The sequence below is a fragment of the Aythya ferina genome, assembly GCF_964211825.1.
Source record: "Aythya ferina genome assembly, chromosome: 2".
Taxonomy (NCBI): domain Eukaryota; kingdom Metazoa; phylum Chordata; class Aves; order Anseriformes; family Anatidae; genus Aythya; species Aythya ferina.
The window spans coordinates 22,253,752-22,524,431 of NC_140297.1; the positions used below are offsets into that span (position 1 = coordinate 22,253,752).

Here is a 270,680-nt window from a genome sequence, read left to right on the forward strand (position 1 = left end):
TCAGTGACATTTGTGCAGGAGCAATGACTGAACACACAGCAGATATGGTCAAAGAGACAGCTAGGGTGTAAAATCCCGACACGTGGAGCATCTGACTTACATAGCCTTGCAACAAACAGACTAAGAAGGAGCATGGTTGTTGTCTGTGAGTGCAACAGGGAAAGAAGAAATCATGAAAAACAAACAAAAAAATCAAACAAAAAAAACACTATTTAAGGTAACAGACAGTCTACGAGCAATATAGAGCTGAGAATAAACTTAGGCTAGAAACTAGTGATGTCTCCAACTATCAGAAAAAAAAAAAAAAAAAAAAAAAGTTCTTGCATTGTTTTCCTACAGACAGACATTCTGCAATGGAATCAGATAATTTTACAAAAGTGATTACATGGTGTGACTGCCTGAGACAGCAGCAAGCAGGTCATTATAATTAAGGAGGACACTTCCAATTCTTCTCTCATATTTCTGTGTGGATCAAGATCCACTTTGTGGATTAATCAAACCTTTTCATTTCCAATGACAAACAAGAGGAGAACATAATGCGTATATATCTGTGAAAGCTCTCATAAACAGCACAAGGCCTTTCCACATAACTCTGTTAAGAAAAATTCATCTAGCCACTATCACTCTTCTTTAGGCTACTGGCTAGCTTCACAGTTTGCACCTTTAATATTTAATGTACTTACTTCAAATGCAGCCCATCTGTGACTTGCAAATTACCAATTAACTGTAACAGCCTGACATCTCTTAGACACAGTGCTAATTCTCCACAGTTGTGCAAGCACACTCCAAATTGTGGCCTGCAGACATGATCCTCTGGCATCCAGACCTGAAAGCCAACTGGAGCTCAGTGTGACTCTCTGCTTTCCTTCTTGTATGACTTTCCTGCTAAACTTTCTGCCTGGGTGTGCATAGAGTGTGCCCACAGATACACAGGCTGGGTAGCACCTCTGTCTCCTGGATGAGAATGAGGTGCAGATGGAAGAACCACCTGAGCAGTAACCTGGCTCTGGAGAGATTTCATGCAATTCCTCCGTCACACACCTTCTCTGTGACCTTGGTTAAGTTTCCTCAGTAGACCATCTGCAAAATGACTGAGGAAATTGTTCCAGTTTATAGGCTAAAGGCAGAAGAAATAGCACATCAATGATCACGGGAAGGGGGGTATTTTTCAGTACAAGAGGGCAAGAACATGTTACTTACCCTCTTACCAGGTTTCATGTACACAAATGCAACAGCAGGCAGATATTATTTGTCAATAATTGTCCATTAATTTAATTATCTAACGAAGATGAAAGATAAAATATTAGCTTTAGAAAAAGTAGCAGGACTTTGGCTATTCACAGTAATAAGCTAGAAGATTTAACTTTAAATTTCCAGAAGAGAAAGTTGCAAGGGACGTTAGCCTAAAATGTTCTCAGAAAAGGGGTTTCCCTCGAACTTTTCATTGGGAAGGTCAAAGCTGGGTGCAGTTTAGAAACTCAGTGTTAAGTCCTTGGAAGTTGTTTGTCCTTTCCTGTTGGTTTCACACGTTTGAGAGCAGCTGCTGCAGTCTGAGCCCTGGTGGACTGGGAGCATTGGAAAGCTGCGGGGCATCACAGAAAATAGGTTTAGGCAGCTCTATAGAGAACTCTGGAGTTGGAGAGTGAGAGCTGATTGCTTTATTCTGGTGTGGCCTCCCTAAATAAACAGCTTTTTTTCCTTCCATCTCCCGGTCCTAAATTTGCTCCCCAGGAGTCCCTCAGGATGCCAACTGGTGACGGACAAGCATGCTTGCCCCAAACGTGCTGCCCCAGGCCACCGCCACAGCCCAGAGTCCTTCAGCAGATTCAGTTCTGCTGCTCGCTGTTGTTTTCCTTGCCTGCACCGACTGACTGTGAATCTTAATAGCTTGACTGAGATAGAGGAGGATTCTCAGCCTCTCTTCCCCAAATTAAAGACAGTATGCCTGTTAATATGGGATGAGCTCAGTACAAAATAGTTCTTTTTCCAAGCTAAAGCAAACCAAAAGATTTCAAGGACATTTCATGAAGATTCCTAGGAGAAAATCATGCCTGTACTTACCTCTCAACATTTAAACCTTCATCCAGACCCTATCTCTCATTTTGTGACCTGAGAGAAATGAAAGGCACAGGAGAAGTGGTTTCCTTATTTCTCATCTCACTTGCCTTTTCTTCAACCCACAACAAAACAGCAAGAAACACAGTATAAACAGTATTTTTCATTTGTTTTGTGGTTTTCCTTCAAAGATACTATGCAGAATGCAACTGAAAGGAAGTAGCTGACACAGGTGTATTTTAATAACTAAAAAGTTTGGTAAAGGTTTATCTTTATATCAGTTGTAAAAATCAGGTCAGTTCCGTGTCCTTTAATGTGCCTCAACAATGTAGTTACCAGCAGCTCTGCATGATACTGGTGGGATCCCCATCAAGCTCTACAGATATTTCCAAGATTTTAAGTTTGCTTGTGCTGTTCTAGCAGGCAGGTATTTCATATGGGTCTACAGAGCCAAAAATGCAGAAAAAAAAAAAAATCATATATGAAAGCTTTATATAGCATTCCAGAAGTAGAGCACCTATTAAATACTTTCAAGGACGGATCACTTAAAATGGTCATATATAGGTTACTTACAGTGCTGGCTGCATTGTGCTTCTAAAAGAACTCCCTCACAGATTATTGTTTGCTTGATACTCAATGGTTATTTGTAATTATGCATAAAGTCATTGCTAAAACACTATTGTGACACAAATACCAGTGGAACAGAAAGTAGAAGTGAGACATGACAGCCAAATATTTTAAATAGTGAAAGAATACATGTGGATGTGTGTGTGTATGTATAAAATAAAGGAGAGATGTCTTCCATAAGTCTTCCTGGTAAGGCCATAACTTGCCGTGCTGAGACAGGCTCTGTTGCCCAAGCAATCTTGTGCACTGCTCAGCCTTGTCTTTGCAGTGCAATGGCACAGCTTCGACAAAGCACATTGTGTATTAGCCTGTGGTCAGAGGAACCGTATCTCAAAAATTGAAAAACTGGATTTGAACCATTGATCAGAAGTTAATCTTTTGCTTCCAGTGGCCATCTCTGAGCACCAGGCTGCTGTGGTACCTCCACCTCCTCTTTTTGGTCCTGAGTCAGAAAAACGCTGAGTCAGAAAGGGCAAATATCTCCTCTTACAGAGGTGACACACTGAGAGGAGAGTGTTGATTTTGGTTTTGAACACAGTATCAGTAAGGATAATCACAACAGCCTGTATTCAGTTCTGACATCCAAATATTTGTAAGTTGGTTTGAAAGAAAACACTGAGGGGAACCATGTAGAAGTTTCAAAGCTGGAGAAAACACTTGCAAAATCTCTTTGCATCCTGTTACCAGCAAGGAAACTAAGGTACCTTGACTCTAGTATGTAAATGTATCTGTACAAACACAGGGTGCTCTATATTATAAGGTTGGTTAAGAGCTAGTAGTTCCTTTTAGCTATATTCTCTCTCAGTTTATGGAAGTAGGTACAATGTCCTAAACTATAAGATGCAATATAATTTATCTGGGACACCAGCACTAGTATTTCTACAGAGTTACCATGCCTATTCTGGCTCTACAATGCTTTTCTGGCCAACACTATTCATTTCTTGGCCTGTTGGCTACCTGGGCAGGTTTCTGTTTCTGTGGTTGCAAGTTTTTCCATCTATGTATTGTCCGGAAGGGCCTTTACTTGCTTGGAGTGGCTGATGGCACCCCTTACCCATTCCCTTACTCTGACAGCTGACTGATGGTAGGATAAGCTGATGTATATAAAGCATTTTAAGAATTTTGCCTGATATGTGCCACAGAAGCACAAAGGACTTTTTTTTAGAAAGCAAAGTATGGCCACTTGGCTTAGACCAGCACTCTCCTAGCTCTAAATAAGTCTCATGAAGCCTTTTGTCTTTTCTCTTGACACCGGCATGCTCTTGTTCTTATCCACTTTTTCTGCCAAAATGCTTTCAGGAAATATGAGTGTTTGTATCTTGTGACCCCCTTCAGTTTAGCACAAACTGAATCATGCTGTACAGTTCAGCTGAGTAATAAAACATAATCTGATTGGCAGGGGGTATTAGAGTGGGCCACATCATTACAGATCCTCTTTTAACCCAGTTTAACAAGTTGCTCCTGAGAAGTTATTTATTCTAGCTGTCAACATCTTGTTGCTGAGATGACAGCGATCAAATCTCTGTTAGATCCTAATCTTATTCTTTTTACTCCACCTTCAAGAATCTGAGAGCCTCATATAAGCAATATCACTTTTTGTCAGCAAAATGATTTGTTTCACATTGATCATTCACCGAAAGACACAACAATGTATTTTTTAATACCTACAACAATTATAGCGTGAGATAAGGATGGAATAAATAGCAGGCAATAGTGAATCATGGGACATTCAAAGTCTGAATTGTTGCTGTACTGTGCATGCTGCTTTGTGTTCAAAACAAGGGTGTATTTCACAATTATGAACACTCAGCAACGTGTTCCCAGGTGCATAGATGTCACAATAGCAAATTATTAGTCAGAGACTGATGCTCTTGTAGTGTCCTGGGGAGACCTCACTAGCTAGCAGAACCCAGACTCATCTCTGTTATGAAGTTATGAGTTCTTTTATTATGCCTCTTGATGCTGGGAATCAGAGAGGGAAAAGCTATATATTATCTGTCAGGCAGACTCCACCTTAGCTTTAATAGTCCTTTGACTTAAGAAACTCTCTTCCCTGAGGAATGCATTCATTTTATTTTCTCCAACACCCCCACCACTCCGTCCTAGACACTCTTTAACCTCTAGCATGCCATGTCATTTGCACTACACTGGACAGAGAGATTATTCCTATGCATTTGCAGGTTGTTTTATAAGGCCACTATAAACCATAATGAAAGTGTGAAGAAAGTCTGGAGTTTACTTGAAAATAAAGTTTAGAGTGTTATTTGCAACATGAATCTTTTTTTTTTTTTTTTTTTAATTGTAGCTTGTAATTGTAATTGAAGCTTAATATTTTAGGCTTAAGACACATTTGAATTAAAATCTACCACCCACCGGGTTCAAAATTATTCATTTAGTATGTATCTGCCTCTTGGGCCATTTGTGAATGCTAGTGCTTCTCATTCCAGCAAGGTAGTCTAAATGCACGTTCAATTTTAAATGTTGGTACTTAAAAGTAATAGTCCTGATTCTCATCTCAGATCACTGAGGCATGTTCTTCCAGTGACAATAGTGTTAGGCTCAATAAGCAGTATATTCATGTCAGAATGGAGGCAGCTGGTGTACCTGAAGGTATACACAAGGGTGTGAAGATATTGCCTCTGGTGGGGAGAGAGCTGACCAAAACAGCTCTGCATCTAATTGATTGCTTCAAACATCAGCAAATAGATGCTGCCTAAACTGGCCACCCTTAGCCTGAGTCCTGATCCTGTCAAGCCTTGTGACTGGAACCAGAACCAGTGTAGAAAATGTCTTCCTTGCTAATAGAAGGTAAAATCCTTCTCCACTGACTGATGCTCTTCCTGCAGGGCTGTACCTCTAGGACAACATACAACACACTCCTCATTGTGCCACCTCAACATATGCACCCCAGTATAGGAAGGGGACAAATTCATGCTTTACTTTTCATGCAGCTTCCTCGCTAGTTATGAGAAGTCTGGATCCACCACAGCTGTACAGAGTGATTTTTGCTTTAATGAAAGAAGATATTGTAAATAAAAGAGAAAAAAAGAAATTATGTATTCCCTCTTCACACAGACAGCTGACAACTTACACAAATGAGTGTCATTTTTTAGATTTTCTCTACCAAAAATGAGTGTGGTAGACAGCTCTTCTGGAAATCTTAATTTGTCAGGGCATCTCTTCAGCAGAATGGTACTTCTTATATGTTGAGTGCATTTTGACACTTATTTCTTCATTTACTTTTATGCTGACTCATTGCTTTTATTTTGGGATCTCATATTTTAGATACTGGCATTTTTGTGCACAAAAGGAAAATGCATTACCTTCTGATTACCTACACATGGGTTGGCTTTCTGCAGTGGTATTAATAAAGTCTGTTTCACACACACAAACAAACAAACGCACGCATATAGATATAAACAGATCTATATTTCCTCTCCTATCTCCTCATTACAGCAGAGAATCTTGTACTTTTGCATTATTTTTCCCTCTCCCAAGAAACAATTCGGCTTCATATTTCGATATAGTTTTTTTTAATGAAAGTGAACAGCCTTGGAATTCTTACTAAGACACTGATTACATTTCTTTTGCTGGGTTCCTTTGTAATATCATTGCAACTTCTATGTAATTAAAATAATAATAATACTACATTGATTTGTTTGTGTATAGAATAAGAAGTAAGTCAGACTTTTTTTTTTTTTTGTCATGGAAACATTTTTTGAGAAATACTTTGATTTCTCTCATTGTTGTAACTATAGGTGTAAGCTCTGTTGAGCTTTTCATGGTGCATAGCCAGCATTTCTGCAGATATTTCTGCATTTCAGAGCATCCAATTCAGAGCATGTATTTCTGCAGAAATGGGTGTCTTTAAGTGTCTTTAAGATGGAAAGCTGGTTGTGAAATTAAAGAAAAATTTTCTCTTAAAGTAATTGGAATAATAAATGTTATTTCCTATGTATTTGTGCCTTACATTTGGATTATTTGGTATTGAGTAATCCTCAACTCTAGATATACTGCCTTGCATAAGGCTGTTTTAAAAGCAAGCTGTGAAACAATCATAATGGGAACTCCCTTATTGCTCCTACTGGAGTGAGCCACTGTGCTCCAGAAAATGCATGCCAGAGGAGGAGACTGGAACAACATGCTCTTGGAAAAATAAATTCTGGGTCATGGCCCTTGCTCCATGAATGGTTAGTGCATTTAGGATGGACAAGTCATGGGGCAGTCCTTTTATTGGTGCACAATATGGTGAGAGCTGTGGAAATTAAATTGTGAGTGAGTATGAAAAAGTAGCTTTTTCTGTAGTTATAATGGTGGTGTAGCTGGGTGTCACGGTTGTGCCTGTGTGCACACTTCAGACATTAATTCCTCAGGTAGTCAAGTCATTTGCATATGTGAAATAAAGGACTGGCCTGGGACAGTGGACTGTCTTGAAATGGGTGCTTGACATACCTCCTTTGCAGCAAAGCATTCGACTGACTATGCCAGGAACTCTCCAGATGGAAATTTTAGGCAGTTGTGGAGATTCCCCCAGACAACAATTCGTATGCTTCATATGTTGATAACCATCCTGGATGGAACAGGGAGAAGGTTCTTCCATAGAAGATGGGGGGGTTCTTTTTTGATCATGTTTCCAAACAGAAGTAATCCTCAGTACGTAGTGACCTCAGGAAATGTATTTTAAATCCCACATACAACTAGATAGAAATAGGTGCCGAGTGTTCAGGCAGAGCACACACCCTTCTGGATTTGGGTTCATTACTTCTAAGTTGTGCCTTAAGGACGAGGTGTCTCATTTAATGCTAGACTTCTAAGCTGAGTTAGTCATTTAGACTCCTTCCATCAATGAAAAGAAACAAACATTTCTAGGATGCTATTCATCCTGCTTCTAATAGATGTGCCCACTTCTTTCTATCAAGCACGGAGACATCTTTGGGTAACTAGGCTGGATGCTAACATTCACTTTGCAGCTGTCAGAAGTTAGGCAAAATTTGCCAACAGGCTCCTAGGCTGTATTAGGAAGAGCTTTGCAAGCAGGTTGAGGAAGGTGATCCTTCCTCAGTGATTCTGAGGGACAGTCACTTGGGATCACTCATCCCTTCATCCATCTGAAGTGCTGTGCTCAGTCCTGGGCTCCCGTGTACAAAAGAGATGTGGACATACTGCAGAGAGTCCTGAGAAGGGAAACAATAGTGGTGAAGAGCTTGCAACATCTGAGAAACAAGGAGAGGATGGAAGAGCTGGGACTGTTCAGCCTGGAGAAGGGAAGAGTCGTGGGGATCTTATCAAACTGCATAAATATCTGAATAAACAAGTACAAAGACCAAGACAGAATCCTCTTAGTAGTGCTCAAAAGGGGCACAAAGTGAAATACAATAAATTCTACTACAATAAAAGAAAAAAATCTTTTGAATAACAAATGAATGGTCAGACACTGGCACAGGCTACCTGGAGAAGTTGTGGATAATCCAACCGGACATGACCTTGAGCAACAAGATGTACCTGACCGTGCTTTAAGCAAGAGGTTGGATTAAAATCTCAAGAGATGCCTTCAAACCATTCTGTGATTTGGTGAAAATGAATCTAGTACATGCCATCTACATTTAGTCTAGTAGAAATTCTTACACACTTTTTTTTAAATACATTTTCCTTAATCTTGAGAAGCATGCCATGTGTCTAGTAGACCATTTCAATAAACTGCTCTCATTTTAAATATTTTTATAAGTATCTTAAACTGATCTTCCCATACAAATTCTCATAAATAACATACTTGATTTTTTGTCTAGTATTTAAGCAAATTTTACTTTCATCAGAAAATATGTGTACAGGGATCTTGGACTTTTGTTTACAAATCTGAATACATCTAAATATTGGAGTCTTCTATCTGAATAATCACACTATACCAGTTAATCTTATAAAATCTTCGTACAGGGCTTTATGTTGAAGCCTTTCCTCAGGTGATTGAAATTTTCTCTAAATAAAGATTGACAAAGAACTTTGAAGATATATTGTTATATTGTGTAAATGTGAGATATTTACAATGGATTTGGAGCATGGATTTCATACTCTGACCTGATTCTTACCTACAAGTACACTATGAACCTACTGAAAAATGGGAGGTTTATCTTTTGATCTCCAACTGTGTCTAATTGGGACATAAGGCTTGCTTTCAGTAACAAAAAGAAAAGTTCCCTTGGAGATTTTTTTTAATTTTCTTTTTTATGTGTGAAGTTAAGCCTGTAGAATAGATTGAAAACTAAATTACAATTATATTTGCCATGTCAAGAATCTCTCAATATGACATCTTTGTAATATTGCAGTAAATTGAATATGAATGAGCAATATTCCTAGTAGTGGAAAAGTATGGCTTAGAGTTCCTGACTTTGAATCTGAAGTGTTTGAATAAAATGCCAATGAAGTAAATAGTGCATTAATAATGTTAGCGATGCTTTCTTAAGTTCCTTATGCAAAACAAACAAGAAGTTTACTTAACGTAGGCATAACTATTCCCCCTATTAGTTTTGATCAATTGCTTTGTGGTCATGTTCATTAGACAGCCTAATCTGAACCACAATTAGATTTTATCCTTTTAAAAGACAAAGCAGAATCCCAAGGCATTAATTAAAGAGTCTGACTACAGTTGGTTACAAGATGGATGTTGCATCCCCTTTACTGATGACTCAACTCAGCAAAACAGAGTACTTTAGTTTTAAGCAGCAAATACTCGAGCAGTAATTGAATGCAAACTTTTGTTCTGGTGCAGCTGGAAGAAAGGAAATCATTTCATTTGTGGTTTCTTGAAGACATGAAATCCTCATGAGAACCATGTGAGTAAGCTAGATTTACACAGGGAAAACTGCAAGTATGGTCAAAATGTTTGAGATAGGGGTATGTAGCCAACTAATACACCTTCCAACACTACATATTTATCATATTACTTCTCTCAGATTGAAGGAAAAAAAAAAAAACTCTTTGTTTTCTGAACCACTGTTTCTAATCTTCAGTACCCAAATGGCCAAAAACAGTTTAAGGTACCTAACAAATCCAAAAGCTCATTTCTTTCTTACTATACCTGAAAACAAAAGGTCAGCTAGAACATTAATGCATGTTTCCACACAGAAGATCTACCTCTGCAAATGTAAGAAAACTGTCTCCAGGTAAATAAATCCAGTCTATTACTTACTGCGTGATTCATTACCTCTGCAAATGCTCTCTCATTGCACTCCATGGATGCTCCCCAGCCCTTGCTTTGTGGTAGGCTTCTCCCTCATGCTGTCTAAAATGTATGATGCACTTTCTCCTTCCACATAGGGGTAAGTCTGTGTTCTCTATCCCCCTCCTCCCAAAACAAAAGTTTCTCCAAAAGCTTCTCCAAAAGTTGCCACTATGACCATTGAAAGATATCAAAGGGAGCTTAAGTAGATGTCTTTAAACGCAGTCAACACATTTTTCCTTTATATATGGGACTTTGTGGGAAAAAAAATTACAATATTAATCAAAGTCTCAGGGGTCCTGTGAGGTTCTTAGCTCTTGTGGTAACATGCATGAGGCTCCAAACATGGGCTGAAAGGTAAAGGTGAAATATGGGAGTAATAACTGAAGTTTTGAAACGAATAACCATAGTGGGTAATGGTAATTTTTAAATTTATATGTATATATATTCAGCTCTTTTTAAATGCAGGACTTGCTTTCATCTGTTCTCTATTTGGGCCTCTTTACCTCTCCATGAGTTTGAAATAATAAAAATATTACTTAGAAGCCTTAAAAGAAGAAGAAAAGGCTTCTTATTGCATTGGGGGAAAAATACATTGCAGACCTTGGCAATAAAGGCCTGCAGCTCTACCAGTCTTCTCAGCATGTAGCCAGACTTGCTAACTCAGCTCTAAGAAAGCCAAAGCACACACAGAGACTTTTTTTTTTTAATTAGCTTATTGTCCATTATTAATAGGAAACCCACAGAAAGTAAAAAATACAAATGTTAGATAAACATGAAAGCCTATTTTTGGTCTGTTAGATATAGAGGAATAAGGTACATCACAGCCACGGGAGGTTATCTCACACTTCTCTGAAGTTTTCCTCATCAGTTTACCTACAGAGCTGTCTGCCAGGGTTTTGTCTGCCAGGAGTGCTCTGGCACTACTGCATCACGCCCTTGTACTAGGCAAAGGGGATGGCAAAGAAAAGCCTTGCAGTTAACTTGAGAAAGATTTGTCCTGTTGGATGATAATAAAAAAAATAAAAATAACTGGGTATTTTTAAATGACTTGGTTATCACGAGAAATTATGATAACCAAATGGAGCAAAAAAGTCAGAGGAGAATATGGGGCCACCACAAAACTAAATACAAACCTGAAATACCATAGCAAGGACAGGCTTTGCATCAAAGCAAGCAAAGCACAGGGAGTTGCAGTTTAATAATATTAATAATATAATAATACATGTATTTTCTTCCTGTAATGATTTTCATACAGATGCTTATAGCAATTCCAGATATCACCCATCAAAAACACCTTTGATGGGTGCTTGAAAAGTCACTTAATTTCAATCAGCACTTTTCCATTAAATTTAGTGGGTTAAATATCATGCACACCATGAAGGGCTTCACTTTTCAGAAATGTAGATGTTGCATGTCTAAACACACATAGGTGAGTAACTGAAATCTGTTCTACTGATTAAGTGTACAGATTTTCCAACCAGTCTTGAAGACATTTATACATATTTGAAGATATTATACATATATGCATGCCTCTCATGCAAGTATATGGAAAGAATCAAAAAATATGTATACACTTTAGCCTACGTATTCAGACCAAGTACACTTTTTTACCCTTAAAAGGAACACACACACAAAGGAAAAAAAAAAATCCACAGATAGGTAGCAGCCTACATTTGGGGTTTTTTGGTTGGTTGTTGTGTGGGGGGAGTGTTGTTTGTTTTTGATATATTGCTGCATACCTGCTCATTAGACAACCTTCCTCTTCCTAATTTATCACTTTAACACTAGATTTAGCACAAAGAACCTGCCTGCAAAAGGTAAGCATATATACATATATATAATTATACTGACCAGTTCACATTAGGGGGGGTGTTAGAGACACCAAGGTCTATTTATCACCATTTGCTTTGATGGGGCTCCATTAATTTCATTTATCGTTTGATTCCTTTCAATTATTTCTTCTTGGGAAGAAGTACAATCAGCATTATTTAGTTAGGATTGTGTTTGCCCAGGTTTTTTACAGGTTTTGTAAAGTCCTTCAGAGGAAACAGTTGCTAGATACTTTTGCACCAGCTCTGGAGTTTTCTTCCAATATCTGCCTACCTTGTGAATTAATTTCATTTTTTTTATTTTTTTTTTTTTTAATTGTTACAGGAAGCTAACACAGTTTTAAGCATTTAAGCTCAAAAGGAGTACAGCAAAATCACATGAACATTTTCTTTCCAGTTTCAGAGTAATATATGGAATAACTGCCAATATGAATTTTTTCTACCAAGGTGCATTGCCGTTTACCTTACTTTGAGGGTGGGGGAGGGCCATTTGGTTGTTTGGTGGTTGTTTTTTTGTGTTTGTTTTTTCTTTTAAATTTTTAAACATTTGGGATCTTAAGGAAAGATGTGGGACACTTGAATCTAAACATAAAATAAAAATGACAAAATTAGTTATGGTGTCGCACAACCTGCTTAAATATTCTGAGTCTTTAAAGGCAATGAGCCTGCCAACTGCTTCCACTTCTTGTTCCCCTGCTGACACCTTTCCAAAGAAAAGGCTGAGCTATATGCTTATATTGAAAGGAAAACTTAGCTGTATGGTCCTAAATTCAGGAGGCTCCTGGGCTGCAGAGCCTAAAGCAATTCCCTCAGGGTTTCTGCATCACTCCCTGCTGACCAGCTGGACACGTTGGGTCCACAGCTCTTAGCCTTCAGTTTGCTCTGGCTTTTTGGACATAGCAATAGTCTGTTGAACCAGCACCCATACCTCAACCCCTTTTCAAATTTGAGCCTTAATCTTTAAGTAACAGAAGACGAAGTGAATAAATACAGAAGCAGTGCCCAGGAGCATGAGGTAGCAGTCAAATGTCAGATGTAAATTTACAAGTGTGAATTGATACATTGGTAATGAGCTGTTCTTACTTCCAGTGACGAATTCTTCTATTCCTGGCTTCTCATGTGACTTGTTTAGTCCTGAGCACCTGGACATTTAAGAACATCAAAAAAGAGAAGATCTGACCCTGAGAGTTGGTGTTGACACGAAGGAAAGAATAACTTTGAGGGTCTAGAACAATTGCCAGTGAAACAACAGGCAGATATTACTCATCACGCAGTATATGAGTCATTACACTTGGACGAAGAGGGCTATGACTTCCAAGAGACTTTTAGCAGTTCTCCAATTTTTTTCATTTGAGCCTCCTCTGCAGGAGATGGGCAGGGTCTTTCAGGGTGACATTTTCAGATTTCCAGCTGATCACTTGGTAACCCCTGCAATTAAAGACATCTCTGTGCTTCACTTAGCCTCTGCTGCAAATGCAGTGACAGGCTTAGTAGGGAGTTTTGAACATACCATTTAACACTACTTTGTGAGACACATGCCACCCCTTTAACTTCACAAACCTCTGACTTCCTTTAAGTAGAAGAGAGAGAGGGTAAAAAAAAAAATAAATTGTATTCAATGGTAAGAAGTAAAAGCAATTGCTGATATCTATGTAAAGAATTAATTGCACAAATGTGCCCCTAAAGTAAGAGGTTTGTAACACTTTCTGTCAGGCAGCCCACTGACCATTTCTGTGCTGCAAAACCTTCTGGCAGCTAAGACTTGGCTCCAGGACCGTGAACCTCTCTGTGACAAAGCACAAACCTAACTCATAAAAAACAGTAGAACCTGCATCCTCTTTGCCTCTCTAAATATGTGAAAAAGTGTCCTGAAGAGAGGTCAGGAACATATCTGCCTCTATGTTTCATTCATTTGCGAAACAGGGCCTCACAGAGGCACAGCAGGAGAGCTAGGCCTCCATCTGTTGTGCAGGGCTATGTTTTTTTTTTCTGCAAGGTACACAAGAAATAACCAACACTTGATTTGGAAAGAGTAATTTGACCTTCACTTTAAAGTATGCCTTAGTCTGGCTACTGTCTAAGCCATTGCCTGAAGTCCTCTGCCTCACCAGCCAGTAGTATCGAGGAAGGAAAATTGTCAAAGGAGTAAGCAGAGGCTGAGATCAGGTCCCTGCTCCACCACAGACACCCTGAAGGATCACGTGAAAGCCATACTCTCTGTGTTTCATTCTCAGCTCTTAAACAATGCTTCCCTAGGTTATGGGAGCAATGAAACAACAAAGGCCACTACAATATTCTGTGCCTTGCAACGCATGCAGAAAGGGGACAATTTGTACAAAAAAAAAAACACGTATAGAGAGAACAGCAACAAGTTCCTCTTTGAATAACAGTTTGAAGGTTTGCCAAAGGCAGATTCAGGAGCCGAAAGTAATACATAGATATTCAATGCCAAAACATTTTGTAGTCAAACTTAGGTGACCCTGTAAAGATATGGTCCCCAGTTCTTATCTCCAAAATCCTGTTAGGATAAGGAGAGGGAAAAGTAAGAGGGTGATGGTTATAGAATTAAGGTATGGATGCATTGTATTGATTATATCTGTTAGGCTCTCTGAGGAACCTGGCCAGGATGGTGGTACAAGACCTGACTGTGTCAGACAAACAGAATCCATACATTAAGGCCGGGTTTGTTAAAAGGGCACAATCTGCCAGGAATGCTTCACCACAAGTAGTGCACAAGCTTTTGACTAAAGTTTTCTTCATAAATACTTCCCTTCTCCAAAGGGCAGCATCTGGGCTTTAGAGTACTGTCATAAAGGCTTTCTTTTGGGGTGCAAGATGTGCAGCATAGGAGTAGTTTAGACAGTAAACCTGGAAAGCTATTAGACATCAGGAAAAATACCAAAGGAAAGAACAAGTGCAATTAATAAAACATAAAGCACTAGCTCCATAAAAATCTAGAATATCATCATTACTGCTTCAAATTAGTTGAAGAGTAATTATCCCCAAGATGTTCTGGCACCTTCTACATCTTGCTCACAAAAGTTTGACAGAACAAAAAAGACCTGGTAAAGATAAAGATATCAGAACTGTGTTGGATTAATAGAGGGAAGAGAATTAGAATAAACTTTTTAAAGTGAAAAAGCAATACAATAAAAATTGGACAGCACCAGCTCTCTGTGTATGGAGTGTGCACACGTGAGCATCTGAACCGCAGTGAAGGTGACTTTGCTAGTCTCGTCTGATGGAAAAGCAGATTAAAATTCCAATCTCGACTATTGTCATTACTTACTTTTAATAAACAATACAATCCTAGTGAAGAGCCCAGGTGATTGTTTATGTAAGTGCTTGATTTGCTGAAATTGTGCTGCCTTTTGCACTGAGGTGATTTAGACAGAGATTTTACTAAGCAGTTTTAGGGGTATAGGAAAGGTTTGTGGAACAGCGTGGAAAAAGTCCTTAGGAAGCTTTACTTCAAAAGTCTCTTTATGAGATTTGTAGCATGGGATTCGATATCATAATTATTTCCACACTTTATCCGTGATAAGGAAAGAAGAACACCTCTATATCCCAGTGGTGTAAAGACAGCAGAAAAGTCAAGGTTAGGGTTGTCCTTGAGGCATATTCACACTTCCTCACCTGGCCCGGCTGACTGAGACTTAGAGGAGGCAGCGAGTGCTCTACCTGGGGAGGGGCGAGGGCGGTGATCTCTGCTATGCCCTGCTTTGCTGAGTGTCAGGTACAGCAGGGAAACTGATATCTTCTCCTTGTCCAGGAAGAACAGGAGCAGGGGAGGAGGAGATGCTGAGAGTATGCTGAGAGAGTGAAAGCAAAGGAAGACGGGCTGCTGGATGCCCTTCCCTCCCACCAGATCCAGGGGAGAAGAATGCTGTGCTAAAACATGACATTTAGACTTAAGCAGTTTAAATACTCCCCTGAGCTATGTTGAGGGTACAGAACAGCTGTATGTGTAATTAAGTAAAGCTAATTACAATAAATTAAGTTAACTAGAAAATTAGTCAGAGTTTTTATTCCTAAAAGTTCTGTTGTTGTTGCCAGAGTTGAAACTGCTGCAGGGCAAGACACTGGCCCGCTGCAGATTGCCAGAGACCTAGTCACTAAGTCTTGTTTTTCAAATCAAAAGTGATAACTGGAAAATGTTGAAGTAATGAGGAGAGTGTTCATATGCCTGAATTTTAGAACCTATTACGGAAACGATATGAGGAGACTAATCTATCTGTGATAATTCTAGAAATTCTAGAGCCAATGTACTTGTCTTCTCTCTCTCTCCCTTTTTTTTTTTTTTTTTTTTTTTTTGGCTGAAGAGACTTCTTGAGTGCTCAGAATGGCTTCAGAAGATGGTGTAAATGTTTCCTTTGCCCATCTACCTGGTCATGTAGACAGATCTAGGTAGGAACAAAACTGGTACAAAAGCTATTACTTTAGCTCAGCTTTTAAACATGATGCATGGTCCAGTGAAAATCTAGCCCAGCTCCATGAAAAGTCAACAATGAGAATACTATCGGTGAGTCTTGTCAGAGAGGAGGATTTGTGTAGTCATTTAGATTCCTGTTTTATGCTATGCCAGTGAAAGAGGGGCAACATGCCAGGAGAAAGCCTGGTTCTGTTGTAACTAATGGAGAACACAAACTCAAGGAATGCAGTGGGGTGAACTGTAGCTACTCTGGATTTAAGGAAGTATTGCTACCTTGAGATCAACTCCAGGAAGAACAGTCTACAGTCCTGTTTTCAAACATTTTGAGGAGAAAAGTGTTGAGCAGATTTTGGCTCTAGCTTAGGAAGTGCATGAGGCACAAATCTCCAGAGTCAGAGAGAACACGCTGGGAAAGTGTCACTGCAGTTTGCCTTTTTCTTACACTTTTCCCAGAACATCTGCTACTGTCCACTGCAGAAATGGGACAGTGGGATGGAAGGTTCTTTGATCTCGCCTTATTCAAATACTATGATTATACAGTATGCTCCTTCAATTGCATGATGTATGCAGGAAGGAGAAAATTGTGGTTCAGCTAGCACACAGCAAAGAGATTCCTCCTGTATCTTACTGCTGGATGCCTGAGTTAAAAGATCAGATTGTGAGAGAGAGAATGATCTTTCTTTGCAGAGTAATGACTTTTCTTTGTGCAAGGAGAAAGAAATCAGGTTGGCAGGAGCTTTGATTTTGCTTTCCCCCCACAACAAGGCAGATTCCTCTGCTGCAGAATATAGGCTGCATCACCACCACAAGGAGCTTGCTCTTCTCCAAGCCTCTTCTGGAGCAGTGTGAAAATATGCCCTTCCATTGCTCCATGCTGGCGCAAAATCTGGAGTAAGCCTTCTAGCAGTCAAAATACCACTGAAAACTGCATTTAATTCATCTGCATTTGCCTCGTTTGATAAGAAGGGATGTCACCACAGCAAAAAAAAAAAAAAAAAAGAATAAAAATGAGTCAGTAACTATCTTTAAATGACTTAGTTTAAAGGTAGGCGTAATGCAATCCACATAGGCTGTGAAATTATTCTCATCAGGAGGCTTTAAGAAAGGTTTCTGGGAACCAAGGTGAATTAAGGTTTGACCTTCTTTTTAATATTGTCTTTCTTGACACTTTCTCTTATATATACACTTGTTTTCAGGTTTCAGGAATGAGCTGCATTGATCCTGTTTTTAGAGATCAGTCATAGTGGTAAACAGCAAGTCTCTGTGATTTATGACTGGGCTTGCTGATAGTACCTTGGAGATGTCTGAGCACCTGCAGCTGGAGACCTGGCTTTAGGAACCAGCCATTTAAACATTTCAGGTATAGCTTTCTCAGTCATGTTCATTTGTGAGATGAAAACAAATGGGATGAGATGCTGATTATTGCCAGTGATACTGATCACTGCCCAGCCCATGAGAAACAGATGTTCCTGGTCTCAGAATGTTTAATGCACTCTTCCCCCACGCCATTCTTAATCAACCCTCTAACAAAAGCTAAATATGCAGGATTGCTGATAACACCAATGCTTACAAAGGGAAAGTGTTGAGAACCACTGTGCGTGTCATATATTTGACAACATTCATAGAAAGTTTCCTAGTTGGTGATATTGTTGTATTATTAACTCACAATGTGATTTCACACCAGCTACTCAAAGAGCACAGCTACTAAATGCAAGTCTTATTCATCCAAAATGGCAGGATCCAAAATAAACTAAAATTGTGAGCTCTAAGCTTAATTGATTTCTTTGCTTACCGTTATTCTTAAAGAAAACACAGGCTCCATACAATACATTCATTGCACACACCATAGTCTTTTCTTCATGCATGACAATAATGGATATAAAGTCATCCTATACTACAGATAAACCTGTCAGTGAGCAAAGACTTTTCTTAAACTCTAAGCTTTAAATTCAGCCATTTTCACAGCAGCCTAAGTGACGCAGAGATAAATTTGGCTACACAGGACTGGATGTTGCCATCATATTGATAGAAAGGGCTGTGCTGCAGTGCAGCTTCACTTCTGGCTGCACAGCAGGGAGCAGATTGCTAAGGGAGAAGGCTACCACCTTCTGAGGCACTGCTAAATCTGCCCTTTGGTACTGATGGGAAACCTCAGCATGTCTGAGATTCATAAGGTGATTTGTAACATTACATCCTTTGAAACGAACACAGCAGCAGCAGCTAAAAATTGTGGGAAAAGCCCTGCAGGTAAATGGCACATCTGTATTGATCAAGAGCCACTTAACAAGGCATAGAAAACATGCCACTATTCATTAGCAGTGATTGAAAACACAGATTTTTAAGGCCAGGAGGAATCATTATGATTCGATAGTCTGACCTCCTGTGCAACATGGGCCAGAGGAGTCCTCTGGTGCAAGGCCAACAGCTGTGTTTCAGCTAGGGCATATTTTCTAGGAAATTATGTGCAACCCTACTTTTTAACATCTGTTGAAAGAAAAGTCTTTTCAGTCCTTCATCATGTGTTCCAATCACTAATAACACTGAGTAGTATTCTGTACTCTACCACTCTGCTGTTCTCTACTAATCGGATCATAGATGTAAGGAGCAAGAGTCATCCAACTTCAGGCAGCTCCAAGAAAAGTCTACAGCTGTCCTAGTCACACTAGGTGCCTTTTACAGGCAGTGGAGCAAATAGGAACTTTAAGGGAGTGATTCATCTAACCTGTTTTAGACATCTACTTTAGACTGAGATGAATTGTGTTTTACCATCCACTGAGAATATTGCTTAGGTCTGTATTGACACACAGAGCTTCTAGATGGAGCAGCTCTGATACAGCCATCTATATTTTGCCAGAATAATCCTACCATCATGCAGGCCTCTGTCCTGATGAAGAGTTTGGTCTTTCCAGTTAGATGCTTTTGGACTATGAGAAAACTATCCTTTAGTCTTCCCTGCCCTTTTTAAGGGAGATAGGGCAGGATCCCTTAGTATTTGACCTGTTTGCTAGTACTTTAAACCATTCCAACAGTCTTAAGTTTTTCAGTTTCCTTCTAGGACTTGATTATATATCAGGATGGTAAATAGCAGTTGTAAGAATAACAACATGACTAGATGTAGTATGTCAGACCCAAGGTCTATCTACATTAATGTATTGTCTTTGACAGTGATGTGTAGTAGGATGCTTTGGGAAAAGTATAAAAAATGGGAAGAAGCAAGTGGTACTTCCTGGACTCCTCCAGAAACCTCCAGCTTTACAACAAATACAGACACTTCTGTGCTCAAGGGTGCTGCATGGAAGGTGCTTACAAGTATTTGTCTCATTAGCATAAGCTTTTGGTATTCATAATACTGTGTGCCAATGAGTTTAGCAGGTTAAACAGGTTAAAATAAAACAAAACACTGTTGTTTGTTTTGAATCTGCCACACTCCGTTTTCCTATCACATCTTCTAGGTCTCATATTATGAAACACACTGAAAAAATATTCCCCAGTATAGCCTCCTTATTTAAGATCATCCTATTTATCCACATTAGGTCTTCTTGCCACAGCTCCTAGCAGCAAATCATCTGCTCCAAAATCCAACGCTTTTCTAGATATATATATTTTTTTCATGTAGCTGTCTTTGGCCCTGTCATTTGGATCTGAATTAAATATATCTGTGTGTATGTCAGCAAATTTTTTATTAGGATCTGGTTTTTGTTTGTTTGTTTGTTTCCAGATGATTGTTAAAAATGAAAATGTTAGACAGGTAGGGTCAAGAATCATATTTTGTAGAAGCACTGCTAGAAACATGATAGTTTTACAATTATTTTTTATTTGTAATTACACATCATGAAACTCAAATATTTAACTGATACTAAATACATTTCAAATGGACTGTATTCATATGTGTGTAAACTGTTGCACTGGTATATTTTACTGATCAAAACCTTGTGCTGTATCAGGTAAGACAGTTAAATCATTTAGCATTATCTACCAGACCCACAGCCTCAACAGGAAGTACTGAGATAGCTTGGCAAAACCTGTTCTCTTCACATCCCTGTTGTTGGAGGACCATAAACAGCCATGTACCAAACTGTTTTGGCTGAGGACCTGAAAAGAAAAGTAGAGCCCATCCACACCCTGCTAGTGCCTTTTCAGGGAGATAACAGGTTTCAAGATGCTATAGATAACCAGATAACTGTCTTTCCTCAGAACATTGTCCACGAAGCACAATGCAAAGGTTTTCCTTCAGGGTAAGGCAGCACTGGTGCTGCCTTGCTCAGAGGATGTTGTCACAGCTTGGTTTGCTGTGCTGACAGCCCGGTGATGGCATTCATGCCATGGGAAATGTCGAATTGCAGCACAAGTTTGCTTGATGTTCCAGAAGATGCACCACACACGGGAGTCCTGCCATTGCAAATGTGTCAATAACTGATTTCCCATTTTTCATCGTGTTTGAATTGCACGTGTGCTGCTCATCTCTGGTCTGTGGCACTTGTTACTGTAGATGTATCTTCTGTATTCCTCCCTTGACTTGCCTCAGTCAGATCATACAAATTTCTGAAGGAGAAAACAGGACTTTTAGCCGATGCAATATAGCCAAAAATAGTTAACTCTTAAATGTTATTTACAATTTTATCTCCTTCCTCCTGGAAGTAGAAATGCTTCTGGCATCCTCCATGGGTAAGATGCTTGCCAGAGGGTGGAATTACTCAGGATAATTTCCTGAATCATCCCATGAAGGCAGCCCTGCTACGGAGGAGGAATGGAGTGACCTCTCTGCCTCTTCCCTACTGCGCTCCATCTGGAGATGGATGTTGCACGCAGGGGGTTGGAGGCAGAGGGCAGGCACATGGGGAGCCTTGTCCCTGCCACTTGCTACATTTGAAAGCTCCAGCCCACTTGCACAAGCTTGCCCTCTCTGTTTCAGGCTGTTCTTTCATACAGTACCAAAGACCAGGGAGCTGTACCAAAGCAGACCTTCTACACTCAGCTCCAAACAGTTGGTTTTTAGTTTTATAATTTCATACAGACTGTGGCTCGCCTTGTGTGCCAACATAGGCACAAACCCTGCAACCTCCTCAAGGTCTCAGAAGGAAGAAGGGTCATAATTACACAGATCCCCTATAAAAGATTGTTTTCACTGAATAGGAAGATGAAAATAAGAAAAATCAAAAGTTTCAAGATGCAGAGAGAGGACATCCAGGGCTCTGTAGAAGCAGACCCAATGGGAGACATTGGTCTTGTTACATCCAGCTATTACACACAAAGAATAATTTGGTTCACCTATGCTCAAGCAGTAACCAGTACCAGAGGTAAGAAGGGCTTGCGGTGATGGAGAAGTCATCATACACTTAAAGACCAGAACCTGTCATACCATCTGGTTTTCATTTCTTGACTATGAATAACAGGGCTTTCTCAGGGTAATCAGACAGTCATAAATTCTTACTGTAATATGACCTTTTTGTGCACTAAAAGATGACATTAAAGTGCCCTGTTATTATATAATCTTAATATTTCAACTGAAAAAGGCTACCTGTGGTTGTATACAAGGATAGGAATAAAAAGAAGTAAAGGCTAGCATTAATAAGGTTTACCATTCAAAAATAAAATAGGCATTCACCAAAACAGATAAATAAAATTACATATGAGCCATGTCATTTAAGGCTTAGTAAGGATTTTGCAATCTAATTGTGTCAGTGATCTGAGAGATCAGTTTCTATTGACACCACTGTCTGCCAAAGATACGATGCAGTGTGGTCCGTGGTGACTTTTTCACTGGCTTTAGCAGCTAACCAGCACAAATACAACTTAATCTACTGCCTTCAACTTGCCACAGATATATATGGATGGGATGTATATTTTTGTTAAACTTAGTGTCTCTTTGTCTGAGGAAAACTTTGCATCAGAACTCTTGCAGTAAAAAACAAGAAGAAAACAACTGTGGAGGCGTGGGTTCATGATGTGATTTCTGCCCCCAAATCAGCTGGTTCCAGAGCAGCATGGGGTGAAATGCATAGTGGCTAAGAGCAATTGTGCTCACCTGATAACACTATATGCAGTTTGTTTGGTCTTTGTATCACCATTGGGAAAGAGTAAAGCTTAGTGTCTCTCTATGCAGGGTGAATATAAATTATCCTAGCACTTACTATTGACACAGTAGCACTAGATACACACCTCAAGACAAAGCTGAATAGAGCTGTACCTCTCCCGAATATGAGGATATACAGATGGCTGACACAACTGCTTTTGCTGGGTTTGCAATATTATAAATATAAAAACTGACTTTGAATCAAAACAATCTTATTAAACAAGCATTCATGTCAATGGCATGGACAACAGATTGTTTATTTTATCAGACATATCCACTTACTCCACTAGTTCAACAAAGCATTGTATATCGATTTGACAAAGATACTGTCAAATCATGCTGAGTGACTGCTGGATGTACGAATACAACCCTTAATTTATATTCTGGAACTGTGCCCTTTCTGCCATCTTGGATCTTCCTTTAAAATCTTATAAGATGCAAGAAAAAAATCTATTCCACATTTTTCAGATTTATGACTCTCAAATGAAAGAAGGAACAGAAATAATCTTTCCATTTGTCAGCCTGTCATCTACATGAAACAGGCACAGCTGCTACTGCTGCTGCAAGGAAGTTCTATTACAGGTGCGAAATGGACATTTCCTTCTCAAATATTTTTATCATTAATTTAGCATAAAAACCCATGAAATCTTAGGGCAGTAGAATTCTGATTTCATCTTATGAACCAAGAGACATCATAATTCACTTCAGGTTTAGTCTATGTTATTTTGTGCAATTGAAAAGCCAGCAAATTCTGGGTAGGCCTGCTCAGACGTGCATGTACCTGTTTTTGAGAAAGGTAATATGTGAAGTTGCTCACTCACTTCAGTTTTACACCAAAGAGATAATGATTGGAGTCCTTTCATGGCCACTGAAAGTATCAAGCAGTGAAGGCCACCTGGTCTAACAACCTTATTCACTTGCCTCCTTACCCAGTGATGGCCAAGCACTGTCTCTACACTAAAGATAGCTAATACATCAAGATTTTATTATAGAAGAACACCTGTGCTTAGGAAATATGTGCAACTGTGAAATTTCATCAGTAAGCATTAGTGTGTTAGTAATAAGAAAATAATATCAGAAATATGAATTACGAAACATAATTTAAACAAGAATAAAATTAATATTCAATATTGAACATTCAATATTCATTATATTTCAACTGTGCCATGCCTAGGTGGATAAACTAGTTAGTGGGTAGACATCTCATCCTTATAGAGTGGGTCATCTTGAGTCATTTGACAAAGGACTTTACCATTGGTCCCTGTCCAGCCAGGCCCTCCCTAGTTTCTCTTGTTTCTCCTGAAACTATTTCTCTTCCTCACATTTGCATAGGTTCCTCCCTCTCTGTCCTTTTGCTCTTCCCCTCATGTCCCATCTGAGACCTGAAGGCTCCTGAGAGAGGAGGTTTGCTGGCAACCTTGCCAAGTAATGCCTTGCTGTCTCCTACATTTCTGCTTTCTCTCTCTTCTCCCTCTTCAAAAGAACCCAATTGGTGTGGGCAGTAGAGAAATGGAAACTACTAAACATAGGTTGGAAAAAGAAACAAAGTGCTAAATGTAACTGAGCTGGGAAAACATGCTCGCTCCTATCACAGAAATCATGAAGAATATATACATAGAATAAATGTCAAGCTTTTGTACCAGTCTGTTAATACAGAGGCACCATCATAAAACTGAAAAAAATAGTAAAACTAATATTTACTAGTCTCTTACATTAAAAAAAAAAAAAAAGACAGAAGGATTGAAATCACAAAATCAGCTATATACCCTTGAGTATGATCTGCCCACATTCATGACTTCAGTGAGAATTTCAAATGAACGAAAAACCAGACATAACTATAAATGGGAAATGGGTTAAAATCTAAAGTGAGTTTGTTGAACTAGACTATGCACGTGTTTTGAGAAGATAACTTCATGTAGGAGAACTGAAGGAAGTGTAGAAGAACTAGTCTCTCAAGATTTCAGTAAAAATTTTAATGTGAAACCATCTAAACAATATTTCTGTGTAGTGTTAAACAAAATTGTCAGAGTTGATCTCGGGAAAACTAGAGTTTCTATTTTACATTTTTACTTCTCAAAGCAGACTACATTTGAAAATTAGAGATCCTTTAAAGAAAACAGATTCCAGCATGGAAACTTGGTTTACTTTATTTTGACAAGTTGTAGACTTCACGCAATTATTTGAAAAAAAATAAAATAAAATAATAGTAATAATAATAATAATCACTGCTATGATAGCACAAAAATTTCCTGTATTCAGAATTTAGAGATATTTGATGTATTTAACGTTATTTTATAGTCCAGATGGACATTGCTTTCTGGTTCTGCTTTCTTATAAATAGAATATATCTAAGTATTTCTTAGGTACATCAAGAAACAAGGAACTGAAAAGGGGAAGAAACAGGATCTGTATTCTTTTACTTCTGAGATGATGACACAAGTGAAGCTCTAATTTTGTGAGAAAAGTTATTGTAAAGTTTTGAGAATAGATAATTCACTAGTTTTATTCTGAGACTATTATGTTTATCCTTTGGTTTTAGTGGAGTTGGCATGCTCATAAATCCCACCTTCCTCTGGCTGTTATTTCTGTCTGGAAAATTATTTTTTTATTCACCAGGCAATAAAAGGTCACTGGAAAGAGGAATATAATATTCACTCTCATAAAATAAAGTTAAAGAGTATTTAGCATTTATATCTTTCCAGGGCAGTAAACAAAATATGGTTTATTTGACTCAATGAAGACCTATGATACTGAAAGAGATAAATCTAATGACTTGTTTTAACAGAGTAAGATAAATCTTTCAAGACAAATCTTTGATAATGCCATGTTGTTCCTGGGGAACTCCACTATACAATTATACATAGGTGTCCATAGAAAGAGCAGCACTTTGGCTCTTACCTGACAGAATTATTTATGAGATGCACAAGTGGATTTCTTAACCACTTCTGGAAGTGCAGCACACTTCTAAATTGCTAGTCTATTAAGTTATAAAAGCAAAACATTGCTTAATAAAGTTTAGTACTAAATTTGATCATAAAATTGCAGGACTAACAGAGACTTTCCATTTTTCATCAAACCCTATTTTGAATGAGGGCAGGTTCCTGGGGTGTATTTTTGAATGCTTAGAGCTGAACCCAATGAATTCCTTTTGAAAACAAAACTTAATTCTGCTTCATTGGAAAATTTAAATCTGCTTGAGAGACTTGTTTAAAAAAAAAAAAAAAAAAAAAAAAAAAAAAAGATATATCAGCTAACCAACTAAATGTACTAAAGAGCATAGCACTGACAGAATAAGCCAGAATATTTTAGAACAAAATTGCATGTGATAATACAGTGAAAGAATACATAATAGCCTCTGTATTGTATTTTGCAGCTACAATTTAAACTTATATATATATATATATTTCAACGTAACTTCTTCCTTATTCACCATCTTTTGATATAACTTGGAAGAATGGGTGCTCTGCCAAAGAATCCTATTGCCCCATAATGTTTTTTATCAAGGAGGAGAATTTTATATCTATAGTCTAGATTTTTACTGATTGAGCTCATCTATTAATTGTGATCCCTTATGCAAACATCTAACAGGAAAAAAAAAAAAAAAAGAAAAGAACAAGTTATTTTTTTCACAGTTTGCTCCTGAAGTGGATTCTGCTTCAGATTTTAGAAAGGAGAGCGGGGTTAAACACACTTCTGAATCTACCTTATGGCTTCTAACAATTTTATCTGCGTTGTAACTCTCATCAGTCTCAGACTATTCAGAGGGGGAGAAAGAGAGAGAGAGAGAAAGAGAGAGAGAGAGAAGAGAAAGGGTACAAAGACACACAGGTGACATCTGCAATTTATGTCCAACAAAGAACTGGAGTTTCACAATTGGAAACAAAAGTTCTTATTGATGAGAAAGAGCATGAAAATCATGTATTATCATTAGCTTTGTCTAAATGCTCCACATTTTTAATCAAAGTCTCTACAACAATTTCAGTTCTGGGAGGTGGGAAATGGAAAAAGGAAAAGAACAAAGGTACCTTAAGCTAGGCATCTAAACAAAACTAGCTGGGTTTTCCTTTTGCTTTTAGTTTCCAACAGTTCCCACTGTAGTTCAGGAGAGCTTCAAGCAATCAGCATCTCAGTGATTGTTTAGGTGCCCAAGTTCAAGCAGAGGACTATGCCCGTGTTGGTTTTGTTTGTTTGTTTGTTTGTTTTAATTGTTGTTTGTTTGTCATTTTTTGTTTGTTTGTTTTTTCTTTGCTTTGTTTTTCAAGCCAATAATCCTTATCTTTATTTTTCTCTCCATTACTGTGATTCACCGGACATACCTGCTTTGTAAAGAGTTATAGATTCAAAAAAACAAGTTGTACATCCCTTATAACCACAGAAAACAAGACAAGGCTGCAGCACCTACACCGAGACCACCTATGATAAATAAACATACTGCTTTATGTTAATAGTATGTTAAAGACAGTAGGGAAATGGTCCCTATAAACAAACAGGAATTAAGAAAAGTTCTTAGCACAGAAGTTTTGATAATCAAGCTACTTGTATTGACTGCCATTTCTCTATGAATCCACTAACTAGATACTAGAACTATTTTCAAGAGTTAGGTTTCAAGCAAGCTTTGACTCACTATTAGGCCAAATCTAAGAGTCCTTTGCTGATCACAGTTACACACATTTGAAATCTAGGAACAAATCTTTGTTTTTCTGATTGTGGTTTTCTCCCATACATTGTGGCAGGATTATGGCAACTCTCCTGCATTTACATCAGGATCTAAACATGGCAGTCTTGCAGAAGAAAAATTTAATTTGCGTGTATGGAAATCCACATTTCCATTAAGCACGTAATTTTTGTCTATTACTCTTTTTCAGTAAACGACCATCCTGAAGTGATACTGGAAACTGCCCAGATGCCATTGCATCTGCTAGAGAGAGATTTTCAGCACAGGGTCTCAAAAAGTGATGGAAGCTTGGTGGAACTTTTTCTTCCTTCCTGTCTCAGCATTGAAAATCAAATATAATCACTATTTATCCTTCCACCTGCTGAGCTCCCTGCCTTGGGCTTCTCAAGTGGCACCCTGTAACTTCATAACTCCCATAAATCAGGTAATCCTGTGTATTCAGTCCTAGAAGTGCCATGAACTCATTTTTTAACCCAACAAGATTTATTGGGTGGCGATTTTTCATGCCTTCTGGCACCCCAAGACAGTGGATATTTATATTTTTTTCTCCCAACTTATTCTCTAACATTTCAAAGCAATGACTGTATATCACAGTTTGTGTTCCAGAAGTATCACCTCGTGACGAGCTCCCTACGCATTTATACGCACATGAGCTAAGAGTGCCTCCATTTTTTTCTATGGCTTACTATACTGCAGGTTTTTTCAGTGAGAGAATGGATGTATGTGAAACTGTGTGTTTCACACTGTTATTCTGAAAGACCTTGTGATGTATTGGTATAATAGATCTCTCTTCTTCTGTGCTTCTAGAAACTAGCAAGCTACAGGTGCTATATTATACCCTGACTGATAATCTGTTACCAAATCTTGCCACCAAGTTTTCAAGAGGCCAATAATAAATAAATAAATAAATACTTTAAAATCTCTTTAATAGGGTACAATAGGAGCTGGACTCGATGATCCTTGTGGGTCCCTTCCAGCTCAGGATCTTCTCTGATTCTGTGTCTTCACACTTGAGCCAGGCTTAAGCTAGTTATCCTGGAATGAAGCCTCTGCTGCAAAGCCTGGGAAAACAAAAACACTGACAAGGTGAAATGCAAAATAGTCTAGTCCAAAGTTTCCTATATTACCGTGCAGTGAAGATACGTGATTGCTGTATTGACCTAATATATCTAATAAGTGATTTTCTGTTCTGGCTTCTGGTGTGTTTGGTTTTCTGATCCCTGTGCTGTTTTGATCAGACCACTAATGTGCTGGCAAGGATAGAGCTAACTCCAGGCACGCACATCCCTTTGCAGCTGTACATTCCCTCATTGTCACCTCAATGGTCTGCAAAGTTGGTCTCCTCATTACAAGTGTTAGACTGCAATACTAATGCTATTAAGTGTCATCACAATGAAATTAGCAACACTAGATATTAAATTATCAATATTTTGATTGCATTACTTTATGCTTTACCACATCAGTGTTCTGTTTCCAGAAGTTTCTAATTCTGAGGCATTTTATACTTTAAGCATTACCTGATTATAATTATCTGTAATTCTACATCCGTCTTTGGAAATACTCTCATACCATGATGTGTAACCTGAAATCTCTCAAGTGTGTCTTGGTTATGAGCACTTGTATTCAGAGCTCTGGAATAATGTGAAACAAACCCCTGTCTGAGGAGAGCACTTCAGGACTGCTGACTCCCTTTTTGAGCAACAAAATCTTCCCAGAACCTTAAAAAAATCCTGAGCTCAGAGTAGTAGGACTGTTTTAAATTCAGGTTAAAGGACTATTTCCTTATCTAACACTTCTCATAACCTGAAGTACTCTTCCACATAAAACTTAGCTCAAACCATCTCAATCAACTTTAGCCTACCTGTGACCCAACACTGCCATGAACCACCCACCGACTTTTTAACTTGTGCTTAATAACAAGGAAGGAACCAAAGCAGAGGCTTCCTGGTAGGTCCTCCTGGAAGGACACCTTCAAGACGACCAGAAGCACATTGTCCAAGTTGGCCTGGAGCACAGGCAAACTAAACTGCAGCCTGCAGCCTGCGGACCCTTGGTGCAGCATGAATTAGCAATAAATTGTAAAAAATCTACAAGAACCAGGAAGCAGAAGACCCTGTGAGTCACAGCCCTCATCCTGACTCTAGGAGATTCTCTAGCAGAATCCAAGCATTAAGCAAAGGTAACAAACCTCAACGCTACCCAAAACCCTACATACACTGCTATACCAGCAGTGCTTATCTAGCTCATAAACCACCACAGACAGGATCTAAGAGGATCAAGGTGTAAAACTGCCAACTCAAACCTCAGTCCTAATCCTAATCTCGACCCTAATTCAAATTACAATCTTAAATTTAATCCTTCTTTTCCCTTTCTCATTCTTGTTTTGTTCCAGGCTTCTATGACATACAAATTTCAACAGTAAATCTATTACTTCAGCCTTTCCCATCTCCAAAAAAATATATAAAATAATAATAATAATTAAAAAAAAAAAGTCCCAATACTTGAGTAAATTCTTCACTTGGTTACACTAATACTAATAAATTTTGAAGAGTAAAGACAAAAGCAAACTTTTGTCCCCTGGGATTATAGTGAAGGGTAAATTCTCTAACATAAGTAAAAACAAGGTGGCCTTTTTTCAAAAGTTTAACACTTTCTCCAAGTAACAATTATTCTTCTGAATGCACAGTTGGTTATTGAACTTTCTAGGAGGAATTCTCTTGAGAAATACTACATCTAGAAAAAAGAGTAACTATGATGGCTCTCAGAAATGTGAATGCACTAAAGTTAGCACTCTGGAAAGCAGCAAAACTGAAGCAACCTATAAACTGGAAAGATATTGGAAACAAGAAGTGGAACACTTTGCAAGATTGCCTGAGCCAGAGGACTGCAGTGAACATCAATGATTGAAAAATTTACAGTAGTTCAGTCTGACAGATTTTTAACCATGTACAGTGCTCCCTCCTGAAGCCACAGCAGCTGGCAATATCTCTCAAGACAGTCCCAGCCTACATTTTGTGGCTGTTACAATCCAAAATTTCATTCATCGTAACATACATACATACTTGAAATGTGAAGAATGAGTCTTGGGTTATACGTGTAAAATAAAATCAGGCAAGATTTATATGGTGCATACTGATTTCACATGTCCTTATGGGTGTATTATTTAATACATGATACTGGTGAATGTAATATAGATTATGTTAATAGGTTATGGATTATGCTAACAGAATGTCTGAGAACACTATAGAATATGATAGAAAATACTGTATATTTTTTATAACCTTTGTGTCTGTAGCACAGACAGAATTCTTTACTCAACAAATGGATTCAAAGACAATTTAAAAGATTTTTGCTTTACACTTTCTAGAGTAAGTAAAAATGACAAAATCTCAAAAGCCAGCAAAGCATGTTTTGGCTTTTCCCTGCCACTCAAGGAAGAACCTTAATGCCCTCTAAGAAATGACACTACAGGCTTAATCTAACTGGTAAAAACAAAGAAATAAATAGAAAGGGACTGCATATTCATGCAAAACTGAATGCATAGCTGCATTCAGACATCAGCCTTACAGCGTCGACACTACAAGCCCTGGTGACATTTAAGCAGCTGTGAGGCACCCCAGCTCAGCTTGCTGCTGTTTCAGTGCAGGACTGGGTGAATCGACTCTGCTCCATTCAGTGAGAGGTGCTGAAGCTGAAGCCCACCATGCTAAAGAGGTTGCCAGGGTTACCACAGGGATCCTGAGTGCTCCATGTTGAGATTCAGGGCTATAACAGTGAAGCTTTGCTTCACTAAACAAACAAATAGCAAAATTTAGAAAGATGATTAAATAACTGAGAATAACTGCAGAAATAAATAAAACTAAATAAAACCATTAATAATTGCATGCAGACAAAATGCCAGAGCTGCAAAACTATTGCTAAGTCCTTAATTACCTACAGATATATTTCTTTTAAATAATGTTTTATAAACCCAGAGGGAATTTGTAGCACAACACAATTACATTAACAAACACTCCCATCTCTATTATACCCTCTGACACTCTCTTGGTATCCTCCCCTTTACTCCAGCTACACTGCCTGGAGCCAGCTGTGTCTTGTTCCTAGCACAGGACAAGGTGAAGCCCCAACTTCAGCCACTGATAATGCTTCAGCACAGCTCCTGCAGCATTTGGTCCTAATGAGTCTCATCCTAGAGGTAACAAACTGGGCAACTCAGTGTCTGAGTGCAAGATGCAGTTTGGATTCAGAGAGCTGCTGTGAGTTGTTTCTTTCTGGCATACCTGGTCTGTGTGAGATGGGACAACCAGAGCTGCACATCAGAGCATGGACATGAAGCTGTGCTGCTGAGCTTGCCACAGGCACGTGAGCTGTCCCATATAAGCACAGTGAGTGTGCAACTAATTTTATTACATACAAAAGGGTAAAATATCTTGTATCAGAGTTGAGAATTGAGCCCCTGGTATAAATACAGGCTTAAATTATGAGTTCAGAAACTACTGATGGTTGCTGTGGAATGCACTTAAATTTCAAAAGCCTTCTAAAATGTTGAGAAAATGCCATCAATCACAGTCTTAAAACTGTTCGTGCTCTTCATCATTTTGGATTTTTTATCCGTAATTTCCTGCTTCTTTTTTATAGTCTGTAGTTGAAGAAGTCCTCTTGCTCTTTCCTTTTTTTATTTATTTTTGACATGGAAGGAGATACATTTTTATGCTTCCCTGGCAAAAACTTATGTGATCAGCATACGGTCAGGAAGAGGTGGCCTGTGCAATAAAGAAGTTTGAGAGAAAACTTACCTTAACAGTAATGTGCCATCACTTCTATAAGTATTTGTGATTCTATGTTATACTGAGATATTACTTTGAGCAACGATATTTACATTTTTTTCTGAAGAATTGTTTAAATTCAAATCTCTCAGATTTAATAATTGCTACAAAATATTGCTCTCCACCATAGGTTGTTTTTAAGAGGCTGTCAAACTTAGAATTGACACTTCTGCATTATTATTCTTCATTTTAATGAATTATTATTCATTTCAGTTATTAAGGATATCACAGAAATTTGTTTATTTCTAAATCATTTATTTCTGAAGCTACTAGATTTGAAGATTACTACAGTGTAAATCCTGAACAAAGAAAGCATGTATGGATTTATTGGTTCTATGAACCCCTAACAGAAAATTAAAATGAGTAAGGCAAATATACGAATGAAAAAGAACAATTAGTAACTTTAAAAGAGCAGTTTAGCTAGTAGAAAAATAATGTTCTAAAGTTAGCTATTTAGCATGTATCTTTATTTATCATGAAGGTTTTCAAGCAGTAAAATTGAACTACACAATTTTGGTTCATTATCTCTGAGTTCAGCCAACATTGTAAAAGGTCCCATGAAGAAGCAAGAACACTCATTCTGGCTTATTCTGCTTTTGCCAGTTCATAATACTCTGCAGTGGTTTTAGGAGATTAGAGAAGGTGACACTGTTTTACAGTAGTGTGACTGCCAGGAGGCCCAGGACATTTCTATTCACAGGAGCCAAATCCAGGTAAATGAGTAATCTGTCTGTTATCTTCAATAGTTATTGATTTGAACACAAAGAGCCCTTCATGTGGAGTGATAAGGCATGTTTCCCTTGGGTACTTACAGAAGGTTTGGCCTTTAATGGTTATTTAGGCACCTAAGAGTCCATTTCTGTATTTCTTAATGTTTGGCTTTCTTGTAGGAGAAACCATGAATGGCCTCAGCTTCTTGAGGTTTGCACTCGCATCAGCAAGCTTTGACTTTCTGAGTAGGCCCACACAGAGCCACATAGCAGCAGCTCTGTGAACGTGAGATTTTCATGAGGTTACTGCTTTTTTATGTCACCTGGCAGCAGCTTAACCATGGAGACAAGAAAACGTGGATGGTTGCTCATCAGGAATCTCTCTCTTCATTTGGACGTGCTCTTCACAGCCCTTGTGGTGCCTCCAAGGCCTCTGCTTGATATAGTCAAGGGGACAAAACAGTGAGAAAAGGTGGAAAATCTATTGTAAATATTGATACCACCCCTTAACTTTCTGAAGCAGAATGTTCAACCCCTACATGGAGAGCAGGACGCTGGTTTTGGTTCCACCTCACTCCTACCCTCTCTTGTTCCTGGACACTCGCTGTCAGATGTGCAAGACAGGAGCAGGCAAGTTGATGCACAACCTAAACAGAGGAAAACAACCTACAAGAGTACCGTCTGTTGCTGCTGCCTTTTTTAATGAGATTTTAAGCCTCTTTTTCTTCTTTGTTCCTTCCATCCCTCCAACTTGCAAGAGACTCACGCTGGAAGACAGTGCAGCCAGGAGACAAAATATTGCATTTGCTGCATCAAAATTCCAGGGGAGCAGACTTTTTTTGTCACAGTTTTGTGATTTCATTGAGATATAAAGGGGAGGAAGAAGCTGACAAGGATGAGAAAAATCTCTCAGCAAGTATAGAAAAACACCAAAGAGTAGACAGATAAATTGCTATTTGTACAAATGATGTGAAAGTCTATCCTCAAAATATTCAACAAAAATGTGGATTTATTCACAATTTCTCTGTCTTTCTATCTGCTGCAAGTTTTCTGCAATTCTGAATTGTTGGCCTGGTTAACTGAATTCGGAGACTTATGTGAATGTTTAGCCATAGCAAATGGATAACATAATGGACGGAATTTCAGTAATGCAATTATCACATGATTCTGGGGTTTGCACAAAATTAAAAGGATTAAAGGTTTGCAGTAAGATCTGAGTCTATAAAGACTGCCTGTAATTCAGCTGCTTCAAAATACATATTTAAAATGCATACAGAGCTTTCAATCTAAGTGAAAAACATGAAGAAAAATGAGAAGATAAAAATTTAAGTGTACATTGAGACTGACTTTTTGTATTTTGTATTGTTAAGAGAAGTTTAGAGGCAACTAAAAGGATTTTTCCACCTTATCTAAACTAAATGAGAGGACAAAGGGAGGACTGTCCAGAGTACAAACGATGACCTATGAGATTAAAAAGAAGTCTCTTTGTTGCAATTTTATCATCACTTGTAAGTGACAAAGTGCCAAAAGACAGGTTTGTGGCAGCAGCAATATATTTTCTTCGGGGCAGGAAAATCATCAACAAGGTGTCTGTATATGTGTAGCACTGCTTGAATATGAAAGCAATTTTCTGAAGCCCTGTGGCTTAATTCTATTGTTTTCATCAAGAACGAATATTCTGGATCACAATCTTCAGTAACTGATAGTAATGGACACTGTGAAAAATGGATGAGCGAGTTCCTCAAATGACTGCTGGACAAGGCTCCGATACCATCGACAGCAATATTTGCATTTATCTAAAAAGAGATTAAATGCTAACAGGGTTTCAGTACATTTGTCTCCCTGGCTTCTGTGTATGGCTCCCATTAAATTAAAGAGGGAAGGGAAATATGTAAAGGGAATAAAATGGAGAAAAAGAAAGAAAAAAGGCATGCTGCATTTGGAGAGTAACTATAATCTTCCATTTCCTAAATGCTTTTATTCTAAAAAATATATCACCTACAAATACAGAAATAAAAGCAGTGGTAGAACACCTCAAAGGATGTGGGATAACAGAAATTATTGCATGATCTGCCACTTAACACGTCTTCAAGAAAACCTAATTATTCTTCCAATATTCAGTCTTAATAACACCACAGATACGTGAGAGTCAGTTCCTTTTCCTGCAGCAGGACCATATCCTCCAGCATTTTATGGCAATATAAATTACAAACTTTAATTATTCAGTTCCATGAAGCCTGGCCAGCACCTTCATTATCTTCCCATGCAGAGCACCCTCTGATTTGGAGCAAAGCCTGCCTGTATGGGTACAGCTCATACAAGCTCAGAGGATTCTGTTTCCATGGGCAAGTTGAGATAGCTGTTGACTTCTCCATCCACTCAAAATCCCCCTCCCAAAATCACTAATTTTATCCTATTTATGGACTTCTATTAACATTTTATATAGATTTTTCTTTTTTTTTTTTTTCTTTTTTTTTTCTAGGAAGTGAGGAATATTTGCATTCAATTCCATAGATACTAGCTAAGTCTCACAACTGGTAATTTTACCATATTATTAACCAGTGTTACACAGTACAGCAAAATGATAACCTAAAATCAGCCCCCAGAGATGAGCAACAGCACAACAGGGAGTGCAGACAGCAAGTAAGGTGCTACATAACACAACTCTAAGAACAAGCACAACAGCCCCGAGAACAAATAAATCAACCTTGTGACAAGCAACTGTTAAATTAATAACATCCTTTTAGCAAGTTGTTGTAACATGCTCTGGCCGGATCTGTCATTATCTTAACCCTTTCACCCCCTGTTGGTGCCAGAAGTGTTCTTGTGGTTAAACCCAGCATGCAGCTAAGCACCATGCCCACTCCCATGCAGTGGGTTGTGGGAAAAGAATCAGAAAAAAAATATATAAAAAAATAAGAAGGTAAAATAATAATAATAATAAAAAAGGTAAAACTCGTGGTTTTAACTCATGGTTAAAAGGTAAAACTTGTGGGTTCAGGTAAAGACAGTTTAATGGGACAGAAAGGAAGGGAAAGTAGTCATAATAACATTGATAAAAGAGTGTACAAAGAAAGTGATACACAATGCAATGCTGGCTGATTCCCAGCTGCTCCCTGAGCAGTGGCACGCTCCACTGCAGCCAAATCCCCCTGTTTCTGTCACTGACCATGATTCCACGTGGTGTGGGACATCCCTTTGGCCAGCCTGTGGCAGCTATCCTCGTTCTGTCCCCTCCCAGCATCTTGTGCACCCCCAGCCTCCCCCTTGCTGGCAGGGCAGTGTGAGAGGCTGCAACAACTAAACATCAAAGTGTCAGCACCACTATTCTCATCCTAAATCTAAAACACAGCACTATACCAGCTACCAGGAAGAAAATTAACTCTATCCCAGCTGAAACCAGGATAATTTTAAACTACATTTTCTAGTTAAAGCAAAAATTAAGCCATTAAAATAACACAGGGAGATTAGTTATTGGAAGTGATAACTATTTGTTTATACACAAACTGCAACTTTCCAAGTCTAATCATACATGAACATTCATTAGCTCTCTGCTGCAGGAATAGCACAGTTCTGCTAAAGACACACATTATCAATTTATTCATAAGGATGCTGCCTTGGGGCCAAAGTATGACCTTGAGTATGGATGCACTAACCATATACGAGGTTCAGTGGAAAATAGCAGTGCTCATTGAAGGATAGGCCCTGCCCATAATTTCACCTATTTTTGCTTTTCTTGGCTAACAAACCTTTATAGTCATCACTGGAGATGATATCCAAGATGATAAACAGCCTATGGGTATGCATATGCTGTTATCTCTTCAGCTGAATTTCCCAAGCTGTGACAAAGTGGAAGGGCTGTCTGGTTACAGGACCTGCAGTTTGCAAGGTGATGGCATCTCCCATAGTGGGACTCTCAGCTGGTTAGATTACAAAATAGTTTTGTCTAACCTCCACAAAAAATTGAAAACTACAGCAATCTGTCTTTAACTCCCACTCTAATAAGCTGTGAATAATAAATGGCTAAACACAACCATCACAAGTAAGCCCGCTATTGAGGTTAACAGTGATACTAGACACTGACTACACCAAAGGCCAAAAGGAAAAAGGGAGCTGTTGGTGTAGTTAAACATTGGGTAAGAGCCTAACTAGGGAAAAGAACATTCTTTTTTTTTTTTTTTTTTTTTTTTTTTTTTTTTTTTTTTCAGTTATAAGAAGGGATTTGTGGATACCTTTCTGTCTAATTCCTCTCAATAATAGTGATTTCTGTTGGTGTTTTCTCTGACAATAAATATTATGTTTACATTCCTGTAAATGCAAAAATGATTTAAAACAGTATTATAAATGTCTTTAGCAAATGCTAACCTCTATTTGAAAACTCTGAATGTTTCTTGAAGTGGATTCACTATTGAATAAGTATACCTCACAGTGTAAAGATAACTACTGTTTTTTAAAGCAAAATTGTAAAAGTATAGAGTATTACAGTATAAAATAAAGTAAAAGATGTTTTGCAGTGCAATATGACTAGCCTCAGATCCTCTGCACAGATTTTTTAAATTTTCTCAAAACCAACTCCCTCCATGAAAAAAATATATCTAGTCACAATACCAGCCCATTACTGAATCGTCAAAGCCAGTCTCATTAGGGCCTGAGATTCTGGGATGGAGTTCCAGAAAGATCAGACTATAAGCAAGAAAAATAAGTCCATTATTTACCAAGATATTGGCGTTCTGTCTCTTCGTTCAACTACTAACACTGCACGTGAGAACTACAGTACTGAAAATATACTGTATCAGGAATGGCACACAAGATCTATGAACAATTTGTCCCTCCTGTCATTGCGAGAACAAGCCTCACTGAAGATCAAAAATGAAGCAAAACAAAAGCAAAACCTTAAAAAAACTAACAGGTAAACTTTGGAAAAAAAAAAAAAAAAAAAAAAAAAAAAAAAAAAAAAGCCAGGCACCAGGTGCTCCATTCAAACAACTGATAAATCTAGGGTTGAATTTTCAAAAATTTTGAAGTTCAAATTGCATGACAATTGTGAAAACATGCAGGTATCTGTATTTTACCCTGTACTTGACACAGCTAGACTTTGAAAGCACTTTTTTTTTTTTTTTTTTGGTGTAAAAATGATAAATCTTTCCAAGAATGAAAATTATTTACATTCTTATACCTTTACAGGGCAGCTAACAAACTACAATGCAAGAATACTTTATATAAGCAAGATTTCTACAATATTCGAAACAGCTGAATTAGTCATGAAAAGATCTCTGGACCATCAGCCCTGTGGTATCTTAAACAGTCAAGTCATGTAATTCCTTTCACACATTCATCAATATCTCAACATTGAGCCTCAACAGCTCCCACACGAGATTTCCACAGTCACTTTCTAAAGGCTTTAATTTTTATTTAGAATTTAAGCTAAATTTATTTATTTGTATGTTTACCCATCTATACTAATTTGTTTTGCGTCAAGTATGCCCTTGAGTGTAGACAATTCTCAATCCATCTTGTCCATCTTCCTGACATATTCAGAGACAGAAACCATATCCTCTTCCAGCCTACTTCTGGCAAGGCCAAAAAAAAACTTGTGATCTCCGGTTCCTTGGTCATCTAGGGAACATTTCTTTGTACCTGTTGCTACCTTATTTCAACTTTATTGTATCTAAGTGAGCAGAATTGTATAAGTGCTCCAGATGAGATCTCACTAGGGCCCTATGAAATGGCATTCACATTTCTTGCTTTCTCTTGGAAATGTTTCTCCTGGTGTATCCCAAAACTGCTTACTTTTCACAGTCCTGTATCCAACTGATTTCAGAGCTATCCTTCAAACGTCTAAGGCTGTCCACACTGCTTGAAGTATCTACTACAGGTAACAATGCCAGACATGATGACAAATGGTGCAGAGTTACTCATGCCCATGTTGCTTGGGACATGTAGTCCTTATTCTAGCAAGCACCAACCACATCCAAACTGCATAGTACTTGGTCTCCTGAGGCCCTAGGAAGTAAAGCTGATTCTCTAGCAACTTTCCAATTAAGGTGCCCAAAATAAAAGGGAAATTAAGTTGCAGGATACCCAAGTAATGTCAGAGATTTCATAGCAAAACATGTTATTTTAGTGGCTATATACTACCAGACCAAGGACCAAGTAGAAATGTATGTGATATCTGAGATACTAGGTTTGCTGAAACAGGGCTGGATGGCTATATAGGGCAAAGGGAATTACATATGCTTAAACGTTCTTTATCCATTTAAGAGGTAGTCCCTGGAGTGAGTTACACCTAGCGTGGATTTCCTCTGGGAAGGTACTAATGATGAGGTCCAAGAGAAATGCTCTTGGATTATTTTCTGTGGCCATTTCTTCCTTGACAATATCCACTATTTCCTTACATTGAATAAAAAATGGCATCAACTTGTGTTGATTCAATGACTGTTTACTGAAGAAGTCAGTCTGTTACCAGTCTGTAATCTACTTTAGTTAAACTAAAGTGAAAAATGGAGCATTAAAGTCATACCATTAATAGAAAAGTCTGTGATAAAATTTTGCTGTGTTTAAACTAGCTCTCTCAAACAACTCCTAAGCACTGTTTAGAAGATACCACAAGCTGGCAAATATTCCTAATAGGCAGCATACATAGAGGCAACCTGTTTGAAAACTAAAAGTATTTAATAATATGGCCATCAGCTATACCATGCTATTAGCTTCTACATCAGAGAATAATCCCAGGCTCTCCAAATTTGCTGATGAAGACTTGGACAACACCATTATTATGCTTTTTCTAAAGATAAAGCCAATATTTCAAACTCATTTGGAATTATTAAAACCTTGTAAATACATAACATTTTTGTTTTATTTAAATAGTTTTTTTTTCAGTACGTGCAATATTTGATATTTTGTCAGATCTTTAGGAGGGGAGTTGCTGAGTACTGGGGAGTACTCAGTTGTCTTCCAACCTTGGCTGAATATAATGCACTGTAATTGTGAACACTGCAGCTCACTTTATCTCTGTGAGGAAGAGAACCAGTCTCTCTGCATTCAGAAACCTATAAACTTCATGTGTTTTGCCCAACATTGCTACTGGCATGGGGAAAATGATATTTTAGTATTACAGACATTTTTTCTATAACACTGAAACCTCTGAATTCCTGAACAATATTTTCTGTGCATAGCAAACTAGGACAATAAAAAGAACATAAATCTGCAAAGGTGGTTAGAGACTGTGATCATACAGAGTTTGTGCATTTCCAGAGAGGCAAAACCTTACAACAGAGGCATGGTAGCTTCAGCCACTGTCCTGCAGAGACACATTTGCATTGTCTCCTTATGTGCACCACTGACTCCAGTGGGACCACACATCTGTATAAACCTCAGCAGGATCAGGGACTGCTTGTTTCAAACTCTTCTGAGATCCTGACTGGCTCTTCTAGGTTCTCAGTAATTAAAAAGTGATCACTGTAATGTATTATGCATTAAAAATCTTTTTCCTATACTAAGATATTTCTTTGTTCTCCCAAGTAACATAAGTTTTGAATTCTTACTAAATGTATTGCACCAGGCTATTATTTACACTTCGGCTGCATCTTTGTGCACTTGCTTTCCTGGCTGCTCTCACTAATGCTCAGGAAATGCCCAAGCTGATATTGTTGGCATTTTTAGAGTACTGGGAGCTAAGAGGGAAGGGATAATGAGAAGGAAAGGGATCATTTATCAAGACAGAGAATTAAAAGCAAGACTTTAACAAAAATATATTTGGGTTAAGATTTTAAATGGCATTTGCCTGAATTGTCTGGGAACCAATTTCCACCCGCTCTATCCTCCTGTGGCCAGAAGGCTTATACAATGCATTTTACACTGTGATTTTCCCCGTATTATGAGGGGGCAGTTATTTCAGATTCTACTGGGCTTCCAGAGTTTCAAAGCTCAGTCTTAACCTTTCAATCTGCTTATTAATACTCATGTCATGGCTCCGTTGAGAAAGAGGTTTAGTGTCACTGTCCTCAATCAGTGTCCTTTCATTCACTTTCATTAAGAACCATGTTTTCCTGACAAAGGATAACAAATGGACACTGTGGGTCCCTAATGTGCTTTTTGACTACAGAGCCTGTACCATTTCTCTGAAGCAACGGCAATTATTTGTCATTTTAATATGACTTGGCAAGGAGATCCAAAAACATATGACCATTATTTATCAATATGTATATCTTGTGCTTGCATTAATATTAGAATATCATTATTATTACCCTGACATTGTATGAGCTAGATAAAATTACATCATGTAAAAAATGTATTAAGCTATATTCAGCTATATCTGTACAGCAAGGCAAAAGCAATTTAGAGGCCTGTAGCAGCTCTGTGTTGAATGCTGCAGTTTATTCTGATTAGTAGTGAAGCCCCTTTACCTGTATATTAATGACACATATTTCAGTATTGCTCCACTGTTCTATGTAGGGAAACAGCATAGCTCTCTGTTACCATTGTTACCAAACATATATGATGATCTCATCCATTTTCTTTGTTTATAAAATCTCATGATATTTAATATTCCTGGCATTCCTGGCACATGATTAAAAAGTCAGTTTCTGTTAATTTTGGAGAATGTCATAGCCATGTTTTTCCCATTTCTTCTAGGTCTTTTTGGTGCTACTGTTTTTGTTCCAGCTGTTGCATGTATATCCATAAACTGAACTTGTACAAAATAATTGAGTCCAGTGCTAAGCTCACTATTTTTCCTAGAGGAATAAAAGAGTTGTGCTTAATGTCAATGACAGTTGGATTTAGATCAAAAATTATTGGTTAAATCCAGAGATATACTACTATTGTTTGCTGGTATTGTTGACAATGATATTGAAAGTAGATGAAGAATATATCCTAATAATACTTAGTATTTTTCTTCCTTTTTTTTTTCCATCCACCTGAAAAGCAACATTACTGTATGAAAAAAAAAAAATAAATATAAAAAGCTCTGTAATAAAATTCAATGGCAAAAGGTTTTAATCAAATAAGCTATTAGCCTTCAGTGTGATGTTAATTCAGGTTATTTCTTTCAAGAGAGTCTAACCTGAGGGGAAAAGACCCCACCATGAAATAATATTTCAGTAGTTACATTTTCCCAGGTGACATTTTTGCATGGCATTAAAAAAGCTTCAAAGTGTATGTTCCCTTGCACTTAGCAGTACAGAAAGTTCAGACATTTAAAAACACTTTGCTGGTGAATTGTTGGAGAACATAATTAGTAACTGAACAGCAACAGCATAAATGATCAGACATGATGGCTAAGGCACATGGCTTTGAAATGCTGAAAATGAGCAAAAAATAAATTTGTATTACAAAGCCTGAAATCCCCAAAATGCAGTGATTTGTTTAGTAGCTGACAAATTGTGTGAACTTGATTTTTAACCTATTCCACTCTCAATTGGGTTAAGATAAGTTAAAAGAGCATGATAATCCACATACAAACTTGCATGTGCAAGATTTTTCAGGTCACTTAACCCCAAGTATCTCTGTCTCTCCAAACAACTGGCCTGTACTAATATCATCTAGTTTCTCCTAAGGGCACAGGACTCTTCCCTTTGTTTGTTCTCCTCACCTTTCATTCAAAAACAAAAACCACATTATTTTTACCTTTAAACATGATTTATCTCTTAACTCCTATTTGCTCCAACAGTGGCATCTTCTCAATTTTGTATTGGATAATTCTGTTTAAATAATGTTAATTTAAAATATTTAAACCCATCACAAAAAACACGCACCTTACCGTAAATTCCACTATGAGCTTAGATTAAAATCTGTTCTGAAGGGTTCCACTTTGATAACTTGAATGTTTTCTCAGTAGGCAGAAGAAGAGAGCTGTGAGATGCCATCGTTACATTCCTTCATGGAACAACACGACACGAAGCAATAGGAACATGTGCGCATGGCAGACAAAGGCACATCAACTGTGCAGGTGGAGGATTTTTGCAGTATGAGGCAAAAAGACCTACAACACAAAGAGGAAGAATCAGTATATCAACAATGCATTCTCAACAATACCAGGAGTATAGCCCTGAAAAATGCCCAGCAAGAGTTACACCAAGAGCTGTCTAAAAGAGGCTTATAATTCCTGTCATTTTGTGCACTCCTTGTAAATAAGAAGGATGATATCAAGATACCTGGCTCCCTCAACTTCTCCTCCTGAAAGAAATATCTCATTGAGCAATTGCTCAAGTCAGAAAAGATATAGGAGTATTCTTTCCATGACTGTTCATATGTCTTCACCCATGTGACAAGTAAGCAATCCAGTCAGATGGAGATAAGTAGGCCTGGCCAGTGCAAAAACAAATGTGGCTTTGGGATGGAGGGCAGCAGGATCAATGAAGGTGTCAGCACTACATCACACAGAGCAGTGAAGAGCAAGCAAAATGAGATCTGGACTGCTCTGTCGTAAACACAGGTTTTGGTACAGCTTATCAGGGATTCCACGAGAATGTGAAACTCCCTGTGGTGTGGAGCCAGCACTGTGGTTTCCCATTCTTTGTTAAGCATAGGAAGGATTTAGCTATTTTGGGTTGGAATTATGTTTCTTCAGAAGTCGTACCCACAGTCACTGAGCTGCTCTAAAATTGTGCCTGGGATTTTATGTGTACAGAAAGAGAGGAAAGAGAGGGACAAAAAAATGCACCAGAAAAATGTCAGTGAGATACTCTGCTGCCATCCCAGACCCTGGGGATACCAAGCCCTGCTCTGTGAAACACGAGAATCTGATGAATAACAAAAAAATGAAATAGTTGGAGAGTGTAAAGCAAGAGGAAGAACCAACGGCTTAGCAATGGGGCATGGTGACATTGTTCAGACAATCGTCTGAACATCAGTGATGTCTGGAGATAGTACCTATGGTGAGATGCTTTGTATCTGCTCAGGGTGGATTCACCAGGGTCCAGTTTTCTTACCACTTTTGCCTTGAAGTTCTGTTTCCTATCTTTTCATGCAAAATGGGTAAGCATGTGTGATGGCAAAAGTAGTTGCATTGGAGCTCAGTGATTTCTTGGAGTGCTTAGAAACATTTGCAACATTTGCACATTTGCAGTGTTTTCGGAAGAGTACATGTTAAAGTAAGAGCAACAATATTTCTTCAGTCTTCCAAAACGGTGATCAGAAGTAGGAACAAAGAAAAATAGAGAACAGCACAATTAAGACTATCACCATTAAATAAGGACAGCTACACTACAAATACAGAAGGAAAACACTCTTTAATGCATAAGTATAGTTGGCATTTTACTTACAAATTTGTACAGTGTCAATAGAGAAAACAGTTATAAAATTAAAAGGATACACATAAAGCACCATGGCTTATGCTAAAATACAGATATCATTTAATAAATTTGGTTCCTTTTTTCTTCAAGCAAAAATTTCCTCAATTCAATGTTACTGGATGTACCACAAGTGTGGTAGCAAATGTGGATCTACCAAATTTGCTGTCATTTGCCACATTTCACATCACATGTAGCAAGCCCTTTGGAAAGGACAGAAAGTTCTGTTTTAGCTTTCCTAAGCAGCAGCAAAAGCTAATCAAACCTTTCATTCCCTTCTGTAACATCCATGTTGCTTTCTGATGAGAACTGCTGCCCATTGAGAGCTTAACCCAAATCCAGGAGATTTCCCACTGGATCTCTGGGTACCGCTGACACAGTAACTCCATGTTATCTAATTTTTAGGTAATCTGTGGTCCTCCAGATTTTACCTTCAGATTCCCAGTCAGATTTCATCCTGGAGAGCCTTATATTTATGATACATTTTTGACAATAAAGAAATTTTTGACACTAAAAGAATTTATGGAATAGTAAATTAATTTGGCCTAAGCAGAATTTTTCCAACAAGAAAAAGTTTTTGTTGTTGTTGTTGCTTTGTTTTGTTTTATCCTATTCTAGCTTCTCCTCAAGTAGAAGCACTGTATAACATTGTTTATAGCTTGACAGTGACATACAGATGGACACACATGGAAAATATTAACTTTGAAACACAGTTTCAGAGAGATCTGAAGGATATTCTGAGATATCACAAAAGTGTGTTTTAAGGAGTGACTAATGGTACTTGCGATGAGGCAAAGCTTGTTTTCTACCTGATGTGCAGTCACTAATGACCAATGCTACTAAATTCTGTCAATAAAATATACTTCAGGTGAGCTTTTCAATTTTTTTTCCACTTTTTATTGCCTAGGGAAGAGGATAACAAGACCATCATCACAAAATAAATAAATAAATAAATAAATAAATAAATAAATAAATAAAATAAAAATGTTCTAACAGACTTGTAAGTCTGGAGAAGAAATATTGAAATCACACATTTTCAAAAGCCTATGTTCTGGTAACTCAGCTAAAGAATAAATTAAAAGTAGTATGAATAAATTAAAGTAAAATATATTAGCTTTAACTTATCATATTGAGTCCAGGTGATAAAATAACATCACACAATTCAGGAATTCTTATTAAGGTCTAACTAACAATTTTAGGCATGATACTACTTTGTTCTCTCTTGCAAAGCAAGAGGACTCTGTCTATGTCAAAGTCAACCACTATTGGTTTCAGGGAAAGAAAAAAAGGATAAAAATATAATACTGCAGTGGTCAAAACCTCACAGATAAAACTCAAAATTTCAGCTGATTACAGCTCTAATGTTAAGTGAGACAGTCTGCTCAAGCTACCAGTTGTCAGTTTGCAGGGAATCTTTTCTCTCTTAATATGAGAAGGTAATAAAGTATTTTGTTATAATTCAAAATAACATTATATTACTTATTTATATATATGCAGTCTCTCAGGATGAAACACTGAAGTCTGATGATGTAATGACCTATGTAATGTACCTTTTCATAAATACCAGGACTTTCTAATCTGTTGGCTGCTTCAGTATACGAGAAATTAATTATCTGAGACTGGCCAAGAATACAAACTCCACTACAAAGCAATCCACAAAGACCATTTTCAGGATGCCTATTGCTCATAGATTTACATGGGGACGGTAATGGGATAGAGAAATGGCTGCCAACTGCAGCTCAGACCTCTCCTTGCTCTATCCAGAATAGTGCTTTTAACTTCACTCTTTACTTAGTTATATTTATAGCTTTTCCATCCACTGCAACTGGATCTAAGCTGTTGCCACTAGCTAATGCTTCCAGTGATGGTCCTGTTGGGTCACGACCACACATTGCTGTGATGAAAGGATCCTGAATTGACTGTAATGTGGCTTTTTTTTTTTTTTTTTTTTCAAATTAACTCTACTTTCAAACAAATAATACTATTTTAAATACATCTTTTTGCTGTCTGTTGGAATTAAAGACTTGCAAGAGCACTAAAGTAGAAAAATCCTTTTGGAGGCAGAGACTGGTAAACAAGAGTTGATAATTATACAGCATATTTTTTTAACCACTGTGGTTTCCTTAAATTTCAGGAAATTGGAAAGATTACTCAGTGTTCCCATTGATCCTAAAACTTACTTTGTTGTTGTTGTTGTTCCTCTTATGTTTAGAGGGTGCAGAAAGCATGAACCTTTTTGTTAAGCATAATGTTGCTACATAGCTAGATGTTGTCATTGAATGGATAATAGTCATTTTGTACAAATCTAATAACAAGAATTTTGCCTCATCCTCAGTTTCGATCATGGGGACCTTGATTTGCTCTTTGGCACGTGTAACTCAGCTCACAAATTTCTTTTTCAAAAGGGAAAAATATTGGCTAGTAAAAAGCTGGAAGTTGAATCAAACAATATTTCAGTCATTTATGAATTCATATATGCCCAGAAAGCTGCAGTTTTACAGGAAAATGCTTACAGTGTTTCCTGCACATTTTAGAATATTGTAGTTCTAAAAATGATTTACTGACACACACAACATCTAGAGGAAAATGTCAGTTTTGGTTTACCATAGTAAAAATCTATTATCCTAAAAAACACAGTTTGCTCAGAATTGGCACAAGAACAGAACTTCCAGGAATGGTTATAGGAAAGCAAACCATGATTTTAGTCATTAAAGAAAGAAATAAAACAAATAAAAGATTTGTTAGCCTAAACCAGCAGAGCTCAGTCCTACTGCAGAGACCAATCTAAAGCTGGGATTTATAAAGACTTGTGCTCGTGGTCTCGAGGTTTTCAGCATGCTTGCATTCAAATTAAAAAAAAAAAAAAAGACAATTCAAGGAAGGAAATTCTGTTTGTTAACCATTTTTTATTTGGTTAACCATTTGTTAACCAAATCCATCTTTCATGGATTTGGGTGAATGAACTGCATTGAACTGACCCTTCACATAGGATTCTGCTGAAAAAAAAAAAAAAAATCTATTTGGGTTATAACCTCATGATTCTTCTAGGTGAAATAACTGAGTATGCTAGAATTGCCAGGAATATTGCCACAAAGTAAAATTTTCTCCTAAAACGTATGATTTTTCTTTTAATGCATTAGCTGTATAAAAGAAAACAAGATACAGCAACATAAACCAAATTTTATCATTGACTTGTACAATAAAAGCATTAATGAGCAGACTATATCTCACATTTATAAGATCAAATTATTTCATACACAAAAATGAAGACATTTCTCTTAAATAAATGAAACATTAAAGTTGCATAATGTTTCCAAGAAAAAAAACTTTCAATAAAACATATTTACATCTGATCCATATTCAAAACTATAGTCATAAATATTTTGCAGTCAAGCAAGCTGAAGTTACTCTAAAAAGGAACTGTCAGTAATTCTAAAATAGAGCATAAAAATAACTAAGGTCTCCTTTTGATCCTTGTGAGTATACTTTATTTGTCCTTGAAAAAATATATCCAATGTACCTTTCAAAATGATTTATTATGTGTTATTGTTACAGTGTTCAATATTGTTCAATACTGAACTACTGTACTGATTACTACTCTCCCAGTCTGCTTTAGTTCTATCATGTGCTTTTATTTACCACCCGAGGCAAAAACATTTTAATTGGTTTAGGGAAGCTTGAACTCTCTTTTATCAATGACACATTTCATCAAAATGGAATGAAGCCAGGAGCCATACATACTCTCCCAGTTTGGAAAAACAATGGTTTTGTTTGGGGGCTGAAGTCTGGAAATGGATCTCTGCACTGTAAATTACTTAATCACTTTAATAGCAATAGTGGAACATCTTGGTTTGTTCTTCTTCCTTTTTTTTTTTTTTTTTTTTTTTTTAATGGTAAGAAAAATTACAAAAAGATTGTATTTAACTTCATTTTGTACAAACGCATTCTGCAACCTGGTCCTAAAATCTGCATTGTGCATCTATGAATGTTCTAGAACATTAAAAAAAAAAACTGTTTGTATTACTACAAGTGACAAAAGTAATCTATGTATCATGACTTAAGAAGTTTATGTTCAAATGATCTGCATATCAAATATAGACGGAATTGTCATGTTTGAAATAAGTTTCATTGTTCAAAGTGATCATAAAAAAAAAATCAATATTTTCCAGAACAAAAATGCACTTTTCAAAAAGCACATCACTGTCTTAGGGAAGATATCATGTGACTTGTGAACAACAAAAAGACCTTTAATCTTTCTATTTTATTAAAAGTTGACTTGGCCAGGACCCTAGTGTGAACAACATATTTCTAAAAAGTTATTTAAAACAAAAATACCTGTATCATTAAAATATTGTACTTGAACTTAATCACAAAATAAGGAACAAGCCTACTAGTCTGTTTCTATCAACATTTCCAACTGTAATCATAAATATTTTACATCAAGATACAACAGGAATTATATAATACAAACTTTTTTTTTTCCACCCATGAATAACAGAATTTGGGAGTCCTTTTATCCTAGAAGCTTTCATATTTCATATCTCAAAGAGCCTGCCACAGTTCCTGCTTTTATCCTAGTTGTTTGTCTGGAGAAAAGGTGCAATGGCTGGTTGGTAGCATACATGTGGTGACAGATTAGCCAGTTTCTGCTTCAGCATAGGTTGCAGTTCCACCTATATCTACACATACTTATAACTTCTCTTTGTCTTTTTATAATTGAAGGAAATCATCAGGAACCAAACGCATATATTCACAAAACTTCTCAAAATTCATTGTCTTTAAGATCTCCAACCCACTGTGCCCACATGGTTTGAGAGTAATTCTAGGATTCAAGGATGGCTGAAAAGAAAGATGTACAGACAGACCAAAAGAATAATTGCTTATGCTTTATTTCCTTAGCAATTCAAGCTAAACAAATGTGATAAAAAGGACACCTATCATCTTTACCTCTCAGCTGTCCACAGCAGCATCTTGCTGCATGCTAGACACCCTTTATAGTCACCAACAGTCACTGGAAAAGGCTTCTGCTTCCCCCAACATTTGTGCTGCTAGCACTCCGCCTGTACTGCCATTCAAAATGGAACAAATCTGCAACTTTATATACTGTGGTGGACGTGTTGGGCATCTAGGGCACTTGTTAAGATGTCAAATGGCCCTGGTTCACTGATTCTTTGCATGCTTGGGTGAGATATGCTTTGTTAACCTTAAGTCCCACTTGAGCAGGTTGAGAGAAAATGAGAAAATAAATAAATAAATAAATAAAGCATTTAGTCATGACCTCCAGAACAGATAATACAGTTTAAAACATTTACAGAGTACATAGATATAACTATAACATACTTTGCTTACAATTAGCCTACCCCAGAAATTTCTGTCTTTACACAATTAACCTGTTTTTCTCCTAACAGGATGATAATCAGGTTTTCAGGTTTTGTACATTACTTTGCCTACTTTTTACTTCTATTTTCACCTTCAGTATGAAACAATTTGGCTACCTCTTAATTAGAAAAAAAGATTTTTCCCTTTCACAGTTAGGTAAATGATTTTATTAAACTTAGTAAAGAAGTTACTAAGATGAGGTGCAATGAAGAACGTATGTTTCACCAGGCCTTACAGTCCTTATCAGTTTTTAATTAGAAACGTACATGATATAAATATCTAAAGAAGCTAGTAGTAATGAGCTAATGAAGCTCATCAGATATTCCTGCTTGAAACCGTATGTAGAAGCTATTAACCACTTCAGAGTGATAATGTGCTTTAGGTGACCGATCTCCAAGCTTTTCCTTTTAGGCATACTGTAACAGTACAGCTTTGAGATGCTTTTAAACACTTCAGCTGGAGCTGAATATATTATGAAAGTGATTAATTCAGTAAAGCTTCTCAGGTAGCTTTAGATGCTAAATAGAACAAATCCCTGTCCCATTGTTTGACTGTGGTTGTTTCTGTATCCAAAACCCCCACAGATGGAGACAGCATTTAATATTGGGAATCAGTACTGAGATATTGAACTGGGATTTATATTTCAAAAGACCAAGTAGCATTGCTACTGCCTTCAGGCTTACAGGTGAGCTGCCAGAAGAATACGTGGCAAACCTCTGCCAAATCTGCAGGTAGGTCCTTGAGTTTACAAAGGTTTGAAGGCCTGGCACTGGCGTTCATGCCAAGTTTCATACTAACATATATTCAGGCAGGCACTGAAGACTTTTATTATGTACTTGGCATCTAACATCAAAACATCTCCAGCACCATTCTACCCAAGCTTTCTATAACAATTATTCTGAAACTGTAAAAAAGTCCCCTTTCCTTTCAGGGAAATAATGTTGGTATTTGGCTGACTGTTACAAAAAGTGAATATTCAGCACCCATGTGCCTAATTAAAAAACTTCCCCCTGTGAAAGCTGTTTCACTATGGTTCTTGGAAAAACGTTCTATAACACAAAGTTTTGTTGTTGAGTTGTAAGCAAGTCCATAAAAATTCCAGCCCTTCAAATCATCAGTTAAAAATCCATCAGTCTTTGGGCTTTGTTGGGCTTAAGATTCTGATTACATAAATTGGCTCTACTTTAATTCTTGTCCATGCACTGTTGCATATAAGAGGAGAATAAATTTTCATGATTATGAAAACATTACTGGCAAAAGAGCTAGGAAGGTGTTTATTTAAAATACTTTAAAAGTCTCAAAATTTTTCCTCAAAAAATATTCCAAAGACAAACTGCAGGACATGAACCTTTCAGACCTGACTCAATTTTCAACAAGACAACAAAAATTTTTGCACTGAATCCAAATTCTGTTTGGCAACCTAAAATATTAATTTTGACATATCAAAACTTAGAGTTGATGAAGGAGATCAAATATTGCAAACCACACCTATTAAGAAGCTCAAAGAGAGCAAAAGATCCAGCTATAGCAAGATCTATAGACAAACAGGAAGGTAGCTACAACGTTTGGTAACATAGGAAAATTCAACACTTTATTGCTTCATAGCCTCTACCTCCACCAAACTAGTTCAAAGAAGTGCATTGTTAAAAAAAAAAAAAAAAAAAAAAAGCTTCACATTTTCATAAAAGGCTTAGTTCATCTCACATAAAAGAGTAAGGCATGGAAACTAAGCCAGGTCTTATGATTTACAATGTTTTTTTCAATGTTATTTATTACACTGAAAGACTTTAGATATATAGCATATAGATTTAATATTCATCCTTGATTGTTTTGAGTTAGCACATCATTTCTTAAATTCTATTCCCTTTCTTTTGTTTTGTTTATTGGGCACCATAAATTCTTATTGTTTCTCTTTCTTCATTTTACAAGGTAAAAACTGTACTTAATGCCTGATCTTATGGGCATAAAAATGGAAGTTGATGGAGTACATTGTTATGATTTATACTTCTTCACCCAGAACTGTCTGTGTATTTAATCCCATAGCGAGGCTATAATGTCTCTATAACTACCATTTATTTCTGAATAAAATTACTTGATACGAGAAATATATAACTATGGGGAAAGAAAAACAAAAAAATTCAAGAATGAAAACCGAGAAAGACTAGAAACAGATTGATTATCAGTATACAACAGTCAACCTATCTAAAATCAGACTTTAGACTTGAGCGTACATTGCAGACTGGTTTTGTCTTGGTGCTTTAGCTGCTCTTGCTACTGGAGCAGTAGCTTTGGGAAACAAGGATGATTCCCTAATTGATTCCTACCTACATACAAACCTTTCTAAGTTTTCAAATACTGAACTGTCAGAGGGGGAAATCTCAAAGCCTCCTAATTTTCTAGCTGGTAATGGGGTGGGAAGGCACCAAGAGACTAACATAAGTAGTCAGCTGCTAAGCTACTAATGAAAGCACTTGATATATAGCTTATACCACCTCTTTACATAGTTGTGTTGACTTAAGACAGATTAGTTTCAGTAGAATAACTCCACTCTCCATTGAGGGTGAGCCTTCAAAAAACACTATAAAACTTTTTTCAGCAGTAAGAATTCACAAAACCATGATAATAATGAATTTACAGAGAAGCTGCCCAGTTAAAGGGGAACAAAAAGTATAGGTTTCATTTTGATCATTGCTAATGCGTGCAAAAAAAATTCATGATGTGATAATCTGGAACAAGAAAGCGGATGCAATTCCTAGAAAGTTTTTATGAGAGAAAAGATCAAATGAAATATTAAGAAGACAGAAAAGGTGAAATAAATATACTGTTCATACACATCTAAGACTAGTAGCATACTATACAAATGAAAACTCATAACTCATTTCTTTTTTCACTTCAATTGTTTCATCTTCATGATCTCAGCTGCAAAACCAAACTCAATTGATGTGTACGTGATACTTTAAAAATATGAATAAAGAGAAGAGCAAATAGATCTCTCTTAACAGAGCTAGCTCATACACATTTGAAAACTATCATGTAGTGAATCTCTTATACAGAATCATGTAGGTTGGAAGGAACAATTGCAGATTATTTACTCCAATCCTTACTCAGTGTAGGTCCAATTAGATCAGGCTGCTGACAGTTGTCACCACTTGAGCTTTGAATATCTCCAGGGATGCAGATTCCACAACCTACCTGGGTAAGCTGTTCCATCATTTTACCACTCTCTTGGAAAAAAAGTATTTTCCCAGTACTGGGATGGAGTTTCCATGCTCCAGCTTCTGGTCACAGCCTCTTGTCCTTCCACTGTATTCCTCCAAGAAGAGTCTGGCTCTGACTCCTCTACATCCTCCCATCAGATAGACATAGGCAGCAATAAGATTTGCCCCCATCACGTTCACCTTCTCTTCTTAGGATGAAACAAACACATCTCTCAATCTCTCTTTGTACATCATGTGTTCCAGCCTCCTAATCACCTCAGTGCTCCTCCGCTGGACTCGCTCCACTTTGTCAGTGTCTCTCCTGTTCTGGGGAGCCCAAAACTCCAGTGGTTGTCTCACAGGTGCCAGAGAGAGGGAACCATTACTTCCCTCCATATGCTGGCCATCCTCCTCCTAATGCAGTCCAGGATGCAGCTGGCCTTTGCCATAAGGGCACACTGAAGACTTGTGATTTTCTTGAGGTTCCTAACAGCCCATTTCTGGAACCCCCAGACAGCAGCCCTGCCCTCCGATATACTAACCAGCCTCCCAAATTCACTTTATTTCCAAAAACTTGCTAAGGATGCTGTCATCTGAGCTGTTGCTGAAGACAAATATGACTAACATCACCATGAGTCCCTGAGTCGTGCTACTCAGAACCAGCTGCCAGGTGAGCTTCGTACCAGTGATCACCACCCTCAGAGCTCAGTGGTTGAGCTAATTTCCCTCCCACCTTACAGTCTGTTTATCCAGCTCATCAGTTTGGCTGCAAGAACACTAGGTAGACTGTCAGAGGCCTTGCTAAATTCATGACACCCACTCAGCTGGTCACCTCACCACAGAAGGTAGGCAGCGGTCCCTCCGCAGACCATGTCACACGGAGGATCTGTGGGTAGCCTTAGGAAGCATACCACGGATGAGGGGTGGCCAGAGTACACAGATACCAGTTGCTTGGCAACTGTTGCCAGCCATTGAAAATCAGAAAAAAATGAAATAAAATAAAATCCAGAAATCCGGGAAGCCACAAGCACTTCCCTGCTGGCCTCACGTTTCATTCTGGAGTTTTGTGAGAAAACTTCTCTGTCCCTAGAGACTCTGCTCATTACAGACATGATGCCCTCTGAAATATATATATTAAATAAATAAATAAATAAATAAAGCAGACTGATTTAATTTACTCTGTCAATGTAGCAGCTTCTCATGCAAACAAGGTAATGCTGGAAGCTCAGAAGTACAACATTTAGGGTATGCATCCTCATCACTAATTGCTTGAAACAAACAGATTTCTTGACTAAAATATACAAAGCTTGACATTTTTTGCCACATTAAGCAGCACATTTTTTTTTTTTTTTCCTTTTCAATGTCATGAAAAAGGTGCTGAGACAAAAATGTGCCTCTTTCCTTATGTGATTCTTTGTAGTACTAAGTTGCTTTCCCAGCTCCTGAGAAGCTCATGGGTTTTGCCTTTGGTTGCACTGCTCCAGAAAGAAGTTTTCCAGGGCAGCAGAGAAAAGCTGCCCTAGGATTTCTCTGTACACAGGTGATGCCACTGGAAGTATATGCATGTTAACAGCTGGTGATGATTTTTACAGCAGAAGTCTTTTTGAGGTGAGAAGAGAGAGTAATGGATTTCAGAACTCATACGTACACTCTTCACGTAATGCTAAGTTCTGTAGAACACTACTCAAGGATGTACCATACGTCAAATTACAGAACAAGCTCTGACATTACCGGCTTCATACAAATTAATAACAAGCAATTCAGCCATGTCTAGTGACTCAACAAGATGTTTGAATATCAGATTCTCTCCTCCGCTCTTCACAGACAGCCATCTTAGGAGAAGAGTTGCCACAATAGTCCAGATTTACCTGCTGATTATTTCTGAAGAGTGGTGTTAGCAGCAGTCCTGCTATCATGCTGAATGAGCAGGTTTTTCCCTAGTCTTAATTTCAGGAGTTTATACATAAAAAAAAAAAAGGGCTTAAATTTTCCATACTTTTGGACAGCTTTGCAGTAATGACATTTAAAACGTGTGACAATTTTTTGCTTTGCTGTAAAGCAGAATAAACAGAATATTTTACAGTTTAAGATAGTTTTAATCCTCCCAAATGTTCTGAACCAATAATAATTAAGAATCAAATAACATAAAACGTTTAACTGGAAGAATATATTTTTATTGTGATTAAATATATTCTTGAAAGTGCTTTATTTAATATTCTTCATTTAAGAATGTTATTCCACTTCATACATGCAATTTAAACTTCACAAAACATCATTCAAAGAGAGATATATGTATATATACTACATAGAATATTACAAATGTATTATAGTATACACAAATAAAATCATCACTATAAGGTAACAAGCAAGCAGCAGTTTGGAGAAGAAGATAACACAAAATATATTCAGTTGTATCTGCAATTGAGAAATAAGCAAGTGGCTAATCATTTAGTACTTCTGAATTTTGCTAGAAGACTGTCATCATGTCTAATTGTATAAAAAGGGCTATATAATTTTAAGCATAAATCTTAACTGGCACACAAAAATATTTGCAATTGTGCACCTAATTTGCATAGGCAATTACTGCCCCTTCACACCGTCACTGTAATTGTGATTGCTCTGACTACATGTCCAAATTGGAGAAAAAAATGTGAGCACGGTTTCTGCCTCAATGACTGCAAGTCATTAGTTTCTTCTCATCTGAAAGATGGATTTAGCAATACAAAACATACTGGATACAAATGAAGGAATGAGGCTACAGGAATCTAAATCTTCTTAGTATGAGACAATATTGCATTGTGTTAAAAACAATCTGTGCTATGGACATAAAAGATGGACAGTAAAGATGGACAGCAGATGCAAACACAAGAGTGGAGGACTGCATAATAGCCATACTAAGCTGTAAGAGATAACATGATGGAAGGATTACAGTGCAGACACGTTCTGGAATGGTGGTGGATAATTATTGTCAAGAAACAAGGGAGTGCTGGATGAAAGCATAAGATTAGCAGGAGAGTAAGCATATATGATTTTCAGGGCAAGTGCACAGGAGGCAGTAAGAATGGCATAAGAGACAATCAAATGAGAAAACTGAACAGGTCATTAACGCCTGATGGATAGGTAGACAACGAAATGTAGACAGGTTCCATAGCAAATCAAAGAAAAGACCTCACAAAGAACTTTTTCTAAGAGCATGCAATTCTTAACGGTCTTTTAAAGGGACAGAAGGGAAGTAAAAAGGAAAAGAAATAATAATTAAAAAAAAATTTCCTATAAAACATGGAAACTTACTTCTTTCCATTCTTTCCATCTAATGGCAAAATTTCAAAGAAAACCTTTTCTAGTACTTGTAGTTATGGTCCATGCTATAAAGACCATGAAATGTTCAAAGTATTTTATCTCTGGAATAGATTGTTTAACAGCGGAATGTAATATTGAGGATCTGCTCCTGTTCACTATTCAGTTCTTAACTAATAGAGAATGTGGCTTTGAGGATATGTTCCTGATTCATGTAGACAGTTCCAGACTATAATCATCTTTTGAAGTTTTGATGCTTATCAATTGTTATTTAGAATGACAAAAGAAAGGGTATTAGATTTTACCAGTTTTAATTCTTTTGTTATAAAGTAAGTAAGAAAATGGGAAGCAAACAAAAGTGTCAAAATAATTTTGCATAGGGAGAAGTGTAAGATCAAAATAAAATAACAACAGCAACAAAAAAGCAACAGTGTTTTATATGTTCAGGAATAAAAGTTGTCCGTAAAAATGCCAACAGTATGTAAAACAGGGAGAAGTCATGGTTGTTGTGGGAAACCATAAATTTGAAATCCTTCACTTTGTGTGTTCCAAAGCAGATGTTCAGCTGCTATAAATCAGCATAGCTCCCTGACCCCTAATTTCCTAACCACAGGGTTGTGCCGGGGTTTATCACACTGTATTTATTTAAAGTATCCTAGCTATTCTAAGAACTACAACACCCCCTAGTGGGAAAACATTTTTGATTTAGAGATACTAAAGTATACTTAATTTGAATGACCTGAAGCAACCACTGGTTGCATTCTTTAAAATGTCGAATTTGAGTGCGTGACTCATGAGTGCAGTCTATATAATAAGCTATACATAAGATATAATGACGCATACAATCCTATGATTTAGTTTGGCGTGATAACATTCTGTAAAGAGGAAGTAGGATTTCAGCTAACAAATAAGGAAGCATCGCATCTTCTGATGAAAGACCCATCTTAAATCAATTTTTAAGTTACAGTAACTTACTTATGAGCTCCATTTCCCTACTGTTTCACATCTAATTGGTGCTTTTCACAGTACTGGCCAGTGTCTCCACTGAGTTCTGATTGTTCACAAACCAATGTTCCAAATATATTAACTCCCTGCAAACCTCTTATTTTTGATTTCTTCCTTACATATTCTTAAAATGAGGTATGTGATATGTGATGTGTTTTGGAGCATGCATAGAGGAAACAAACCCAGCACATACCCAAGGAATGCACAGACAGTTGCAGAAAAGGTATCAATATGAAAAGGTATCAATATGAAAAGCTCATGAGCTTTCCAGTTATCTCTGTGAAATATAAAAGATGAAATTATGGATTTTCATAAGAGACCTGAAGGACAAAATTTCATATAGAAAGAAAGAGCTCATTCAATAATAAAAAAGCAATAGCATTTAAATTAGTACTTGAGGAGACAAAACAATGGAAACAAGGAAAATTAAAAGGCAAGGATCATTAAAAATAAGTACTGTAGGTAAAAACGAGATGAGAACATACAAAGAGGCTTTAAGAAAAGGAATTTGAAACCAAAAAGCTGAGAAATTAAGAAAAAGAATTTAGAGGGCAAGACTGTTAAGTTGGTAAATGTTTTGATTGCCACATTTAAAGAAATAGGTTGCTGTCTATTAATACAGACCGTTCTGTGACTTTTTTTCCACTTACCAGCCACCTGACTGACCGTCTTCACTGTGCATTCTTCCCACACACAGCCTATCACCAGCTTGAAAACTAAACTTCCCCCTTAAAACCATTTTCCCCAGCCTCCCCAACCTAGAAAGAAAATCTAGGCTAAATACTTCAGTGAAATTTTCTGTGGGAAACCAGCTCTTTTGTCTAGATCACGTGTATTTAATTATTTTAACATTTCAATATGTTTCAGTTATTAAATCTAATAACTCAGTCTTTCGTCTCAAAGTAATTTTTCATTTTGAAATATAGTTCACATGACTTTTAAAAATTTAACTGCATTACTAGCTCTTACTATCTTTTCTTCTGAGCTTTGTCATTGCTAGGTAATCTCTGCAATTAACCAGAGTACTGACTGCACAGCGAGTTTTTATCCTATTCATGTCACACCAAGCCCGTCTGAGCCATTTGTAACTAATAAAGCCAGACATATGGTGTTAGCATCACTGCGTTGGCATTTGACATTGCCAATTTAATTATATCTCTAATAGTTTTAATAATTACAAACTTTTTCTTGATAATTACAATGCCATTTTTTCCCTAAAAATTGCAGTACGTAATCCAAAACAATTTGCTGTGAGCCATACAGATCTTAACCTCTCTCTGTAAAATAACTATTTGAAAGGCACAGAAAATCTCAGATGCTTTGGGAGGAAAGAAAGACTCTTCTCTTTAAATATGAAAATGCCATGGTAACTCACAAAAAGCGAATAAATGACTGTTTCTAAAGTAGTTTATCTTCTGTCAGACTTTTTTTCCCTGCTAACACTTACAAACCCTGAATGAAATGCAACTGTAATTATGAGTAGAATCATTATGTTTTGATGTAGCTTGTCCTGTGAAATGTATAGGGACGTTTACTCTTGTCAGTGTTTCTGCAAATTATGGTGTTATAGTTCCACCAGCCTTAAACTGCTTTCCTAGAACTAAACTATTGTCTGTACCATAAATATACCAATATATGGTATATAAACAAGAAAAAACTTTTCTTATTTGCTCTATGGGCTATCACTGAAAGTTGTGATTCTCCAGGAATTTCTTCCCACCCCAAAGCATGCCAATCACAAACATCCAGGACAAGAAGCAGCTTGTTTTGTCTAACTTACAGATGCTGAGGGTAAATATCTACAGAGAAATTGCCCGTTGTTTTTATTCTATCATTTCAGTAAGAGTATGTCCTCTAAAACTTTTTCCACATCTAGCACTAATTCATCATTTGAAAAGAGAAAAAAGGAGACATCAGCCTTGGAGTCCACCTTGTCAGAGGAACTGGTGCCAAGGTACAGGTAAGAAGTTTTAACTTCTCAAAACAAGGAGGACTATGGAGGGGAAAAATGAACCACACAAGACTCAGCGTGGCTTCATGTGGCTTGGCACCTGAAAAGATTTGGCAAGTAACAAACTCTGCAGAACTACTCCAATTTGGGATGCAGAAGAAGAACATGATGCTGTTCTGTCCCTTTAGCGTCTCACTGCCTGGCCATTTGTCCCTCTCCCCACGCCACTTTATCATTGCAGTTGCTGAGGTTATCTTTGCCTCTCAACTGAGAAAAAAATGGAGGAATTGAGGTCACCCATTCTCATTGCTTACCCACAGTCTCGAGCTTATCTCTGATTGGATTGAATAACCTTCATTTTGTAAACTGGGAACATTAGTTATTCCCCAGACAAAAATGTGGACACAAACAGAATTTTGAGTCGGGGAAGTTTAGATTAGATATCAGGAAGAATTTCTTCACAAAGGGCAGTTAGGCATTTTAGGACTAGAAGGAATGGCTTCAAGTTGCGCCAGGGGAGGTTCAGGTTGGAAATGAGGAGACATTTCTTCTCAGAGAGAGCAATCAGGCATTGGGATGGGATGCCCAGGGAGGTGGTGGCATCATGATCCCTGGGGGTGTTTAAGGAGAGGTTGGACGTGGTGCTTAGGGACATGGTTTAGTGGGTGACATTGGTTGACATTGGTAGTAGGGTGATGGTTGGACAAGATGATCTTGAAGGTCTTTTCCAACCTAAATGATTCTATGATCCTGTGATTGGAGCAGGCTTCCCCAGGAAAGTGGTTGAGTCACCATTCCTGGAGGTATTTAAGAGACATGCGGATGTGGCATTTATGGACATGGTTCAGTGGTGGACTTCGTAGCATTATGTGATGGTTGGACCTGATGATCTTGGGGGTCTTGTCCAACCTAAATTATTCTATGATTCTGTGATTATCATAATTCCTTCTCAGAAATCATCTCCAGAACACACAGTGAAATAACACTTCATGTTGTGCCGTGGACTAAGTCCAAATACACAATTTTTTTAGCTGACAGGCACCAGTCAGAAGTTAGGTATCCAGGCAACAGATAAACAACCAAATAATTCTGTGTTTTAGTTCAGGGGCCTTTTCTAACCTACTGCAATGCTTAAACTTCTTAATAACTTTTTTTTTTTTTTTTTCTATACAGACCCGATCATATGTGGGTGTTTTTGTTTTTGTTTATGTTTTTTTTGGTGGAAGGGAGTGGGGGGCAGAAGACATTTGTTTTATAGGCAATTAAAAGTAAGGAGAGCAAACAAAAAAGGGACCTGTAGCAAGCTTTCACTGTAATCCTCAGTTATAGCTCCTCGCTGATGTCAGCGCACCTTAGTCATACAATACCAGTGTGATTCCCTTTGGAGCTGAATGCACCAAGCAGCCTGGCATTTACTTTGTTATTAATATACTTGTTTTTCCTACCACCCAAGCCAAACAATGTTTTTTGAAGTCAAGACAAAAAAAAAACAACAACTCAGTACAGATGATCTTCAATGAGATTTGCCTGGCAAAAACATACAATAAGTAAAATAGTAAGTCTTCCAGCAGTCTGTCAACAGTTCCTACTGGTAAACCCATAAATCCTTAATTAATTCAAGAACCTTCATGGATAGGTGTTATGGTTTTGGCTGGGATAGAGTTCATTTTCTTTGTAGAACCTTGTATGGTGCTGTGGTTTGGATTTAGGATGAGAACAATGCTGGTAACACATGGATGTGCAGTTGTTGCTGGCAGTGCTCACCCAGAGCCAAGGCCTCTCCTGCTCCACACGCTGTCCAGTCAGCGAGGGGCTGGGGGTGCACTGGGAGCTGGGAGGGGACACAGCCAGGACAGCTGGCCCAGGTTGCCCAAAGGGGTGTCCCACCCACCCCACGAGGCATCAGGCTCAGCAATAACAGCTGGGGAGAGGAGGAGGAAGGGGGGGACGTTCGGAGTGATGGCGTTTGTCTTCCCAAGGAACTGTTGCACATGACGGGCCCTGCTTTCCTGGGAGCAGCTGACACCTGCCTGCTGGTGGGAAACAGCGAGCAAATTCCTTGATTTGCTTTGCCCGTAGGCACGGTTTCTGCTTTACCTCATAAACTGTCAGTATCTCAGCCCGTGAGTTCTCACACTTTTATCTTCACCATTCTCTCCCCCATCCCACCTGGGGAGAGTGAGAGAATGGCTGCGCAGTGCTGAGCTGCCTGCCGGAGTTAAAGCACGACTATAGCCTTAATCCTTAAAAATGCACTGAAGTAATCCAAAAGGGACTGTGCACATGGAGGATGCATGCTTATGTTCTTTACCTGCTCCTTCCATGGAGAACTGTTTTAAGATGTCATATATTGAAATTAATATAGCCAAGTTAAACCAAATGAGTTTACATCAGGGGTTAGAAGGGAGGAAATGCTAGTTGTTTTGTTTTCCTAAAACAACAACAACAAAAACACCACCACACACACACACAAACATCCTGCAAAGGGAATTAGCAGCTTCTGACAAATTAAAAATAAGTGAATAGTGCACATTATTTAAAAGGAAAAATGGAAAGCTTGCAGATTTTTTTAAAGCGCACGTTAAGTCACCAAACAAACCACATGGTGGCAGCACAACGTTTAAAAAATAAATTAAAAATACCTACTTCTGTGTATTTAATATAAACCATTAAATAAATAAAATAAAATAAAATAAAATAAAATAAAATAAAATAAAATAAAATAAAATAAAATAAAATAAAATAAAATAAAATAAAATAAAATAAAATAAAATAAAAGGAGGTAACTTGCAGAGGAGTCTGCTGTTATCTTCCACACACTCCTAACTTTATAGTACAGCTCAAACATCCCAGACTATACAGAAACATGGTTTAAATGACTGTTTTAGAGACTTTGAAAATATAATTTCCATGTATTAGTGTGCTAATTTGCACACTCTTCACTCACAGCCCCCAAATCCAAGCATATTCTGTTTCTGAAATACAGTATATAGTTTGCCTTCATATAATACAGGTCAACTTGATGTTAGACCTAATTCTAATTCCAAAATATCAGATTTCTGGACTGATGCTTTTCTCCAAATCCCCTTTGTTTCTTCCTCTCTGATTTCAGGATAACTACCTACACAAATTCACATACCTATCTTCCAGTCCAATTCATTAGAATACGTAATATATATATGTATTACATATATATATTACATATATACATATTACATATTAGTATATGTAATATGCATATATAACAAATATGCAATATAACACTAGTTTATGGATGCCCATAATTTTAAAGATGATCAGTGAGAGATCAAAAGTCATAAAGGATGACATCCATGGCCCCATTTGCTTGTACCAGTGTTGTTTGCTACAACTGACTGCACTTTTTGACTTTTACCATTTGTATCACTGAGGCTAACAATTTCAGCGATATATCCAAAATAATTTCCTAATGCTTTTCTAGCCAGCATGGGGCAGATTGTTCCAGTTGGTGCGTAAGCCCAAGACTGTTCCCTTGCTCCCAGATTCATTAATATGTAGTTGTCTACATCGAATTCCATGTGCTGCATGCCAACTACATCATCATAATGGGTCAAATTGCTCTACATCTGGTTTCTCATTACTGTCTTTGCTTTCATCAGTATAGTGAAAAACTCTGAAGACAAGTTTTCTCTTGTCCACATTCAAACCACATTTTTAGCAGCACTTTGGTAACATGCAAATGATTATCCAACACACCAGAGAAGGAAGTGGGGGAAGGAGATTTTCAGGCCTTTTGGCTGGGTAGTGCCACTGAATTCCATATAGTGGTGGCCATTGTTCAGTTGCAGGCTTGGCATCATTGTTTTAGGGTGCCCTCTTATCTCAACTCTTTCCACTGGCTTCACTGAACACATTTTTCTTTTTTCTTTTTTTTTTTTTTGGATTTCATTCTCAGCATCCATGACAAACTTAAGTTTTCTTCCTCAGAACAAGCCCATCAATGTGAAGAGAGAAACAAATCTTGCAGTTCTTTCTTCCTCCTAAGGCCTGACCACCAATGTTGAGGTAGTGGACTCATGCTTTTATCATTGCTCCATTTTTAAATGTTTCTATTAACATCCTGCTCATGGGATGATTACAATATCAAGCCTGTTATACCTAGCATTAAGCTCAAAGTATTACATCTGCAAGAAAATTTCTATTTTATTCCACATCATTGACTCAAAACTTATAAATCTAAAGAACACCCTTATTATAATACATACAGAATCAGATTTTGTTACGATGCTTTCAATTCCAATTTTATTTTATTCACTTGTTTGGAGTTACTCTTTCTTCATGCTAAAACTCAAAATGTGGACATGATAAGCATTATTTATGTAAAATCCAAAATCAATTCTATTCATCAGTATTGAAGGAAAATGATGTCAGTAACTCAAGTGAATGCTTAATTGTGCAAGTACATGAAAATGCTTACACATCGGAAGTACAACCACACCATCTTCTGATCCATTTGTGGTATTACAGAGGAGAAAGTTTACAAACACCCTTATACTGCCTGTTTTCACAGTTAATTCAGTATGATTGCACATGTAACAGCCTTGATATATGCTCAGTCTCTGTAAAGGTTTTAAGTGTATGATAAAGATAAAATAGATGGGCACAATATTCCAGCCCAATTTCATCTCCAGATGAAGAGTTCCGAGTGGCACATGCATTACAGCTTCACCTAGAAAACTTTTAAATTAAAATGTTTTTGCTGTTGTTTTGTTTTGTTTTTCCTAATGGAACATCCTTGATCCAGTTTTGTTGGTGGTGATGGTTACCGCCTTTCTGAAGAATTTTGTTTATTGAAGTCTCTCGAGCTTGTGCATGACGCTGACCACAAATCCCTCCATGAAGAATTCCCATTCAAATGGCAATTACATTTCAGGAAAACAATGGCAGTGATCCCTTGTTAAAATACCAATTCTTGATTTCTAAAATCTCTACCAGGAAAGTAATTGTTACTAGGCTGGATAAACCAAATTTGAGTTTGTTTGTTTGTTTTTTTTGTTTGTTTGTTTTCCCAAAGTTGAGTCTCCTAAAGTTCATGGGATGTACATGTGACAGTGCTCTTAATTGGGTTAAGAAAATCACATGGCTGTCTTTCACTCATCATTTCAGTTGATTTTATGAATTCAGGTACTGCTAGATGAGAGAGCAGTTTCTAAGCAGTAAAACTACTTAAGATAGTCGTGCTAGCCCAGCATTGTGCCTATGTGTCAGGTTGGTGCTTACACCCAACTTATGCATGAAGAAAGCTCTGTGAATACATTAGTATTAATGACCTCCACAGCTCCCTTGGCACACCCAAGCTCAGGACCCTCCACCCTGACTGCGGAGTTCTGTGTTTCCATGATTCTGTGCCATTCAGCCTTAAAGTCTTAGGCGTTGGGACGGGTTGCCCAGGCAGGTGGTGGAGTCACCACCCCTGGGGGCGTTCAAGGAGAGGTTGGACGTGGTGCTTAGGGACGTGGTTTAGCGTTTGACACTGGTGGTAGGGGAATAATTGAACCAGACGATCTGGGAGGGCAACCTTAGCGATTCTGTGACTAAAACCCCGCCCCGACACCGCCCCTCACACCCCAACGGCCTCCCCCTCCCAGCACCGGGGGCTGCTGGGCAGGCGGAAAAGCAGCCGCGGCGCCTGCGCGGCCCCCCGCGCCCGCCCCGCCCTCCCGGCGCGGCCCGGCCCGGCCCCTCCCCTGCGCAGGGGCCGCCGCCGCCGGCAGCCGCCGCCTCGCCCGCCCGGCCCCGGGGCCGCCGCCGCCTCCGCCCCCTTCTCCCTTTCCCCCTTCCCCCTGCCCCGTCCCCGTCATGTCCGAGGCGGCCCAGGAGCTTGTCCAGCTGGTGTGGGGCAAGAAAGCCGGGCCCCGCGGGCTGGCCGACACCATCTTCTGCCGCTGGGCGCAAGGTAGCTCCCTCCCTCCCTCCCTCTGTCCGTCTGTCTGTCCGTGTGTCTGTCCGTCTGTCCTCACAGCCCTGCCCGGGGGGTGGCCGCCCGTGTGTGTGCCCGGTGGTAAATGATGCAGCAGTTTCGCTTGGGAAAGAAGTTTGGGGTTTGGGGTGTTCACTATAATAATAATTATCATTAATAAGAATTATTTTTTTTGGCAGCGCCGTCGCTTTTTGCCTCAAATCTCCCAGGGAGCTGAAAGGAGGAGGGAAGGAAGCCCGTTTCTCCCATCCTTTATTTATTTATTTTTTTTCCCCAAACCTTCCTTATGCCTGTTCCCAAGGGCGTCTTGCTGCTTTATTTCACGTAGCTTTTGGCTACAAGAAGGATTAAGTTGCCTTTTTTCCCCTCCCCAAGAACATGGGAGCCCCAAATAGGCTCCCCAAACGTGTGTGGGGGGAGCTTGGGACAGCGCCCCCCCGGCTGTTTGTTTGTTTGTTTATTTATTTACTTATTTATTTATTATTTATTTATGCCCCGACGGGCTCTCTGGCAGCTGGAGCAGGTGCAGCCCGTCCCCAGGAGGTGGCCGGAGATAAAGCAGCAATAGCTGTGGCTCCTGGGGGCTTTGCGGTGCGGTTTCTCTGTATTTAATTTGCACAGCCTAGGCGTAATTTCTTCTCGGTGCAGGTTTTCTGGTGCCATTTCAGAGCTGCAGTGAAAAGGTGTGATCCAGAGGCTCGCTGGTACAAGGGGTATCCAGACCATCAGTGTCTGGCACCAACAAATAATTCTCTCTTTAACTGGTAATGCTAGTTTATCCGAATTGATGTTTTTAAGACAGCGTGTTGATATACGGAGTTTCAGCAGTTTCAAAATGTATTGAGCTGTGTGCTGTAATGCCTCAAACCTGTGCTCCTGTGAGGGACTGATGGAAAGGCCTCTCCTGGCCATTGGTGGCTCCTTGAAGAAGCTGATATTTCCTCGCTTTCCGTCTGTCCTTAGGCAAAGCCCCGTGAGTGTACTGTGTAGTGTTTCTGCTCCCTTCCCTATATCCTGTTTAATATAATCAGTTTCATGTAGGAAAAGCACAGGACAGCAGGTTAGGGTGATGTTTGGAGTTCCTGTGCTGAGAAAAAAGTCAGTCTCAGTCTACTGCGTTGTCAGCAAAATAATACCTTTACAAACTTTCAGTTTCCCTCTTGAAAAGGTACTGCACTGTTTTCCTGCTGCCAAGGAGTCTTGTGGACTCTCCAAGGAGTCTTACCAAGATAACACTTGATTTTTATGGGTATATATATATATATTTTTATTTCCACAGCCTTCACAGTTGAGAGGGACTCTTGTTTTGCATCGGTTGTGCAAAAGTTACCAAAAACATATACATGATATTTGCCTAAAATAACTAGTTTGAGATTTCGTTGTATGTGTTTTTTCTTGTTGCTGCTTGTGGGTGTTTTGTTTTTTTGGTTGGTTGGCTTTGGGTTTTTGTGTTTGAGAGTGTAGGGACAGTGCTGGCGTTTATTTCGGATACTTTCTGAATGTGGTCTGATCTTTCTCATACTCGTTAGAAGTTGAGAGCTGTAACTTACATTTAGGCAGGAAAATAAGTAGTAGGGAGGCTGTAGAGGAATGTAAGACTCAAACCAGTCGGTTTCTTAGTAAAGATAGCAGTGTTCTGGGAAACTTAGTCATGCACAAAACTCGGTTAACCATTGTGTGTGTTTGGTCAAAACTAAGATCAACTGATCCATGGTGAGTTAGCAGAACTGACCTGGGTAATGCAGATATGTTGTCTGAAGTTAGTGACAGTTCAAAACTTAGAAATAATTCTTGCAGCTTGCTGCGTTGGCAACTTGAAACACATTGTCTTGGTTCCAGGCCTCACAAAGGCATAACCACAAAGCTGTTGCTGTGTTTGGTTTTTCTTTCTGGTGGTGTTTGCTGTTGGCTTTTCCCAAGGAAAACCTTTGTGTGTTTGCAGCAGAAGTTGCAGTTTGAGCCCTGTGAGTCCCACTTAGCAGAATCCTCAAAGTGGGCGCAGAGCAATATGAAGCAAAGGCTCGGTCTGCACTTCAATATTCGCTGGTATAGCTACGGGGACTTGAGAAGCAGGTAGGAGGAGGGCTGAACGCTTAGGAACCATACTTGTGATAGGAACAATTTCTTGCTTTGATCGGAGACAGACTCCGTTCACAAAGCTGCTCTGCAGATCAGCAGATACGTAACTGGGAATGTCTGGCAGGTTTAAGTGCAGCAGCGTTTCAGAATGACCTAAGCTGTTTTCTCACTGGCCTTTGGGGAAAAAGACATGGAACAGTCTTTTCAAAACAACTGCGTAACTTCAAAAGCATATTATGAGGGTATTAATACTACTTCTGTATAATATATGATGGAAATGGGTTTGTTTTATCCAGATCCCCTTTTGGCTTCAATGTTGAGAGCTGGATGAGTAGATTAGCAACTTTCCTTTTCGTTCTACCCTTTTCTTTCTAGTTTTTTTTTTTTTTTTTTTTTTTTTTTTTTTTTACACACCTGGAACTCTTTTGTCTGGTCTAGTACACTTAAACATCACCGGGTTGGCTTTTATTGCATCCTTGGTTGAGGAGCTACATCCTACTGCACTGCTTTTAAGTCATTGGAGCTGTAATATCATTAGACCACGATCAAGTTGAGGTTACCAGGGAAAAATATATATTTTTTTAATCAGATAATCACATAATGTTTGAGGGAAAGGAAAGGAAAAAGGATTTGCCATTCTTTAAGCCTTAAATAGAAGTAGCAATTTGAAGAGTGTTCCTTTAAGTTATTAATTTGTATTTCATTTGGGTGATTAGAGAAGAGTAGCGACTGTTATCTATGTTTGTGGTTTTTTTTGGTTTCATAACTAATGATTATAAAACATCTGCATTTCTGTGAGTTCCCTATTCGTGCAAACAGTAAATCAGAAATAAAAATGCGTTTTTCATAGCATTTGCGGCTAGGGTATAGGCAACTCTTGATTGTGCAAACAGGTGGAGGAAGCAGTTACACCTTTTGTACCAGCTCTCCCTGCTTGTTACTGCTTGTCTGCCCGAAGCGCTGCCTCTCCAAGTTGTTTGGTGGAACTGTTGCTGAAGCTCCTGCTTTACCAATGCCTGTCAGACATAGCAAAGTAAACCCTGGTGGGTGGTTTTTGATTTATGATCAGGGGACTGCTTCTAGGGCTTCTGTAAAAGTAAAACGTTAGAAGTCAAACCTGCTGCCAGGAATTAGTACATCGTGCGAAAACGTATTGAGGTTTTCAAATCGAAAAGTACTATAAAGTGCTGACTTCAAACTTCAGCTTAAACAGCAAATGTTGCTAGTTCAGCCAGTAGGAAGTGTTTTTTTATTAGCACAAGCAATAAGTTCGAGAGAACAGTGGCTTTTGGGAAAAACAACAGGGACGTTCTGCTTGAGAACAGCCACCTAACGCTTGAGTTGAGAGAAATTTCTTTTCTTGATTTTATGTTTGTAGACCTTTTTTCTCCCCTTGGAGTGGCAGCTTTGTTTCGGGGCAGTGATCCTGTCTTTACAGACCAAGTGACCACGTCTTGCTGTTTTGAACAGCAGCTGAAAGACCGTCAAATCCCTTTCTGTTCTGTGAGATCTAATTTCTTTATTTCGTGCCCTTCCGTAACACAGAGTTGTCTTAAAAATAATGGATTAATTCTGACAAACGCAAATGCCTTTGTGAAGTAATGGACTGGGGAACAGCCAGAGCGCTTGCGTAGTTGAGATGGGGAAGGATCAGAGAGGCTCTGCCCTGGCAAAAGGTTAGTGCTGCCTAAGCTATGGGTTCTTGTTTCACAGGAAAATTACTTCATTTCAAGTCCAAGTGAAACGGAACCCAGAATTTCTTGAAATTTCTCAGACTAGGACTTCCCTAAGTCCCTAAGCATCTGTCCAGTATTATGGACGTTGTTGCCAATTTCTGCTGTTTTAGTGAATTTCGTTTTATACCAGAATGAAGAAGTAAGATGCACAATGAAGGTTGCAGATTGACAGGTTAGGCTTTGGGGTGGCAATACGTTTTTTTGAGGGACTGTCAGTCTCAGTAGTTGTAAATTACAGCCCTTTCAGCGCTGTTTAACTGGAAGGGAAAAGAAGGTATTGCTGACTGCCCAAGAATGGGGTGTGGACACGTAAATTAAATTGTGAAGTTAATGAGAAGATTGTATTCTCTGGCTAAAAGGCACAGTGCTTAACGAAGTTGGAATAGACCTACAGTAGTAAGAACTTCAAATGCCCTGTAACACAGTTTTCTGAACAGTGGAGTTTTAGGGTTTACTGCTACCTGCGTCCAGAGAGGGAAATCAGAAAAGGTATTGCCCATACTGTAAGGAAGGATGTGGTTCGAGCAGGGCCGTTCTTTTATCTCAGAGGGTGACAGCCTTAAAAATAAAAGCTCTTGAGTCATGTTCACACAGAAAACTCATACGGATTTGTTGAAATTCAGAAGGTTTGCAGGACTCTATTTTTGACAGAGGTGGAGAAAGGCAGACAGGTTGGGACCTTGCCTTGTTTTCTGGCAGGTCCTTGCCCATTGTAACAGCAGCTTGCCAGGTAATTTGGGTACTTTCCTCAAACCCTTCCAGGGCATCCTGGCTCCTTACCCACAACCCATTAAGTAGAGTGTTTTTGTGGTATTGCTATAGTAATTCCTCATTTTTTCTTATATGTAAGAAAACGTTGTGGTTTTTTCTCAGAGAAAGCTTCAGAAGTTTAGATTGACTGTAAAAATGTACTCTGAAAACCCAAAGCCATATGCAAAATGTGTGTTACCATTCTACATTCATCTTTAGAGAAAGTATGAAACATTAAGACATGTTGCAAACCTTGTACTTTGGTAATAACAGGTTATTGTAGTAGTCACGTCAGGCAGTTTTTATATCCCCCAAAAGAGAGAGGAATACAATACTCTGGTGAGGGAAGAGGCCAGCTCCGCAGAGAATAGCACAAAAAAAATGAATAGCACAGCATCTTTGTAGTTAGACTGGGTCAGCGATGGAACAAATTGTTTTTCTAATGTGGTTAAGGCCACGTGCTCTTTAGCTTCTCCTCTTCTCCCCTTCATTCAGCTAGAATTGGTTCAAGCACAGGAGGAAAGCACTGAAGGCATACACCACATCCTTCGTGAAATGACAGTTAACCCGTGTCTGCAGTGACATGGATGTAAGATAGATAGATATTAGAAATAGACAGTAAAGTATGCACAAAGTGGTGGGATGATCAGAATAGAAAAATCAATGGTTTTTGTAGTGCTTTGGACGGTAATGTGGTGTGTTAGATAAAAGACAAGTGTACGTAATTAAGTCATATGTTTGTTTTGGCAAAATGAACGTAGAAGAGTTGAGGATTATCTGTAAGAAACGTGCGCCTTGCTGAATGCCAAATTGTGGGAACGAAGGCGACAAGCTTTCTTTTGTGTGGTTAGTAGTGAATAAAGGATATGAAGACAAATCTGCAAATAGCATAGTTGGTGTAACTGAAAATATTGGTGGCGTTGATTACCGGCAGCAATCTTGATCGACTTATGTTGCTGTTCCCCACAGCCAAAAGCATCCAGCAGGGCAGGGGGGAGGTCAGTGGAACAGTTAGTAGGAGTACAAACAGCAATGGAAAAAAAAAAAACTGTTTCTCCCAGGCAAATTATGATAATGGTATTTATGAACGAATATTGTTTCAGCTGTGTTACATCTCTGTTGCTTTTAAGGTTTTATCTTGAGTGAAAGGAGCTGGATGAGAGAAATAACCTGTTGAGAGTGACAGTAAGTTGAAATTGGGCTGGATCAGAGATTCAGGTCTTAGCTGATAGATAGTTTATGAGGTAGTTAGGCCGTTCCTGTGAATCATTATGAAAAGCATGTGGGACTGCCCAAGTTGTGATTATTATGCAAAAAAAAAAAAATAAAAATAAATAAAGAGATGCAATTGCAGGCTGAAGTAGATTTGAACCCAGTTGGACTTCAGACTGCTGGTTTCTGAAGTTTTACCTAAGTTGACTTCAGATTTCATAGAAGGAAAGCAAGACGAAAACTCCCAAAGTCCCTTTTTTTGCTACACAGCCTTTGGAAGTTTGAAGCTTATTAAGCAACAAGTAGCATATAGCTAAAAGAGAAAATGTTGTTTGCATGTTGCATTTGTTTTTCTTTCTTTTCTAGGGTTGTATTCTGTCAAATTCTGGATACTAGCAGTTTTGCATCATCTATCCCATATTTCTCTCCAGTGGATCACACTTGATTTTCTTTACTTTTAGGAGATGGTTTTCAAAAAAGGGCAGGGGAAACAGCAACAGGTCGTGCTTTCTGTAAGAACCTTGAAGAAAGCGAAACAAACTCAAGATTTCCTAAGTGTGCTTTAATGGTACTATGTCCAAGTATGTTTTTTTCACTGCAGTGGCTAAATCATTAAAACAACTAAAAAAAAAAATGTTGCAGCGTGCTTGGATGGCATGTAATAATGCTTTGAGGTAGAAGAAAACTGGAGTTTTAATACGGATAAGTGTGACTGTTGAAATGGCTGGTGATGTTTCTTGTTAGGGCATGTTAATGGGGGAATGAAATCACACTGGGGCAAACTTTGAAGTCCAGATTAATGCAGCACCACTGCTAAATTTGGTGATGCTGGATCCAACCTACCAGGCATGACAAGCAGCTGAGGTTTGGATATAAAGGACATCATTGTAATGCACATGTGCACGTTTGGTTCCAAAAAAAAAAAAAGAAAAAGCTGCAGTCTCCCTGTTGGATACAGGGGAAAGCCCACATCTTAAGATCAGTGGCTACACTGATCTGTCTCATTTTTTTCACACTGCTGTTGATCAGCTGCCATTTCTGTGCTGAATCTGGCCTCGCAGACATGCAGTAGCCCTCCCTTAAAGGTGCTGCTTGGGACGAGGTACCTGTCCTGCGGCAGTACTGATGTCTGCACAGGGGGGACACGTTCCCCGAGTTCAAATTCACATCTAGGGCTTGGGGACACTTCTGATGCAGCAGGGTGTAATGATACAGAATCAGGGAAAGGAGAAACTGTGGGGAAAAATGCGCTGAATATTCGTTCTGCTGAGAAAATATGCGTGTATATCCCTTTCCTTCCTGCCCCCACTTGCTTGCGTTTGCTGGTTAGTTGCTGACTACAGTTGCATGGTTTCTACGTTATAATGAACTTCAGCACAATGCTACTAGCACTTAAATAATGCAAAATACAGCTCACCGTAAGTTGTTATGCATCAGCTTCATCAAGGTAATTGTCTGTGGATGTGCTTTTATCCGTGAGAAATGCAAGCTGTGAATTAACAAGCGTTGAAGTTTAAGAACAAAGTGATAAGTAATTCTTTAATAATGGGTCCAGAATTTGTTCTGTGACTGTAAAATAATTTTGACTTCAAAGATGGAGGGGGAAAATAGGTAATCTTGCATCTTGATAAATACAGCGTATCTACTGCAAAACAATACCAGTAAGAGGCTCGCTTCCGTGGTTACGAGTGAATATTTGAGTTACTCAGCCTATTTCAACCTCAAGAGGAAGCACTGACAGGCCAAAAATGAGATCAGTGAGAAGCATAACATGTTCTTCAGAGAGAATAGAAATGCATTATACATGTTCAGTGAAGCTCCAAAGGTCACTTTTTTACATATGCAAGACAAAAATATAACTTAAAAACAAATTTTAGTTGATCAGTAAGAAATAATAAATTAAATGTTTTAAGTGTTTAGCCGCACACACTCTGGTGACGGTTTTACTGTTTAAAAACTCTAGCAGTTGGCTCTTCATGGTCATGATTTGATTGTTGAGATACATTCATTTTTCTATTCGCCTGTTACCATCTTTTTTATCTTTTCAGATAGTTTAACCACGTTCTGCTGCATGATGGGGGGAAAAAATCATGAAAATTTTTGATATTTAAAAGTTAATAAATCAAACGTCCCTTCTTTTAGGGAAGAAATATCTATAAAAGATTGCTTATATATTTCACTAAATACCATCATCTTCCATTTAACAGGATTTGTCTTTAGTGAATCCGAATCAACTGCGTTAGAGCAATTTGAAGGTGGCCCTTGTGCAGTGATTGCACCAGTACAGGTAAGATGCATTTACTACAGGAATGATTTAAGATTAATAAGCCCAAATTTTGTTCTTTTCTTAATGTGTGTGGATTTGAAATACCAAAATTAATTGCAAATCAGCTAATTTCATAATGATAGTATAGAGCAAACCAATATTCAGCACAAGATAGGGCAGAACTGATCTCATTCTGAGCTGTGTATGCTGAATGGAGTTAATTTGAGGAAGTGCAGCAGAGTGAACTAAGCAGAGGCAACTTTAAAAGGGGGAGTGCAGGATGAAGGGGAAAAGTAAAAGATTAGATATCAATGAAATCTTTATATGTTCTCATCTCTTAAATTTCTCGACCGTAAGAAGAGTGGTACCTGTGTCAACGTTTATAGGCGTTGTAGTAATTTGAGCAGTGTTGGTGTTAATAAAAAGCAAAGCAGGGATGTAGATATATATAGTGTTTTTTTCAATGTGATCTTCAACTTATGACTTTTAATGGTTGAATCAGTGCATTCTGTAAAAAATCAACGGATTTTTGATCTCTGACTAGAACTGTCTTGTACTCCTCAGTTATATACTGCAAAGTATTTGTGCCTCCATTGCTGCATTCCCATGAGTCTGGAGGTGTTTAAATATGTACTCTGTGAATTCAAAGTATAGTTTAGGTTCAAACTCAATAAGGGTGAACTTTAGACTGCATTTGTAATTACTTTGAATGGGAGAAATCAGTAAAACAGTGCAGACTTAGGTCTCTTACTGAGTGATGACATGCTTGAAGCTTTTCTAATAGCATGCAGAAATGCTTTGGTATAGAGCTTGTGATGAAATGTAAAACTTAATTGCAATGAATTTTAATAATTATTTGATGCTTTGATATCAAAGGCATTCCTCTTGAAGAGGCTTTTTGCCAGTGAAAAGTCTACTTGGAGAGACTGTCCAGGTACTGAGACCTCTTTTTCTCTTTCTTTAATTATTTGTAAATCAAGTCATAATACAAATTGTAATTAAATGATAGTAAATAAACAGGAGAACACTTAAAACATTTACATGTTCTATTAATATATTTTAACTGGCATAACCTTTATGCCAGTTACGTGGCAAAAAGTATGTATACTACATTTTATGATAGAATGGTTTGGATTGGAAGGTCAATTGGAAGGTTGATTAAAGGTCATCTAGGCTACCCACCACTGTCATAGCCAGGAACACCTTTTGCTATATCAGTTTGTCCAAAGCCACATCCAACCTGACTTTGCTCCATGATTGGAAATGTTCACCCACAGCTTCTTTGGGCAATGTGTTCCAGTATCTTGGCACCTTCATCATAAAAAAAAAAAAATAAATAATAATCCTTACATGTAGTCTAAATCTACCCTCTCCACGTTTAAAAACTATTGCTGCTCATCCTGTCTCTACAAGCCCTAGTAAAAAGTCTTTGTCTCTCTTACAAGCCCCCTTTATATGTTGAAAGGCTGTAATAGTGTCTCTCTGGAGCCTTAACTTCTCCATGCTGAACAACCCCAACTCTCTATAAACTCTGAATTCTTATTTGTAAGGTCCATTCCAGTCGACAGTACTTGCATGGTTTATAAATATTTGATTAATTGAAATCTATTATTAGTACAGGGAATGGGTTAGAAATCATATTGAAACACAAATCTCTGAAGATGGTTTTATAAGTCTTTGGTCCATTACAGTCATGCAACAATTAACGTTAATAAGGTAAAATTAATAAGCTCACTTAATTATTCACATTACATTAGTATGTTTAAAAGATACTAGTAGCATATATAAGGTACTGATTAGCAGCAATTGAACTCATGTAGGTTTCTGATTTTACAGAAGAAGAACAGAAGAACCTTCTCTGTCATACGTTATGTGATATTTTGGAAATGGCTTGCTCTGATAATTCTGAGTCATACTCTCTGGCAACATGGATAAGAGGAAAAACAACTGAAGAAACTGCTAGTATTTCTGAAAGTCCTGCAGAATCCAGTCGTCAAGAGGAACAACCTTGTAAGAAGAATTTCAGCTCTAAAATACCTATCGCTTAGTGAAGTCTTACATTGTTTTTGAGCGACCGCTGCTTTTTATTAGTATACGGATAAGGGGTTTTGCCTTTGTGATTCCATTAGCAGTAGGTAGATTTTCATCTGTTTTAATTAGAGGCATCAGTCCTTTTTGTTGAAAGAAATGTGCTATCACTGGAGCTCGTACACATGTGCTTCTTGAATTTGAGCAATTTGAACAATCTTTTCGCATTTGCTTTTGGAATTTATTGGGACCTGGTGTTTCTTTAATTTGGAAAAATGTACGTGTGTGCTTCATAAAACTGGAGGAATATTTTAACTTGTCACTTGCAGCTTTATTTCAGAAGAGCGTTTATAACAAACTCTTCTGTAGAAACTGTTCTAAAATATTCTGCATCCCCTTGTTGGGGAGAAGTAGCCTTTTTCCCTTTGTTTACTTCAATATAGTAACAGAACAACTTAAGCAAGTCACCTTCTAGTAGATTAATGGAATTTTTTGTAGGTTAGAATTTTTCATTTAGCCGCTTTTTGCAAATGTCTTGACTTTATTAGCTACTGTTATGAAAGACCAAGTGAGCATCACCTGTTGTGCTGAGATGCTGCATCCAGTCATATGTGATTACTGTGATGCCAGTGATGAGGCAATTTTTTGTGGGATTTTTGTGGAAATCATTGGGGATGTATTTATTCATCATTTAGTAGGAAACATCTAAGATTCTTTTTCTTATAGTTTTTGTTCTCAATGTGCGCTTTGAGAAGTCTGAAAAGCTCTTCACATGAGAACATGCTTTTAAAGGTGCATCTTTTGGCAGAAGGTATCTGTTACTCATGTTTGTAGTGTAATTACAAAGTAAGAATTATACAAGTAGATTTGTATGTGTAAAGCTAGCTAGAGCAATTAGTAGTACTGGAACTCTTTATGGGACCAGTCATCTTCATCTGCTATCAAATGCTCCATGTGCTTTAGATGGCTCAAGCAGTAATAATTAAAATGTAACTTAATTAGTGGGAACAAACAAACAAAAAAAGGTCACCACAGAAGAGTTCCAAAGTGAGCTTTTTTTTTTTTTTTTTTATAAAGACAAGGTATTGCATAGAAACTTGTGTCTGCACTTTTACATATTTTTTTTTTAATTTTTCCTTTGAAAGTTAATAAGGTAGTTGTAACTTTGAGATTTATAAATTCCATGGATTTTCCAGTTGTGAAAAAGTGAAGCAGAGCCTAGCTATCAATAGGTTTCTTTTGCCCTTTTAATATATTGCCTTGTTCTAAAGAGCTTTTAACTAGAGCAAGCTTGTTCAGGAGGTCTTCTTAAACACAATTGCTCTCAATACTGACACTTGTTGAACTAATCCATTCTATTACATATGTATATTTTTCGTATTTCTGTAGACATCTACAGGTTCTGCCTGACTTTGTCCTTAATATCATGGAATGTGCTTAGGAAGAGCAGGTTACATTTACTATGAGCAGTGAACAGTCTGCTTTTGTCATGAATACCAATATCCTTGATTGTTCCTGATTTCAGATACACTTGTGTTTTCTTTTTCTTCTACATGCTCCTATTTTTTTCTTACTATAGAAGTTACTTGCATGCTTAGGCTAGGAACAAAGATGTGGATAACGAGGTGTTGTCAAAGATATGGCTAAGAAGGTATTGTTAATAATGCGGAGTGGTGCCATTGATGGTGCAAAGGAATACATTTGTCTTGCTTGGTTGCTATAATCAATAAAAAGAAGCAGGTTTTGTCATAGTTTGCAGGACTTAAGAGATGGTGTAGGTTGGTGCTGCAGCATTACAGATGCAATTCCGTAGGGCAGGCTAGTACTATTTGGGAATTGCATATGGGGATATGTTTATGGTAAACCTGGAAATACGGTTAGTAACAACATGATAGAATATCATTCTAAAGAAATTCTATATAGTTGTAGCTTTCATACAGCTTGTGCTCTATTGCTCTTTGTTCTTCTCCTCTCCACTAAATATTGTCTTTATCTAACTTTGGGTTACATCTACACTTCTCTTTAGGATTTCTACTTTTCCTTTGTTTCAAACAGTAGATTTTACCATTTCCATCTGCTCTGTAGTAACGGAATGAAACTGCCTATAATCTTGTGAACAAAAGATGGATTCAAGCCCACTTACTGAATACAGTAGCATTTTTCATCTGCTTTTGTGATGTATACTAGTGATTGTTGTTGGCCATGCATTGGCTGTAGTAGTGCAAGTTCCCAGGTTCAAAGATTGCTTTATATGATTGATTCCCTCTAATTTTCTGGTTGCATAGATGCGTGTTCTTGAAGAAGGGTTAATTCCTGTAGCATTCATAGCTTTTCTTATAAAAACACTTTTGCATTAATAGGGGAAGTAGGGGGGGTGGAAGAAATTGGTTTGGAAATTTTCTACAATGTAGATCAGTATTTCATATTTTTCAGAAATGTCTTAAAATATTTTAAGTCTAGTTTTGCTCTTAGAAACCCAATTTTTGCAATTCCTCATAGTTGTAATTTTTTTAAAGGATTAAAAACTATCTGCTGCCGTATTTCTGAGGTAGAAAAAAATTACCAATTACAAAAAATTGGTATGTAGGCAAACCAAATGCACCTTTCAAAATACAACCTGGCATAAAATGCTATCACAAGGGAATTACTATAGGAAGAACTAATCAGTAGTATTAACCGGAATGGCTTCAGGTCTTTAATGAAGTATATGCAGTCAAATTCAATAGCTAGGCGATGAGACATTATTTAAAAACTTACTACTAAGTGGCCTTAATCAGAAGCAAGTCTGTTCAGAATATTATTCCGTTAGCAGGAAGATAACATCCTTATAGATGTTGAGGGCGCTAAAGACTTCTACAATTATCATAATATTTGAATGTCTATCAGACATTGATAATTACACAATTGGCACACTTTTTTTTTAAAAACTCATTTGACCTCCCTAGTTTGGAAGTGTTATGAGGGGAACAAAGGTATAAAGCCCATGTTGAACTTGGGAAGACACTAAATGCTGTATTTTTTTTCTGTCTTGAAGGTAATATTTGAAAGGCTATTTAACCATCAATAATATAAAATGGTGAAAAAAATATTTAGAAATAGAATGTGTAACACTTTATAGACTAATTCTCTTCATATATGATATTTTGAATAAGCATTAAAAGGGAAAAATAAAAATTTCAGTAATACGGATGTATACTTAAAGGAAAAAATACAGCTTTCCTACATTGATAAAATGATCCAAATAATCATGCTTGCTCTTCTAGGAAATAATACTATGACCTGCAAAATTAAATCTATAGCATGCATATGCTTGACTTTGAGACAGTCGTGATTTGTACAAAATCAACAGCTTGGCATTTGACAGATATTTTCAAGGCTACACGATCAAGTGGCTTTGTGCTTTCAGTACATTGATTACTCCAAATGGAAGTGTTCTCACTAATTTGTATGGTCTAAACTTAATGTTATGGTAAATTAGCTTTATACTAATCAGTTAAAAAAAATTCAGGGGCAGATTAAAAATTAAAAATATAATTAATGCTTGAAAGTATACTAGCTTGCTGTGTGTATCTTGTGTCATTTTTTGCCATGTGTAGTGCTGAAAAGTGTCTCTTGTGTATAGCTGCCTTGGCTGTGGAAGAGCTTGGCTTTGAGCGATTTCATGCATTAATTCAGTAAGTAATATATTGGAACATTTAAAATACAATATTTTGAAATAACACTAATATTTACAGCCCTGAAAAGGCTTTGTTCAGAAGCTTCTTGTGTGTTACACATCAGGTTAAATTTGGTTTTCATGTTTGGGGCTTGGGGGGTTGGTTTTTTGTGTTGTTTGTTATGCATTTTACAGTTTAAAATGGAATACTATTTTGAACATAATTTTTCTTTAAAATAAAACTGGAGCAATGTAATACATGAAATTGGCTGAATGAACACAACTAGTTAAGGTTCATATTTAATTATAGATGTTCATCCTCAAATTTTTTCATACACAGGTGATTGTATTTGAAATACTTGATATACGCACTGAAAACAATTGTTGTCTACTATTTTTTTGACTCAAGATTACTCAAGAAATACTTATACAAATGTTTCATATAGAGGACTTTTTTTTTTGTCTCATACTTTACTGTTTTCTTTTTGGGGTGTAAATGCAGAGCTTAAAGTCTTAGTGAGTTTGTCTTTAAAGGCAACTGCCTTTTAGTTTCACAGCGAGGAGTTTTAATTGTTATAAAGATAAATACCCAAAGAGTAAAATAAAAGCAAGAGAACTTTAAAAACACTTGAGATGGAAAACGTTACTAATTAGAACTGAAATAACTACTGATTATTGTCTTCAGTAGTAATTACAGTTTGTGCTTTAAACCTCTTTTCATATGAGGAAAGAAGAAAAGGGGATATTAACATTTATGTAGCTTCATCTCATCAGAATGCTAGCTTTCCCTCAGTCCCAATTCCTGGATTCATGATACCCACTTCAATTTTTCTCAGTATATCTCATTGGAATTGAGCACTCTTGCATGTCATTAAGTTGAGTGATGGATTTCGGAAACTGTCTTTGCCTTGTATACTCTGTCAATAATGAAGTTGGTTTAAAAATTTCAAGTGTTATCTAGAGTGAACTCTCATATGGATATACTTTGCAGATGTACAGATAAGCAGAGAATGTGATTTAGTTTGAATTACTCAATAAAAAAAGTGTGTTCTGAGAAGTAGTATTGGATTCTAAATTTCCCAAGAAAGACCAAGAGCATTATTTCACTAGAACCTGATAGAACTTTTCCTCAGTTTTTATTTTATTTTTAAACATAAGATCGCCTGGTGTTACCTAATCATCCAGGCAATAATGCTGTTATGCAACAGGGTATTTTCCCCAATGTGGATGTACCAGTAGTGGTTTTGAATATTTGGCTTTTTCCAAAGCTAGAGTTTAATAAAATCAAGTTCTCAAGGTAAAAGTAACAATTATTTCTAAAGGTTGAAATATTTTTTTACCTGGTTAGGTGAAGTTTTTTCTCCATTGTATGTGAAGTGAACATCTGTCATAACTGTATGTAATGCAAACATTATTCTGGACATACAGCCTATTTGTGATTTCAATAACAGCTTGTGATAGAATTACTGGCTCAAGCCACTCGGCTTTTTCATAAGTATATGTAACTTTAAGCTTAGTGTTTGCATATAAAAATACATGCATTTTTACACATTGCTCCAGAATTATTTTTCTTCTTCTAATGGGTAAATAATAATGACTCTGTGGTGGTTCTAGTAACTGCAGAACAGCTGTGGCATCATTCTGTATGTAACACTTGTTTTATGCTGCTTTTACTCAGACAGTTTCGTGTTAGGTCTTAATATTTCTTGTTTGTGCTTTGTGGCACTGTTCTACTTCATCTAAATACGTTCTTCTTTTCTGTTATTTTTTGTCTTTAGCAAACGAGCATTCAAAAGCTTCCCTGAACTGAAGGATGCAATTTGGGATCAATATTCAGTGTGGACAAACAGATTTGGAGTATTGCTCTTTCTATATTCTGTGATACTGACAAAGGTTTGTAGGTTGTTTGATTTTTTTGTGTGTGTGTCTTTGTTAACAGGAAGTTTGATCATATAACCCTTTTCCTGTAAAAAGGTGAACACTAAAGTCAATTGGCAAACTAATTCAAATCTAGATAAATGGATAGAATGCTGTCTTCACTCATGTTGCAGTACATTTGCAGCATGAAAACTTGAAAAACTCAGTCCCTTCTGTGTCTTTTTTTTTTCTCATCTGGGATAATTATAGATTTTTGGAAACATCCTTCCTTGTATATCTCTACCATCAGCTATCAAGAAAAATGTGTTTAGGTTTCAATTCACTACATAAGAACGTCAGCCTCTCTAATAGTCTGTTTCACTACTGCATTCTGTTGCTTTCCATTTCTGTTTCTATTTTCTGTCATGAGAAACAAGTGTGTTCAGGTCTCGGCTCATAGAAGAGGGCCAGCCTCCTAATGTTTTACTGTTGCATTCTGCAGTAAATGTCTATTCATTCCTCAGGAGAACAAAAATATTTATTATTTTTGCAGGGTATTGAAAACATAAAAAACGAAATTGAAGATGCAACTGAGCCCTTAATAGACCCTGTTTACGGTCATGGAAGGTAGGCTAGAAAATGTGATTGCTACCATTTCAAATAAATGAGCGTGCTAGTTTTTTTATGTTTCTGTAACTGAGCATTCTAAAATATTGACATTATGAGAAGGATTCAATTATAACTTGGTAATAGGTAAAAGCAACACTTGCCATAGCATATCTTTTTCACTGCTTATATGGGGCTCCATTTTTACATTAGTGTTGTTAGAGATCGTGTTAGCATCACTGAACTACGAATACACCCTAATTAAAATAATATAGTTAGAGAATGATAGAATAATATTTTTATTTGGCTCTTTTAGGTATTTTAAGCTCTTTTAACTGCTTTTTCAGAAATAAATTATGTCACTCTTAACAGGCTGTTTCTTTCTGTTGCGTAGCCAAAGTTTGATTAATCTCCTGTTGACGGGACATGCTGTTTCTAACGTGTGGGATGGAGACAGAGAATGTTCAGGAATGAGTAAGTCAATTCTATTTTGTACTTGTTCGTATTTTCTCATAGTATGAGATACAGACCCTACAGAAATTCAGAAACACTGACAATCACCTCTATATACTACTGCCGTCAAACCTTCCGACTTATAGTTGTTTGATGAGAAGAATCTAAGGCAAGTGACCAATAACCAAACCAGAAAAATATATGTCCAGCCAAGTTAAACTTAATGTTTGCTTATTATTTTCTGGTTATTTTGACACCTGCAAACCCTTCAACATAGGAAATTCATAGCACTGGTAGAAAGGAAGCTTAAGACTACAGCCAAAGAGGAAAAAAAAAAAATACAGGAGAAGTGATTGAAGGAGGAGAGAAAAGATGACAAAACATTGATAAAGGAAATATGATGATAAATCAAAAATTGTCTTGCTTAAGAAGTCTTAAAGAGTACAGTACATTCCCCCCTTTTTTGATAGACTACACAAATCACTTTGTAATAGGTACTGATTAACTTAAGAGTACTTAAGATAGCAAATGAAGCTAGTTTTGACTATAATTATTCCAAGGGTTTGGAGAAAATTGAGGGCTCCTAGCAGCAGTTAAGTCTAATTACTGACCTGATGAATAACAAGACATACATTATCATATTCTTAAAATGTGCAGAAGGTTATTTTCTGCTTCTCCATTCTCCAAAGTGGGAGACAGTTGCTTCTATGGAAGCTTTGGTTCTGGACTTCTGACTTAGGTCAGAACTGATTGAGAACCTAAATTCATAGTATTACTGTGTGAAAAGAGTTCAGTATTCTCAGAAAATAAAAGATTTCTAACTTGCAGTACTAAAGAAGGCACTAAAGGTCTCCCAGAAAGATAATCTGAAAAACAAAGGAGGGAAAGAACTACAAGAAAAAAAGGGTCAGGCATGTTCAAGTTCGCAAATCCTAATGCAATTCATTATATGGTTCTAAAGTAGCTAGACAAACTGAGTCTCAGAACCATTAATGATTACCATGTGTATCAAAGACAGAAGGTGTCAAAACATTAGAAAAGAGGAAACAGGGTACTTAACAAAAATGACAAGAAATGCTAAAGGAAAAACCCTGGAGAAAGGACAATTTAAACTTCCAAAGGGTGTTGAAATAAATTAGTAATCAATATGCATGCAAGAGAAGGATGAAAACCAAAGAACAGCCACCATAAGCTCATCAATAATAGACTGCAGAAATCCAGTCTGAATGGCTTGGTAAGAAATCTAGTAAATAAAAGTGAGGATAGTTAGATACAATATTTAAATGACATTCTGATAAGACTGATGCAGAAGTACGGCCTCTATGGAGTCATAATTAAGTGGAAGCCTAGAAAGTCTCAAAGGAGTTTCCACTACTTGTACATAGTCAAACCAGAACATTTTAATTCAGATCTCGCATGAATCTATCTTAAATTTCAGTTCAAGTCAGTATTTTCAGCAATGACTTACATGATGGAAAATCCTTGTGTAAAAATTAAAAAAAAATACAGGAAGACGAATGTGAAACAGACTTTGTAGAAGCAGAGGAGAGGATGTGAATACCTTCAGAATTTGAAGTATTCATGCTTTCAGACCAATCTCTTTGTAAAAATAAATTAACAACAAAAATCAAAAGTGCAGTACAATTGAATTGAAAGGAAAAGTACAAAATGAACATCAGTAAAAAAAAAAAAGTCAGTGAGTACTCATATAAGGTATGGTAGAATCACAAAATAATTCATTGTTGAAAGTGATCTCTAGAAGTCATCTCATCCAACTCCCTGCTCAGTGTAGTTCCAATTAGATCACAGCTATGGCCACTCAAGCTTTGAGTATCTCCAGGAATGCAGATTCCACAACCTACCTGGGTAACCTGTTCCATCATTTTACCACTTTCTTGGAAAAAAATATTTTCCCAGTACTGGGATGGAGTTTCCACATTTCAGCTTCTGGTCACAGCCTCTTGTTCTTCCACTGTATTCCTTTAATAGCCTGCCTCTGACTCCTCTACATCCTCCCATCAGATAGTCATAGGCAGCAGTAAGATTCCCCTGTCACATTATCCTTCTCTTCTTGGGATGAAACAAGCACATCTCCCAGCCTCTCCTTGTACATCGTGTGTTCCAGCCTCCTAATCATCTCAGTGCCCCTCCACTGGACTTGCTCCTCTTTGTCAGTGTCTCTCCCATTCCAGGGAGCCCAAAACTCCAGTGGTGGTCTCAGTAAGTTCCAGAGAGAGAGAACCATCACTTCTCTCCATGTGCTGGCTGTCCTCCTTCTAATGCAGCCCAAGATGCAGCTGACCTTTGCTGTAGTGGCACGCTGACCCATGTGCAGCTCGTTGTTCACACAGACCTCAGGTCCTTTTCTGCAAAGCTGCTTCCTAGCCGGTCAGTGCCAGCCAGTTTTGCTGGATGGGCTTATTCCATTGTGGATGCATGACTTTGTATCTGCCCGTGGTGAATATCATAAGTTTCCTGACTGTTCACTTATCTAGCCTGGTGTGTCTACTCTGAATAATGTCCCTGCCTCCAGTGTATTGGCCTATCTTCCTGACTTCCTGAGACTGTTTCCCTTTCCATGATCCGGGTCATTAGGTATCTTATAATCTCAGCCTATAGCTGACAATCCTGTAGTCACCGATTAACATCAAAGGTTTTGTGCAGTGATGTTTTATTTCCACTAGAGGTCTGCTAAAAATCAAAGTACAGTAAACAAGGAGACTATCCAAGCAGGAATACAGCACATTTCATATTTGTAGGGACTGCAGCGAAGTAACAGTGAGAACATTCAGCCTCAGCGTAGAAACAGGAAAATGAATAGGTGATAATATTATCATAAGCCAATACACTTATGAAATTTTCAAAATTACACCTGTCCTGTGTTTTTATTCAGAGGTTGCATAAAGATACTTTAACTCTTGTTCAGTTATTTAAATATGTAACTTTTAAATTTTTAAATAATTTAAAACTATTTAAAAGTTGCTGTCAGTAATCTTTTTAGTGAAGAAGACTGTACTGAATTACAAACTTCAGGAATTACCAAGTAGCTTACAAGTGACACTCGGACAAGTGACAACTTATATGGTAATGCAAATTTTCCAAGTCAGGCAGAAGTTAACAGGCATTTTTTTTAACTGGTACAACTACCAGTGAAATGTCAGTCTTCTGACTTCCTAGCTTTCTTCTTGTTTCCTATGTACATATTCCCATTTAAACTAATCTTATTCTAATCTCAGTTGCTGTTCGTTTGTCTGTTCTCTTTTCATCAAGTAATTTCTGACAAATCAAATTTTGCATCAGGCATTTTAAGGAGAAGTTCCCAAAAATTCATGAAAAGTGAGGACTTCCAGAGAGAAAGAACAAAATTAATGCCTCCCGTGGGATAGATTGCATGCTGAACTCGAGTTGCATATTGCTTTACTAGTCAGCACACATACTAGTAGCATAACAACTACCTTGTGTGTGTGGCCTTGCTAGGCTGGTAGTAAGGAAATCAATAAGGAAATTGAGAGTCAGAGATTGCAGCAGAGCAGGGGACAAAATATGAAGGGGGACTGGGTATAGTTGAAGCTATTGTTTGAAGGGGATCTACTGGTAGAAATCTTTGAGAAATATGCTTTTATTTTTACATTCTGTTTTGGGGGATTAGTATTTTAGCCAGAGCTACCCTGCTTATTTTCAGTTCAGTGTTTTAAAACCAAAACTTCATTGATCTTAGTTAGAGTAAACTTCCTGTCTTTCTTACATTTCATGTAAGAAGTGTTTCAAAAATGAAATGCTGGAGTTGCTTTTTCTAATGCCAAGAATTTGTGATGTTTCAGATAGTCACTAGGTGGTAGTATTCTTATACTGTTGGTAATGGTATCATTAAATTCTAAAATCATCATTAGTTTGTGCCTGAACTCTTAAAGGCTCTGATTTTCTCCCTTTTTAGAAATTTGCTTACACTTGCAAAGCTACTTTTTGTTAATGGAACAAAATACTTAATCGGATTATTTTCTGAATCAGAGAATGGTTGAGGTCAGAAGGCATCTCTGCAAATCATACACAACCCCTCTGCTCAAGCAGGGATGCCTAGAGCAGGGTGTCTAGGACCATGTCCAGGTGGCTTTTGAATATATCCAAGAAGGAAGACTCTTCCACCTCTCTGGGCAGTCTGTTCATTATAACCTGAATCATTGTTTTCTGACTAGTAAATATTAATTCTGTATTTTTGTTCTTTGCATCAGTTCTTAAATCTGAAGCCTTTATTTATCAGACTTCTACATTAATTTTGTTAGTGTTTTTTTCCAAAATGTGATACAGTAAGATTATGTCCTTAATGTAGTGTTACTTACATCTGTCATGCATGTCTTTGTTGCACATATAAATATATTATTTCCAAGCAGTAGCTATTCCCTAGTTTGAAGGATGCTTGAGTATGTTTTGGATTGAGATTTCGCTTGCCCTTGACTCAAATGAAGGATGAATTGTCTAAGCATATTGCAATTTATAGCAGCTGTGAAGTTGGTGAGGTAAGGGGGTTCTGCAAAGAAATGCCTATGTACCCCCATGTGTTTTAATTCCAAGCAAATTCGAAGATAATCCTTGAAAGCGTATTTTCAGATCAAAGAATCCTAGGTTGCAACAAGGTCCTTTTACACACAGAGCTGCCAACTCTAAGGAATGAGTTGCACCTGCAGGCCGCAAAGGTAGTGAATGAACTAACATTGTAAGTTTCGTTTCGTTCTTCTTAATGGTGGAGGAAAAGTTGAAACATGTCTATAATAACTGTTCTACACAGTTTCAAAATTCAATGATTAAAACTCAAAGTTGGTGAAGGAAGTGCTCCATGCACTGAGATGATGTATATATAAACCCAGAGCTCCTTCAGTTCCATATGGTTATGACTAGTTTCTATGCTTGAAATTTTGAAGCACTTTCTTACTCTCTAATATAGAGATCCTCAAAAAGGCTGAGTGCTCTTTCAGTCAGTAGTATGTAAATAGTCTAGATGTTGCTGACAGCTGTGTGCGCTTGAGAGCTGAATGATTCATTAAATGGAAGCTGGTATAGAAAATCAAATTGAGGGAACACTTTATTTCCTACTAACAGAACTGCTATTTACAAAATTCTCATGTTTTATTGTTCAGAATGTGAAATGTTTAACATAAATAAAGCTGTGGAACTCTTAAAATTAAAATAATACACACACACATAGATGTTTTCTTTCCCATTCAGGAAAGCTGTTTTTAACTTTTTCTGAGAATAATCTTGATGTAAGATACAAGTACTTCTAATAAATGCAACAACTTTTGAAAAGAGGTATCAACAGCAAACCTCATTTAAAAACATCTGTTTGACTAGTAGTTCCTTATAGAGAGAGAAATTATTAAACCTTTCCAGGCTTTTTTACTATACTGTAATGATTTATCTTTGCTTATCTTTATAACAACAGTTATCTTTGAAACTGCCTTACTCTTTAAAATTGTCGTTCCTTGACCAATTTTGAAAGCAAGAAAAAGCAACTTAAAAGAGGTTGTAAGGATTTTGCTCGAATAAATTTGGTTTTGTTTTGAACAGAACTTCTTGGTATACACAAACAAGCAACAATAGGCTTTTTGACATTGATGGAATCTCTGAGGTACTGTAAGGTAAGCTATTTTCTGTATAACTTAAAATTTTTCTTTCATTGTGGTGTTCTGGGCTTCTTTGACTTAATAAAAGCTTCACTGTGAACAATGGGAGATATTACAGAACTTTCAAAGTATTTTCAACTTCAAATTAAAACTGAGAATAATACTATATTAAAAAAGAATTGTTAAACGCATTTTGTTGAGTAAATGTATGATGCTATTTAAATTACTACTTTATTGCACCGAATTAAGATAGCAAGTTAGAAGCTCATGTTATTACCAAAATAATGCTTAATGCAAGTAATATAAATGGTTATGAAATTCTTGTCTTCTCACAATATCTAGTCTCAAGGAGGCTTACTAATCATCAACGCTGCAGTTCTGTTTTTCTTCTTATGCCGTTGCTGTCTTGCACTTAAAATGCCATAAGTATAAATTGTAAAACTGTTAAGTTAAATGCATTCTTAATGTAATATATTGAAGACCTAGAAATTACTTTGTGTACTTATCTGTGCGCATTTGCAAGTTGATGAAGTGCAACTTAATCTATGTTGTTTCTTCATGTCATGACACAGACTTCCTTTATTTAAGGATTTTATTTGAGAAATTGTTCCAGAAAATCATACTTCTTAAACAGCATTGATGATCTTAATTTGAAAAAGCTTTTTGATCTCTCTCTGCTTCTTTTTCAAGCTATATTGAATTCTTTTAACTTAGCTCATGGTTAAAGAGGATTGTGGAGTTCTCAAAATGTTATGTATTGACAGACTCCACCCTTTCATTTGTTAATAGTCAGTTCTGAATTGGTACATCCAAAACCACGTCATAAGTCAGGTGGACTTCTACCACATTTAGCATCTGATTCTAGTATTGTTAGGCATAGCAGTAGTTAAGCCTGTGCATCTTGAAGCACGTCTCCAAGGCTGAAATACTAGATATCAATAACCACTTTCTCAATGATGTTGTCTTTCAGTTAATTACTGTAAGTTACATTGTTTTACAAGTCAGTTAGGAACCAGAGATCTAAACTGTAATCCAAGTATTTTACACAGTCTGATATTTTGTTGGACATTTTATAGTAGTTTTCAGAGCATTTGGGTCTCCACTAACTGATTCGTCCTTAGATTGATTGCTGACTAGATGAATTTCCTGGGTTTGCTCTGTGGTTCTGATTTTATTGCAACTTTTTAGGTTGGCTCCTATTTGAAGTCTCCAAAATTCCCCATCTGGATACTCGGCAGTGAGACACATCTCACAGTCTTTTTTGCCAAGGTATGTTAGATGTGATTTTTGTTATGTAACCTCAGGCAGATAAACACCAAATAAATCCAAAGTTCAGATTTTGCCACGGCATGAGTTTCATGTGGCTTTAATATAAAGTGTAGTCACCAAAACTTTTAATTAAGCTTACCTTTGAAGACAAACTTGTTGAAGTGGTTTAAGGATACCTGTTAAATTTTAGTGAAATCTTTTGATTCTGGTATAATTTATTGAGGGTATGGGGGGAAAGGGGTGCTTTAGAACACCATAATCGTGATACATACTGTCTTGAATTTTTATTGTGCAAGAGAGGGATAAAAAAAAAATAGTTACATGTAGGTGCCTATTAGTAGTTTAATCTTTCTGTGACAGTACTTTCACAGATTTTAATCTATAACCATAGATATCTTTGTCCTAGGTTAAAAATAGTTACAGGACACTTGCAATAATTCCTTTTATTTATTCTAACAGGTATGTATGATAATCACAAGTCCTCAGTTTAAAGCGTTAGACCAAAGTTTCCGAACAGTTTCTATTTGTTTAGTAGAAAATATTTTTTTCTCATACGCTTATAATTTCGACAGAACGCTTTCTGATTAAAAACACTTACTGAAACTTTATCATTTGTTAGTCTTTATTACAAATGAACTTTCCTGTACTTAGTATCTTACAAATGAATGACTATTTTTAGGTATTAATCTTGAAAGTAAGTAGTAGATCCTATGACAAAACAAAGACCATAATTTCTTCAGTAGTTGAGTTTGCCATAAATAAAAATAAAGAAGAAACAAAGTAGCAGGTTTATATAATAAAAGTGAACAAAAGAAACCCACAATAATTGGAAGTGTATATGCAGCATTTCTTTAACCTTACTTTAAAAAAAAAAAAAAGAAAAACACAATTAGCTCATATTCTGCATTGAATTTTTTGCAAATACTATACCAGAACTACTTTGAATTCCTGTTGCTCTAAACAGGAATTGCTTTTTCTTTCCCACAATATAGGGGAAAAAAAAATCCGTATTCTACTTTGCTTGTTTTCTGCCTACTATCTCCCCAAACAATCTTTTCAAGTAAATTTTTTGGATTTCAGTTTTGAAATTTTTTCACTTTTTTTTTTTTTGAATTATCCTATGTCAGTACCTTATTCTGTAGATAGTGTTATGAGTCATAATAGGGGTAAGTAAAATAAATAGACACAATCATCCTGTTAATCCAAGTCAGATATATCTGTCCAGAATGTTACTGTATCTCCATATGTTTTCTGTTTACAGGTATTACTTCTAGGTAGAAATCTATTTCTATGCTCTTTCTTTTACTACATATAGGTCTGTTTGCTGGGTTTAAAGTAACTAGGCATCAATGTCTAGTGCTTCCAGTATAGCTTGGCTCTTCTTTCCTTGCTGTGACAAACTTCATCTTGTGATTAGTATCTCAGGAATCAAAGAGCAGGAAAAGAAAGCAATGGGGACTTGGCAAAGAATTTCCTAGATTTTTTTTCTTATGAAAAGAGGTACGAGCTGAAGGTTTGTAAAAGTTCCAAGAGTACTTTGTATGTCTCTCTTCACCCTAAAGTCAGGGTTGGTGGGCGTTTCAGGTGGAGCAGAAATGTCAGCTATGCAGAAGTACTGAATCATGTTGCAATTATCAGTTGAAGCTGCTTGCTGAAAACCGGGGGAAGAAACCTGAATACGTTGCCAAATGGTTAGCCAGTAAGTTGTTAAAGTAGTGTGTGTAGTTCTCTGGATGATGATTGATACTGAGGATGTAACTTCCAGCTCAATGTTGAGTTTGATTAGAGAGAAATCTTCAGAACTGAAAGAGGAAAATGGAGAGGGAAGACAAAAGCAATTTAGATTAGGTTTGGATAGAAACAAATATGGCTCTAATTCTCTGAAGCTGCGTATAATTATCAGGAGCCAAACCCTTATGCTTAGATAGAACATCTAAGCAATTGTTAAGCAGAGGAGTAGTCAATGTTGAAGTTAGTAGCGTAATTAGCCCAAGAAGCCTAGGAAAAGGCTCTTCCTAGAATATTGTCCCTATGGGCAGATTCTTCACTGTTCCCTCAGGGACCTTTATGGAGCATGAAGGTTCAACAGACAACAAGTTTTACTTAAATGCTGCATTCCACCCTACTCAAAATTGGCAGCTGTTGTTTAATACTCTGTTGCTTCATTCAGATTTTTCATTTCATTCGAAGTACAGCAATAAACATTGGTATCTTCACTGTGGAATGAAATCATCCACCATGGTTTTCCATCTTAGAAAATTTTACATTAAATACTGAGAATGTTATAGACAACCATTGCTGTCTGCCAGAATATATTTGCATCACTAAATGTGAACCATTTTGCTGTAGCTGTGACTTTCAGAGAAACGTTTAGTCTTAGTTTCTAAAATAAATCTACCAGCCTGAAACTTACCTTCTCCATTTTCAGTGGATTTTAATGAATGAGCAAAGTGCAGCACAGCGTTTTTGTGCTGAAAATGATACTTCAAGATATAAGTGAAAATAGAAATGAACTAGTTCATAACTAGGCTTAAATTCTCTTGTCATTGCCTGAAATAGCCTTAAAGTGTGACAGCTGAGTCAATTCCAAGTTTTAGCAAAAGTCTACCAGTAGGTCAGTAGTTTCCACCATTATTAATGGAAGTTGAATCATGGAGATTTTATCTACATGGCTTTCATCACCACATCAGGATTGCCAAAACTCATTTGGGACATAGGGATATTTTACTCAGCCTCATTTTGCTAAAGGGAATTGGAGGTACAAAGAAATGACATCAGTAATTTCTTAATGAAATGAACCTTCACCTCACATTTTCCATATTTTAGTTTCATGGTTTTTTAGTTTAGTTTTATTTTAGTTTCATATTTTAGAGGAAAAATGCTACAGATTGATCTGTAGATGAGTATGTCGTAAAGTTGGCAAGGACATATGAACACATGCATTACCTGAATAGTTCTTCAAAACTCTCTGATATATATGTCTATCAAAGTAGATCTGAAAAAACTTGGGTGAAAAAAGCTGGGACGGGGGCAAGTGTTAGCAGGGAACTGTAATTAGTACCAGAATATCTTCTCTTCTTTAAATTATGACTGTGTACATATAAGGTTAGAAAGTTGCTTGATGCTTTGATGCTCAGCAATCTGAATTTAATCTTGATGGGGGGAGGAATGGTGGCTATGCCTCCTAGTTATCTATCATAGTTGCTGCATTTGTCACAAGGTGGATTTTCCCTGAAAAACTGACTATGGAGGTTCTTTGCAGGCAGCTAAATCCAATCAGCCGTCATTTCTGCCTCTCCCTGCCTTCCCTTCCTCTCACTGAGTAAGAAAACTCTCAAATGGCCTCAGGCCAACAAAAATAAACAAGGAAAGCTTCATCTGACATTCTAAGTGTCCCTGTCAGACAGTGATCATGCAAATAGCCAGTATTGTAAATGTTCTCTAAAAAGCAACTTTTTTTTAAAGTGTGGAGAGAAGAAATTGAAAAGTGGGGTGGTTCTGACAACGTAGAGATAAGGATGTGATGGGTAAGGATAAAATGCTGTATGGTCAGGTTTTGGTTGTTATTATCCTCATAAGGAAGTTACGACAAGCTGAGACTGTTCAGAACCTGTAGGAATGTCAGGGTGTCATCAGGCACCATGGAAAAAAATCAGCTAGTTTGTGTGGTTTTTATATAAAATATGAAAAGAAAAAGTTTCAGTTAAAGTAATAGGAAGAACAACAGATTAATAGCTGCTTTCTAAATAGTGTCTACTGACATGCTAACTTGCGTGTTCTGGAAGTTTGAATTCAGAGCCTTTAAAAGTGAAAAGACAACATGGAATGAGTCCCCAGGGGCTTTGCGTTAGTATATGCTTATTTCATTGTCTGTTCTTGGAGCACACAGACCTCAGCAGAATCGGCTGTCCACTTCCATTTTTAGTTACAGCATTGTAGCATTTCTAGACTTCAAGGATCACATAAGCAGAGGAAACTCCTGGCTGAGACATCTGAACAAGCTACACATAACGCTTTTCAAGGAAAATGTGCCTGTTTTGCTGGGTTGGGACTGTTCTTATGGTTTTGAATTACAGTTTTCTATTTTTCTAATTTTGATTGCTGTAACATGTTTACGTATTCTCAGGGCCTTTCTGCAGTATCCTCAATAATATTATCTCAGAAGAAAAGTCACTTGCTTCTCTTCCTAAACAAGCTTTTAAACTAAATTTCAGTAGAGAGACACCTGAGCAAACACTGGCATTGCTATAGGAAATCCTGAATTTGGGTCAGTGGTGTTTGCCTGCACTGCCCTAAGGAGGAATGTTACTGGATATGACATCTAACTTAAGAACATCAACAGAGAGTAAGAATGGCCATGAAAGAAAACAAGATACTTGTGTAAAAATTCAACCATTACTAGTATACACTAACAATGATGGTCTATACAAAAGTAAACGATGTGTATCCAAATAAATTACACTTCTACATTAATAGAGGAGTTCTTCTGGGTAGGGAAGGTAGTGAAAAATATCTACTCCCTTTGTTTTGGATTGTGCTCCCATGGCTGGTGAACGCAGGTAATCAGATTTTGAAGTATTTCTTCACTAGAGGAGAAATCAGAATCAGATTTTGAAGTATTGCACCTCAGGAAATGGTTATGGAGTATGTGGTTGCAGAGTCTTAAGTTTCCAAGAGTAAGTGGAACTGGTTCTGGTTGGGACTGTCTGGCAGGAGGATGTAGATGTGTAAGTCAATGGCGGTAACTTCTGGGCTCGAGCGGGGGGTTGGTTTTCTGTGCTGCTGATGAAGAGCAGGGAGACAGATGCTGCTCTGTTCTTCACAAATGCTCTGACCTGATTAAATCAGCAGTGAAACTTCAGATGTATTTCCATCAGCTGTTGAGAGCTCTTTCTTCAAGAAAAGACCCCTCTTTGAAGTGAATGTTAGGGCAGGGTGTTCCCTGTGGTATCTGTGAGCCTGCAGAGAATTTAATTTATTCCGCTGGTTACTTTGAGCTTCACTATGTTAAGTGCTGTTGTTAAACAAATGAATTTAAATTGTTCTGAATAACGCAGTAGTTCACAGGGGTTGCTTTGTCCAAATAGTTTTGTAGCCAAAAGGCCAGTTCTCTTCTCAATACTGGTTTCATCGCTGGAAAGGGGTACCTCAAAATACAATGCTTCTGTAAGGTATCTACCCTATTCTGGCTTTGCAGGATCACAGAGCATGACTGTGAAACCTTATTCCCTTCTTTGTAGGTCTGCCTCAATTTTACTTTCTGATTAAATTGTTTCTGCAGATGCATGTTTGTGTCTTAGAGCAGGCACTTCTGGGCCGTTTTTTTGTTTGTCTGGGAGGCTTTCTGTGGCAAAACCTGTACTTTTTTTTTCATTTGTGTGTGTAACTTTCAAGCATTTACCCAAGAAAATTTGAAGTTAATTTTTTCGTTTTAATCAGTGGAATGACATCTTCAGGTAGGGCCTTTTATTGCTGCCACATCGTATGCAGAGGAACTCTGGAAAGGCATTGGAGGCACTGCTTCTAACTTCTCTCCATGCTATGCTGAACCATGTTATATCAGTTACAGCTTTTGTCCTTGTTCCCGTACAAGGATGCCTAGATTTGTACACAACATTTTTTGAGGATCTTAACCTCAAGGCAGTTTTGATGCTGCTCTTGTCAAAAGTGCTGTGCATCTCCTAATATGACTAGCAGTTACTGTTTAGATCACAGAGGCAGTAACTCACTCAGAAGATTTTTACATTATTTGTTCTCAGAGTTGAGACACTGAAAAATTGTAACAGAGGTCATTAAACTGAGAGGACGTAAGGCTCACAATATTCACCAAACCAGCTATTTGGGGATTTACCAACAAAAAGAATGTTTTCACTGTGTTTATCCTGATTCTCTGACTAATTTCAGACACTTATCTTTATTTATAAGTTCCCTAAAGTTTCAGATATTTTTAACATTCATCCCATGATGTATAGCTTTCTCTGTGATCATTTAAGGACATTGTTCATGGTTGGCTGATACAGACCATGAAATGTAATTGTATATACCCCTAAGCAAATAAGCAAATTACTTCCTTTTGGGAAAAGATTTCTCATCCATCTGTTTTCTTTCAGAGGGGGAATGTGAGTTTCTATACATGATATAGATGAGAACAGGACTGCTTAGATGATATCACTTTTCATGTGTTTATGTTGTTCCAATTTTTGTGTCACTGAATTATTCCTCCTGAAATATTACATGTTGGTACTGCTTTGTGCTGAAGTAGGGGAGGGAATGACTTTGTACTGTCTCCTCGGATGCTGTTTCAGAGCCTAGATGAAAACTTGTGAAATGGGGCAGAAAATAGTTCTAGTAGTTCCAGCAGGAACCTTTGATCCACTAAAATCTAAGTCTAAAAATTCAAAGTAAAATGCTAATACTTGTTGCATGAGGTGCCCTTTGAAAACAAGAAGAGATGAAATAAGAAAGGAAACCAATGCAGTGTAAGGAGCCTTTTGTAGATCTAAAAATGCAAAAAAAAAAATCCTTCCCTTGAACTGTTAAGTTCTCAGTTTAGCATATTGTCAGTGCACTTCCAAATTGGAAAAATTACAAAGAAAATACACTTAAGTAATAACCATGAATATCACACTAAAAATGCCATTTCTTAACCATTTCAAGTTTACTTCTAAATACAGTTAGGAAGAAAAGTGGTTCTAGTATTCTACAATTCATCTGTTTATTCACTTTTCCTAGTTCTCTTCAAAACATACATTCTGTTTACTTTCAGTTTTCTGAGTTTGTATTTCAGTTGCTTAAAAAATAAACTTGTCTGACTTTAAAGATTAGCAGTAGGCTATGGGTAGGCGTAGTCATCTCTGAAAATTATTTTGACTAACTTAAATGATACGTTGTTTCTAAAAGGTATATTTTTTTATTGGAACACTATAATGAATGTATAAGCTACTGTTGTGAAAAATGTACAACACATAGTAAAAATTGTGGTTCATTTACTGCCCATTTGTAGACAGTCCTGAGAAATATTTTTTTTTTTCCTTTTCCTCATATTAGAATTAAATGAATGACTTTGTCATGACTATGTAAACTGAAATTGGGGAGTGGAAGGTAATGAATTGGGTCTTACCCCCATAAACATACTTTCTAGCATCCAGAAGGCTTTATAGTGTCCTGTTTAAGGAAAGAGGGTATGAGCAACCTAGTTTGTATGTCAGTCTTATCAAACGAAAGGCTGGTTTTTGAAGAAACACATTACAGGTTTTTTTGTTAGTATATGCAGAGGGTCTCGCAAGTAGTAAATGCGTCAAAGACATTGTTAAATACAGTTTTATAAAGTATAAGTCACTGTATCGAGTAAATTCTGAACGTCAATGCATAATAGAAACAAAGGCTGAGAACATCACTGTATCATTCTGTATCCCTTTTAGGTATGAAACCAATGTTGGTTCCAGCTATATTTGATACAATAGAGAAGACATGGGGCCTGAGTCTTCACATCACGGGTAGATATTCTGTTTTTCAAATTTGGAGGAATAGGAATCCCAGCTTATTATTAAAAAATGATGAATAAAGTGATACAATTTTTAATAGTATTACAGTTCTTAAATATCAATCACATTGATATTTACAGAAATATGTATAAAAAGTTATTCCTAATTCCAGTTCAAGTGAAAAACAAAATGCTGATGGCTTTTTCTCCATCATCTGCTTTTTCCATTAGTCAGGTACCTTGGCCTCTCCAGCTATAACTTCTACTCAATTCTGGCATTATCACGTTAGTGATACCACTTTAATTATCACTGTAGTTCCATTTTCAGCTATATTAAATAGCAAAGCATTGTTCATGCTATTGCTCAGTAGTACAATAGGATATAGCCATCCAGCAAGTCCTGATCTGAAGTTTTATATCCACACCTCTTTTAATATAATGTTCTCTCATATATTGTATTACTGGTTTTGTTGGTTTTTTGTTGTTGGTTTGTTTTTGTTTTTTTCCTGCTGGTCACAAAGCACATCCACCTCACTCAATGCATTAGCATTTACCAGCTGTGGTCTTAATTCTGCATTTGGCAAGTGGTATGTTTGCAGCTGTTCCAGTCTGCAGGTAATGTTTAGAAACTAGGCATTTATACTTACGTCTTTACATAATTCTTTTGCAGACCCTTTCTTTCTGATAGTTGTCACTGAATATTATATGAAACAGCTTAGAATCCTTCATGTATCTGACAGCTGCTGAGTTGTTGTGCGTACTTCTATGTTTAGCTCGCAATAGATCTTGGCCTGAAAAACACAACTACTTCAAAAGTCCTCTTCTCATTTGGAAATTTAAGGTTTGGCTTTTTAATTTTTGAAATGATTTTATACTTCAGCATCCTGCATATATTTATTTTTTTCAAATTCCCCCTGAATAATACTACTATTTTTATTTGAACTCTGTTAATAATGGAGCAGGTATCATTACACCCTAACCAGTTTGTAGTTTATCCAGTATTTGTGAGTAGATGGAGGGGAGAGGCATAAACTTATTCCCTTAAAGGCTTTTTAAAGTCTTAGCCCAAAAGCTGTGACTTAATAAATTCAGCGTGCTTTCATATCTATGATTCTATATCTTTCTGGTTTACAAATCATTGGGTAATATGTAAGAAAATAGTAGCTTTCTTAATAGCTAAGCTGACAGCAAGTGAGGAATGGAAAGAAGGGATTTAGTTTGATGCTGTAGAATACTCCTTTCCAGAAAGTATATGAACTCAGTGCAGTGGTCTGTTGCAGTGTTCATGTCAGGTTTTGGCATGACATTGTACGTTAGAAAGATAAAACAGAGGTAAAAGGTACTGTTTTAGTCATTCGATGCTGTCTCAGACATGGAAGGGGAAGAAGCTGGGTTTAATTTCCATGCCTTTTCAACAAGTATATACATGATTGTCAAAGTTTCTAAACTAACGCAGGTCAGTAAATAAGGCACTTTATGTCAACAAGTGGCATAATCAGAGTCGGTGATTCTCTTAATGGAATCATCCCAGAAAGGGAATCGTAAGAGATTTTATTTAGCAGTTTCAACACAGAATGATTTTTTTCCCAGGAGTCCTAAAATCTAACCTACTGCCTTCCAAAATATGGAATTTAATACCCATAGTAATGTAGTATTGCAAAGATTAGGATAAAGACAGGATACGTCAAGCGTAACAACTAACTTCTCTCCATTTTCTAAATATTCTTATACAAGGTAATATATAGAAATAATAAACTCTGAAAATGCCAAGCCTGTCCCATCCATTTGTTGTTCCACAGACTTCCTTTTTATTATTTTCTAGTTACAGCTTACTAACTGAAGGAATTGTTTAGCAGATAATGATGTTAGGAATATTATTTTACCATTTTTAGTGAAACATGGAAATGAAAATTTGGTGCTCACTACATTACCAAATAGTGGCAGAATTAGTGTAAGAACTGGTGGTATGGCTGTTGTGCCATCCACGGTTAGCAAAAATCAGTGAGTGTGAATGGCTGTTAATCTATAAGTACATGTTCTAGATTGATTCTTCATATTCTTTCTTCCCCATAGAATTTTTCTTCTTTATCATGAAGTCATAGATGTATTACATAGCTTATGAAATAGGGAGTTTTAAGTATAGTTATTGAAAGCTTGTGAAGTGGTTTTGGGCTAAACAACAAGGAAATAAATTTGTGTCCATTTTCTCCTTCCCCCAAAAAAGTCTGAAGACAGACGTTTGGTTCCTTCTGAGCAAGATGTCCTATATCCTTGGGAAGATTTGGGAAGATGACGTTTTCTTTTTAATTCTCATCTCTGCTCAGCCTGCTTTATTCCCATGTTCCCAGACCACACTAGACTAGATGCAGGGAGCTGAAAACACTAAACAAGATGCCAACATGACAACATATGCGTCAATAGTAAAAAATATTCTTTAAAATAGTAGCAGTTGTAGTCTTGTTGTGAAATTTCAGGGCAAACTTCATGTTTCACAAAACTCCCCGGCTGCCTAATAAACATGTAACATGACAGACTGAACTGGCGTAAAAAATCCGCATGTTTCCAGGAGACCTTAAGTAATTTTATAACCAGCAGGAACCTGATTGAAATCAACTTGGATTTTAGGTATTGCCTGATTCACAGAACCTTAATGCATGTGACAGCTGTTGAATCCCTGGGAACATCAGAGTGAACCCATATACAGCATCTAATTTCATCCTTCACAAGTACAATCACGAATACCCTCGAAGTCCATTTCTAAACACTTTCTGAGAAGCATTCAGAAATGAGATTTACATTCCTTGGTCATCTCCTTTCATACTGATAACAACCTCCTTTGATAAAGCAGCTCTACTTTCAGGTTAGAAATATGTGAATGAATAAATTAAAAGTCTAAATGAGGAAGGAAGGAAGGAAAAAATATGAAGAAAGATGTGGGGCAAACCAGTTATGGTGGAAGAAGCTTTTAACTTTTTCTAGCTGAGTTGAAGCAGTTATTTAACATACTACTTTAATTTTCTATCTTTATTTCTCCCATATGTAGCATCATAGCATCAGAAGTCGTATTTTTATAACTGAGTAACATGTTTGTTTCTAAATTTTAAAATAACCTCCTTTCAGTTTTTAAATGCTTTTTTTCCCCCATTGTTGATTTGTTTTACATGAGAAGGGTATGAAACATTGATATTTTCTCATTTGAGTTTGAATTATACCCATTTGGGTCTACTGCTTCATAGTTTAGGGAATCTTCGTATGTCTGTGTATATTTATATAGACTTTCTGAAAAGAGCAGTTTTATGTTACAGAGAGGTGCCAAAGGTGCCAGTCTAAGACATGAAATAAGTTAAAGATACTTTGCTACAGGAATATTGAGACAGTATGGGTGTATTCAGAAATAAAGTTCTGTAATTTCCTATGCATAATTAAGAAAACTGATGTAATTGGTGTTAAATGAAATGGGCTTTATTGTGTAACACAGCTTTAAGGAGGAAAATAACACAAGTTTTGTATTAAAGAAATAAACATACTGCCTTTCGTGTGAGGTAATTGTTGTACTCTGCTATTACAGATTTAGCTACCTGAAACGCCAAATTGCAATATGAACATAAAAGGCAATACTGTTTTTAAAAAGAAAATAACAGTGAAGAAATAACAGTCCCTGCATTTTCTGTATGTGTACATGGAGATTCCCTAAAATACTGCTTAGCAGCACAGAATACCAGTGGTCACTTGACATTCTTAATACACGGTTTCCTTAAGTACTTCTAAAGCTCATACTGTTCACATGTAAAGCCATAAGATCTTACTTGCAATAATTTGCCAAGTTAATAATCGTCCTTTAGAAAAATTCTTGTCATACTTGAGTTACAAAATAATCAATGTCACAATCTCACCCACTTTCAAAAACATTTCATGGTTCTGGGTTGAAGCAAAGCAGGGCATTTTCATCTTCCCAAGCTTGAATTACATAGTTTAAATGGTGAACTGAACACCTGAAACAGGTTTCTAACATGAAGTGAGGCTCTCAGTACTTCCAAGTATTTAGGAAGAACTGAATTTCTGAGGTATACATGTATCTTTGAACTGTGCCATTACATGGTCCTGTCATACCTCTTCACTTCCCACCTACTTAGTGCAATTTTCACATGGAGTTAGTATATTAATGCTCACCAGGGGTTGTATTACAAGTGCTTCATGTCTACAGCCTGAAATGATACTATATACAGAAATACTATTTCATATAGTTTTTTTTAAAAGTTGACAGCTAGCATAATAATAAAAACTACAATTCATTTTGAGTAAACTTTGTTGTGAAGTTTTTGCATGTTGTCAACCATGAAACTTGACCACTTCCACTTTAGTTCCTCTTAGGAATAAAGATTAATTTTTGATGTTGTTGAGGACAGAATATGATACTGTTAAATAACAAAAAGTATGGAAAAGCTGCCCTTTTTGATTAAACTTGGGAAGGTGGGGGTAATATTTAATTTAGTAAGTAAATAAGAATTCCAGGAAACTAAAACTTATCCATTCCTGTTCTGTAATTCCAGTAACACACTTTTGCTCTCAAAACAAAGACTTTGTTCTGTGATAGTGAAAAAAGTTGGCAATTGAAATAAAAGTGAACACTACATAACCAATCTTCATTGTTTTATGGTAATCTCTTACAATACATGCTTCAAAACAAGGAACATGAATTTCCTGCCCCCTTTCCACCTCCTACCCTCCCTTTTTTTTTTAATGTGGCAGCAGTTCACTTGTAGCCTTCTTGGGAAGTTGTTGAACATGTTGAGGAACTGAAGCTTCTCATTCTTACTTTGGAGCACTGCCTAATTTGAAATGTATTCTGGTCATCTGTGAAAGACCTATGCATCCAAATGGTAATACAGAGTACATTAGTAGGATCGCGTGAAATTTCTTTTCTTTTTCAAAAGATAATCTGAGAGAAGTTTAAAGACAATTAAAATCAGATTTCTTTCTGAACCATCTCCACAGTGAGATTGAGTGAGATTCTTCCTCTATACCATGCATCAGGTGCCTTTATAGTCTCACAGTATTAGAATAGGTCTGGCTTTCTTTCTGCTTCCCATACTGTTAAAATCTACTACTTTTTTGTGTTTCCAAGGGCATGCTGGGTTGAACAGACAGATATTGGATTTTATCCAGTTTAACTTGTCTCTGGAGTCCTACCCAGAATAAAAACAGGACAGGACCCTAGTGTTTTTTGATGTGGTTGGGATAGTTTTGTTATTGGGATCTCAGTTTGGAGTCCCAACCATTGCATGTGGACCAAAAACAGCAATTAAACTACCAGATGCATTCACACTCTGTTTTCGCAACACTGGCATGTGGATAGCTGTCTTTGGATAAGAACTTTCAAGCTTAGTACCTAAGTTCAAATAACAGTTGTCATTTGTCAGGGAATTGTATTTTTATATTTGAATCAGTTATGGAAACCTTCAACTTGAAGCCATTGGATTAAAATTAAGAGGGAACAGTGACCGCTCTGAAAAGGTAATTTATACAATACAATAAGATTGTTACACATCTCTAAGTACATGTTCAGTGTCTCATTAAGACCAGCTGAAATTGTAAGATGAGAACAGTAAATCTAGAACTTGTTAGAATTATAAACTGGATTGGAAAGACCTGCTAGACATTTTAGGATTAAGCAAGCTCCCTGCTCAGAGCAGGTCTTGCCCAGAGCAGGTTGCTCAGGGCTTTGCCCAGTTGTGTTTTGAATATCTCTACGGCCTTCCTGGGCAGCCTGTTCCAATGTTCAGCTTCCTTCATCATGAGGAAAAAAAAATCTGAATTATAATATCTAATCTAAATCTCCTGTGTTGTGACTTGTACCCATTGGCTCTTGCCCTCTCTATGCATCACAGAGAAGTCTGGCCCTGTCTTCCCTATTGTCCTAGTAGGTAATTGAAGATAGCAATGATTATTGCTAACCTTTTCTAAGGCTTGAGAAATCCAGTTCCCTCAGCCCCTTCTCCTATATTACATTCTTTACCTGCGCCAGTAGTTTTGGTTGCCCTTCCTTGGACAGCTCCAGTATGTCAACATCGTGTGGTCAGGAACCCAACCCTGTCCCTTATATCTCAGGTGAAATCTCAGAGGTATCGAGGAAGAATCACTTTCCTCCAGCGACTTACAACCTTCCTGCTAATGCAGCCGTCATTGACGCAAGGATGTGCTGCTGACTGATAGACAATTTGTTGTCCAAAAGAACTCCCAAGATACCATGGCCTAACTTTCTGGAAAATGCATTTCATTTTATCTTTGATGGAAAGAAAGTAGTATGCAATGAACGTTTTGTCAGATTTTGCTAGAGGGTGAATGGGCTTCCAAGCCAAGGCACGCTGTGGAAGAGCAAACCAGACAAAGCCCGTCTTTCAGCAGGTGTGTCTCCTAGACCATTTCTTAAATGTTTTTTTTCTTCTTTCCCTTTCCTTCTCTCTCTTGCACCTCTCTTTCTATGTCTCCACGCACCCAGACACGTTATGGTAACCCACCACTTAATCTCCTGCACGAGTGCATGTGAGGAGAGCCAGGCGTGGATTCACAAGTCAGAAGTCTGAGCTTGTGCCTGCAGTAGTTGGCAGTTGTCTACCTTCTGCCAAATGCAGTCATTAACAGCAGTGTCTGCCTTCTGTCCTGCTGGGAGCACAAACTTGTGCAATTCCTCGCTGCCTGGCCTCCAGTTTCAACAACCAGTCTTGAGACTACAGCCCTTCTGTCAAATAAAATTGAAGTTGAGCAATGCATCCAGAAGTCAACCAGAGATACGGGAATTGTTTTCAGATCCCATCAGCCTTGTTTTCTTAGGAAACTATTTTGGAAAAGTTGCTGTCTTGAAAGCCAATGATTACAGCATTGAAAAAGACACTGTTTTGTCTGTAATACAAGATTCCAAAGTACAAGATACAAAATAATCCTGGTTCTTGCAGATCTGATTAAATAGTTAATAAATTACGAGCATTTCTGTATTGTTTTCAAGCAATTTTTCAAGAAAAGAATTAGTGCTATAGTATGTAATTCTTCCATGTATCACTCAACTGTGGCATGTGTGGAACTGTGAAGTGGGCCATATGCAAACATTTCATTTTCAGGGGCAGCAGGTCTTTCAGCAAGGGGTCTTTGTAAAAATTCATAGCCAGGATGTCAGTGTGGCTTATTCATTATGTTCTGGTTTTGATTTGTAAAATGAAAACTTCTGGAATGTTTTCATTAAAACTTAAGAAGAGTATTTTTTGCCTCTGAGGGTAAACACGGGATCTTAAAATAACTGGTACCGCTGATGAGAACAACTTTTCAAAGTAATATAACATGCCTTGTTTGTGAATCATAGGAGCCAACAAGCAAAATGTGATTTTTGGGACATGTTGTACTTAATATTGCAAATAATTATTATAATTAACTGTTGATGGAATTCCCTTATATGGAACTTCTAATGCATGGGATACATCAAAATACAATTCGTAAGGCTGGGGGCGTGTTTTGGCACAGCTGATGGAGTATCAGCTTGGGCAGCTGAAATATGTTTTCATTAAGTGTTTGTCACGTTTTCAATTTTGCTGCTCGAGGGAGGTACGGGTTTGTTTTGGGGGGAGCGAGAGGGGCGTTGGCTAGATAAAAACGTATGGACCATGGATAGTGGATATACATGTATTTTCTAAGTTAAAGGATGCATTAGATTTGTATATACATGGATAAAATCTTAAAATTTTAATTGTTTATTATTTTTTTTTAATAAAAACAATTAAAAAAATTTTTTAAAGTCTCAGAGGTTAGAACAGTTTGGGGTTCCACACTCCCTATGGATATATTTTATTTACTTTTTCCTTTTTTAAAGAATAAATTTTAATCTTTTGTAGGGTTTTACAAACATAAGATTTTTTTCTAATCTTTTTGCTTCCTAAGTCTCTTACCTGCTTAAAAAAAAGTTTAAACATAGGCAACTATGAAGATACACTGTTAAAGTATTGATTTTCTGTAAGTGCTGTAGTTGTCATTCATTCACACAATCACTAATATTTTGCATTGCTGTTTTTGTTCCAAATCAGTCGTGTTTAGACCCTTAAAATTTCATTTTGATGCTACTGGATCAATATAACAATTTAGCTTTTATTTTTCCAGTCCGTTAAGCAAGTACTGTAGAAGTTGCTCTCACCAGGAGAGACTAAAAGCATGAAGGGACTTCTTCTGAACTAGTGTCTTCTGTAGGCTTTCTGCCTTGGAGATGGATGATGGAGATGGAGTACTCAGAAGGTGATGGAGAAGTTGCGTATAGCTCAGGGAGATGTACAGTCCTAGTTTCTCTGCAGGCCAACCTACTTCTGGTATAAATGAAGATGGGTTCAGAAGTCCAGTCACAGTGAGATGTGGTACTTGTGCTGCAAGAGGGCCAGGAATTGGCTTGGTCCTGGTAAGGGCTTTTCACGTCTTAAGAACTAGGAGGCTTCCAGCAGACGTGATTCATTGGATTAATGTGCGTTAGGGACTTAGAATGTTTCAGAGCTTTCTTTGAGGGGAAAATTCCCACTGCATTGATCCTTTAAATCCTGCTGCATGCAATCAAGTGTCCAACAGATGTGCGGAAAGCTTCTCTAGCTGTGGAGCCCGTGCTGAAGTTGCGCACTGGGATGCTGCTTTTCAGAGAGGGGTGGACACGAGCAGCTGGCTTTGCTTCTGCACAGTGTGCATCTAGGGCTGGCGTTTGGCCCAAACTTTATTACCACTTAAGTTGCAATATGGATAGATCTAAATAGATCACAGCAGATTGAACCCTGATCCTTCCATACAGGCACCACACTGCTCCGTAATGTAGATTTTTGCGTGGTGTCATGCAGCAGTAGAGCAGCCCTTAGGAGAGAAAGTATAACGGGCTGGTGTTCTAGTAGTGATGGGCTGGCAGCTCAGATATCTCCTTCTAACTTTTAAATACAATCCTTTTTAAGACCAAATATTGGCTGTCCCATGTGCAGAAATTAGGGGAACTCTAACCCATGATTGTATGCGCCTGATGCCAGTAAGACCTGCATCTCTCATGTCTGCAAAATAAAACTTGCTTGATATTTTTAAATGTATTGTGTCGCATGTTACCCCTTTTTGTGTGTTCTAGGCAGCTGGCTTTCATTCAGGGAAGTTTTCTAAGCGCATGCTGGATACTGTTAGGTGTATACTTAAAGTTCTTGGCTGATTTGGAGTCAGCTATTAAGAGAAAATGGATAAGAGTGGAGTTCTGGTAAAATCTATGGTTTGCCTCTGTTCTTTCCCTGAAGTGGTTTTCTTAATCTGTTCAAAGAGCAGTAAGCCCCTGTGCATTTTTGAATTCTACATTTCTCTGATTAACTGTTGCACATAGAGGTATAATGAGTGGATATGGTGATTTTCTCTTCTAAAAAAATGTCATCTGCAGAAAGTGAAGTTGAGCTGAAACTGGAATTTAAAAGGTTGTATGCTTTTTAAAACACTGATTTGTAAAAAATAAAAATTGCTTCATACAATATGAAGAAACATTTTTGATGTTTACTGTTGTTTAGGGGAAAGCCAACTTTTTGTTTGTTTTCCTGTCCATAGCAGAGCAGGTACCATTACATTTCTACTTTGACAGAAAGCAAAACTATAGGGGGGCATAGTCAAATGCAGTGTTTCCTTTGTAAGTTTTAGTTTTTCATTTCCCTTTCTGTGTGAAAAATAACATACATGGTTGTAACTTTTAAGAGGAGATGAGGGCTTCAGGTACTCCTAGTGAGCAGTTATTTGGTGTTTTATGTTCCATTTTAATCTCAGGTTTTGGTACCTTTTTAAGCTAAAGGGTGTGCTGAGTACGGTGCATTTCTTACCCTTTTTATCGCCTTTTATTTCTCACGAATAGCTTACCAGTTTTACTTTTTTTCATAATGTTTTTGGCACAAAACCAGAGGAATATGCTTTTTGCCATTTTACGATAGTAGAGAAAATGTCTCCTGTATATGAGTTTTGGAAAACAAAACTGTGTTTGAGATGAAAAGCCCATAAATAAAAGCATTACAACAGCTACTATTGGAACCATATTTTTTTCATGCAACTAACAAGTTTGTGTTCTGGCAGCCTGTGAAATAGACTTCAAAACATTGTCTTGCAGCTTTCTATCTAAATAATTCTTATCTGTTTGTAATGCATGCATGCATAGTACACTCACTAAACTCCTCTGCTACTTGTTTGTGTTTTCGGATATGAAGAATAATACTATAAATTTAAATCTCTATATAATGCACAGACTCCAAGTAGTTTTTCTGTGCCATGACATCTGCATTAAAAATTACGTAAGCTTTGTCTGGAAGTTTAATAGTCTGCAACATAGTTCTTGATAGCTTTAAGTCACTGTTTTCAAAGTACTTACAGTTATTCTTCTCTTGTATTTAATTTGCATTCATTTAAGGTCCAAAGCTGTGTAGTATAGGTAAATTTTTCCTTAGTAATCTGTATCTGAATTAAGAATATCCTGAAAGTTTTCTTTCTTTCTTTTTTTTTTTTTTTCTCCAAAGGATATGGCCCTTGTTGCTCCTGAAGCGCCTTCAGAACAAGCTAGGAGGGTCTTCCAAACATATGACCCTGAGGGTAAGGGCTGTATGTCTTGCTGAAGTGTGATTTTTGGATTGAAGTGCATTCATTCGGTAGAGACATATTTCAAGGAGTAATGAATGCTGCATTCTGTGGAGTATCTCTTAAAAATAAACAGGATTATTATTTTATAAAATTTGTTCTAAATACTGCACTTTCAAATCCATTGCGCTTTCTATGTCAGGGTAATACACTGTTTATTCCCAGACTGATTAATAGACAAATTAAGTACTTAGTACTTAAGAAATTTTTAATACAGCATTCAATCTATAAGTGAAACAAATTTTTGAAAACTTTTTGTAGCAAAGGGAATTGAGTACAACGTAGTGTAACAGGAGTTAGAGTTCTTAGAGCATATGCTTTTTAACCTCATAATATTGTTTCTAATTAACAAAAGGCTTACATATAATTTGATTTCTCTTATATTAATCTTTCATAAAATATTTGTTATGATTGCATTCGTCATGAAATTGTTTTTAAACGTATATGGCAGAAACTGAAAACTTTCTTAGGTTTTGGAAAACAAATTGTGTAACATTCAGTCATTATTTTAACTGTTCAAAACCAAAAAAAAAATAACAGTTATTACCCCATGTATCAAGTGGAGATTACTATAGAGATTGAATTGTTAGCAAGTATTAAGTTGTTAAGCGTATAAATGATAAACCTACAGTTTTTGTATTGCATTCTTTTAAAGTGATAGAGAAGTGCTTGAAAACTGTGCCTTCTAGAACCCCACCATGTGTTTTTAAGTTTTAGAGATAAAGATGTGCAATATTTGTATTTTTGAGTAAATTCTGTGTTCCTGGAAAGCATTTTGTTTCTTTTCCTAATGAGCTTTGTTACTGCTTTAGATAATGGCTTTATACCTGACACTCTCCTAGAAGATGTAATGAAGGCTCTGGACCTTGTTTCAGATCCTGAATAGTAAGTATAATGAAATTTCAGAATACAGAAGTATCAGTTAGCCACATATTAATTACTGTTTTTTTCTGGATTTTTTTTTCTAGCCTGTACTCTGAGCACAGGATGTTATTTTGAAGTGCCTAAGTTAGCTTTCAGTGAATTGGAAGGGGGGATGAATTAGAATTAAAATCTCTCTAGCTTTGATAGTGATAACTAGAAGCCAAAAAAAACCACACTACCGTCAGTACTATGTGTTGAGGAGATGGTCATTGTGAATATATTCCTATATGTTGACTAGGGTGAAACTGACTAAAAAGATAAATCACTAAGGTACATGTAGGCAGTTTAACATAGATTTATATACAGAGTTTAAAGCTGAAACTGCTTCACCTGCATTTTTGTTCCAGCAGCATGTGGTGCCTTCTGTTTATAACTGATATTTATTTCCAGAAATGACACATTTCTAGGATTAGAGTCAAAACTACTAAGTGAAAAAGGTTTCACTTACTTACTTTAGATGTTATATGGACTGATGGGACTAATATTCAGTGACAGCAGATAATCTTCAGTGTCAAAGCTTACCTTCTAATTATGTCTTAACACTAAATGTTTAACCAAGAAAGGAGAGCTATGTGCTTGATTTTTTTTTTAACATCTTCAAAGATGGTTCTGCTCTTTCATGAGCATGTTCTAGCCTATTGCAATCTAAATCAGTCATTCCTGTACAATGGCTGTTGAGGCTGCAAGTGTACTTACCACAGACATGAAATGTATTGATGTCATTTTCTGTCTTCCAAATGTTACAAGCTATAGCGAAGTTTACTGAGCTGGGGAGGAAGAGTGAAAATTGGAATCAAGAGACACCCAGGAAAGACAAGACAAAAATACTAATATTTGTGTCATGTTAGTAAATGGTGAAATTTGCAAAAGTTTTGTTTGTTTGTTTGTGGGTTGTTTTTTTTTTTTAAGGGAAAAAAAGCCTTAATTTAAAAGGTCTGAGAAACTTTGTTTTGGCCTTTTGTTCTGTTGCATCAATAAGTCTGCAGAAATACCCTTTCTGCATCGAGGAGTTTTTTCATTTGGCTGTTTGGCCTTCAGGGCATCTGTGGCATAACCCTGGCCTATGTTATTGTGCTTAGCACATCAAACATAAACTGATGTAGGATGACAGTCAGACAGCCTGCTATATGGGAAAGACCTCACTGGAGATCAAACCATGGAATATTTTGTCTTGAAATATCTCTTCTTAAATACAAATTTTGTCTAACGTTACTGTCTTGAGGACCTATTCTATTTTGTTTCTAGTTGCCCTGTCCATTTCATGTGGAACAAAGGTATAAATAACACATTTCAAATTATGTACAGACCTTTCTGTTCTGTTACTGTTGTTAAAGTAAAATTAAAGGCATTGCTTCCAAGAGTGGTATTTGCACTTTTTAGTTTGAGAACTAAAAAGTTTGGTTGTGATCATCTTATCTAATGCTTTAAGCTTTTCGGAATCTCAAGATGAGTAACGAAAGACAATCAGTGGCATGTGAGAGGTTTCTAAAATCAGGATTTTCATAAAAATCAATACAGAATTATGTTCATTGTTACTCACTGTACAAGAACAAGGTGTCATCAAACTGGATTAGCAGGTAGCAGTTGCAAAACATTGGATGCTTATTTACAGTATCTTATATTTAATTTGAGTGGAGTTGATTAAATGCATCAAGTGTATATGGGTTCAAAGCCAATCAGGCATATGCATGGAAAGAAAAAGAATATACATCTGTGTGTTTAGATATAGCCTCTCACTGAAGATGTCTTCAAGCAGCAGACTGCTGGAAACAGGGAGGGTAAACTAAGAGTATCACTGTATTCTTGCCCTCTTGTACTCTGTTGTAAGCATCCACTACTGAACAGCGTTGGAAACAGTACACAGGGCGAGGCAGTCTCCAGTGAGGACATTCTCCTGCATGGTACAGCTTGCAATTTAGACAAAAGGACAGGATAAATAAATGTTTAGACAATCTGATGTCTGTAGACTATGATGTTCAAGTAGAATCATAAAGGTATAATTGACATTTGTTTGTAGTGACGCAAAATTACATCATATTCATGCAGAAAGGCTTTCAGATTATTCCAGTGTACTGTTAATAAATGCATTAATTTTTTTTGGCTTCTTTGTTATCAGTGGCACAATGTATACATGAAATGTTAAGTTTACTTTTATTTCAATGTGCTTAGTACATCCTGGAGGCTTTTCAGGTCTCTGTTTCAGAGCAGGTTCTTTGGCAGTTACAGAGCTGCGTTTGAGAGATGACTGTTTTATGTATAGCTGAAGAATGCATACAAGACAGCAGAGTGCCTTTTGGGCTATAAACCTAGTTTTAGATTATATGGGTTTCAAATTACTTTACCAAATATGGTGGTCCTTCAGAATTATCACTTATTTAATTTAAAATAAGAGATTATTTTTACTTAAAAATAACTGTGTTTTGGCAACTGGCATGCCATTCTGGTGCATTTTGTCACTCAGGATTAAAAATAGAATAGTATTGATATCCTTGGCAGCCAGTACTGTGGTAGCAGAGCATAATTTAGTAGTGCAGGAGTAAAGACGTCTTACTCATACTTTTATATCCGATGTTTTTGTCGTAGTGTAAACCTCATGAAGACCAAATTAGACCCAGAAGGGCTGGGCATCATCTTACTGGGTCCCTTTCTGCAAGAATTCTTCCCTGAGCAGGTAATCAATATAGCTTCATTGCTGCAGAGCACTGTCTCTTTAACTTGTCTTTGAGGGTCATGAAGCACTTTGATCAATATCATAAAGGTATTTTCAATAATAAGTATTGTATGGACACGTATGACCAGTAAATAACTTCTTGCATTGCATAACAAACTGTAGACTTCCATTTTGTGTAACGTATCTGTGATTTTTGTCAGCTTTACACTGGAAGGAAGCTCCCTTGTAGTGACAATTTCAAAACGTATGTTCTGGAAATGTATAATTATGTCGCATATGAAATTGAACCACTTCCCTAGCCAGAAAAGGAAGTTCATCTGAGTTTGTTTTTTCTCAGAATGAAATGTCAGTCTGTTTCTATCAATATTACAAATGTCTGCTATAATTGCTACAAATAGGAAAAGATTGCAACATATGTAAAACCATGCATCTCTAATCATGTAAACAGTATAAGCAGAAGTCATTACAGATTTATGTTTAGTATGCGTAGAAGTCGGTATCTGCCAGGGTAATGAAACAGATTGAGAGCTCGAAAGTAATTTTCCATAGATTCATTAAGATTGCACCACTGCTCTGAAGCACGTGTTAACCTAGTGCTGCTCTCCGCTTCTCTCTTTGGCCTGGGTCACATTCTCCTGCTGTCATGCTGCCTTCCTCCTGCCACGAGGAACATCTCTGTACAGATGTATGTTAAACCAGAGCAGGCAGCTGGTCCAGACGAGAGCAGTCTCAAACGTTTGTGACAGCAGAAGAGAGAGGGATTTCCCAGGGATGGAAAGATGCAATGGTGGAGGCAAGAGAAGGGCTGAGAGGAGTAATCCTTTGGAGGCTTTTGTGGTTTAACATATAATTGAAACTGCGGCTTAATTTTTACAACCAAGGTAACATGAAACTAGTATTTTTAAAATACCTTCAGGAAGACTCTTTTTGTTAGAGTTGCACAGAGTATTACACCCAAACAGTACCGCAGTCTGAAACGAGATGGTCATTCAGAAGAATGCCCTGCCAAAGATGGTAGTGACTGAATGCATCATTAAGAGATGATTCAGGTCTAGAAGAAAAAAGAGGAGTTAGTGCTCATTTTCGTGGGATTTACAGAATTAAATATACATTATGTATTTCCCAGCTGTTTCTTCTTACTATCATTTGTTCTTCCAGAAGTGGAAATATCTTATAAAATGAATACAATTTAATCCTATTTAATCTGGAAGATTCCAGTAGTTATTTTTTCGGTCTCAGATATCTAGAGTGGCACCTCTAGTTTAGAGTTTAGAAAGCCAAAGTACATATTCTGTAATGTCTCTGGATTAAATAGCAGGAACCCTTCCCCATGCTAGTTCAGAATTATTTCTTAAAGTGAAATTCTTCAGAAGTTAATGTTAATATCTTGTTTTAAAATACCATGAGAAAATAGCAGATGCCGGTGATGGTTGGAATTGTTGATACTCCCCTTTACATAATATTTGAACACTCAGTGCTCAGGAGATCAGATCAATTCCTTTCCTGAGAAGGCATTCTCATTCTTACTCTCCGAGAGAACTAAACTCCACCTCAGGAGGAAGAAGGGGTCTCAGCTTTCCTTTTCAAAGCTGTTGACTTAGAAAAATATTCAAAAATCATTTAGGCTGAGAGTGCAAGCATGACTCTTTGGTGGTTAGGTAGTCGCTTGGAGAGGGGAGTTCTTGAACTCCCCAATATGCCTTTTATTTGGGAAACAATTACTGCACAAAATTCTTAACATCTGTGGGACAGGAACTGGGAACCAGCGCATCTCTTCCTTCATCCCTTCTCCCTTTATCAGGGAAAAGAACGTGCCCTCTTCCCTTCCCAGCTAGGCTTTGTTTTATTTGTCTCTGTGAAGCAATTTCAGTAAGTTCTCTTCTCCAGCCTCCCTTTACTGCCTAGCCTAGCTGCGTGATACCCATGGCATGGCACAGTTTCTGAATCCTTCTGGAGGAGGAAAACGAATGGGGGCTTTCTGTACACTGATGAATGTGCTGTAACCTGAGCAGATCTGTCCTCGTTCCAGCCTTTATTGCCGTATATTTTAAAATGGGAAAAGCTTTCGTTTGTAGCCCGGTCCAGTAGGTATGAAAGAGATGATGTTACACCTAATTTGCATTTCCTAATTCAGTTACATGCAAAACGTTTCAGTCCTTTTAGGACTAAAGGACTTAAATACCTGGAGTGGTAAAGGTTGACAACTGCAGTCCATCTGTTAGGCATCAGCTGAACAGGTGTCCTCAGAATTAGTTTGCAGGTAGGCAGGCATGTGAAGTAGAAATTTCTCTTTGGATTTCACATGGAGGGTTGGAGGCTGGATCTGGTCCTTAGTAAATATTTAACTTAGTAGTATCCAAACAGTTACAGATACACACAACTGTGGCTACTACTTAACGTGTCTTAACTTTAAAGAGTAGGACAGTTTCTACATGCTGGGTACTGAAGGTGTGATTTAAAGTGTCTGCATGAACACAGGAGATCATGAGCAGCTCTTGAAAATGTTTGGGGGGTGTTAGAGGAGTTTAACTGTTAATTTAATGACATCTTTTAATAATTTGTGATGAGGAAAGCAAGGTGAACAAAATCTTCAATATATCACCTGAAAGAGAAAGAAAAATAGAAATGGCACACTCCTGCAGACTCCTTGAGCATTCCTGTTTAAATGCTTCTGTCTGGTTGTAAAGAAAAGACACTATTAAGGCACAGTGTATATATTACATTAAATGAACTATTTTCTTTCTACCAGGACTCCAGGGTTTCAGAGTCATTCACTGTTTACCATTACAACGGACTGAAACAATCCAACTATAATGAAAAGGTAAGATATAAGAAACATAAGTCTAGTCCTAATAACAATTAGGTTGCAAAATTGACTCCCTGTCTCTGTAGTGGCAGACAAAATACTTGTACTTCAAACTGGCTTTGTCAAAAGTATTGATTTTTCTTGTAAAAGGATATATTTGTAATCAGAAACTGCTTTGTGCTTACGATCATACTGTAGACAGTATAGTGAATAGGTTGGCTGGACTGCAGCTCTTCAGCTGTGCTTTTTGAGTAGAGATTTCATACCTCATCTCATTTAAAAATAAAAATAAATAATAAAAAGATCTTCATGGATCTGATTCTTTTTTTAGGAAAAAAAAAGTTTTGAACAAACATAAGCTGACATATTTGGATTTGTTTTGACAGGTCATGTATGTAGAAGGCACAGCAGTTGTTATGGGCTTTGAAGAACCAATGCTACAGACTGATGACACTCCTGTAAAGCGCTGCTTGCAAACCAAATGGCCATATATAGAATTACTGTGGACCACAGATCGATCTCCTTCTTTAAACTGAATGAAACGTGTAAACAACATGCTACTATCGGATGCTTGAATGGGGATAGACGAATTGGTATTTGCTCGGAAAGTGGTATGCTTTGACTGTGTGAAGTTATACACTGGTATCATTGATGAATTGTAAATAATGAATATGAACACTTTTTCAGTGTTAATTGGAATATTTAATTTTTTAATCAGATTGATTTCTATTATAATAGTTTGTCTTTTTTTGGCCACTGTAGTACTGTTAATGTGAGTTACCCTTAAAAAAAAAGAAAATAAAAACTACTTATAAAGTCTTAACATTATTTTGCCATCTCATAAAGATTTGAAAAATGTCTGATATTGCAGAATCTGCATATTAGATGTCTGATCTTTAAAACACAAGACATATTCAGCTTCTGAATCATATAGGCATGTTTTATTATTTAAATTATATTGGCTTACATTACAGTACCATAATGTGTGGACTAGACTGGCCTTTGCACTGGATATGTTTAAATGAGTTTAAACCTTCTGCAGTTTTTCCTAAAATCCGATCTTACCTAAGGAGCTTGCACAATGTGACATAATATGATACATTTCTGGGAATGTTAATAAGTATAACTCATAAATACTATTTCTTGGCAGTTGTATATTACTGTGGCTTAGTTATCAGGCATGTTAAAAGTGAACACAATCCAAGGAAAAATAGATGTATTAATATTTATTTGAATTTGTATAAAAGAACTGTAAAAAAAGAAACACAGCAGAATTTCTTGTTCTATAATCTCTAAACTATTCAAACTTATATTGCCAAATACCTCTTCTCAATTTGTCCAGACAGCAGTGTAAGCCAGCGTTATTGTATGTGTTAAGTGCATGAGAACATCTGTTACTACATTATTATATTCCTTTATTTATTATCAACTTGTTAGCCCTAAAATAAATTTTTTTCCTTGAATCCTGATGTGTTGTTTCTTTTATATATTTGGTTTTAATGTGACTTGTGTACCACTTCTGTAAAATGATGAAAAGGGACCTTACATTTAGAAATGCCAGGTTTTGAGATGAACACAGCTCGAGAGGGAGTTGGGGGAGGGGGGTAATTTATTGCATCTTAACTCACTGAAGAGCCTCTGTTATTGCCAACGGGGCTGAAATTCACATTCAGAACTATTTTACTTTTTAAAAATTTCATTCCTCTAGAGTGATCATCATGCAAGAAGATGAACAGGCATGGTCAGAAATGAAATACGTAGGTTTGAAGTGAAATCCTTGTTGCACTATATAGTAGTTAAAGTAATAGCAGAAAGAACATCATTTGCATGACACTTGCAGATATGTTCTCTGCAGGACTATAGAATGTATCTATTAGTGTCACATCTGGAAATGGGTGAACAGCGTAGGTCCAATTAACATGACCATTACTGAATGCTAATCTGACAGCAGTGTATCTTACCTCTTTGAGATTTGTTTTTCTAAAAAAATAAAAAACTTAGTCATCTGCAAAGTATTTTTTAAAAGATTCCTTAATCTATGTGGTCTGGATGCTAAATGACTTGTGCAACAGTAGCATTGCTATTCAAAAGTATATAGACGATTAAGAGAATCTGTTCTAATATTTAACTGGGCAAGTTATTGAACTGACAAGTGTGAAGCTTTGATTTTCCTGATGGGTACTTGCTCTAGTTAGTTTGGGTAATTTAAGAAAAACGTTTTAACTTTGTCTTGTTTTTCTTAACTTCTGTCCTTCAGACAGACTTTGAAGGTAAGAGTTCACTTCTCTTGCTCCTTCTGGATTTTAGTGTCTATCTTGCTTTACAATACAGTGTCTCACAACAGAGCTTGCACTGAATCTGTTAGATTGAACAGGCTCTTTCTAGTCCTGTGTCAGATACCAATTATTTTTCATTTCCCAGGAGAAAAAAAAAAAAAAATAGAAGCCCTGCTGCAATACTCTATAGGAATGTAGCTGATGCCTCATGTAAAGGAACCCTTTTTCTTACACCTTTCTTTTTTTTTCCTTCAAACTGCCTGGTTGTTTGAGGCCTAACTTGGATGTGTACCGAAGTTTGCAGTTAGATATTCTCAATAAATAAATAAATAATGGAAAGATTGTTTCCGGTGCCTCATATTAGCCTGGGGAGTTCTATATGAAGGCTTAAGGCTAACATAAATATATATATATATATATTTTGCTTCATTAAAGCCTAAATTGTGCAGCCAGTATGAATCCAAATGTGGCTATGCTTGTTACATTCCCCATGAAGACCCCTTTAAAATAGTCCATCACTTAAGTATTCACAGGGCACTTTGGGTTTTGAATACTTGTGCTTGGTTTTATCTCTCAGACAGTGCTAATTTCTATCTGATCCGTGTGCTTCTTTTTTTTTCTTTCTTTCTTCTCTTCCTTGTGAGGCTGAATTTAGGGCAAAGAAGCCCAAGCTGGGCCTAGATAGTGTATATAGGTGATGTGGGAAGAAGATGTATTAGGGTAGTGAAATGGCAATATCTGCACAACACTTGGTGAGCAGGAGCAAGAACATCCACTAGGGTAACACATGCCATGCTGCATTTGCTTTCCAGCTATATGAGTGTCTACAGAAAGCTTCTGGCCAGTTAGCATGGGTACTCGTTTCCACACTGAACTGCTTCGCATATAGGATCAAGCATGCTCTGGACACTGTAGTTGTGGGTTTGCTGTATTATGCTGCAAGTCTGCTGACCACAATAGCCTCTCAGACTTGGGTATGGGCTAAAATTCATCCTTTTCAGTTAGGAAAGACAAGCAGGTGCTCAGATTCAGTAGCTGGCAGTAGCAAGCTGTTAAGAAATTTATGCCTTGTGTAGGGCATGGTCATATTCTCATTTCATCCTCATGCTTTGCAACAGCATAATCAGTACAAAATACTGCCTGCAATGGCTCCAAGTGTGGTTTAGGAGAAGGCTTCCTGCTACAGAAAGTTACTGGGAAACAGCTAAGGGAATGGGTAAGCTTTCCTGTGGGAATTGGACACTCGAGGCTTCTGTACTGGCAGGTTTTGGAAAGATCCAACAGTAAAATTTGCATTAGTTTTGACAAGCTTTATGTTAAAATCCCATATGATTCTTTGGAACATTTATTCTCCTTCTGCTAGCAGACAGATTACTAAATAGTGGCATAAAATAAGATTAAAGGTTTAATAATAGAGTCTTGTATGGAATTCTAAGTTTTGCTTAGGCAAAACTTTCTGTAGAAGCTTTCACTGATTTATTTTTAAGGTTGGAAAGACCATAATGACACGTTAACCATACCAACTGCATATAATGTAAGCTGCAGAAGTTCACACTGTGAATCTCATACTTTATCTGTATAAATTATTTGGTTCCACATCCGACCTTCCAGTTATTTTGTAGAGTAAATAGGTTTATAATGACTTTTGGACTCTGGCTAAATGCTCTTATATAAAAGCTCTCTATCTTGGCTCCAGATCAGTTTCTAGATCCTATTAAGGCTTTGTAGTTCAACATAATAGACATTAGCATAAGGCAGCACTTATGATAGCTGAATTCCTATTCATAGAATGGAATCATAGAACCATAGAATGGCTTGGGTTGGAAGGGACCACAAAGATCATCCAGTTCCAATCTCCGTGACATAGGCAGGGATGAATACAGTACTATCACAACATACAACTTCCATTTATTTGCCTTCACTTGCTTTAAAAATGTATGACTGTTAAGGATAGGCGTTATCCCCACAAGTCATTGAGGTACTGCTGAATTTCTTATAGGTGCTTAGAACTCCAGGTGATGGTAGTTCCATGTGAAATGGCCAAATACTGTCAATGGTTATGTTTCACTCTAATAAGAGTAATAAAGTCAGTAGAGTTGTAAAGCTAACAGAATTAAGGAATATTACTAGCCTGTGGGGACAGCTGAGGGTCACATAGCTAATGCTGGAAATAAACACGCAGTTCTATTTTCGTGAGCAGGAATGTCAGTCTTATCAGACTAATCTTGCCATAAAACACTTAAATTAAAACAAACACAAAAGAAAAGAAACCAGAACCTCAGAACAAAACAAACTACCCTCAGCTGCTTTCATAGGTATGCACTACTGGAACATGTTTATAAATGGGTTTCATGACAAATGTTCTCAATTTTTCTGATCTTTCCCTGATATTTTTGGACACATCTTACATTATAAATGCTGAAAAACAACAGTTTTTTGTCCTAATAGAGATGATTAAATCATTTTTTTCCTTTCCTTTCTTCGGGTTGGTCAGAAAAAATTAGACTGTCCCCTTAAGATGTGGGTGCAATGTCCTGTTTAGCCTTGCTGGGGAAGGGAGCATTAACAGGCAGATGCATTTTTTGCATTCTCTTAACAAGAACAGCTAGAACACTATTGTCGGGCTCATTGGGGCAAAACAATTCAAGAAAAATGTTATACAGCTTCATTTTTTTTTAGTTACTTTTAAGAACTTATATGAGGAACTTTCTAAAAGTTGGTGAACCTTGCAGTACAGTGGGGTTGGCCATTTCTATGGGAATAAAGGCACTACACCTGCACAGAGCTGTGGTGAAGGTCCATAGCAATGCTGTCCTCTGCGAATGTAAGGACCTCCCTTCAGCACGACAAAACCTTATGTAGCCAGGCAAGCACTAACAGAAATTTATTTTCCTATCCTCTAACAATGGTCTCATCCAGAGTGGTGTGGCCAACAGGTCCAGGTGGAGATCAGTGACAAGTGGTGTCCCTCAGGGGTGGGTACTGGGAGCAGTACTGTTTAGTATCCTTACTAATGACATGGACAGTGGGATTGAGTGCACCCTCTGCAAGTCTGTGGATGACACCAAGCTGTGTGCTGCAGTTGGCACGACAGAAGGTAGGGATGCCATCCAGAAGATGATCGGGGGCTGGAGCACTTCTCCTATGAAGACAGGCTGAAGGAGCTGGGGTTGTTCAGCCTGGAGAAGATAAGGCTCTGGGAGACCTTACAGCGGCCTGCCAGTACCTAAAGGGGGCCTACAGGGAAGCTGGGGAGGGATGCTGTGTCAGGGATTGTGATGACAGGACAAGGGGTAGTGGCTTTCAACTAAAAGAGGGGAGATTTAGGTTAGATAGAAGGAGGAAATTCTTCACTCAGAGGGTGGTGAGGCCCTGGCACAGGCTGCCCAGAGAAGCTGTGGATGCCCCATCCCTGGAGGTGCTCAAGGCCAGGCTGGATGGGGCTTTGGGCAACCTGGTCTGGTGGGAGGTGTCCCTGCCCATGGCAGGGGGTTGGGACTGGGTGATCTTTAAGGTCCCTTCCAACCCAAACCACTCCATGCTTCTATGACTCTAAAGTGTTCAGAACTGGGGGGGTCAGTCAGCTTTACATCTTCCCTATGGTGAGAGGTTTGGGTTTTTTGTTTGCATGTTTTTGTTTGCTTTGTCTTTAATGCCCATGTCCCATAACAACCTAATGAAGGTCTCTTCTTTTCCACGTGTTCTGTTTCCTAAAAGGCATTGCTCAGCTGTCAGACCCTTCAGTTCAAACTCTTGAACATGCTGCAAGAAGTGGGAAATGCCCACACCAGCCCCAGCTCTGCCTCCCCTTACGAACAGGGCTGGCCACACGGAGACCACTTTGAGGGGACCGCAGGGCAGAGCGAAGGGGATGTCCCAGCTGACAGCTCCTTCCCCCAGCCCCACGGGTGGCTTGTGCGCGCCAAACCCTCCTCAGCCACCTCCGGGGCCCCTCTCTCAGCGGCGGCGTCCCCTCAGCGGAGCCCTGAGGCGGCGCGGGGCTGAGGCGCCTCCGAGGCTTCCCCGCCACAGCCCCCCTCCCCCGGGGCCGCCTCTGCCGGGCCGCGGGGCCGCCAGGGGGAGCCGGAGGGCGGCTCGCTGCCCGCCGGCCGCGGCGGCGGAGGTGGAGGTGGCGGTGGGGGTGAGCGGGGCCGAGCCTCCCCCGCCGGCCCCCCGCGGCACCGCGCAGCTGCGCTGGGCTGCGGGGCGCTGCGGCCGGGCTGGCTCAGCGGGGCGAGGATGCTGCGCCGCCGGCAGCCGCCGTGCCCGCTGCCCTTCGCCTTCCTCCTCCTCCTCCTCCTCCTCCTCGTGCTGTCAGCGCCGGCGGTGGCTTTCAACCTGGACGAGGAGAAGCTGACGGTGTACAGCGGGCCCCCCGGCAGCTACTTCGGCTACGCGGTGGATTTCTACATCCCCGAGCCCGGCAGGTGAGTGCGGGGGCTGGCGGCGGGGAGCTCCCCCCCTTGCCTGCCCTGCTGACCGGGCGGCGTGCTGCTCCGCAGGGTCGGCGTGCTGGTGGGAGCCCCCAAGGCCAACACGTCGCAGCCGGACATCGTGCAGGGAGGAGCGGTGTACCACTGCGCCTGGCCCGCCGCGGGATGCCACCAGATCCCCTTCGACAACACCAGTAAGTGCCGCGGGTCCCCCCCCCTCCGCCTCCTCCCCGCGCTCCTCCCGGGAGCTGCGGGGCAAGGTGCGCCCGCCCTTGGGAACACCTCGTTTGGGCTGAGTGCCCCCGAGCCCTGCCCCACACGCTTCTCCCACTCCTGGAAGTCGCAGGTGAGGCTGGGTGGTTGTGCTCCATCGCGCTACCTCGCTGGTGTAGCTGCTCACACGGCAACAAACTCCTGCTCCCCTCCCTTCTCCCTCCTCTCAGGGCTGCAGGCTGGCTGCAAACGGATTTAGGCACAGGGGTGGGTAGATCGCATCCACTTCCAAAGTCCCAGGACAGACTTATTTAATTAGGGAGAACGCGCATTTAAGCAGTTCAGGCTGTTTGTGCTTTCTGTTGTCTCTGTATAGGTCTTGAGAACAATTTGAGCCTCGTGTTTCCAGGGACAGGAAGACCGATTGGTTTAAGTCAGGCAAACTTTGACAGTTTAGCCATTAAACAAAAGTTACGGTTCTTTCGGTTATATTCTTAGCTTTTATGGCGTACTTAAATACAAACACAATACACTTCACTCTTGTGCTAGGAGCACAAATTAACTTAGTAGAGCTTATTTCGGTGTAGCAAGTAAGGGCAGTTCTCCCCCCTGCCCAGCGCCAGCCACCCTCCCACTATGACTGTGTAAGTGTTTAAGCCTCTTCCATTCAGGACTGCCATCGTCCTAGGAACAGCCTAGGAGCTCCTGCCCCGGGAGCCTGCAAAGCAGTACTGTATGTATCTGTGGCTCCTTGGGCATGTGAAGTGATGTAGAGCATGTAGTTATGTATAAATGGGAATGTATGGGCATAGTGTGCATACAATATTTTTATTGTCATGTGTCTTCGTGAGCTAGTGCACTAATAAACCTAGTTGAGCAAATATTCTTCTATTTCTATCTTACAGTTAGATAAATTCATGTACCAGAAGTAGAATATGTTATCTACACAAATTACTTCTAGTTTTGAAGAGAAAACTTTCAGACCAAATGAAAATTCTTTTGCATTTGAAAGGGGCGTTTTGAAAAATGAATGAAAACCTAGTGATGAAATCTAGAATGGCATCTGGCTTTCCTGTGGGAAACTTCAGAAAAGTTCACTACAGAGGCTTAGGACAACTCCATATGCTGTAGGCACAGATTTCCATTTGTGGGTGCTGTGTTTTGAGGGAAGGCACAACCACAGGCTGTTGAGTAAGTACATCAAAAAGGCTTTGGACTGTGCCACATGACTGTCCAGAGAGGACAGAGAGTGTGGCATCTCCAAAGTGTTGTTCTTTCAGTCTGAGGCATTTTGTATCCTCTGGATAGACACTTAATTTGCAGAAATTGAAGTTAAGCAAGAAGCAGTGCCTGCAGTACAGACGTGTTTGGAAGTGTTATCGCTGGCTGTCCAATTCAAGTACCAAGGGCAGTTCAGGTGTCATTTCACACAATTTGGTGCTGGCCAGCTGCCCTCATGGACGAGGACCCCAGGAAGGTTTGCATAGCTTGTACCAATGCCCATTCTTCACTGCCAGCAACATAAAGGCTATCTCTAATATGCCTTAGATAATTCATTTTACTGAAGAAGAGATGTGTATTTCATGTCAGTTTTGTCTCTCCAAAATACTTCACTTACTGGAGCAATGTTTCCATCTTTTCCACATTTCCCCCAGAGCAGTCCACGTGAACTCTATCCTAGATGATGCTATTTTAAATAGCCTGTTACACACAGTTCCTGTCGAAGCCTTTGACCACTGTATGCCAAGTGGAAGTTAACTGGTTCTTTTTTAATATTCAGGGTATTTTCAGATTATGACTCTTCCTTGGACTGGCACCTTGTACTCACTATGCATTCTCCCTGCAGCATAGCTGAGAATGGCCATTACTCCCATTTTCTATTTAAATATCCATTTTTGTATCCATTCTGAGAAACAGAAAAAAGTGAGTCTAGGTTGTCAAATATCATTCAGGAAGTTGGTGACGGTTCTGCAAAATGACTCTGGATTTTTTTGTTTTCTGCCAGTACCTTAACCAGAAAATTATCATTTCTCCCAAAGCAGAAACACCCAGGAACTTACAGAAGACTGAGTTCTAAGAGCTTTAAATTTAAATTATTAAAACAAACAAACAAAAATGTTCAATCAGTAAGAGTATTTTAAATTAACATCAGAAGCTAAAAGTGAGGGTAACTAGAAAGAAAAGAAGAGAATGATGTAACAGTTAAAAGGCAGTGTGACCCAACAAATAGATAAAGAATTTATTAAATCAGTGTTGTTCAGCCCGAAGGGTTCAATGGAGAACTTCTAAAAAGTTTGTTAAAGAAAAGCAGATTGATGAATACTACAGCCCACGTTAGAGACATGAAATCTCTGCAGGTCACAGAAACTGTGGAATTTCTACTATAACCAAAAAATTCAAGACATCAACAAGTTCAGGTGGTTGGTTGAAAAACACTGACTTCAACTGCACATGAGCATGAAGGCTTTTGATATGTCTTCCATTTCTGAGGGCTGGGTACACACAAGAAGTTCAGGTATGTTGTGTTCAATGCAAGTTATGCTCTCCCGTTGAGGGAACACACTGTGCACTTGGATGTTATTTGGACTTTTACTGCCAATAATAGCCACCGTAGTTCAGAAACAGAGAAGGTTCACTGTGTGAATTAGGACAATTTTACCAAAAAAAGCACAGTAGTGTTTTTGATTCCATCAAGACTGGAATTATCTCACAAGCAGGGTGTCTCTGCTGCCCCGTGCAGGTGCTGTAGTGGGCAGTCATTGCAAATCATCCTGTAACATCGTAGTGCCTCAGTTTTGCTGGTGGAAATAAGTCTGTAAGTGGGTACCTAGTTGGTGAGACTTGTGTAATTGTACAGGTTGTTGTTCTGTTTCCAAAAAGACAACAGACCTAATTTTAAGGTTTCCTTCATTTGCAAATGCTTTGATGTTGTTTGTCTTAATGCTATCAATATCTCGTTCCTACTAAATGAAAAAAAAATTATGTCATTGAGTAGTTTTCTGTGGTGACTTCTGTCAAGATTCTGGACATTTTCTAATATCATGATGTTACAGGTGTGGGGTTGCTTTGTACTAATTTATAGTTTCCCTTTATTTCACTGATTCCAAGACAATGTTCCAGGATAGACACCATAATGAAAAGCTTATCCTTGGTTAGGTTAATATTAGGATGGAAAGTGCTGAGATAGGATAACTTTGGTCCTGTATAGACTGTTTCATTGATGATTTTTTTTTTCCCTCTGTGAACATTACCTTCATATTTTAAAAACAACTAAAGGTTTAGTTTAAAGAAAGCTGTTCTGTATCCTCCATGCCATAGAGTCCTGAAGGGAGAATGGAGATGTGAAGCCTAGCTGGACCTGCCACCCTGACACTGGTGTAAGACAACTGCAGGTGTTGCACAGAGGACCAGAGATACGACACTGCAAGGGCGGCACTGGCAAAGTGCAGCTCACCTCCCCTCCACCATACTAGAACTAAACTCTGTCCTTTGTCTCCTGTAAGCTTTAAATTACAGAAGACAAATCCCTGTGGCTTCTGAAGTTCTCTTGCTCCTTTTTGTTTTTCCTCAGGAACTAAGACTGCATGAGGAAATAGACATTGTGTTGATTACTAAGGTATACCTAAGGGGAACATACAATATTCGGTCAATTCCCTGTGAAAGATACGCAAACACTTTTAACAATGTGTCATTACTTCTGAATGCCATGTCCTGGCTGTCAAACACAAACTAGGTTCCTTACTACTAGCGTTGATACTCAAGGCTGCACCTGAACTCTCTATGGCTCAGCCTGTAGTTAGGATGCACAGGCTGGTCCGAGTCCTATGTGCTGCTGCTGAACTTGTGTTAATGTGGAATTGTGTGTGGACTAAGCTGCTCTGATGAGAAGATGGCTTACTTAGAGTTAGCAGAGGTGTAGGAGTATCTGGAGCTCATTCCTGCAAGTCATGGAAGAGAAGCTGTGGATGCCCCATCCCTGGAGTTGTTCAAGGCCAGGCTGGATGGGGCTTCGAGCAACCTGGTCTGGTGGGAGGTGTCCCTGCCCATGGCAGGGGGTTGGAACTGGATGGTCTTTAAGGTTCCTTCCAACCCAACCCATTCTGTGATGCCACCTCACTGACGTTGTTCTACTGAGAGTTCTCCCAGATTGTCACTGATCTCTCAGGTCACCCATCTTTGCTCCAGAGCAGTCAACCCAGACGTTTCCAATGCACTGAGGTTACTTACCTGCAGACTTATGTGTATAATTAGTCCTCCTAATGAAATAAATCATTCCTGACAGGGAACAGAGGAGGGACAGAGGGTGACATTTTGACATACGTTGGGAATTGAGTCTGCCCATCCATATGTAAGTCACGTAACAGGACATTCCCATATGGGTGGACCAGTGATATGGCCTGCAGCCAGGAAGGGGATTTAGCAGTAACTCTCCGTGTTTCCTGCTGTTGATGCAGTGCTGACTCTGCAGTCCCTTGTTTGCAGTTCTTCAAAGCTCCCTAAATCTAGGTACTGGAGCCCAGCCTGAGAGGAAGCTGAAAGCACTGTCCTTCAGAGCACAACTGGTGCTTTAAGCGCCCTTGTTGCAGCAGGGAAGTGAGATAAAGTATAATGGAAGGGCTTTTAGTATCCCCTTACTCCAGGAGATACGGACTGAAGGGCAGAGACTCTTCTCCCTTGTTTTCTTGCTCTGCAAGGCTGTCCTATTGCATTGCACTGTCAGGATGCGATACTCTTTGAAATGTAACAGGAGAACAGGGGAACAAGTGTTGGCATTATCTTAGAGAGATGTGATCTGAATTTCCTCTTTCCTACACAAAGCCAACTTCTTTTCAGTTTCTCCATTATGGAATGAGGTTTACAGTGAGTTTTTCTGCTTTAGCACGGAGGTAAAATTACCAAGTCCTTGCGTTCAAACTGGATGCTCTTCCTTTCGGCTGCCAGAAGAGGTAGCAGGAGAGCAATGTGAAGAAATCTTTCTCCCCTCTTTATTAACTGGGGAACTTCTGAAGCTCTCAAGGCATCTTGCAGCCAGAACCAAACTTAAATGCTCCCTGAAGTACACTGTTGTGTTTGAGATCTGTTAATAAGCTAATACTTCATATTTCAGAAACTCATTATAATAGTTATTTTTAATTGTAGTGCTAAACAAGCTGTAACAAGTTCTGATACTAATTAATGTTAAATTAGCTCCGAAGGGCAGAATTTTAGATACTTGCCCTAGGTTTTCAGGACTCACTGGAGTTGCCTTTGCTATCAGTGAACTTCACCATTTTTAGTAAAAATAGGTTATGTTTTTTAAACTAGCTGGAGAGAATTTGAACGGGCTCTGAAGAGGAACAGGTGAGGGGGAATGTAGGTCAGACCTGGCCAAGCATGGAGTTGATAAAAAACATGAGCTAATTTGGCCGGCAGTTGAGCTGATTGTAACAGAACCCAGGTATGCTGTATAAGGAAAGGATGTATTGTGGGACTCGAGAGATTCAGTTACATGAAAAAATCATTAGCTGCAAAGATGCTGAGATTCTGGGGAAAACTTAGAATCTTGTTATAAAGCAGAATTTGCATCTCAAGAGAAAATGCCGAGGGAGAACTTTGTTGTACTTTGAAATGCTGACACATTTCAGTCACTGTGCCAGTAAGACCTTATCTGGAGCCTCATGGTTCACTTGTGGCACTCTGATTTATAATAGATCCTTGTGGGTTTCTTTTATAAATCTCAGCATTATCTAAAGAAGGGAAAAAATATCCTTAGCTGTGTTAGTTCAAGCCCTGAGGTCTTAATTTGTTTTTGATCAGATAGTACTTAGGCAAAAAATCCTGTTGGGTTCGATGATTCCTTTTTTTTTTCTTAATTCATGGAATTTAAGTCCAAATAAAGCTCTCTAGATATGATCTATTAAATTAAAATAACTCATATGAATAGAATCTAAGGCACAATAAAATAAAAAACAACATAGAAATTAAATAGATGTTTGTAGAGTCAGATAAATATAAAAATAGAGGCATCCCTTCTCATCATGCATGGATTTTGCATGTCCTTACTGTCTCAAATACTGTGGAGTCTTTTTTCTACAGCATTAATGTTGAAGGCAACTGCTTGGCTTGGTTCCCTGAATCATCATTAGCCTTGCATTTGTGTTCTGACTCTCTGCTGAAGACCTAGTATCAGTGGCCCTGTGGAAGGTATTGGCTTACCTTCGGTTAGTGATGGGTGGTATCATTTGAATCTTTTATGGTGGGGATACCAATAAAAATCACTCTGCCATGGTGGTAAGGCTGACAAGACCACCTCTTACCTAATTTCTAGAGTATGGGACCAGTACAAGCCCTTCACTCTCTCTCTTACCTCCTGTAAGCCATGACCTTACCAGTGCAGCAGGGCTGAGCTCAAAGTTAAAGCAGTTTGCTTGGAGCTTTGCACCTGTAGCCAAGTTTTGAATCTACCCAAGGGTGGAGATGTCACAGCCTCTCTGGAGAAACTGTTGCAATACCTAATCACTCTCACTGTGAAGGGTATTTTATTTATATTTAATCAGAAGTTCCCTTGCTGCAACAAATGTCTGTTGCCTCTTTTCCTTTTGCAGTGTACCTCAGGTGGGAGTTTGGCTCTCCCTTCTCTCTACCTATTGAGCACTGGCTGAAGTGCAAACAGATCATAGAGATCCTCCTTTGCTTTCTCTTCTTGCAACTGCAAGACTTGTACTAGTGTTTCAAAACTATACTGTAGCATTCTAGGTGTTGCCCCATGTGAGGGGGATATACGCTTTTCTTGACCTATAAATATTTATATAAATATAAATGTTTGGTTTGTTTATATATTTGTATCCACATTATAGAAATATGCATAGGTTGAGATGATTATTCAGCTCTACTCTGTGTATATATAATTAGATATGAATATACATATATAATAACTATATTAAATTTATATTTTCTCTATACATTTGTTGATACATATGGATATGCATAAATATCCATATCAAAACATATCTCAAAACAGGTATTGAAAAGGGATTTGCCATCCTGGATGTAGTCTGAATAGGCACAGATTAGTGGGCATAGTGTAACTGAGCCTGCTACAGGTGCCTGATGAACGGCCATGTATGTTTATCCATTACAGCACATACAGACAAATGCACACACAGAGCCAGTGAAGACAGTACGTTACAAAGTTCCTGGTAAGTGAGAACTGACCAGAAAGAGTTGTAGGTACATAATATAGCTGGATTTGCTGCTTTGATTAGAAGTGTTGTTTTCCTACATTAGTGTGTTTAAAATATTTTTGCTTTTATTCGAGTATTTTCAAATTCTAGTAGATAATATTTTACTTCTCGTTTTCAAGAACTGAATGAGCCACTATCAGTATCTGCAAGTATTTTTATGCTGTTCCTAATTAACAACAAAAAAATAAATATGTATAAGGGTGATGTTTGATTCATGCCTGTTGAAGAGTTTATAATGTACTCATTCAGTGCCTGAGAGGAGACCAAGCTCTGTAGTGCCAAATTTAGTTTAATATGTGCAAATGATGGGTTGGCATTTACACTTTTTCCAGGTTCAGGCTTTAATTTCCTAAAAAGAAATCTCTGTGCTGTTGTTCTTTTGCAATGCTGTTGCGTTTTCCTGCCTGGACTCATTTTTTTCTACTTGTCCAGGTGATTTCAGGAGCCTCTTTCCCTTTAGTAGCCCCTTGGTAGCTCAGGTCTATAGCAGTGGCTGAAGGAACACGGATCTTGAGAAGCATTTTTCACCATCTCCAGCACTGCTTCTGAAGCTGGCTTGTGGGGTAGTACCAATGCACAGGAGTTTGGGCTCCTGCAGCAGAAAGGGAGATGATTTGGGGCTGCTAACATGCACCTATATTTAGATACAGACATCTCTGCCCTTTGCATGCTCTCGCTTGTCTGGGCCCTAGCCTGCGATACAGTCCCAGCCAGTACAATTACGAGTGACTCCAGGGCTGAGGTTCAAGCCAAATTTGCGAGTGATCCAGACTGTTGACCATCTGGAAGAGCTCCTGGGCTGGCCCTGAAGCAATCCAGCCGGGACTGAGGCGCTTGCCGGGCCTCTCAGCGGGCAGGCCCAGGCGTTGTGTGCCCGGCCCAGCTGCTGCCTTCCAGCCTTGCTCTCCTCACGCCAGCGTCACGTATCGTGATACAAGATAGCCTGGACTCCTTCCTAAAAGGGGCCAGGCATGTTTCCTCCAGAAGAGAAGATGACATTTATATGCAACCTGAATTTGAGCCAAGTTTTTGCTGCTCACAGAAGTGTAGCTCAGCCTGAGGGCAAAGCAGATGAGACGTAGCCTGTGGGCCTCAGATCCACATAAATAACATGAGATATTTTGCTGTCTTATTAAGGGTGTTGTCAGGATACAGACATCCTTTGAAACACTTAGCACAGTTCTGAGGGATTTACCAAAGACAGAAATAACTTCATTGTTTTTTGAGAACCGGAGTGGGATTTATCTGACTAAACAAGTAGCTTTTATGTTAGCCTAGTCTAAGCTGGTCCTTCTTGGCTGTATATAGTCAATTTAAAAAAATTAAAAAAAAGAAAGGTACTTTTAGGCCATCGTTCTTCTGACCTTCTCAGGTGCTTGCTTCAGGATAAGAACTGTGCAGTAGGTCATGCCCTCCATTGTAAGTGGCTGACTAGCTCTGGAGGGGGCATTTACAGGATCTTCGTTTGGAGCCTTGCTGTCTAATTGAGTGCAGTCAGTGCATGGTAATGACGGTCCATATGTATTCACACAAGTTAATTGTGTTTGTAGCTTCATTTTGATGAAGTTACAGGGGAAGCAGTTGCTGTTTTACAGCAATCTGAAATACTGGCTGGTTGTTACATACTGAAGGCTAAACTGTATTGCAAAGCACAACTTCAGAAAGTTGGCAGATTATGACAGCTCCAGCAAGGGTCCTGAATAAACATGATTTGAGAATTTCTGTCAAAAAACACTTAGCCATGGAAAAATAAAAAACTATTTACTAATTTGTGTGTGTGTGATGTTTTACTAATTAATTTATAATGAAAATCCCATGCCACATGATAAGGATTCATACTACACCATATGCCACTAAGGGGGACTACAGTTCTTGCAGATACTGCTAAACTCAGCTATGGTTTTCATAAATCCTGCAAACAGTTGTCCTAGTTTTAAAACCTAACATCATCTCAAATTTTAGTATACTTTGCCAGTAGACAAGTGAGCTGTTTCAATTAAAAATGTAAGCTCTTTTTAAGTTAGAAAACTGGTTGGGAGCTTCCTCAGAGCCAGGTTAGCATTGTCTTCTGTAAGCCAACCATGGCGGATTTTCAAGTTTCAAAAGCTTTGTTTCTATCGAGACCTCATCTGTGGACATTGATCATCTTCAGATCTGCTGAAGCATTAAAATAAATAAATAAGTTAAATAAAGGTTTCTTTACGTTTTAAATGCTCTGTCTTCACTGGAAAAATAATCAAAAGTGGTGTTGCCAACAAGTAGGTAGAAGCTGGCAGCGCCTATAACGCAGTGTCAAAGTCACTGTCTCCCACACTCTTGAAGTTTATGCCTAATTTAAATAAATGTATTTAAAAGTGAAAGTTTCTAGAATTTTAAATTATTATTTCCAAATCTTAAGATCTTAATATTCCCAAAATTTATCACTCTCCTATGAGTGCTGTGAGCATAGATTTCTGTATTAGCTTCAGCAGAGCACAACAACGAATACTTGTCTGAGGGAAACTTTCTCAGAGACTTTTCAAACTTTCACAGGTTTGTTCTTTTTCAACTTTCTTCTATGCTTATTAGAAAAATACAAAGGTAGGGTCCCCTTTTTCTCCATATTTCAAGCATTTGTCTTTCTGTTTGTATCTGTAACATTTATGAGGCTACCACAGGCTGAGGCAATTGGTAATCCAACATCGTAGAAAAGGATTCAGATATCTCCTCTGTGGCTATTGGGGAAATCCCGGGAAGCACTGGCTTTTTACAGGTGACAATTATACCAGCTGTGTTTTTCCTCAGTTTTTAAAAAAATGTATATAAGTACATACTGTATAATATAAAATTCCTTTTTTTTTTTTTTCTTTTTTTTTTTTTTTCCCTACATTCCCAGGTAGACAGTATAGGTTTTTATTTTCACTTAGAGTGAATAAAAAGAATTGATTCTTGTGCAATCCCTCTTGATAGGAACCAGAAACAAGCATAAGGGAATGCAGATACAAGGGGAAAGGAGTAATGCCCTGCTTATGTATAAATTGAGAAGTTCATTAGGAGTGACTGGTAAGGGAAGAGCATAGCTCACGAACATATGGGAAATCAGTTTACTTCAGAGAACTAAGGGTGAAAGGAAGGGATGTCTGTTTTTTATTAAAACCTGAAATGCATTATAATTGGCCTGAGTCTTTGCCCAGATGGCTTCTCTTATGCTGACATCTGCAACAGTGTATATAAAGGAACATTAAGAAGCTGTCTCTTGTGACAATGTGTACACATGTAATTCTGTTAAAAACGAAGTCCTTTGCTATCAGTAGTGCTGGGCTCTGAATATTCATGCTGAGAAATTTCACATTTGACAAAAACTATAGAACATGGTCTTTTTTTTTTTTTCCCAGTATGGAAGGTTTCTGCCACTTATGAGAAACGTTTTTTAGGGATTTTTGCTTATTTTTGTAGATTCCTATTTGTTCATCATAAACACCAGGTCAAGTGTTTGGATTTTTATCTGTTTGTTTGTTTTTGTGTGTGTGTGTATAACACAGAGTTTCATCTTCCTTTTTTTCCTTTTTTTTTTCCTGAAATTTAAGTGTAATTATTTTGAATTCTCAACTGATAGGATGATGACAGTGGATATGATGTAATTAATATATCCATTGGTATGTTTACTTGTATCTGTAATTCACTGGGTAATACTTTTTTAAAATAAGCTGTCAACAATCTTCTTCTTTTTTTTGTCAGACAACAGGAAAATTAAGGTCAATGGCACCAGGGAACCAATTGAGTTTAAGACAAATCAGTGGTTTGGGGCAACAGTCAAAGCTCATAAAGAAAAAGTTGTGGTAAGTCTTACGCACTTGGTACTAATTTGGAGATAATGTTTATCTTTTCTCAAATGTGTATCTTTAATAGCTGTCTGTGTATAGATCGCATAAGCAAGTCTGTGATTACTCATAGAGTTTAAAACAGATGATGTATATAGCTTGTAAAAAATCAGTCTGTAGAATCAGGTTGAACTCATCACTTGAAGATGATCCTGCTGCCAGGTCAAAATAGTGGAATGCCATATTGGTTATGGAAGCAAAAGATTAATTTTTTAAAACAAATAATAGACTTTTTTTTTTGTGAGATAGTAACTGTAATAGCTGTATGCTTAAAATATTTTGTATTATGAAGGTTTATGAGGGATGTTAAATGTAGAATGTAATTGAAGCCAAGAATCTGTGCTGAAGATCAAGTAATAAGAGGAAGCACTGACTTACTTTGTCACATTTACATTGTTTCAAACACCTATGTCACAGGGTAGACCAGCTGCAAAAAAGTCTCAATAAAAAAGCTCCAAGTCATGACTGCTGTTAAAGTGTTCCAGTTTTGCTGAGAATTTCCTCTGTATTGGTTGAGGACCAATGGTCCTCATGGTACAAGTAGTATTATCGTTTAGTGTTGCTTACATGCAGACACTTTATAATTTATGCACTTTAGTTTGCATTGGAAACACTACTGAAACAATTTTGATATGAATAAATAGTTTGTTGATACCTGATTATTTTTACAATTACAAAGCAATAACTTGTATCCTGGTATTTATTTCTTTTTTATTCAATTGTTACTTAAGAAATAGTCATAAGGGAAGCATCAAAAGGAAGTGCTTTCACTTAAATTGCATGCCTTGTTGTTAACCTAGAGAAGGATTTTGACACAGAACAGGTAATGAATAAAACATCACCTTACTGTTAGAGAGTTAGCATATACTGTGTCAGTGTTATCACAGCTCTCAAATTTCATATTCATTGCCTTCATGTACCACTCTTTTGTACGTGCATTTTCTATTTCAATGTTAATTACACAAAGAAAGTACTTGTCACTTTTCTGAATTGTAAATGTAAAAATCCTAAAAGTAGCTGAAGACTTTTCTGTTTGTTTACTCTACTAAAAATAGTTCACAAACTGCAATAGAATACTCCTTTATCACCACTTGCTGAATCTTAATCAAACAAACTGAAAACATCATCACAGAGTGATGTGTGGTGTCTGTACTAACCAAACGTTGCTTTCCTTCTTATAAATTTCCTCAGGCTTTCTGAAACACAGAAATGGTCAACACTTTTCAGGCAAAAACTTGGTCAGCAAAGCTATAAAATTTTCTTTTTTAAGGTTTGTAGACTGGAAGGAAAGAAAAGGGAAATGTCATCAAACTGTCAGAAATTTTTTTTTAACTACAAATCCAATTATAAACTGCATGAGGTCAACATTTACGATTATGTATAATTCTTGTTTCAATCCACTTTGCTCAATGCTTTAGAACATACCTCAATTCACCCTCATAGGGCATGTATTCCTCATTGCTGCAGTCTGGTTCTGCTCTCTGATATATCTCAGTCTGCAAGGTCTTCTAGGCAGGGGCATGTGTTAGGGTCCCTGGTCCTAAACGGGTGTTCCAGGAGCTCTGACTTTACTGGTAAGCCCTGAATAACACAGGGGCTTGTCCAGCTGGAACTGATTGCAGAACTAAGGCCAATACAGTAATGTGAATAACAACACCTTGCCAGAGGGAGACATGTTTCTGATTGCAAAAGTGAATCAGGGCAGGATGCAGATGGAGGATTTGGTTGTATCTTACAGCGGAAAGATTGTAAGGAGAAGGTGGCATCTCTGCCCCACCACCCCCATCAACTGAAAAGTTTTAGGGCACAGGAGACCCTGAAGAGCAACTTGCATACCTGACAGCTTACCTTTTTGGTTTTATAATTATTTATTATAAAAAAGATTCTCTCTCCCTACACAACTTAAAAATGTTTTATCCTTAGACTTTCATGTTTGTAACATCTCTACCAGAACACAGAAGATGGAATACCAGTCTACTAGCCAAAAGTTATTCAACAAAAAAAATTGTTAATTGAGGGTCTGTCAAATGCGTTATAACTGTCTTGCCTCTCTAAAGGTTTGGACCAGGGGTTCATAAGACAGCAGACAATCTGATGGCTGTGATAGGCAGTGTGGCAGAACACCCTGACAAATCTTCCATCAGGAGAGGAAAATCATATCAGTTCTGCTGCAGTGGCCATTATCTTAAGATGTATCAGGACAGAAGCAGGGATGTCCTCAGCCTAATACACGTAATGTGCAGCTTAAACTACGGGATTGAGTCCTGTGCAGTGAGCAGTAATAGAGCAAGCATATTACTTGTGAAGCAGGCTTAGGGATTATGTGTAACATACGCTTTAATGAGAGTTGTCCCTGTCAGATTTCATCTGCTACATTCTAGATGAGACTTTTTTTCAGGTTATAATTTCATTATAAGAAGCAGTGGTTCTGCATTTCATTCTATCAATATATTATGATCATTGCTATATGAATGATACAATACCAGAAAGGATCCTTGTAAACTGTTTATGAAAAACTACATTTGTCAGGTACAGGAGTTTATGAAAGGTATGTGTGACGTGGTTTCTGTTTTGATAGGCTTGTGCTCCCTTATATCACTGGAGGACACTTAAAGATAGCCCTGAGAAGGACCCAGTTGGCACCTGCTATGTAGCAATTCAGAACTTCAGTGCCTATGCTGAATATTCACCCTGTCGCAACAGTAAGTATTAATAGAAACTAATTTGTTTTTGAGGAATTAATGTTGCTCTCAATGTTTTCATCCTTTCCGTTTTTGCACAATCACGGTTGAATGAAAATTACTGTATGTTGTTATCACGCTGGATGAGGGTTTAAAGAAAAAATCAACATAGAATTGTATGCCTGCAATTGGATGCTTAATTGTATAATTAAAAGAGAAGAAATTAAGTAAATTAAGCTCATGCAGTTACAGTGATGTGATATAATTGGTTCAGTTGAAATGGCTTTAAAATGTAACAAACAGATCTAGATAAGAACCAGACAGCATTTTAAACCAATTACTCATGTTCATGCTGAGTATAAATTGCTCATCCCAGGATCACCATCAGAAGACCAGACCCCACACAGAAACACACAAGCCTGTATCACCATTCGTGCCAACGTCATCCACGCTGACTCACTTAGGAAGGACTTCCAACATGGAAGAAAGCCACACGCATTAGCACTGCTGTTCCTCACTCTGCTATTCTGATGATGTGTGCCTTCACTCCACTGTGGTAGCAATCTCTGGACCTTCTTGGGGAACACGAAAAAGCTGTGCATGTGTATTTAGAACCAATCTCAGTTACCCAGAAGTCTGCAGAAAATGCCACACATCAGATTAAAAAAGATGTTCATCCTGCTCAGCATCCTATGTCTATGTTTATGTAATGATTGCTAATACTCTCATTACCTCAATGCTCCGAATTATTAAAATCAATATGAGGTATCTAGTGACTTTACTGAGCTTTGGACTGCAAAACTGCACAATGCAGTTTCTGCACTCACAGATCAGAGAATTATTCATTCAATTACTTTCCTAAAAGTAATGTCTGTACGATAGCAAATATGATAGGTTTGCCTATTCCTTCCTTTGGAAACTTCCAAAGCAGAGTTATGATGTTCAATTTAGTAAGGTGGTTTGCTCTTTCAGGTTGTGTGTGCCAGCCAATGCAAGAGAAGTCTGCACATAACCCCTTATCACAACACCCATTGAACAGATAACCTGCTATTGCAGCCAGCATTCTTGCCATGTGCACGTGGGCTAATTTTGAATCTCACCTTCTGACTGTTCCTGTTCTGGGAATTGTGCTCCTACCATAAAGTTTCTCATGGATTAGTTTGCCAAGAAAGTACCAGGCTTTTTACAGGAAAAGTAGACACACGCTTTACATAATTAAAAGGTCTTTTTCCTGTGATGATCTACAGTCAGCATTATGTCGTGTAGCTGGATTTTCCTGACATCTGACAGATGCTTGATAATACAGCCCAGCAATGCTTTCCACAGTCTACCAGAAAATCTGTACACATAAAGTAGCAGATAAAGCGCTAAACTGAGTTGTGCTACCAAGTGTTTCTTAATTGACTAATCCTTATCCCTGGGTGGACAGATATGGAAAGAAGCTGAATTTGTAAAAGAAACGGTGCCCACAAGATCTGCTTCATGTAATTCTGATGTCTTACTGGGGTTTTGCCAAAAGCTGATGCCATTTCAAGAGAGAATTGAAGTAGTCAATGCTGTTTCCTGATCCTACAGACTTCCAGCATGCCAGTGCTCATAGGGAAGCCCTAAAATGCATGCCAGCACACTTTGTACAGTTATGTAAGAATTTGGAGACTAGAAATAAAAATGAACAGAAACAGGGAGGATGTTTTTGCGTGTACAGATGTGCATCCTAAATTATATTTCACAAGTCCCAATTGAACAAATGTGTGTCAATTAAAGGGGTGACCCTTGTGAAGAACAAGTGCCCCTTTCCCATGCTGTAGTGCTGACAATCAGGATGCTGTTTGAACATTGACCCATGCTGACTCATCGACTCTGTCAGCATTTCTGGAGAATGCCTTAATAAACACTTAATTCTGTGTTTATGGCAGAGCAGGCTATGGTGGCCATTCTAGGATTCCTTGTTGTGTTGTTTATTTTTGTATCTGCAGACAAATTCAAGCTGAATACTTGGTAGTTGTAACAAGGATCCTTCCTTGGCATGAGAGGATGAAGACCCTAGTAACTGGTGCTATTTTCCAAACCCTTCATGAGGGGGCTGCATGTTCATTGTCCTGTAGAAGGCCTTGATTTGCTCTGCCTTAAAACAAACAAACAAACAAACAACAACAACAAAAACAACACCTTCTTTACATATAATTTGATAATTTTGCATTTACAGCCTTACAGCTCCAGGGGGTGTGTACACTGTCTTCTACATGCACTATGAAATCAATAAAATGCTTCTTCTTTCATAATTGCAGGCAATGCAGATCCTGAAGGACAAGGCTTTTGTCAAGCAGGTTTCAGCTTAGATTTTTACAAGGTGAGATTATGCTTCTGAAATACTTTGACCAAATATATTTCTAATATAAACCCCATGTGCACGTGCTGTCACAGTGATCAAGAGTTTATGCCCATGCTACTGCATATGGAAGGTTTTGCCAAGTTCTTTCCTCCTTTGCAAGCTTTAAACTTTCTGGTTTCATTAATAGAAGAAATATCACTATCAGTACCTGTTCATCTTTTAGCAGTACTCCAATTTATCTCTCCTTGATCTATCTTAACAGATAATTAAGCAAAAATTTGTATGTGCTTCTCTCTCAGTGTTCCACATTCACATTGCTTTCTGGAGACCTGACTTTCAGGAAATAATGGGCAGGCACCAGCTGTCTTTTAGAAGTCAAAATAGATTTTGTATAAGGATGCTTTTGGAGCCAGACCAATGACTGAGACTGTTCTCCTGTGGAGGTGATAGAGGAAACACTGAAGGGAAATAGCTAGTTGTTCTCACATGCCAAGAGAGTCAGTAAAAATACTGTGGGCCAAAGAATATATTTTGCAGCTATTGTTACTATCTTTGCCAGTATTACAGCACTAGGAGCCCACACGTCTTTCACATCACTGGAATTGTTTTCAGTGTTGTGTAGCAACAATTGTTATTCACACTATTAATAGGCAAGTAGTAAAGACTTCATTGTAGAATATACACAGCTGTATTTCTCTGTAAAACATTACCGTTGCTTCATTGAATGTGAAGGACCTCTTTTATGCTGACTTCATTTTCTTACAAAGAACCAGCAATTTTTAGAATGCTGTTAGTACTGAAAAATAAAATTGTCTTTCATTCAAATAAAGATGCATAGGATGGTCTTAACTTTATTTATCCATAGATTTTCCTGAAAATCCATGTGCCTACATCCTTTCCTTGGACAGGACTGTTCTCCCTTATCATTGTTCTGATATTCTTTTGGTCATTAAAATTGTTTTTTTCCCATGCATGCTTCATTTTGTTGTGTTCTTTTGTTGTGTAATTTTATTCAATTCTGCTTTTTGTAGAATGGAGACCTGATAGTAGGCGGGCCTGGTAGTTTTTATTGGCAAGGTATGTTCATCTGGCTGGTTAACTTGATCTAAGAAGTGAAGCATAAAGTATTGTGGAAAACATTCTAGATTTCCAGTGTTTTCTCAGTTTAAGATAACCAGTCTCTGGTCTATTTTCAACAAGTATAAACAACAGAGGAATTGTTTAGAAGCCACTGAGCATAAAAACAAGTCAAGAGAAAATTCAGACTGTAGGTTCTACAGAAAGAGAGACAAAGAGAAATAACTATTTTTATCTTGGCAGTTTAGCAGATTTGTTATTTAATAAGCTGTTTTCCTAAAAATACTTACATTCGTTAAGTAGCTAATATTTGTACAGTAAATGTAATATTTTCAAAATTTTGTCACTATTTGTTTCTGAACACCACTTTTTATTGCTATCTGCACGTATTTTCAGGATATATGTGGCATCACTGCAGTTTCTCAGATGTAGTTTCTCATGTAGATGAAATCTGAAGTAGTTTTGGTAAAGGAGAAAAAGGGTATTTTTGCTTTAACTGTTTTTGATGTCGTGATGTAGCTGATTCCTAGACTCTGCCTACCAACTTGCCTCTTGTCAGCCTCATTGATGTGTGTTTGATGTGTGTTTTTTCATAGCCATTAAAAAAGGAAGATCTGATTGATTATGATGGTAGGGGATGCATTGAATTTTCCATTAAGAAATTACTTCCATTTGTCTATTAAATTTAAACTCTACAGCTGCAAAAGGTAGCTGTTCTGAAGAGGCTGAGCCTGAAAATGTTTGATTTTAGTTTGATTCAGCTCTGTGAAATGTATCTGGAGTTGGTTTTTGTGATTGTTCAATGCAGAATCAATGCCTTGATGTATTTATTTGCATGGACTTGTGAGACTTTCAGGGTAATGATGAAGAAAGATTGAGAGAAGATGCCTAATCTTTGCATTTGTGCTATATTATCCCTTGAAGCTCTGTTTTTATGTTCTGCTAGCTCTGTTTTGCGGCTGTCCTTTGTGTCCCTTTCATTTATGAAGCTGTTTGAATTCAGGTCAGGTAATCACTGCAAGCATTGCGGATATCATTGCAAATTATTCCTTCAAAGATATTCTGAGGAAACTGGCACGAGAGAAGCAGACAGGAGTGGCACCACCCACGTATGATGACAATTACATGGGTAAGCTAAGCTCTTTTTCAGTTAGCAATATGTCCTAAAAGCAAGGGGCTTATATAAATGAGAAAACAAGCCCTAAATTACTAATGTCCCAATTGTGAGATGATTCAAACACATTATGCCTTAAGCAGAACAACAGATCAGTAGTTTGCTTGTGACTTCAATGGAATGAAGAACATTCTTCAAGTTATGCGCAACAACAGGTTTTGAAAGTTGAGATCTTAAATGTCTGATTAGGATTCTTATTATTTGATCTTAAAAAAATAACCACAAATACCAACTTTTCCTATTTATATTTTCTTTCACTACAAGATAATGGTTTGAGTTTAAAGTAATTAAAGACTATTTCAGTTTTTGATAGATAAATAAAATTCAGTTCTGCAGTATTTTCATGCAGTACTACATAAATACCCAATTTATTCTCACTGCAATTGCTTACTTGAATTGTGTCTTTTAAATAATATAACACTGTTTGCATATATTATGTAATAAAAAAAGGCTCTTTGTACCTTTCATTTTCACTAAGAATTTGCATGATGTTCACACATCTGTGCATGCAAGACAGTTTTTGCTTCACGTGATTATAGAAAAAATGGAGTGGAATTAGAAGGCAAAAATACAACCTTTCATCTCTGCCTATAGATTTGAAATTGCAGTCACTGATACAATCCTGAAGTCTTTACTTTGTCAGCATCAATTATCTCATTGGTTTACAAAAGCCTCAGGAGGTATTCAACTGCATCTTTGGAAATCTTAGAAATCTATCTTCCATATAGAACTAAACCAGGATTCTCACACAATGCAGGACCGTTATGAAGACCAAAATTTTGTCAATAGCTGTTAGGGCAAACTACTGTACTACCTCCTGTTTTTTTTCAGAGAAAGTATTAAGTATTAATGCTTTGGCAGTTCATCTGGGGAGAGGAAGGCTAGATCTATTATTCTTTGAGATCTACAGTTAATTAAGTCATAATAATGTGATAATTTTCCCTTTTTTCCCCACACAGTTCTAGAATACTAATTTTAGAAAATTTATATTCTGATGATCAGATGAGCTGACAAATCTGATTGTCCTTTCACATTTTTTGAAAGAAATGGTTTAACTTTTTTTTTTTTTTCTTGTGATTTATTTTTAAACAGGATACTCAGTGGCTGCTGGGGAATTTACTGGAGATTCTGAACAAGGTAAGAAGCCATTTACTTGAATGGAAACCACATGGCTGTGCACCTATTAAATTTCTCTGTTTGGATCTGTACACAGGTCCACTTTTTATGCATCTGAAACACTGGTGAAACTTAAGCTATCCGTGCTCAATATTCTTAGAGGCAAATATTTCCTTAGAAGGTGTAGCATGCCAGAGCAGAATTTAAGTGACCTAAACGTCTGAATCTGCTATGGTGGTATCCTCCTGCTTGTGTGTCTGTTCTGCAGAGCTGTGACATCACAGGTGGAGCCAGCTAAGCTCACTGAATTTAGCCAATTTGGTGATGTAACGAGTGGAACCAACTGTGCAATCCTCTACAGTTCTGTGGCCTGTACTTAAGTTACTCAGCAGCATAGAGGCTGCTGGAGCTCAGCACCTGGCTGGAGAGATGCAACCTAGTTTGGCAATGTCTGTGTGTTGAAACATACATGTACATACAGTTAGCTGTGATCCCTGGTGTTTCGTACCTTAGGAGCTATATATCTTGTTTAAGGCTGACAGTCAGAAAGTATTATATAAACAGCAGATTTCTTGGGAGTATGAATAGCTCCATGGTCCAGACTCACAAGTCAATAGATACCCAGTACATTTCTACAAATGAAGCCAGCTCCCCAGAACTGCTGCTTAATCCCTGTAAAGTTTAGAATTTCCTGTCCTGAGCCACTCTGGAGTCAAGAAGAAAAAGAAAAAAAATTTAAAAAAGACACAATTTTGAGTGCAATGCTAAAAAAATAAAATAAGGAAAAAAAATTAAAAAAGATATGCTTATATGCTTCTGACAGTGGAAGACTGCAGCCACTATATGATTGGCACAAAGAATTGCATCGTTGGCTGACCTCACAGTCCTTCATTACTATTTTCATCTCCTCTTGACCAGACACATTCAACCAAAGGGAAGTATATAAACCCAAAGCAGAATAGGTGAATGCTAGGTCAGTCAAGGAAGATGTCTGAGGCGCTCTGGTGTTTGAAGCTCCTTCTGCTGTCTTCTGCTCTGGGTATTGTAATGAGGGAAGGTTTAGACAGTATGACTGCTGGCTGTGGCTTTGCTCTTTTCTTTGTCTTTTTTTCCCCCACTAGTTGTTTAAGATTTGGCCTCTGAGTGGAATCATGTACTAGAGAGCAGCTAGGTCCAGTGTTTCATGTTCTAGTTCAATTAATTCCCTCAATACGACTCACAAAAACTTGCTTGTAATGCTTTTAGATAGCTAGCGTGTGCACAACTTGTCAAACACTTTCATGGCATCAAGCCAAACAACAGATGGGAGGGAATGTTGTGCAGCCAGAAAGAAAAGGGGAATTTGTAATGACAATCATGTTTAGCTTCTGTATGATAGTGTGTGTTGCCACAGCTAATTCTTGTTTGATCAATCCACAGCTGTCAGGTAAGAAGCTGAATCGGAGTAAGAGCTTTATTGGACTGTTCCATGCTAAGTAGGTGGAAAGAGACTTCTGGCTAGGTGTGGAGTGTATTCAACACTTCAGATGTAGTATTTCAAGCAACTAGATGCACTGGATGAATGTTAAAATCTTATGAATGAATGCCTTGAAGTGATTTGCAGGTGTTTCTGATACAGATAAAAAACCAAAATCCTAAAGTTATAATGTATCAAGGAAGATTTAAGTGGCATGGGATGCATGTTGCATGAACTGCTCAGATAGCATAGCCAGTTCATTGCCAATTGTTTATCTTTCAGAGTTGGTTGCTGGAGTCCCAAGAGGAGCACAGAACTTTGGCTATGTACGTACTGGACTCACGTTTTATCCTCTATATAGTGAGAATGACATTTATAGTGAGAATGCCATTAGACCATTTGGAAGGTTAAAGGCTATATTATATTTTCAGTCTCTTTGAGCCTAAACTTTCTAATCAAATAAAACTGCCACTGGCTTTTACACTCAGGCTTACCTAATTGAGATGAAATGCTTACTGGCATCGGCTTTGAATATTAAGCTCTTACTCCATTCTGAAGTCTGTTTTCAACAGCCAGTTACCAGCATGCTTTGAGTATGAGTAGTATCCCAGTACCCACAGGTATCAGACCCTGGCCTAAGTTTACCCATCGGCTGGGGTATTTCATGTGCAACTTTCTGTCCACAGTGGAGAGAAGTCCACGTTCTGATTATTCATACACGGTGTTTGTTTTCAGTGTTCTTTTTAAGTACATAGACTGACTACCAAATGAAAGGAGGTACAGTACAGTTAGAAACTGAGAGAAGGGTGATGTGTGAATACACAGCTTTTCTCTCTTAGGAAGAAAAAAAAAAAAGTTTCAGGTGTTTCTGATTGGGAAACAGAAAGATCCCAGCCACAGACACATTATCTAGCTTTGTGGACCCCAAATTCCTTGTGTCTCTGGAACTTATTGATACCATTTTTCAGATGAAAGGTGTGTATTTATGTATGTATATGTATATAAATGTAAATGTATGTTTATATGTATCATATATATTATATGTTTATTATATATATTTATATATATATACACATATGTATATATATATTTTTTTAATTTCTGTTTTCGCGCCTAATAATGTAGCTGCTGATTATCTGATGTGCTGTGATTTGCAGCTGTTCACATTGTCTGGTAAGGAAGGAAACAATTTTTTCCCCAGTTTCTTCATGGGGGAGTTGAACTCATAAAATTGTAGTGATTTATCCAAGATAACACAGGAAAACTGTGGTGCAACAGAAAAGAATTGATGTGTTTTCTTGACCACATTGGACCGTCCTTCAGCATTTCACGTTGGTTTGCAGTGATGCTATGCTGTATCATCTTTGTCTGTGCTTGAAACTTTCCATATCTTTCTGTTATCAGGTCTCAATCATTAATTCTTCTGACTTGACCTTCATTCAGAACTTCACTGGTGAACAGGTAATGTCAAGCAACTATGTGATGAAGTATTATATATCAAGAGGATATAATTTCATCAATATAGTTTCAAAAATACATAAAATGTTTACCTCTTAGAACTAATAACCATAGAAACAAAGAGGTTTATCAGTAAAAACTTCTTAAAAATTGTTATGATATGAAAGCCTATCTGTTGTTTTTTATTTCCAGATGGCGTCTTATTTTGGGTACACTGTTGCAGTATCTGATGTTAACAATGATGGGTAGGTTACCAAATATATTCAGCTCCACTGAACATCCATAGAAGCAATGCCTGAGATTTATTAATAACCACAGTTTTTCAGGTGCTTCATGCCTCAAAATGCTTCTTTTGGCTTCTCTGCTTTTCTGATTGTTCACTTAGGTTTTTCTTTATGCAATTACAGTGGCATAAATATTTTCAGGCCTAGTTTAAGTTTATCTTCCTGAATATTTATTCAAAGCAGCATGGCAGAGTGTCTAAAGTCTTAGGAAACAAATCCAAGTAGAAGTAGAGTGAATAAAACTGCAAACTGCTGTTGGGGAGAGAGATGCAAGCCAAAAGTTCATTCTTCTATTCTTAGAAGCAGGTAAGTAGACCATTCAGAGCTTCACTTCTCAGTTTTAAGAGCTTTTCAGTATCATTGGTTCCTCTTTGCAGTGCCTGCTGGCTGGTCGTCCATTTTCATCATCTAGAGGTCCAAAAAGTGTCTATGATCCACAGTTGTTATGACAGCCATTGTGCTTGCCTGAGGGAGAATGCTGCTTAACTGCCAGGGTTATGCTTAATGACACTGGCCCCATTCAACAACAACACTTGCTGACTTTGATCTTACGTAAAATCCGATTAAATGCTTTAGAAAATCAGGACTTTAGTAAGCGATACTAGTAAGATACTAGCTTTTTAGAAAGGAGTTAAGGATTAGTGAGGCTCAGAACCTTGTAAGCCTGCATGAAGGTGAGCTAGGATTATATTCAGAGCTTTTCATACTCTTTCCTATTGCAACTTGTCTCAGCTTTGTCTATGCTTTGTTCTTGTCATTATTTCTTATTAGGGACATAAACATAGTGCATTAAATACTTTCTCTGGGCTAAATCATTACTTCCCATCAGGGACTAGTGAACCCTTAAAGTTAGGGATATAAGAAATGAGAAGAGGAACAAGGTGATCAAATGTTATTGTAGTTCCAAAACTAAAATGGGGTGGAAAAAGGCTTCAGCAGTTCCTGTGATATCTTTATACTAGTCAAGTTGCTCCAAGGCTCTGAGGTCAGATTTTGTCATCATACTTGAACTTTCTAAAACTATTTTTTCTGATACACTGAGTCAGGATTAGTTTAGTGTTACTGCAAGGCGTTACTAACATGAAAGGATGAAGAAATATTGATCTTAGTTACAAAAGGCACTCATTAGACTTTCAGGGAACTTATTAGTTAACTTCTCATTGAACCAAACTATTTCGTAGACAGGTTATTTCCTGTGAATCACAGGGTTACTTGGCAGGTCTCATATTTTCTGTGTACCTCTAAGACCACAGTTTATGTCAATAATATAATCAAAATGCTGTTGAGGCCTGTGTGGTCTTCCAGTCTATATCTTAAAAGAAATCTAATGACTTTCTCTGAGATCCAAACATCCCACAGAAAACAAAACACAAAAAGCTCTACATGATAAACATGTCTGATTATATATAGTCCATCATTGCTGGTTTGCACATATAGTCAATGGAAATATTTATCTGAAAGGAAAAGTAAAACTGGAGGGAAAGAAATAGAAGCAAAAGGGAAATGTCCACTTCAACTTCACATTTTTTTTCAGCTAAAGACAAAGGAGGTAGTGATGACCTTACCAGTAGCAGAAACCTGATTAAGTCATATAATGAAAATATTAATAAATATGATGAATTGCTCCAATAAGGCTGAAGATGTGGCTCTAAGGCTTATCCTAGGAAAACATTTCTGTAGGCAGAACAGGGAAATTGAAGGTATTATTTCAACTACCCTTTTGTTGCCCACTGCTAGTAATCAGAAATCTTCAGTGAAACTTAACAAATCAAGCTGTGCCATCAACTTACAGGCTGAATTCCTAGTGAAGAGAAAAAGAGAGAGCACTCAATATAGAGTAAAACAATTTAATAAAAATTGTGGAATAAATTGTTTACTGGTCTTTTATGGAGCCTCTATCAAAGCTTCCCACAGTTATACTTTGACCTCTTGACACTTCCCATACTCCTGTTTTTTATTACAGGGCAGCATACAAAGCAACCTCATCCAGTCTCAGCAGGTGGTCAGTTTATGCTTTTAGGGAAGCAATATTGGCTAGTAATGTTTCTGTGCTGGAACAAACATAAATACACTGATTCCTGTTAACTGCACCATCATAGGCAGTGACAAAATAAATCTAATGGTGCAGTTCAAAATACTGCACACTGAACTGCCCTTTTTGATTTAATATTGCTGTTAAGGGACATTTGCTTTGCTTTTGTTGCTTTTTAAAAGACAGGACGTCACCCTGAATTTGGCTCACAACTCCATTTCTGTAAATATAAACTCCTATAGCTAAAAGCCAATTGAAATTTCCTCCTTCACCACTAAAAATAAATAATTCCAATCACATGGTGCTTGCAACCAAACAAGTGACTCATCTAGAGTGCTTGATGTCTAAATACTTACATTTAGAAACTGTAAAAGGTCCTAAACAACTGACTGTAAAGCATGGTGAGCAATGATTGCTTTCTTATTACCCACTTGGTGAGACACTGGGAATAAGAGAATGAGGCTAACAGAGAACAAGGTAGCTGAAGAATCTCTCTGTCTATTGTATGTTGCTATGACAGTGGGGGTTAAAAAAAAATAAAAAAAATCCTTCTTATAGAGGACTTGCTGAAGCAGCTTATCTTGACCTGAGCTTGGGCACTAAGAAAGAAGAGGGAACAGCAAGAGGGTGAGGGCTGGAAGGTTGGTATGGGTGGGACATGCCAGACCTGGAGGGAAGGCCAACTCAGTGCTCTGGGAGCTCCAGGTAGCTCTGCTACCCATAACAAATCTAGAGGTAGGTCAGTCTAATTTAGATGAGTGCCTTCCTCCCACCTTTCCCTCTTAGCCACCTTAGCTGCTGAGTTTTGGTCCTGCTCACTGGACTATTCATGCATTTTATATGATCATTGTCATTTCTTTTAACAAAGTGGAAATTTTCCTAGAAAAATAACCCAGGACTTTCATCTGAGATGTAATAATCCCTCCATAACAGACTCTAGCTCCTGTCTGCTTTCCATCTTACCTGGTGACTCTTGTATTCTGCATTGGGCTTCTGCTTAGGGAATTTTTGGCCATGGTGGACAATGGATAGTCTGCCTCTCTCTCCATTTTAGGCACATTGAATATTATTCAACTTCTGTATGGCCCCCAGTTTCAAAGGTATCTAGGTATCTACTTATTTTACATTGATGTACTGGGAGCTTACTGACTCTGAATCTTTTGCTTCCCTACCACTTCTAAAATATCTTCCCGTAGCCTTACAATCTCTCATTTATAAAATTTTAATTGGAGCCAAGCTCATCTTTTACCTCATGCTTTACACAGCACATAACACCATGGGGTCACATTATCAGTGTGAACATGTGGACTGCAATGTAGTAAAATTACAGTTGATAATGCTACCATGCAATGCTTTTAGTACATGGCGTACATAAAATAACTTATGAAAAAAGAACATTAATGATCTGTTTCTGTTGTTGCTGTTGTTTCATGACAACAGCTTCAGCTGACGTTCTGTCCAAGCCACTAACACCTTCCATTAGCAGAGAACTTTTGATGTTTAGTGTGGAAGGAAAACCCCACCTTTGCTGTGAAGTCAGCTTCTGCTTCCTTCCTTTTGTAGTTATCCATGCAACGGAGTAATATCTGACATATAAAAAAGAACTGTACAGAAGTGACCTAACACTTTGAATTACAGTTTCCTTTGTGGAAACATCTATAAAACTTAATAGAAAAATAACATTTTGAGTAAGTGCTTTGTCACAATTTACAGAATGTGTAACTTCTACCATGTGATTAGAAGGCATTCAAATGAGATATTCTCTATTAAATTCTGTGGTACACATCCTAGAACAATAGTGTATATCCATGGTAGAGTAGCAGCTAAGCTACTCCTAGGACATGCGTCTGTGGTTTTGTTGTTGTTTTCTATCAGGATTAGGAAAAACACTGTAGTGCATTTTTCCTAATTGGTTTGCTAATGAATAAAGCCTCTGTGAAAACATCACTATTCAGAATATGGTGAAGTGAGCATATAAAGTTTTCTGTGATTTTTACAAAGTTGGAACAAAGTTTCATGTTAAAGATAGAGAATATGTTTTCTAAATTTAAAATGCTAGGATTAAGTAGTAGTAGACCTTTGCAATAACAGAATTCCTTAATATGGATGACCAGTGCCACTGAATATAATGGGAATTTTTCTGTTAGTTTACAGGGGTTTGAACAACCTTCAGAAATTTATCTGGTACCATTGTTTCATATTTCAAAATGATCTATTATGAACATTTCCTCTTGTTACATGTCTATCAATCTTGCTTGATTTTATTATTTTCTGTCCAGTAAAGCATCTTTTTTTTTCTTGCCAAATAAATGTTGATAAGATGCAACATATCTTTTGATTAGTCTGTCATCTTTTACTGATCCTTCTTGGACTAGCAAAACATAGAGATTAACTTTTCCCTTTAAGCTTCATATTACTATGACTTTTTGATATCTTTTCTCTTTAATACTTAATACACCAAAATAACAGCAAATAACATAAGCACTGCAGCTACTCTAATATTCAACAGAAGATTCTGTTTTCAGAAATGAAACTTTGGCTTTTTCTCCCAGCTTACATTTGAATTAGTGATGAGGAATTCTCTATGGTTTGATGTTCTGCCTGTGTTTCATGTGTATTACTTCAAAAATATCCTGGCAAGTGGCAATTTTTGGTCTGTTGTTCACTTACTGATGTGTAGCATTAAAAAAATCTATAGTTGATACAAAACTTTGTCTTTCACAGTCTGAGTGAAAGACTTTTGTCTTTCACTCAGAGGTAATCTGTGTTCTGCTAACACAGATTACCTCTGAGTTAAATTCCGGACTTCTGTATCATAAACTGCAAAGTATAGCATTTCAGTGTCTATCGTGGGCATGAATTGAAGTACAATAATTTCTATTTAAATCTTAGCAGAAAATTTTTTGCTGTGAGGTTGATTGAACACTGGAGCAGGTTGCCCAGAGACGTTATGGAGTCTCCATCCTTGGAGATATTAAAAACTGGAGTGGGTACAGCCCTGGGTAGGCTTCTCCAGTTGACCATGCTTTTACCAAGTGGTTGCTTTAGAACTCCAGAAATGCCTCCCTGCCTCTTTTAGTTTGCTTCGTGTTAAACAAATGCATGAACTTTGTTGGTTTCCTCAGTCTCTCAGTGACACTGATTTTTGTTTGACTTTTCCAGTTTAGATGATATCTTAGTTGGGGCCCCTCTCTTTATGGAACGAGAATTTGAGAGCAAGCCTAAAGAAGTTGGGCAAGTTTATCTGTACCTGCAAGAAAGTGCTTTCCTCTTCCAAGACGCGCAAATTCTGACCAGCACGGAAGTGTTTGGTAGATTTGGCAGTGCAATCACACACCTTGGAGATCTCAATCAGGATGGATATAATGGTAATTTTTATATAATGTGGTAACATATATATGTGTGTGTATAACATTGATATTAAAAATGGCTAAGCAGTGAAGATGAAGTGTCTGTGCAGTGCCTGAAAAAGGCGTTTTACCATGTAATTGCTTTTGAAAGTCGTGAGGATTTACACTAACCCTAATGAAACTGGTACTGAGGGCCAAACCATAAAAAGCTTACTTTTAGGACAGTCTTATTCACTACAGTGCTATTTTTTACCAAATGCTAACATGTTCATTTGAATCAAAATATTATCTGTTGTTTTATAAATATAATTAGATTTAAATACTTAGTTAAGATGTTGAATTTGTTTAAAAGCAGCGTTCTCTTTCTCTCTTCAAATGCTTGGATAAATCGAATAAGGCTTAGTAACTGGAGCAGGAGTATCTTGCCCACAATGAAGGAAGAGGACAAATACAGGCATACTGTTTTGGAATCAGGCTTCCACCGATATTTAGGCACAGAAAGAAACAGTTTCACGGTGGGATCTTTTCCAGATACCAGTAGCACAAAAATAAATAGCAAAACATTCACCAAGTAAACCGAGAGCCAGAGTTCTGGAAAACAGTCCAAGTAAACTAATTTGCTTAATTGTATGAGATAGCTTGGATGCTTTGAGCACCTAGAGTTAGGCTCCTACTCACGGTCAGTAACATTCTCATCTTACCTACATGCATTTTCTTACGTCCTGTTTCCAGATGCTAAGGACCTACAAGGAGGCATCTCTGCATCTAAAGCCCCAAGGGGTTTTTACAGGTGGAGTTATTTTGAACAGTAGCCTTAAAGATACTTCGGCCAGTAAACTAAAAACAAAGGACTTAGCTCCTCCTTTTGCACAGTGCTCTAACCACTAGACTGTAGGGCTGTGTGGCAAATGTGTGTCTCCTGTGCAAGGGATAAGTCATCTCTGGATACATAGGATTTTACTGGGGTTCAGGGTGCAGAAAACTCCAATCCCATCTTGCAGAAGTCAATGGGTTGTGGTTGGTGAGAATACCCTCATTGGGTTTTCTGGGAATCCCATTTCCCTGGAAGCCCCAGCTGGGCTGAACCCCATGGTGAAGACTTTCTCTTTCCTACCTGTGAGCAGTAGCAGATGCCTTCAGCTTCTCCAGGCAGGGAAGGTTGGTCTCCATGGCATTCTGGTAGGGAAGATGTATTCCTGCTTGTATTTCTTGCTGTATAAAGAATGCTAAGAAGGATCTAGAGCTGAGGTATTCTGCTTCATAATTGAAGACATGAGTCACAGAGCTTTGTTGCCCTCCTCCCTTCAGAGGGAAGGTAGGAATTCCAGGTGCAAAAGTCAAGTTTAATAAAGGAGTCTAGTGTCAGCTCCTTGATGAGATCCTAAAAATTAGAGCTGTAGATAGTGTTTCCTGTTGTCTAGCTCAGCTAGTTCAGCTGCTGAATCTCAGTCTTTGAGTCTTTGACTCTCTCCACTTCTATCATGATTCTCTCCACTTCCTATGTGTTAGAATTGTGAAGAGCTTTGTGAGTTCCACTTCTTGGATATGACACCTCATTTTTTAAGTATTGCAGTGCTCAGTTGCATAATACACAAGGCCTCCTATTTCCTCCTCCTCCATTTCTCAATAACATGTTGGCTTGGTATAGATAAAACCTTACATTTCATTGTTCTCTTTTGCATACTAACACACCGGATGTTTGAGAGAGGTGGGGTTTTTCCCTGTGTTGAACATTTTATCAGGAATAAAAAAATTATTTTTCTATAACAGCTATTCCTTATTAACTAGGTGATAGAAGAAATCAGGGAAAAATTTTATCTGACTAAATAAAATGAAGTGGATTCAGGCATTCATTATGTCTCAATTTATTAAAGCTTATTAAATGTCCTGGAAATGCAGTAGAGGAATACAGTGTGGATTGGCAATTTAGTACAATGTAATAACACCCTCACAGGATGAGTTTGTAAGCTTTTGTCATAAAAGTTTGATACATAAGACATCATGAACATTCTTGAATATTTGCCCTGAAATTAGAATGCACAGAGAAGTACAGAATGCCATACTTTTTGCATGTACATAGCAGAAACCTTTTATGTCTGTTTTCCTGCAGGGACTTAATTCTTGCTTTATTTTAACTGTGCCCATTCTTTTTATTCTTTTACTGTGCTGCAGACATTGCTATTGGTGCACCATTTGCAGGTGAAGACCGAAGAGGGAAAGTGTTCATTTACAATGGATACAGTAATGGGTTAAATACTAACCCTTCCCAGGTTCTCAATGGAGCCTGGGCCTCACAGTCCATGCCTTCGGGATTTGGCTTCACTCTGAGAGGAGACTCGGATGTAGACAAGAATGATTACCCAGGTAAGATTTTTCCATTAGAAAGGGAATTTCATACTTCCATCCCCTGGAAAATGCATCATGCCTAAACTGCTCCTTTTGGAAGGCAGAGGTCAAATTAACGAATAGACATATTTTTGGATAGTTCTAGCTTGCTTTCCTGAGAGTTAAAATCAGACAAAACAAATACTCCCTTTCCTGTCAAAAGACATGATCAGAAAGTCAAGAAAGGGCTTAAACAGTTACATTAACATAAAACATGTGAAGTTTACAATACAAGCTTAACCCTTTCCCCCCACTGAGTGCTCTCAGCTTATTGAACTTGTAAGGTTTCCTTCATTCTGGCATTCTTTCTTAATTAAAAACATGTTGTGTTGTAGAAAGAGATCGACTTGGTAGTGTTGCTAAGTTGTTTTTTGCTGTCCAAAGAGATGATGAGCTGTATTTGGGTTCTTAACAGCTTTGTTCTCATTACAAAAAACAGAGAATGCAAAGGCATTGCTTAAAGACAGATATTTAATTTGGGCCTTTCTGTGCTTTTTTTTGTTTGTTTGTTTTCATTCTGCTGTGTCAACTTTTCCTTGATTCTTTCTTATTAGTTTACCTGATGTGCATTTGTCAAGTTGGTAACATCAGTTGAGTTTTGCTGGGGAGGAGGTGTTTGGTTTTTAAAAGAGGAATGTTCCTAGCATCCAAGTAGTCTGAATGTTGAAGATATTTTACATGTGTTTGTGTTTACTCTCTCTCTTCTGAAAACAAATCTGTTTTGTTTCTTTTCATTAGAATTCAGAAGCTTAGCAATAGCATGCAATAAAACATCATATTTTTTATTGTGAAAGGTTCATCCACAGTAGGATGCTAAGTCTTTGTTTTCTAACTCACTGTGAAATCTCTCTTGTTAGCCTGGGTTGTTTCAGGCTAGCATTCTTAAAAGTTGTGTTCTTTAGAAAGGGAAACTTTTGATTTTCAAAGGGACAAAAGTGTGATCTCTTTCGATTTTGTGATGGATTGTAAAAACCTTAGAAGAGTTTTGCTTTTGTTTTTCTCAGATGAGGAAGAAGGTTTCTGGAAAGGGGTGTTTATGATAGAAATTACAGTCTTACCCAACAGAAAAGCTGACTGCAGAGTAATAAAATGAGGCTATCACTTTAAGTGAGAGAAACTTTAACATTTAAGAGAAAGGACTTTAAACAGCGTTCTGACTTTTTGTTTGCATATTGTCTGTGATGCTATTAATAGTTTTTCATTGTCCATGACTAATGAGGTTGCTTTGGACAAGGGAGGTCTTTATTAAAGTTCCAGCATTTAAACATTTTCTAAAGCACACACAAGGCCCCCCAGCAAAACCAAAGAAAACAGGATATTGCATTCCTTACATTTCTAAGATTGGAAAGATAGAGGGAAAGGAAAGATTCTTTCAGATCTTCTTTGAGTCACATTGGGAAGCAAGAAGAGTAGAAGTCTACCTACTGTATAAACCACTTTTTGTGGAGCATCTTTTAAGCTAATTAATGAAAAGTTTGGATGATGGGACTTGATCTTTCTAAATGTGCACTGAGGAGGTTCTGTAGTCAGTTCACTTGTGAGATTTACTGGATTTATCCTGCCTGTCATTGTTGGCTCTGCTATACATCCTACTTGAAGAATTTCCCATTGTGATATCAGCATACCATGAGTTAGATGGTTTGGTTTTGTTACATGAATTATTTATTTTAGAAATACAAAACAAACCTACATTTATTGTAATTAGCTTTTTCCTACATCGCTCGTTGAGTGTCTGGATGAGCAGTCCTGAGCACTGGTGAGAATCTGTCAGAAAATGACACAAGCAAAAAAAAAACCATACCTTACTATTAGCTGACCACCTCTTCCTTAAGTCATACACTTGAAGCACCAAAACAGAGCTGTAAAAATAGCACAACCATGGCACGGTATTAGCACAAGAATAGAATACCTTCCTGTGGGTAAAAGAAAGAAAGGAAATAATATGGGGAAATGCAAGTCCAGGACAAACACACTAGGCAATGAAACAAGTAATCCTTCTTGTGTCAAAAAGTTTTTCTTTTCTACCTTCTGACGGAAATCCTGAAGGGCTGCCCTTGAATGAAGAGGAAAGAAGGGACAGAACTTTGAAAGAATATGAAGGAAGTTTTATTTTAGATGTCAACTGAGGGGCAGGGCATTTGCTGACTTTAGAAGGACTTGCAATTCAGTGCTTCCCAAACTATGGGTCATACTTGTGATTCAAAGAGGGTTGTATAAGATTAGGAAAGGATCTCAACATTTTTTTACTGACTATATTGTAAACTCAACCATTTTACAGAAAGAAAAGGTTAATAAAATCAGGTTATATTGACTCATCATTCTCAGAAGTTCAGTTCCCTGGAGATGTCTGGCTGAAGGTATAAACACATATTGCCACAGTCTAAGGTGAGAGTCTCCCAGCAATTATCTCTTCTATGGTCAAAGAGTGGTGTGAAGACAAATAAACTCAAAAAGGGATCATGCTTTCAAGAAGTTCAAAGCTTCAGACACTAGTTTGTGAGGGCTCCTTTAATTTAAGCGGTGCTGGTACAATTTTCTTGAGCCCTTGTGCCTAACTTTGTTCATGATGCAGGCATATCCCTGGCTAGGAAATGAGAGGCATTTCATTTTTCATGCACTGTGTAGCATTTTCAGAGCTTTTAGAGTTTCAGTGCTTTGTTAAATCAGACGACAGATTAATGTTCTTGGAGCAGCACAGTGGATTCACAGACTTGGAGGCCAGAAGAGACCACTTGCCTGTATGGCTTCCTCTCACAGATCACTGAGCTTCATCCTGGACTCTCCCATGAGCCAGCACACTTAAAGACTCAGTTACAAGTTGGGGAATACAGTTTCTGAAAAGTGAGGATGAATCACAGTCTGTTTTTTCTCCTATATTTTAGTAATTTTTTAGTAGGGTCAGCGTACAGACAGGGCTGCTTTTCCTTCTCATTAACGGTCCTCTCAGTGTAATGACCATCTGTCTTCAGCTGCCCTGGCATAGATATTAGTGCTGTAAAAGTAACAGACCTCTTCTCTGAGCATTGTGAAAATACAGGGATTTTTTTAACCTTTCAACAGGGAAGATTTAGTTTTTGTTATTAAGCACAACCCTAGGTTTACATCTCCACAGACTTCCAGAGCAGGACTTCTGTAAATCATGTCAGGTTCACAGACACTGCAGATTTTGTGTGCCCAGAACTACTCCTTTATCTACATAGCTGGGGTGATAATACGCTAGCCTCTACTTTGCAGGCCCAAAAGCAGTGGGAAACTTTCAGCCCTGGGAAGCACCAGGGGTAAAACCCTGTGCTGCTGACAGGTGTGTCTCTCGAAGGACATGCAGCTGCCCCCTCTGCTCCTTTCTTTGTGGTCATATGAGAGTTAGGCAAACTTTATAGTTTAATACAGTCTAAATTTGACCAAATGTTATAGTCAGAAAGGCTATAAGGAATCAGTAACAGGAAGGTAAATCAAGCATGTCAGTCAGATATGTCCGTCAGAAGAAAAAACAGAAGAACGTGCTGTACTTCCAGATGAAGAGGCCAGAATGTAAATTCAAGAGGTAGATTTTTGGTTGAAGATCACAGAATCATAGAATCCTTTAGGTTGGAAAAGACCTTCAGGATCATCAAGTCCGAATGTCACCTGACCTACTGAGTCCCATCACTAAACCATGCAACATCCGCACATCCCGTAAATATTTCCAGGGATGAGCACTCCACCACTTCCTTGGTCATAATGTTCCGATGGGATAGCCATGGCATTCTCTGTAGCAGCACCTCTTCAAGGTTTACCCAGGATCTTTTGCAGTCCCTACCTCAGCACGCCTTTCCTGACTGCCTATGCCTATGCCTATCTGAACAGTCTAATGGTAACTTTCAACACAGTTACCACTCCCTTCCCAGCTAAATCTGGAGCGTTTAGGGCCCCTTTGCTCTATCCTGAGCTTTATTTGTGTCACAATGCCTGGAGCAAGGATTGAGGTCTCAGCTTAGGTTTGCATTTTGAATTGTAGCTTATTTTATGTATTATTTTATCTATCTTTTCTAATTGCATAGTTAGAAAATGCAACTAGTTAGGAAAAATAAACTCATTTCTTTTTGCTTCTGGGAATCAGTTCAAAGCTGTTCCCAACTGAGTGCTTGAAGTCTGTGATTATCTAGGTGATGGTGCTGCACTTCCAGCTGGTTCATCTATCTGTGCAGGGCTCAGGCATTTGGAGGCTGTGAGGTTTCCACCCTCACATTTGAGCATATGCTCAGTCACTTGATGGCTGATTATAGCTGAGCAAATAGTTTATAATGAGAAACTTGCTCAACTCATTAAGCTTGCTTTCTTCTTGTGGCATATCCTCCGGCAGACTGTGGTTTGTTCAAATGTTTTTGTGAGCCAGGATTGTTTAACCAGTTTCTTGTAACGGTGTGGGTGGATTCTGAGCAGTGCTCTGGATGAATTCGCTATTCAAAGGCTGTTGATAGTTAATTAGTTAATTGCTCAAATACATTATGCAATATGGTTTCTGTTCCCCGCCTGCTTTGACACTTGTGTAGGTCTTCCCTATTAACTTAGAGATTCCCCCGGAATAAGTGTCACTGAAACTTGATGGCGATCAAGGTATCACAGTTTTAAACAAACCCAGTTCTGTTGGCCTGTTCTTTTGGTTATTCTTTTTAGTCAAGCCTTTTTCTGCCAGGGAAATGGATAAAGGCATCTTCAGGCCTCATTATTTTGGGCTCAGTTATTATCTTAAGAGTACACATATTTATATTTAATAATTCAATTAAATAATATAATACAAACAATTTACTCTAGAAACATTTTAAGAAAGAAACAAGTGTCACAATCAGACAAAATTTCCTAAGAACTTCAGCAATCCAGTGTAATCATATTAAAATAGGAGTATTTAGCAGCTCCATCTGCTAAGTACGTTAACTCAAACAGTGGGAAGAAAACACTCAAGTTTCTTTCTGAGAAGCAAGGGTTCTTCAGTGCTCATAAGTTTTTGAGAACAATAGGCAGCATGCCAACGATATCACAGAGTCATAATCTAGTGATGATTAAATTATGAAATTGGTCCAGGAGATTTGTGGAAGACAAACAAGTTTAATCAATGAAAAGTTGCATCTGCTCTGGTAAGAAAAGAGTGCTGAGCGTGGGAGCCAGAACAAGGGCGTGGGTTCTGCCAGCAAATGCAGAAGAGCTGGTGTTTCTACCAGCTAAATTTGTCTACACATGAATAATCAATCAAAAATATAGTGACAAGCCAAGAATCTTCTGAAAATATGTTAATTTTACGATTAACAATTGCACAAATGATCTATTTAATTTATAGACGTGCTTTTCTAAAATTCTTTGAGTTATTTAATGAAATTAACAATATTTTCCCCAACAGAGTATAAGAATAAAGCAGTTAATAACAGGAAGTAGGGATTGACTGAAGTGACAGGACATGACCTGCCTCCTTTTGAATTTGTTTGTAGTATAATGGAATGAATAATAACACTGCACTATGAAAGGGTCTCATTCAGACAAAACTGGAGCATTGAATTAGCCTTAGGTGTTATTCTTAACAGATCTGCTTCCAGAATGGTTTAAAAACATGAGGATCGAGACAGTCGAGAATGGTACAAGAAAGTGATTCTGATTTGGGTGGTGGTTGAGTGTCATATTCAGCTAAAATTCTTGAGTAAGGTTGGCTGAATTGGATAAATCCTGTGTCCTTCATTATGGTCAAGCCTTTAGTAATGGCCATTTAAAGGGAATGTTATTCTGGCCCTTTCTTACTGTTTAGTGATCTCTGAAATCCTAGAAAGCAGAAATAGAAATCTGATGGTGGGGAAATAAAAAAGAAGAAAGGCTCACACAAAAAAAAATTAACAGGGTTTTCAGTTATGCAGTTTCCTCACTCTCTTTTGTGAAATTTCTATTAGCACCTACACTGATAGGATTCTTAATTGTTTTCCAGTTACTATTTCTACTACGCAATTAAACTGACAGACTACACAATATGCTGTTTAAAGCTGCCAGCAGAACATACTGAGCCCATAAAGCAAACACTTTCATGCTTGTATCCTGATAGAGTTGTGGCAGGGCAGTGACTCATCTGTCTGTCGTTTTCATTTCTGTGTTTCTGGCAAATGAAGTGTGTGCCAATGGTGCAGTTCTTCGCTGGCTGCTGTTCTTGGCCCCTGTCTCCCCATGAAGATGACATTCCGTGCCTTGGCCACATCTCTTGGGACTGCTGGACAGACTCCAAACGAAGGGTGGAGTGCTGAGCACGCCACACGTTCCTCCCCCACTTAAGGCTCCCTGGGGCTGCATCTCTCATAAGGGATGGAGATGTCCTTTAAAAATATCAGGGGATCAAAGAATTTGCTCAAGTTAATAAATGAGTTGTTGAGACTGGAAGTAGAACTCTACTTCCTTCAGTTAGTTGAAGGTTCATTCAGCATCGTGGCTGGGTTCTGCCCTTTAGCACAGCCTTTAAGGTCTGGCATGGCCACGTGGAAGGTACAGGTAAAGAGATAAGCTTACAAAACCCATCGAGCATTTTGGTTATGAGCCCTACAGCTCATTCATGCCACAGCAGCAATGAGGCAGAAGCACACCAGCCCTTCCTTCAGCTCTGCTTCTCTGAAGGAGGAACAGATGGTAAAAGATCTTCTCATTGAGTTGGCATAGACAAAGTCGTCATTTACCTGAATCTAGAAGGATTCTCATCCTCCTGAAAACATGAAATAGAGAAGGAGTGAAGGCCATTTTGTGTCAGATACCTCTCTCTCTTTCTTTCGCTATTTATAAATGTTTTATTCGGACCTTAAAAAAAAACTACTCAGAAATGCAAAGGTGCAGTCAGAAGTTTTCATATGCTTTCCTTCAGGCTCTGCTTGGAAGGGTTACACTTCACTATGCTGTTGCTTTTTTTTCTGTGTAATTCCAAATTCCTCGTTAAACCCTTGTTTTCTAATTAGTGGACTTTATATCAGTGACATTGCATGTGTAGCATTAACAAGAAATGAGTAAAAACAACTTCTCTCTATTTTTAGGAGCGGAAACTTGCCAAGCTGCAGATAATTTAGACATGCTTTTCTTTCATAGAAATGTTTAATAACTTTTCTTCTTCAAAACGCACAACAAATTCAAAACTTCTGCATATAAGTGATCTGATTTGATGTGTATTCAAATCTCTTGGATTTGTATCAGTGTCAAAAATGGTTTGTTTTGTTTTGTGTTTTTTTTCCATTGAGAAGTATAAGAGTTGACCCCAGAAAGCAATGAAAGAAAGAATAAAGCTACATGCTCTTTAAGAGAACAAGTAAAAGCAAAGCCTAACTCTAATGGATCTTCCACTAAATCCTCTTTAATATATAATGACTTGCTCCTTATGTTAGCTCACAGATGTCACTCCTGGACATAAGTATATTTTATTCTTTGCATATTTATTCTGAAGTCCACTTTTCCTTCTTAGTAGTTTCATGCTGTTGTGGTTTAACCCAGTGGGCAGCTGAGCTGCTTATTGCCCCCACAGCTGGATGCGTGGGGAAGAGAACTGGAAGGGCAAAAGTTAGAAAACTCATGGGTTGAGATAAAGACAGTTTAATAAGAATGGAAAAAAAAAAAAAAATTGCACACCCAGCAAGTGATGTATAACACAGTTTCTCACCACCAGCCGATCGATGCCCAGCCAGTCCCCAAGCAGCTCCCCTAGCCAACTCCTCCCAGTTTTATGTTGAACATAACATCTTATGGTACGAGATATCACTTTGTTACATTTGGATCAACTATCCTGGCTCTGTGCCCTCTTTGTGCACCCCCAGCCTTCTTGCTGGCAGGGCAGCACAAGAAGCAGAGGAGTCCTTGACTTAGTATAAGCACTGCTCTGCAACAACTAAAACATCGGTGTGTTATCACGTCTATTTTCATTACAAATCATACAGTTAAAAAACAAACAAACAAACAAACAAAACATAACACATGTACAAGCTACTATGAAGAAAATTAATCATATCTCAAGCAAACCAGCACACACTCATTCAGACTCTTTAGCTGAAGAATAATTATGGCCAAGAGTATAAAATAAAGGACATGTCAGGGAAAAAGTACGTTCTTGCAAATGAGAACAGGATGAGCATAGTCTCAGCTGTCCTAAGCATTTGTTCAAGTGGAGCTTTTATGATGGTGCCATTATTGAATGTCCTCATCTTTCTTGCTGTGTCTCCAAGCCTGGCTGAGGTGGCAATGCAGAAAGACTGCTCAGTCTTTTGGTGACTGGGGACTGTCATTGTTGCTCTAAAACCATTAGCTTCTGTTTTCAAATAAGCTGGGTTCTGTCCCAGAGAAACCAGGATTTAACTAGTAAGCAGCTGTGCAAAATTTTCCTCAATGTCAAAGTGGGGATGCTGAGGTAGTGGGGACACAAGTTCATACAGCTGTAGATACTGAAATTAAGATTTCACTCAGACTGCGGAGGGTAAGTATCTCTCACAGACTCATTCTTTCTAACTTCAGGTTCAAACAGGCTACGGGTTATTAAACTTGAACTCAAGTTGTGTGTTCAAGCTTTACCTTGTGTCTGTGAAGGATTGGAGTGCTTTATTTTTTAATGAAAAATCAGATTATGAAGTCATCGCAATTCTAGAATACGGATAAGTCATAGATACCTGCTAGTTTTGTCAGTGCCATAGCACAGCCCTGTAATGAAACCTTTTGACTTATCTAGTCTGGTATGAAACAGTACATATCCTAGGTTAAGTCAGTTGCAGAATTCATAAAGAGAATCCAGCTGGGAACAACAGTTTTAATGTAAAGTCCTTCCTTCTTGTCTCACTTTCTGTTCATAACACAATGTTGTTTTTTTGGAAAAAAAAAAAAAAAATCTTTTTGGGTTACTGTGCATACTGTAGCTGTTACAGAAAGTTCTGCTGCTTGTGTTGTGGAGCCTTTATGATGATAGGTATGTCTCAATCAGTTGTTCATTTAAGAGGAAAATATCTTTAGGTCTTGGGAGTGTGAGCAAGCTCTCTAGAAAAGCTGCTAATGAAAAGGACTCATAAATATCCAAAAAAGGAGACAGAAGCAACACTTATTTTCTGCTATTTAAAGTATTTCTGACTCTGAAGCATGTTTCTGTAAGGCCAATGGAAGCAGAAAAATGTAAATGTTATGCAAAAAGTAGATCAGACCCATAAACTGTCCATGCCCTCTCCGATGAGGATGTTAATCAGTGGAATCTATTGTAGGACAGGCTGTTGCCCATGTGGAGTGCTTGTTTAAACTTGTTAAATCCTGACCATCTGAAGGGCAGACAGCACTGGAAAACACGCTGCCAGACCGGCCCAAACCCACCAAGCTAATTAGCACCAGAGCTGTGTCATTGCGTTATGCTCCGTGACTTCAGTGCCTCTAAGCACACCCACGCTCAAACGATGGAAACAGCAAGAAAGGGTTTGTTTGTCGACCCTGTATACTGGTTTCATGAACTCAGATCAGCTCAGAGTGCCAGGCTGTGCCCGGCCTACCGAATGGCACGTTTGTAAATCAAACCATAGGATAGCAGCAGTAGAGTGAAAGAGGTACCCAGCTGGGCATTGCATTAGGGCGTATGAAAACAAGACAAAGCTCTTTCCCATTCTTGATCTGTGCTCCAGCGAGAGGCAGCAGGAAAGCTGAGCCTTTGTTCCCTGCTGCTTGGCCCCAGCTTTTCTCCAACAAGAACTGAAGATCTACGTGATCTTTCCAGCAAGCCAGTCGGGATCTTTCCAGAGAGCACTGTGTGGGGACTCCAGGTAAAAGGAGGAAATATTTGGGCCTGTAGGATTCCAACCCAGGCCTGGTAACAAAGATGTGCCCAAGGCCCAGTGAAATGCTAGCACTGTTGACCCTATTTGTTCCAAATCGTGACTTGTGATGGCTTTCAACTGATAACTATTACAGGCCTTTACACACCCTATATGATGCTGAAAACATTAGTAACTATGAAATTAGCCATTCTCCAACCTATGCCTTGTTTTCATGGTCACAGAGATGTAATTTCCTAAATTAATGAACAAATGACTTAAAGCACAAAACAGGATTGGAAGGAATGTCAGGAAAGAACACGGTAAACTTTCAATGTGAACTGCATGGGAGTGACCAAAAAGTTGGTTTTTATCTCTATGTGTAATGGGCAATTAGTGGTTTGGGATAAAACTGAGAACAGCCCTGAGGACAAGGACGTGGGGGGTGTTGGTGGATGAGAAACTCAACATGCGCTGGCAACATGGGCTTGCAGCCCAGAAAGCCAACCCCGGGCAACGTGGGCAGCAGGACAAGGGAGGGGATTCTGCCCCTCTTGTGAGACCCAACCTGGAGTGCTTCTCTCAGCTCTAGGGCCCACAGCACGAGGAGGACATGGACCTGTTAGAACAAGTCCAGAGGGGGGCCATGAAGACAATCAAAGGTCTGGAGCACCTCTCCTATGAAGACAGGCTGAGGGAGTTGGGGTTGTTCAGCCTGGAGAAGAGAAGGCTCCAGGGAGACCTTATAGCAGCCTGCCAGTACCTAAAGGGGGCCTACAGGAAAGCTGGGGAGGGACTCTTTGTCAGGAGGTGCAGGGATAGGACAAGGGTAATGGTTTTAAATTAAAAGAGGAGAGATTTAGATTACATATTGGGAAGAAGTTCTTTACTCAGTGGGTGGTAAGGCACAGGCTGCCCAGAGAAGCTGTGGATGCCCCATCCCTGGAGGTGCTCAAGGTCAGGCTGGATGGGGCTTTGGGCAGCCTGGTCTGGTGGGAGGTGTCCCTGCCAATGGCACGGGGCTGGAACTGGGTGATCTTTAAGGTCCCTTTCAACCCAAACCATTCTGTGGTTCTGTGATTCTATGAAAATGCATGGAAGTTGAAGGCATTCTTCTTACTCTTTAATACAAACTGCAGAGAAGCAAAATTGTACCATGCCTGACCCCGTGTTAAACAGATTCACACTGACTGGATACAGACAAGATATTTATGAGCCAGTCTTGTCCAGTCTTAAATGTTTTCTTTAAGATAGTAGTGTTGAAAAAATTGCTAAGAAAGTGGGAATTTCCACATTTGTTTCATGTTACTGCATTCTGTATATTAGTAATCTTATTTAGTATGAATAAGGCTTCTATATAGTTCTTCTGAAGCTGTTTTCTTTCTCCAGATTTAATTGTGGGTGCATTTGGAGCTGGAAAAGCAGTTGTTTACAGGTACGTGATAAATACAATGGATTTTTAATTTTACAGCTTCAGTGGGAGATCTGTGAATAAACAAATATCACATTTCTTTGTTTCCCTGGTGCAACGTGTAAAAGATGCTGATTACAGATGATAAATGAAACATTGTGTGAGCAACAAATGTTTTACAAATTTCTTTTTTCTCATGCTCAAAACTTCCAATTTTTCATGAAAATTTCCATGGTTAGTCTTAGTTCAAGAAACTCTTTCTGGAATGCTTGACTCCTCAGTTAATTTTAAATTAGATAAGAAGAGAAAATGGTGTCTTTCCTACCTTTAAAGCAACTTCACACAAAATTCTGTAGAGTCAAAAAGCTCATCCTACAGCTCATCAGAGAGAAATTTATGAAGCACAACACTGAAAATTCATTTATTTCTTGGGGGAATGGTACTAGTAAGAAATTCATTATTCAAATGACTCTTGACTCTTTGGAGGTCATGCACATTAAGACAATCTATTTATTAGAAATAAAGACTGCTGCTTTTAGCTTCAGTTTAGATAAAATGTATGAGATCTCACTTTGCAAATCTCCAGAGTTGTTGCTGACTACTGTTTTTTGCTAAATGCACTTTTTGATTAGAAGTATAAATTACAACTACCAAACGCATAAATGACTATCTGCTGCAGCCCTATTAATGCTGATGTGCAGACAGTTCTTTGCATTTAAATATTCACCATCCGTTACTGCAACGATGTAGTCATATTTCCTGATTCCTCTCTGTCTTCTTGTTGTCTGTATTCGGAACAGTACCTGTCTGAGAGAAGGCATGTTCTGTTTCCTGGATGAATATTTGTCAAAGCATAAGAATTCTGTAAAACAGGAGCATTAGCTCATTTTTGGTAACACTATTAAGCACAGTGAGAAGACCTGGTTTTCCTGCTGCCCTATTTTAGAGTCATGCAAATATTTTGCAATGCATCACTTTGCAGTGGCATTAAATGACTGCACAGGATGTGAAACATTGGAGAATGAGATCCACTGTGTATTTTAGATAGCAATAAAAAATGTGTTCTATTTCATTTAGGAAGGTGAATAGCAAGCAAGAATCCCTCAATCTTTCTGTTTCCTGTCCAGAGTGTATCAAATACCAAACTTGTCATGCTGGAGAAAGTTTTATTAGCTGAACTTTGCTACAAAAAAAAAAGGTTTTCCCTGTTGCACAGAAATGAAGGAAGTAACTATTTTTTGAGTGTCTTGCTGAAACAATACAGAAAAGTGATCATAAAAGCTCAACTGTGGGTTAAAATATGAGGAAAGTAACTGTAGTAAGCTATTTTTGGCAGAATTACCTAAGTTAAAACAGTATTATCTAATTATATAAGTAAAACAGATTCATTGTCTTAACAGAATTTTGTTTTCTCTTTTAAACTGCTCTCAATTACAGATTAGCTCATTACTTACTAGCAGATTGCTTTTCAGAGGGATGTTTCCCATCACCACAACCATGTATTCACATGCTCAGCAGAATTTTCTGTGATGATTATTCTCATTTTCCAAAGTCAATTGTCTCAAGACATGATGTCAGACTGAGTTTACTTTATTGTTGGTTTAAGATAATTTTAGATCAACTTCTATTTTAACTAAATTATGTTCATTTTTTTGAAGAACCTTAAACAGTGATAGCAAGCCTGAATATATCACTGTTCATGAAGAAACACAAATCTGACAGTTTATAAAATAACAGCCAAGGGACTTCTGTAATTTCCAAAAGGCAGGCTCTGTCCCTTTATGAAAACATCACAGTGTGATGAAATGTGTCTGATGTGCGTGAATCCCAGGACAGACCTATTGTTAAGTGTAGCATACTGTTTCAGCGATGCTGTGTGCTGTTAACCTGTGTTTTTTTTGTGAAGAACTTTCGAAATGTCATAGCAGAAGGTATCATAGTTTCTGACCCCCAAAAATATCAAGGGTCTTTTGGGTAGGAGCAGCATTTTAAAAGTATTTTCTACCAAGTAACCCTACATTTCAAACTTCTTTGTGTCTATCTCAGTTGTTTTCTCTGGTGTAAGTTAGGTACTAATGTGCTGTATGTAGTGAATGTTATTTCTGTCACTTAGAGCCAGACCTGTTGTGACCGTGAGTGCTCTGCTTATTCTGAACCCTATGATTGTGAATCCAGACAATAAGACTTGTCAGCTCCCTGGCTCTCAGCTTTTGGTAGCCTGGTAAGTTCATGATTAGACAAAAAACATCTTCAGCATCCTCTTCTTTCTCAAATAACCTCCCACTCCTAGCTTTTCTTGCCGCTTTTTGTTGAATGTACAGGTATTCAAATATGCTATAAGCTCAACAACAACAAAAATTATATAGAACAGAGTTCTTTTTGACACCTTCCAATACTTCACAGATTCTCTAAATGAAGTAGCTAAAAGTTCAGTGGTGTGATATCCTCCTTCATGGGAAGATGTTCAGTGTCTTACAGGATCAAGCTGCAAAATCTTACAGGATCAAGCTGCAGTGTCTGAATGAGTGAAACATGCAACAGCCAAGATTGACAAAGCATTCACCTGACAAAACACACATCTTTGCTGAGAAAATATCACAGTGAAAGTGATGCAAAGAGCTGGTAGTCCCACCAATTTCTGCAACAGAAAGAGAGATCTTAGTCCTCTGTGGAAGAGATAAGGTGTCCTGCTCACTACGCTGAGAGCAGTTCATGGGATGTTGTTTCTGGCTGTCTTTGGTCAGAGGAAAGATATTTTTAGTGCATCAGGCAGGACAATGTTGGATAGAGCCTTAAAAGAGAAACCCTCTGCCATAGTAGCATTTAACTTTGAAAAGAAAAAGTACACTCAGAATCTTGAAGCAAATTGAAACAATTCAGGATCAGTTACAAATATAAATGTCGTAGGACAGTTGGAGGCTATCTAGTACTATTAACACCACATGCAGGTGCATTTACAGTACTATAAGAAAGTCACTTAGAAAAGACCCCAAATAACAGCTGATAAAACAGGCTATTAGAAATACATTAGATGCTTTTTAGAAGTTGAAATCATAACAAATGAGGAAACTAAAAACAAAACAGAGCATAAACACTTGCAAGTTGAATATAAAATTCCAGTAAGTCTTGCCAGAGAGACTGTACGGAACAGATTTCTAAAATATAAAAACTAGCTGTAACATTTTAATTAAACACATTAGGGGCACAAAGCCTGCAGAACATGGGATGTATGAAAAGAATATCAAGGTGTAAAGGAGAAAGACAAGGTGACTGCACTAATTTTTCACCGCTTTTAAACTAGAAGTGGTCAGAGGGAGTCCCCACACTGGAGACATTCTTTATGGGAAATGAGTTCTAAAAATAGTCACAAACATAATAGTTAGCAGAGGAGGTTTTACATCAAATTGATAAATATGAAAAATAAAAAATAATCATGACCAGAAACAGTTTACTTAAGAGACGTACAGGAACTCAACTCTGACACCATTAAACCACTAAATATATGGGCTGTAAATGCAGTGGGTGCAATTTGTGACTCAGAAGTGCTACATCTACTGATTGTCAAAATCTGGGACAGGGTTTTCAAGAGATTTTCACTTTTACTCTATTCTTTTACTCTATACGGAACTGCTTATATTTATCATTATGTTCCTCATTTCTACATTGTGTGTAGTAAAATCACCCACCTACAGAGGAAGGTAGAATGCACTCGGTAGAACGGTGTGGTCCCAGAACTTTAAAACGTTTAGTCCTTTCTGGAGTAGGTTCCAGATAAAGATCCATCTTTATATTTTGATTCAAGCAAATTTTGTTTTAATAGTCAATGCAATAAAAAAATTAAAATATCAACATTGGGCTGTAGCATATTCATTGTTCCATGTGCATTTGATTTTTTTCCCCAAAACTTCAGTTTTTAAGACTTCTAAAGAATCCTTTGGATAAGTTTTATACTGGAAAAAAATACCAATATTATAGCATTTACTGACAGTTTACTGGAAGAAAAAAAAAGATACAATTTGTTGTTTTTTTTCACAACATGAGTGAATAAAAACATCTCTGCTAAAAATGTATTCCTGCTGCAAGGTACTGTTCAAAAAGGGCTTGTGTAACATGAAGTTTTTTCATTACTTTTTACTTCTGTATTACAAAAAGCCAGAAGATGTTTGGTTCATATCTATGAGACTTTTATTATGAGCATAATTTAATTTCTGTCCACTTTATTCTAAAATATTCTTCCCTGAAGATTTAGTTTGTATTATGAACTGACTGAAGACCAGCTGCTATTTTCCATGCTGTAATTTTTCTCCTTAGTTGATATAAGCTTGTATTGTACATCTGAAAATAATTAGTAGGGAAACTCCAACAGGCAAGGAATTCTTTAGTCCCTTGGGATAGATTTCTGTATCTCTTAGCCAGCTGTGCTGCTAGTATAAAATGTCTACTGACTGACATTGCAAAATTAGAGTGAAAGAAAACCTACTACCAGAACAGTTTCAGGAAGTGTAAAGTATGAATAACGTAGATTATTGTACACTTTCTAGTATTAGGAAAATATTATTTTTGCCATAATATAATTTGGAAGACTGAAGTGCAGAGGAAGCATGCATAAAAAGTTATTTTTATACACAATCGTAAGAGAATTGTCCTGAACTTCTAGAAACATATATAATTATTTCTCTGCTATGTTTAAAACATGGCTATTTCTGAGTTACCAAAACTAACAAATTTGGAAAAAATTCTGCAACTTTGAATGTAAACAGAGTTTTTTAAAAAAAAAAAAAGTTTGAAAGATAGAGGTAGTAATTCCTTCTTCCGTTGACTTCATTGGAACCTGGATGTGATCAGTGCCCCACAGTCAGGGACTGAAGGGCCTCGTTACTTTGCTCAGATGAAGGTCTATACCATCAAAACTTTGAGTGCCTTTCTGCTAAGGCATTATCCATCTTCCTCTCTGTGTCCAGTTCTGTATTCTGAAAAAATAGACAACAATGGCACGTAATTTCTGGTAGGATCTGATAATTTCAAGTTTATCACTTCCTGAAGTACGCTTCCTATTTTTTTCACCCTGTAGCATAGCCAGATTAAATTCAGTTATTTCTGGTAAAAATAGCAGCCCCAAAAAACATTTTTGGGCAGAAATCATCTTCTTTGTTTTTCTAATATTATTTTCACTTCTCAAGATACTATCCCTATCTATGCCACGTGTTGTTTTGAATGAAGAGAAATACTTTTAAGCTTTTTCTAATAACATTAAAAATGTTTCTGTCTAACTGAAGAACATAAAATTAGTTCAAACAAACTGCTTTGTTGGTCCAAGATTACCAGGGAAAGCTGGTGTGTTCAGTTTTAATGCTTTTCCTGTATTTCATGGCCACAACTGAATACTACTCAAACCATGAGCTGATAGTGATGGCAGACACTGTTGAATAAATGCAGTGCAGAGATCTCCTACAGAGAGATAAGGCTGACAGCACAGAAAAGATCATATGCTTAAGGATGATGGGCCATTTCCCAGTCATTTCTTACCTGCTGAAGTTTCCTTCCTTTGTTAATTGTCTTGTTTGCTTTATGGCTCCTGCAAGCTCAGAAGATCAATTATTATGTTTCTTCATGTGCCAAGGAGTCAGATCTTAAATCTCAAAAATATTTTAGACTCCTGGCCTCTTCTGTGGTCTACCTTCTCCTCCGTTTTCATTTTCTCACAGCTAAACATCCTGCAAAATCTCCACGGCAACTTCTTGTCAAAGTGATGAGGATATCTCTCTTTAGAACTGTTTCTGAACTGAATATCCTCGAAATCAGAAATGGGTGATGGAATTCTGCTAAACCCACAGTCTTGCCAGTCAGATGGGCAGAGCCAAGAGACTGATAAATTCCAAAAGTTTGATTTTTTTGCACTCTTCTTGACATGCTGTGCCTGGAAAGGAAGGATTAAATCTTGGCTCTTACCATATTACTTCAGAACATGACTTGGGTTATCAAATGTGTATTACGAATTATTGCATTCATTAAAATAAATTAAATATATGTTATAGTTGTGCTATTTAACAATCAATTCATTTCTGATTACAATCCATTTCAAGCTGGATTTTTAACTCAACTATTTTTTAAACAGGATAGTGCAAAAATTATTTGAGATTTCAGGAAGTGAGATCACCAAGTTCAACACACAGTGGCAGCTTGTGAGTTTACATTTGAGGAAATGCTCTCCTATGCTATGACATGTCAGACTAGTTTGTGAAGCCTGATGTCTAAACCGCATTTATGCAATTACACATGCTTTTCTCTTTCATGTTGTTTGTTCTTGCCCTTGTGTGTCAGCAAATGATTGGTTCTTCATCTGTTAACTCATAATTCTAAAGAAGCAGGAATGTGACTGAATTTGCAATATCTGCATGGAACATGAATCGACACTCCTAATGTCATTTGAAGGCTGTGGTTAAGCATAGCTTAATGGCATAAGGCAATTTTTTTGGCCAAGAGGAAAATATTTAATAAGGTCATGAAAGTTATATGAATACCATATGTGGCACAGTTTCATTATGTTTGTCAGCGAAAGCAAACATTCAATTAGAATATGATTGCAGGTTATTTTAAAGATTGTGTTGCTGGTTTTTAATCCACTGCATGGAGAATAAGAGCAATGACTAATTCAAAAATATTTCTATTTAACCCAAGGTATTACTGTAAAATATGCTGGTTTCACATCTTCCAATGATGACTTACTACCCATGTTCAGCTGATACAAAGCAAAATATTTTCTGAACCCATTAAAGTATTCCATGAAAATGACTGTTAACCAGAGACACTTTGTATTGAATTGCACATCTTGAAATCATGGAAGTCTTTCTTTCTTCAGCATGATGAAGCAGAAAGGACTTCTGCAGGCAGCCTCATACAATGGTGGCTTGCTGAAGCTCAGTATTAGGAACCCAACTTTGCCAGTAGTATTAAAGGGTGATCTCTATAGGCTTTCTCCAGAATTAGTGGGAAAAGTTCTCTACATCTTTCCAGGGAAGATATTCTGAGGATACCCTGTCTTCTTTGAGTATTGGTGGAGCCTGGGAGACTTGCTGACTTAGGGGATATGTTGGGTGCCTAAACACAGATTCAATGAACATCATTTAAGAAAAAGAAACAAGAACATGGGTATGATTTGAGATTTACTATTCCCCAGGTCAGCTCTCTTTCTGCTAATAATTACTTCTTCTTTTTATACATAGTTTTACAGTAAGAGTCTGTGCAGCATTTGAAGGTCAAAGTATTTCAGATGCGATAGGTAAGAAATGTTTTATATTCCTGTAATTTAGTCTGTCCCACTTAAATTCAAATATTTTTTTTTTTCTTATGCTTTGAAAGATAATAGGACTACAATGTTCCTAAGGTAAGAAAATGCAGTTAAAGTGGTACTTATATAAACACAAAGCTTGTCCTATTCACTTGAAGGATTTTTTATTAATTTTTAGCCATTTTACAAACAAAATAAGATTGTACCCAGCTGGAGAATGTTCTGTTTTGAAAAACAAATAAACAAGAAAACAAAAATAAGAAACAGATTTCCTGTGTAGTACACATATGATCTGTAAATGAACTTGCAAAGCTTTACTGAAGTTACATGTAGGACATACTTTGCATCAAAAACTAGTATGCTCCTAAACGGACAGATACCTTGGGCATGGATTAGTTTTACTTGGAAGACTTTGCTAGTTATTTGTTATGTTAATGCTAGTTATTAACTATAATATTTAATGAATTGTTTGCTATTTTTTCTTTCCATGTTAAATAAATAAATACTCAATTTACTTATATTCTTTAGTGCTGAAAGGTGAATTGCAGTTAGATTCATTGAAACAGAAAGGAGCTGTTAAAAGGACTCTCTTCTTTGACTACCATCAGTCACATCATTACTTCTCCATTGTGATAGAAAGACAGAAACAGCTCCGTTGCCAGGACTTTCTTGTTTATCTCAGAGTAAGTTTAAAATATTTTGGACTGTCACCATAATTTGTGTAGTATCAGGAATTTTAAAAGATGAATAAAAAGGGGGAGCCCTTTGGAAAAGCAAGAACATTTTCCAGTGTTCTTAGATCCCAGAATTACAGAAATGAGAGATAAGAAAGGTCTGGTGTGAGTGTCCAAACCATTCTTCTACCTCAGCAAGAATTCCCATGTAAATCTTTGTCTCATTTTTTGTCAATGAAAATATAAAAGAAAGACTTCCTTTGAAGAAGAGTGTACGGTTCTTCTGTGTACAAATATGTTCATTTCATGCTCTTCTGGAAATTCTGATTAAACACTGCATCTCCTTATACAAAAGTGCAACATTGTTTGCTCTTATAGTATTTGCAGTACAATAATCAACTGAACTTGTTAAATGTCATTTCAACTCAGTTCCAACAAATATGTTAAAGGCGTGTCGCCAACAACATTGGCCTAAATTAATATATTATTTAGAATATTTTAAAAATCTTTTAAAATATTTTTTGAAAAATTAAAACAGTGGCACTTAAGTTATGAAGGAGCAAAGGTCGTTGGTTACTCACTTGCAGCTGGAATTACCTCCTGCCATTAAAGCAGATTTCAAGGCTGGTCCTAGAAATGTAGTGGGAGATGAAATGGGGGAATCTCAAGAAATATGTAAGACAGCATCGAAACAAGGAGTTGGTGGAGTTTTACCATAACTAGTCCATATATGTCATTGGTTATGGAACAAACCAACAATGTTACCTCCACAAATCCACGCATGCACTCCCTCCATTCCAAACAGAAGATGGGCAGCAGCTGATAGCATTTGGTTTTGCGTGTCTCTTTTAAACAGCTTCTTTTAAGCTGATGCTTTGAAAAAATTCTGAGTCTACTCAGCTCAGCCAGCTTCTTCCAGATTTGGGGCTGTGGAGGCAATGTGTTCTGGGCATTCCAGTTCCATGTGAGTCATTTTGCTTTCATAATGATGTTACAAATAGGCAGATTTTGGCCAGCACCTGTCAAAGAACCAACTCTTTACCTTCAATAAGACTAATTCTGAATCTGTTGCAATACCCTACTCATCTGAAGGAATTACTTTAAACTCTTGTTTTTTATTATATGACTGTCTCTCACAGGATGAAACAGAATTTAGAGATAAATTGTCTCCCATCAATATAAACTTGAATTATAGCTTGGATGAATCCCATTTTGAAGACGGCTTGACTGTGAAGCCAATACTGAATTATTACCAGAAAAGCTCAGTAACAGAACAGGTATGAATTTTGCATGCAGCATCTTCTGTATATAAACTCAAAAACGTTTAGGAGTATAATGTGTGTCATTTTTCTTTAAACAGAGTATCAGGCCCAGAAATTGCACAACGAGGGTTTAATTAGTTCAAAATGTATATTGAAGATAAATATAGAACCAGGGAATCCTTTAAAGCATTTCCAAAATTTTGTTGTGTTCATAGTTTTGATTGCATTTTACGATATGTAAGCCAAGTTACTGTGGGAAAGAGCCTGAAAGATGTTATTATTCTGGTAAGGACATAGTTTACAATCTAAATAGTCTGCAACAGTACTCAAGTGGAAAGGAACTTGTAGAAAGGAGATAAATTCAGAAGGGCAGTGATAGTGACATTTAAGACATTTAAATTTGGGATATTTAATGAAGTGATTTGGACTTTCAAGCATATACTAACTGTATTATATATACCTATTTTGTGACTACACAGGCTTACATTCTGGTAGACTGTGGGGAGGACAACTTGTGCATTCCTGACTTGCAGCTTTCTGCTATGCCGTAAGTAAAATAAAAAAACTAATGCTGTATATAACAAAACCCAGACAATTCTAATTGCTTTAGCAAAATGAAGCACAGTTCTGTTGTTTGCTACTTATTCTTACCTGATTTCCAGATTTGTCATCTAGAAAACCAAGAAGTGGAGAAATATACACTTATAAAGTATGTATTTGTCAGACATATTCATGGTGTTTAAATGTTATCATTGAAAATACAGTTTACAAGTGTTAGGAGCAGTACTAGTTCTCTGAATGCCAAGAGATAACACCAATTGTTGTTCAGTGTTGTCCTGTTAACTGTCTCTGTGCCATCAAAATCAGTAGATATCTGTGAAAGGAAAGGGCACAGTGCTATTGCAGTTCTCAGGAGAGCTTCTGTCTGTTCCCTGTACAACAGGCATGAACGGATAACTGAAATCCCACCAATTCTGTTCCCTCCAGAGAGAAGTGCTAATGGGTCTCTGGTGGCAAGTACTTTCCTCCAGTAGATACTTGTCTCTAGGTAGAAAGTAGTCAGGCTCTGAAATTTTATGCAACTGACTTTCAGGTTCTCTGGTAGTCTACTCTGATCATCCATAGTATGTGTTTTCCTTTGAACTGTCTCCTTCCCAGGTGCTTGCATACTTCACCATGGGATTATTTTTTATGAAAAACTTTTACTCTGTATTCACAGAATATTTTTCCAGAGCAGATGCTATGAGAGCAAATTGGCCTTCTGCTTTAATCATATGTAAATCATACTTGTGGATGTTTTAATTCCTGACAAATTGTATGTTCTATATAGAGATAAAGATCCGCTAATAATTGGAGAAGAAAACTGTGTAATGCTCATAATAAATCCAAGGAATGATGGAGAAGGAGCCTATGAAGCTGAGCTACATATAAAGATTCCACCTGAAGCAGATTACACTGGTGTTGAACGCAACAACAAGGTAAATGAAAATCAAAATGTTAGTGATAATCATAGAATCATTAAAGTTGGTAAGGACCTCCAAGATCATCTGGTCCAGCCATCCCCCTACCACCACTATCACTCACTAGACCACGTCCCTAAGCACCAGGTACAACCTCTCCTTAAACACCTCCAGAGACAGTGACACCACCACCTCCCAGAGCAACCCATTTCAATGCTTCACTACTCTTTCTCCTACATTTCCAACCTAAACCTCCCCTGGCACACCTTGAGGCCATTTTCTCTAGTCCTATCACTAGTTACCTGTGAGAAGAGGCCGACCCCTAGCTCCCCACACCTTCCTTTCAGGTAGTTGCAGAAAGCAATGAGGTCTCGCCTGAGTCTCCTCTACTAAACAACCCCAGCTCCCTCAGTGGCTCCTTGTGAGACTTTTGTTCCAGGCCCTTCACCACCTTCGTAGCCCTTCTCTGGACACATTCTGGGGCCTCAATGTCTTTCTTATAGTGAGGGGCCCAAAGCTTAACACAGCATTTGAGGTGCTGCCTTACCAGAGCTGAATACAGGGGGACGATCACGTCCCTGCTCCTGCTGGCTGTACTATTCCTGGTACAAGCCAGGATGTTGTTGGCCTTCTTGGCCACCTGGGCACACTGCTGGCTCATGTCCAGGCGAGCATCAACCAGCACCCCCCAGATCCTTTTCCTCTGCACAGCTTTCCAGCCACTCTCCCCCAGACCAGTAGCGCTGCATACGGTTGTTGTGGCCAAAGTGCAGTACCTGGCACTGAGCCATGTTGAACCTCATCCCCTTGGCCTCTGCCCATCAACCCTGTCCAGGTCCCTCTGCAGGGCCTTCGTACCCTCCAGCAGATGGACACTTCCTCCCAGCTTGGTGTCATCTGCAAACTTAACTGAGGGTACACCCAATTCCCTCATCCAAATCATTGATAAAGATATTGAAGAGGATGGGTCCCAACATCAACGGAACACCACGGGTGAGCAGTTGCCAGCTGGATTTCACTCTATTCAACACCACTCTGGGTCCAGCCATCCAGCCAGTTTTTAACCCAGCAAAGCGTGTACCTGTCCAAGCCATGGGCTGCCAACTTCTCCGGGAGAATACTGTGGGAGACTGACTGAGCCTGATCCTCTGGGTTGTCCCACATTTGCTCTGTGATTTCATTCAAGATGACTGGTTCTATAAAAGAGCTGCTGGCAGCAGTGGGATTCAAACCCACACCCCCGAAGAGACTGGAGCCTTAATCCAGCGCCTTAGACCGCTCGGCCACACTACCGGCCTGATCCTGGCTCTGTCCTCCTTGCACCCTCCCTTGAGGTACTTAGGACATGTCCAGTTAACCTACACAGGCAGTGCCAGCTGAACTCAGCAAGTGGACAGCTGCCTCCTAGGAGAGGAAATTCCATCAACTCTCAGCTATCTTTGTGCTCACGGTCCAGGCTGAAGATCAGCCATGTCACATGCAGATGGGAAAGGCAGGTCCATCCTGTTCAGAGCCAGCTCAGGTCCAGTTCCTCGTCATTAACTTAGATATAGTGCCACACAAATACTGTCATGTTTCTTCTAGTGCAAGAGCTATTTACGTAGTTCAGAGATTTCGAACCAGTCAACCCTAACAGTACCAGAATCACCTGAATGCTTCCAACCCCGGATCCCACGGTGTTACCACATCTCAGTCAGGGTCAATAAGCCCTTCTGAACCCCAGACACCTGGACACTTCTGGCTCATGCTTTCAGCGCAGCAGTGTTTTACTATCATTAAGGGTATTCCAGTCTCTGATATGCTGAATAATTGAACATTAACTGCAGTATAAACTTGACAAAGTTGACCTCCTTTCTATTCAATTAATTTATCTTACAGATAGGCCAAAAAAACAGTTATAATATGAAATGTGGCAGTGTTCACAAAAGGGCTGACTCATGTCCCGCTGAGCTGTACTGAACACACAGTGTTTCCTTTTGGGATCTGTTTGTTTTTTAAGAGCACAGACGAAACACTATCCTGCAAACAAGCAGAGTGTTCTTGTATTCTCTGTTGGACAGCAAGTCTGAATCACCTCATCTGCGCATAAATCTCCCAGGCTGTTGCAACATGAACTTTCTTTTTTTCTGTCAGTGCCTGGAATGTGCAGCAGGGCCTCAAGGGTGAGAGTGGGAGAAAGCAAGTTAATTTCCTTTCTGAAGGCAAATGTTTTTAAGGAAGTTGAAAGTAACTTACAAAGTATTTCCTTACTCTCCTTCTGTCAGTGCCTTTATTATTGGGCTTTTAACCCACTTGGAAAAAAATGACAAGAATTAATGATGTCACTGAAGGTGGTAATATGGAAATTCTCTGAAACCTCACTTCTCAAAAGCATATATTTGTGCACAAATAAGTAAAGACATCAGCCTCTTGCTGTCATCTGCATTTCCTTTACTCTCTTTGTATACTCCCTTTTCTCATACTGTGGTCTACAAGGCATAAAGAAAACTTAAGTTCTCTTTAACATGTACACCTGGTTGTCTTTTTCCTTTGCTGCTCTTTGGGAATCTTTGGCTGTTCTTCTGGCCATTACCAAGGATGTCAGGGGAGTCACTTACTCCAAGGCCCACACATATTAGCCCACACATACCTATCACTCGGACTGGACAGAAATCATTCAGGGCTTTTCATTATGTTAGGAAAACTTGAATTTTGTGGTGCCAGAAGGGTAGCCTCAGGGGGGAAAGAAAGGGAAAAAGAGCTGGGAGAGTCTGGTGTTTTTCAAGAATGAGGATAAGCTAGAAATGGGTTAGCAAAAGATACTACTTTTCTTTTTTTTTAAACCTAGGAAACATAGAAAAGCTTTTCATATTCTTCAGTTCTTGTGGAAGGTAATATACAATTTTGACAAGTCAAATTCTGAATCCTCCCAGATTTATGGAAGAATTGCCTTCATTTTCCCCACATTTAGTTAGTTCACTAGAGCACAGAATTTATTTCTTACTCTCTTTTTATACTTACTCTATCAAAAAAGATGTCATTACATTCTTTCTGAGAAGTATCAGAACATTAATCTTACTGCCTACATCGTTGTTAACATCTTGCCTTCTACACTGCAGATACAGCTTACACAAAGATTACAAATGTACTGAAAGTTTGTTCTTTCTACTGATTTTAAACCGTAAAAGTATATTTTTGAAAAGAATGGTCTTTGTGATGTTATGGTTCATTTAACTGAAATATTCATTTCTAAATCTTTATGTGGGAGAGAAATTGATATTGTAATTTTCTTTAAAAAGACAAAGCTAAAATTTGCTGCCATTTTTACTGGTGGAGGTTGGTTCTTGTACGTATTCATAGAATCATAGAAACATTTACGTTGGAGAAGACTTCTAAGATCATCTGGTGTAACCTTTAAATTAGCACTGCCAAGTCCACCATTAAAACATGTCACTGTACTGACAAGCTACTTAAAACTGCTGTGGACATGACAAAAAAGAAAATACAGTCTTCTTAATTTAAAAAAGTAAATTTACAATGAAAATATGTCACTCATTTTAATAACTCAGACATTATTTTATATTCTTCTTATTCAACATTCTTGTTTAATTTATCCCAGATAAATGTACAGATTAAGTAGGATCACCACTTGAAACAAGAATTAGCAGGCAATTTCATTTTCCCCAGAGTGATCAGAACCCTGGGTATCAGAGGCCCATCTGTTTCAAGGAAACATTGAAAAAATGTTTCACATTGAAAAAATTGAAAAAATCATTGTTACAATGATTTTTATGGGTCATAGTACAAATGACAGTATATTAGAAAGGGACTCATTTAATGCAACCTATGGGGTTTTAAAATCTATGGCAGTATGAACCACTTGACAAGAGCTCAGAAACACTTATCACACTGGTATGCGGGAAACACGGGGGTAAATGGAAGGAAGTTCTCTTGGTCTGTAGGTACTTTGAGGCATAGACTGTAGATGAAAATTAACATTTTGTTGTGAGGTGTAAGTGGAGTTGGGATTTCATTTCTTATTTTAATTTTTGTGCAGCAGTCTGCCAATGCGGGATTTTTGAATGCTCCTGAAACGCAGATAATTGAATACAGTGATTTTGGCAGACAGGTGGACTTGTGGTAGAGGCAGTTGCAGTCATGCTCTTAAAGCTCTGCATTCAAGGATTTCGTTCAATGTATATGTTCACAGTTGCCTGTGTAGTTGTTTTTCTCCATACTGCAGACTTCATTGTATTAAGGCAGAGATGATAGACATCTCAGAAGCAGCAAAACAGGTAGGCTGAGGGGCAAACAAATGAAATGTAATGAGCCAAAGAAACCACTTGATAAGTTTCTGATGGAACTGAAAAATCTTTAGAATCAAATCATTCTGTTAGGCTGCCAGCATTTTGAATTAACGATACTTTTACAGGATGCTAGACTACTTTATTATGGGGCTACTCTGGATTTAGTCTATCTAATAGACAAATTTATCCCTTAATTGCTTCCATTAAACCTGATTTTTTTTGGAAATAATTTCTTGGGTTATTCTGTATTATCTGAATTACACTGTGAGTGTGTTAAATACTTTCAGTTAAATAATTTAACTGAAGCATTAAATAATTTCAGTTGAATACATAACTGAAAATTCCTGCACCTATTACCTCTTCTCTTCAGCTCAATGCAATGCAGTGTTTGGCATTCCTCATTTGTCATTAGCTTGTCATCTCCAGCCTGATTCTGTAGCATACTGAACCTAAACTGGGCAACTGGATCAGAAGAATAACTCTTTGCAGAGATGTACATGAACACATGCAAGTGAAGAGTCAAGTTAATGTGTTTGATCTTAAAGTCTGAGGTCAAGGATATGATTTTGAAGTTTCTTTGATTCTTGCACGTACCGATACTTCCTTCAGTCAAAAAACTGGTTAATGAAACAATGACTTATAATGAAATGAAGTGCGTTATTCATTAGTTGTATTGTGGGAACACTTAAAAGCTCCAGATACCAGGTAAATGAGAAAATTACCACAGCTTTACAAGTTACTGGAAACCTTTTGGCTTGTAATAACTGTCCATATGCAGTAGGTGTGGAATTACTGGAATTAGCTGCAATGAAAAAAGTATAACCACATTATATTACCTCACATTTCCATGGCCAGCAGTAGAGCCAGAGGCAGTATATACTTGCTGTATGGTAAGTTCTTACACTACAATAGCATGATTGTGTACTTGAACCCCAAGCCATTGCCTGAGTGCTGTACACTAATCCTTTGCCCAGCAAAAGAGTTTCACACACAACTCTATCCTGCCTTAGTAGTGATGGGTGGAGCCCAAATTATCATGGAATAATTAGTAGAAGTAAATCAAGCAAATACAAAGCCCTATTAGGTATTTGTTCCACACCAAAAACATTATGTATTTTGGCATGACTGTCTCTGTGCAGGCTGGGAACTGTGGGGCTGTTGTGGATCACAACCAGTTTTACTTTTCAATGGATAAATCCAGAGCTTTTAGCCCCAAGCCTTTCTGAACTATAGCATAATACATGAATAGGAAAAAGATATGCAACCTTCTTTTCTTACCTGAAAATTCATATTATAAGAGTAAATAGAAGGTGGCTGGCTAGATGAGGCATAAATTGAGCCTTTTGAGGACAAACGCTGGTTCTCATACATCAGTTAGATGAGAAGCTAGATTCTGGCACCTGGTACCTAATCCATCCATTTCTACTCAGAAGATAAGGATGAAAGGTGTTGATCAAGAAAAGAGAGGAGGTGTTTTAATCCACAGTCTATAGTGCTTAACAATTCTGGCATCAATTTGTAATTCATTGCTAAGACCACCAGAAAGCTTCAAGTTTGTAGGCTGCCTGGATGACTTAGAGCATCCAGTCATTTCCTAGTTAAAATGCACCCTGGGAGCACATGTGTTAATTGTTGGGATTTTGTTTCTGCTCAAGATTGCCAAAAAGACCATGTGTTGCTATAAAAACATAAATTGCTACCAGTGGCAGGTAGTAGGGTTTTGTGGCAAAACCTTCCAGCTGGCTGAGTTACGTATGAGAGATAATGGTACTGACAATATTGGGTATATAAGTTTCTTTGCTCTTGCTTGCTTCCTGCCTGGTTTTAATTTGAGGTGTATTGAACTACCTCAAAAAGGTGATCAGTGGAAAAACAAAGGCAATTAATCTCGATCCTGAAGAAATTATATCACAGCTCCCTGTCACATCTTTATGCCCACAAATGAGCTTTTGTGATTCTGGTCATATAAGTTCAGTTCCATTAACCGTTTTTGGCATGAAAGCATCACCTTCAAATTGCAGAAAACCTACTTGCAAAACTTTTCTATTTGCTTAGCTTTCAAGGGACAAAAAGTGTGTGATAAGGGATGAAGTACTCTGTCCTGGTGTTTAATACAGTATTAATAAAGAAACTGCAAGGTATGAAATGTAGAGGAATATCTATGTTCAAACATTTAGACCTGAATTTCAAAAAAATAAAAAATAATAATGAAGAACAAAACCATATACCCACAAATCAAGCTAAAATGAAGAGTTTTACAAACAAGTTTGGTTTCAGCTGTGTTAACATTCTTGCTTCTCCCAGGTGTTGCAGCCCACCTCTAATTGAGCAGCTGGGAAGAATGTAAAAATCCTCTGCTCCCTGCTGTAGAGAGGCTTGGGATGGCGAGTAGCTCAGTGGACACACTGTGTAAAAAACTTTCTTTCCTCCTCACAAACCATAAAAGTGTCAACATGAATGAGGTGCATACTGAGGGCATGCTTCACATGGGCTACATTTAGGACATGCCCTATCATTTCTTTCAGTCTCAGGAAGTGATAAGATCAACATGTCCACACTGGCTTTTGCAGATTAGGAGTGAATTGGTAGCCAGTGGTCTGGAGATTTCCCAGGTCTTTTTATATAAAGAGCATGACCTTGCATGTATTGGTTAATCTGTGAGAATCACAAATGAGAGGAAAGGTAGTGGGAGAGCCTTATGGCAACAGCTCTAGCTGCATTCTGCTTTTACAAAGCTAGTTTACTTCTGCACATAATAGTGACTATTTTCTCCAATACACCAGAGAGGTAAACAGAAAAAAAAAAAATGTTGCTTTGTCCTACTCTATATCTCCTATCTTCTGCTGTCCTATGGTTGTTCCTCCTTCTGCACAGTCTGTTTTCTATACAGGTGAAACTACTAGCAATAAAGATTATAAAGGGTTGAAAGAACAAAGAAGAAACACGTTTTACATTAAGAAATTTAGAGGGAAATTATTTAAGTAGAAATCCATCTTCTTTGTTGCTAAATTATAAATTACAACTAATGTAGTTACAGAAATAACAACGTGAAGTTGTAACAACATAAACCATAGCTTGGAAAATAAAATTCTAGGCTTGGTCCATTTGTGGCCAATGCCATAAATTCATTCCAGAGACTTCTAGTGACAGATAATAAAAATATTGCAATTAGTGTGAAACCTGTTTCTTTCACCCCTTTTACCTTTTTATGCTTGTTTTCTCTGTTGAGTCATTATGGCCATAAGGATGATTTACAACAGCAAAGCAGTATGTTAAAACTGGAGCTAGAGTGATTGCATCGTGGCCCTTCAGGTATTAGGAAGCGTCCCTGTTTGTTTTTCCCTGGCATCAGTTTTCACCCATTGTCTGACAATAACCAATTAAATGTTTTCCTAGTGCACTGAGCAGGTGTCCAAAATCAAAAGAAATGTCACGATCAAAAAGGCATCGCTTTCCCGACTGGATACGTTTCACTATGATCTCTGACCTCCATATTGATGTCCTTTTGTTACAGGCCCTGCGTGTATTGAGCTGTGATTACAAGATGGAAAATGAAACTAGAATGGTGGTTTGTGATCTTGGGAACCCCATGGTGGCTGGCGCAAACGTAAGGGAACACCAGATGCATTTACTGATTTTTATCTAATTGAATTTTAAAGAGGAGCTAATGGAAAACTATTCAATTAGCAGAATGTGTCCAAATAAGCAGCACCTAAACCAAATTATTTACTCGGACAGGAAAATGTTGGTGCAATAAGAGACAGTACTGTGCTTCTGAAAAACTAACGATCTGTTGTTCTAAAAAATTGATGATATTAGATAACACGTTTTATTTCACATACTCTAAAGAAAGTCAGTGTCCCTCAGTTTAAGTCCCAGAAGTTGCACTAGTATGATGAGAAGAGAATCCCAATCCATAATGTGTAATGTTTATTTCTGCCTTAGTATTCGTTCTATTTAAGATGTGTGTAGTAAATAACAGATTCTTTATTCTGAGTCTAATCTTGAGTGTATGAGCATTCTCTTATCAGTTTATGTCATGACTTACATCCATGAAAATGATGTTGGAGTAAAGTTTTCCTTCACGTTATGAATGTCATTTGGATTGAACATATTTGGAGACAAAAAAAGAGCTTCCAATTATCATCACTTGTTCCTATGTCCTGACAAACAGTTCAGGGCAGCCCCAGAAGTGTTGAACCTAGGAATGTTCTGCCATGGATGTCCCTGCAGAGGAATTCTAGCACTGCTCATGGTATAATCCTATGGGTGTTTAACCCAAACTTTTTCAAGATCCTTCAAATGGTTTTGAAATAGTTCCTGACTCAGCCTTGATAAAAGAACCAAATGGATCACATGATAGAAGATTTGGACTCCAATAAGCTTGTTTGGATATGTAAGGTTGGCTTCAGATCAGTCATAGAGCTTTTGAAGGCAAGTGTGAGACCAGGTGTCTCGCACAGTCATGATTACCAGCAGTCCCAGGCAGACTCCTTAGGATTACAAGGAGCTAGAAACCACAGAGAAACGAACTCCAGATGGTGGACCCACTGGGAGCAGGAATGTGCTTGGTGAGGGTTCTGCTCTGTAAAACTGATGCAAATTAGAAGTCTGAAGAGGGGAACTTTAAAAGTATTTTCTGGGAAAGGCATTGCACTAGGAACGCTGACTGCATAGATAGTTGAGTCAGTGAATATAGAAAACAGGGCTAAAAGGTTTTGCATTTTTTATTTCATTCTATTAAATGAAACTCCTAAAAAATAAGAGTAATTGAAAAAAATACTGAGGAATGGAGTTTTCCTAACATGATGATGGGAGGCACTGATGGACCAAAGCCCTAGAAAAATCCAAACTCAAGGCAGATAACATCGCTTACCAGAAAACCAGCAAATTTATCTACTGATTTGTTTCTTACTTAGTCCTATGGCAGAAGCACATTATCAAGATAGACAAAAGTGGACAAGAATCTTGTGGATGATTGTGCGGGTAAGCATGGGTTTTGAAGAGGAAAGGGAGACAAGAAGCACTACCATTTTATATCAATCTAGGAGCAAGTCTGTGTTGCTTTGCATTTTGTCTTAAGTATAAGCAATGGAAAGGTCTGAATGTGGAGATATTAAACTACAGCCCCTCTACTCTCCCCTGTGAATCCAAAGCGCTGTTTCCACATCATCCTTGAGCCAAACTACTGGCAGTCTGAAGACTTCAGGAATGTTATTTGGTGGCCACTGAAGCAGTGCTACTCTCACCTGTCTCCTCATGGATTCTGTCAGCACAGCTAATCCTGTTTTGCTTCAGAGTCAGCACTTGGGCTGCTGTAAATGCATTGTTACCAAATATTCCTAAGCAAAATACTTCATAAAGAGAGACTTGGAAGTAGCAGAATAAAACAGCAGGGTTCATAACATGTTTAAGAATATTCTGTTTTGAAACAAAAAGAATCTCACACTTGAAAATTAAGGCATACAAAGATAAAGCATCACAAAGCCAGATGGCAAAAGTGTTGGATTATAGTTAGCGAAAGCTTAAAGCCTAGCTGTATCTTAGAAACCAGCTCTCCTGGAAGCTTAGTAAAGGTGAAAGCACTTGAGCTTTTTCAGTCCAAACATATTTATGATGGCAAACGTATTTCCAACAGCGAAATACCAACCCTTTGTACAAATTGCATAAATCATGAGAGGCTTCTCTGATCCATTTCCAGTTTTGCAAAACAATTCTGCTCTGGCAGGAGATCAGTTATTCTCAAAACACGCAGTCAGAAAGGGACTCTGTGGAAGTTGTGAGGGAGTGGGAAGAGAGGGTTAGGTCAAAGTCTAACATTCTTTAAACTCTTAACTATTGAGTCACTGTAATGACTTTTCAGCACCCTGAAACCTGGGGATTCTCCAACACATTAAGATCAACTTTCTGAGGATGAGAATTATGTCAGGATTTTGTGATGTACCCCATGGGATATTACTGCTGTGGGCTGCAGAACACTTTACATTTTCAACATTGTCATCAGAATGACTCTCTCTCTGACTTCTTTAAATTCCATGACCTTAAAATATTTACTGCCCACAGAAAGTCTGTATCCTTTTCAATAGTATCTGCATGGTTAAAAAAAGAAGATAAAAAAAAATGAGAAAGAAAATCCCACAACCATATGGCCCAGAATTCAAACTAGATGTCTGTGATACCATCTCACAGGCAGAGAGGAAAGATGCTCAAAGTACTTAGTTTATGAAATGGATCATACTGACAAGCTTACTAATGCCTCTTCAATGGCTTTAGCAAGTGAAATGTAGATCTTATTAGAAATAGAATAGGTAGAAGAATTTGGAAGGAAATAGAAACGAATGGCAATAAGGCCAGAAGGCTGGGAGGCTTGGACGATCTTGCCTATGTCTTGGTGTGTAGCAAACTAATTCTTCAAGAGCACAGAGGCTTTATCTTTCTTATGCTCTGTAAGACACGTCAAAAAACAGTAGCCATCTATCTCCCAGTGTACTCCTGGGTGCTGCCGAACATAACAAATTAAAGATTATCAGTAGTAGTAGAAATGTCATATATTTCAAAGAAGCATGATGATTCTAACATGGCAAATGATGCACTTCAGATGAAAGTAACTTCACTTGGAACATTTAAATAAACTATTCGGATTAAATGAATCTCTTACTAAAACAAGGAGATCCTGTGACTGCTAGTGTACAAACTAAAGCAAATTCAACTCCTTTGGCCTCTGAATTTTCAGCAAGGGCATGTTAGGATCTTATTAGTAGCTTTGTCAAGGGCTACTTGACATTAACAAAGTCATATTACCACACAGAGGCAACATCTGCAGCTCATTAGACTCATACAGTAGAGGTATGTTTCGGTATTAAATAAGGCATTAAACCTGGGACATCAGGGATATGATGGATCATCAAAACTGCAGTTCATGCCTGCTCTGTTAGATCAGAGGAAAATTATGTCTTTGGTTCATCAAAACTTTTTTTTCTGCTAGAAATGGAAACAAATTTATGTAGACTGATCAGTATGACAAAAGCTGAAATCAGTATCTTATTTATTTATTTATTTTTGTCTCAGAGATTAAAAAGATCATGATATGTTTCTAAAGTTGAATCAATAAGGTTAAAATCATCCCCAGAATGGTAATAAAAATAGTTTGCATCTGTATTCCAAGCCAACTGTTCAGCTTCTGGTTAATTTAATGAGTATTTTCCTTTCATCTTAAAGATTTTACTTCCAAGAAGAGAGATTAGCTCTGATATTAAAATGAAAATAATTCAAATATTTGAATGTGCCATTTTTTCATGGTAACAATATTGCTTCTAGCATAGGACAATTGAAAGAAGTAATTGAAACACGTTAGCTAAGTCTCGCTCTGCAGATGGATTAATATTCAGTGATCCACCACCACAAGTGAGAAAAGAGGGAAAATTGAGTGAGGACTTATAACAAAATAATGCTTGGAAAAAAGAGATTTCTTAAACATATGAAATGACACCCACAGAAGAAAATCCTTCCTTGTCAGTGATACTGAATCCGTGTCCCAGACAGAAAACTACGTTGTTGTGTTGTGTTCTGTTGCTGGCAATGCTGCCCCAAGTATGCCAAGGAAAGCATACCGAAGAGACAAGTCTTTATTTTTCTCCACATGGAGAATATGGTTATATGTAACAATCCTTTTTAAAAAGGAAAGCGTGTATGCAAGTTATCTGGCAGGAAATGTTACTATCAGACAGTGCAGGAGGTGAGAAGGAGGGGAGTAGTGGTACTTATATGCAGAGTATACAGGCTGTATGCTTTGCTGTCAGCCTCAATGCAAAATTCAGATTTCAGAAATTGCCAGATTAAAAACATATGCAGTTGAAATGAGGCAATTAAAAGGATTAATTTAAACATTGCGGGACGATTTTATTAATTTAATGTGGAGGACAGATGGCATCTCCCCCTCCTCCCTAGCCACTTGCATAACCAGTGATGTAACTAAGTCCAGCAAGAGGGTTACAGAGACCCCACCATATGCTGTTGTATATCCCTTCTTTAACTACCCTTCCAATTCCATTCTGTCTTCTGAATGAGCTTGTTCGGCTTTATTCCATTACTGTTTCAAAAAGCAAATGGAAATTAGTAACCTGTTCTTTTGTTTCTTTTCCAGTTCTCTACAGGCATCCGCTTTTCTGTTCAGCATTTTGAAAATTCAGATTTCAGCATCAATTTTGAGCTGCAAATAAAAAGGTTAGATATTTTACCAAGAGCACGGTTATTTAAATTCTGAATTCCTGTCAATATCTGGAGTTTAAGAAGTTTAGCTCTTCAACTTCAGTAGTTATTTCTCCTTTGGTAGCTTTCTTCAGGAGGATTTGTAGAGCTGGGGCCATGTTAGCTTTTAACTATATCAGTCTTAGAGTTATTCTAAGGTTTTTATTTTGTTAAAATACAGGTTAACTAATTTTGGTTAGTGTTCCAAGGTTCTTCCATAGATTTCCCAAATTTGCACGTGGTTCTCCACTTCGGGATTAATGAACGGTGATCATTTTCCAACAAAGTTCTGTATTTTAAAGTATAAAATGCTCTTGAAACATAAAAGATATGCCACTCCTTTACAGCAATATAGAAAATAGGTGAGCAGTTAAAATATGATCAAGTTTTCCTTTTTTTTTTTTAAGAGATGAACTTAAAAATATTTTCAGTTGTTTTATATCTGTATTTTTAGACTTACTCTTGATTTTTTTTACTGAAATAACCAGATAATTGTTCTTTAATATATATGAAAATGTTTTTTGAAAGTCAAAATGCTTCATATTTTATAGAAGATGTAGTTACAGTTACTGTCATAAAGAGAGGAAGCTGTTTCAGTTTTATTCAGGTGAATCTGTATTTATTTTTTTAAGTTCCTCATTTGTGGGGATGAAATATTACTTCTAGAGAATCTTCTGTTTTATGCTGAGCAATGCACAGGGACAGAAAAGCACAGGACAGGCTGGGTTAGAATAACAGCAAGCACAAACTTGGGAATTTTTCAGTAGGTGGCTGAGCTTCTGCTACGTCTGTCCTCATCAAATGCATGCTGGAGTTCCTTATGCGGCCCTCCCTGCCCCACACACACAGACTTAATTGCTAATGTCTGGCCTTTAATGAGGGCCTTGATCACGCTCACTATGGTAAATAACTGCGACATTTAAAATGTTTAAGTCATGCTTCCAGAATGTAACCCTGGAAGGAAAGGACATGCAGAAACCTGGGAAGGGCACAGCAACAGAAGGCTGCAGAAGCCAAAGGGCTGGGAGGGTGGCTGACAAGCTGGAGGCATGGGGACCTCCAGAGAGAGAGAAAATATGTAACTTCTAGCTTGTAGGTCCCCTGCTCACACCACTGTTCACCATCAGGGCATTAATGCAAGTAACACAGTTGTATATATGAAATACTTATCAAAGGCTCTCATCGTTACCCTTTTTATGCTGTGAAACCAGGGAGGCTTGGAGCTTGGTGGGTTGCTAGATCTTTCCAGCTAGAAAGAGCTGAGGGCAGGTCAATTCGGTAGAAAAAGTGATAAGGTAGAAGTCAGAACTTCAAGAGGCAGCAGCACCTCATAATTCCTCCATATCTACTGACTGAAATGTGAGGGGAAGAAGTCTGTTGGACTACCAGGAAGGCAGGACAGTTTCCACAAGTTGGTGTCAAAATGCTGAACAGCACCCAGCTACTTAAATAAATACATAAAAGTTAAGCTTCTTGCATAAGGAATGTATCCTATAGTTAACACACTCCTCTACATTACTTCCCAAGCAGCAATACCATTCATGTATTTCTTTGTCCTTAGTGAAGAGGTAAAACAAATTTTTTTTTAAAAAAAAAAGGAAACAGAAAATTTTAACTCAGAAAAAGAGAAAAAGGAAGTGACCTAAAGTGGAAAGAAAGGGAGGCAGAGAACATGTCTGAATCTGTGTCCTTATCTGAGTTATTCTTAAACACACCTTTAATTTGCTCCAAAACATCAAGTGGAAAATAATTTTTTTGGCTTGCAAGACTGAACTTCATCACTTATAAGAAATAGGCAAGAGGCTGAGTAGGGTTTTGAAATCTGATTCGTTTTCTGGTGTGGATTTTGCTAGGCATTATGTACCCCTAAGCAATGGAGATGTCCTGGCACTTTTTTTAAAACTGTTGTTACCTACAAAATAGCATAACGCACAAACAGGATTTAAATGCCAAATATATGTGATCAAACTCTGTATTGTAACTCCATAGAAAGTAGAACTGTAAGAAGATGGAGAACAACTGATACTAACAAATTAATTGTATAGTCATTTTTTACTTAAAAGCAAATTTTAAACGCTGACTGCAGCTCAGAACAATGGCTATGGAGGATTACTTCAAAAGTTCACATGATGTTTGAGGGGAATCTGCATTAGTTTACAAACAAATTAGAGCTGCTCCTAATTTTAGCAATCTGTAACCAGAAAGCCTGGATCAAAGCACTATTGGCCTTTACTCCTCAGGAGTCAGTCACTGGGAATTCTGGCCTCCTCTGAATGTTTCCATTTGACTGATGCTACCCAGATGTGATAACAGTAAACTGTGACAGCAATAGACACTTAGACTCCATGAAGTAAGGAAGTGCTTCCATGCTTGCTTGAGTAAAACCTCCTAACTTAGTGTCATTAATCCCATAATTAAATATACTCTAAATCTCTAAATATTTCTTTTACTGTCTTCATGAATTTAAACCTGGAAACTGTTCTTTATGTGAATGGACTAAAGTCACATGAATGGCCACTTGAAGTGAGAGAAACTACTTTTGCTACTAAGAATTTCCAATAGGATAAGAAAAGGAGTGAGAGCACACTTTAAATGTAGAGATGTGTTTTCAATGCTAAGTGGGATTAAGAGTGTAAACACTCTCTGGATAGAAGAGGGGAGAGAATAAGAAATGGAAAGAAAGCATTTTTTAAGTTAGTTATCTATTTATATGTTTTTGCTTTAAAGATTGTCATGCAGAAGTCACAAGTTTGGAGAACTGGAAAGGCAGATTTTATTGTAACAAAGCCTATCTTGTTCATTAACATATTCACTACGTGAATCAACCTCATATTCTATTAAGATATCCCTATCCATACAGATAGCCAAGTTGAACAAGGAAATTTAAATTATATTCTGAGCCAAATAAATCTGTATCATCATATCCACCCATATCCGCAGGATCCTTTAAAGGAAGTTTGAGTTGATTATACTATAAAACATGTGATGAGCTCAGACTTAAATACAAATCTCCTACAAGACTGAAGAGTGGCAATAACAAAACCCACGTTGTCATATGTCCAACAGCACCACTTCCCAGCTGGAGACTTGTGGGTGTTCAGTGCTGTATCTATAACAGTCTAGAGTTCAGCTTTTTTTTTAAAAAAAAACAAAACAAAACAAACAAAAAAAAAAACTTTTTTAACCTTTGTACCAATCTTAAATCTTTTCCAGTTCTAATAAGATCAATCCAACCAGCAATTTAGTTAACCTCCATATCAACATCAGTGCTGTGGCTCAAGTACAGGTCAGAGGGTAAGTATTCCACTATTTCAATTCAGAAGGGTAACTGTTTTTGTATTGAATCTTTCTACATATAATAATTCTGTCTAGTGGAATCTTTCAACATTTTATAATCCCAAGGGCCTTAACCCAACAGGAACACCTGAGAATTCCCAGGGAGTATCAGCCATGCAAGCCTGATCAGCTAAAGATGTAACAGGCTGTGTAGGGCATTATTGCCCATGTAGACTTCTTTAAACTTACCATGTTGGTGCAAATGCAGCACACTGTAGAATTCCACACTGTGGTAACAGCAGTTGGACCCAACCTTTTATTTGGGTATTCAAATCGTGTCCATGGACATTACTAATACAGAATGTCTCTTTATGTGCGTCGGTCTGCTTGTGCAACCACCTAGGCACTTAATTCTCAATACCAAAGCAGAATCTGCTGTTTTTGTCATTAGAATGATGAAACAAATTAAGGCATATGCTAATAGAGAGCAGAGTGAGACCCTTGGAGAAAGAATGAATAAGGAGTGAGCTATGACTGTGACAAGAGTGCAGCCAGCTACTACTGTAGTATTCTTACATTTCTATCTGAAGCACGTCTGTCCAGTGACACAAGGGATACTGAAACTAAACAAGCACAGGATATGATTGAAGATGATTATTTCTATTGTCTCCCTTTTCACATACAGCTTTGTTTAGGAAAGTAAAAAAATGCAATTAGGGAATCAGAATCTCAGACTGTTCTGTAAGATCTTGGAACTAGACTGCTATCTTGGCATCCTGGAAGAGATCAGCAGGATGTTCTCTTAAAGCAAATGATTGCCAAAATGCTTTTTGTCTGGGAGCTCAGATTTCCTGCATCACCCCTTCTCAAATTATAGCTCTGAACCTTAGCCATTCTCGGCACTGCAGAGGGAGAGCAGGAGGTACCCTGGCTTCACTCCCACAATCAGACCATGAGGTCTGGCTGATATAGGAGGAGTAGATGTCTCTTACATTATCCACCTCAGCAGACTGCCTAAGGTGTAAACAAGTATGCATTTATTTATGCATTTATAGATTTATAAAAATCAATTTATTGTTACCACTTCTAAGACAATACTTTGACTACTCTGTCCCATAAAAGAATCCAACCATTTTGCAGATCCCAGAGATCATGTTTTCTGTTCTAAGACTCAACATAAGACTATAAGGGAGATTTTTGAAGAATTTTTCAACACAATTTGTGAGTGCTTTCCGGGTTAAGAAGGTTGCAGTTTGGTGGAAGGAAGATGACAGGCACACAAAAGACTATGTGGACATTTGTTAATGTTTATATTTCTGAAAAGGAGCAGCTGTAAGACTATTTAACAAAAACAGAACCTAAGCCATTCTATGATTCTCTTGATTGATTCTGTGATCATATTTTCTGTAGTTAGTAATGATTACAGGGCAATGATCTGGACAAGAGAGGAATGTCACACTAACAAGGTGAAAAACATGAAATCAGGGGCAAGGTAACAGAGAAGTAGAGGCTGAGGTAGGATCAAAGGAGTTAGATGGTTGGCTGCAGACAGGAGAGAGAATGCTGCTGGGAGAGAGCATCCATGACTGGATGCCCAGGTTAAAAAATGGCTAGAGTTTCAGTGCAGCAAAGAAAAGGCTATGCATGTAGAACATGAGATTTTCCAGTAAGGGTTGCTTTCAAAGCTGCAGATGCTGATTTTTTTTTCAGTGATATTGCTCATCACCTTCATAGAAAAGTCTTGCAGTTTGAATTCTTTGTAAATTTCACCAAACACGACTCAAACAACCTCGGTTGTTAAAAAGAGTTTGCTAACGAGTGGAAAAACGGGCCTGAACTGCTGCCTGCAGTGCTAAGAAACAGGTTGTTAAATAGAGAAATTTATTTAATTGAACGACTTCCAGTTCCTTTCCTCTTAAGTCCTTTGGTTTTCATGTTAACTGTAATATGCGTGTACAAAGGAAAATTCCCAAATGCTTTGTTGACAGATTTTGCTAATTACTCAGAGATGGTGAAACACACAGCTCCATGGGAACTATTTGCTCATTATTTCCTAGATAAAAATAAAAGAGAGTCTATGTCCACATTTGGACTGGAAAATATCTTACACTGATTTCCATACTGCTCTGCAGTAGGGGTGGATGAAGTGGGACTAGAATCATTATATTTTACTGAGAAAACTAAGTGCAGTTACCAGATTGTGCATATGCATACATGCATATAAACTTACACAGTAGATGCATGCAAATACTGCCTCTATGAGAAAGGAAGAAATCTTTCTTCAAAAGAAATTTAAGATAACTGCTTAGATTGTTCATTCAATGAATAGTTGCTCAGATAACTGACATTTAATTATGCTGCTTACCTTTATCTCTATAAAAATTTAAGAGTTTTATAGCTGTAATTATGATTTTCCACTGCTGAAAGAGCATTAGAGCAATGAGGGATTTAGGAAGGAAGCAATTTGGACTGGGAAGACTAGCAGCAGGCATAATTTTTATTAGTATATCCTATATAACCATTCTTTGTAGAACTTCTTTTATCTTGGTTTTTTTTTCAGTGCTCGTCTTTATCAGATCATTGTCATCTAAAAGTCCAAGAAAAATTCTCACCTAATAAACCATTCAAATGTCAAAATATTCAAAGTTAATAACAAAATAAAATAGTCAAAAGAGAGGATTTCTGTTTTATTTGGCCTGATTTTATTACCTTCATGTCAATAGCAGAAGTGCTTAAAATATCTTTGTAAAATCTATTAAAATAAATGTACACATTCTTACATAATTTATAATCATTTTAACTGCATGTCTATGTTTGCACTTTGTAATTCCGTAGATGAGAAAAACACTGTGCAGGGAATGTAACAGAAAACACTGACTTTTAAAACCTTGCTTCTTTTTATTGATGTATACCTTGTGTTTTGAAAATTTTTGTGGTAGCTGAAAGGTCTCCATGTCTTGGCTTTTCTGACTACACAGGAAAGGTCCCACTCTCCACAGACAGTTTATAATTAAAGTTCTCATTGGAAGGTTATTTGTGAAACATAATAAGTAAAATGTCATCTGAAATGACATTTTATGAATATGCTTCATTTTCTTTATTATTTGGCTTTGCTTTTCAGTTTGTCTTCTGACATGCTTGTTAGTAGGAACTAGTGGCATTTTGAAGTCTGGGAAGTATTATCTGGGGAAGAGTTAGCAGGATTCTCCAGGATGCCCTACATTTCATGAAGATCTGTACTTTAGCTGGATGGTATTACATTATTCTTTTCCAGGGTCTCACCCTGCTTTGAGAAGCTCTGTTCTGTGAAAAAGTTTGTCAGACATTTCATTCATTGTATATGGCATAAGAGCTGGAAGCAGGAACATTTCTTCTTCCTAAAATATTTTGAAATTGTCAGGATTTGTAACAAAATCTTCTGGTTTTCTGTTCTCCTTCTTCAAGGGGAAAACTGTGTCTGCAGTGATGCTTCCTCTGTTTACACTCAAGTGAAAGGGAATTGACATCAGTGAATGAAGTCCATCATTTCACTAAAATTTTATATTCTGCACCAAAAAAAAAAAAAAAAAAAACCAGCAGCAATTTTAATTTTTTGTTTTAACAGCTTTCTATCAGCAAACTCTCAGCTTTAGTAGAGTAAGCAATGAAATTCAATGCCTTTCCTCTTAGCTAAAGAATCTGGGAAGCAGCAAAAGTGAGTGAGAGCTGACCCTTGTAAAGGAAGGGTAATGCTTACTGTTTTAGCACCAAGAACTACTTCCAATACAAGCAGATGACAGATATCTGGGCCAGCACTCACCTACCACGATGGAAGAAATTATTGGAATCTGATTTCCCAAGATCTCAACAACTGAACAAGGTTAAAGTTGGCATCTGAATGAAGTACCTCCAGGCAACTTTCAGTTTTCGTAGGAAATAATGCTTGTGATTCAAGTGGAAATGTTAACAGAAGACTGCTTGTTCCCTTCTTAAGAGCAGACCCAGAAGGAAAGGAAAAACAAAATAGCAGACCTAAAGAAAGATGTCAAAGTCACTGTTTTTTTAAATTTATTTTTGATTTTCACTGTTGACATTGCAACAGTGTTTTGGGCAATGCCCTAGCTACCACTTTGTCTACAAAGCAAATGGGAAAGCCTGGAGCACTGTTTCATGCTCTGCCTATGAATTCAGTTTCTTGATACACCAATTTGCTTTGTGGCTTTATGGAAGTCATTTGCCCTACCTGTACCTCAGCTTTCCACCTGTAAAATGAGGTAAATGACTACTTTATCATTCCTTTTTTAAAAGGGATAATAGCAAAGGTCATGAGGAATTTACAGTCAAAGAAATTAAATATTTAAAAAATATTTGCAGGAAAGTTATATGGATGGCATGAGGCATCTACGGGCTTAAATGGAAAATGTATTATTTACATATCATTACTCTACTTTTGTGGATAATGTGTTCAGATAACTCATCTGTGAGAATGATGTAAATGCCAGGCAGACTGCATTCCTCTTCGCCAACAGAGAAGGAGCTACTCCCTTGCTTGGAAAGAATTGCCCTTCAGAGGAAGTCTGAAACTAAATGCTCACCCTTGGAAGCCTGTAAGGAGTCAGCAGCACTTTATGGAGGCATCATATTGTTTGCCTCACCTAACTGTAATGAATGTGTCTAAATAAAGTGCCCTTAAGGCTTCAGGTCACTATCAGGGTCTTAATTTTCTTAATTTTTCTTAATTTCTCTAAAAGTACTGCAGCTGATCACTGGCAATGAATACTGTTTTAACTCATCTTATATATTACAGAGTGTCTCACCCCCCACAAATTGTTTTGCCGCTTCACAACTGGGAACCCAAAGATGAACCTACAAAAGAAGAAGAACTTGGTCCTTTAGTTGAACACATCTATGAGGTAAAACTAATTCTCATCAGTTAGATACCATCTGATCTTACCAGCCAGATACTATCACATCCTGATTCCATAGGATGTGACGCTGCTTCCAATGAAATCCTGATGAATTTGGATTATCGTCTTTATTGGCAAGTAGATGAAGTCATATTTGTAAATATTCGAACTTTAAGACCTAACCCGAATTTAATCCAGAAATTCACAACCCTTTTCATGTTAATGGAGGAGACACAAGTTTATGCTAGAAATCTGCCTTTGACATTTAATAGATTTATAAACATTTGGAGTGTTTGGCAAGAATTAAAAACAGTGCATACAGCTCATTACAGCCGATGTCAAATATTTTTAGTGACTTGACTGTTTCTTCATTAAAAGCTGTGAGGAGAAGAGTTCAGGTTAGAAACAAGTGCATTGAGTGAACTACACAGAATACAGACCATCTTTGGAATCTGATGGATAACTTTTATTGTAGGGCATAAAACAGAATGCTTCACATGTGGTTACAATTTATAAACCAGCAGTCAAGAAAATAAAAGCAATTGAGCTTAATCAACAGTGTAAGATAAAAATTTGCATATCATGCTAAACTGTAGTGAATCAGGCTATGAAATACAAAATATTATGTGAATTCCTTCTTATTAACACATTTCTCTAAACTGAAAAGTCTCTAACAAATTTTCCTATCTCAGCCATTTGAACTGTTTATGGAACAATATATGTTACCTCAAACATATTTAAATAGTTACAGTGATTCAATAGTTACAGTGATTAAAGCCTTTTTCATGGTTTACTGATATCAGCAAAGCATAAAAAGCCCAAACAGCAACATAAAAGCCCTTTACTGAAGAAGATGTAAGACTGAAAGTAGGTTTTATTTGGTTCCAATTTTTTTTAAAAGAAGTTATTTCACATCTCCAGAAACTTTGAGCAAAGTTCCATGGCATTCTGCTTGTGTACCTCTCATATACAGTGCTAGCACATACCCAAACTTTATGTGGTCATCAGATATTTTCAAATTGCAAACTAGTTCAACAGCATACAAGTTTTAATTTCTATTATTTCTATCTTTATTTATTTTCCCAGAAAAGAATGATGTCATGTAATGTTACTTTAGGAAAGCTAATTCCTTTTTTTTTTTCTTCTTGGGAAATATGAACCGAGAAGTGCTGGAAATAGAGTTCTTAACCACAAAAACTAGTTTATGTTTTGCTACACCTTCTATTCCTGCAGCCTGAGATGTGATTCTTTTGCGTCATGAATTTTCACCTTTTATTTTCCAGTATTTTCTGTTATGGTTTGTTGTTTATATTTGTGTAGTGTATTTTGCTAAGGTGTTTTGGTTTGGGTCTTGATTGGTGGTTTGGTTTTTTTTTGTAAGATAATTTGGCAACTTCAGGTCTTTCATATGTATGAAAAAATGGGAAAGGTGGGAAAGTCTGTCTTGAATACAGACTTGGACAAAAAAGCTTGTTCTCCCAGATTTGCCATTGGCTTTTTGAACTAATATGTCAAGGTCCTTTTTAATTCCCTAACACAGATTTTCCATCAATAAAATTATTATAATAATCTATACAACTTTCCTGAAGTACTTCAGGGCTGCGAACATTAGGAACTTGGAAATGGCTAAGTAGCGATTGCTGTGTCTTTAGCTATTATTCACTGCCTTTGAAAGCACTGATAATACTTGTTTCTCAGCTTCACAATATAGGACCCAGTGCCATCAACAACACAGTTCTCCATGTGGGTTGGCCTGTGTCCAGTCGTGAAGAATTTCTTCTTTACATTCTCCATATCCAGACACACGGACCACTGCACTGTCAGACAAGCTCTCCTATTAATACAATGCAAATAAAGGTAAGTCACTCACTGTTATTTCCATCCCTGTCTATATTTGCTTGCATTTTCTGCCTAATTCTTCACAATAGGATGGAGCTTTTTGTATTTTTTTTTTTCAGAATGGCCCTGATGCCATTTTCGTGGGTAAAAAGCAAGAGATAGTCCATTATGAGTCCAATGTGACAGCTGTGCTTTGTGATATGTTTGGTTTCTAAACTCTTCTTATCAGCAGAAATTTATATGCTTTGATTCAGTGTTACAGCATTAGATACAAGATAATTTTAAAATAGAAGTTTTTAGTATTTTTATGGAGAGCCTTTTCTAACATGCCTTTGAATAGATGACAGAAAATTCTACTGTTTTCATAGGACCTAGAAAATTCTTGTTAATTTACATTAATTTAGAAAGTCAGCTGTACAGCAGAGCTTAACAGATGAGTTCCCAAAGGTGACAGAAATCTTCAGTTGAGCACAGCACGGCATAACACATAGTACAGCATAGCATGGGTTTGTTTTTCACAAGGTCTTAGATCTGAACCTGTTAGCAGTGTGGAACATGCTTTATAGCACAATACTGCAATATTATCAGAATGAAAGGCATTAAATTCTTACAGCTGTTTAATAGACAGCAGGCAGCCACCAACTATTGTGCCATAAAGTATTTTTTTTAGAGTATTTTGAGTTACAACCCAATTTTAGTTAGTTTGTTTTTTGTTTGTTTGTTTTTTCCTTCAATGATATAATTTACAGCTAACTTGTGTTGGCTGTTAAATTTGTTTTACAGGATTACAGTCTAATTACAGCTTAAAGCCTCTCTAGGAAAATTTTGCTGCTGCTTGATTGTGCTTATGGGGAAAGGGTTTTTTTCAGACATGCAGCCTGAACCTCGCAACATACTCTCATTGTCTCTCATACTCCCATCATGAGCCTCTGTGAAGAGCCTGGCCCCGTTTTTGTGATAACTTCCTTGTAGGTCGTAGGGTGCTTTTTTCCCCCCTAGAGCCGTCTCACCTCTGAGCTGAACAAGCACTGGTCCCTCAACCTGCCCCTGCTCCTGTTCACACAGTGCTTGCTGCTGCCAGGGCATGCTGCTGGCTCCTCCACAGCTTAACCCACGTCCTTTTCTGCAGAGTTGCTGCATAACCACTCAGCCTCTCAGCCTATATTGCTGCTGTATTCCTTGCACCAAGTATATGATACATATGTTTAATATCACATACTATATTTTGTAATATGGTCAAGTTCAACATAGTTTGAGACAGTATACTCTGTAAAATTAGAGGCACTTCGGAAGCCTATACAGTTTTTACCTGTATTAAAATGTTCATGATTTTAAATTTTCAAAGAACATGCTTTGAATATCCTATGAAGTAAACTACCAATTGGATTCTGCACTGAGTATACTCCAGAAATGAAAATTTTCCTTTATTGCCAAGGACTTAGTCTAAAATTATTTTTATGCCTTAATCAATATTAACTCATTAAAAGTTATATCCATGTCAGCTGTGACAGGCATTTTTTGGTTTTGTTTGGTTTTGTTTCTTTTTTTTTTTTTGTTATCCACTTGGAAATGGTTCTGTAGTTATTTTAATCATACCAACAGAAAGGAAAAAAAAAGAAATCCCCAACCATTTTCTTCAGGTTACTCCTAGGTATTGTTTTCTGTTTAAATTGTTTCTCCTTTCATGGATGTGGTTCCTCTGTTACAGCAGAGCTGTAGATCTCAGAATTTGGAGGAGGTGGGACCAAGGGGAAGCCTAGTAGCAGCCTCCTCAGCACACTGTTGATAGGCCAGCGTCTAAAAGCCTGTTTTAAGATCTGTGTTTGTGATGGCAGATCCCGCAAGAAGAATTGGGTTTGGCTCAAAGTCAGAAGATTTAGCAAAACACAGCTCTACATATTATCCCATCAAAAACAAGGTATCCAGTTTATTAAGCATAACTGCTTCCAGACACTTCTGGAGTAAACAACACTTCTCGAGTTTAACCAGTAGTCTGTTAAACATCTTGTGGGGTGAGCTGCTTTCCAAACGCTAAAGCTGCTATACGTCGTCTGCATACCAGGAGGGGCTGAGCTCAGTACAGTGGATGAAAGTGGAGACATCTTTCTGCTGAAGAGGATTGCTCCCCACCACAGGAGCTATGTGACAAGTCTTTAGCTTACAGAGACGGAAATGCAGAAAATACTTACAAGCATATAGAAAAACTGATGTATAACAAAAACATTATTTCTAAATTTTTGCATTTTCCCCAAGGAAGCCAGAGAAGGGTTAGGGTTACACCCTGTCATTTAGTTTCACTAGGGGATGAAAAATGAAATGAGTGATAGGGAAGTGAGGATGGAAAATGTTTCCATTTTGTGTCCGAAACAAAACAGGTTTGGAAATAGGTATTTTCTGCACCTATTTTTTAAAAGTGGTAAGGAACAAGAAGTGAGCTGCCAAATTTGTATTCGCAAGCCTAGCATCTCAAAGTCACTGCTCGGATCAGGTTGCAAATACATGAAATACATTCTGCATTCTGCTTTAAGTTGCAGTGGTTCAATTAAAAAGCTGGGATGGGAACATTACTGTCAGGAGGACAGAGCTTCTGGGTGGAATAGTGCCACAGCTCTTAATGACATTTTCAGGCAATGTACTTTTGGCAACTTTTTAATATTTTGAGTTTGGTTTTCATGTCCTATTTGATAAGGATTACATCTGTTACATAAAGAAGACTAAATCTTCGTGAGGCTTGTGCGAACCCATCTTGTACTAATGAAATACCGGTCCATCTGTCTCAGCAGAAGACAGCCTCAGATGCTCAGTCATTACTGCAAGAATTAAACATCCTTTCATTGTTTTAGCTTCTCGAAGCACTGCACAGCATGGATACACAAATCAGGTTTCAAATACTTAAGGCTTGTGTTATGCTTCAGATGGGAAGAGGATGCAGGGGGTTGTGTAAACACGGGATATCTGGCTCAGATTTCCAAATAAGGCTGAGGACACCGCATGTCTGGCTGCTCTTGGGTTTCAGAACCTAGCTCTCCTAGGGTGCTGGGGTGTTTCCCCTTTAAAATTATTTGGATTGTTCAGTTTCAGCTAAAGCAGTTTATTCCTCCCCATTGTTGAATCTATTGTCTTGTAGAAAGCTTTCCTTTATGCTCCATTGTTTCATTCATGAAGACACGTTTTGCCTGTAAACCTGGGCACGCATGGGAAGACTCCTAGGTAGGGGCTTTTCCTGTTCTGTAGCTTATCTTACTCTGGGGGTGGTGGTAGTAAAACAATGAATCTTCCAAATGGCATACAGAGAAGCAAAAGGAATGATCAAAGACATGGAACAGACCCCCTGCACAGAAGAAGTCGGTACCCTAGATGCTTCAATCTAAAGAGGAGGTGACTGTATCCAGCTAGGATCTGCAAGGCCAGAAGTGTCAGACCCGTGGGTGGGGACTGACTGCTCTGTGCCTGCTCCTGCCCAGGAATGCGTGCAGAGTGTTCACTGCACAGGAACTGCAGGATCAAGTGAAGCTCGCAGAGTCGGATTCAAAGCAAGCAAAGGGAAGCGGTGCTTTGTGCAACAGGTATTGGATGTCTGGAGCTTGTTGCCAGAGGAAGTAGTGGGGGTTAAAAGTTTACATGGTTTTAGGAGGAAACTGGACAAATCTGCAGAAGTCCAGTGAAGATTAATAAATGAACAGAAACTTCATCCACATCAGGAAGTCCCTGAGCTGAAAACATGTGGAAGCTGCAGTTTTAGGAGAGTATCATGTATGCATGCCCTGTTCTTACTCTTCCTTCCACATCTGTTTAAAGGCAGGGTTGATGGGAAGAAGGCTCAGCCAGTAAGCCTTTGGCCTGATCCAGTACTTCTGAGATTACTTTTTTTCCAGGCTAATAGCAAAAAGTAATTCTATGCAGCCTGTACCTATAAATACCAGAGGGATAGGCTGTGGCTTCCAACTATGACAGACTGTTCAGGGTGACCAAAATCCACCCCAGGGGTAAGGTACATCCACTGAAGTGGCTGGCAGGTGCTAACCTCTGCCAGAGGTGGTGTCTCCTCACACTGTGGAGCTGTTATCAGTGCATGTAAGTTCTGGTCTGGAGACACACACACAAAATATCCTCTTCAGAGCATTTCTGGTGCAGTTGCACATTGCAGCAGAGGCCAGAAAAGGAGGAAAAATAAACTGGCTTTTTGCATGAGAAGTGAAGAACTGGAGATATCTGGAAATCTGCTCAAGATGACAAGGCTGAGGATAGGAAAGAGCAGTATAGTTTTTCCTGGTGGGGAAACCAAGAAAATCCATTGTAGTTAAAGAAAAGGAGCAAGAATCCATTTTGAGTAAGGTTTAATGTGCAAAATATATGGTATATAGAATGGCTACGGAGACAGTTGTCCAGTTCTGTACTGTTGGCTCAAGACAGATGAAACAATAACTTTAATGTAGTATCTTTAACACGAATATTTAAGGCACTGGAGAAATTCTACTTTTGAATTGTTGCATGAGATGTATGCTTTTTCTTAATTGCCGAGGGCTGTTTTCTAGCCCTAGCTGTAATAATTCAGTACTGAAGATGCTGACACTAGGATCTATGAAAAAAATAAGTGAATGCAAAGATCATCTACTATTCAAATGGGTCTACATATGTCTTCATATTGTCTTCGTATATTGAGGGCTTCTTCAAAGGCGTGTCATTATATTGTGGTTCTTTTCATTTGTCATCATTAAAGAATCTCATATATCCTGGTGAAAGAATCCTGGAAAGAGAATTCCCACATGTTATCACATGGAGATGGAGAGATTTACTAGCTATTTAACTGTTCCCTTATTGCAAAAGACAATGTTAACCTAATTCAGGAAAAAAAAATCATTTTTGTTTAAGTGTTTTTCATTAGTTAAGTAATTATAGCATCTTCCACTTTGCAGGATGCTTTTGACTGAAGATCTCAGACAATGTCAAAACTCTTTTTTGCGTCATAATTTTAATCATTTGAATGGTACAGATTTTCCAAATCAAGAACAACACAGTATTAGTTCATGGAGGGTTTTCTGTGGTTATGCCTGTTCTCATCCCCTCAGTGCTACAATATTTTTTATAATTACTCACATTTTCTTTAGTGATTTAAATATTTAGTGCTCGGAGGTTAAAGAAACTGGTAGGATGGATCTGACATAGCTGTTTCTAATCTGAGGCCCATAATGAATAGCGGTGTCTGTGTTTAGGTGAGTTCCTTTGAGATCTTTTTACAGGCTTCCAAGTACATTTTATTTAATTCGACATAACAGGATTGTCATAAATTAGTATTTATCTTTCTCTCTGTAGAAATTTGAGTTCCTGAGCATTCTCTGAAGATTCTTGAAAGAAGCTACAAATGCTTCGTATATAAATTAAAGACAAAATGGAAACAGTAAAACTAGGTTTTATTCAGAGATTGAAAATCCATGAAGATAAAGCTGAAGAGGATGCATTTTAATATGAGTTTAAGAATGAACAAACAGTTGCATTATACAAAGTCAAGTTGTTACCCCCCACAAAAAAAAAAAATAATCTTCAACAAACAATGGTTAAAAGCTGTGTTGCTAGAATTCAGATTTCCTTTTTTTCTTCTACTTTCTAATGCTGGTAAAATCATTATATTCCAGTAGGCAGCTTCTGATCTGAGCTATTGACCAGATTTCAGTGCAGCAACTTCTAATTTATCCTGTTACAGAGATCAGAATCCAGTCCCAAGCATCTAAGGAAAATAAGTATAGCAATGACTCCAGTAAAAATAGAGTGGGAAAAAATATTATCTACTGTAATTCCTATAACGAGGCAATATCTTGCAGTGCTATTACTAATCATACTCCTAGTTGAAGACATTATACTCTCATGGCTGAGTTGTTAAACTGAAAAAAAAAAAAAAAAAGAAAAAAAACACAATGTTAATCCAAAATTCAAGACCTCTGAGAAGGGAACAGATGATCTGTTAGATTCATTGTGTGGATATATCATTACCATTTGCTTTTTTGTTTCTCATTGCAGTTTGCTATTCCACAAGACACTCCTGAACTTGCTGCTTTTTTGTATAATTCCACAATTTCTCATTATATCAGGAGAAGGGAGGTCACAGTTGCAGAACCTTACAGGAGAAACTCTGCAAAAATACTGGTGAGTTAAATAGAATCTATAAACTGGGACTATGTATGCAGTATAATCAAAGTGGCTATCAGTGTGACTGCAATTTATTTACAGGTTTGTAAATACTAAGTAATTTTTATCCTCTCATTGTTAAGATATTGTTTACTACATATCACGGTGCCACAGGCTGCAGATTTTGTTTGGCAGTTTTTTTACATTTAAAGATCATGCATACCAAATTTCTAACTGTGCTACTTCTGGCTGCATGCACACAGGTGGACCTTTGTGGTCATACAACGACACACTTATCACAGGGAGGTTCAGTGCAAAGTTAGAGAATAGGTCCCTGTTCCAGGAATGAAATTTCAGATTCTGATTTCTGAAATGTAAGTCTTTCGTTGTTAACTTGGCTCCTGGTGTTCTGGCTCTTTCATAAACAATAGCTAATGCTTAAAATTAACATTTTCATGGAAAGTAACAGCTCTGACATAGTTTGGAGTATATTTGGTCCTGTCAATAAGTATATATATACATGGAGAGGTAGGACTTCCCAGTACCACAAGCAAGGCAGATAGGACAGGTCACCATATTTTTAACATTCCAACCAATGCTCCAAAGCAGCTGAGGTGCTTAAAATTATGAGCAAGAGCAAAGATCTCTCTCCTAGCTAGTCCAGGAAAAGAGTTCTGATTAGTTGGTCTGGTACCTGAGTATTTGTACTTGGCTGTATTTTTCAGAAGGGTTTTCTTTTTTTCCATTCCTGAATTCCATGTTCAGTCTCAAGAATTACAGGCATCAGCTCACCGTGCCCAGAGGCTGTGTTCAAAGTTGATGACCTTGAGGTCGTTCATGGGATTCATGTGGTCAGTCCTTGCCATTTATTTTTATGAACCTCAGGCAGTTTCTTTCATGCAGTCCATTCTCTTATTAAGCTGTTTGCTGCAGGCTCATGTTTGAATTCCTTGACATCACCAGACCTTGGGAGGAAGAGAAGCACCTCACTGACCTAACTATTCTGGAGTAATAGAATAATAATGCTGCTTCCGAAAGTTAATTTGGCAATTTTTATAACAGGAAAAAGACAGAATCTGAAAGTAATGAATACCATAATGTTATTAAGTACAAAATCACAGATGAACCCATTTGAAACAATAATCACTGCTGATGCCTATGTAATTCTTACATTAACCTAATAGCCTGGGAAGAATCTGATTCCACTGGGGCTGAAGGAAAAATGCCTAGGCTTTCAAAGACATACCAGTCAATACCACAGAACACTTAATCCATTCTTCAGTAATACCTTAATTGTCAGTTGTCTTTCTCAGTGATTAGGCTTGTATGCTGCCAGCACAGAAATCACTGCAGCAACTGTGAATGGTTAACCAAGATCATAAGTATGTACTGTGTCTGCACCTTATTACTCATTTTAAAATACGAGGCAGAGATTTTTCAGCTGCTTGATGTGGACAGAGACTGTTTAGCTGAATACACAGAATATGAAATTGGCACATGTGATGATCAGTTTTACAGTACAATATGCTTTAGATAAGCATAAATTTAGATAGGATTGGGTACAGTGCCTACCAATGGAAATATAGCAGTTTTTGTTCAGGATGGGCATAGAAAAGTAACCAAATAAGTATGTTCAGTTAGCAACTGGTCCCAATGCCACGTCTTCATTGCATACTAGGGGTCCAAAATATATTTTTTTCTTAATTTTGAGTCATTGAGAGATTATGGAAAGCAAATGTTGCTGCTGAAAATGCCTAACTGGCTAAAGGTAATTTTTGATCAAAATTTTATATTCTTTCATCAGATTTTTTTTTTTATTATTTTCATCGAAACATTTTCACAGAAAGGAAAGATGTTCTGAGAACCTCTTACTCTATTTATACTGTTTATTAAGCATTTGCTTTCTCTTCCTTTAGTTCTAATGCTATAGTGTTCTGAAAAGCACTATGGGCTAAATGCATTACTTAGAAAAAATAGAAATCTGTGTTCAGGTCCTAAAATGTCAGCCAAAAGTAGGCTTTTTGCATACTAATGATTTATTTTGTTAATATGTGGTTTTGGCCACTATGATTAATGAATACAGCTCTCCTCCTTCCTGCAAGATAAATAAATCTGGATGGAGGATGTTTAAATATGAAAAGCCAAATAAACAGATACTCTGAAATCCTCATTAAAAAAAAAAAAAATCAGAGTTTGGAAGTTACAGTTTCATTTTCGGGCAAATTTAGACAAGGGTGCTTAAGCACGCAGCTTCTATTTAACTTGTAATAAGGTAGAAATCTGTGCGGAAAGCTGTCCATAAAGATAAAGGATTCCATAAGGGTGTTTTCACATCTATTACATCCATCATCATCTCAGTTTCTGAAGTATGGGCTTTGCAGTACAGCCATTCTTACTCCCCTGAGGGAATGTACATGTGGGAACTCAGCTTTGCTATCAAGGTCACAAGATCTTCTGGCATAAGTGTTAGTGAAGTATCTGTAAGAGGGGTAATGTATGCTTTGTTACAAAAATATGAATCAATTAAAACCCTAGCCTTCCTCTTGATTTAAACCAAACTTTGGGGGTAAACACCATTTGTATATATACAGCTATACTTTTCTTTTTTCTTTTTTTTTTCAAATCCCGACACACTTTTAATCATTTTTTTTTTCTATGAGATCTGCCTTCCTTTCTATACCCCAAACAACCCCATCATTTCTGTGGTTTCCCCATGAGACTCTGCTCATTCCCTCCAGTGGCTTCTAGTCAGTTTTTAATAATTTTTGTGACGTTCTTCTGGCAGACTTTAACAGAGCATATAGTTTTGAGTTGCATTACTTGGCTTTTGCCTTCCGTCCTGTGTATAAGCCAGAATCACTGCTCATCAGGAATGTTTCATGGACCACAAGTTTCAAGTAGATCAACTAATGAATCTCAGCAAACGTTCTGGCTGCTATAATGTAAATACCAGTAAGAAAACTGGGAGAGTTGGAAGAGGGGAAAGATTTAAGAACATAAATATAGGCTTCGGCCATAGAGAACAGAAAAAAATATGTGTTGAAATGACAAAATGACTGACAGATAGAGACAAAGCATATGCTTCATGCTTGAGAAGTACCTGGCCATTTTAAGAGTTCGTCAAACTAAATTAGTGAAAGTTGTTACTTTCATTTTCAGTACTACAGTGGCTGGTTGTATTCACTGGTGGTGCAAAAAGAATCTCCGTCTTGGTTTATATTCTCACAGTCACTCATGAGGTACCTCATACATATTATATAAAATTATTGGTTTTGTAACCCTTAAAGGGAATGTTGATTGGGTTTGGTAATTTTGAGTATTTGAAAGTGATTTCATACATTTTTAAAGTATATGTATAACTTCCCTTTATTTTGTACGCAGAACTGTACAAATGTGAAGTGTATCTTAATTTCCTGCTATGTGGGACAACTGGAAAGAGGGAAGAGCGCAGCGCTAAAAATCAGGTCCCGGCTATGGGCCCAAACTTTCCTGCAGGTAATGCAAACAAAATTTTTTCTATACACGTGGATCCCTGCATCTTTGCTTGACCGGATATTTAAGAATACCAATGATGAAATTAAATGGGGCAAATGCAAACCCTTCTTTGTTATCACTTTCTTTGAAGGTAGCATCTCACTAGTTCATATCATATACATGCTGCTTTTCCTTCTCTCACTGTCAGTCCCTCTCAAACTCATGTCCTGAATCTTTCCCTGAAAATTCTAAAATGATTTTTAAACACCTTTTCTGTTTTTTTTGTTGTTGTTGTTTTGTTTTGGTTTTGTTTTGTTTGTTTGTTTGTTTCTGCTTTCTGCTTTGCTCATATCTTTCCTGGTGAAAGATCTGTCTTGGAACCAAACAGTAGATGGTGTACACTGTATCCAGCTTACAAGTTGTTATTGTCTGTTAATCTAGGGTAGTACGTACCAAGCTCGTATGACGTTCAACACTCAAGTAGAGATGATTTATGATTTACCACTAAAAAGAAGGGCAGTGCATGGAAGGAATGAACAACTTGCAAATTCTTGCATTTCCAACTTCAGTTGCTCAGAATTGTGTTTAGGGTGTATAGGACAGTGGGATTGCACTGTGAGATGGTATCTTGTAGCTGGCCAGGTGTCTTTAGTACTATATGGTTGTTACGGACTTGCCTCTTTTTACAGCAGTGTTTTCCAAAAGGTCATTTTGAGGGAATCTTCTCTATGAATTACATGTACATTACTGAAAATATGAAGATACTACATCTTGTCTTTGGATATCAGAAAGTCACACAGTATATATTGAGATCCAAAATGTAAAATTTTCCAGACGTATGTTGCTGTGGTGCTCCTCTGAAGGATCTGTTTTTCTTAGAGATAACTTTTTAAAGCACTCTGCAGGAGAGATTGATAAGACTATCGGCACTCTGGATGAGTATCTTTAACACCGGGCAGTACACCGAGAAATTTCAATTCAGTTCACTGTTAACTAGGAAATAATTGCAGATCCTATCTTGATCAAACTGGTCAATTATTGCCTTCCTTCTTCAAGGACTTTCAAATCTCCCCGTCTTTCCACTTGGAACCAACCTTCCTGTGTTCCCCATAGCTGTGGGAGAAGCTGTGGTTTATCCCCACAGTGCCTCTTACCCTAGCAAAAGTAGAATGGAGAATGCTCAGTTTACAACGGGAGTTTTAAATTGAGCTATTCATACCTTTTAAGTTAATTTCTCCTTTTCCTCAAATGTGAAGGTAGATAAAAGAAATTCTTCCTCGTTCAATTTGCTTTGCTGGAGAAACAAGAGAGCAGGTGGGATCTTTGCAGACTGGCTAGTCTCTGTTAAATTCAGTTAAGAGCTTAGCTCAGCTACTTCACTGTCCCTAATACAAAGAGACAGAGAGGCAAAAAAATTATTCATGGCTACAGCTATTCATGATAATTTTGACCACTGTTGTGTCCAAGCAATGTCAACAGTGAACCATCCCCATCTTCCTCACCAAACAAAAGATAGAGAGCTTAGCTCCCTTAGCTACAGTACTGGGAAAAAGTTAAGTCACATTTGGGATTCCATCAAGTCTTTCTCTTCATCATTCTGCTGGTGAAATCTAATTAACCATGCAAAGACCAAAGCCTTGTCTTGTTAAAAAAAAAAAAGAAAAAAAAGAAAAACATAAATGAACCCCCTTGCACAGATCCTAAACACCAGTTTTCTAGGGTATTTACAGCTCTTTCAGTGGGAGTTAGTCTCATAAATGTTTTTCTGAGTCCAGTTTAGTATGTAGCAAAAAATAACTATAGGAGTTTAAAGCTAAACAAATTTAATGAGAAACAGAAAGTGGTTCTCTGAGTTTTTGTTTGTGACCAAGGATCTGTAACAGTTGGAAGAAACTAGCTACAAAAGACATTAATCTTCTTTTCTCTGGGTCTCTTAAGCAAGACAGAATCTTTTCCTACAGTATAAGCTACAGAGCTTATATTTTAAAAGCTAAAATATAAGCTTTTTCAAGATTATAAACCTAACTTAGGCTCAGAAGAAGGATAACTGCATGAAATTTAGTAGCATGATTAATACAGGAGCAGGAGGACTCATCGTACCCAATTTTAGTCATCTGAAAGTTACATGCCAAAGGTGGTTTTCTAACTCCAGTCCGTGGCCAGACAGAGATGTCTTCAGAGGATGTGTTGTCCAGCTGATTTGAAACATCCTCCTCTGCCCTCCTGATCTGGATGGTGGAGAAGGGCCACAGCTCTGCTTTGGGACACAGGTGTGTGCAAACACACAGGCAGTGCCAGTGAGGGTGCTGTGGTCCCTTTAGCTCTTCCTTCTCCCCTAATAAATCCTTCTTGCTGTGACTGTATCCCCCTCCACTTACTGAGCTTGAGGCAGGGGCTGGAAGGAGCCATCCTGTAGGCTTCCTGGGTGCTGAGACCCCATGACAAACATGCCTGCAAGTATATCTGTATATCTTTCAGTATTGCTCTGTCCTTATGTACCTTTGCTATCAAACATTTTTTTATGGACTTTGAGGATTTTACCTTTTCTCTGTATCCTTCAGAAGCATTTCTGTTTCCTTCAGATAGTAGCTTTCAAGCTTTGCAAAAGAAAGACTCACAGAAAACTCCACTTAAAGCAGCAGGATTTTTTTCCCCACATAAAAACAGTAGTCACCAGAGAACTGTTGCATCTTCCCATATATGTCTAAAAAGCTGCCAGAATAACATGACCCCTGCTTCACATGCAAACATATATTGAGAAGAGAGAGAGAGCAAGTAGCCTGATGGGATCTGATTGCCTTCCTCCCACTCACCTCCAAACAGTTTCCTTTCTCAAAGCCCCTTTTAAAATGAACAGTTATACAGCCATCACCATAAAAGATGATAGAGCGTAATTGGTTGCCTAAAAAGGGCATCTTTTGCTTTTAGTAAGCCTGTAAACTCAGAGTTCCTAAGGTCATCCCAGAAGTAAAGTAAGGTACACCTAAAAAAAATGACTGCTGTTCACACGGCTGAAATCTGCAGATTCAAAGTGAGGATTAAAATGCAGTCAAAATAATGAGGATGTGGTGGTTCTGAACCAGGACACAGTGTTCAAGGGACAGGCTGAACCCCACACTAATGCTTTTGTACAGAAACTTAGAGGAAAAGTTGCTCTCTCTGTGGCAACATCACAAACTCTTTGGCACATGCACTTAACGTGCAGAATTTTCATATGCCAAAGAAAGCAGGATGATGGTGGCACGCAACATTCCTCAACTGTGTTATAATCTGAATGAAGACATGATGATCTGCAGAAGAAATTCTTCGTGCTCGTTGCAGTTCAGCACAAGCTGTCAGTCTGCATTTTCTCCTCATAGATACGCCAATGTCTCCTTATAGATACTCTAATGCAAACCTGATAAAAATTCAATGTGATTGGTTACAGCTAGGATGAAGTAATTCATGTTTCTCATCAGGGGTCTATGGATGAGCCTGTGCATTTTGTTGCCACAACAGACCAGCCCTGCACTGAGTGACTGCTTCCTTTTCCACTTAGTTTAACTGTCAACAGCTGAACCCCTTTGCCTCTTGACAGTTGCAATCTGTCACCTTAAAACCCAAACTCCCATAACAAATAACAGTTAAATGACGTGCAGTGATTAGACGTGTTTAAGTAAACAAAAGGAGCCCAAATTTCTCAACCAGCCAACAAAGATAGAGACAGACGTTGTGCAAAAGCCAAGAAGAATCACAGACTTACAGACTTTTTTGGATTAACTTCAAAGCCTGGCTGTAAATGTGAACCCTCTCCTAATGCTGACTTTGGGATTCAGACTTGCTGAGCTAGCAAATAGTAGCCTGATTCATGCAAAAGAGAAACAACCTTACATGGCCACGTTACGTTGTGTGCTGCTAGGGCTCTGTTATGTCTCCATTTGCCTAATCGTGCCTAATTTCTGAGTCATCAGAGGGAGAACCAAGGGGTCTTGCTCCGTGTTCTTTAAACTCTGATGGGTACTTCTAAATATAATACTGAGGAGCTGGGTAGTAAAACATCAGTTCTGAAAATACATTTCTAAATGATGAGTCTATACCATCTGTCTGATGTGTGACTTCCTTCCAGTATCCAAGCTCGTCGGACACTTACAGCCCTGTGGGAAGTAGGACTCAGCTCATTCTTGACTGTTTTTTCAGCCTGTATTGATAGTTCCTCACAATGATGAAAATCTCCTTCTGGGGTGCCTGAGGAGACAGTAACATTAAAAAAAAAACAACAAACACAGAAGGTGTGCAAGGTTCCCAAGAGGTTTCAATCAATCATTTGATTTTCTTTCTGCAATTGAATGTAATCATGTTGTTTCTCTCTTGGCTTTTACACAGACCCAGATAATTGAATATGGCACCCCTGTCTATGTGAGCTTTAATAGCTAGAAGGGAGAAAGATTTAGTTTTAATCTGAGAAAGTTCAAAAGCAACAGAAACATGGCAGCCAGTCTGTAAGCAGGTGCTCCCTTAAAATGCAAAGCCGTGTTTTGGCTTCTCTGCAAAATACTCATCTTTTCAGTGTTTCTGAACTTGCACTGCTCCTATTTCTTAGACTCTTAGATGCCTAAATATGGAAATAATAAAGACAATCACTGCCATGACACCCGCATCCTAACTGCCTGGCCCCAGACTGGGATCCAAAACCTGAAGCTTTTTAGTGCATAGGGTCCCCATACAGCATACAGAGGCAATCCAGTACCTCGGAAAAACAAACAGACCTGCATTAACCATCAGGGTGGTGCTCTCCGTCATCAGGAGGGCAGGCAGGAACATCAGGATTAGGCAGGAGTATGCCCACCCTTTCAGAATGCAAATCCACAAATCGCTCACAAGGGGAAATACCTACAGCATTAGTTGAAAGACTTAAGAGTTTGTTTATTCAAAATTCGGTCATAAGATTTAGAGCTGGCAGTCTAATGGTCAGAGGTTGGAAGATGTGAATTCAGTTTCCTCCTTAGGTTGAGAAACCTCACATCTCTGCTTTTATAGGATGATGGTGTTCCCTGTTGCTCAGGAAGCACATTTACAAAGACACGGAAAGAAACCCATTGATCTGGAAGGGTACAGGACAGGAAAAAGAGCTTGATGGAGTACCTTGGCATTTGGGGCCATCAGCTAGAAGTCCTTCCAGTACTCTCACCTCCCTTTACCTTCATTGCCTGCACCTGCAGCTGTCATCACTGTTAGAGTGTTTGCCCTAGTTGTACTTCCTTAATGAGAAGATTTGTTGAGAATCTCCATATTTTGCTACTGGTGAACTCATAAACTCTTCTTAGGGTGGCAGAAGGTAAGCCAGTTAGTGGTTTGGGGACAAGAAGTCAATTTAACTGCACAAAGACCACTGGAGGCAGAATGCAGATAACCAGTGCAGTGGATCCACACAGACTGCGTGGCATATGTGGTGTTGGCAGAGGCTTGGAAATCAGAGCAGAGGTGAGGGGGTGGAGGTGGCCCAAGATAGGAGTGAGATCTACCTCTTATATAGGCTTCTTTATTGAATCACCCAAGGAACGGTAATTTCTGAGCTCAGCATCCCCCAGCGTAGGACCTCTACCTGTGCCCAGTGGAACAGGTCTCAGTCAAGGGAAGCTTACAGAAGTGTTTTCTGAAGTATAACTGCAGCCAGCCTAAATTTCCTGTCAGTGGATAGAAGCAATGCACCAGGCTACACAGAAAGTTTGCCTACAGGGAGGCAACAGACAAATTAGTGAGAAAGATCATGGTCTCTTGATAATTTCCATGGAAGTTTAAATAGATTATTTTAATTCAGACTGAGGACTGAAAGCCATAAATTTGATGCACTGCCCTTCAAGCCACATATAAAAACAAAAGGGGGAAGTTGTCAGAGAAATTTGCCTTTACGTCAAACAAGTGTTGTTATTTGAAAAAATAAAATAAGTAAAAAGCAAAACTGTGTGTGGCCAAAAATGCCCTATTATGCTGGATATGATTGTTTATGTGGAATGAAGGCTAGAAAGAAAGAGCCTTTGGCACTGGGCTGGGCCGGCTGGAAGTTCTTTTGGGTGTAGGCTAGTTTTGTTTTCATTCATTGTTACTTAAAATAATGTCAAAATATTAACAAAGCAGAACATGAGGATCTTGATAGATGTGCTGAAGTGTGCATAAAGTTAGGTGAATGGAAAAGCTTAAGCTGATAACCATTAAAATCTATGTCAAAGCAATCTGAAATCACATGAAGTATCTATCAGTTAATTTTAAATAGTCCATTTCAGTGAATGTAGAAGATACGGTATGTCAAGTGTAAGAGATTAAAGGTAGAGATGAGGATGTGTTGATTTTCAGAGGAGCTGTATTGTCTCTGTTCAAAAGAGATATTTGCGTGAACATACTGTTGTAGTACAAACAGCACAAGGACTTTTTGACTTTTTGAATCATAGACATGCTTTATAATGAATTAACAGAAGAACAAATAGTTGCATGACCTCTACTCTCAGCATTTATGTAAGCTACTCTTTACTGGCTGTTGTTCAGGTTTTTGGAGGTGTGGGTCAAAGAAAGCAAGTTAACGAATTCCCAAAGCATATATTTTAAAGGAAACACAATATTGCTTACTGTCTCCTCTCTAAAACGTGCCAGACTCCAGTGGACACAAAGGGAAACAGGTTTTAATCAGCAGAGCCAATGCTGTTACCACAGCACTGAGCTCTGTATGCAGGAGATAACAGTTTCTGGGGGAGAATTCCACCACAGCTTGTTGTAGAGAAAGTACGTGCCCTTCACCTAGAGTGACTTCATTAGACTAGATCTAACCAGAAGGAAAGTGTTTTGGGTAAGTTGAACAATGCCAGTGTTCAACTAGAGCCAGTGGAACAAAGTCATTCTGGGGAGTCTCTCTACTAGTAAACTCTCCAAACCTGCAGGAAAACAAGGACCTGTCAGACACCTTTAAGCTGCTAGAAGTGTTAGTTCTCCTACCTTCAGTCTAGACCAGATTTACCCTCTGCATTTTAGTCTGTCCTCTAAGATGCCTCTGTGTGCTTTAAAGATGCTTTTTGGAGACTCTGGGTCTTTGCCTGAGCTCCCTGCAGGAATTGCCAGCATTCAGCTGGAGCTTGGAGAACTCTCCTTTAAATTGTCCAAGAGTTTCCAGCACTCCCCACATTATGTCTGTTTCTCTCGATAGCATTTAGGCAAAGAGCTGTCTCAGCGATGCGCACGAGAGTGTCAGAGGAGCCTTCAGAAGGCCCAGGTAGCCAGGGCTGGCACCCACTGTTGGCCATTAGGCGCCAACGTTCAGAGACTAAATTCCTTCTTCCCTTTCCTCTGAACTGTAATGAAGCCCTCAGCTGAATTGCAAACCACAGGTCCTGCTGCTTCCAGTAAACACTGAATATTTAAATATACACTGTTTAAAAAATGATATGTTAAAGAAATGCAGTTTCTCACAAATGACTTGAGAATTATAAACAGAGACAGCTGCCTGTATCTCCAAGGTGTTGGAACAAGTAAAATCCTGTTTCCAATTGATGCTGACCACAGTCATTGTTATAATGCCCTTTGCCACAAACACACATTTCTGTGAACAGAGAAAAAGGCTCTCTAGTCTTTTATATTGCTTTACAGCAATGGAGATGTGCAGCATTTCCAAGGGCCTAATGATGGGTTGAGAACATTTAATAGCTGTGGGCACAACCCAAGGTTATTAACCCCAGTGAAGCATTAATCCACAGGAAATATTCTCCTCTGTTGTTCTTATTGCTGATATAAGCTGAAAATTAAATAAGCCATGTATAGTAGGTGAAAGGATTTGTTTTTCTATGGGCACTGCATTTCTTTGTAGGATATTTCAAGGAAGTTAATGACTTCACTGTACCTTTGTCAATCAGGTTGTGTGTCTAATACCTACTTCTTTAATAATGTAACATAGCCTACCCTCTCCATTACAATTACTCTTATAAATCATATAAATCATAGCCAGAATCCTGCTTAATATGAATGCTTACAATTGAAAGCATGACTTTTTTTTTCAGGCAGAGAGTTCTGAAATTATGAATGCAAATTATTGCACAATTACAGAAACACTCCGGGGCTGCATGTGAGAAGTCCAATGCTTGGACTCTCACAGCAAAAATGAATCATAGTGAAAATCTGGTGAGAAGAATGGCTTGAGTCCGAAAATGGAAAATAATTAATGTGGTAAAGAAAAAATATTTTTCTGAAGACCATCTCATAGGTGTTAAGCACCGTGAAAGAGTATAAAAATTATTTATTTGATAAGTCTAATATTAAGTCAGTTGTGGGTTTTTTTTAGTCTTATTTTAAACACTGTTGATAGAAAATGTAGTTTCTTCCATTAGATGTCATCTGTATTATGGAGCTGATTTGCCTATCCCTATGTAAGTCACTTAAGGCAATTTTCTTTGTATTGCTCATTCCTAATACAAGCCCAAAGGAGAGGTTAAATGTTCTGATAATAAACATTCAGCTGCTCTTGGTATTTTAAAAGAACAAAATTATGGCATAGCCAAATTAATTCCAGAAGGCAATAAATATGCTGGCTTCATGTCTCCAGTAAGCACTCATATACTTGAAGAGAAAGTTCATTGTTTAAACAGAAAACAGAAGGGACAAGGCAAATATCTGAACTACAGCCCTGGACCTCAGGAGAGCAGACTTCAGCCTTTTCAGGGATCTGTGTGGAAGAACTCCATGGGAGACGGTACTGGAGAAAAGAGCAGTCCCGGAGAGCCAGTTGATTCTCTAGGATCACCTCCTCCAAGTTCAAGACCAGTCCATCCTGACATGTGGAAAGTCAAGCAAAGGTGGCAGGAGGTTTGCGTGGATGAACAAGGAGTTCCTGGTAAAACTCAAACGTAAAAAAGAAACATGCAAGAGGTGGAACTAGGGTCAGTTGACATGGAGTAGGTATTGGCTGGGGAATATAGAGATGCTCTCTGAGCAGTTAGGAAAGCAAAAGCCCACCAGGAGCTGAGCCTAGCAAGGTACTTACAGGGCAACGAGGCAGCTTCTGTAAGTACATCAGAAGAAAAGGAAGGCTGGGGAAAATATGGACCTTCTGCTGAATGGGGTGTGCAGAAGGCCAAGTTATTTGATGCCTCCTTACTAGTAAAATCTTCATACAGTAATCCAAGGCCTTTACAATGGGAGAGAAAACCTGCAGCAATGAACATTAACCCTCAGTGGAGGTGTATCTGGTTAGGGATCATTTAAAAAAATTGGACATACAAAAGCCCAAGGGATCTGGTGGGATGCACCCACAAGTGCAAAGGGAGCTGGCCAGTTATGGGTGGAAGTAAAGAAGACTAAGCCAGGCTCAGTGATATTCAGTGACAGAACAAGTCAAATATGGGAAATGCCATTTAAACCTAAGAAAAAAAAAACTTTTTACTATGAAAACACTGGTCAAAATTGTCACAGGGTCTCTTTTACCTCAGTCTTTATTCCATAAAACAGCTGAAAAGGTGTCTTAGACTGATAAGGTTTATACCTTTGATAAAATTGGAAATTCCAGAGGAAAACAACACTTAGCAGGGAGGAAAAGATTTTGGATAATCACATAGGAACTAAGTCTTGTCAGTGGAACAGAACTCCGAAATGTGCCGTAAGTAGAAGGAATGAGAAAGTCTTGCAGAAGGGGATTTAGGAAATGACAGGGTCATTCCAAATGCACTGGATATTATTACAGTCAATAAAATAAACTGTTATGACTGGTAGAATAATTTTAATGATTAATAAAGCACTATATAATGCAACATACAGAAGAATTTCATATGAATTATTATAGAAATGGGAAATACTGTGGGTTTCTTTAGGTACTAAATACAAATATGACTTCAGAAGATGACAAATGGCTTTCGGTACTTCCACATTAGTCAACCTGGAAGTTGGGAGAAATTTCATAAGTGCTTGGAGATTATGGGGGGGCCGGGGAGGCAACTGAGCTTTGCAAAATGGATAAGGTAGAATTTACATTTGGCTCGGGTTACTGGGATAGTTTAAAATTCATCCCAGTTCGTCTGTTATTCAATGTAATCTGTGAGCAGCTGGTGCCAAAACAGAGGAGTGCTTCACTTCCAAGGCCCTACCTTTCCATAAATCAGCAGTGGAATATTGTGTTGAATTCTGATATTTCAAAAAGGATCGAGACAGGTAGCAAAAATGATAAAGTGCTTCAAAAATATTCTTATATAAAAGACTAAAGTTGTTTACCTCAAGGAGTCTAATGCAAAGGGATATAATGTTAGTCATAACCACTGGGCCTTATTTCATTCTCTGCAGGGCTTATCAAAGCACTTTTAAAGGAGATCCATATCATTACCCCGACTTGACATGGGATATGCAAGATAAATCACACGTAACATTACCCAGAAAAATCAGTTGCAGAGATGGAATGAGAAAGAAGGTTTCTTGACTTCCAGAAGAGCATGGTAGCCAGTTAGGCATCTTTCCTTGGGATAAAAACAAGAAAACAGGTAGTTAGCATGCAGGATCTTCTCTCTGTGACAACATTACATTCAGTGTAATGGAAAGACCTCAAACTCAAAGTGTATTGAAAAATTTACTTGATTCCTGGTGTACCTAACCTTCAAAGCTAGTTCCAGTTAGATGGATGATGTCAGGATCTCAACAGGATTCAAAATAAGTGCGCGGAAATATTGGTATCCATTTTAGTAAATGTTGCAGCCATTAAGATCCTTCTAAAGGGCATGCACATTCAAATGTCAGATTTTGCACCAATTCAGTACAGATTTAGGTGGCTGTTTTCCAAAGGACATGTTCACACTCGACTACCATTTCAAGGCAGTTTGTGCAGGATTGAGGTTGCTGTTGAGGCCAGAACAGCACGAGACAGACAGTCAGATGTAGTGTGTCAGTGTCTGTATGGCTTCCTAATGAGGTGACAGCACTAACTGAAGCTCTCAGCATGAGCTGTATGATATAACAGTTTTGAGTCATTCTAAACCAGAAAAAATACTGCCTAATCAAATCTAATCTAGTTGAATCTCTAATAAATACAAGCAAGTTTAAATGAAAGACAGAGGACAGACAGAGCTACATTTGTTTATTCTGTACATCTCTGGTTCATTAAGCTGAAGTGCTTAATGAGAGCTATGTAAATATTTTATTAGCACCCTGTTAAGCAGTGGCTATGATACATTCCTATTGCAGTTGCACTGTGCAGTAAAAAATCAAGGTGAGTTGTTGTGTTTTTTATGAACTCTACTGCAACGGGAAGCCAATCACACCCTAAGTAAAGTGCAAAGATACTTGTCCCTATAGTTCTTTGATGGGAATTCACAGCCATTCCTCTGGTGCCATCATACAACTGTACCAGCCTGGTCTCAGCATGGGCCTGGAAATCTCAAGATACCTCTGGTTCTTGTTGTGCTTTGTGAGCAGAGGCAAGGTTTTAAAACATAGACACCCCATAAACCTCCTCCTCCTTCAAACTCACCAGTCTCCTATTGCAGTGAGAAATATGAGAAACAACTGCATGTGCCCTTCTACATATGTGCCCTTCTTCCATGCTTTGAACATGCAATCTTTGTATTTCAAATTTATGCTCTATTATTTGTGGATGCATACAGGTCCCAGGACTGCTGTACCCTTTACTGAAAGAAACCATCTTTGCCTTAGGAAATGAGTTCTCTCTATTTTTTCTCTGCTTATTTCTCATTATGCTTTTAAGTAGAAACATGGTTTTTAATAATTTCTTCTTTTCATATAATTTCAGAGAAAAAACGATCCCTATACTCTTTCTTCCAACGTGTCCTTCGAAGTTAAGAACATGCCCTATAAAGTGCAGCCAGCAAAGCTCCCCCGGGGAAGCATAGCAGTAAGTAACTGAAAATTGTATCTTTGTGTGAAGCACATGTATTTGGTCATTCTGATCATGGCTGTGAGAGTTTTTATAGGTGAAAATATTGAGATCAGTCTTTCCTGTGTTTCTAGTGTAAATTCCTGAGGTAATGCCTAAAGGAAATACATTTATTGCATTCTGTGGAAGTTGCTGGTATATAATACTAATTCCATTTTAAATAACTGTGTGTTGCATTAATGTGCAGACTGTTTTATTGCAAACTGGATGGATTTTTCACCCAGAAGAAAACAACAAAATCATGAAAGCAAGTATCTAATTACCTCATCTGGAGTTTAAAAAAAAAAAAAAAAAAAAAAAAAGGAATTTTCTCATGTAAAATCCAGAATCTTGTTTCTGTCAGGTTTAGAGATCTCATCTTTCAGTTTTCTTACACAAGTTTATGGATTATCTATGGCAACCTCTCTCTTATCTATATTAAACTTTCTTCTTTACCCTAATTTTCAAAAGGGTCTGCATGCCTCCCTAGGTTTTGCCATCTCATCAGGTAGGAGATATAAAATTGTCTGGCAATCCCTATAGATGTGTTAGTTGAATACTAAAGTACTTGCCTTATTTCAGAGTGAGATTAGTATGGCTCTGGGTTCTTATATGAAAAATGAATCTTGGAAACATAAATTTGATTTGTTTGCTGTTGCCAAAGCATTGAGTTTGGGGAGCAACTTAAAAGGAATTTACTTCTTTTGGTGTCTGATATCATGGTTAAAATTCACTCTTATTTTGTCATTACTGCTGCAAGTGAAAAAAATATGAGTGCAAAATTTGATTTTAGTATGACTCATCTGAAATTTGAAGGCTTATTGTTCTCATCTTTCTAAAGATTTATCATTCACAGCTCTTTTTAAAGGTAAGATCAATCCAAATTTCTTCAAGTTAAATCCTGATGCAAATATATCATATTGGTCTGTTGGGACATAGTAGTAGGGAACAGATTTTCTTATCTTTAAAAGCAGCATAATACACTTTACAGTTTACACTGAATGTATGTTAGAGGATACAAGCTATAAAGTTTTGTTTTGAACAAGCAGAGGTTGAATGGCTGGTTGCTATTTGCACTGGGAAGACACAAGGTAAAATCCTGGTTCTGTAGGCTCAGTGACAGATCTTCAGCCTCTAATACCAGGAGGGCCATGATTTCACCGGAGAGATTTGATACTTAATGCAGTGTTCACCCAAGAAGGTTCAAAGGCTCCAAGCTGACAGATATATTCAGGCTCTTTTTATTTTCTTGCAGCATGTGTTCCATACCAGAAACACATGTTGTGCAGAGCTCTATTGATAGTGGTGCCTTCATCTGGGCTGAAGTGCTTTACCCAGGTGATAGCCTGCTGTTCTCAACAAGTGTCAGATGATCTACCAAGTGATCAGATAAGCATTTTATTCTCTTACTCCAGCCAGTATAATGCTTGTTATTTGGTGCAGATGATTTACAGCAAAATGCCTGTAATGGCAACTGTAAAACGTTGAAAAATGATAGCGCTTTTATGTTGTTTCATATCTGGACATGGCAGTGGATGTTTGCCAGCTCTATAGCTTGATGTGTTATATGCACAAGTTCTTTTGATGTTCCAGTCTCAAGAAGAAAATATTTGCTTGAAGTTGGGCAATGCTTAATATTTTTGCTTCTTCTGAAGAAGATCAGCGGTTGCGTTTTAAAAGTTTCCAAAGATTTATTTGGAAGTTTACAGTTTTCTTTCAGACAGTGCAAGGGGGAAAGTGGAATAAAGATTTTAATATTTTAAAATCAATTGTCGACAGTGTGTACTTAATTATCAGCTAGCACCTTACATTTTTTGCAGTTAGGATAATATATTCGAAAAGAACGGAGCACATGTCCTTCGTTTAACTCATACAGCACTGGGTTCCCATTATGCAGGCTGATACAGATATTTAACTTTACTGGTATAAGTAATCCCACAGACATCAGTTACATACAGAGTCATGTATGTGCTTACATATTTGCAGCACTGAGGTCTTTATTTTCATCACCATGGAATAAAGGTCTGTATCTTGAACAGAGGTAGATGATACATAGATGTGTGAAAGGTTATGATAAGCATTATGATAAATGCTGAATCTTTTATAGTAAAATGTATTTCTATTGTTTTTGATAGGCTTGGAATTACAACTATTGTACAACTGGTTGGATTTCAAGAGAAAATATATTTTTTTCTTAGAGAGTATTATGGTAAATAATAATGCAGCACTTGATGAATTTCATGTGGAAGGTGAAATTACACTTTTTATTATGCAAAGTCTAGAGTAACAATAAACAGTTTGTTGGTTTTTTTTTTCTATTTTAATTTCTGGTTCTTGAGCCCGTTTGGAGTTTAACAAGATACAAATTCTTTTCTTAATTGTTTGATAGGGTCTTCAGAGGCCATACCTTTAGTATAAAGTTTTTGACCAGTGTCCCACAGTTCACAAAATTGTTTTCAGACTCAGGCTTATAACTCATTTTTAGCTATTACATGGTGATGAGTACTTTTATTTTAAATGTGCTTATATTCCATATGAAATGTGTTTGCACAAACATTTGTAAAGTGTAAAAATAAATGTCAATATTAATTATGACTCCAAGCTCAAGGGAGCTTTTGCATTCTATTTTCAGCTTTTTTGCAGAGCATGCAAGAACATCATTCTGCAGAGGTTAGATGGGAACATACAGTACTAAAGAGTTACTGTCTCATGGTCACTGTAATAAAATGAATAAGATTAGAAGAAAGCCATCATAAGCAATAAAAGTAATAGCATTAGAATAATTAATTTAGCTACTGTTTCTTAAAGTAGCAGATAAAACTATTGAGAAATTATTTTTAAGAGTGTCTTTTAAAGGACAAAAGGAAAAAATGCTTCATGAGATGCTTGTTATCAGGTACTGTGTTCTGAAAGAGGAAAAAAAATTAAAAAGATAAATTAAAAAGAAATAAAAGCTCCCCTACAGAAATACTTTCATGGAATCACAGTAGTGATTCTGAAGTTCAGACTATCAGACAACATCTGTTCTAAGGCCAGCTTGGATTTTATTTCCAATAGCAAGCAAAGCACTGTCTGTAACTCTGGTTGGCTTCACCTTCACCTCCATGCCTGAGCCAGACGGCATTCCTTGTCACCCCATTGCACACCCAAAAGGCCAGAAGTCAGATGGATCCTGTCTTATGTCTGCAAGGTGTGCTTTTCACCAGTCTGACAGAGAAGCAATCACTGTTTTCAGCGTTCAGTATAAGAAAGTCTTCAAGCTCTGAAGAGAGAAAAGCCAAAATGCATCTAAAGGACAGTGCCAACATGCAACACGTAAAAATTCCACTTCTTCGTATTGGCCACCTTAGATGAAAACAGATAAATCTCCCCCAAAACGTTCCCTGGCTCTGATCCTGCAGCACTAAACCTACCACATGAAGAACAGAAATCCAAGCTGAATAATGTAGACTTGTCTTAAATCAAAATCATATGTAAAAGTGTTGTGGACAGCATGGGGTCGAGGAGGGACAGTCTTCTGTGGAAACGGTGAAATGAGGCAGGCAGAACTGAAGGGATGCTTTGTTTCTTTCTTCCCCTCCAGCTCCTGCCTCAGCTCTGTGGGTGTTCGGGACTTTGCGGTGCCAAGCTGTTCACCAGGAATTGTGTTAGCAGCCCCACCAGGCTCTGTATGAAAGGAGGCAGCCCTGGGGCACTAGTTCTGCTGTCAGTGCACACAGGCAGGAGTGGGACTGCGTGTAATCTTCTGCTCACTCATAGAGCTGCTCCATGTATCTTAAGCACTTAGCACAACCATTCACTAGCTTTCAGGAACCTGAGACAGCAAAGGGGGAAAAGCTGGGTGAGACAAGATAGTTTGCAAGATTTTATATAGGTCCATTAGCTGTTGGTCTTGCTTCTGCTTCAGGAGAGCAGAGATGTGGCAGCTTTGCAGCAACGTTCTGCTTGATACAGGATGGAGCCCATTTCTACTGTTACATTCATTGCTGATAATCTCAGGATTATATACACAATGCCCTGCACTTCTGTAAGATTAAGGTTTCTTGTTTATATTTCAACATTTGTCAGACTCCAGCTGAGCTACTGAGCTACAGGAAATTACACTGAATTACACTGTAAAGGCGGAACAATAGGAGAAAGTTAGGGATGAGGATTATGAACCCACGCAGTACAAGCAAGGCTGAGCACTGCTGCAACATTGCTTACAGTGTGGCCTCAAAAAAACCCAGATGTTCCTAACTGGATCCGTGCTGACAGATTCTCTAATAGGTATCACAAGAAGAGTTAGATTGTCTTCTTCACAGCCTAAGAGGAAAGAAAACAGAGCAGGCAACTGCAGCACACACCTATGAAGCAGTGCATCGAAGTAGACATAGAATGGCTACCTACCTGTAGATCCATACATACCTGTCAGCTTTACTCAACCCTAGTGAAATCCCCAGCCCCTAATGAGATCCTCTGTTTCCACTGATTTCAGCAGGGTCTCAAACACGTTTTGAGGTCTGGACTGACCCCATCTAATTTTGAACAGGGACCCAAATGCAGCACGTTAGTTAGAGTCTAATTGCTGTGCTCCTGTGCAGTCAGTAGGCAGCCTTGTGAGCAATCCAGATCTTAGATAACACCAGGAGCAGCTTAGCTCACCTTTCCCTAAAAGCACCTCCTTGCCGAAGGAGTTGCCTTAGCGTGGATGAAGGAGGCAGCTGTGGATCAGTCAAATACTATCTCAAATCTGTAAACAAAAATATTTTGTACAAAAGTAGGATAATCTCTGTATTCAGAATGTGTGATTTCGTTAGACAACCTCTCTACCAATCCGTTCATAGCTGGCTGACAGCTTGCTGGAGTCCTTTTGTCCTGGTTTGCTGATGTTGCACAGCCTGGCCCAGGGCAGCGATGCTGACTCTGTTTCCTGCTGTATTAACCTCAGTCACGTTTTGCCACTTGGGAATTTGGCTCAGACTACCCATACCAGAAACGACTACATCCAACTTTTGCAAGCAAATGGGTCTTCCCTGGGGTTTGATCTTACTGTAAAATGGAGTCAATTGTTTCATGAAACTTTACAGCATAGAAAGCTCTGCTTGCACTTGCTTTCCGCTATTGCTTGCAAGTGGTGCAGTAACTGGGGTATCGCCTCACTGCTCCACCTCCACAGCAAAATGCTTGGATACGCGGTACTGTTAGCACAGAAGGGAAGCCCAAACCTTACTTAAGTAAGGTATGTTCATAGCTTCAGATCCTTCTCAAATAATGCATATATTTTTAAGGTAATTTCTTGCTTGTGGTACTACAGACTTTGCCAGCAGAGGAAGCACGCAGTGTACATGAATTGTGGTGGTTTTTTTTTGTGTTTTTTGTTTGTTTGTTTGTTTGTTTGTTTATTTTCCAATCAATCTCAGTTGTGTCTGTCATGGTGCTCTTTGAATTTCTATCAGCACTTTGCAGCCCTTTCCTCAGTGTTCATGAGGAGTTTTGAGCAGTAGAAGGGAGACACTTTCTTCGTTGGGCAGCTGAGCTCATTGCTTGCTGCAGGCTTCATGCAGCCCATCGTGTCCGCATCCCTTCTGATTGCCAGATGAGCCTTTTGCTTTAATTCATCTTTTTCCTTAACTGGCCTTTCTCTGGGAGGAATCTCTGCAGACAGTTCAGATGACCTTTTCCTCATTTTCTCTGCCCTTGCATTTTAATGCCAGATACAGTGCCACTCTGAGACACAAGGAAAGCCATTCAATAACACTTATTAAATAAGCACTGCTATTGCTGAATCCAGTGATACAGAGCCTACAAAGTTCTGCCATGCTTCAGAAACCTCCCAGAGATGGGAGTGGTATCCTTGCAGTTACTCAAGCAACACACTGTTGGGACCCAGGCATGGGTTTTCATGGTTTTTAACTAACTTTGTTTGCCTTGAAATAAATTTCTCTTGCTCTAATTGGCTAACTAATATTTATTCTTTGCATATGCTATACTTTAGTCTTGCATTACATTAAGTCTTATAGGGTAATAACTGTTTACATTTTTTATTACCATTTTTGCAAGTGCTGTGTCAGAGTGGGGACAGTTGGCTACACAGGTGATGGACATGGAGAAGACGATTACAAAGTATCTTCCAGTTAAGCATGGATGAAAGATCTGCTGGCGCTTACAGCATGAGAAGTCTGGGAAAGATCAAGAGGAAGAGTAAAAGAGGAAAGGGCTATAAATTGCAGAAAGGCTGAAATTTGCCATCTTCAGGGAGAAAAGTGACAGAGACGCAGAACTGAATTAATTGGGAACTGGACTACAAAGTCAAGTCCAGTCTTCAATCTTAGCACGCTGTCTCATGAATTAGCAAATTAGACTTATGCTAAATTGCAGGTGTACCAGCCACTGAGCTAACAGGAAAAAAAAAAAAAAAAAAAAAGAATTTGCAGTGAGTGCAGATCAGGGGCTGGGCAATAGCCAAGAAATTTATTAAGAAGAGCAGATTTCCTACCTGTACCTCAAGCCTCAAGCACTAAAGAGGAAGATAATTTGAGAGTTTGTGTAATCAGATTGCAAAGCAAACTTGTCACCTTGTCATGAAGAATAAAATAACTTCCATCTGCCACATACTTATCCTGTTAAAGAGAGACTAGGAGTAAATGAGAGAGGTCCAACAGAAAGCCCCAAAGAAATTTAACTTCACAGCCTAACAATTCAGACTAAAAGAAGACAAAAGTTTGACCCCCAAAAAAAAAGAAAAAATAAAGAAGAAAAAAAAAAGGGACATAACTATGTCTGAAGAGATAAGAAAAGCTCAAACTCACTCCTTCTCACTGGGGAATGGCAGGGAGAGAGCAAATATTAAATGAGATTGATGAGGAGTCTTCCAAGCAGAGTCTGACAGCATAGGATAAATTTGTCTACAAGGTACAAAGGGGGAGAGTAAGGAGGAGGTTGCTTGTATGGATGACCCCAGAAGGAGAAATAAAGAAGGGTTATTATTACTCTTTGTCAACATGAAGGTCTAAAGAGAGAAGTTTGCTGATTCAACTAAAACCTTCCATAAATTGTTAGACACACCTGCTGCTTTCTAGAGCCTCAGACAAGGACAGGCAGTGGGTTATGCTTACCTCCCATGCACATAACAGGAGGTACGCTCGCCTCCTTTCAAGGAGCATAGGGGACATGAGGCTGTATCACAAGGACAATGCATTCTGCTTGAGTCTCATTTTTGGACTGCTTAGCTGAAACACAAGTCCTAGAAAAAATGTATACAGGCTTGTCAGCAGAAATTAGAATAATACTAATGTAGCTGGTATCTACTGTGGTTTGAATTAAGAGTTTGGGCTGAAGTCAACCATTGTTTCAGAATATTTCTATATAAGTAAGTTACGCTGGTCCAGGCTGTACCAGCGTACATGCGAGGAGATTTTTTCTTCTTGAAACTTCTTGAATTATCTGTACAGAAGGGTTTTTTTGTTTTTTGTCTTCGCTGTGTTGTGTTGAGGGAAATGTTTCTTACGTCTGAGATGGCAAGTGCTTTTGTAGATGTGCAAATCCCATTTCTAGAAACTACCATGAACAAGAGAAAAGCAACTTGCAGTAAACAAAGCCAACATGGGAAAATTCCAAGCAACGTGTGTTTCTAATCTGCAAAATGCTATTGAAGCGAATGCTTATAACCTGTGTATTCTACCGTCAGATTTGCTTTACTTATTTTTTGTTCATTTAACGTATTCTCTTCATTTCAGATCAGAACATCTGTCATTTGGTCCACTCCAAATGTCTCCTTTGTAATCCCTTTATGGGTTATAATACTAGCGATTCTTCTTGGACTACTGGTACTAGCTATGCTGACCCTAGCTTTATGGAAGGTATGTTTGTGTTAATACTGTTTCTGTTGTCTTAAGGAAAAAAAAAATCTGAAAAGTACTGGAAGATGCTCACAGATAAGGAAAATAAGAGGTTGTGATCTTTAATGGTTTGGAGGAAAAGCAACAATACACATGTGTCTTCTTTGTTTTGGCATTTCTGACATGCTAGTGTCACTGACCTTTATGTAGGGAGCATGTTTTCAAAGTCCTCCCTTATTATTACAGTGTGGTTATAAATGGGCATACAGAGTTTGGCTGTTTTCCCAAGACCTATGATCCTCTTTTTCAGGATGTTTAGGTTCATAAAGAAGTGACTCTAACTTTGTTTTCTCTGAATACTTAAGGAATTTCCAGTTTTTGTTAGCATATAACAACACTCCCAGCTTTGACAATAAATTTTTAGATTTCCTTTTATATTAGCGTGCTATATCTTCAGTTTTCTAAGGTTTTTAGGTCTGTGTTGGTTTTACACTCCCTTCACAGGTTTTAAGACAAGTTACTGGAAACTGCTACATTACGGGGAACCAATGTAGCTTTTTGCCATCCTTTCAGTTACCAATCAAAGAAAAAACTCTTTGTCTCTTTGCAAATTTAATAAATTAGGATATAGCTCATCTGTTTTGAGCTGCCTAAAGGTGGTAGATCAGGTGTGCAGCCTATTCTAGCTGTCCATATTCCCTTCGTAGTCTGTTAACTACAAGAGCAACAAAGTATCTCTAGAACAGGTGAGGATGATAGGAGTCGCCTTTTGGTAGTATTCTGCTTTGACCTCTCGTGAAGCCTATGTAACTAATTTCAAACAGAAGGCTAACTTTAAGGCAGTTACAGTTTGGTGACAGTAAACTCATCTTTAGTGATATTTAGTCTTGGTTACAACAATGTTCTGTGCACATTTCTGAACACATTTTCTATGATTATTGTTGTTATTATTATGTAAATATACTCTGGGCTGCATCAGAAGCAGCATGACCAGCAGGGCGAGGGAGGGGATTCTGCCCCTCTGCTCTGCTCTTCTGAGACCCCACCTGGAGCCCTGCGTTCAGCTCTGGGGCCCCAGCACAAGGACATGGAGCTGTTGGAGTGAGTCCAGAGGAGGGCCACGAGGATGATCGGGGGGCTGGAGCACTTCTCCTGTGAAGACAGGCTGAGGGAGCTGGGGTTGTTCAGCCTGTAGAAGAGAAGGCTCTGGGGAGACCTTACAGCGGCCTGCCAGTATCTAAATGGGGGCCTACAGGAAAGCTGGGGAGGGACTTTTTGTCAGGAGGTGTAGGGATAGGACAAGGAATAATGGCTTTAAACTAAAACAGGGTAGATTTAGATTCAATATTAGGAGGAAATTTACTCAGAGAGTAGTGAGGCCCTGGCACAGGCTGCCAAGAAAAGCTGTGGATGCCTCATCCCTGGAGGTGTTCAAGGCCAGGCTGGATGGGGCTTTGGGCAACCTCGTCTGGTGAGAGGTGTCCCTGCCCATGGCAGGGGGATGGAATTAGATGATCTTTACGGTCCCTTCCAACCCAACCCATTATATGGTTCTATAATGATTCTATAATTATTTTGTCTATTCTGATATGTATTCTGAGTTAGTGTCTTGCTGCACTGAAATTGACAGTTTCCTCATTAGTGTCAGTCAGCACTGGCATTCAAACAAGCCTCTACATTGCCTGCAAAGACAGCTTTCATACAATTTGAATTTTTAAAGCTATACTTTGGAACTCAACATCTTGCACCTAAAACTTTCATTTTTTATATGGAATGATTTGAACAGGAACAAAAACAGTTCACAGTCTATCAGGTTGCCATAGACTGTACCCTACCTTTCAGCTTGAGCAAGCAAAGTATGAAACAGCAGCTGAGACTCCCTGTGGTTTTCTTATCGTGACGCCTTTGTTTCTGTTGATTGTTTTCTGCAGTGTGGCTTCTTTGACAGAGCTAGACCCCCTCAAGATGACATGGCTGACAGGGAACAACTGACAAATAACAAGACTACTGATGCATAGAGGAAGAGAGTGACAGATCAAGTCAGAATCCTGCCTGCGACTAGAAACCATGAGGAGTAAATGAAGGTTTCCTTCCACCAGTCTTCTTTTGTACCTGCGAGTGACATGGTGTCATAGCCTGATCTATGCAACGTTCTGAGAACATGCCACATGATGGCCATCCTTGCCAAAGAAAGCAACTTTATCACTGCCTTAAGAACATACTCACCACTGAACAGAATGTTTGTTCCATATTTCAGTCAGTCTGCATTTTACCAGATGCTTTTGAACACGTGTGGTATACTGAGGCACTTCCAGAACAAGCCCAAATCTCCCAAGGAGAAAGCGCCCACATTGCTGTATTGTCTAGAAGATGGACCAAGACAGAGCTTCTGAACACTACTGTATCACGCAGAATACCTTTGACACCTCCCTAAGAATAAGAACTTTTATGAAATTATGGCTCAGGGAGACAAGCAATATATCAGTACTGTGAAAGTACTTCTGAAACACAAAGGTAGTCTATAAAGAACTGTATAGATAGGGCACAGTTATTTATTTTCCACCTTTTCAGGATAAGTATCTGATATAATCATCAGCTTAGATTTTGAGAGAAAAAAAAAAAGCCAAAATATAGAAATCATGTACTTACCTTGCATGTAAATAGAAAAGTAAACCTATCGTACACACAGAGCACATCTTTCTTGGTTACAAGGTGTTTTGCAGAACAGAGGATTTATGCAGCTTTTTACAAGATAAGACATAGGATAAGCAAGTATGTATTGTATCTCTTTCAACCCACAGCTGGCAGTATCGCACGCAGATAACAAAATCCATGTGCAGCATAATACAGTGGATGAGTTACCTGCTCATCCCATTGCTGATGGCTGCCACCTGACACAGGATGCAGTCCTTTGTGAAACACTGACTTAAATTGTCACAGGCATGCATCTGTGGTCTTATGGAGAGGATTTGGGGTATTTGGGGGCTAGGAAGAATTTTCTTTGCCATTGCCCTGTCATTTGGTTGAAATACCCTCTTAAGTGGCTACTGCTGGTGTATCTTCTGTTGAATTTGTGTCACAGACCCTAACATTTTGCTCATCTAAAGAAATTGTTGTTTTCATTTTATGGACTACAAGCTAGCAGCATATTTAAAGAGTTGAAGAGATTTCACTGAAGTTTGTAGTAGAAAATTATTTCTTAAGCAAAGTCTTGTAGGGAAGGTGAGCAAGGATTGTATTTATGCAGAAGATAGGATGCCAGCCAGCTAAGTGTGAACAAAAGGGAGAAAAAAAAAAAAAAAAAAAAAAAGGAAGATATTTTGAGGTAAAGAGTAACAATATACACAATTGTTTGTTTGCTTGTTTGTTTTTCTGACTCGAGGATTCTGAAGAAGAGAGGCTTCGTTCTTTCTCTCCAGTGAGCAAAAATAGCTTGGTCGTTATCTCAGCTGGGGCTCTAAGCTCTGGATCTATGCAAATTTGTGCCTGAAAGCTCAAGTCTTCCAGTTCTGGCTGAGTGTGAAATTTGCTGTCTTATGTAAACGTCAGGAGCAATTGTTCATTTTCTGAAACATCTATCACATTTTCCATCTCCTGAGCTCTTTTTCTCTCCCATCCATCTCAGCTTCTCAAATGGTCAAATGGCTGTATCCCTTCAGCCTCTGCTTGTCTCCTTTTAGATACCTGCCCTCCTTCTCCCTGGGACTTTAGGCCAGGAGTAGCCATGAGACATGGCTGCTTCTGTCAGTCCCACAGGACATTTTACAGTCTTACCAATTCTGGCACACAGGCTGACCTGTGAAATCTAAGCAAGAGCTAGGAAACCTAGGCAGGTGAGTTCCGTCCTCATGTCTAAGGCAAGAAGTCCTTCATGGAGTCTTTAGGTTATCATTTTCATGCCCTCGAGACTTACTGAGAGGAGGAGACACAAGCAGCAGACAGTGGCACCTCTGCTTCTTGAGACCTGACCACCAAAGGGTTTGAGAAATCTGCTGATAAATGCCACCCCACAGCAAGCCCCTTCCACCTCTGCGCACCTCTGTGTCCTGCACATTCCAGGTGAGATCAACCTCCCGTGAAAATGACAGTGAGCTTCTCGCTTTTGTAAATATTGAGTTGTTGTGTGTAGCAGATTCTGACCTACGGTCGGCTAGCTCATTAAATTCACGACGTTGGCACAACTCTGATGAAATAGCACCATAAGGAGCTACCAAACATAGGACTTTTGTACGTGCAATACTTTATATTACTTATATACCTGAAGCATGTTTACACTGGCATTTGTGGTTGTTTTTTGAACTTCTGGATATACTGATTAATGACTACAATAAAGAAAAAATAATAGGAAAAAAAAGAACAAACTCAGCTCTGTTCAGTGTTTGTTCCAATGTGTTTTCAATCCTGCATTGCCCTGAGGATGGGACTAGGTGACCTAATGCGTTCCTTGCAGTTGTAACATCTATGGTTCACTTTTGAGCAATTACTCTCCATTTTAATGATGGGCAAAACATATTCAGATACTAAATTTAAAACAAAAAGAACCTCGGTGACTGCTGGGCCTGGCTGGAGTCCATTGGCTGCAGCTGTATAATGTCACTGGAAACCAAATTAGAGGCACATGATCTGACAAACAGTTACTTTGAGCAAAACTTTGTTTTAGATTTCTACATCCTTGTAGATTAAACTTCCCCCATGGAAATGTCTGGAGCCGCGTGCTGTCAAGGACTGCAGTCCTGGGTCCCAGCGTTTGTGGACAGTTTTGGCTGCAAATTGCAAACAGCTTTGCAAAGGAGATTTCTGGGTTTCAGTGCTTGCCAAGAGTGTTTATCCCCTGGGGAGATTGCATCCTGGATGTGGACACTAGCAGGCAGTTAACATAATCTTTCCCCCCAGTATATTAGCAATGTGCTACATGATAACCTCTGCCACAGCCCTGCAGGAGTGAACTTTTGTTTCAGTGATGTCAGCTTTGCAACGAGCTCCTAAATGCAGCTTTCTGTGCAAGTAATGCAGCCTTACACCTCCAAGTGTATGTGGTGCGCTGCTAATGGCTGAGAGCACAGCAATAGTCAGGAGAGGGGGAAAAAAAAAAAAAAAAAAAAAAAAAAAAACAGGAGGCTGCTTTAAAACCTTTTAAAATTGTTTACTGCTGTGGCCAACACAGTGGTCTAATAAACAGAGAGACATCCATCCATTTCATTTCATGTGGTTATTGCAGATTTTGCCATGCAGCAAACTTCTGAAGAGTGTTGACTTTTTAAAACCGTCAGGTGACATTTTCTGTTTTATGAAAATTTCAGAATTTACATAATCGGGACTGGTACAACTGAATAACTCATCACTTACAGATTTAATCTTTGAAGGTATGTAGCAAATACAATTTTCTTCTAGCCACCAGGTCGTTAACAAAAATTTTCTCTTTTTACCATTCTGCAACTCATTTACATTTTTTCTGCCTTTTCCAAGTTTTTTTTTTTTTTGCACTCAGAGCCACTACAGGTTTCCCATATTAAGTATCCTTTGAAAATGGCACTGATTTTCTGTACCTTTTAGCTGTGATTTTTTCATTCATTTGCAAGAATAATCTCCTAGTAGTCACAGCACACATTAGCTAAAAAGCCTTTGGGGAGCCAGCAGAACATGTAGCGATACGCAGTGGAGAGAAAGCCCCAGCTGCTCATGAACTAAGGTATTCCACTACTTTGTAGCAAACTTTTTTTTTTTTTTTTAATGAAATACCATCTGACAAACTGCCTTTAGGAATTGTTTATGAGTGAGTGTTTTATTTATGATTGTTGGCGAAGATCCATATTAAAATGTAGTGTAATGGTAGTGCCTCTTGACAATAAAGAGTCTTGAATTCAGCTTAGGCAGGCGCCATGATGTGACACAGCAGGAATGCTTTTAATATCGAAGGGCTGTTCTTGTTTTGACTTTATGCTGCATTTGAGGGGCACTTAACTGTTCAAGATGCTACCCTACTGTACACAGTGATTTTTGGACGAGAATGGAAGTAATTGTTCAGCTCGCTTTTCAGATGGTTTCATTTGTTTTCGTCATGCTGCATCTACTTAACCGATGCACTGCATTTCATTTGGTTGGGTATTGTTCCTTTGTTTCAGAAATGGTTGGTGAAGCCTGCCTCGGCAGGGCTTTCCAAAGCCGGGTTGTGTCAGGCAGCGTTGCTCTTCCAGCAGCAAGCTCGGGATAACGGCAGCCGAGCAGAATTCAGGATGCTGTGTGAACTGCTCAGTGCATCACAGGGGATAACTCATTTTCCAACAGTTTTGTACAAATTCAGCCCGAGTCATACTAACAGAGCATCAACCTCAGATTCCCCATTTCTCCTGAAAGTCAGGGCTAGGCTGTGCCCTCTATTATTGCTGTAAGCAATCCTCATGACTAGGCTGGGGATGGAAGGGCAGGCACATCTTAGGCTTGTGTAGGAGAAATAAAAGGCAATCAAATCAAGCAAATAGCAAAAGTACAAACAGTGTCTGTCTTCTGATGCACTCTCCTGGTCATGAAGGTTTATATTGAATTTTTCCCAGCAAAAGCAATCTGCCCATCATCGGTCAGCAAGAGCAGAAAATAATCTCTGAAGTTGCAAAAAGTTTCCATGAATCTTGTAGAGTTTTTACATTTTTACAAGCATGTATGTGATAGCTCTTGGCTCTTTAGATAATTTATAATTCTGGTGGTGGTGTCGGCTTTTAAAATTTTAATAGCATTTAGGAAAAGTTAGGTCAGCATCATAAAAGCTAAAAGAGAAAACATACTTAAACTGACAGTGAAGTCTCAGAAGAGACCCAGGCTTAGATCTGGACCTGACTTTTCCGTTTTTAGGCACAAAAGGGACATCAGGAGATATCTCAGGTGCCCGCTGAGACTTCCACAGGTGTTATGGTTTTGTCATAGCAAACAGTCTGATGCCAACTCATGCACAAACAGCAGGTTTTATTTTTAAAGATCCAGCAGTGTATCATCCCCTACTGCATGCCCTGGTAAATCAGAAAAGGCAGAGCATGGGCAACTGGAACCATCAAAGCAGGCAGAGGGATGAGAAATGCTTGATGTACACCAGAAAGAATTTTTCCTGTGGAGAAGGACAAAGAGTAAATTTTCTCAGAGCCTAAAAGAAGGAGAGATTTGGTTTTCTAAAGGAGAACACAGAACCATTGCAGCACTGTCCTCCAAGCATAACTGGTACGAGTATAAATGCAGGTCGGCTGGGCACAAAGGGCTTTAAGCAGTTAAGGAGGCTGCAGGCAATTATGTTAACTATAAATAACTTTGATAGAGAAATAGAAGGTAGGGGTAGGAGGCTCTAGAGGAGAAAGCAAACCTTCAAACACGTAGGTGTTACCACAGGAACAAGACAAAGGTTGACTAGTAAGATGGATGGATTGGAAACAAGGCTCAGCTACAGCAGATGAGGAGTTGTGACCCCAGCAGATAACATGAGAAATGATCTACTGCAGTGATTATTTTTTCCACAATGACCAATTGATTCATTGCTCGTACAAAGTTTGAGGAAGAGCATGTTCCTAGTAATTAAATAACGAAAGGAAAAAATATCCCTGCAGCTGTGACAGGATTATTGGGTTATCTGTGAATCCCTCTTTTTCTTAGAAGAAGGGCAGTATTCACTGCGTTGGCTTTGAGAGAAGGAAGGAGGTGGCAGAAACATAAGACTTGAATTTGTTCCAACGTCTGCTAAAAGCTTCTGGTCCGACTGCAGTTTCAGAGTGACTGCTGTAGTATTCATTAAGGCTGTATAACATCTTTCACTGGCGTGGTACAGCCTGTGCTGTCCAAAGGTAATAGAAAGACAACTTTTTCAAATGAGAAAAAAATTAATTCTTTCATGGAAACCTTCTGTCTGTGCCTAGCTAACCCAAGAGACCTGAGGAGTAAAGTGATTTTTAAGTGTTTTATTTTTTTTTAATCTTCATTTTGTATTTATGAAGTGTGGTTACATACATTGGAAAGCTTTTCTGTGTATGTCGATAGCTTTGGTTTTAAGATTCCCCACATAGAGTTTCCAGTGTTTGAACTGCAGTCATTCTTGCTAATGAGGGAGGCACAACTAAATCACCAGTGGAATTGAAAAGTTAATTGATGCAATGAAAAATACACTGATCGCATTTCCCTTCCAGTTTTGGTTTCAATGACTGTTTTGCTTGACATTTTTAAAGTTAACTATTTCTTTAATTCTACATTTAATATATTTTGATACCAATGAAGCACTTTGACACTAGTAACAGTGATATTGTTTGTTTCCGAGTCTCAGTCTAAGAATTTTCATGGGGAAAGAAATCTTGATGTCTGTTTTCCTGAAAGAAAAGAGAAAGAGAAAACAACCAGGAGGGGAAATCCTGCCACCGTAACAGGTCATCGTCCTTCAGATGTATCCCCTTGTCTTGAAGCATCTCATAGGCTTTAACCTCTGCATGGCTTTGCTCTGTTGGGTGCTGCTTGTTCAATGTTACGGCTCCGCTGTCTCCTCCACACTCTCCATCTCCTTTCAATCTGCTTCTTGTTTAAAAAGCTGAGGGTAGCTCCTGTCTCGTGAACGTGTCTGCAACTTTCTGGTAATTCCCATAGGAGTGAAGAGAATACACTCTGCTTGATCTGGGGGGGAAGGGTTGTTTAGTCTCTGCCCCCACTCTTCTGTTGCCCACACATACACAAGGAGGCAGGGAGTCCTGTGGTATCTATTGCACATTGTTTCACTGAGCACCCAGCCAAGCCTTTGCTCTGTAATTTGGTAAAACAAAGCAAGACCACGAACTTGACCCTCCGGCCATTTCAAGCTAACAACAGCTGTGTGTAGCCATTAGGTTTCCAATACTTCCACTCACTGCAATGTCTTTTAAAGCAAACCTTCTCGCAAAACATGTTGTGGACTCCTCAACATCTCCACTCTTCCTCCAGCTTGCTCCTCTGCCCTTGCTCCTTCCTGCAGCCTTACAGCTCCTCCTGGTGTCTCCACACACAGCAGCTCCTCCGCCCTCCCCTGCTCCACCTTCACCAGCTGTCGCCCAGCACCACGCCGTGATGAGGCCCCAGACAGGCATCTCGGGGCTCCCGGGTGTGAGTGTGCCTTCTCATCAATAGCAACACCCCTCTGGTCTTCTCTTTTTGCTCGGTGTAACTTCTCTTGCCCCGTTTTTCCCTCTGGGTTCACCGCTCATGTCTCAGGACAACGTGCTGGTCTGCTCCTTGCAGATTGCCCTCACAGTAAACTCTCCCAGTCCCCTTTTGTAGCTGAGCTCTGTTCCCTTCAGCTGCTAACACAGGCCTGGTCTCTGGAGCTGCCTGCATAAAACTTAACGCCGGAGCTTTACAGCTTCCTCACCACCACTCCAGGCCCTACAGCCTCCTCTGGGATGGCCACTTGCTGCTGGTGTAAACTGAGAGCAAGAGAGGGAAGGGATGGCTTTGTGCTCAGATTTTGGGCTGAACTTGGGCAAACATGTTTCATTCATTGGCTTGGCCACCACAAACTTCACATAACATTGGGCAAAGCACTTCAGTCCTCACGTCCCCATCTGGAGGGGGACAGCACCAGGACACATCTCACAGATCTCATGGGCTGTCACAGACTTACAGCTCTGTATCGATACTGAACAGCGTCGGTCCCTGGGGGCAGTTGCCACAAGCCCAAGTGCCCATATTGGAGAGGACTCCAACCCCTCCCTTTCTTTCCCCACAGACCACAAAACCACGCATTTTTAGCCGCTTATTCCTGTTTTATTAAGGGCACCGGTTCTAACTGGTGAAATAAAGTAAAACCAAACTAATTAAGAAAGTAGTTACGGGTACTGTGATTTAAGCTATTTATTCATCTCAGGCCAACTAGGAAGTCTGCTGGTTCCATTACCATCAATCCAGTCACATACAAAGCTACTGAAATGTCAGACAAATAATAGTTTTCCAAGCTGTTGTGTAGAGCAGTTCAGGAGGGAAGAAATATTAATATGAAATACTGTTCAACTTTGGACCGTGGACACCCAGAGGATAAGGCTTGCTTTTCTTTTGAAAATAGAATTATCTAGGAGCTATATGTGATTTCTAGAACTTCTTAACAAACTAGTCTGCAGCTTTTCAGCAGCAAGTCAGAAATGTACAGCTTTACCTTGCCTTTGCTCTACCGTGCACCAGACTATTGCCTTTGTCTCTAAGTGAAGGGATGCAGACTGGGGGTACAGATACACAAACAACCACAGAAGTCTTTCAGGAAGGAACACAAGAGACCCTGAGCATCATCTGGACTGCTGTGTTGACTCAAATAACTGGTGGCTGACGGTAAAGTGATCAGGGCTTGGAATCCTTGGGTGCCCTCTGAAAAAACAGAACCGCTTTAAGCTGAGCAGCCAGAAACATTATAACACTTGGAAATCTTGGCTCAGGCATGGCCTTTTGTTAAAGCTAGCAGGAATTCTTCATATTAGCATCCAAAGCCTCTGTGAAACCACCATGAGTAGAAGGGGGTGGCAGTGGAGCCTGTGTTACCATTGTATTCCCTTGTTTAAACTGTCTTGCGTCACAGAGGCAATGATGACCTACAGAGTTTCTGTCAAAACTGTCTTTTCTTCTCAGTATATTGGCAGTGATGTTTACAGCCTAAAAAGGCAGATATGAAAATTGATCCCTTAGCTTGCCCTCCGAGTCCTGAATTTTTGCGCCCATAGATAGCAGGCATCAGCAGGCAAACAACTCAAATGTTGGTGCTCAGAGTAGAAATTAAGCATTTTACTGAACTATCCACTGTCCAGACTGTTTCATTTAGTTTAGCACTTCTAGCAGGGGTTGTGGGGGAAAGGCAGAATTTGGGTGTTGGCACGCCTCTACTATGTGCTAAGCACTGAGCAAAGGCATGGCACAGAAAGCCTGCACTTCAAATGTAAAATATGGAGCAGCAGATGGATGCAATAAAGCGGGAAGCATACGGAAACAATGACACGATTATGAACAGCATAATACGCAATGGCCATAGCACACCAGGGCCCTAAGCAAACTTCTTATTATGAATGCCTAAATTGGGCATCTTAATACCTAAATAGCAGTCATTTGGCCCAGCAAGGCAATCCAGAGCATCTCTCCCAGTTACTCCAACGCCTTACACAGCCAGTGGCAGTGACAGCCGTGGGACAGCAACTCCCTTGTGCCCCGAGAAATAAATGGTTATTCAGATCTTGGCTGGTTGAATAGAGCCAAGTATCCACTTTCTCTGCTCTGTCCCTGAGTGCTGCAGCCAAGAAGCTGTTACACAGTGTCCCTGTCTCCTTTGGTCCTTTCTTCAGCCACACCAGTTGCAAAAACTCTGGCAAGGAAGTGCTCAGGCTGATACACCTCCGAGTGTAAAGCAAGAGCATCCAGAGAGAGCTGCAGCACAAAAAGCACCGCTAAGGCTGGGCTTCTTCAGGCTGGCAGCACCAGCTAATACATGATACCAATTGCTCTGTTGAACTAAGGCTCCCAAGTTTCTCCTAAAACAACGACAGATTTGCTAACAGTCAGTCTAAACGTGGTCTCTCACTAATAACAACAACAACAACAACAACAACAACAAAACACTAAAGGAGCTCCAAATTTCAACTATTTAATTTGAGATTGCCTGTGGAAGTCCTTGGAAGTTTAGAGCCTTGCCATGTTCTGCTAATCATTTAGGAGTTTAAACTGTCAGATGCTCTGAAGTTCACCAGTTTGATGTTTCTTGCCCAAATATAGTGGCCAAAATATTTCCAATTTGGTTGTTCAAAATGAACACCTGAAGTTGTATGTTGGCACGTAAATCAATAGCTTGCTCTGTCACAGTTTGAGCCCTGCATCTCCGAGAATCAAATACTTTGGATACCTGCATATGGTTTTAAGGAGCTAACTTTTGGCAGCCAAATTCATGTATTAATGTTTGTGATAGTTTCACATGTTTCTAATAAGGATCTAAGCATAAACAAGACCAAAGAAGAGAAAAGCAATACTCTGTAGGATCTCTATGTATTGACATAAAACTTGGAGCAATACCAGGACTACTGCATCTGTATATGCAGTTGTTTTTGTTGTTGTTTGTTGGTGGTTTTTTTTTGTTTGTTTGTTTGTTTTTCAAATGTGAATTATCAAATCGGTAGTTCAGAGTGTCCTTGGAAGAGAACTACTGTACTTCGCACTTACCAAGTCATCAGGCTCCAAGCTGAGATGTTTTATGGAGATGACTGAGGTGTCCATCGTGCCTCAGTAGATGGCCTTCACTCCCTCCATCCCACATCCCTTCTTCTACCCCCGGGCCTTCTCAGAAATGAAGTTTGGTGTCACTGATGAGTGAAGGCTTTCACGTTTTCTGTTCTTATGCTCTTGTCTTAGTAGTAACTATTCCTGGACAAGAGGGTTAAATTTAGTGTGTCCACATCTTTTAAGCTTACTTTTGGGGTCTGTCTTACCAGACAGGTGAAGGAGCAGCAAAACGAGGGCAGAGGAGAGCTCTGGGCATCAGGCCCACACTGCAAACTGAGAGCCCCAGGAGGACTCACAGATGAAGGAAGAGTCAACAGGATGATGCCATGTCTGGTTACATGTAGATGATATCCAATGCTGATGGTGGCAGAAATGACTTGGTTCAGCGATTTCATTTCAAAGAGGCTCATTTTTAATTTTACAAATACGATATGTTCCTTGACATACTTGCAACCTCAGGAAAAAAATAGATTTCTTCCTGAATCTCCCTTGAGAAGCTGTGCTTTACTCCTGTGTTCGGAGGAAAAAAACTCACGGTTTTTCTTTCATTAATGGAATAAACAGCATAATAGTACATCAGCAGGGTCCTACAGTGGAGTAATAAAACACCATTTGTGTATTTTGAGATCATTTTTTTGGTTTCTCCATCTGATAGACTAAAGAATCACCAGAGAGGTCTTGTGGGGACTACAGCCCCTTCCTGGGGACTTGCCACCACTGCTGTTGGTTCTCCAGGCAATGGCACAGCTGAGTGCTTGGGCAGGTCTGTCCCCAGCTCCTCCAGGCAGAGGGCAGAGGCTGGTGATTTTGGTTAACAGAGAGCATACCTCAGCACTTCGCCTTTCTCTGCCATGCTGCTGCTCACCACAAGGCCGAAATAACACACTGTGGTCCCCTCATCACTACCCGTAGCCACAGTGTCTGTCAGGGCTCCAGGCTCGGAAGATAAAGGCTTTTGCTGTTACATTGGGCCCAGGTGAAGGTTTAGCTGCAGTCACCCTCCAGCCACAGAAAGTGGGAAGCATTGCTGTCCTCTACTCAGAGATGGTAAGAGCATGTGTTGGAACTAGCACATCTAGGCCCAAAACTCAGATTGAAATCCAACACGATCGCCACACTCCCCTCAGGAGAACATCGAAGTGTGAAAATGGAGGGCTTTCCTTCTCTGGAGAGCATCTGTAGAGAAGCATGAGAGCTGTGGAGCTGCCACAGGCTTGCATATACATGTTTGCTGTGATCAAAGCCCCCCAGGGAGGATGTCTGCGGCACCTTCAGGCTTTGATCAGCCTCAGAGTTTGCAGCAGGAGCTCCAGTGAGTCACAAAGTTCCTTGCTCGGGCCATAAATTGAGGCACAGATTTCTTTCTCTATGTGTGCACGAACACACATATATTCCTCTCCCATGTACTGTTAGGCAAGAAGATGAATTTCACCTAGACAGAGGCATCTGAAAAGGTTTAGCACTTCCACAGCTTTGTGTGTGAATCAGCTCACTGGCTGTAGTCGGATGTTGTATAAAGCCTTCTTCATTCTTTACATTCAGTACTTCTCAGTTCAGCCTACACCCACCAAAAATCTTTTCCATGTTTTTCTTCCTTACAAGGAAAATAAACTTGTAAAGAGGGAGAAGTGAAGGGTTACATCTGGAGGGAGTTATGGCTGCGGCTCAAAGGAACAACTGGAATGTGGGCAATGCGGAAGTTTCTCCACACAGCCATTTTGCTCCTCTTCTGGGGAAGCACGGGGCACACACTGCTTCTGCTCACAGAACACGGCCCCGGTGTAAATTCCAGGGGGGAGACTGCAGCAGCAGCCCCACAGAGAGCACGGGTGGTGATTTACATTGGTGCTACCCGTCTGGCCTCATGTCAAGAGCATTTCAGCAAGAGGAACCTTACCTGGCTGCAAGCTAATTATAGGAAGCCGCAGCCATAACAGTAGCAGCAAATTTCATACTTGTCTAGTTTTGATATTTTGTGGGGTGTTTGCAGAGCCCTCTGAACTCAGGTGGCATCAGGAGTGTTTGGCAGAGACATAAACCCTTTATGTAGACAGAGACATGGAAATCAGCAGCACTGCAGCTGCTACAGCCCCACAGCTTCATTCACCTGTCATAGATATGTTGGAGGGTGACATCTTCCATCTTCACGCTCAACTCTGAATTTTGAATGCCATATGGGATGAAGAGGCAGAAAAAGCAAAACACTTTTCTTTGTTGTAAATTAATGATGTGCAGATTGGGGAAATCTAGGTGCAAAGGGTACCAGTCTCTGGTATGTCTACTATACCTGTCCAGCCTCACTTTCCAAGGGTTGGGGTTTTTTGAGTTTCATGAACGTGAACGATACACAATTCAAAACTACTCTCTGACATCTTCTCAAGTTGATATAGTTTGTCATTAAACAATTTTTAAACAAAAGCTTGATTTCTGATCCTGAGACTCAAGTGTTTATCTGCATCTGTTTTTATTTTTAAATCCCTCTTGAAAAAGAAGAAACTTGCCCAAATACTTAACTATGTAAAAACAACCCAGTTTCTGAAAAGAAGGGTCAATGTTTGAAGTTTTTAATATTTATCTAAGCAGAAGTCACAAAGTTATTTTAAGTTGATATGGTATCTGTAAAAGCATTATCTTTAAGCTCTGAAATTTTTACACACAGCCTTATAATTTTGAAATGTTTATAGACAAACTAATTTGGGAATAATGAAAGCCAGAGAAGAGAAAAAATAATTTATGAGGCAATAACATTGTCAGTGATAGGTATTTTTTTCCATTCATAATGCCTGGAGTATTTGTAATATACAATATACTGCATACTGTTCTTGTTTTGGTTTTCCCACATGCATGCCAGACTCAGGACAAAGTTTTCTGAAGAAATATTGTATTTTATTTGTTTTTAAAATGGCATTTAATGTAGAATGGAAACTATCCTTCTCCATCATTGATCTTCTTTTTTGTCAGAAGTATTCTAGCATTCTATTTTTATTTCATATTTTTTCTTTCCTTTCTAAATTTTCTAACATAGAACAAAACTATTTTGAAGTGAAAGTATTGATTAAAAAAAAAATGTTATTCTCTTCAGTGTTTAGTGTATTTTTGGAAATAATTTTGAGCAGAACAGCTACCAATATTCAAAACGAACAACATCTGCAGCTCATCTAGCAAGTCCATCAAGGATGAAAATAAAGACTGTACTGCACCTCCTCAGCTCTGGCTGTTCTTCATCCTTGAGTGCTTACCTGCATCTTCTGAGCACCCAGTTGTGTAGGAATTAGTTACACACTATGTTAAATCCACCATTTAGCTGTCTTCACTCTTGACAATCCATGTCTCATTTGCTGTCCAAATTTCTTTAACTTCAGCACATGATTACTACATCTTGTCACACCTCTCCTTTAAATAAGGGAGTGTGCTATCAATATGTTCTATCAGTATAAATATTTTATATTTTTTATGTAAATATTTAAATATTAGAGTAATATTTATATTTCCTATCAGATTATTGATAAAAACATTAAATAACATAGGAGCAAAGCTGGAGTCCTCATTGAAACATGGGAGCTTAGTGTTGATATTCCATTGCCAATTTTTTCCTTCTTACAAATTATATTTTGACACATCTCTGTAGATGGTAATCCACTAAGCCCACACTAAATCCAGCTGGCAATCGGTCACATGTTCCCCAGGGGTCAGTGTTGGAGCTTATCCTCTTTCATATCTTTACTGATGATTTGGATGAGGGAATTGAGAGCACCCTCACTAAGTTTGCAGATGACACCAAGTTGTGGGGAAGTGTCAATCTGCTGGAGGGTACGAAGGCCCTGCAGAGGGACCTGGACAGGGTTGATGGGCAGAGGCCAAGGGGATGAGGTTCAACATGGCTCAGTGCCGGGTCCCGCACTTTGGCCACAACAACCGTATGCAGCGCTACAGGCCTGGGGGAGAGTGGCTGGAAAGCTGTGCAGAGGAAAAGGATCTGGGGGGTGCTGGTTGATGCTCGACTGGACATGAGCCAGCAGTGTGCCCAGGTGGCCAAGAAGGCCAACAACATCCTGGCTTGTACCAGGAATAGTGCAGCCAGCAGGACCAGGGATGTGATCGTCCCTCTGTACTCTGCTCTGATGAGGCCGCACCTTGAGTACTGTATGCACCTTTGGGCCCCTCACTACAAGAAGGACATCAAGGCCCTGGAATGTGTCCAGAGAAGGGCTACAAAGCTGATGAAGGGCCTGGAGCACAAGGCCTGTGAGGAGCAGCTGAGGGAGCTGGGGTTGTTTAGTCTGGAGGAGGCTCAGGGGAGACCTCATTGCTCTCTACAACTGCCTGAGAGGAAGGCGTGGGGAGCTGGGGGTTGGCATCTCCTCACAGATAACTAGTGATAGGACTAGGGGGAATGGCCTCAAGTTGTGCCAGGGGAGGTTTGGTTTGGAAATGAGGAGACATCTTCTCAGAAACTGTGGTTAAGTATAGGAACAAGTTGCCCAGGAATGTGGTGGAGTCCCTGCGGGTGTCTAAGGAGAGTTAAATATAGTACATGTACTTAGGGACATGGTTTGGTGGGTAATATTGCTGGTAGGGGGATGGTTGGACCAGATGATCTTGGAGGTCTTTTCCAACCTTAATGATTCTAAGATTCAACAAAATCCATTAGTGTGGACTGCATTGATTCTAAATGAAGCCACTTTGCAGTCAAAGTATCCTACCACAGCAAATGTTGTAAAGAAGTCTGCATTCTATCAGTGCTGCAGGTTTTATTGCTTAAGATATGGATAGACAAAAACAGTTTTCCCATCTATGTATGCTGAGTGGCAAAAATATCTCTTACTTGCATTGTGGAAAGGGCTAGTGGCCTCTAGCAGCAGGCTCAGCAGCCAGAGCCTCAAGCTCTGCAGAGTTACAGGCCTACTTGGGAAACTGCAGGACCTGCTCCAGATGGAAGTGTTTCACGACAACCCTTCTTTGAGGGACTAATTTAACCCTAGCAGTTAAGGCAGGATCTATTCTTGCCCTACTAAGCAGCCATCCAGCAAGGAAGGGACAAATCAATAAGGTTTTACACAGATTAAGAAAATGCATAACCACTGCCAGTGATGGTCTTAGTCAGTCCCAATGACAAAGAAAGTCCTCTTTCCTTCTCTAGTACAGGATAGGTTTCTGTACCCAAGTCAGTTGTCTCCACTGTCTCCCCCACAGCCATAAGCTCTGCAGCTCTTCTCAAGGTCAGAAATGCACAAAATATAGCAGGAGATATGATGTCTCCGCGACGTTTCTGTTGTGAATGTGTTAACAGTTATGTGTGCAGACACTGAAACATAAAATGGGTGCAATTGTACATAAACAGTTTGGTCTTTACTCCTAAAATGGAAAGCAGCCATAGAATGATTTGCCATGACAAGAATGAAATAAATCTTGCATGCAGCATAGGCTTGAGGGGGAAAAGAGAAGGATTTTTTTATATAACCATGCATTCGTATTGAATCCTGATTTGGCAGGGCTTCCATTGTTTTTCCTTTGAGAAATATTTCTTATCAAAATGGCTATCTGTGATCCTTCTCTTTTGTTTCTTTTGTTTCTCATTTGTTGTTGTTGCTTTTTTTTTTCTTTTTTTTTTTTTTTTTCTTAAAGGAAACGTTTAAAAATACAAACACCATTTTTACTCTTTACATTTTCAGACCCTGAGCGCCTGTGTCTTCTGTTCTCCCCAATGCTGAGGGCCAGGCAGCTGGAAGAAAACCATCTCCTTTATAAATTGAAGCACTTGCTTCATCCCTTTTTTACCCCCTTGTCCAGTCATCCAGATTAATTCTAGGTCAAGGACATAATTTTGAGCATTATTGCTCTTCCTCAGGCCGGAGGACATTTATTTTTAAAGAAAAATCCTCATAAATAATACTTTGGCTTTGCTGAAGTAAATGTGCAGCAGAAGCTGAATTGTCGTAAGCTTTTTTTCACCCAGATGGCCTGTAATTTACCAGCATCATGGGAAGGGCATGAAGCCAGGGCAGCAGGTGAGAGGTTGGTGGGGTATTTTTCTCGGGTGTGACACACAAACATGGCAGGTGGGTTGCCCGTGAATCCCGGGCAGTCCTGCTAATCCCTACTGCCTTCATCCAGCCGTGGCTGTGCACAGCAGAGCACCCCTCGCAGTGAATGAGCAGGCACACAGGGGTGCATGGGGCCTCAGAGCCCAGCCACCAGCAGCACCGCTCCTCTCGCTTCGCTTCCACTACCAAACATCACACCGAGAGCAATGACAAATGTGTTGAGGGGAACGAGATTAGATAACAGTAAGGAAGAGGGAGGAGGCAAAAGAGAAATGCACTCCTTCTGCTGACATGTCATCACTGGAACATCTGCGTTATGTCTGGGCGTGCTAATGATCCCTTCTTTGAAACCCCACTGCGAGACAATTAGGGCTGATAAATCATAAGGGTTTTTTGGTTATAAGGTCCCAGATGCTATGGGGGAAGAAGAGGAAAAAAATAAAAGAGTAGACACTTTATCTCACCTTAAATCTGCTGAGTGCTGACACAAAAACATAACTTTAAAAAGATAGTGAGTGCCATAAAACACAAAAGGGGCATTTTTTTTTCCCAGTTTTGCCTGGATTCACCAACTCATGCTCAAGACATTCTTCATGGCTCTTTCCTTTTTACTGTGAAAAAAAATATAATAAAATGAATGGAGTCTAGTCTTTAGGAGTTGTGTATATATGTTCGTGAGTGATGAACTCTTTTATACTGACATGATCCAATAAAAAGTCATTTTAAAAAATCAAACCATACATTATAGGATGATTTCATAGCAAAGGTTAGGGGAAAGCCAGAAATGTTTGCTAATGTTTATTCTTTCCCTCTGTAGGACGTACTCAGTTAAAAGGCAGTATGTACGGGGGGCTTTTCCCGTTGTGTTTGTACACAGTCTCCCACACCCTAACACAGAAGTAGAAAGCACAGCACATATTGTTTATAAACCCAAAGCTGGCCAAACTATCTGCATTTGGGTCTGATTAGTGTGAGCCTCCACCCACAAATTTCAGAGAATTTCACCAGTTCTCTGGTAGTTGATCCTGGCATTTCCAATTAGGCTGCTACTGCGATTTGTCCAAGCAAGGGTCCAACGGGAGGAGCTGGGCATCAACTGCACCACCGCCCTGGGAGACCCCCAGCAGCCCCACAGCTTTCAGAGATGTGGAGTGAACTGACTGAGAAGTTTACAAACACTGAGCTGCAAGTCAACCACAACAGAGCAGCCACTGATATTGATGAAAGCTCTGTTTCCTCAGATCTAATAAGCAATGTCTGGAGGTGGTTGCTACAGAACCTCCCTCTCCAAAGGGTTCAGAAAGAAGAACTTCCAGAACATGATGTGGTGGTGCTCACACAGACCTTATATGATCAAGGCTTGCTGGGAACATACTACAAGAGTGCTGGATTTTCTTTGAGTACTTTATACCTCAGAGAACTTATCAAATACTTCTTGTGCAGGGTCTGGGGGCTAAGTGTGAGTGTGAGGGCTGCCCAGAAGAGAAAGAAAATAGAGGGTGAAGAGCAGCTCTGGATAACATGCTTTCCAGCAGCTCATTACACCATGGGTAAGTGTCCAGAGACTCTTATATACTCATTCTTTTTCCCCACAGAGCTGGGACATCCAGGACAGCCCCAGTTCATATAGCATGCAATTAAATGTCCCCAGAGAGGCCAAATACAAACTGGATGCACGCCAGCATGTGAACAGGGTGGCTTCTTTGTGAGGTGACTGCATATCAGCACAGCTAAATATCCTGGACAGTCTCAGCAGAGTACAAAGCCATATAGGAAGGCAGCTGGAAAAACATCAAAATAATTCACAACAGAGATACCACCACACTTGGACTGTAAAAGGAGAGAAGCTGCACCTCTACTCGTTGCCAACATTTTAAAGATATGGTTTGATGAAACTCAGAGCTGCATTTCTGTAACTTTGTAATTCTAAAATGACAGAGAGGTTGCAGAAAAAGAAGACTCTTTGTAGCTGGACAAAGCTGCTGAGGTTGGCCATTAAAATATCTGCTACTGAGACCCTGCAGTCTTCCTGAAGGGTCAAACAAGCATGAGATAGAGAAGACCTTCGAGGTCATCTAGTCCATCTCCTTGACAGTGTTTGTTATTTTGTTTCTCCCTGGTTTCCCATGTCTTAATTTAAATTTGTTCTTATTTCCTTCCTCCTTATCAACCATATGAATCTCCTTTAAAATAACTACCCTCTTCCTCAGTATCAGATCAGATAACAGAGTACAGATTTCATGCCTTTCTCTTGTAGAACCTGAAATTAATCTGTCTCCATTAAGAGCTCAATTGCAGTTAATCATTGTTGTCCCCATCTCTTCGTTTTTGTTTGTTCTGTGCACTTTGCTTCTTGTCAGCTGTGGCCAGTGGTCCTCCTCTCTCTTGCCCACTCACATGTGAAATTTCTCCTGCATTTAGTCACAGAACATTTCTTACCCCTCTCCTTAATGATTTCTGAGTACTAGGATCTGCATCTAACTTTGATGTTTTGAAAATCAACAGTGATGGACTTCATGAACCAAGATAATATGCCTGTAATCACTTGTTCTTAGTCTGAACCCTACCTTTGCTTCCTTGCAGGTTCATTAGCTTGCTTCCTTTATGATTCACTTGAGGCCAACAATAATGTTTGCTCTTTTCCTGTTCCCACTGGTAAACATTTAATCTATTCGCAATGCTTCCATCTTTCTTTCTTGTAACCAGATGCCTGGGTTGCTTTGTAAGGCTGCCTGACACTTTATAAATGAAGCTGACCTCAGGATAACAATTGCTAGTTACAAGCAAAAACTACCTGTCGCAATTAACTGCCCAGTCACTAACAACTCTTTTCCTTCGCCTTGACTTCATAATTATGCTCACTTAAAATGCAACTGAAGAATATAGCAGTTTTTCAATAGACTCCATGATATTGTGACACAGAGGAAAGAAAATTTTGGGTTGACGTGTGTGGTGCCAAGAATTGGACTTGATGATCCTTATGGGTTCCTTCCAACTTATTCTATGATGCTATGATTCTAATATGAGTAATTTTTGGAACTTTATAAGCTGGCTATTCAAACAGCCGTGTAAAAACATGAATCAGAACTCTCACTGTGCAAAAGTCAAAGAGCTCTCCGTATTTCACTCCATTTTCCCAAGGACACAAGAAAGCTTGAATATATTTATTTAGGCTTGGTCAAAAGGCATTAATATACAGCTGCCTTAAGCCAGTGAAGACTGGGCAGGCTGTGCATCGTGACCGACACACGTAAGATGAAGGGGCTGTCCTCTACCTCAGTCACAGGTACGTAAGACTATCTTTCTCACCAGACTTTACAGCACCAATGCATTTCTGCATCGTTGCAGATGATTTTCCAACTCCTGCCAGTCTTTATATTGCCCCTTACTAGAACACTTTAGTTGCTTTCAAATGACAATGAAGCTGGACAACGTTGCAGAGTTGGATTCCAACAAACTTCTTTTGCCCCAATCCGTGAGATTTTCAGGGAACACAACATTCTCCAGAGAGCAGGCTTCAGCCATTTACTGTGTCAAAGAGCTTTCAAATCAAAAGTTAAAACAAAGTCCTTTGACTTTATCACGACAAAATGCTGACTTCATTCAAATGAAATGGTCTGATGAGTCCGGTTTGGTATTCTGAGAGTTCAGTTTTGGGAAATACTGAATTTTGACTTTTCATTCCAACCAGAGATGAAAGAAAATTTCACGTCTGCATGTCTACTTCTTTTCCCCCCCCCAGAACAGAACTTCAGCATTTCAGACAGCTCAGAGCAGATTCCCATTTACAGTGCTGATTTCCTGTCTGCTCTACAACCTTCTCTAGGATTTTGAGGCTAAAACTTTCCGCTCCTATAGTAGATCAACTGATTAAAACAGTATCTGATTCTTAGCAACCAGAGGCTATAGTTAAAAAAAAATAAAAATGAAAAAATAAATTTCCTCCTGCCCTTTATTTTTGTTTCCTCAAGGGAGTGTAAAAAAAAGCTAATGTTATCTACATACATGTTTCTGTTTTAAGAGGCCACATGCACACAGTTCCCCCCTTCTTGGAGTTGTAACCCCTTCCCCGTAGCTCTCTGCGATATCTCATTTATCCTTCCTCTTGTTATTTGTTGTGCATCTTCCAAAACAAACACAACTGTAGAACCACAGGATAGCTTCAGATTGCAAGGCTTAGAATCAAAAACTGTATTGGCTTTAGGCCGGAGGCACATGGGGATTTGAGTTAAATCTCTTTAAAAAGCTGCTATTTTTTCCATTCCCCTGTAAATATTAGAGCAATGTTCACAACAACGCCTTTATGTTTTTCAAGAGGCAGACACTTGGTTTCATGCTTTGATGAACAGAGAATGTTCCTGCAGTAATTTTTTGTTGGAAAACTTTATTCCATAAATGCACTATGAAAGAATACTCCAGAGGATATGGGATGAAAATTGGTATTGTCAGGAGGGCAAAACTGGGCAAATTCTGTGGAGTTTCATTTGTCTTTCTCAGATGGGAGTGTAGGGAACTGGAATCGTAGCTCACATTGTTTCTGTGTGAATTAATATGTGGTTGTGCATTGCACAAGACAGCATAGCCCATATGCCTCATTGCCCAAGCACCCAGCAGGAAAGAAACAAATGCTGTCATATCATCATAGCACTGTAGCTCAGTTCCTAAGTAACCTCAAGTAAAGAACAGAAATTGCACGTGAACATTAGCATGTCAGCAGCAAGACAGTTTATTTTAAAAGATTTGCTTTGTCTAGTAAACTCTGAAAAAAAAAAAAAATTGTTTTAAAGATCAATCAGATATACGGGGAAATCAATACCATTTGCACAAAAGTGAACTATGTCACATAGGGAAATGTGTATGTTCTGCGTGATTACATATTTTCCTACCTTCTGGGCACTAGTAGGGACTGAGGGCAGTTATACAGAGGGGTGCAGGCAGACACGTATGTGTTCATTCTGCCTTCTCCCTGAGCTGGCAGGACAGGAGCCAACTCCCATCTGGAAGCCGTACCTTTGCATTAGCATGGCACTGTGCCCAGCCTAACAAACACCGCCTCTCAGCACTTGGTCCTTGTTATAGGCCCAAGTATATGCTGTAATATTCAGCATACTTTTCATTACAGGGCTTCAGGGCTCCAGACAAATGTGGGAAATACAACTTCTTTGAGAGGATATCATAAAAATGAGCATCTCGTACTCAAGGGTTAGCTTTGTGCTTTCTTCACATCCTCTTTTTTACCTCCAGTTGACCTGGAGACTCACCTTGGCTATAAGACCATCACTACATATTGGGAAGCCATGACACACTTCAGTATGACTGCTGACAGCTGTCCTCTCTTTTTCCTTCTTTTGTCTCTTTTTCTTTCTCTTTTCCTGTCCTTCTCCTAAAATCCAGAGAAAACTGACAAAGAATATCAAAATCTCAAATGAAAGTCACACAAGGGGTGCAGGTGGAGAGTTTCAGCGGATACCAATGTACCCATCATAACGGACATATGAAGAAAGGAATAAAAGAAAGCTCAAGCCTTTATATAGAGATGATCTATACCTAAAGAATTGAGTTAGAACAAAGACTGGGTGAGGTGCTGACATGGTTCAGGTGCCCTTTTCAGGCCAAGTAAGGTCCTTGTAAAGCGAACAGAGATGAAGATACCCAGCCTCCGTTGCCACCAAAGTGCACAGTTGGAACTCCTCAGCCACTGGAAAAAAGAGGAGGAGGAAGAAGCAATGGTCCAAATACAGAAGATTGGAAAAACCTCTTTTAGCCTTCTTACATCAACCTTCTCAGAAGTATCAACTTCTGCTTGCTTTTTATAGAGGTCTTCATAGGTAAAGCCTGGGAGCTCTTGCAATGTTCAGCTGCAGAAAGAAGTAGCCTGTCAATAGTATCTCTTAACAAAATATTTTTTACTTTCTTTTGATGTCTCAGGTCATTATTAGGTTAGGAAAATAAAAAGAAAAAATGGTCTTAATATTTTTCAATAAAAAGTTATTTTCTGTGCTATTCTTTTGACTCACCTTCTCTTGATTTCCCTCCCAAGGCCTAGTCCTACTTTTTCTCCAGTCACCTGTACCTATCTTCAGTAAAAAGACAGCAAATATAACTTTGTATTCTGATGAAAAACACAAGTAGAAAAGAAAGCTTTGTGTGGATGTAGGACATTTCAGATTTCTATGAAGCATCAGCACTCAGTATACTCAGTTTTATACCATGACTGCGGTGGAAGAATGAAAAAAATCTTGATATTTTTAAAAGTGTTCTCTGATTTAGCATGTCCTCACTTGACAGTTCAATTCAAGGTGGAGAGATAATATGAACCTATTTAACACACTACTATTCTCAATTACAGGAAGTGTACAGATCTCCCCTTTAGGTGCCATTGACTTCAGCTAAGGTTAGAACAACCTCAGGTGGGATGTGACAGTCAGTGCGTCCTCAGCACAGCTGAAAGTAATGAGCCAGCAGAACTGTCGAAATTAGAAATATCAAACAATATGTAGTCTCATTTCTACCTGCTTATGATATTCCAAGAATATTTCAAGATATTTCAAGTCTCAGGAGAAAAAAATAATGAAAATAATGAAATGTTTATATTATACATATATATATATATTATTTTATGTTTAAAAAAGAAAGCTACACAACATCTCTGTCCAAAGGTCAGGCTGACAGCTGTAGCCAGCTGGCCATGACTGGTTCCACAGCTCACTCTCAGATGGGAGAGTTTCACACTTTCAAGTATATGGTACTGTAATTTATTCATAACCAAAAATACAACAGCAGTTAGGAAATATTGTTTTTTTTTTTTTTTTTTTTTTTTTTTTTTTTTTTTTTTTAAGTTATTTATGCATGCAGCAGTAGAGAGAGTTGTGAGACACTTTGCAATGGTGCAACCCATACAGAGCTGATCTTCTGCAGAGCTTTTGTGGGATGAAACGATCTCAGATGATCCTCTGCACTATTATAGTACCCATAATGTCAGAATTTCCTAATTCTGGACCAAGAATAGTTTGGCCAGGAATGCAATGTGGTACCACAAGCAGTCCCAACCTGCATTTTACATTGAGGTTGCTTTAATCATCGGTGGAGACTTCGGCTGGAACAGGAACAGCGCCTCAGCTATGTGCTGTAAACAGCACTTCTGAGCCACTTCACTGTCTCAAGGATGTTTTGGGTTGTGCTGTAGAATCACATTCAAGCAGCAGAGTTGAGAAGGGCTGTCATATGGCTCAAGTGCTTGTTTCCACTGTGAACGGGACAGGCATGAGATACGCTGAAGTTAAAGGAAAAAACATGTCTTGAGCAGTATCTTCAGGGTGCTTATCTTACGTATCTATATTTTAAAAACAAAACAGGTTTTTCTGTTTCTGTTGAGAATAAGTTAAAAAAATGCAAAATGCTTGGAGTAAGACATCAAAACGCAGAGAAACGATTAATGCTGAAATGACTTTTAAAGGGGTTGTGTGAAAGCAATGGATTTGCTCGGGACTCTTTGAACGGGGACATACGGCGCATGGCTGCCACCAGGCCCGGAGCTGCCCCTGGCACCATGTGCACTGCTCTCGCCCACACTTTGCCCTCAGACCCCGGCGGTGCCCACCCGGGGGTGCCCCGGCACAGCAGCCCCGGAGCCGCCGGCCCCTCGGGGCGGGCCGGGCTCGGCCGGGCCCTGCGGCGCCGTAGGCGGTGTCGCAGCGACGCCCCGCGGCCTCGCCCGGTGGCGGTGGCCGGGCCCGGCCCTGAGGCGCTGAGCATGGGAGAGGCCCGAGCTAGAGCTGGAGGCACTTCGCCTCCCCTCCTCTGGTTTAAATTACCACAGTCATATTACCACAATAATGTAAATAACAGTAATAAAGACACACACAGACACACCCCGAACCCAAAATGCCCCAATGGTGGGCATTTGGTTGGTCCAGAGAAGGGGTGTCAGACATTCTCACTTAGATATTTGCTGTGAAACAGTGTTTGGATCTGTCATAATAAGTATACTGGTTTCTGAGAGGCAGAAAACACGATGTTTTGGGGAGAAATGTCCATCCTGCAGCGGTGTTACTGGTGTGCGTGTCCTGCAAACATGCTCATCGGGTCAGCTGTGCCCACCCCAGTCTTTGTTTTACCACAGACACAGGCATGGCTTATGTCACGGGTATAAAAGGGGGCGAAATGCAGAAAATCAAATAGCAAGAAACTTGGGGGGCAACTTCCTTTGAAATCTACTGTCTTTATTACATTTTAATCTCTTTAAATGAAGTTTCACTTAATCTGCAAAGCAGGCCATTTAGCAGATGGCAGCAGTTCTGCTATTATTACACGTATCCAGCATAAGAGCATCTCTAAGGAGAACCACACAGAAAAGAAAAAAAAATGGTTATATCTCACCCAACACCTACTGAAAATGTAAAGGCTGAATTCTCATGAATGTCGATAGTTTAAGGAGAATACCATTACTGATGTGATTTACTTAGTGTCTGCTGTTTAGCTATGGACTGCATCAATCAGTTCATTTCATAGTGGTGATACTTTACTACTGAACAAAACCATTGCTGAAAGTATAACGATAGATGAATATTTATTGCATTTATTTAATTCAAAGATGCTGTCTTTTGGTACTTATCCCTACCTGAAAATAATGAGTTGTAGTTCTAACAGTGGATTTTGTGTGTGTGTGCTGGTTATCACGAAGATGGATGCCACAATAAGCTGCAATGATCTTGCTGGATGGTCCTAATTTTTAAATTAGTTCCTATAGTGACTACTGTATTTGTGCTTGTGATTGCCGCAGCCCAGGTGCAGGACCCTACACTTGGCCTTGTTGAACCTCATGAGGTTCGCACAGGCCCACCTCTCAGGCCTGCCCAGCTCCCTCTGGATGCCATCCCTTCCCTCCAGCGTGTCGACCACACCACACAGCTTGGTGCCATTGGCAAACGTGCTGAGGGTGCACTCGATCCCACTGTCCACCACACTGACAAGGATGCTGAACAGCGCTGGTCCCAGTCCCAAGCCCTGAGGAACACTGCTTGTTACTGATTTCCACTTGGACACTGTGTGTACATTGCTGGTTATTAAACTTATGAAGAAGGCAAGATGCTGAGAAAATGCAAGAAAAGGTGCTGGTAAATACAAAATACACTATATTTTGTGTAGAAACACAGACTGTAGAATTCCAGAAAGCTGTTGAGGAAAGTAAAATATGTCAGGCCTTTCCAAAAACAAAGAAATAGCCCTATTGCCAAGAACATTGTTGGAGTCATCTAATGAGCAACTGAGGCACTGTTAGCTCATCTAGAGTGCTCCAGAAACTATATGGGGAACCACAATGTGAAGTGACAGAGCAGTCATCAATGGCAGCTCCTCAAACTCACTACCTGTTTCTGTGCATTGTCATCCAAAAACATGTATTAGTTCCTTTGGCTTTTTCTTGAAAGTAGGTGTTTCTGTTTACTTCATTATTTTTGCTCACTTTGTATAATGTTGTTATTGTATTACTTTGGAGCTGAGACTGAAAATGACTGTAACTGTTGGCCAAAATACTGTGCCTGCTGCTGCACTAGGAGGCAGCTCTGAAATCACATCTGCAAGTCGTTCAAGTAAGTGACTTTGATTCCACATTAAAAATCTCCTACAACTGTCCAGTTCTGGAATTTATATGCGGTTAGTGTGATAAATGCTAAGTGATCTTACATATACACACAACAGACAAAGGATAATCATGGGGTCAGTGAAAAATGATAGTGAGGAACAGATATTGAGTGATAGGAAATAGCACTTTTGTTAAACAGCTCATTTGTAGCTGTCTGCAGAAAGGAAAGGGAGGGTGAGAGTCTGCTCACGTGTTAGAGATAACAGCAGTATCATCTGCAAAAACACTAGGTGCACTAAAAGCAGGCCTAAAGTCCAGATAATTTACATCCATAAGTTTGTAGGAGAGATACATCTGCAGTCCTTTCACTGACGTTTTCTAGTTCACAAGGGTCAGGAAGAGATTCCTGAAGATTAAGAATTAGAAGATTTGAATCCCACATTTTAAAGGGGGCAAAGGACACGGAACTATAAACTAGCAAATGGAACATTGTTTGTAGAGAAACCTGGACATTGCTTAAGTGATTCGGCTAAAGAACACCTGGAAATGTTCACTCTGATTAAGGAAAGCTAGAATGGTTTACAATTCATTATATTGCTTGAGGTCTTTAGAGAGATTACTACCTTTGGAGCTCTTTATTGATATGATGACTGCTGTGAATCAGATGCATTAGTTTGTATCATGGTAATGTGAATATGGCTAGCATGAAGCAACAGCACATACTCAGCTTTTCCGTGCTCCAGCTCAACTTTCTGTGGAGGTGCAGGGAAGGTTAAATGCTAGACAGAGACCTCTGTTGTCAGTGGTAAGAAAGAGGCTAAAAAGCAAAGACCATTAGAACACTTTTTTCCTTTGATTTTTTTTTCATTATTTCTCCCTCCCCCCCTTTTTTAAATTATGCTTTCATGAACATTTTGGAATGTTTCATGAAATTATTTCTAAAACAAGTTATCCTTCCCTTGGTATTTTGCAAAGCAACAAAACCAATCCTAGAGTCTTGCAGACAGAGCAAAATTAGTTTCAGTGTTGAAGTCTGCTGGCAAGGCAACACATCCCCTTTCAACTTGAACTGAGAACCTGGGGGAGGAAGGTGAATACGTGGGAGCACACCTATGCTCCATGCAGACTTTCTGTGATGCTAGTTCTGCATTTGCTATTGCAGGTGTTTCTGCAAAGAGGAACAAAGACAGATCTTTAGCCCAGGGCTTCTCCTACTGACCTGGTTGCTGCACAGACAGGACGATGTAGTGCTCGTCTGTTTCATAGTGTCCCACACAAGCTGTGTCCCCTGGGCAGCAAGCAGAACAGACTCTTCCCTATTTCAATAAGAATTTGATGAACAGTATGTTACCAGCCCCAAGTTAGAGGTCTGAAGTCAGGGTCTAACGCCAAAGTGAGCCTCTCCAACTTGCATCCTCCTCTCCTTTGCCTTCCCAGGATCCTACAGCACCTACACGCTCTCTGTGGGAGGGATTCAGTGTTTCAGTGGGTTTCTCTTCTTCCAGACTTTTCCCTTCTCTTCTCTCTTGAAAGATGTCCTTTGGTCATATCTCATTCAAGTAATGCTGCATGAAGCCCTTCCACCCTTCTGTCAGGACAACACCAGTTTTGCTTTGCCCGCCAATGCCAGCCCTTTGGAAAAAGTAGAGGGAGAGGCTGGGTGCTGCTAACAAAACAAACCTGCCATGGGGCTGTTCTGGCACATCACAGATATACATACAGATTTTCTAGCCCTAAAGGGTGCTGCATTTGAAGAGCAAAGAGCAAGTAGGATTTCTGGACACTTCCCACCTTCTAGCAGCCTAATTAAATGGGGCTGGCTGCCAATAAAGAAGGAAAACAATTTCCTCATTGAAATTTATTACCACTGTGTATTGGAACCTACTGGAAAATTACTTACTGCTCAGCATTGTCATTAACTCAGCAATAGATTTTCATGAGGTTTCTATTTTCATAGGCTGAGGGCCAAATTCATCCCAGATGTAACTTCATTAGTGCCAATACAGCTATGCTGAGAGTAAATTTGTCCCCATGATTTTAGGATCTCTGTGTGTGGGGACTCTTCTGTGCTTGATGTCACTGCATGTCACACCGTGAAAAGGACAATCTCTTCGAGTCACCTAACTATTCGTAAGCAAAGATTTTATTTAAAACGAAACAGCTTGAGTTCAGGCACCTCTCCAGTGACCAGGAGCTCCACAGACAAGAGCACTTGTCCCAGTACAGCATAAGCCAGGACAGATCCACTCAGATTGTGTAACAAATCCACCATTTCTCAGCTTCCTATGTGGTAGCCATAGTAATGTAGAAGGCGTAGAGAGACGTAGGTGTTCCTAAGAGGGGGAGAGGGATTACGATGTAGGAAAGGATTCTGAAATAGAACTATCATGAGGACAGTCAATAAGGAGCACCAAATGTTCCCTGAATTCTCCTTATTGCTATTTTACGGTGTTAGATTTAAATAACCTATGATTCAGGCATTGTATAAATGGAAGAAAACCCAATTTACATTTCCAGACTAGTGAGGCTTTTAAAAAGCACAACAGTGTTTCTATCACTGAACACTACCCTAAGTATCCTCAGGCTACTGAGGTTCCATTCGGGTATTTGCCAGGGAGCAGTGCTGTGAACTTTTATGGAGAGGTGCACTTCTGAGGCCAGCAGCACTGCACGCCCTGCAGGCCTCAGCACACCGAATACCCCACATCGCCCCTAATGAGAGCTCAGAGGGCTTCTATAAAAATATAAAGGATTAGGCTTTTCTGTCCAGAGCTTAGACGTGTCTTTCAACACCCTTTTCTGCTTTTGTATTACCACTGACCAGGACAACTTTATTTAGTCAGTGCTCGCGTTGAGAAGAAAGGGCAGTAAGCACTTGCTCAGTTTCTGTTCTGAGGAAGTTAAATAATCTCCACACGGTCTCCAGTGTTACACTCACACTAATGACATTTATTCACTTCATTAGAGTTTTATGTGGGTATCTGAACACAGAATCAAGCTCAGATTTGGATTTAATTTAATTTCAAAATATTGATCTTTCCTTTCTTTCCATGTAAAAATTTGTTCTTTGGCAGACTTTCTACCAAAATAATACATTGATTTTATCTATTGCACAAAGGGTTGACTTTTTTTGCCTGAGTTTAAACACAGAAGTTAAGTGCTTTAATATTTTGTGAGGTGGGGCCCTCAGGCCTCACAGAACTACCAAAGAGACATTCAGGGGTTGCTGTCCTCAGCAGGTCGGTAGGCCACCCTCACCCCAGCAACCAGGAGCTATAGAGACTTCACACAATGGTACTATGATCTGTGGTCACCTGGCCCCAGTCCCTTGTAGTCCTGAATTCATACAGGACATTTTCTGGATCAGACCCTTCCTGTGACCCTTTGCAATTTAAGAATTAAGGCAGGGAGAGGAACAGAGAGCAGGTGGGGCTAAGGGACACAACAGCCCCGCTCAGGCCTCCCACCTTCCTTGACAGAACTCATTCCTTTGGAGGTGGGCCATAGATGAAATCTTTCGCTTTTTTTGCATTTTTTTTAATTTTATTTATTTATTTATTTATTTGAATGATAGAGGTGGAACACCCCAAGGCAGTGTTTGTGGTGTTTCTCATGAGTTTTAGTACTGGATGGCATCTGCATTGGCTCCACCTCCTTTCCCCTCCTACACATTGTCATAAGTCAGCATCTTAAAGGACATTTCTGGCTTTCCTCATGTTCTGCTTCAGAGATGTTTTACTTACATCACATTTGGACCATCATTTATGATTTTGAATCTATCCTTTGTCTTCTTCCATTTCTATTTTGTTTTTTAACATTTGTCTCAAATGTCTCTCTTTTTTAAATATTAAGAGGCTATGACTTTTTTTTTTCCCCTTCTATTGCTGCAGAGCACTCCAAACGACCTGGCAAAAGATGTGGCAGCTTCTATAAATAAAGCCATTACTATAATTATTCCAATTTTTAACTGTCAGTGTATTTCTATGTGACTAGAGAGATGCAAACAGAAAAAAGAAAAAAAAAAGAAAAAGAAAACAAAACAAAACAAAACAAAAAAACAGGCCACACTTAATCAAATAGGTATTACCTTGTTTAACTGCATTATCAGCAAGGAAGTCTGGTCTTGGCTCCTTGCAAGCTGACTTTTATATTTAACACCAGAGGCTTTTACAATTTAGCCTGCTTTTTCAGGTAACGACACTCAAGTACCATGGCTATCATTAAGAATGTCATTATTTTTCCCTTTTGAACTTAGGTGGTTTTAATTACCAGAGGCTTTACTGGGATGATAGCTCCTGCATTGTTTGGGTCCGGATAGCTGATCATAACTTCCATGACTTCTATAAAGTATTTCTCTCTCCCTAGATCCTGTATCTGCCGTGTCTCTCGCCTCCCGCCTAAGGCTATGCTGGTGCAGCAAACACTCTGCACTGACATGTTTCAATGCATTTCCCCCCGTCCAAAGCACACTGGATCCAGCCATATTTTTGCAACTGAGTTTGATGAGTGTAGAACTAATTAAGCTTCTAAGTTTATGAGTTTATAATGGTGCAAAATTCCTTTAGGACTCTCGTTCTAGCCTTCTCTAGCTAGTACTGGGAAAATGTGCAGTGATGCAGTGGTGGGCATTATACACATTGCAAATCATTTCAGCAGTACAGCTTCTCAGAGCAGCCACACGCTCTGTTTTAAGGGTGAAACAGAGAGAGAAGCACAGCTAGGAAAAACCATCCAAAAAAATCCAACCAATTCATGTGATGTAGATTTTGTAATGAACATTGTATTCTGTATCCATCATATTTAGATATGAGCTCTTTAGATAAGAGAAACTTTCAGATTTGTCTTACCGTAGAGCACTCACCACTCAAATAGAAAAGTGCTTTCTGTTGATGTTTTGTTCTTACATACTTTGATGGGTTTTGAGTCCTTATGGGATTACAAAGGCTCCTGCAATGATGCTCTCAAAAAAAACAGAGAGAAAATTCAGCAAAAGCATTTGATATATATATTTTATTTATTTGTTTTTCTGCAATGTGGCTTTGAATTACCAATTGCAATATCAGAGCACTTCTGGTGGTGGCCCAATGTCTACACTCACTCCTTTTACTTGCTGCCTGAGGCTTTCCATTTGGTGTTAGAGCTGCCCTCCAGAAGAAGTTTTTACAACAACAAACCACTGTTGTCTTTGCTTTTTCTGTTCAAGTTTTCTCCTATAGACTTGCCTTTCTTATGGACCTATTATCTGCATTCCTAACACAAAAATTCCCATGCATGGCAGATCCATAAGAATGTTATTAAGCTCTCAAACAACCAGCAAAGCAGTGCCCCCACTGAAAACTGTACCACAGGAGAAAAGATGGACATTATGGAAGTTTCACAAACGGTGTCACAAGATTACCTACAGGTTTTGGGGTAGAAGTATGTTGTTTCTCATGTTAAATTTTGTGAATAGCCTACTTTTATTTACTTTGTGTTTTTTTGTTTGTTTGTTTTTTTAATATTATTGTTTGTCTAAAAAGATTTGTGTTGCCTAGGCCTCTTGCAGTAAGTTGTGTGAAACATTTGAGAAGGGCAAAAATGAGATGGTAGCAGTTACACTTTATCTTTGGAGTTATTCAATAAAAAGCCACAGTGCTTTAAGTGAGCTTAATTATAGCTGTTCTGATACAGCTGAGCAGAGTTTTCCACTCAATGAGGGACAGCTGGCTACATCTGAGACTTTTAAGAGCCAGGCCCGAGTAAAGTTACTTGTTGAACTGGAATGAGAGCTGGGATTGTGCTGCAAACAGCCAAGGAAAGCGGAGGTGCTGGTAAGCCAGTGGGAACATTATCGGGGACGGTATGCCAGCGTAGTTCCAACCCCATAAACTATTTTACAGTGGCAGGAGGTCTGTGGGAGTGTTTATGTTTGCTGTCTGATATCCCTCTGTTTCATTTTTATGGGGTGTGATAGATGGTATGTTTTTATTAAGCAGAGAGGTTTCGGGACAGCTCCCCTCTAGATGAGGACTTGGTAAGCCAAGGAGCAGTGGCTGGCCCTTGTGAGCAGCAGCCAGGAGGGCTTGGGGTGAAAGGCTCTTGGCTGTATGGCCAAGGACTGATTGAAGCTTGTTGATTTGGGGGAAAATGAAGAATTTGGAGGAAATAGCAGGGCTCTATAGTCCCTAGACAATGTCTGAGAAATCAGATTTGAAAGAGTTCTTGCATCTAGAATATGCCTGTAATGGTGTGAGCCATGGGTGTGTGTTCTACCAGTCCTTTTTTCCTGCCATATGCCATCATTTTTAAAATAAAATAAAATGATGCCAATGTTGGAGCACTCCAACAAATTCCTCAGTTAGGAATCAATATCCCTCCCATATCCATCTCTCCTCATCTAGCCTTGGATCATACAATACCTACCAGCATCAAGCTCTTCTCCTGCCAGCAGGCTTCCTATGTTGAAGAGCCGTTCACAGACTGAGCTGTGCCACTGGCTTTGGGCCCAGCTGGGAGCAGCATCTATCCACGCAGTGCAAAAGAGGTGGCTTAAAAGTGAGGGTCTGATGCCACGGTCCCAGAACATGAATGTGGTCATGAGCCCAGCTGGGTCTTCCTGTCCCACAGCCTGCCACAGGGTCCCCAAAGCTGACACGAAGGGCTACCAGTCTTTCTACAGGCCTTTGCAAATCAACTATGGAGCTGTCTGCAAAATATACTTGATGCATTTTTAATAATAAAAAGAATCACAGATTTCTTGAAGGAAAAAAAAATGAAACAAAATTCTGATAAAACTTATGTCCATTTATATGCCTGACCTCTGCAGTTGCATAGAATAATATAGCACAGAAAGCTCCGAATTGCTTTGCAAGGGAAATATCTAGTAAAGAATTAAGCTATTGAAACAATGCGTTCTTTCTGAAATAATTAGATGGCTGAACTATATTAGAGGAGCAATAAGGTCTCAGGAAAAAGTTTAACTACATAGGAAATTACAGTTTCTCTTTTATAGTCACTTTATATGTTGAAGATTCATAGCTTATTCTGTAAGACAAGAATCAATAAATGACAGAGTTTTTTTTTTCTCTTAATGAGTGTGTTGTATTTAAATAGAAAATAATATGAACAATGAATTATTTAGGTTTACAGGAGTGCTATTAAAACTGGCAGATGTGAAATGTAACAAAGACAAACCACCTTCTGCAAGAATTGTGTTTCATTTTATGACATTCACATGATAGCTTGCAATCCTCAAGTTCTAGGCTGGTGGATTATTTTTTTTATTTCCAGCAGTGGTAAAAACCCAGCTCATGACACTGAATGCTCAAAAACCTCACACTTGAAAAATCACACCTATGATCTCTACAAGCTCTGTAAATCCTTAAGATTTGAAAATGAAACAACTCTTGAGCCATGAAAGTGAGATTCTCTTCACCTGCATGAAATCATGGCAATCAATTTATTTATTTTTTATGGGTGAAGTATGGCGGGGAGGGGGTGAAACAATTTACACTGCAGATGTGTGAGGTTAAGTCAGAAGGTCCTATACAGTCCTTCTCCCTCCCTCTCTTGCAGCTGCTACTTTTTCTGGACTATTGGCAGTATCACGAGCTGCAATCCTTCAGCAGGTGTGGAAAGCCAGGGCTTCTGGAGCTGCAGACAGCCCACAGCTAGGAGCTCTTCCTCTATCCCACTAGGGTCTCCGCTGCAGTCTTAAGTTTTGACTTTGTTTTTCCTGCACAGTATGATCCCCCCAGGATCCTTTTCAGTTAGTCTTACCTTGAGACTTACTTGCTATTAGCTGCCTGATTAATTGAGCCACTTAGGTCCTCATACAGCATTGCTGAAGGTAATAAATCGGCGATGAATTTGTGATTTGAGGTGGTTCCCTTAATTCAAGCAGATTTATATGCAGGAGTGGAAAAATGACAGTAGCTATGGAAAATCTGGGACTGGTTCTTCACAAAATTGTTGGGATTCACCAGCAGGGGTAAGGGTAAACCCAGACTACCCAATATTGTCTTCAGTGACTATGTTAATACACAATGGTAAGGTAGGAAGTGGACATTGGCATCAAATAACCCAGAGGTGCTATCCGATGTTTAAAAAAGTAGAGGTTGGTCTGTGGGTATAAAAAAAAAAAATTAATGCCTTTCTGGGAAGGTTTTTTTTATCTGAAACTGATTGTTGGTATTGCAAGCACTGTATTTAAAATACAGAGTTTATTTTTATCCATCTACAAATGCAAGGTTTTCAAATGCATTAACTTCTGTACAAATGCTCTGTGCTACTGGACAAAAATTGCATGAAAACCAAGCAATTTTTGTATATATAATGTGCATGAATCAGGTTTTGGAACACTGTCTAGATAAGACAGTGTTAGAAAAATTTGCAGAGGCTACAGCTGATGGTGAAACCCCAGAGGAAGCAGTTCTGGCTGTCAGGGTGTTGCAGATTGTACTGGGTTGTCAACCTGGTACAGCAGGAGGGTGGCTGCTGAGGTGCTCACAGTGGTGCTGTGAAGAACCTGTGAATATAATCAGGGGATGAAACAGGCTAGGAGAAAGCAGTGATGCTTTATGCTTGCCTCAGTGATATTAGGGAAGCTGTGTTAAATGTATGCCAAAACTCAGGCCAAATTAAGCAGCAATGTTCATGATGTGGTACGGGAAAACTGGCCCCTGGGAATAAAGTAACTGTAGATTTGTGTATGTTGGCAGGAAAAACAGTCTCTTAAAATTTTCCAAGACTATTATTCTTGCTTCTCTGAGGTGGCCTTGCCTGAAGAAACTACAGGTGATTGTGCATACCCAGTTTTGTTTTGCTACGTGTGTTTTACTTGACCTGGAAACATTTGAAAGCTGCTAGAGGGTACAGGATGTGACTTTAAAAATGCTTTATAAAGAAACGCCATCCTCATGTCCACAACCCCCTGATGCCAGCCTGGGTGCTGGATGTTGTGGCTAGGAGCTGGGGCTGCTGGCAGCCCTGCGGCTTGTGCTGAAGGACTGGGAGGTTGGTGTCACCCCACATGCCACAGGCATTTAACGTGCAGCACTGCTGGAGCCAGAGCTGAGACTGAAAGCGATATTTTGGGATGTGTGCTGGGCTCGTGCACGCTCTTGCTGGCTTCTAACTGATATCCTGGGAAAACTCCCAAATCAAACAGTGGTTTTAAGGTCTCGGAGGACTAATATGAAGTGTTGGATGCAGAGCTTATTTTTCTGCATTTACATTTTTTTCCCATGCCTTGCCTCCCTCTGTCATTCTCAGTGAACACTTACACCCCATTGAAATCTGTGCCCAAGTCTCAGTTTGACACAGGGTTAGCAGCTAACCTGGATGTTTATAGGATTTACAGTAACTTGGAGAATTGTTGGTGTATTTCTGGTGACCAAATACTACACTGCAGCATCCTGCAACTGAAGGTGCTTGCTATTAATTTGCATTACAGATTTAAGTTAAAAGAAGTTAATAGTATTGGAGAGGTATTAACTAAAATGTTTTGTATCTAAATTATATACTTTAATGAGCAAAATAGAAATACATATATGTGTGATGGTAAAGGAGATTAATTTAAACCTTACTGGTAATAAAGTCAAAGTTTTCCCAGCTGCAGGCTATGGAAGAAGAGGTTAAATGGAAGCAGAGCACTGCTGCCTACTCCTGACTTCATCAGTACCAATTACTCAGTCCTGGGCTAAAGACTCCACAGTGGCACCTTTCTCAGTCCTTCCCTAACAGCACAGTAACAGAGAGAGCGCAGGGCACCTGCCTCTCAGCTGTGCTGTGCAACTCACCTGCGCCTTATTAGACAAAAAGGCTCCAGCACTAGATGCCAGCACTTGGAGGAAGGTAACAGACCTCTCCTTCTGAGGGAGCGCCTCCTGCTCTGCTGTCTCTGATGCAGTCTGCAGTGCAGGGAGAGTTCAGGGTAAAGGCTGCGTTTGGGCTATTCTCTAGCTGTGTGCTCAGTGTTTAAGCTTCAACATACAGCCTCCAACTGAGCTGGAGTAATTTGATGTTTGGTCCATGAGTGCATTAGATTTTTATTTTTTTTCATAGGTGAAATGCTTCATAGAGTTGGGCTTTTAGTTATGGGAGGGTTGGTGTTTTTTTTTCTTTATTCTTTTTTTTTTAATATCTTAAAGCCATCACTTTTCTCCCAGCATCTTGTTTTCTGCTTAGTCTTGCTGCATGTACATCGCAGTGCAGAGCATCAGCACCATGCATGGTCAAAGGGAGGGGGCAGGCACCTTTGGGAGCACCGCTGGGCGTCCGGCAATGGAGGCCCTTGGACAGCAGGCTGACCTAACTGCTCGGGGCTCTCTTGAGCACGGATTGTACAACAGGGCCTAAGAATTGCCCTGAGCATCTTTAAATAGCTTGTCTGCTTTTGAGGAATAACTTTTTTTTTTCCCAACAGTACTTTTGCAAGATTAAATAAATGTGAAATAGGCAATCTCTATGATCCCTGTCTGTAATGGATGTGGTATCAACCTTCTGAGTTTCCCTCCCTTGTTTGCTAACAGGAGTCAAGTCCTTCAATACATGGAGATGATCTTACCATAATTAATTATATCTCTGTTTCATTGTTGTCTTCATAAAGGGTAACAAATACATGCTCTGTACAGACAGATGTTCCTGTGGAACTGCCTGCATTGGAATATGAATAAACTCTCAGAGATTACTGAGGGCTGAACTTCCAGCTTTAAATTGCAGCAAGAAATCAGACCACTAATATGTATTATTTACCTTCCTTTTTTTTTTTTTTTAATTTGAGCTTGATTATTTCTTTTTTGCAATTTTTTTTCATAGGGTAAGAAACATAAATTGCTGCAAAAGAGTTTTGCACATGACACATCACTGTATGAAGTGCACAACACTTATGCTCAATAGGAAATTCTGACCAAACTATTGCTATTAGAGATGTTCAGAGGAAGGATAATAGGGGTTGTTTTTGTTCCCTGTTCTGATTATTAGGGATATCAGGGGGAACTGAATTTCTGTACTTCATGAAACTGTAGGCTGAATATCTGGGTAGTTAGGCCAATTGCAAAACCTATATTTAAACCATTTTTTTAAGGATACTATAGCTGTGTAATAATTATCTCCTCTTCTTGCTAAAGAAAATACCAGCATGGCATGCTCCAAAGCCCATGGATGACAGACGCTCAGTACCCTGACAAGCAAACAAAACCCTCCCCGGCCTCTTGATCCCACCCTGACAGAGCAAGCCAAGGCTGTGAGCCCGTGTAAGGGAGCAGACTGTTACAGACCTCACTCCGTGATCCAACACGCTCTGTAACATGCTGTCTGTGTGTGTACGCCACATGTTGTACCTTTTATTAACATGTAGCTTGCCTTCTGGTGAGCAGATCCACATAGGACCAAAGATCCCGCAGTCTTTCTCATGGCTTGGTTGCTAGTCCAGCAGATAGTCTTGCACATCACTTAGCTTAGTTCTTCAGCTGTAAAACAGGGTTATCAAACCCAGCTTCTTGAAACCTTCTGGTAAAAAGTTGTACACAGATTTAGGTGTTCACCCAATTAACATTGCTTATTCAATTTGCACAAATTAAAACAACTATTTGTATTCTATGGCTTATTAAGGTTTCCACCTTGGTAGAACTTTCATGTTATACATTTAAAAAAAAAAAAAAAAACCTGCAAATATATTTAAAGGTTGATTTTTTCTTTTTTTTTTTCCCTTAATCTGAACCATACTTGGTGAAATGGAAGGACTTCTGGGACAAATTTTTTATACCAAAGAGAAGTCTGGAAAACAGTTGTTAACATTTTACAACTGAGTTACGAACTCTTGAAAATGCGTTTTTTCACCAGTTCAGCAGGAGAGCATACCCTTGTACTAATCTGGCTTGCAGGTGATGCTGGGTTTATTAAGCTCAAGCACTCTACTTTATTTTATTTTTTTAATTTGTCAATAGGGCAATGTCTGCATCTGTTTTCCTGTAGCTACCCTTCTCAAGATTGATATATTTACAGAGATTTGTTTCAATTTTGAAAACTTAATGTAGCTTGCATTTTTAAACTTGCTAGAAGTAGAATTTCAAGTTGGTATTTAGGGGAGAAAATAACACCTTAAAGGAGACCTGCATGGGTTGTAAGTTTAAATTTGTTTAACCTCTCAAGGGATGCTACAGCCGGCATATGTATTTGCCAAATATCTTTGTACATGAAAGGCTACTCTTACACCTTTTCTCTCCTTGTGTTCTGGAGGGACTGTGTGTAAACCTGCTGCAGTGTGGTAGCAGTGCTTTGGATCTGGTGCTGTCCAACATTTAATGCAATTTCCAAATTCTCCATATGGATAAAATCTAAGTTGTCTGGTTATACATATTCCTGTTGGCCAAGTCATTAGGAAGAAGTAAATAACATAACTTCTCCTTTAAGAAACATAATCGATGGGGCTTCAGAGAGATGACAAATGTGGATTTTTATTCTTTTTTTTTTTTCCAAGTCTCATATAAAAACTTTTGGGAGATACTTGGATTTAAAAATGTGCTTAATGTGTGATGTAGGCACGAAGGAATCAGGCCAGCATGAGGAAGAAGTCTCTGGAATGAGTCTCCAACAGTGATTCATGCAGCAAACAAAATGTACTTTGGAGTCCTGCAGCCCTGTAGGCAGGCATATTGCTGAAGGCGAGAGAAAATGGTGAAACAAGCAGTGAAGAGACAGCATTAAAATGTAATGTATTAATGAAATCAGTGAAAAGTAACATAAAGGTGGAAGCTGATTTTTTTTTTTTATCTTGGAATTCACGTGGCATTGATTAACTGAGAGAAAGATATGCAAGGGGGACATACTGTATGGATTGCACTATGAAATTTTTGTTTCTATCTGCCCTGTCAGTACCTTTTCTCCTCATGTTACTGTTCTATTTTGCTGTGGCTTTTGTTTTATTTGGGAATTCTGTCTGATTTCAATAAGCTGTTCGAGCTCCATGGCAACTAGAGAAGTAGTGAAACGATGAATTAGAAAGAAAATCAAGTGATCAAGAGGAGGGAGCAATTCTAGTCAAGCTGCTTAGCAATCTCTGCAGAACATGATTTACCCTTACTTAACATTTAACAAGAGCTTCATTTATGTAAAAATGATGCAATTAAGGTGCCAGAGCTCCTAGTAAAAATCCCTGAGGCTTCTTACAAGCCATGCAGCAGTATCAAAGAATATTAATTTCAGCTTCCTTGATCTTTCCGAGGGAAACATTTTTTTTTGACTCTTTAGGAAAAATTGAAAACTATTATTTAGAAGAAAATACCTCACTCTGTTGAAAATAGTCTCTGTGAGAGGTTTATGCTTCCTTTGAAAGTATAAAAGTTTCCATTAAAAAATGTGCAAAGTGAAAGTGCAATTTATCCAGTCTTCAGCAAGTTAGGAAAAAAAATAATCTGCCATACTCAATAAAATCATTATTTCTTTTAATCTTTTGATAAATTGAATTAAAAATCGAAGATGAAAAGCACATACACAGATATTGTGAGTGTTAATACTCATGTACATAAATGAAGGAGAGGTGAGAGGGCACAGAGGACTTTGTGGCTTCAGACACAGAACAAGTTGCTCTAGCAAGGACCCTGGTTTCCATCCATGTGTGTTTAGGACATGCTGCATGGTTGGGGTTACCACTTCTGCTCCTCCTCCGTTAGGACGGGCTGTCATTTTCACAGGCCTGAGCAACCAACTCTGATAGAGAAATGAAAAGGTGAAAAAGATTTCAGGCAGTAAAGCAGAAAGTAGAGAAGTTCTACATTCAAAGACTGTCGTTTGTGTTTTCCTTGCCTCAAACTAGAATGAGATGTACTAATGAACACTTGTGTCTTTTTCTTTTGATGTAACCTTTCATAAGCTCCTTAGGGCACAGAATGTCTTTAATTTCCCCTCTCATAAAACTTCAATGATAGTGTTAAGCAGCAAATAACCTTAAATAATTGTGCATACATCAGCAGATAATTAAACACTGATCTGCTTTTAAAAACAGTACATCATTTCTCTCTGACCCGTTCTGTTTAGAAACCATTAAGGATAGGACTTTTCTAACAATGAGCTTAGTGCAAGGTACAATTATACTTAAAATAAAATAATGTTAACAGTATATCTCCAGCTTCCTTATGTTGAAAGAGCCCTGTAACAGCATGCTGATCATGTACTCCTCAATCCCAAAACAGCTTAATAGTACTCTTTTCATCACCCCTCTAAATATTTCAGGGAGACAAAGCTGTGATGGTAGATAAACTTGGAGGGTGGGGGGAAAAGGTGAAGATGTCTAACCCTCTGAAACATACCATACTAGTCTCAAAAACATAATGTAAGTAGTTTGGCTGGGGTGTAGATTGGATCGCAGTGCCTCCACCTCTTTCCGCAGCTTACTTTGTCCTAACAAAATGGGAACGATCCCATTATGCAGATCCATCACTATCACACTGAAAGGTACTCCAAAATCAAAAGAAGCAGGGAAGGAAATTACCTCAAAATGATTTTCTGTGAAAAACTAATCTTCAACAAAAGAAGATGACTTGTGTTCTTTCATTATTTTTTTCAAATATCCCCAGCAGGTCAGTATTTCATTTAAAAAAAGAGCTATTCATTTCAGGCAAATGTCAAGGTGCAGCTAAGGCCCTACATAAATATTCTCTGTCTTGGTGAGAAATGGGTCTCGGTAGAAACCCCTGCATGCAGCTGACTGCCTTCATTAAAGTTCAGCCACTGGTAGCTGTAAGGCTAGCCTTGTGCGTTGAGTCCACAGCCACTGGGTATATTATCCTGCAGTACAATTGCAGTGATTAAACTTTTCTCCCTGTCAATGAGAGGCAGAGAAAAGGAGGCTCTGAGCAGATGGAAATTTCCTTAATCCCATTAACTGAAGCTCCCTCTTTTCCACAAAAACAATGATCTCCCCAGTGGGATTTTTCTTAAGTAAAGCATCTCAAAGCTTGCTTGTGGATTTTTTTTCCCCAATTCCTTCCCACAAAATAAAGATGGACAGCCACACATGGAGACAGACAGGGCAGGGGCTGCCTAGCCAGCTGGACAGGAGGCATGCCAGGAAGTCCAGTAAATGCTTCTAAACTGAGTTAAGGTATGTTCCTAAACCAGTAATCTCCCCCTTTCATTCAGAAATCCTCACAGGATGAGCTCTGCTGACTTGAGGAGGAAAAAAGGAAAACTTCTTCCTGTAAATACTTAAGCAGAAGGAAAATTTCACAGGGAAAACGATTGTTGTAGAAGTCATAAATCTTCAAGGAGCTTAGTAATACAAAGTGGCTGGAGTTAAAGAATCTTTTAATGTCACCTTCGAGCAACTAGAGGTCCCAATCCTCAGCCTTCCTGCTCTTCAGGATAACTTCCCTCTGACACCAAGAGAAAAATGTGGGAAATATTACCTCCTTGCATCATTGCAAGGAAAAACTACCCCATGACGTTCACATGTCTGGCCACACAAGCACAGAACAGTCCTGTAAGTAGTCCCTGGCCACAGATAAATCCTGCAAGCCCATGGTCTATCAGCACAGGCTGTACATGTCAGATCTTTCCAGCCACCTCTGCTCTCGCTGTTGGCTGGTATAAACTGCCTCCTCCATTTTCAAGAGGCTGTTTTGTTGTGTTTGTAGTTTTTTTTGTTGTTGTTGTTGTTTGTTTTTTTGATGTTCTGGCAAATAATGGCAATTTGTTTAAAAGTTAGAAATTTAGTTAGGAATAGCATTAAGTGAACAGAAGTAACCTTACAACTTTGTGTTGCTTTTCTCCCTTCCCTTCTATCTGCTTTGGTCATCCAAACATTTGTATTGCAACTGGATTACCAAGAAGTCCATTAGTGGTCCTACAAAGACATCCAGACTTGATGAGGGTGACAAGCATCTTTTTCACCCCATGGCGTGGCCAAGTATGCCACTGCCTACAAGGTCTCCTTGACAAAGGACAGACACACCAGCTGCAGAGCCTCCTTTTACACTGAGATGTCATCAGTCTGAGTACTGGAAAAGGAATCAAAGGAGTTGGTCTCAAATCTCTCCCAAATGCCAAGTCCCACTGCTCTGATAGGATCCAGGTTAGAAAGATTCACACACATTCATAGAAAATTATGAAAATAAGGCACTGATGACTCATAAAGTGGCCATAAAATTGGATATCCAAGGCCTTTTGGTGATGTTGAAGGAAATACTTCTCGTGCAGTTGGGGTCTGCCAACAGGAGGAAAAGACATGGTTACATTTTCAGATGTTATGGACATTGCTGTGGTTGACTGCCACAAATCTTACAGGCTGCAAAAGGCAATTGTAATTTCTCTCTTGTATTTCCAAACTGCATGGGAACCCACAGATAAATGACTGCTATTTGTTGCAGCAGGTACTTTGTGGAGAGTGGATATTTTGCCCTTAATGCTAGGGTGTTCTCAGCTCTCAGACGGATCCTCCATTGGGTTAATCTGACCTTCTGCTCCAGCTGGATCTGCACTTGTGTCTATGAAACAGCGCTTCTGCTGTGGAGGAGAGGGCTGAGGATAAGCAGGCTGCCTTCCAGTCTTTCTTTCCAGAGATGAGAGCTGATGCTATGAGCAGCACAGCAAATCCATACATCTGGCAGTGGAAGAAGCAAACACAGACCTCTGTGTCTGTAGTATCCGTGGAAATTGTGGAAGGGAGTCTGTTCTCCTCCTGATTTGCTCCAAATAACAGAGCAGATGGTTCTCTGTGGAAATTGAAGATACATCACGTATAGTTCAAAGGTCTGTCTGAGGTCTAGTTCTAGTAGTTTTTTAATAATTTGCATGCTTAAGAAGTGAGTAGGCTTACTAAATTCACAGATGACACCAGGCTGGGAAAAATGGTGAGAGTACTGGAGGACAGGGTGAGAAGTCAGAATGGACTTGACAGGTTGAAGAAGTGTTCTGATAAGGAAAAGATCAACTTCAGGAAAGACAAGGTACTTAGCTAGTCAGGTATAAGTGACCATACGAATGCAGGATGGAGCATGACTTGATAGTTAGCATTTTGTGAAGGAGAGATGATAGAGAATCATAAGTCGCTGACCTACTGTGCTATCTCCTTAGCTGTATAACCAAAGTATTGCCTACAAAACATAGGAATATTTCTTCTTTTCTCACACAGGTGAGTCCCTGGCAGGAGGATTAACTACATCTGTTGGCAGGCAGTATATGCGAGTTGCCATGTTCTGAATTTTAAAACACCGATTCACCTTTCTGGTGCACGAAGTGTGAGCATTCCCCTTCGGACCTCCCCAGTTCCTTTAGGGATGCTCTGGTTATCACTTCTGTCACAGCCACCAACCACGCTGTACCTCCATGCTCCCAAAGGAGGCTCTGGAGAACAGGGCAGGAAAGCAGCTGCAGGGTTTTCTATGTTTCAACCTCACAACCTGTGTCCCCTATTAAACTATAGAGGAAACACCAGAGCAGGCAATATCACATGTTTTTAATAAGGCATGCGAGATTTGAGGTTTAAATATGGGAAGTCCCACATTATAAGGGATGTCTGGCAACCCCAGTTGCTTTGAGAAAAATGTGGATGATCTGGAAAGGGTCCAAAGGCAAGCAGTAAGAATGATTAGCTGTCTTGAAAGATTGACAGGAATTAGGTTGTTCTGCTGAAAGAAGAGAAGACTGTGGAGGGGGATGGCAATAACCTTCAAACATATATATTTGCTGCCGCAAAGAGGAAGGGAGTAACCTGCTTGCCATGTTCACGTTGGATACAACAAAAAATAAGAGCCTTACATGTCACTGAGGGAGATGTAGAGTAGATGTTAAAAAGTGTTTCTGAACAGGCCAGGCAGTGAAGCACTGAAATCAGATTGCCTGGGAGTGATTTGGCACAAAAAGTCCCAGTCGCCGGGGATGATGGAGGATGGATGGCAGGGTCAGAGTGGGTAGAATTGAGCACGCCACAGGTAGAAGAGCAGCAGGAGTGACCTCGCAGAGTCCTTCCCCATACTGTGTTCAATGCCTCTGTAAATCCATAAACAGCAGCAGAAAGAGAGACTCAGCTGAATGGCCATTTTGAGGTGTCGTCATGAAAAATTCATTAGCTCTTCAGGCAACAGTGAAGTTCCCATAGCGTGTCTTGGAAAGGATGGAACTTACCTTAGGGAATAGTCCACATGAAATAAATTACTAAATTCAAGTCAAAGTCCAATTTTCATCTTTTATTTGCATCTTTCTTTGCAGATAGGTATCGTCTACAGGAACAGAGAGTACTACCATACTTACAACATGATAAGGAAAAGACAGCTTGATTTATTTATTTATTTATTTATTGTTGCAATATTGACAATGTTTTAATTTGGTTTTGTTTGTTTGTTTTAAGGTAGTGCCTGGTCCCTGAATCCTTTGTGGTGCACCTGTCACAGAAAATGTTAAGTGGATAGTAGGTGTGATAAGTAATGCTCAGAGTACATCAAATATATCCCTTCTACAGTATACATGACCCTCACATTCCATACAGGAGTATTTGCTCCATCCAGTTACCAGACATATTTAAATTTAGAACAGTAAATTTTTATAAGTCTCTGTAGGGTTAGAAATTCATTTTCCATGAAAAACCCTGTGCCTCTATATGGAACTTCTAGGCCCAATTTAGTAAGAGTTCATGACACTATGATCAAAAACCAGCAGCCTATAAGAAAAATATATATTAATCACAGAAGAACTGTCATGACAGTGGTTAACTTATCATTTTAATTATACTGCATGATGAAACAGCTCTATTAAATAACTTCTCTAATGACTAAGCTTTACAGTACAAGCTACACTATGACTTTTCTCTAAGATATTAATGTGTCTTAAGACTGGATTTTTTTTCTGACATGGGTAATGTTTCTGCACCGATGTCTTCATAGTGCAAAGTGATTTACTTCTGGGCAGAGATGAGTTTCTGAAATGCTTTTGTATTTTATTGTATTCCTTCTTTAATATTTGAAGGTACCATGAAAAATTATCTAAATTTTGCACTCCTCCCTGGCTTTGTTTCCTTTTGAAGCTATACATATTTTTGCAGGACATAATAAAGGAGAAGCTGTTCATAAAAGGTTATTTTTGTGGTTCTCAATTCTTTGTATTCAGTCATATAAAGGTGACATCATTGCCCAGGGGGACTGTTTTTTGTTTGCAGTGGCACCCCAGAGGCAGCATAAAGATGCATTTAGATAGCCATTGTCCTCAGAAATGTCACATTATCAAATTTAACTTAC

At 38.7% G+C, this 270,680-nt stretch overlaps 2 protein-coding genes across 4 annotated transcripts; both read left to right on the plus strand.

Moving 5' to 3' along the window:
* The first annotated feature begins 64,296 nt into the window (after positions 1 to 64,296).
* Positions 64,297 to 114,051, plus strand: MINDY3 (MINDY lysine 48 deubiquitinase 3). 3 transcript variants are annotated; one of them, XM_084508182.1, is made up of 15 exons: positions 64,297 to 64,498; positions 72,507 to 72,586; positions 73,442 to 73,499; positions 74,402 to 74,575; positions 78,216 to 78,267; positions 80,027 to 80,141; positions 80,659 to 80,732; positions 81,106 to 81,185; positions 86,727 to 86,797; positions 87,971 to 88,051; positions 106,070 to 106,142; positions 107,000 to 107,072; positions 109,695 to 109,782; positions 112,532 to 112,603; positions 112,975 to 114,051. In XM_084508182.1, exons 1-15 carry the CDS (start codon positions 64,402 to 64,404, stop codon positions 113,122 to 113,124), a joined length of 1,338 nt encoding a protein of 445 aa, XP_084364308.1. In that variant the 5' UTR covers positions 64,297 to 64,401; the 3' UTR covers positions 113,125 to 114,051. The 3 variants fall into 3 exon arrangements, with proteins under 3 accessions (XP_084364308.1, XP_084364309.1, XP_084364310.1); XM_084508183.1 differs by lacking the exons at positions 64,297 to 64,498; positions 73,442 to 73,499; XM_084508184.1 differs by lacking the exons at positions 64,297 to 64,498; positions 72,507 to 72,586 and having other exon boundaries at positions 74,386 to 74,575.
* Positions 114,052 to 118,912: 4,861 nt separating this feature from the next.
* Positions 118,913 to 227,969, plus strand: ITGA8 (integrin subunit alpha 8). The gene is made up of 30 exons (XM_084510830.1): positions 118,913 to 119,291; positions 119,367 to 119,491; positions 130,451 to 130,551; positions 133,172 to 133,295; positions 135,563 to 135,624; positions 136,638 to 136,683; positions 137,687 to 137,812; positions 138,950 to 138,994; positions 140,712 to 140,755; positions 141,834 to 141,890; positions 142,080 to 142,132; positions 147,366 to 147,571; positions 149,726 to 149,917; positions 161,086 to 161,131; positions 163,221 to 163,328; positions 168,331 to 168,386; positions 168,924 to 169,078; positions 170,209 to 170,346; positions 170,811 to 170,878; positions 171,662 to 171,809; positions 179,592 to 179,684; positions 184,221 to 184,300; positions 187,538 to 187,618; positions 192,387 to 192,492; positions 194,185 to 194,343; positions 200,341 to 200,466; positions 203,830 to 203,943; positions 215,666 to 215,767; positions 223,507 to 223,629; positions 225,540 to 227,969. The coding sequence occupies exons 1-30, from the start codon at positions 119,104 to 119,106 to the stop codon at positions 225,624 to 225,626; spliced, it is 3,159 nt and encodes a 1,052-aa protein (XP_084366956.1). The 5' UTR covers positions 118,913 to 119,103; the 3' UTR covers positions 225,627 to 227,969.
* Positions 227,970 to 270,680: the final 42,711 nt, after the last annotated feature.

Excerpts from the sequence above, each read along its gene's own strand:
- ITGA8 (XM_084510830.1), top strand. The coding sequence starts at position 119,104 with ATGCTGCGCCGCCGGCAGCCGCCGTGCCCGCTGCCCTTCGCCTTCCTC. Across the intron at positions 163,329-168,330 it reads TCTCAGCTTTTGGTAGCCTG|TTTTACAGTAAGAGTCTGTG; the intron begins GTAAGTTCATGA and ends TTTTATACATAG. Across the intron at positions 170,347-170,810 it reads AAAGCTCAGTAACAGAACAG|GCTTACATTCTGGTAGACTG; the intron begins GTATGAATTTTG and ends GTGACTACACAG.
- MINDY3 (XM_084508182.1), top strand. The coding sequence starts at position 64,402 with ATGTCCGAGGCGGCCCAGGAGCTTGTCCAGCTGGTGTGGGGCAAGAAA. Across the intron at positions 74,576-78,215 it reads TCGTCAAGAGGAACAACCTT|CTGCCTTGGCTGTGGAAGAG; the intron begins GTAAGAAGAATT and ends TCTTGTGTATAG. Across the intron at positions 107,073-109,694 it reads CTTGTTTCAGATCCTGAATA|TGTAAACCTCATGAAGACCA; the intron begins GTAAGTATAATG and ends TTTTTGTCGTAG.